The 288,358-nt window shown below is 43.4% G+C and overlaps 3 protein-coding genes and 1 pseudogene across 3 annotated transcripts; 1 reads left to right on the top strand and 3 right to left on the bottom strand.

The window, feature by feature from the left end:
• Nucleotides 1–22,994: 22,994 nt before the first annotated feature.
• Nucleotides 22,995–28,853, top strand: LOC147448056 (putative cellulose synthase A catalytic subunit 5 [UDP-forming]). The gene is made up of 14 exons (XM_086523940.1): nt 22,995–23,440; nt 23,526–23,721; nt 23,832–24,043; nt 24,230–24,344; nt 24,464–24,644; nt 24,863–25,129; nt 25,225–25,570; nt 25,652–25,789; nt 25,897–26,022; nt 26,153–26,365; nt 26,441–26,738; nt 26,863–27,059; nt 27,152–27,502; nt 27,760–28,853. Exons 1-14 carry the CDS (start codon nt 23,363–23,365, stop codon nt 28,342–28,344), a joined length of 3,303 nt encoding a protein of 1,100 aa, XP_086380066.1. The 5' UTR covers nt 22,995–23,362; the 3' UTR covers nt 28,345–28,853.
• A 30,241-nt stretch (nt 28,854–59,094) lies between these two features.
• Nucleotides 59,095–191,549, bottom strand: MAA3 (P-loop containing nucleoside triphosphate hydrolases superfamily protein). Its single transcript, XM_086523941.1, has 22 exons — nt 191,314–191,549; nt 191,088–191,238; nt 190,877–191,013; nt 190,574–190,774; nt 142,469–142,660; nt 142,331–142,366; nt 141,849–141,934; nt 141,712–141,762; nt 141,497–141,611; nt 141,308–141,413; nt 141,057–141,154; nt 140,857–140,973; nt 140,649–140,741; nt 140,437–140,490; nt 140,267–140,325; nt 140,105–140,189; nt 139,588–139,953; nt 139,344–139,466; nt 139,179–139,265; nt 59,839–60,059; nt 59,583–59,724; nt 59,095–59,313 (listed from the first exon to the last, which is right to left on the bottom strand). Exons 1-22 carry the CDS (start codon nt 191,452–191,454, stop codon nt 59,095–59,097), a joined length of 2,880 nt encoding a protein of 959 aa, XP_086380067.1. The 5' UTR covers nt 191,455–191,549.
• A 57,463-nt stretch (nt 191,550–249,012) lies between these two features.
• On the bottom strand, nt 249,013–251,356 carry LOC147448058 (cytokinin hydroxylase-like). Its single transcript, XM_086523729.1, has 4 exons — nt 251,114–251,356; nt 250,553–250,797; nt 250,078–250,459; nt 249,013–249,450 (listed from the first exon to the last, which is right to left on the bottom strand). Exons 1-4 carry the CDS (start codon nt 251,354–251,356, stop codon nt 249,013–249,015), a joined length of 1,308 nt encoding a protein of 435 aa, XP_086379855.1.
• Nucleotides 251,357–274,682: 23,326 nt separating this feature from the next.
• Nucleotides 274,683–275,153, bottom strand: LOC147448059 (small ribosomal subunit protein uS12 pseudogene; annotated as a pseudogene).
• Nucleotides 275,154–288,358: the final 13,205 nt, after the last annotated feature.

The raw sequence follows: 288,358 nt of genomic DNA on the forward strand, positions 1-288,358 counted from the left end.
TCCTTATCTATGTGATGTTGTGAGTCACTGCAATGTTCATGGTCCGTGTGGCACATTGGATGTGAATGCTCCATGCATGGTAGATCAAAGCTTTAGATTCAAATACAAGTGCAAGTATTGTGCAATTATTCATGTTGGCGGTGATGGATCTTAAAGGTACTCCAAAAAAACAAGCTTGACAATACACAAATTGTTGCCTACACTCCATTATTTTCTCTAACGTTAAATCTCACATCAATGTTGAAAATATGCTCTGCAATATCGCTAGTGAAGTATCTCTGTAAGTATGTGAATAAGATACATGATAGGGCCATTGTCATGCTTCGAGATGGAGAAGGTGTTCTTGATGAAATCAAGGGTTATCTAAGGTGTACAATATGCAATGTGCATTGCAAGAAATTTGGAGAATTAATGGGTGTTTGCAAGTGCATCTTCCTCTGCAAAATATGCATTGCAAGAAATTTGGAGAATTATTGTATGCGTTTGCAAGTGCATCTTCCTTTGCAAAAACATGGTTGCTTTTGGAGACTCTGCCAACATAGCCAATCTGGTGAACTATAAGAAGCGAACACTTCCAGAGTGGTATGTAGCAAGTCAACGGTATCTCAAAGAAAATTGTTTACTATCAATAGACTTCCCCACTCAATGGGTTTGGAATCCCACTAATAAAACAGAGGTGATACTATTAGAAGAATGTACAATGTTGTTCCCAATATTCGTGTATACTACTTATCATATGCAAGGGCTGTAATTCATTTGAGGATCTTCATACTTTCAATGCAAAAATCTTATGCCACTTTTAAGAAAGCTTGCAGTGCTAGAGGATTGCTATAGAATGATGATGAATGGATTATGTGTTTGGAAGAACGGCAATTATTTGTTCAACAATCTGAAGCAAAAACCCTCGGACCCATACCTCGACCCATACATAGACCTTCCTCAAACGTTTATCGTGTGTGTGTGTGTGTGTGTGTGTGTGTGTGTGTGTGTGTGTGTGTGTGTGTGTGTGTGTGTGTGTGTGAGAGAGAGAGAGAGAGAGAGAGAGAGAGAGAGAGAGAGAGAGAGAGAGAGAGAGAGAGAGAGAGAGTCAATTAATAGGATCTTGGTTGGGGGGGAAGGAGCATGAGAATTGTCCAAGAGCCTCCCAAAAGAAAAGGCTTTTAGTAGTTAAGAAGAAGATCGAGCTGTACAAATTGAAGTGATGTGCAACAGTTTCCTTGATTTAAAGAAACAAATATACTTTAGAGTGTTAGGTCTAAATTTTTAACCACATATTTTAATGCCAAGTTAAAGCTTTTAACTTCAATATGAAATAAACTAAAAAACCTTTACTGCTTATATTCCTTCCTACATAATGGCTCATAAAATCTTAAAAGTACTTTTTCAAAGTAAGTTTATGCAATTTTTCAAAGTCAAAACTATCCTTAGAGCAACAAGAAAACAATCCTTCCAAATTTAAGCAGATACCCGCTTTGCACAACGATATCCTTTAGTATGAATTCCAAGCCAGGTTTATCCGTGCTACTGTATCCCACCAGGAGGAGAATGACTGCACAATAGGCGGGTCAAAACAACCCAACAAAAAACAAGGTTTACTCCCCACAAATTCAGGCCGATTATCATATCTATATACCAGGTGTAGCATTCCCCTCAAGTGAAGCCACAACACATGGTGTTAGTTGCCGGTATCTGATTCATAATAAGACTACCTTCAACAACATCTCACAGTTTCTAATAGTGCTCCGCCCGTTCTCTAGGGCCATCCAAATCCGGTCGGCAAATGGTATCACTAACTGGCACACAGTTTCACCAGCCATCAAAGAGCTGCCACCATACTTACCTCCAAAAGTCCGAGAAGGCAAGTACCAAAAGAGCCTTGTTGAGAGTTTCAAACAACATTAGTAAGTAAGTCGAACAGTAGATCAAGCCAAAACCTCAAACAGAGCAATAGTATAAGAAACCATTGCCAATAATCACACCCAATTGGTTATTCACAACTCCAGTTGTCTTAGTATCCCCAAAACATTTATTTTCCTACCAACATGTTTAACCAGCAGAAACCATAGTATGTGAACCAGCCAAAGTTACCTGTACACATCATTCGAGACAATTACCTAATCTCTTCAAAAGGCAGCACAACACAACAGCCAGTAGGATAAGCCCATATATAATGGCGATAGATTAGTTGGCAAGATGCCCCAACTCCACCAATCCTTGCAAATCGGTGTTTACAAAAGAGATCCCAAAGAGCAATATTATGAGAAAAAATATATCTCCTAAATCCATATCAGTTTTAGTCATCATTTGCCAATAGCATAATCAGCCAACCAGATCACGAATATAACCTCAAAACCCAAAAGCAATAGGTGAAGCTATTGCCGTATCAAACTACTATTCTATCACCCATATGAACGGCTCCGACTATACATCCGGAACCACACTACACATAGTACTTGTACAAAAAGCAAAAAGTATGCAAGCTATTGGATATCTCCATTCAATACCCTTTGAAGCCATAATGCCTGTATAGGAAGTAAGCAAGTTATCGGATATCAACATCCAATACAACCTGCAAAACCCATAAACTAACTGTACACATAGTATGCTAGCTATCGGATACCAACAACCAGTACCACCCGAAGCCAACAATTTGATCTCTACAATATCAACCCTTATGTCAACAATACCCACGGTCCAGGCTATCGAAAACAACCAAGAACCAATCCCAAAATAGTCCATAGTCATCCAAATTACCCATGCTAGCAGATGGTACAGCATAATCTAACTCGGTCCTAAAAAAGTCCTTTACACCAGCCTGTATAAGTAGTGGCTAACAATTTGTGCAAACCTTAATCGGTGCCTAGCTTAGTAGGTAAATGTCAGATAAATTACCAGGGGCCATGTCAGTGCATGACATCCCATATTAGACGGCACCATCAATTTGAGCAGAAAACGATTGCTTCCATTAGCAACGCCAAGGCGAGTTAGAGAGTAGCTATTCTCCCTCAACCCATAATCAAGTCCTAGTTCTAGTAGTCAAGCCACTCTTCCATATAGTAAAGTGACTCAAGTGATTTCCAAGGTAAGCTCAGAAATGTGTTAACAATAGTAACTGCTAGTACTCCCTCAAAGATAGAGCACTAGCAGTATCCTGTAGAATACAAAGACAATCATAAAATACAAGCAAAGGGTCAATTTACCAGACCAGAGCCTCATTAAGCATAAAGGTACTGCTCTGAATCAGAGCTTTGAGCAACAAACTGCAAGCTTATAAGCAATCAAACCAAAGTACTCAGGTAATTGATATGTCAACAATAGGTCAATATGCAAGAGCAATTGGTAAATAAAGGAGCCTACCATTTGTTGGTTAATCCATGAGGCAGATTTGCCAAACGTATTGAGCAGTACAAGGTTGTCTAGAGCCAATAAAGGTACAATACCCACACTGGGAGATATGTCATAGCCATAGCTAGGAATACCAATCCACATCGATACCCCAAAGTAGTCTTTCAACAGATTTTGCAAATTAACATGGTAGCATTACTGACCCTTCCTGCAGAAAAAATACCATTCTAACCTCCTAAAGCTTAAGTGTTCAATGTATTCATTATAATTTGCTACAAATGATAAGTGCTCAATAATGCCAATCGTAACCGATGCTACAGTCACCCCAAAACCACCCCATCTGGGAGATCAAAACATTCTCTACTAATCCATAGTCAAGACAAACAAGACCACACCGTTTTGCTGAAAAAAATCTCATTCTAACCTCATTAGATTCCACCACCGATTTCTTGCTTGGGGCCATGCTTCGGATCCCTCAGGTGTAGCTTGAAGAAGGTATTAGTGAAGTTGATACACACAGTGAGAGAACACACACACACTTTTTGCAGAATGAAGAACTAAGTGAGCCAGTGGCTCACCTTTATAAGGCTGCACATATGGTTCGAATCGTCTCAATCGCAGTCGACCTATCTTTGGGAGAATATGAAGTGGCGGCAGAGAGGCTTTAACTCGCCGTGGGTGTAGCACAGCATCCAGGCTATCAACCTCCCCAAATAGCATGAGCCAAAAACAGGAGAGAGAGACACAGTAAGCTAACCCACGTGCATATCATCACAGTATATGCGTCGACCAGTCCCACTCTCACAGGTTAAATCACAAGCCCATAATGTGAAAAATTCAATTACAAGTTGATCTAACTAAGAGATAGTTCATGCAAAGGACCTTTTTAATGGGGTAACCATTAGAGGACAGTTCCTATCCCCCAGGTAGCATAAGCTACAGAGCCCGATTGTCACCAGCAAAACCAGATACAGAGAGAGAAAAAAAGGAGGGAGTCTATCAAGGTTAAAAGTAATTTAAAGGAAAAAATGTTAATTCAGTATAGTTAGTCCAACAAAGCTCTAGCAGGATGCAGAGAGAGAGAGAGAGAGAGAGAGAGAGAGAGAGAGAGAGAGAGAGAGAGAGAGAGAGAGAGAGAGAGAGAGAGAGAGAGAGAGAGAGAGAGAGACCCACCCTTACCCAAGGAAAGGCCTACCATCTGGTGAGGGAGGTCATCACCAGGTGGTGACCTCCCCTACAACCAGTGTACCAGAGAGAGAGTTCTAGAAGTTCAATAACTTTCCCTTTTTCCGCCAAACATAGTGTCCAAGGGTTTTTATTAAGAAAATTCGTAATAGTGCCAAGTAGTGCTTTCGCAGCAAATCCATTAGCTACATACTTCTTTATCAGATGACATATTGCCCGCAACGCAACGAATGAGTCTGAGGATGAGTACATAATAAGATCAATCATGCCTAGACAAGTTTTTACTGCTACCATATAAGGGCGGTTACTCTTCTTCCTGACAAATTCAATCAAGCCCAGGTGCAGCTTGTCTCTTTTCCAAGAGAATTCCGTGATAAAACTTCCTGTTAGCGGAGAACAAAGTGATAGCTCCAGATCGAGAAAAACTGTTTTAGTAACCACATACTCGTTGTCAACTTCCAGGCATTCCATGAAGGTAGGTTCAATCTTAAGCGTAATGGGATAAATTTCCGGCAAGCATTGCTCAAAACCTGGATTATTCAAACTTAACAAATCATCCATATATCTATAGGTGTGTTTAAACAGTGTTAGATTAATGGGAGTATCAGTTGTCTCACGCTCTTTAAGAATCCATTTATACTCAAAGAAAGCTAGGTAGAGATTGCACATGACTGGTGAACATGAGAAGCCCATAGGGATCCCATGTATTTGTTAAAAGCATTGTTCCCCTAGTCTGACGAAGCAATTTCGAAAAAGCCATTCAATAATCTCCATTAGATTGTACAGATCATAGTTGGTAGGTGGCCCTTTTTGTGTGTTTTTTACCCATCTAGGGCTACGAGCCAAAGAAATATTATGTTGTCCCGTCTCATTTCTTTTTCTAAACACCATCATGCAGATTTGTTGTAGAACGACGAGTAGTCCAGAGGGCCCAAACAGTGATATGTTTTCATAGAATTGAGTAATATCAGCTGTAAACATTGAGAAAATGTATTGTGGGAGATTAATAAATACCTTCGTTGAGTTTTTCACGAGCCAGAAGTTATTTGCTACAAGGCCAGTGATGGTCTTAACTGCTAAAAACTTTTCCTCATAGATGGTATTAAAGTCAGTGAGAATCAGATTGAAGCAGGCTATGATTACATCTGTGGTGTGTAACATGACACAGTTGGAGGCATCCAAAATCCACCTAAACTTGTGTTTGTGACTCTTATACGTGGGAAAGAGTATAGGCAATTTTGAACTTTGAGTACATAATTTAAAGTATCTTAGGGAAGAGTCCAAGTATTGGATGGTGTCTTTTGGACACATTTCAGAAAGCAAAAATTTTGGTCCTCGAAGTCTAGACTGAGCCATTATGTTGGCTAAGTGTTTACAAATAAACGTTGGTATGTGAGGGGCTTTGTCAAGTCCCACCACAAACCAATCCTTCTTTAGTTTACGTATCATAGAGGATAGTGAGGGAGAAAGCCATGTTGCTTCCTGGCTAATCCATGCAGGTGGGAGTGACTCGACACATGTTTAAAAGTAAGATGCTAAAGAGTCAGCAAGTCTAGCATGTTGTAGACTGTCTAACTTCAATAGCTTGACTATGTCGGTCAAGCAAGTAAGTAATGCGGCAAGAGCCAAGTGCGGATTTAGTGGTTGGAGCGGGATATGATTCAAATCCTTGCTCAATAGGTCCTTGATATCCTTTGACTGAATAAGAAACAGATCCGTAGTACATACGTGTTGTCCAAATTCACGGAAGTCAGAACAATAGTTCCCAAAGAGCGAGCATATACATGATGGTTTTGTGTTTGTAGTAAGAAATTCTGTAGAATATATATAATTCTAAGGGAGGATCAAAGGTCCAACCAAAAGTTAGTTCATCTACAAGATTAGTATTGTTAAACAATTGTAAAAAAGCATAATGTATTAGACTTTTTGGAGTAAACCAATCAAAAATCCGATTCAAAAAGTGGCAATGAACCATATGCTTCTTTAGATTCCCTTCCTTGCAAAATAACAGCTTTTCAGAGGATGTCCAATAAATCTAAAACAGTAATACAATTAGGAGTTAAACATTTTCTTGATAGGGAGATTCTTCCCCCTACCTTTGACATAGCTTCTAGCTTTATTACATCCGTCAGAGGACCTTGTTGTAGAAGAAGGGGATAAAAAAGATGTGATTGAGTGTGAAGTAAAACTTGTTAACATAGGCCTTTTGAGGTTAGGAGACTCCTCTGCATCTAAAGAAGGTTTGAGAAGGGATAGGATATGTTTGATGCCTTTAGAAGCACTTAAATTAGAGAGCAGATGACTTGGTGTGTCTAACTTTAATTCTTTCAGAGCCTCGTACATGAAGTTCCTGAAGTGAAGGTAAGCGATCTAGGCTCACACAGCTTCCTTAGCCTGATCCCCAAGCCAAGAACAAATAATAGGGAGAAAGTGCTCCTTTGTGTGTGATGGGAAGAGGTCCTCCAGATGGTTGAGGAGGAACCAAATTGCATGATCAAACCAAAGGATGTTACTCTCACAATCAACTTTTGCATCCAAATCTTTGCAAGCACATTTGATGTAGGGGCGGTAGATGTTCCAGATTGATTCAGAATAGAATTCACTGCTTTGTTTAGAAAAGGTCATTGTACCCTTGGTTCTGACACAAATGCCAGATAAGATAGGGCATTTCCTTGAATCCAAGAAATGCATAGTAAAATGTGCTTTAATGACATCACCTTTATCCAAGAACTGAACTCCCTTGAGGATCTCTAGTCTACAGTCTTCACTTGTGGAGGCAGGTAAGGCGGTAAGAAAAACCCAAGTCTCAATCGAGATGGGTGCCACAAATGCTTTGTTTTGGAGCTCCCACAATTGATGGTCAAGCTCTATTCCTTCAATAGCAATCTGTCTCGGAGGTAAGAAGGGAAAACACTTCGAGACTTTTTGGAACCATATCTAGTAAAGAAGTTTCACTAGATGAGCTGAGTCCTTGTTGAAAACTTTTAACTGCTTCAAGAGCAGCATCATCCCTACAAAAGATGCCTTTTGGAGCCTTGGCAAGATCAAAAAATTTAGAGGTGGCAAAACAAGATGCTAGACCACAAAGTTTCCTGATAAAGTTAGGAAGGTCGGCTCCTTTAGCCGAGAATTGAAGAAGATCGGATTTATGACTTGATTCAATTGCAGCAAGGTTAGAAGCCAACTTTTGAAGGTGAAGAACTCCTTCTTTCGTCTCAGCCACCAGATTGGCGAGGATAAGAACCCAATCATTAAAGGTTAATAGATTCATGATAGAGTCATGGGTTTCTGTAACCTTAGAGAATTGGTTTAGTAGAGGAATCGCCAAAGGGTTCTGGATAAGTTTAATCACCCAGCAGGGATGCCGGGGAGAAGGGAAGGATGGAAAGGTCAAGAGCAGCAGAGATAGGGACAATCTGAAAAAAATTTATCAATGTCAGTAAGATCTAAACAGAGGAGCTGGTAGGTATTCCATCCTAAAACCAACCAAGACCTAGGTCATAATGGTTGTGTGGAAACCCCCTTATCCTAGAAAATCCAGTTTTCATGCCGCATCTCCTAAGGATAACAGTCTTGTAGACTAGGTCCTGGTGCCATAGGTCAAAAACCTAATCCACCCATGTGTTTAGGGAGAGAGAGTTTAATCTATTTACAATATACAGAACCCATGACACAAATTTCAAAGACCTATGTCTACAGTCTATAGTACAAAATCGTGTATTCCTTTTGACTGAATATCCAAAAACAAAACATCACAATATCAGGCCATATTAGGGAAAGAAGGTCCTGATTTAGTGTTACAGTATCAGCGTACAGCATTACATTTCCTCAAACATCAGCCAAGGAAAGGACACCCTTACTTGCATCCAAAGTAAGAAAACAATTGTTCGTTAGTTTTCAGACCGCATAACAGATAACTGGGGTGACCTAGTTGTCATCCATGTCACCCTCGTACTATCTTAAGAAGAAGATCAAGCTGTACAAATTGAAGTGATGTGCAACAGTTTTCTTGATTTAAAGAAACAAATATACTTTAGAGTGTTAGGTCTAAATTTTTAAGCACATATTTTAATGCCAAGTTAAAGCTTTTAACTTCAATATGAAATAAGGTTCTAAAAAACATTTACTCCTTATATTCCTACCTACATAATGGCTCATAAAATTTTAAAAGTACTTTTTCAAAGTAAGTTTATGCAATTTTTCAAAGTCAAAACTATCCTTAGAGCAACAAGAAAACAATCCTTCCAAATTTAAGCAGATACCCGTCCTGCACAACGATATCCTTTAGTATGAATTCCAAGCTAGGTTTACCCGTGCTACTGTATCCCACCAGGAGGAGAATGACTGCACAATAGGTGGGTCAAAATAGCCCAGCAAAAAACAAGGTACTCCCCACAAATTCAGGCCGATTATCATATCTATATACCAGGTGTAGCATTCCCCTCAAGTGAAGCCACAACACATGGTGTTAGTTGCCGGTATCTAATTCATAATAAGATTACCTTCGACAACATCTCATAGTTTCTAATAGTACTCCGCTCATTCTCTAGGGCCATCCAAATCCGGTTGGTAAACGGTATCACTAACTGGCACACAGTTTCACTAGCCATCAAAGAGCTGCCACCATACTTACCTCCAAAAGTCCGAGAAGGCCAGTACCAAAAGAGCCTTGTTGAGAGTTTCAAACAACATTATTAAGTAAGTCGAACAGTAGCTCAAGCCAAAACCTCAAACAGAGCAATAGTATAAGAAACCATTGCCAATAATCACACCCAATTGGTTATTCACAACTCCAGTTGTCTTAGTATCCCCAAAACATTTATTTTCCTACCAACATGTTTAACCAGCAGAAACCATAGTATGTGAACCATCCAAAGTTACCTGTACACATCATTCGAGACAATTACCTAATCTCTTCAAAAGGCAGCACAACACAACAGCCAGTAGGATAAGCCCATATATAATGGCGATAGATTAGTTGGCAAGATGCCCCAACTCCACCAATCCTTGCAAATCGGTGTTTACAAAAGAGATCCCAAAGAGCAGTATTATGAGAAAAAATATATCTCCTAAATCCATATCAATTTTAGTCATCATTCGCCAATAGCGTAATCAGCCAACCAGATCACGAATATAACCTCAAAACCCAAAAGCAATAGGTGAAGCTATTGCCGTATCAAACTACTATTCTATCACCCATATGAACGGCTCCGACTATACATACGGAACCACACTACACATAGTACCTGTACAAAAAGCAAAATGTATGCAAGCTATTGGATATCTCCATTCAATACCCTTTGAAGCCATAATGCCTGTATAGGAAGTAAGCAAGTTATCGGATATCAACATCCAATACAACCTGCAAAACCCATAAACTAACTGTACACATAGCATGCTAGCTATCGGATACCAACAACCAATACCACCCAAAGCCAACAATTTGATCTCTACAATATCAACCCTTATGTCAACAATACCCACGGTCCATGCTATCGAAAACAACCAAGAACCAATCCCAAAATAGTCCATAGTCATCCAAATTACCCATGCTAGCAGATGGTACAACATAATCTAACTCGGTCCTAAAAAAGTCCTTTACACCAGCATGTATACAGTAGTGGCTAACAATTTGTGCCAACCTTAATCGGTGCCTAGCTTAGTAGGTAAATGTCAGATAAATTACCAGGGGCCATGTCAGTGCATGACATCCCATATTAGACGGCACCATCAATTTGAGCAGAAAACGATTGCTTCCATTAGCAACGCCAAGGCGAGTTAGAGAGCAGCTATTCTCCCTCAACCCATAATCAAGTCCTAGTTCTAGTAGTCAAGCCACTCTTCCATATAGTAAAGTGACTCAAGTGATTTCCAAGGTAAGCTTAGAAATGTGTTAACAATAGTAACTGCTAGTAGTCCCTCAAAGATAGAGCACTAGCAGTATCCTGTAAAATACAAAGACAATCATAAAATACAAGCAAAGGGTCAATTTACCAGACCAGAGCCTCACTAAGCATAAAGGTACTGCTCTGAATCAGAGCTTTGAGCAACAACCTGCAAGCTTATAAGCAATCAAACCAAAGTACTCAGGTAATTGATATGTCAACAATAGGTCAATATGCAAGAGCAATTGGTAAATAAAGGAGCCTACCATTTGTTGGTTAATCCATGAGGCAGATTTGTCAAACGTATTGAGCAGTACAAGGTTGTCTAGAGCCAATAAAGGTACAATACCCACACTGGGAGATATGTCATAGCCATAGCTAGGAATACCAATCCACATGGATACCCCAAAGTAGTCTTTCAACAGATTTTGCAAATTAACGTGGTAGCATTACTGACCCTTCCTGCAAAAAAAATACCATTCTAACCTCCTAAAGCTTAAGTGTTCAATGTATTCATTATAATTTGCTACAAATGATAAGTGCTTTATCATAATAATCAATATCTAATTCTCGTAAATGATTTTCTCATATTAAACTGATCATTTAATGTGGGGAAGTGCCAGGGGAGAAAAAGCTAGAATATTGGTTAAGCTAGTAGACCGGCCACAGTAGGGATCCAAAGGAGGGAAAATAAGGATCCAAAGGGGGGGCCATCTGCAAAAGAGCCATGTGCAGCAATGGGCTAAAAAGACCCTAAGGTTCAGCCCATTAAGACTTCCAAAATGCTAAGGTTCCAAAATTCAAAGGTTGTGTCCAAAGGTCAACCCTAGGGGAAATTGGATGCTTTGTGTGTAACTAAATAGTCTTTGCATATCCCTACATGGGAGGGGGCGAGTCCTTCTAGGGGATGAGAGAGAAAGTCACACACACACACACAGGCTCCCTTTACACAAAGGGAATTAGGGACACATGTCAGCTCCCTAGTCCAGATGCCCACAAGGTGTGCCCAATTCCTATTGGATGGCCTTGGAGGTGGACCAATGAGAATTAGGCTAGAGTAAATCTAGTTTAATTAATTTAAAAACACTTAATAAAAGAACCAATGAGAATTAAGTCTCCTAGAAGACTATTGGACAGTCTCCCAAGGGGTCCAATGAGCATTCAGGAGCCCAATGGCTTGCCTGATTCTTATTGGCCAGGAGGCAAAGGGGTCCAATGAGAGTTTAGTTTAATTATTAAATTACCTAAAGCTCTCACAAAAGGGGAAAGGGGGACACATGTCAGAAGGCTATCACTTATGCTGCTTAATAGCCATTGGCTTGACTAGGGGAGGTCCAACGGGGAGCCTGCAAGAGCAATTAGCAAGAGGGCTCGCCCAAGAGAGAGAGGGGGCTGATTTTTGCAAGGCATTATCACACACACACTCACACAATCTCATGTGTGAAGAAAGAGAAGACTATCTCTTCCCAAGCTTTAATGGAGAGCTCATCACCTACTCCAAGCTTGTGAGATAGAAGCCTACATCGACACACTCTTGGCTTGTGGATGCAAATCCAACCAAGAGCCAAGCTTCAATGCATGCTCATCTCCTCTATCAAGATAATTACTAAGCTAAAGCTATGCTAATATGAGTGATTATGTGAGGAGATGTACATCTTTCTCGTAAGATACTCCTTCTTCCTCTCAATCTACTCTCATACCCTGCTAGCTCTCACCATCTTCGAAGGTGTGTGAGGTCTTGGGTCTGAGAACGGGGATAATTAAAGTTGTGTTTACTAAGTGTTTTGCTTAGTGCATGAAGCTTTCATCTTCATTGCACTAGCTAGTCTTGAAGGAACACAAAGAATTGTATTGTACAATGTCTCTCTTGATGGGAGAAACCATAATACAAAGCCTTTTGGAGGGGGGACCGGCTCCATGCAAATCCGGTCCTCAACTGTTGTCATTAGCTTAATTTCTCTCTCTTTTGAAAGTATTGTCGATGCTATCTAACTAGGTGTTATGCTTTTTGTTGCTCTCTCCACCCAAGCACTCTTGTAATTCTCATTAGGAATCTATTCTAATGAAATGCCCACAATGTTCATGCTCATTTCCGCTACACACAAGTTATTAGGCCATTAAATGTTACATTGGTATGAGAGCCCAAGGTTTCTCTTTTCTTGCTCAAGAAGGGAGGTCCTCAAGCTAGCTACAAATGGTTGGTATTATTAATTGCCTGTGAGTAAGTAGAATAGGGATTTTTCAGCCTTGCAGTGCGCCTGCCTTTGTGCAGTTAATGGGGCATCACCGTCGAGAGCTATGGTCTTAATAGTGGAGTCCTACGGGGCTTGCCTACGGCTTAACCACTATTGAGCTATTAGAAGCTTGACAGGAGCCGGTGTTGTTTTGGTGTCGAAAGACCCTCTCTTCTATTCCTTGCAATTAATGGTATTCGAGCCGCGGGTACAGTAGCTTGAGTGCTTTTCCTAAAGGGGTAAAGAGGAGTAGCAACTAGGGCTTGAAGTGCCAAAGTACACCTAAAAGTTGTTAGAATGGCTGACAATAGTAAAGAGAGTGAAATTAATGTTGATAACTTTGATTTTGCTCATGAGCAAGCTACTAATGATGCTTCAATGCTCGTTAACTATCTTGGTTCTAGGCTTCAACAAGCCATGGGCAATCCATCTCTCCAAAGTGAAGTGCAGCGGCAGCTCCGTGCTCACGGGATTCTCCAAGCTCATCACCATGACGAGAGAACACCTAGGAAGCCTCCTTGTGAGACTCCCAAAAGAGGTCTCTCTCCGATTCGGGAAGAAGAAGAGAATCCATACGAAGGGCTCAAGAATTTACTTCTTGATGATGCATCTCCTTCCCAAAGGAGAACTCAAGAGCCTCCACCGAAGGAACGAGAAAGAAGTGAGTCTCCCGCCACCTCGGCGGAGATGGCTCCACGAAGACGGCGGGCTAAACGCTCTCCATCACCACCAAAGCGGAGAAGACCATCCCACTCTTCTCCACGCCATAATTCAAAGAGGGATGATAAAAAGCAAGAGAAGAAAAAGGCGAGAAAGAGGACACCCTCTTCTCCATCTTCTTCATCCTCTTCCTCTTATGAAAGTGATGGTAAAGATGACGAAGATCAAGACAAGAAAAAGGCGAGAAAGAGGTCACCCGCTTCTCCGCCTCCTTCAAATTCTTCACCTTCTGAAGAAAGTGATGGTGCAACCTTTGAACCATAAAAAAGAAGAGGCCATAGGAAATCCTATGCCGCATGGAAGAGGTCATCCAAGCTGAAGAAGTTCAAAGAGGGAGGGAAGAGCATCTCTTTCCTTACCTATGATGGCACCTTTGGTGCTATGGACAAAGTCTTGGCCTTTATCCAGCAATTTGATGCGGCGTTTGGAGATGAGAGCTTCACGGAGTCCTCTAAGCTACGCCATGTAGCTATGCACTTTCAAAAGTCCGCCAAGCAATGGTGGTCTAGCCTACGAGCCAACGGTGAAGCTCCACGAACATGGAAAGCTTTAAGAGCTTCCATTATGAAGCATTTTTTGGCCACCGATGCCAAAGACAAAGTACTCACCGAATGGCGAAGCTTAAAGCTCTCTCCCAATGAATCCATCCACAAATATGTAGACAAGTTTTGGGACCTACAACTCAAAGCCACTGTCTTCAAAAAGTTGGATTTTGGAGAGCAAAAGCAACAATTTTGTGCGGGTTTAACCGAAGAAATGGCGGAGTATGTCAACTCCCAAAGGCCACGTACCATGTCGGAGGTAATACACCATACTATGGTGGCCTCTCGAATCAATTTCCAAACGGGGGCTAAAAGAAATAATAAGCCCCCGGAAAACAAGGGTTCCAATGAGCCTAAGGGGAAGGACAATGTCCAAAAGTCTCCTAAGGGCAACTCCAACAAAGCTAAAGAGAAGAGAGTTTACAAAGATAAGAACAAACTCTCTCCTGAAGAGCTTGAGCGTTATCGCAAGGATAACCGGTGTTTCAAGTGCGGCGAACAAGGGCATGCGTACCGCGCTTGTCCCCAAAAGAACAACCGCTAAGATCCTCCTAGAGCTTCCTTGGTTGAAATCCAAGAGGAGGAGACTCACCAAACTCATCACAAAGGATCTCCTCCATGCCATGCTTGGGGAAAGGTAAGAGAACATGATGCTTTTATTCTCTTTGACCCTGGTTCTACTCACAATTTTATATCTATAGAGTTGGCCACCAAGCTAGGCATACAATCCTACGAGATGGGAGATGTCCTACCCGCAGACAGTGCCTTCAAGGGGCAAGAAGCTTCAGTCGCTCCCCTAATCGGGAAATTGAGGCTTCATGTCCAAGGCTATGTGGACAAAGAGGACTTCTTTATCTCTCCTCTCAAGCATGAGGATGTAATCCTAGGGGCACCATGGTTTGACCACCTGGCTGCCGATGTTAAATTTCCTGAAAGGAGAATCTCCTTTAAGTTCAGGGAAAAAGACATGTATATAGATGCTAAGGAAATGGGTAACACTATCCCCATTGTACATACACCAGCTTTCAACAAGTCAATAAAGAGCTCTATTTCCGTGTACATGATTTTTGTGAAAGATTCTCAAAATAAACCTAATGCTTTAACAAAAGAAAATAAAAGCAACCAAAAGGAATTAGAGTTATCCAATTTTCTCAAGGGGTTTCAAGATGTTTTTATTGACGACATCCCTTGTGAGCTACCTCCTAAACGAGGTAATGATGACCATGCAATTGAACTTCTTCCAGGAAGTTCACCGCCTAACAAACCTCCTTATAGAGTTTCTCAAGCTCAACAAGAGGAGATTATGCGGCAAGTGCATGAGTTAGTTGAGAAGGGCATGGTTAGGCCTAACTCATCTCCATTTTGCTCACTTGTGCTATTAGTGCAAAAGAAAGACGGCACATATCGTATGTGTGTCGACTATAGAGCACTAAATAGGATCACTATCAAGAATAGGTTTCCCGTTCCACGGGTAGAAGACCTATTTGATAAGCTACAAGGATCGACCTACTTCAGTAGGATTGACCTAAAAAGTGGCTATCATCAAATAAGGATAGTTGATCAAGACATTGTAAAGACCGAATTTCGCACCACATTTGGTCTTTACGAATACATTGTCATGCCTTTTGGCTTGACCAATGCACCAGCCACATTCAACCGCTTGATGGAGAAGCTGTTCAAGCCTCATCGAACCTTCACTGGAGTGTTCTTTGATGATATTATCATTTACTCTAATTCATTAGACGAACACAAGCAACACCTCCAGGTAATATTTCAAGTTTTAAGAGAGAATAAACTTTATGTTAATCGAAAGAAAAGTGAATTTTTCTTGCAAGAGATTCAGTATTTAGGTCACATTATCTCTTAAGATGGCATCCAAATGGATCCATCAAAGTTAGAGTTAATAAAAGGATGGCCTAAACCAAGGAATCTTCATGAACTAAGAAGCTTTATAGGTATGTGTGCATACTATAGACGCTTCATAGAAAAGTTCTCACAAATTGGGGGACCATTACATGACCTAACAAAGAAAAGCGTTAGGTACACATGGTCTGCTAAGGAGAACAATGCTTTCGAAAAGCTTAAAGAAAAGCTTATCTCTCAACCTGTGCTTACACTACCGGATCTCTCAAAACCATTTGAGGTCCAATGTGATGCTTGTGGTGATTGCCTTGGAGCTGTTTTACTCCAAGAAGGGCACGCCATAGGCTATGAGAGTCGAAGGCTCGACCCTGTTGAGCAAGCTCTAGGCATATATGAAAAGGAGCTCCTTGCAGTTCTACATGCCTTAGACTCATGGAAGCACTATTTATTGGGGATTCCTTTCATTCTGCGAACGGATCACCAAAGTCTTAAGTACTTCATGACGCAGACCAAGCTCTCCGACAAACAAATGAGGTGGGAAAATTTCCTTTCGCAATTTCATTTTCATATTGCTCACATTGCTGGCAAGCATAATCAAGTAGCTGATGCACTCTCAAGACGACCGAGAGTGAATGTGGTTTCCATAGCCACTCACAATGATCTATCTTTAATGATAGATGAGTACGCTATTGATCCCGATTATAAAGATGTGATTTCAGCCCTTGCATTAGGGAAGAAAGAAGAACCATTTACTTTACAAGATGGTTATCTTCTCTATGGCAATAGATTATGTGTTACTAACTCACTACGTGAGAAAGTAATGTATGAATCTCATGCTCCACCTTATGCAGGGCATAGGGGGATTCAGTCTACCTTAAAGGGAATTGAAACATATTTCTATTGGCCTACCATGAAAGTGAACATACAAGAGTATGTTTCTAAATGTGTAGTGTGCCAAAAGACAAAATTTGATAGAGGGAAGCAACTTGGATTGCTTCAACCCTTGCCAATCCCTAATTCACCATGGGAGAGCATATCCATGGATTTTATCTTTGGATTGCCTAAGTCTATTCATGGGAATACGGGAATATGGACGATAGTAGACAGGTTCAGTAAACAAGCTCATTTTATACCTGTCAAAAAGACTATCAAAGCCCATCAAATGGCAACCCTCTTCATTTCACAAATTTTCAAGTACCATGGCTTGCCAATGTCCATAGTGTCGGATAGAGATCCTAGAATGACCAGTAATTTCTGGAAGGGTCTCTTTGAGAATTTAGAAACAAGGCTAAACTTCTCTTCGGCCTATCATCCACAAACGGATGGCCAAAGTGAAATAGCTAACCTAACAATTCTCGATCTACTAAAAGCCTATGTAATGGAAGTAGATCAAAGATCCCAATGGGAGAAGTACTTACCCTTAGTGGAGTATGCTTACAATAACACTGTACATACTTCCACGGGAAAAGCACTTTTTGAGGTAATTGAGGGGAGATCAAAAAGTCCCTTGCTACTTAAAGTACATGGGAAGATCTTCGATGCAGATGAGTATAGCCGAGACTTACAAGAATCTTTTCAAAAGATTAAGGATGCTATCTCTATCTAACAGCAAAGGCAAAAGGCTGCTGCTGACAAGCACAGAAGAGCCCAAGCCTTTAAAGAAAACGATTGGGTCTTGTTAAAGTTTCCCAAGGCTCGATTAAGGCACACGACGGGCAAGAATCCTACGGGCCACCAAAAGTACTATGCTAATCTAGAAAAAAGGTACTATGGTCCCTTCAAGATTCTTAGGCCAATCAATGAGATGCTCTATCAACTCAAATTGCCCAATCATTGGCTCATACACAATGCTTTCCATGTGAGCCTATTAAAGCCTTACAAAGGAGAGCCACCTCAAGAACCAACTATTGAAGACCCACCGGAGATCGAGGACCAAGAGGAGGTGCTGCAGCCTGAGTCCATTCTCCGACATGAAGACAAGGTATTAAGAGGCGGTAAGACTATCCGACGATATCTTATTAAGTTTAAGAATTATCCTTTTGAAGATGCTAGATGGATGCAAGGCATACAATTAAAGGATAACCTAAACCTTGTCAATGCTTACAATGCTTCCCAAGAGTAAGCAAATGTACAAAATGTTAAAAATGAACAAAGTTTTTTTTGTCTTATAAGACTCTCTTTTTCTTTATTGTGCACAAAAATGAAGTAGTATGCATGCTTAGATCAAGTTTGCAGAGACGACGTCTCCCAAACACCAAGTAGAGCTTGTCACTCTACTATGGAAGACTGATAGGACTAATGTGCATACATGCTTGCGGCAGCCTCATGCTCTCAAGCGCCAAATGGACTAGTCATCCATTGAGGAATGATGTCGTAGGGTAACATAGGGATCCTCTACCCGCTAAGAAAAGGACTCATGAATATGCTTTATATTCTCTACACCATAGTCGAGGACGACTATGATTTCAAGAGAGAGGTAATGTCATAATAATCAATATCTAATTCTCCTAAATGATTTTCTCATATTAAACTGATCATTTAATGTGGGGAAGTGCCAGGGGAGAAAAAGCTAGAATATTGGTTAAGCTAGCAGACCGGCCACAGTAGGGATCCAAAGGAGGGAAAATAGGGATCCAAAGGGGGGGCCATCTGCAAAAGAGCCATGTGCAACAATGGGCTAAAAAGACCCTAAGGTTCAGCCATTAAGACTTCCAAAATGCTAAGGTTCCAAAATTCAAAGGTTGTGTCCAAAGGTCAACCCTAGGGGAAATTGGATGCTTTGTGTGTAACTAAAAAGTCTTTGCATATCCCTACATGGGAGGGGGCGAGTCCTTCTTCTAGGGGATGAGAGAGAAAGTCACACACACACACACACACACACACACACACACACACACACACACACACACACACACACACACAGGCTCCCTTTACACAAAGGGAATTAGGGACACATGTCAGCTCCCTAGCCCAGATGCCCACAAGGTGTGCCCAATATCTATTGGATGGCCTTGGAGGTGGACCAATGAGAATTAGGCTAGAGTAAATCTAGTTTAATTAATTTAAAAACACTTAATAAAAGAACCAATGAGAATTAAGTCTCCTAGAAGACTATTGGACAGTCTCCCAAGGGGTCCAATGAGCATTCAGGAGCCCAATGGCTTGCCTGATTCTTATTGGCCAGGAGGCAAAGGGGTCCAATGAGAGTTTAGTTTAATTATTAAATTACCTAAAGCTCTCACAAAAGGGGAAAGGGGGACACATGTCAGAAGGCTATCACTTATGCTGCTTAATAGCCATTGGCTTGACTAGGGGAGGTCCAACGGGGAGCCTGCAAGAGCAATTAGCAAGAGGGCTCGCCCAAGAGAGAGAGGGGGCTGATTTTTGCAAGGCATTATCACACACACACTCACACAATCTCATGTGTGAAGAAAGAGAAGACTATCTCTTCCCAAGCTTTAATGGAGAGCTCATCACCTACTCCAAGCTTGTGAGATAGAAGCCTACATCGACACACTCTTGGCTTGTGGATGCAAATCCAACCAAGAGCCAAGATTCAATGCATGCTCATCTCCTCTATCAAGCTAATTACTAAGCTAAAGCTATGCTAATATGAGTGATTATGTGAGGAGATGTACATCTTTCTCGTAAGATACTCCTTCTTCCTCTCAATCTACTCTCATACCCTGCTAGCTCTCACCATCTTTGAAGGTGTGTGAGGTCTTGGGTCTGAGAACGGGGATAATTAAAGTTGTGTTTACTAAGTGTTTTGCTTAGTGCATGAAGCTTTCATCTTCATTGCACTAGCTAGTCTTGAAGGAACACAAAGAATTGTATTGTACAATGTCTCTCTTGATGGGAGAAACCATAATACAAAGCCTTTTGGAGGGGGGACCGGCTCCATGCAAATCCGGTCCTCAACTGTTGTCAATAGTTTAACTTCTCTCTCTTTTGAAAGTATTGTTGATGCTATCTAACTAGGTGTTATGCTTTTTGTTTCTCTCTCCACCCAAGCACTCTTGTAATTCTCATTAGGAATCTATTCTAATGAATTGCCCACTATGTTCATGTTAATTTCCGCTACACACAAGTTTTTAGCCCATTAAATGTTACATGCTCAATAATGCCAATCGTAACCGATGCTACAGTCACCCCAAAACCAGCCCACCTGGGAGATCAAAACATTATCTACTAATCCATAGTCAAGACAAACAAGACCACATCGTTTTGCTGAAAAAAATCTCATTCTAACCTCATTAGATTCCACCACCGATTTCTTGCTTGGGGCCATGCTTCGGATCCCTCAGGTGTAGCTTGAAGAAGGTATTAGTGAAGGTGATACACACAGTGAGAGAACACACACACACACTTTTTGCAGAATGAAGAACTAAGTGAGCTAGTGGCTCACCTTTATAAGGCTGCACATATGCTTCGGATCGTCTCAATCGCAGTCGACCTATCTTTGGGAGAATATGAAGTGGCGGCAGAGAGGCTTTAACTCACCGCGGGTGTAGCACAGCATCCAGGCTATCAACCTCCCCAAATAGCATGCGCCAAAAATAGGAGAGAGAGACACAGTAAGCTAACCCACGTGCATATCATCACAGTATACGCGTCGACCAGTCCCACTCTCACAGGTTAAATCACAAGCCCATAATGTGAAAAATTCAATTACAAGTTGATCTAACTAAGAGATAGTTCATGCAAAGGAACTTTTTAATGGGGTAACCATTAGAGGGCAGTTCCTATCCCCCATGTAGCATAAGCTATAGAGCCCGATTGTCACCTGCAAAACCAAATATAGAGAGAGAACAAAAGGAGGGAGTCTATCAAGGTTAAAAGTAATTTAAAGGAAAAAATGTTAATTCAAGATAGTCGGTCCAACGAAGCTCTAGCAGGATGCAGAGAGAGAGAGAGAGAGAGAGAGAGAGAGAGAGAGAGAGAGAGAGAGAGAGAGAGAGAGAGAGAGAGAGAGAGAGAGAGAGAGAGAGAGAGAGAGAGAGAGAGAGAGAGAGAGATTGTTGGACCAGGCTGGCTATAGTAGAGATGCCATCTGAACCAATCTTTTTGGACCTGACAATGTTATCACCATCGCCTCCTTGCCTTTCATAGTATCCTATGACTCACACATCAATTGTATACAACCTCGTATGCTTCACCTTCACTATATTCTCTCTCAAGTTCTTCCACCTGCCTTCTCTGTCTATCAGGGTATGAGCATCCAAGCATTGTAAATGCCCCTTCTCTCAGCATCAGCTTCTTCGACAGTACCGCATGGATGCTCTTCCTTGCAAACTCTAGATCCATCACCAATGTGCGCATATGATCTCTCAAGAATCTAGCCTAATATTTGTAGAGAAGATGTTGTACACCTTTATTCTTGAGAGAGTTGTTGTTGCAATGCTTCGTTGTCTTTCGACCGCATGAAGCCACCGAAGTCCTCTTCAGCTCTTCAATCCCTTGCAACATTTTGCATCGAAAAGTCTTGCATTCTGGAGGGACATGCCTCAACAGGATCGTTTAACAAAGCATGGGCACAATCACCCTTGACGCCTTGCAAGCAGAATTGGTTCTTTGCATTGCCTAGCATTGCTTCTACTACAATAGAGCTCGAGGGGTTGTTACCAAGGAGAATCAACACTTGTAGCCGCATTTTGACACAATATTTGGATCTTAACACTATTTTTGGCTTTGGTGATGATTCCCTCTTCCTCTATCTCTTCAATTGCATGACCAACTATTGCCATTGAAGCTGGTGCGCAATGCTCATGATGTCAATCCAATGGAAATCCTCCCATTGGGTATTTGCTCCATGAAGCTGTCTAGTGAATGCCTCCACGTTCTTGCTTGTGGATGATATCCACCCCTAGCCTACTCTATACTTACTTTGCCCTCCCATACACTGTATGTTGTCACACTTGTAGCATTCAAACATGCCCCATGGAAGGAAGCTATGCTTCGTGTCCTTGTATTGTAGCCTGCTATTGGAAAAACATTTTGACAAATAGTGTTGAGGATGCCAAGAAGGGGCACGACTGCCTTCACTAGCTAGTATTTTTGGCGAAATATTAGCTTACAAGCAACACACGGGGATGACCTTGAGGAACGAACATCTCTCATGCTGCAGTAGAGTAAACAAGATAGGAAAAAAGATCAGAAGAGGTTTTTGCAAAACCTACAACAAGACCAACAAATGGAGAGTTTACACATCAAGAGCCAATGCTTTAATTTGTGTTCTCTAAGCTACCTATACTCAGAGCATGTTCTAGCCGGCTTCTTGCTCGCCTGCCTCTAGTGGCCATCTTCTCCCACTCGTGCATACACTGATCATCCATGCATGGCTCTGTTAGAGACTGCAAGCAAGCTTGAAGCGTGAGAGGCTTGATGCAAAGGGCATGGCAGTGAAAGTTGGGAGTTGGAATTGAATGCTTGCACCCTTTTGAAGGCTCTCATAACGGCCACTTCATGGAAGTTGTCAAGCCAGATTGAATGTCACTTAACTTTTAAGGCTTGTGTAGCAAGCGACCTCGTGAGGTTGCCTTAAAGGCTTGACAACCTTGCTGGGGTCGATAATGCAGAAGTGTCATGAGTGCATCCAACCAACATGCTACCGGTTCTAGAAGCCTAACCTATATATTGAACACTGCCGCTTGAGTGCGCACTGATAGAAAATAGTGCCTTTGCTTCTTGTAGAAGCAAGGTCTCTCTCTCTCTCCTCCCTTGCTATCTCATCCTCCACTTGCTCACCTATAAGTGGCTCATGACGCCTAGGCTAAACCCTGCTGATTTCCAACTCGCGATGATCCGACTCTCCCCCTATCCCACGTCAATTTTCAACTCACGACGTTGCTTTTTAGCCTCAATTTCCTTTTTATTGCCATGTGGCACCGCCTGAATACTCCTCTCCATAATAGAGTAAAATATACAAGCCTTGTAACGCATTACCACAAGATTACCAAAGGAGCATGAAAGTTTATTCGGAAGGAAGTATAGGGTGGTGTGGGAAGCGCGGCTTGAGACTTCATGAAGAGAGTTGCGTGGCAATGCCAGCTGGTGGGCGTACGAGTGGTAGTTCCGGTGGCCGCGCAGTCCCAGCCGGCCGGCCAATCGCCCTCTCTTCCCTCTTCAGACTTCTCTTCCGTCTGCTCTGCGGGTGTGCGCGTCTCCCCAAGTCACGACTCGCTCTCTTTGTCCCCACTTTTTCTGAACATTTCGTAGAAGCTTTCTCCAGCAACACACGCGCACACGCAGTCTCTCTCTCTCTCTCTCACACACACACACACAGGCACACTATTGGGCCATTGGCCAACGTTTCACTGTAGATCTACTCCTCTCTCAACTGCACTACAGTTCCCACACACGAGTTCTGTACTCGACTCCGCTTCCCCCCCCTCTCTCTCTCTCTCTCTCTCTCACACACACACACACACACACACACACGAGCGCTCGCGCACACTTCTGCAATACCTCTCTGTCTCTCTCACGATACTTCTCTTTTCAACATACTTTCGGAGATCGATCCTCCTCGCTCGTGGTCAAGTTCGTCTCCACTCTGCTGCTTCGAGTATAGCTCTTCCGGGCGCCCAAGATGGAGGCCAATGCGGGTCTCATAGCAGGATCTCACAACCGCAATGAGCTGGTAGTGATTGGGGTGGAACGCGTCGGGGTAAGAAATCTTTTCATACCCTCCTTCGTTGATTCATCAAGTGAACGAAGTTTTCTTAGTTGCATTGTCTGCTGCCAATGTACAGCTCAAACCATCAGAGCGCTTAGATGGTCAAGTCTGCAAAATCTGTGGTGACGAGGTTGGTCGGACCACTGATGCGGAGCTCTTTGTTGCTTGCAATGAATGTGCTTTCCCAGTGTGCAGGTCCTGCTATGAGTACGAGCGTGCTGAGGGTAACCGAGTGTGTCCTCAATGCAAGACAAGATACAAGCGCCTCAAAGGTGACCTTTGTGTACTGCAACGGTGGATTGATAAACAAGGATGCTTACCATTCTTGAGATTTTGTTCCTGGAGCTGGTCCGGTATGATCATTGATGTGATAACAATGCAGGTAGTCCTAGAGTCGAAGGGGATGATGAAGAAGAGGATGTAGACGACCTTGAAAATGAGTTCAGCTACGATATAGGAGATCGAAGTGGACAACATATTGCTGAGGCAATGCTGCATGAACAAATGAGTTATGGGAGAGGAGGTGGGCATGATATGCCCCATATGACACCTACAATGCTTCCTCAAGTGCCCTTGCTGACAAATGGCCCAATGGTTGGTGCATTACTTGTGACATCTCTTTGATTGTTTTCTTCTGGGACAATGCACCAATTGGATCCTGCCCTTGTCAAAATGCCTCAGCTCAGAAAGTCTCAAGCTTGTTAATATCCAACACATTCGAAGATTCTGTGGGGATTGTACACTTGTTTGCTGATTTTAATGTGCGTTTTTACTTTGCAGTCAGAAGATCAGTCTGGCATCCCTCCGGAGCATCATGCCCTTATCATACCATCTTTCATGGGGAGTGGTAGCAAAAGAGTCCATCCTCTTCCTTTCCCTGAACCTCAACTTCCAGGTTAGTTGTTATTCTCTGGTTTTGCCTCAATCCTGATGTTGCACGCATGTCAACACATTGGGGCATTTGCTAGTACACTTACCAGGTGGTGGAACCTGTTAATGTACTTATGTGAGCAGTGCAACCAAGGCCCCTTGATCCAAACAAGGACCTGGCGTCGTACGGCTATGGTAGTGTGGCTTGGAAAGAGAGAATGGATAACTGGAAGGGTCGTCAGGATAAACTCGCATTGGTGAAGTCCAGTGGTGGTGACGGATGCGGTTATGATGAAGGAATGCCCGACGATACTGACTTACCAATGTATGCGTGCAATTTCCAGCTGTCGTCGAATGAATGCTATTCTTGTGAATTGTTAATTTCGTTGCACTTGGATGCGTCAATTATCTTGAAATTTTATTATTATTTTTATTTTGTATAAAGTCTCTTTTTTCTCATTGGCTGGTTCCAGTCTAATATGACTCATTTGTTAGCACATATCTGGAAAAGGTCATTAATATGGTAGAGTGATTCTTGAGCAGGATGGATGAAGCTAGACAGCCTCTCTCGCGAAAAATCCCCGTTCCTTCTGCCAGGATTAACCCATATAGGATGATAATAGTGATTCGGCTAGTGGTTCTTGCTTTCTTTTTACGATTCCGAATACTGAACCCAGTGCCTGATGCATATGGGCTTTGGATGGTGTCCGTCATCTGTGAGATATGGTTTGCTTTCTCGTGGATCTTGGACCAGTTTCCAAAATGGTTACCAATCAATCGAGAGACATACTTAGATCGTCTCTCTCTAAGGTATTTGAAGGGACGAATGTGACGAATTTGCATTCTTGTGATTTCTGGTTTCATGGGCCGGGCTAAGGGCCTTATCCATCGTTATGCCTTCGCAGATACGACAGGGAAGATAAGCCTTCAGAGCTAGCTGCAGTTGATGTCTTCGTTAGTACTGTTGATCCCATGAAGGAACCGCCTATTGTTACTGCCAATACAGTTTTATCCATCCTAGCTGTTGATTATCCTATCGACAAAGTTTCCTGCTATGTGTCTGATGATGGAGCTGCCATGCTGACATTTGAGGCAATGTCAGAAACGTCTGAGTTCGCAAGGAAGTGGATCCCCTTCTGCAAGAAGTTCTGTATTGAACCAAGGGCCCCTGAGATGTATTTTGCTCAAAAAATTGATTACCTCAAAGACAAAGTTCATCCCGCGTTCGTAAGGGAGAGGAGGGCAATGAAGGTTGGTTGTGTTGCATTGATTACGCCATCTGACCGACCTTATTAATGATGGGTTGATGTGTAACTTATCAACTGATTTCAGAGGGAATATGAGGAATTCAAAGTGCGAATCAATTGTCTGGTTGCAAAGGCACAGAAGGTGCCAGAGGAGGGGTGGACCATGCAGGATGGGACTCCCTGGCCAGGAAACAATGTTCGTGACCATCCTGGCATGATTCAGGTTAGTCAAGGGTTGTTTACGTTGGTCCCTGTGCTTGCATGCTCACTTGTCTTTCATCTTACTCTCATTTAATGCAGGTGTTTTTATCTTACTCTCATTTAATGCAGGTGTTTTTGGGACACAGTGGTGGGGTAGATACGAATGGGAATCACTTGCCTCGCCTTGTTTATGTCTCAAGAGAGAAGCGCCCTGGTTTCAATCATCATAAAAAAGCAGGGGCCATGAATGCCTGTGTAAGTCTCCTTGCATTGCAGGTTGTATCATCATTATAAATTATAAATAGACAGCTAATGCAGGCGACTAAGGTACTTATGCTTATTGGTGTGAATTAGTCAATTGACCTCTTAAATCATGTCACTCCAGGTGCGTGTATCTGCAGTGCTAACCAACGCCCCTTACATTCTCAATCTGGATTGTGATCATTACATCAACAATAGTAAAGCTATGAGAGAAGCCATGTGTTTCATGATGGATCCAGCTGCTGGCAAGAAGATTTGTTATGTACAATTTCCTCAAAGGTTTGATGGTATTGACAGACATGATCGATATGCCAACAACAACACAGTGTTCTTTGATGTAAGCTATACCTTGCATTCTGTTTGCATCGTTGATCCACCCTGATTGCGATTGACACAAGTGAGTTTCATGCAGATTAATTTACGAGGACTGGATGGGATTCAGGGTCCAGTCTATGTTGGCACTGGTTGTGTATTTAACAGACAGGCATTGTATGGGTATGACCCACCTAAAAAGGCCAAACCACCGAGCCGAAGTTGCAACTGCTGTTCAAGCCTTCTGTGTAGCTGGTGTTGCTTTGGGTCAAGAAAGAAGAGCAAAAAATCCAAATTAAGCTTAAGACCTAAATTTTGGAAAAAGAAAAAGGGTGGTAAGAAGAGCAGCACTGATTCACCCATGCATAAGCTGGAAGGCATTGAGGAAGGTGTCGAGGGTATGTCTTCCATCAATTTTATTTTATTTTGGTTGTGAGTAGGGCGTGTAACATAAACGATGTGCTGAAAACCTGCTGTAGAGGTGGTGGTGTTATTGTGCTCAAGTTTTTGTAAATATTTCAGGTATCGAGAGTGAGAGGAGCGCTTTGATGTCGCAGAAGAATTTTGAGAAGAAATTTGGTCAGTCACCAGTCTTCATTGCCTCTACTCTCCTAGAGAAGGGAGGGGTTCCTCCAAATGCTAGCCCAGCTTCTTTGCTGAAAGAAGCAATACATGTGATTAGCTGTGGTTACGAGGACAAAAGTGAGTGGGGCAAAGAGGTGAGTGTATTTTGTCAAGACTGTCTTTTAATGTGAGCATGACTTGCAATGCACCCAATGAGTAAATATCTGTTTTGTTTATGGTGTTGCAGATCGGATGGATATATGGGTCAGTCACAGAGGATATCTTGACTGGCTTCAAGATGCACGTGCGAGGATGGCGATCAGTTTATTGCATGCCCCATAGGCCTGCTTTCAAGGGGTCTGCACCCATCAATTTAACGGATCGCTTACATCAAGTGCTTAGGTGGGCTTTAGGATCAGTTGAGATTTTTCTGAGCCGGCACTGTCCTATCTGGTATGGATATGGGACTGGTTTGAAGTGGCTCGAGCGACTGGCTTACATCAATACCATCGTGTATCCCTTGACATCACTGCCTCTACTCGCTTATTGTACTCTTCCTGCAGTTTGCCTGCTCAGTGGGAAGTTCATCGTCCCAACGGTAAGTTACTTTTCTTTAAGGGCTGCGGTAACCTCACAAGATGGCTCACACATGAGAGTGCTGCCAGCTATGGTTTGGACAGTGAAGCCAATTTTGCTTTCTAGGTTTATCTGAGAGTTAGTGTCAAAAGTATAGAGCCTATCAGGCTATGTCTATGATTGTATTTCTATCCATATCATGCATTTGTAGATGCTAGCAGTGAGCGCATACACACATGAAAGTGCACTTCTAACAAAGATATTTGTGTACCCATGTAGATTGACAGCTATGCCAGTCTTTGGTTCATCTCCCTATTCCTCTCAATCATTGCAACTGGAATATTGGAAATGCGTTGGAGCGGAGTTGGAATTGATGACTGGTGGAGAAATGAGCAATTTTGGGTGATTGGAGGAGTCTCTGCGCATCTTTTTGCTCTTTTCCAAGGTCTTCTGAAAGTGTTGGCAGGTATAGATACAAGCTTCACTGTCACATCGAAGCAGGCCGAGGATGAGGAGTTTGCGGAACTTTATCTGTTTAAGTGGACCACCCTTTTGATTCCCCCTACCACTCTTTTGGTCCTGAACATTGTGGGTGTGATTGCGGGGATATCTGATGCCATCAACAATGGCTACCAATCTTGGGGTCCTCTTTTCGGAAAGCTGTTCTTCGCAATTTGGGTGATCATGCATTTGTATCCCTTCTTGAAAGGGCTGTTGGGCAGGCAGAATCGCACACCAACTATTGTTGTGGTGTGGTCCATTTTATTGGCTTCCATTCTTTCACTTTTGTGGGTGAGAATCAATCCATTTTTGCCGAAGCAGTCAGGGCCATTGCTGGAGGAATGCGGGTTGCGGTGTGATTGAGGTGCAAATTTCCACATCAGAGGAGTACCATATAAAGGTGGGAGGCGAAGGGGACATGCATTGAGCAGCAGGAGCAGGCAGGCATACATGTAAGGAATGTATTGTGTGTATGGTAAAGAGCAATACATGCATACATGTAGGGGTCATGTATAGGGAGGAGAAGCAAATGCCCACTTGACGCTGTATTTTTTGTTGTGTTCAAGCCTTGGGGATGAGCCTGGCTGCTGCTGTGTAAGCGTTTTCGATGCTAATCTCACATGCAAGGGAAGTCTATAGCAGCAGCTGCAGAGGGGAAGAGCAGGCTAGCAATGGAGAAAATGCTTCTTGTAGCAGCTGCTACTTAGGATTTTCTGTTTTTTTTTTTGGGGGGGGGGGGGGGGAGATGATTTTGTGTAATTGTGCTTGTGATGTATAAAACTGATTCGATTCTTTTCAATGACAAATTGTATGCAAATGGACATTGAAATTTGGAATAAATGGAGACATGCATTGCAGGCTGGTTTTGAGGAGCTGCTGAAGTAAAGTGTAATCAATTATTCAACGTGGGCAGTGAAGCGTGTTGGGGGTGAGAATCACGTGAATGCTATCATATACGTAGAAGGAGAGGGTTTGTGTATGTGTTTCTCTTTTTTGTTTAAGGGGGCGACATTAACTAGCTTTGTTGTAGGACACATGATCTAATCCTCTAGTTGGAACTCGTTTTAGTAGCGGTCTAATGTTTCATTCAGCAAAGACATGCCAATATGTCCCAAAGGTTTGCAAGGAGAGCTCACAGTTCAGAAACTTTTAGCTGCAAATTATGTCACTACTATTGAATCCTTGGACGCTTCCAGCAAATTTGGACACTACACTAGTAGCACATTGCTTGAGCAATTAACCAATGCTGTATCATAATCATGCCCTCTAAATGTGAAAACCATGCTTTGTTGGCATGCAGAAAAGGAGTGTAAGTACTAGGGAATTTTAGCTCGTGTATAACGGAGCACCCTTTCATTTTTTGAAAGATATGTTTTATTTTCTTTTCTTTGATCAATAGTCTCTCTTATTCTCTGCTACCTTCTCTTTAGCACGTCCTCTCATCTCTCGTCTTCATTGGAGTGAGGCATTGCCAACGTCCGTCTTTAGGCTCCTTGTTGGAATAAGTTTGTGTTAATGGTTGCTATGTCCAAGGGTTTGAAAATATAACTATGATATCAATAAGGTCATTTTGTTGTCTAAATAATTGTGACATCTAACAAGAAGTCCAACAGTGGGATCCTTTGGTCAATTTTTGTATAGACTTGTAACACATTTTTCAACATTGTGACCCTCTTTATGGGTACACAAGTAACCCATTTGAAGTTTCAATCTGGACCTTATTGATGGGGCTTGTCAATGTACTCCGTGCCTTATTCTGATGATCGGGAGGACTACTCGTCACCTCCGTCATGCCTTGGGCCTGTGTATTCCAGCATATCAAGCAATCTCTTCCTTTGACATGCCTCTCTAGCTTTGTTATGCCTTGTTATTGCTCTTTTGCCTTGTCTGTAGTTAGGGCCCTTTATTCTTGACATTGCCTAGGGACTTGTGCCCAAAAATAGCTGTTGCAAATATTCATTTCATTGTCTCCCATCTAGCTTGATGGACTTTGAATTGATTGGCTAATTGGCAAATGTGGCAACCATGCCTCTTCACATCCATTGAGGACTATTTTAGATAGATGTTCTATGTGCTTACCTGCTCCAAGCTTTGAAGGCCTAGTATGTGACACGCAAGTACCTTGGTATTGGGATCTTGGTTGATTTGATCTTTGTATGTTGATTGTATGTTGTGTTGCATCATGGATCCTTTATCATTTCTAGCTATAGCCTCTATATGAGTACCTTATTGTTGGTGGTTCTTCCTTGTGATTGGAGTGTTTTGCAACGATCTAGCAATTTGTTTTGTGGCTCTTAATACCAATACTCTTGGTTGTTCTTTGAGGTTAGTGATCAAATTTGTTTTGGGAAAAACAATAAAGATACCACTAGATGGAGCACCAAGCAAAGTGATTTCACAAGTGTAAGGCTTGTCCAATTCTTTGAAGCTAGTGATTCCAATAGACCCATAAGCCATAGAATAAATAGGGTGATCTAGCTAGTAGCTTGCTACCCTATTAGTTTGCGAGTACTTAGGTGATAAGGTGAATTGCTTGTAGGCCATGGGTATTGGAGATAATTAACTCGATGTTTTATGTGGTGTAGTAGTGCTTTGTCTTGTGCAACTATGGTGGTTCAGCTTGAAGGTTCCTTGAAGGGGAATGTTTAACTAGCCTACTATCAACTTCTTGACCTAAAAATTCATTAATCTAGGTGTGCAAAAAACCATGATGCATTGTTTTCAAGGTGCTCAAAATTGGTGCAAAAGGCCTCTAACAACTTCGTAGTACCTCTCTAACCCTTCTCTAATAAAAAAACATTAGTGAATTAATTTGGACTATGCAAATAGCAGGTCATAGAAATTCCATTGGTAACCAACATAAGTCACATATTGGAATAAAAAGGAAGTATATTGGATGCGAAGAATATTGATTTGTATCCTTGATAGTAGCTCTAAGTATAGTGTGTTGCTCAGCTCAGAGAATGACCATCACCAATACTCATGTCTTTGTTAACATGAAAGAGCTCTTGCAAGCACAAACAAGATAAAATCAGCAAAAGTTTCCCAACTTAAGTATCAACCTTGTTTGAAGAAGTTTTCCAAAACACAATGATATGTAATGAGTGGATGAAAACTTTGAATGGATGACTGCCACTTAATAGGTCAATCAATGATCAATGGCTATGAAAGTAAATGACAGATGTTTTTCTGGTTAGTTTTGATAACAATGTAGCTTTCATTGTTTCGATAAGTTCCAAACATGCACGATTGCTAACAATTCCTTATCATAAGTGATATATTTTAACTCATTGGGTTTCACTTTCCTAATTCCACATGTAATGGGATGATTATCTTGCCTCAACATAGCATTAATACCATGGCAACAGGCATCAATTTTATGAGCAAAATGAAAGCTCTTTCAAAATCAAAAGATTGCATACAAAAGTGTGTTCAAGTGCATGTTTGGAAGTCTTGAAAGATTTTTGATGTTGTTCAATCCAATTGAAAGATGAATTCTTTTTGAGAAGGTTTGTGAGTGGTAAAGCTTTATATGAGAAATATCAAATGGGTTTTCTATACTAGCCATGCATTCCAACAAAAGAACAAATTTCATGAATAGATTGAGGTCTACACCACTCATTAATGCATTCAGTGTTTGTTGGATCCACAGTAACCCCACTGCTAGAAATAATATATGTGAAATTACATGCTCTTTGATTGGTGGACTGGCTTTCACCTTATTGTTCTCTTGCACCTCATTAGCTTGATCTTAGTTACAATGAATCACTTGTTGCCATGGTTATATGATTTAGTTAACCTTTTTGCCATAGTTATGTGCTTTATAAGTTAACCTTGTGTGCTTGCTTTTGATATGCTAAACATTTATCCTTACATCATCTTTAACTGGCACGCCTTGTGAATATTTTCGCTCGTCTTTTATGCTCCTTGTGGACTTTTTAAGCACAAGACAAAGGTTTACTTGCTTAGATAAATTCAACATCCAAATGCCAAGAAAGGTGCGTGTCAACACACACCTTTTTTTTATGCTTCTTGTGAGAATTCTCTAAGCATGAGACATGATTTACTTCCTCACATAAATTCAACAACTTACAATCCTTCAAGTAGGTCTGCTCAATGTTTTTTTAGTTGCTTCATTAAGGAGAATCCTTGGAGATACTCCCATGGGTTTCAAGGGAAAAAGCAAACAGGAGACACATGTGTGTGTGTGTGTGTGTGTGTGTGTGTGTGTGTGTGTGAGAGAGAGAGAGAGAGAGAGAGAGAGAGAGAGATGTGTCTGAGGGGAGGCAAAGAGACATGGATATATTTTTCTTAGAGCTGGTCTTACCGGCTTTTGTATCACCTTTGATGGGAGCTCATCGATGTTACAAGACCAGGTTGGCCATCTATTGAAGGGAAGAGTATGTCAAAAGTTAGTTTGGAAAGGAAACATGGCATTGTGAGGTTGTGGAGCAGATACAAAGGTTGAGAGAGGGCACCCTCTCTGAGCATAGACACACACACACACACACACACACACACACACACACACACACACACACACACACACACACACACACACACACACACACACACACGTGCACGCACGCATGTGCACATGTACACGCAGACACACGTGCGCGCGCACACACACACACACACACACACACACACACACACACACACACACACACACAGAGAGAGAGAGAGAGAGAGAGAGAGAGAGAGAGAGAGAGAGAGAGAGAGAGAGAGAGAGAGAGAGAGAGAGGATGAAGAGGAGGAAGTTTTTAACATCATAGAAACAATGCCAAGAGATGTAAAAGATTTATTTGACAAGAGAGGTTGGGGATGCTTATGCCACTTAAGAGCTTATCAAAATGAAAAGGGAGGATTATCAACTTCGTTGAATTTCTTAATATTTTAGTATAGTGATCGTTAGATAGCTAGTGTTAGCTAGTCTCCTCTACTAGTGCCACTAAATATTGAAACGATGTAAATGATAGAAGATATCAAAAAAATTTCTTGAAGCCTTTATTTTTGAGGTCACACACTCTTTTATACGACTCATTGATAGATCCTATCCTCATGCTCATATGATTGGGATAGATTGAGCACTCCATAGATGGTTCCAAATACTTCCAGGTATTGTTCATCAAGCAAACTTCTCTTCAAAGGATGCAATTTTCACTCCAATATGTAGCATCACTTTATGGATCATGTGGAAGGCTTGCTGTGCTCAAATTTTGGGCTCTTTCATGACATTAACCATTTTGAAAACTATTTAGATTGAGCTGATGCATACTCTTTGTAACCAGTGGGATACTTCAACAAGCTCCTCTAGGGCAGCGATAAGATGTAGATACTCTTTTTTAAGGACATAGACAAGATACGGAATCATTTTCAATCTAGACCATGGACACCTTACATGGAACTACGTACCTCCCTAGTAGTTCATTTTGCATTCTTTTTCTCTTGCAAACGAGATTTGATTACATCGCAAATGGCAACCATCATCTAAAACTTATAGTCATAAGAATCCGGTTGCATCGGGCCCTATTGCATCAAATCAACAAAGACATAGTGATGAGCATATCCTAAACTTGAAGGCACAAGAGAGCATCAAGATAATACTTTTAGCACTTTCAACTCAAATGTAGTGGAAGTCTCAAGCAACACATGTCGAACATCGGAATCTTTAACCCCTTGATCCAAAGCCTCACAACCATATGGACAGCCATAAACAACCATAAGCTCAAAGTATCCACCTATGAAAATCAGGTGCAATACTTACCATGTTAGTACATCCAGGTGGGTCATAGGAAGGAAGGTGATTCTTTCTTCCACATAACCTCGCAACCTTTGTATGTGTGGCTAGATACATCACACAATCAAGAACATGAGGCAAGATCAAGGATGTAGTCTAAGCTAGTCAAACACATGTGAAGGGTCAAAAGTTTATGTGAGCAATAAAGAAAAATCTTAACATAAGGACTAACTAATCACAAACCATTCATTTCTATGAATCAACATGTTATTACCATTAGAATCCCTTTCTAGTTAAGGTTAAGGTTAGGTAGAGTCAAGGTAAGGTAGCAAGTATCCAAATAGCCATCCATATCATAGAATCAAGTGTCCCAAAACCAACAAATCAAAGCCAGTTTAGTAAAACAAGTAATCAAGATAGCCATTAAATGGAGAACTTAGGTAATTTAATTTTGTAAACAACATCAGGTCCATATTGCCTCAGAAAAAGTTCAAAAAAATCAATCTAAGCACTCTTGTAGATCAAAACAAAACCTTCTCTCACAATTTAGCTTAGCTAGATCGAGGTTAGTAAGGCATTATAACTGCATGACTAAGTTTTCCAAAGTTAAGGTGGAAGTTTTTGAATAGGCTAGGTCATGGTATGGGGGCAAGACAACCACGACTTTTTAGTCCCTTTCAAAATTCACAATAAGTTTTTAAAAAGTTAAGGGATAATTTTTTCAATAGGCCAAGCCATGGGGTGGGGACAAGACAACTGTGACTTTTAAGTCCCTTTCAAAACTCACAATAAGTTTTTCAAAAGTTAAGGGGGAAGTTTTTGAATAGGCAAGGTCATGGGATGGGGCAAGACAACCAAAACCTTTTAGTCCCGGTCAAAATTCAGAATAAGGTCATGTTAGAGTGTGGAAGCAACATAATGATAGGTTGTTGAGATGTCAAAGATCAACATATGCGACTCTTGGATGGCTATCACCGAAAATCATTATAATTGGTGCGCCTTGGTGGATACGCATATCTTTGCCAATGATATACAACTATACTACACTGAGTTGATCTACCTACTGGAGTGATGGAACACTTATCTACTCACCTCACTCATTAGGTTCACACTAGGGTAAAGGTGCCAGTAAATGTGCACCTAACAAAAAAGAGGTAATTTTGGGGGGGATTTTTCTATTCAATGCAAATTTGAGATATGAAGATATATTTAGATTTGTCTTTACAAGGCGCATTTTTCAAGACTAACATTGATATTTTTTAGAAATTTGTGCAAGTTAGTATTTCAAAATTTTGAAAACTGACTCTAAAGGGGAACTTTTGGTCCAGAAGAAGGTCACAAAAAGGTAGGCTTTCAACCAATTACCTTTTAGGATTTTGTACTTTTACTAGCACAAGGAATGCTTACTAATCGGCCTCCCACACTTGGCCTCTCATGCATGCCTCCTTATTGGTACACTTACCCTAGACCGTTGTACTAGTTTCCTTTTTATGTTGTACTTTCCCCTTATGTTTTGTAGACCTCTTATCTTGAGTTAGTGAAGAAGAAGAAGTACATTCTTTTTCCTCCATCTTTGTGTGTGTGTGTGTGTGTGATTGCAAGTACTCAAGCTCTCTCCTTCTCTATCTCTTGACATGGTATCAGAGCCTGGTTGTGTTTAATGAGCTTGGAACAACATGCATGAGCAGTTTAGGAAGCGGCTTCGGTATTCCCAAGATCCATCATCCAATGATCTCTGATTGAGGTGATTTATTTTGGAGAGTTTGCATCTCAGGGTCTTTTGGACTAAATTTGTACAACTGGATTTCCATTTTGGGCATGTTTTGATCCCGTTTTGGAGTTGGAGTGCATTCTCATGCAGAAACGCTAAGGTTCAAGATTCTGCAGATCTACATTTGGGAGGTGCCAAAAGCTTTGATTTTGGCTGTAGTGTTCACATACATTGTTTGGGAGTGTGGAACAGGTGTATGTATGCATACTATGGTTATAGGTGGCAACTGACTATTTTTAGTAGGTTGCTCATAGACTTGGTGAAGGGTTGAAACCATGTCATCCAACAATGATTGGCTTGACCGAATTGTTATCGAGAGGCTAGACAAGAACAACTTCCATGCTAGGAAGTTCAGAATGACCAATTTCCTTACGAGAAAAGGTTATTGGGACTACATTGATGGAGAGCATGAGACAACACCACCATTGTCCGAGGAAGGTGCGAGTGCTGCACAAATTAAGACATTTAAAGATTAGAATTAGGGAGCTCGAAAGGTCATGTACTGGCTTTTTGTCAGTGTACAAGACACTATCATTGGGCATATATATGATGCTAATAATCCTAAGGAGTCTTGGGACACCCTGCTGTCCTTAGATGTGACCAACACAAAAGCAAGGAAGTTGCAGTTGAAGATTGAGCTAAATAAAGAGCAAAAGGAATATTTGTCTACCAATGATTATTCCTTGAGGATAAAGAACATATGTGAGTCACTTGCATCAATTGGTGTTACAGTCGATAATGATGATAAAGTAGAAGTTTGTCTACGAGGGTTTGGATCCTGAGTACAAAAAGTTTAAAACTGGCATCCATCTTTGAGAGAACATTCCCTTGTTTATAGATTTGGTGCCCTTATTGATTGTGGAAGAGAAGGAACTTGAGGAAGACTCCTCTACACAAGGTGAAAACAATTTTGAACAAGTCCTTTTAACAATAGAGAAGAAGAAAAGGCCATGGTATAGGCCGTGGAAGATTAAACCACCAAGCACAACAACAAAATAATAACTAGAGTCATAACCCAGGTGGTTGAGGAAATTTCTAACGTAGGGGGAGTCCAAGAGGTTGTGGAAATGCACAACGCAATAATGCAGGTCAACACAGAATTATAGTATGTTGGGGTTGTAGAAGACATGGTCACTTTGAACATGACTATCTAGATAGAAGGTAACAAAACAATTATGCAACCACTAGTAGGAATGCATATGAGCCCAAGAAGCTATATGTGGTGCAACACACACGGAATACTAAGTTTGCAAATGTGATAAAATCCAGTGATAATGTCTGGTATGTGGATTCTGGTGCATCAAATCACATGACCAGTCATGGTGAATGGTTCAAGGAAATGCAAACTTTACAAAGTCTTGGGTATGTAGAGAGTGGGGATGATACTGCACATCCTATTATGCATACAAGAAATGTGCCATTGTCTATGACACATGGTAAAGTGAAGTACTTGGCCGATGTACTGCATGTACCCAACATTACAAAGAACCTGGATTTGGGCAAATGGTTGAGCAGGGTTTGTAGGTCAGCTTTAACTCTAATGGTCTCTTTGTTGAAGAGCAAAAGAAGAATGGAAGGCTGGTTAGAATTGGATGTATCAGATTTTAAAGTGTTCCAGTGTATTGCTTATGTGCATGTGCTGGATGAGCTAAGAAGTAAGTGTTACCATATACATGTGGTAGTGATGTGTGTGAACACACTAGAACCACCGGGGCATTTTTTTCCCTCTTTAGGAGGTTTTCCCCCCTGTGCATTATATATACACCCATCACTCTAGGGCTATCTATCTTTCCATTGCACACTAAGTAACACTTTCTCTGTTGTGTGTTTTGAGCTTCCTTCATCTTCTCCAAGCTGTGTGCATTTCCCTGTAACCCTAATTCCAACAATTGGTATCAGAGCAAGTCACCTCCTCCCGGGCTTAGTCGCTAGCGTCGCCAAAACACCCCTGCTCGTTTTCTCAGATTTCAACGAGCTTTGGCGAGTGTTAGTAGGTCGACAAAAAATTTGGGAGAGCTCGTAGAGTTTGGTCTGCTCAGAATTTCATTTCGGGCTCATTTCGACCTCCATTTCCACTATAGCTAGGTCTGCACATGCAATTTTTTCATTTTGTGCAAATATTTTGTCAGTGTCAATTACTGCATATAATAGGTCCCATACAGTCTACTGCGGGTTGTTCTATATAACACATGTTGGTCTCACTCAGTTTCTCCTCACTTCGAGCAATTTTCACATCAGGCGCATGCATTTTCCATGGCTGACAACAACACAGATGTGTTCAAGATGTTTGCTGTGCTGAGGACAAATTGGATGGGGACAATTACCCTATGTGGGCTTACATGATGCAACATGTACTTGTATCAAAGGGAGTTTGGAGCATTGTGCAGGGCTTTGATGTACGTCCTGGTACTGTGGATGCAAGCGATGTTGAGGATGCTCCAGGTTTTGCTGCCAAGGTTGCTGCTGTCAAAGCTGTTTTGCCTACGACTGAGCAGGCTTGTTGGGATGTACGTGATGCGCATGCTCATGCATTGATTGCATTGTCTGTGAAGCGCACTATCATTCCTCACATCCGTTCAACAAAATTTGCAAAATAGGTTTGGGATATTCTAGCAGGTCTTTATGCAAGCCACAATGAAGCTAAACTTGCTTTGCTGCGTAAAGAGTTGGAATCGAAGATTATGCATGAGGAAGATGAAATGGACACTTTCCTTGCTGGTGTCAAGGATGTTAATGAGCAACTAATTTTTGCAGGAGAAGTCATTTCTGACAGTTCACTTGTGCAGATTGTTCTTGATGCCTTTCCAGATTCTTACCAGACTTTTGCTAGTACTTGGAGACTTATGACCCAAGGAAATCTTGAAGTTGTCAAGTTTGATGTATTATGCACATTGCTATTGCAAAAGTCTCTTTAAAAAAAACCCCAGGACTAGGTAGCGTGTAGTTGAACAGCTTTTATTGCAACTCAAAGAAAAGGTGGGAACAACAATGTAACCACTTCTTATGGTTCTGCTGCGAGTGGAAAAACTTTTGTTCCTAATGCTTCTACTGGCAGCACTTTGTCTGGCAATTCTGGTGATAAGGGCAAAAAGAAGATGCGTTGCCATTATTGTAAAGCTATTGATCAAGCAGTGTCCGAAATTGAAGGCAAAAGAGGCTAAGAAGAAAGAGGCTGGATTTACTACAGGGTCCAATACAAGTGCAACGATTGTAGAGTCTTCTGTCAAAGGAGATTGTGATGCTGATGTTGATGCAGAATGGGCATTTAGTGCAGAGTGCACTTATGATCCTATTGTCCATGATGCATGTATGTCAGTTGCTGCAGATTTACAAGTGTGGTATTTTCAGAGTGGTGCTACAAAGCACATTACCTCACATCGTGATTTATATACCTCTATTGAGTCTGTACCTCATGGGAATACGGTGACTTGTGCCAACAATGCCTCTTATCTTGTTCAAGGAGTTGGAAAGATTGTGCTTACTACTACTGCAAATGGCAGTTCTTTCACACTTGTTGATGCATTGTATGTACCTGGGATTAAAAAGAACCTTTTGTCTGTATCTGCACTTGCTAGACTTGGTCTTGTAGTCAAATTTATGGATGACAGATGTACAATTCATGATCTCAATTTTGGTGACAAAGTTGTTGCATTTGGCCTTTTGTGTCGTGGGCTATATAAGCTCACTTTGTATGACAAGTGTGGACAAAATTTTACAAATGTAATTGCAGATTCAAGGGCTATTTCAGATGCAAAACTGTGGCATGCACGTTTTGGGCATCTAAATTTTTCCAGTTTGTTGCATTTGTAGAAATCTAATATGGTTGCTTCTTTGCTACCTCTTGAAGCAACTATCAAACATGTTTGTGAAGATTGTATTTTGGATAAAATGCAGCGTGCTAAGTTTCCAAAGGATGGGTTAGTTTGTGGTACATGCAGATTGCAACTTGTGCATGGTGATGTTTGTGGGCCTATGCAAACTCCGTCCTTGGGAAATTACTTGTACTTCGTGACTTTCATTAATGACTACTCCAGGCATGCATGGGTATATCCGTTCAAAGCTAAGTCCGAAGTGTTTATGTGCTTCAAGCAATTTCTTGCTATGACTGAAAATGTCTCAAAATGTACTATGGGCACCTTCCGCTCTGATTGAGGGGGGGAGTATATGTCTCATGAATTTAATGCATTTCTGTCTAGTTGTGGGATCAAACACCAATGTATAGTGCCGTATACGCCTTAGCAAAACGGTGTTGCTGAGAGAATGCCAATCAAGGTTGGCAAACACACGCAGATGCAAATCCTGCAACCAAGTGTCCACCCTGCAAAGAGCTAGCTACTGCACTGGAGTAAACGAAATGCATTGCAACAAGGAGGCTTTCATGGTGGCGAAGATACACAGAAGAACAGAGGAATGATGCAGTGCAACCTTGCGAACGCGATACAAAAAATGGGAGGAGAGTATAAGGTCTCCACTGCATGCACTAAACCACTCACAAAGTGTTTTCAAAATAGGACGTGCCACAGTGTCGCAATCATCCTTGCCCTTTTCCCGCTTTTCAAGATTGCATGCAAAAGAATTCCCAATCATGATTAGGGCGGCTTTCGGCTCTTGTACCACAGCAAAGGGGCACTGAATCGAGGTAGGTGAAAAATAATGGTGTAGTCGAAATCCATTCACTGGCACAAAAATCACCTCCCCCCAAAGTCAGCCAAATAAAAAGAAGTGGGCCCGCATGCTTTAAAAATCCAGAATGGTCCAGACCACCATAATTTTAGCTTCCTGGGCATTTTCCCAAGGCGAGAATTAAATACAAGGACCAACTGTCCCCGTAAAAATGGCCGTGCTTTAGGGCGATCTAGCCATTTCTTCTGCCTGGACTGCAGATCTTGCAACACCGCAAAACTGCGCAACAGCTCTTCATCTAATTTCTGCAAAACATCCAAACGATAAATAATGGAATCTTCTGGAAGAAGCTTATCCGCAATCAGCATTCGCAAACTCGGAACCACATACTCCACTGGGGTAATTGCCTCCATACCAAATGCCAACTTGAAAGGATTCAATCCTATTGCCACTTTATATGCTGTCCGATAAGCCCATAATGCGGAAGGAAGTTTCACATCCCAATCCGTTCTATGCATATTCACTAACTTTGTCAGAATACAAACCAATTGCTTATTAGTTGATTCTACCTGCCCATTCGCCTGAGGGTAATAAGGAGAAGATTTCCTATGCAATACAAAGTAAAATTGTAGCATTCTCTCCATCACCTTATTCAAGAAATGGCTACCCCGATCACTAACCAGCTCAATAGGACAACCATATCTGGGAAAAACATCCTTATATAAGCACCCAGCAACAGAAACCGCAGTATTATCTTTCAAAGGCCATGCTTCCATCCATTTAGTTGCATAATCCGTGGCCGTCAAAATATACTTATTACCAGTGTCAGTTGCTACTGGTTTAAAAGGTCCAATAAAATCCAATTCCCATTTTTGAAAAGGCTCTAAAGGCAATACTTGCTGAAAAGGCATTTTGGACATTTTAGTAGGTTGTCCCAACCGCTGACACACATCACACTGTTGTACAAAGCTTCTCACATCTTGAAACAATGTAGGCCACCATAATCCTTATTGTAGAACTTTCCTGGCCGTGATCAATACTGCAAAGTGGCCCCTTGCAATGCCGGTATGGACTTCCTCCATAACAGATCCTTGTTCTTGTGGTAGAACATATCTGAGCAAGACCTCCGCAACCGTGCGATAATACAACTTCCCCATGACAATCTCAAAATTCCTGCTTCTAATAGCCATCCGTTTCCTTTGATGACTGGACAAGAATGAAGGCATTTCTCCACTGTCGAGAAAATGAAACATCTCCTCATACCAAGTCCATGGAATGCTGGGAATCATCATAGGTTGTTGCGTAGCTGTAAGATCATCTGCATGCTCCTGTTAAAAAGAGAGACACATCCAAAAATTCATCAGCCACCCCCGTCGGTGGCTCACCTGAATCTAGCCTCAAAAGGTAATCGGCAATCGCATGCTGGGCTCTTGGACGATGTATCACCTCAAAATCAAATTCTTGTAACAAGAGCACCCATCGAGCCAATCTTTTTGTCAAATTCTATTGGTGCACCAGGTATAGAAGAGCCGAATGATCCACATGAAAAAAAAAACGCCGACCCAACAGATAATGACGAAACTTTTTCACTGAATAAATCATCCCTAAACATTCTCTTTCTGTTACTGAATAAATTTTTTTTGCGGATGATAATCTTTTGTTGGTGTAATAGACAGGTCGAAACCACCCTTGAATTTGTTCCTACATCAGCACACTGCCAATGGCCCGGTCAGAAGCACCCACAAACACATGAAAATCCTGACCCCAATTCGGAGGGATCATAATCGGAGCTTTGGATAGCAGAATTTTTAATCTCCAAAAAGCCAGATCACATCCATTCAAAAACCTTGCCATGCGCTGCGTGATTAATAGGAATTGCCAAATGTGCGACAAACCTCAAATGCCTCCCATGCCAACGAGATTGGCCTAGAAATACTTGACACTGTTTCGAATTCACCGACGGAGGCGCTTCCATAATTGCCGCTATTTTATCCGGATCCACGAAAATGCCATCCTCAGAGATTATCATGCGAATGCACATTTTAGAGGATTTAAACTGAATTTCACCTCTCGATATTTCATAAAACATAACCGCAATTGCTTCAAATGCTCTAATTGCGCTCCAAAAACACTAAGATCATCCAAATAAAACTCGCATAAAATCCGTCAAATAGGAATCAAAAATTTGAAACATATCCCTTTGAAAAGTTGAGAGCGCATTCCTTAATCCGAACCACATTACTGTGCATGCAAAAGCGTCCCATGCTGTAGTAAAAGTTGTTTTAGGCTTATCACGCAAGGCCATTCGAATTTGGTTATATCCACTGAATCCATCCAGAAAACTATACATCTCATGCCCTGCCACATCATCCAAAATAGAATCTAGAAATGGAAGAGGAAAAGGATCCGGAACAGTAGCTGCATTCAGCTTTTGATAATCCACAAAAATGCAAATTTTCTTGTTTTTCTTTGTACCACCACAATGGAAGAAATCCACTCGGGATTATCAATAGGGGCAATAAAATCCACCTGCAATAGACGATCAATTTCCACCTTAACCTGCTTTGCTACATTCGGATTCATCCTGTATGAATGCTGCTTCACTGGCACCGCATTTGGTTTTAGATTAATCGTATGCTGATAAAACTTTGGATCCAATCCTCTCATAAACATCCTTAAATTTTGTCAGCAAATTAATCAAGTCTCCTCGAAAACTTGCCTCAAGCTGTTTATTAATATACATGGGCTGAGACTCCGCTTGCTCCCCTAGAAAGACCTTCTCCAATTCATCTTCCTTGACCCTTGTAACCTGTGCTTCAAACGCACGTTCTTGCTTAATAATTTCCTCCAATGATTCGGGACTAGGCAACACTTTATGTTGCTCCCCTGTCTGCGAGATATAAAGAAACTAAATCCGGGTTAGCCTTCAAAAATTGCTCCTCTTCATCCTCCTCTAATCCTTCCACCATATTTACTGTCTCTGCTATCATAGGCCATGCTGCTTGAACTGGTTGCATGCATGTTCCCAACATCATCCGAAATTTCCTGCGACCCTTTTTAACTGTAAGAATATTTGCCTCCCAATTATGCTTTACCCTGGCTTGACGTAACCACGGTCTCCCCAAAATAATATGATAATCCTGGCTGTGATCCTCAATATTCAAGACTACTAAGGAAACAGCAAAAGACAAGCCAGCTACATCTAGGACAATGCCTCAGAGTAATCCTACTGGTTGTACTCTTCTCTAATCTGCCATGCGAACTACAAATGGGGCAGGTTCCCAATCACTCAGTCCAAAACGTTCACAATCCGCTCGAGTAATAATATTCACTCTCGCACCTCCATCTAACAGTACTTTGTCGATGTATGTATCATGATATCTTACTGAAAGCTCCGGGATGCGAGTATCCATGATCCTATTTTCCGGCAACGGGACTGACTTGTCCCCCTCACCCTCAACTACCTCAATGTCAACTTCCATCATTTCTTTGGACTTCTGACTTAGCAAGGCATTATGAAAATTTGGAACCAATTGTAGTAATGAACCCAAAGGTACTTGTAATGGTGAATCGAGAATCTCTTTCCAAACTGAATCCCAGTCATCCATTTCCCTAGTATCAACCTTGTTTCTGACTTTCCCCTCTTTTGTTTCCAGACTAGAGGTCGATGGTCCTAATGATTGCAATGGTGGTACTGACTGTGGCATCCACGTCACAGTCTTTTTTCGTACATCTTCTCGAGTCTCCCAATCCAGAAGCTTAACATCGGTTGTTGGAACCACATTTTTTTCCAGAACGCGTAATTAGTGAAACCACCTGGTCTACTCCTCCAGCCCTTCAATCTGAACCATAGCCACACTCAGCTGCTTTCCAGCAGCACGTTCCTGTTTCTTTCGATCATATTCCATAGCCTCTGAACACTCGGACTGCCAGTGCCCATCTCCCAAGCAGAAAAGGCAGGTCTTGGGTCGATTAGGGTCTCGGCCACCTCTTCCGCGACCACGACCCCCTCCTTGACCCCGTCCACCTGCTTGTCCTTGAAAGGGTGCCTCTGATGTATGAGCGTGAACCATTGCCACTACAGGCTCTTGTCCCTGCCCTAACTATGGTGGGTGCCATGTAGAAGAATCCCAACTCCTACGATCCCGACCATTGAAATAACATTCCACTGTATTATGAGTGTTGGCTGTGCAAATTGCACACCATTTCTGATTCATTGCACACTCTTGAGCGGCATGTCCCGGATTTTGGCACTGAGTACACCGCAGTTCCTTCAGAATTTTAACCACACAGAAGATTCTCATGATCGGGATGGAACACCTTTCCCTTGACGCTGGGATTTTCTTCGAAGTGCCCCCTCCGATTCTTTCCCTAAATCGCTACTGCTTGAGTCTGAGGAATCTGAGTCTGCAGTCTCCGACTCCGAACTATCACTACCACTTCCCTGAGACTTACGATGAAATTTCTTTTGATCTTTTTTCTTTGACTTCTTTGGGGATTCCGTATCCTCTAAAGCTTCTCCTGCTACAATAGCCCTTGCAATTACATTATCCAGTGGAGTGGTTACCTTATCCACTATTGCCATCGTACTTCTGAGATCCTTATTGAGTCCTTGCAGAAAATAATCATTCAATACCTCGGCTGCTGGCCGTTGTGCCTGAGGTACCCGCTGCAAAAGCATCCGGAATTTTGCAGCATAATCCTCCTCTGGCAACAACTTTTGACGTAGCGTCCGAAGCTTTTCCAAATGTTGAGGGACCGTCTTTTCCGTTCTGAACCATCGCAAGAATGCTCTGGACCCTTTGACATACGTTGCAAGTGATCATCAGGGTATTCTGACAGCCATTTGGCAGCTTTCCTTGAAAGTGTAGATTCAAACACTGATTGTTGATGAAGAGGAACCACCACTCCAGGATGATTCAATCCATACACTTTATTAAATTGTTGCAAATGTGCATCAGGGTCTTCCTTTGAAAGACCTCAAAAACGGCTATACTTAATCTGACCACTCGCCGCTGGCTGTGCCATCGTCCCTTGCCCAACTAAACCCCCTCATGGAAAAAGCTGGCAACACTAGGAGGTGGGGACAATGGCGGTGAAACCCCAGGACTGCTTACCGGAGACGGTGGTGGAGTAACATGAGTGGGTGAGGGGGTGAACGCACGGCAAGAGGACACGACTGATTACGTGGAGTACACCGTACACGCCGAATACGCCTACCACGCACCGGACTTGGCGATGGAGACACATGTTCCTCAGCTTGCAGTGTAGAAAAAATGAATTCATCCGAACCGCCTCTTCTTCGACGTCTCCCCACAATTGGAACCACATGGTCAGGAGGACCTTGTGACCTAGTGTGCATGCATGTTCACAGCAGGTTGCCCATCGCACATCATGGTCGCCAGATGTAATGTCTATTGCCCGCAGAGGAGCAATAAGCATTACGGGAATGAATACCCTCACACTGCCTTACATTATATGAACATCAAAACACATGGAGGCAGAATAGAAGACAAGTCACAGAAACAGAACACCATCTTCTTCATTGATATACAACCGAACACAGAGTACAAGAGGGAAAATATATTGATAACATGAACATTAGAGATATCCCCAAAGGCTGGTATGTCCCCCATATACAACCGCTGCTCCACCGCAGATCGAGAATGGTGCAAACCCTTGTCTTGTCCCATGATATCCCATGAAGAACAGTCCCAAAGCCGCATGACTCCTAGTCTGCAATGTCCAGACATCCACAAGACCGCAGGACCGCAATGTGCGGCTTATGCCGTAACAGTGGGATGGACAACAATGGTAGCACATATCTACAATCCCACGTAAATCCTCCTTGCATGGAATCATAATTTTTCTACGCTCGTTTATAGCTTTCAATAATCATCAAACTTTGCAGGATTTAAGAAATGTAGACCATTACAATTTGCGAGATGAAGGAAGGAGACGCACACGCACATATCATGTTTTGGGAAATGTTGAATTTGGTGCTGTTGGAAAGTGGACACCGACCAATTGATTTTAGAGGGTTCATGGCAGATGAAGCTGATGCAAATTGGAAATCTGTCCGAACTTGTTCAGTGGAGGACCTGAAAATGTTATGGAAGGAAGAGAATGATCATTCTTGTTTTATTGGGAGAAAAGCTTGCACATTCATACCATGCAATACATGCATAAAAATATCCAAGATGAGCACAAGCGTACATGTGAATTATGGCATTGTGCAAGGAGCGAGGAGGAGGCAACAAGATTGTATATGACTATTCGTGCTTGATGGGCTTCTGAAAAAGTTTTTGACTGTAACTTGTTGCAAATGGATTGTTGGCTTAGTTGGTGGCACGTGCATTATCCTCGCTAGAGACAACACTTTGTTGGGGTAAAATAATGCTAGGTTCTTTTAATGGAGATCAATGTTGATTCAATGCAATACCTTAATTATGATATGTTGCAGGAAGTGGATGATCTGTCTTACATTTTGACTACAAACCTTGCTGAAACAAAACACACAAGTTGGCTAGCTGACAAGGGAAACAAAGCACTGCTGAGCTTGTACAATGCCTGCATTTCTGATCTTTCAAACGCTTTGCTACAAAGTGTAAAGATGCTAGCTTTTGTCGAAGATAGATATTATGGAGCTAGACCTTTAGTTGAAAACCTGGGTCGAAGAGCTCAGCAAGTCCAAGCACCGGGTCCAACAGCTATTGCTAGGACATTGAGGATAAGCTAGGAGGTACACCACTCTATCATAAACCGGCAATGGAGGGAGATAATATTACAGTTGTCAATAAGCAAAACCATGCTGTGACAATTAGCTGTGAGGAAGAGAATGCGTCGCAGCGACCAAAATATCTCACACAAAACTTCTCACGAGGTCGTAATCGATACTAGAGGAAGTGATGGAATCTCAAGTGAATGCTTTGGGTTTTTCTCTAGTCTATCCCTGGCAACGCCAAAATGCTGGCCGATTGCCAAGCTTCACCATATCAATGCTAGCAAAGTAAGAACCACAAACATAAAATGTCAAATCCGTGGGACATAGCTGACTCGACTAGTGCATGGAGGCTACAAGATAGCTAATCTCTAGGAAAATCCAAGTTCTATGTGCTCTCGCCTAAATCAGTCTCAGATGCATAACATCAAAAGCAACTTTCCTTATTGCAAGCTTTATCCGTTTTTATAGCTACAATGTTCCGAATGCAATGAAACTTACTACGTAGAATGTGTAGAGTATGCATCCCCATATGCTCAAATGGCATTCCTGACACTCGGACAAAATCGTGCCTAAGATAAACAACCTATTTTGGGCAGGTCAGTTTTGGCCTCAGAAGCACTCTATAGCTTCCTTAGGACATGCTTTATCTACCCCTATGGTAAAAAATTAGTTTAGATGCATGTATTATGCGTAGGGAATGAAAATAGCTCGTAAACAAAAATACCTAAAAACATAATTTCATCGTGAAACTTACATAAAAAGAGAGAGCTTTCACCTGCGAGTACATTGGTATGCTCGGATTCACAATGCAACACCGCACAAGGGAGACACGAGCAATTGAAAAAACATAGAACTCACAGTACTCAGCTACAGAGTAACCTCACTTTCATTATCCAAAACTTAGGTTCAAAATTACAAAAATTGGCTTTTATACCTTAGCCAAGGTTTAAAGAATGGATTTCTAACTATTTGGGCTCAATAACAAGGCTTAAGAATTGCATTTAGTTACAAAGTTGGAAGGCCTTACACTCTTTAACAGTCAATGATAATACAACCGTTTTGGAATATTACGGGATTTCTCATTAATACATGAAGTTGTGATACAATCAATGAGAGTAAAAATAAGAACGATGTTCTTCTGTTAGTTGAGAAGCTAACACAAGGGAAAAGAGCAAGAAGATAAAGAATAAGATTGAGTAGGGCTTGTTGGGCAGAGATGGTTATAGAGAGCTCAACGAAGCAAGCTTTATTTATTTTTTTCATCCCACCACCACTACCTCCCATTGCCGCCCCTTAGCACCCATTGCCACCACCACCTTAGCCCATCACTGGTGGTTAGTGGTGCTAGCTTACTACCACCATGTCCCACCTCTAATCCTACCACCACCACCCATTGCCGCCCCTCCCTCCAGTGGAGTAGCCAAGAGCCTCTCTCTCTCTCTCTCTCTCTCTCTCTCTCTCTCTCTCTCTATATATATATATATATATATATATATATATATATATGTGTGTGTGTGTGTGTGTGTGTATAGATGTAATATATATATATATATATATACATATACACACACACACACACACACACACACACATATATATACATATATATATGTGTGTGTGTGTGTGTGTGTGTGTGTGTGTGTGTGTGTGTGTGTGTATATACATACATATATAGTCCTCATGGGATTGAGACTATTCTAGTGCAGTTTGACAACTAAAAATGACTTTATATGTTGAAACCAAGAAACTACATATTTTTTTGGCCCCTTAACTCACGTAAATCTCATTGCTTGAACTCTATCTTGATTTTTTTATTTTGCAAAACCTTTTAAAAATCTTGAGTTCTCTATAATAACATTGAAACCAAGGTTTTAGCTGTCCCAATTGTATATGTACCATGTACTTTGATACATTTAGTTGATCTATGTGGAAAGCTTAATATTATTTGAGGTTTTAAATACTTATGTCTCAAGAATAAAAATATCAAAGTTTTCTCTTGCGTAATTTTGAATATTTAAAATGATCCAATGCCCTTCTAATTGCCACCTTGAATTCTATATGGAAAGGATAAGCAACGTATCACTTTCTAAAACTCACAACTACATCAAAAATATGTTTTTCTATGTATACAATGATATTCTTGAAATGACCATATAAAACACATAGAAATTTTCATTATTTTATATACTCTAAAGTGATTTTTTTGCACATGAAAATTTCAATTTTCTAAGGCACAGTTGTGAAAAAGTCTCATAAAATTTTCTACAACGTCTCTTCATTTTTCCTTGAGCTTATAAAGTCAATTTCTTCAAAGCATCAATCGTAGTCTTAGGAGGGTTAGCTCGATGCGTATAGTTCTTGATCATGGTAGACTTTAACATGCAAGGTTATATTTTTAAAAGACCCTCAAGCTAGCATATTTAAGCATATCAAGAGGGTTTCTTAAATACACCGTCTAATGAAAGTAGCATTTAATTCAAATATGTAAAAAACGGACACTTAAGTATCCGATTTTGGTAGCAAACCAGTGTTAAAGGAGATGGGCGCCCCTAGCGGTGCCACATGACTAACTGATAAACCCATATGTGCAACCACAATGGAAAAAGTCGCACTATAAGGCATGGATGGGCGCCTTTGTGTAGTGCATCAAGGGGTACGGAGAAGATCTCCCCTCGTGAGCTATGGAAATCTCTCACGGAGTTTTGCTCGCGCATTGTCGGGTAGCCTAGTGGGCGAAATCTAACGGTTTTTGGCGCCGACGGGCACAAGGTGGTGGCCTGACGACGGTGTGGCTCCGTTAGTTGACGCTTGTGGAGTCTCGTGGAGCGTGTGTTCTCGCGGCCCAATGGGGTCCGGACATTTTTGAAGCCAAGAAGCAAAGCCTCCCCCCACTAGGGACCTTGCTAATGGTAGAGGGAGGGATTGTATACGGAGGAGGATGGAGATGAAGCTTCGAAGGGTGCAAGTGAGAAGGCTTTGCGACAAAAATTGAAGGCCCCCCAAGCTGGCAATTCAAATCACAAAAAAGCGATCAAGTAGATTTGTCCTAGGACAGACGAGGGCCGGAAAAAAGCAAGCCAAAAGGAGGAAGTTCCAAGGGTAAAAAAATAGGGAGAAAGAGGGAAGACGGAAAAATGAAAGTTGAAAATGCGACATTGCTAGCCCCCCCCCCCCCCCCCCCTCTCAAGTGCAAAGATATGAAGTGCAAGAGAGCAAGCAAGGAGCCACCCTTCCAAAGTTTCTAAAAGAAGATGCCAGGTGGACCAATTGGAGTGCAATTTACAAAGTTGAAGGCCCCCCCCATTTAAGATGTCTTTCTTTAATCAAGTGAGGGGCTTTTTTGGGGCTGTTCAAAGTCTGCAGGGGGGAGTTTTAAACAAAGGAGTGTGCCTGTCAACCCCCTTTGTATTTTTCTCATTAAAATGGCCTTTGTGATGGCATTGCAAGCTTTGTAAGTGTCTTTTAAAGTGCAATGAAGCCACTATTGCCCAGTTCTTGGTGTCGTTTGCCCTTTCCCGCTTCTCTTTCTCCTGCTCATCCGTTATCCCGTAGTGTTGGCAATTCAAATGTGTGTGCCCCCTCCCTCCCCCTGCAGGACCAACGATGCTTTGTGTAAGAGAGTGAGATTGAGCAGCTGTGTGCAAGTGTTAGGGTTGAGACGGACTGTGACAGTGGGTGTGAGTTGTGTTGTGGTCTTGTGGATTGTGTGAGCATTGGGAAGTAAGCACACGATGGTTTGCTAGTGCAAAGTGAGTCTTTTGAAGGTATTTCTGAGAGGATAGGGGTGTTGTGAATGCCCTGAGCTATAGAGAGGCCCTTGTTAGTGTGTTAGGTGTGTTTCCCATTTCCCCTCTCCAACGTCATCCATTTGCTCCAAGAGCACAAAAAGAAGATCCGAGATACAAAGACTTTAAGAGGAGCTTTTGTTGCTATATCATCAAGGAACCCAACGAAGAGGAGATACAAACATTGCAACCGCACCAACCACACATCCGACAAATTATACAAAATCAATCCTTGTATGCATTGTGATAAAAACAACCATAGGCCTAATTAGCGTCTATACAAAGATAAAATCAAAGATAAAAGCAAACTCAATATCACTGAAAAATTTAGTGAAGAAGACAACCGAGCAGTATGCTACGTAGATATACTTTGAGACCCTCACATTCTCCTACACCTTAGTTCCTTACAATTCTCTAGGGGAGAAATTTCTGTCCTACGCCTTTATCGTCTACCATTCTCAAGGGGAAGGATTTTTGCCCTACACCCTACTGTCACCACTCTCTAGGGGAGGCACTCTTTTATACACATATCTAGATTAAAGACTTAGAACCCATTAGAAGGTCTCTTTGAAATTTAATGTGCTCAAACACAGAAGGGGAGGATTGTCGGATTTTGTGCCTAAGCCCACAACATGGAGCTCTCCTCTTACCTCACAGTAGGCAAATTCATTGTATCTACCTACTGGACTTGCCTATCACTTTTAGTTGATGCTTGCATTGACTCTACATGGTACACACACCCACACACTCATGGAGAAGCATGCACGACCTTTAGAGATTTGGGTTGAACTTGATACCTACCATCATCTATGATGTCAACCAAAGCTCCCTCCTTAAACCTATATAATGACTCACTATGTACTTGCATTCTAGTTCAATAATCAATCCAACTTATGCTTGTTATCTTTGTGTATTGAGTTTTCTATTTGTGTTTAGTGTGACTTGCACGTGATGCTTTCACCATCATCATAAATGCAAGCTTACTCTATCCCCCTTAATGTATGCACTTTACAATTTAGTCCTAATCATTATCTGGAGAGTAGTCTCAATTTGGGCATTTTGATATGGGTTGTGAGCTCTTACGACTCCAATGTCCTCTTTTCTTCTTTTTTCTAGCCTAATCCTAAATCTACAAATGACTAGACCCTTTGAAATGTGATCAATACACAAAGAAGAGTTAAGCCCAAAGCTTTGTGAAAAGCATGAAACTTCTCAAGCCGCAAAGCTTTCGTGAAAAGATCTACCAAAAACCTACTTTCAACTTATATAATTGAACTCCGGTGGCACCTGAATTTGTTTGACCAAGTTCCCCAAAATAGTCGACCATCTCCCATACACTATTGAATAAAAGCAGTTTTATGCCCTTGAATTGACGCCCTTTTCTTACCAGACTTGTTCCCAGGATTTGTACTATTAGGAACCAGCCTAAAGATTAAAATCAAGAAATTTCTATTAATCTTTTCAAAAAGAGTGGCCATTAGTGACTGGTAAAGATCTTACTATTGGTTTTTTGTATTTTTTATTTATTTTTAAAGAGTAGCCATTAGTAGATATTTTGAAAGCCGTTATACTGGTGACTGACTCACCAAATGGCTAGGAATAAATGACTCCAATCCAAACACAATAACTGATATATTCATTGTCCTCATAGATAACCGAAAACCATAAAACAATTAACAGAGGAATGACCCTTTCATTAAGGTTTTCACAAACTTAAGACCTTGATAAGGGATGGGCGTTTCATTTAACTCTTTGTTAACATTGCTTCGCCTCGAAAAAAGCTGATGTTGAAAAGACAGCACAGAATGGCTCGCTGCTGCTGTCGCGCCCCCCCCCACCCTCACGCGCCCTTCCACCCTCACCTGCTGCGCGCAGTCCCTCAGCGCGCCCCCCCGCCCCACCTGCTGCCTGCCCGTTGCCCGCTTCCCAACCCTGCCCGTCCTTCGCCGCTGCCCTACCCGCCTGCCGCCCCACCTTTCGCCTCAGCCCGCCAGCCCCGCCTCCCAATCCCTCCAATCCTGCCAGCCCCGCCTCGCATCCCCGGTTTTCTGCTTGACCGAGATTGTCATCTTCCTCGCCGTACTTGGGCGCGGAAGGCCTCCTCTCGTCAACGACTCTTCGCCTTTTCTTCACAGCAGCAGACACATATGGAGGCTCAAGCTCCACCAAAGACGGACTCCTCCGAAGGCCCCTCGCCCGACCCCGCTGAGCCCACCATTTGACTTGCTCTTTCACCGATAGAGCAAGCGAGCCTAACCGCAGAGGTAGAGCGTTTACAGGCGACTTCTGTCATTTGCAAGATTCTCGGCACCAAACCTAGCAGAGGAGAGCTGCGTGACCTTCTCCAGGCCGGCCTTCTCGCAGAGGTGGGCAAGATCTTCGACATTTAGATCCTCGGACGAGGCTACTATCAGATCGAGTTTGAGACCTCCGAGATGGCGTCCAAGGTCATCGCCATAAGCCCCTTGACCATCCGAGCAGTTCGAGCCCAATGGAGAATTGGTTTTGACCCTGCTTCAGATGTTTTGATAGAGGAGGCAGACATTCCCATCTCCATTTGCTTTCCTGGTTTGCGGAGGGAGTACCTGCCACTTTTGTCCAGGATAGGCTCAGCTGTTGGGACTGTCCTAGCCTCAATAGCTGCCAAGGCGGCTGGCATTCCCTCAATTCGTGTTCTGGTTAGGGACACTCGTACTATCTCGAAGGTCATCCTCCTTCCTCGGGTGAGTGGGGGTTGGTTTAGATAGAGCGTGGAGTGTTCGGGCCTCCCGAACCAGTGCTTCATTTGTCGACAGATGGGCCATCTTGCAAAGGCCTATCCGCGGAGGAGGCCCCGACCTACACCACAGACTCAACCCCAGCCTGCAAGGGCTAGCCAGCAACCACAGACAGAGACACAGAGCCACAGCCACCCTCCGAGCCTGGGGCTCCAGCGGAGGAGGGATGGTAGCAGGTTCGTGATCGATGACGGCAGGGGCCACTGTGACAGCTTGGCACTCAGAGTGGTCCTCATGCGTCTGCCCAGCAGCAGTGGGTTCCCACGTGGAACCGATTTGGTTCTCTTGAGCAGGACGAGGTCCCTGCTTCAGCCCCAACCTCAACTTCACCCTTGACAGCCCCTCCTCCCCCCGAGTTCTCCCCCGCCTCCTGCTCCCATCGCCCCTCTACCTTTGCCGGTCTCCCCCACCTCCTACATCTCCCCTCCCGCTCCAGTTCCACAGTCGACCAAGGGGCAGGGCCATCTCCAGCTGCTAGGAGATCTCTAGGCAGCACCTTTGCCACGAGTCGCTTGATGAGAGAGGGACAGCCTTTCTTGCGACCCCCTCTACAGGTACAGACATCTTCCTTTGCAGCAGTCCCTCGTGGTCTGACGAGCTTCGACATTCGGCCCCGATAGGACTTCTTTGCCTACGACTTTACACGCTTTCTTGGTGACTCCTCATCATACCTTGAGGCAGCCTGCTTCAGGGTTCATGTTCTGTTCCTTGCAGCTAGGGGAATAGAGGCCTTGGACTCGGCGGTTGGCTTCTCTTTTCCCCTTTGCGGTAGGGACCAGATTGAGTGGAGTCTTGACTTAGTGTTGGAGTGGTTGCATACACAGGCCCTAGAGTTCTCTCACCACATGGGAGACCTAGGAGTTACAAACATGCTTCAGACTCTGTGGCCATCGGCCAAGTTTGTGGTGACCCCTCCAGATGCAGCAGGATGTAGATACATTGTGGTTCACTTCTTTGCTAATACGCAATGCTTGCCATGCTATGTATACATACATGAGGACTCCTGGACAAAGGAGGTTGGTTAACGTACGGCTCAATCTACTTGGGCTTGAGCCAGGCCCTATTTGCAGTCACGCCTATCTAGAGGAGCTCGGATGCGGATTACTCCCTATCCAAGCCAGCCTCGAAGATAACACGTTTAGCCGCTACGGCAGCATCTGTTCTCTCTCGCTCCCCATGAGGATTGTTTCATGGAACGAGCAGGGACTAGGTGGGCCCCAGTTTCAACATCAGAGGGGCCAACTGCGTCAGGAACTTCACGTTGCCTTGTGGGAGGAGAGATCGATCTCCTTATGCTACAAGAGCATCATCTGTGTGAGAGCCGCATTAGACGTTGTGGTCAGGTCTTGCGTGGACATATGATATTTTTTGGTCAACTGCTTTTGGACCTGGAGGCATCCAGGGTGGGGTGTGTGTGACTATTGCGGATTCCTTGCAGCAGGCCATTGTGGGCAGAGGGATTATTGTGCCAGGCAGGGCTCAGTGGATCACTATGCAGGTTTAGGGTTGCCTTGTGTGCTTCCTGAACATATATGTGCCCAATGTGGCGAGTGCACGAGCAGAGTTTTGGTCACAGAATATTGAGTCTCTGCCGCAGGTAGAGCAGTGGTGCATAGGGGGTGACTTCAACATGTTGGAGGACCCTTCTAACAGGATTGGTGGTAGCTATGCTATTGTGCGTGGAGTTGAGCTGGCAGCTTGGGAGAGGTTTTGTATGACTCTGAGGGTTTCGGATGTGTGGCAACACTCTAGCTTTGTGAGGCCTCCAGACAGCCTGGCCTTCTCTTGTTCGGACCGCAGAGTGGGAGGAGTGAATTTATCGCGGATAGATCGCTTCTACACTAGTGACCATTTCTATGACGGGTGGGACTGTTGGCATTCTGGCAGGGACTCCCTTCTCAGACCATGCGCCACAGATCCTCACAGTGGCAGATAGATAGAGGAGGGCAAGCACGATGCTTCGAGAGGGTCTTGTTGGACTCTGCACTCAGAGAGCGAGTAGAGGCTCTCTGGATAGAGAGCTTGGACATGAAGGATTCTCCTGTTGACAGAGTGGCCTCAGGACTAGCTCAACTTAGTCCCTTCTTTCTCCACGAGTCTTTGGCTCGCCTGATTGCAGCGAGAGAGGAGCAGCGTCTCAGATGGGGCGTTGCTTCCTTGCAAAGGATGCATGAGAAGTTACAGCAGGCTCACCAGGAGCTTGTTAGCACAGAGGAGCGGAACCTTGAGTTTGCTTTCCATCGACAGGCATCTCAATGGACACAGGTGGGTGACAGAGTGACTGGTGCTTTCTTTGAGGCAGTGGGACCTCGGCATGCCAAGGTCAGTCAGTTGAGGAGGCCTGACAGGTCAATTGCTTCAGAGCCAGAGGACATGCGTGCAGTTGCTACTGACTTTTACCATAAGTTACTGTTTGCAGAGCCTTAGTCAGAGCGTCAAGATGTATGCAGGGAGCAAGTGTGGGCACGGATGCCTTGCCTTGTGACTGAGGAGATGCGTCAGAGGCTTGAGCTGCCACTTCAGCTAGAGGAGTTGCACACAGCTCTTAGTGCACTCCCCTGTGGTAGCTATCCAGGTGAGGATGGCTTGACTCCCAGTTTTTTCTTGGAGTACTAAGACTTGCTTGCCCAGATCTCTGTAGTGCTTTTCAGTACATCTTGGACACATGAGAGATGCCTGACAGCATGAGTGAGGGTCTCATCTACCTCATTCCCAAGGAGGGTGGCTTCTTGGATGAGATTCGACAGTGGCGCCCCATCACCATCCTCAACTCAACCTACAAAATTCTCGCCAAGTCTCTGAGTTTGAGGATCCAACCACTTCTAGAGGGCCTTATACATGGGACTAAGACAGGTTTTGTCAAGGAGAGCAATATCGTTGACAACATCTTTACTTTTTTGGGAGGCTTCTGCCCTAGTGCGACTCCGTGGTGAGGATTTGGTGATTCTTCTTCTCGATTTTGAGAAGGCCTACGATAGAGTTGACTGGGACTTTCTGGAGGGCACTCTACGCAGGATGGGCTACTCAGATGCTTGGATCAGAGGGGTGTAAGCTTTGTACAGACGGGCACACAGTTAGGTACTTTTGTCAGGAGGTAGAGGTGATCGTTTCATGCTCACACGTTCGGTCAGACAGGGCCGCCCTCTTGCCCCATTCCTCTTTCTATTCTATGTTGAGGCGATGAGCAAGTTTTTGGTGTCGCAACAGGTTGGTCTACTGGGCTTAGCACTCTTTATTCGGGGAGATGAGCTACTGGACGTTGAGTTTGCTGACGACTCAGCCTTGTACTTGGATGGCCAAGAGGCCAAACTTCACAGCTGTGAGCAGGCTCTTGAGACTTTTTGTGTGTATATGGCACTCTGATCAACTAGAGAAAGATGGTGGCTTTCTCGGTTGGTAGTGCTCCTGTACCCGATTGGATGCGAGGTGAGGGTTTCAGGTGGATTCCCCCAGGGACTGCGGTTCGGTACTTAGGCTGTCAAGTTGGTTTAATCTTGTGTCCCGAGCAGCAGATTGCTCCTCTCCTCCTGTCTATCAGGCCAAAGTTGCTACATTGGAGCTCTGCACGACTTTCTTTGGCTGGCAGAGTTGTAGTGGCCAACCAGGTGTTGTTGGCTACTATGTGGTTACATCACTTCTTGCTGGATCTTCTCGAGTTCTTGTATCAGCCAGGTAGAGAGGCTGATTAGGAACTTCCTTTGGTCAGGGCATGACGCTCAGACAGCCTGGGCCAAAGTGGTTTGGTAGGTCATCACTCTTCCTTGTTCACAGGGAGGGCTTGGGATCATAGACCTAGCACAACAGAGCAAAGCCCTTCTTGGGAAGTTCATCATTCGAGGACTTCTTCCAGGTGAGGAGCACTAGAAGGAGTTCTTGCTACAACGGCTTCACGCTAGGGTGCCTCACGTAGGAGGCCCGTGGCAACCTTTGACCATATGGATCTTCACGGAGATGCGCAGAGTTGGTTTGAGCAGGAGGTTGGAGGACCGCTTCGCTGTGGCTTTCCTTCGATCTTGGGAGCACTTGTGACGAGGCCTGGAGCAGCGGCGGCCTACTTGCAAGGAGGAGCGCTTGCAATAGCCCCTTGTTTGGAACCCCATGGTTAGCACGTAGAGAGGAAACTTGGTTGGTAGTCGGCCTCATGTTTCCTGGGGTCCCATGGCAACGGGTCCAACACGCTCTTTAGGTGACTGGTTACAGGGCTTTCAGTTACAGTATGAGAGGGGTGCAGAGCATGTGCCAGGACATCTCAGAGGCAGTACTAGTTGAGTGACTCACACCTCTTGAGTCAGCAGCGCCCAGATGGACGGGAGACTTCACGCGACTGGAGGTTCTCATCTCAGTTCGGGCTTGCTCAGAGACTGTTCCCTTCCTGTTTTTCGAGTCACAGGGTGAGGGACGCTTACAACGAGTTGCAGTAGAGGCCCGGCAGGTGGTAGAGTGCTGTTTTCAGAGGATCCGAGTAGTGGGCATCTATGGGAGGACTTGTGTCATCGATGCTGACCCAGCTACTCTTGAGACTGGACATTGGAGACTGTGGGCTTGGGAGTGCTGTCCACTGGCGCGAGTACAGTGGGATCCTGGAGAGTGGCTTTGGAGGGATCCTTTCTCTTTTGCAGACCACCCAGGTGTCCCTTTCTTTCAGTACACTGTTCGACTGGGACGTCACATACTGGCAGCACAGAGAGAGGCTCGCCCTGCTGCAACACCTCATTGGCAGGAGGAGGGTCTCACAGCTGAGTTCTTGGCATCTTTTTGGAAGAGGTTGTGGGACTCCAGATAGCCGAGGTGAGTCACTTTGTTACAGTGGCTGGTGGCACACAGAGCTACAGTAGTTGGGACCTGGCTTGTGCATAGTGGTCTCTCGGCCGCATGCGGAGCTTGTGACCATCTTGTGGAGAGTCAGCGTCACTGTCTTTGGGACTGTCCCTTGGCACAACAGGTGTGGCTTCGTATTCTTCGGCTTATGCCTGCTCTCTACACGGCTCGGTAGTACACTTGGGGGGCAGCTGCTTGGTCCACTCTCACGGGCCTTGCACTTCAATTTGAGCTAATCTTCCACTAGCAGAATGATAGTATGAAGGGGGGGCGACCTACACTCCAGCCTGCCACAGAGCTTACTCCACAGGAATGGTGCAATGAGAAAGAGGAGTGCTGGGAGCTCATTAGTGGCTTGACACTCAGGTTCATCTGGCGGGCCCGTTGCTTCCGCATTGTTGAGGCTCGCCCTGTACCACCAACAGAGACTGTTTGCGATCTTTGGTTAGAGCTGATCCACTCTCAGAGGACAGCTCGAGAGACTTCATGGCAGCTCCGACCGCACAAGGGAGCGCAAAGAGGCCTTCCTTCGACTTTGGCGTGCTGGGCCTTTTTTCACCATGGTCCAAGGTGTACTCAGATGGCACTACCATCCACCTGTGTGGCTTTTCCCTCCTCCCATTTCTTGATTTAGCCTCATTGTACATAAGCTGTTTTTTCATCGGGAGAGTCTCCCCATCATGGTTGTTGTAACCCTCTCTCGAAGAGCTGGTTGTAGCCCTATGGGCAGTTTCATTAACTAATAGAAGGATCTTTTTCTTGGAAAAAAAAGACCTACAGATAAGACTCAATTGAAAAAAACTTAAATTGAATTTGTGGAGCCAGTCTAGTGACTCATGAGGCAAGTGGACACAAAACGTAGACGCAAGTTATTACCTGTCGTGGTCTAGAAAATGCAGGAGGGCACTCCAGATCAATTCCAACCCATAATCAAAAAATAACTGCAAGCTTCTGTCAACTCGGACCAATGCCACCAGAAGAAGATAGGATATCTTCTTATAATCCAAATTAAGAAACACCATAACATCATAAAGAACTGTAAAAGGACGAGTATGCCTTTGTGAAGCTGAAAGGTTGAAGAGCTGAGCACACTGGAAACATGGAGCTCAGCTTTTAGATAAATAGAAGGAAAGTCTCTCAAAATAGAAAGCACAGAAGCTGCCAAGTTTTTGAGCTCCAAGTTCCACAATTACAACCATTAACTTCTCAGCGGTAAATTAACCGTACTATATCCTCCCAGAACCTGAGCCTGCCTAACAAAATCTTCAAAAACAGATCATCATGGATCCGACCAATAAGAGCTTTTGTTCATAAGGATTGAGCTAAGACTTGAACCCCACACCTCGCAGCTCACACTCACAAGATCCTCAGACCAACATGTACCTGTCCTGCTATACAAACCAAACTCTACCTTAGCAGGCGGCACCTGACACGAGATGCTGACCAGGAGTAAACTGAACCTTAGTCCATCCTTGCTTGTGTTGTTTTGACTTAATGCAAATCTGCAGGTAGAGAAGTAGCATAGTTCTTTCCAGTGCCCCCTCCCAACAAAACCAAAAGAGCTTCAACTTGAATGGAGAAAGAGACAACTCTCAGAAATCTTGAGTAAACTCTACCCTTCCACGTCTTCTTCTAGTTCACCAAGATTCTCTACAGTTTCCACCAGGTCCTCTTCTCCAGCATCAAATGGCTCATCCACTGTAGAGTCAAAAGCTTCAGCTGTTGTAACTCTTTCTTCAGGCACACCATGCTTCTGCTCTTCACTTTCCTCAAGGTCTATCTTTTTCATGGATGCAAAACTTTCATCTGTGAACAAATTATGGTACGGCTTTGATACCTGTCCATGCAAAGCAACCTCAAACTCATTATCACTTAGCTAAAATATTAAATTTGCATCATTTTATGGCAGTAAAAAACTAGCGTTCTCCATAGGATGACTCATGAAAAATGATACAAGAAATTTGAAACATCTTCAATATCTAAGGAACTGGCTACCATAGGGTAGCTACGACTGGAAAGTAGAATATTTTTAAGTGTTTTCCGGGAAAAGGAGATGCTTTAGGAATCTGTGTCTACATTGCATCTGTGTTGGTGAACTGCACCTGTGGACGCCCGGAATGTGTCTATGTAGAGTCAATTCTCAGCTCACTGAGTTTGTTTGAATTTTGGACAGGTTCACACCTTTTTTTAAAAGTGACCTGCTGCCCACTTAAAATAAAGCCAGGCCAAAATTGGGCGCCTCAGATTTTAGACAAAAAACAGCCAAAAAGGCTGCGAATTCTCTCTCCTCTCTCTAGAAAGCTGTCACCAGCTTTCTCTCTCTCTCTCTCTCTCTCTCTCTCTCTCTCTCTCTCTCTCTGCAGCCCCGCCCCCTCACCCTCGTTCTCTCGCGCTGCCTTGCAGTCCCGCCTCCCACTCTCTCGTGAAGGACTGCTGATGGCGGGCTACGCGTGAAGGAGACCATGGCGGGCTGCTGATGCCCCTGCTCACACTGCCCTGAGGCTCGCACACAACCCTCTCCTTCTATGCGTTGCAAGTCCCCGGCACCCCTCCTTTACCTACGCGTAGAAGGACTTCCCATCTCCTACGTTAAAGTTTAAAGGTTTTTAAGCTTTGAAATAAACTTTAAAAGTTTAAAGATTTTTGAGCTTTAAAATAAAACTTTCAAGTTTACCTTATTCTCAGTCCCTCACCCTAGTACCCTACCCCACATTTGTGGGGCGGGTTCGATGGATCCGCCTACCGAAGGGGAAGGGCCGGGTGTAGATAGCTACACCACCCCAAAAAAAACGACGGCTACTTTCAAACGGAGAAACAGAGATACTGTACTATCACCAGGATCCTTACGAGTTGGGAAAACCTCCACGATACATGATGAGCTACTGATGGAGAAGGTCCAGGTGATGCTCAAATCAGAGATAAACTATATGAGGGATGACATTAGGAAGGAAATGCACGCGAACGCTGAGAGCTACAGGAACTCCATGTATGGAGACATGATGAGAGAACTTAGGAGAGAGATCCGGGGGGTACAGAATGAGGAAATTCAGATCGTGAAAACGGAATTACGAAACCTAATCAAGGCCGAAGTAAATGTAACAGAATGCGTTATGCAAAAGAAACTGGATGAGGCAGTAGCAAGTTTTGAAGCATGGAGAACAAATATGGAAAAGCACATGGGGGAAAAAGATGCACTAATCGAGGAGCTAAAAGGAGAACTTACGGCTTGCAAATCTGCAACTAAGGAGAAGGGAGACGACCAACCTTCGGTGCTGAAGGAGCTCGAGGACATGAAGGATCAGATGAAAGCTCTACAGGAAGGAGATGAACAGAAATCGAAAACGGCATCTTCAACTGGTTATGTACGTACTCCAGAAGGGGATTCCGACATTGTTCATTCCACCGTTGGAGTAAAGCAAGGATGCCCACTGTCCCCTACTTTATTTGGTATGTATATAGATGAGGTATCAGATTACATTGATAGAGAGGGTGACAGAGGTGCTCAACTTACAGGGTCATGGATCCCTTTGTTGTTGTATGCAGATGATATTGTATTGATAGCAGAATCACCAGATGGAATGCAAAGGCAGTTAGATGCATTACATACATTCGCGGAGGACAGCGGATTGTCGGTAAATTTGGGTAAAACCAAAGTTATGGTGTTTAACACCACACAGCAGTGGGTTAGGAGATCGGCACCTACATTTGCATGTGGCCAGGATACAGTAGAGTACACAGATGCATACACATACCTTGGTGTGGTATTTACAGGACCGAAGTTTACTCTTAAGAAAGCAGCGGATGCTAGATTGTCCAAAGCCTTTGCGGCCTTGGGAGGGTTGGAGAGGATGTGTTCACAAGTGCAGTTTCAGGAACCACGAACAAAACTTTGGCTCTTTGATACTGTGGTGGCTTCGGCTATGCTTTATGTGGGCCAGATTTGGGGACCATCTGTGGATCAGGATAATTGGAAGTCGATGGAGAGACCTTTGGTATCTATGATTTCCCGAATGATTAGAGCCAAGGCCTCCGTACCACACGCGATTACCCGAGCGGAACTAGCTGCCCCTCCGATAGAAATTGAAGCTCTTACCAGATCAGTGTCCTTTATACATGGTTTATGGGATACAAATAATTGCCGATATACTAGATTGGCCCTCGAATCCTCTCGACAATTAGCAATGAAAGGAGATACATCATGTTGGTATGCGCAACTGTCCTCGTGGTTTCAGAGACACGGGTTTAGTATGGAAAGAGTACCCCCCTTCCAATACTCTCTTGAGGCTCCATCACTGGCAATCACATGAACGGAGATTAATAAAATCATCCGCCAGGATCTTATACAGTTGGACACTAAGAGGACATGGGTAGACCCTACACAAGAATTGGGCACGAAGATGGCCAACTACAAAGAAAACTTCCTACAGCTATCTGAAGATGGTTTTGTGATTCGCCCAAGCTACATGGATACCCACCTGTCTCATGGTTTGAGATGTGCTATTGGTCAGATTCGTACATCCTCACACCAGCTGGAAATTGAATTTGGCAGATTAGGGGAATCCCACCTGAGAGCATAATTTGCAAGTTATGCGGAATGGAGCCGGAGACGGAATTACACTACATATGTCATTGCACCGTATACCATAGTATACGTGGGCATTTCCATTGCCTATTTAAAGAAGGCTTTGGACCTCTAGATAGAGTCATGCAATACCAAGATCAAAGGTGCTTAGGCCTGTACTTATTGGAACTACATCGGCACAGGGATAATCTAATGAGAAGACAAAGAGCACTAAAGCCTCAGAGGCAGATCACAGATTTCTTCGGATCGAGAGAAGCAGGAATGGAAGGAGAAGCAAGAGGCCAGCAGCGAGCACAAAGGAGTACCCACATTCATACCAAAGGCACCCTCATTGACAGGGCGATTGAGCTTAGGAAATCGAGACGACCACGACCGAGATGCAGAAGCACACTTCACCGGAGGAGACTACAACAAAAGATTAGAAGCATTCTAGCCAAACACCCAGAATGCTCCTAAGAAGTTTATCTAATACTTTGTATTTAGTTTTTTCGCATTTATTTTCACACTTTCACACTTTTCAGACATTGTAACAGATTCACCACTTTTGTATCAGTTTGGTCTCATAGGTCACTCTGGCCTTTTGAAGACGTTAATATAACATTTCATTTCATCTCTCTCTCTCTCTCTCTCTCTCTCTCTCTCTCTCTCTCTCTCCGTCCGTATTTTAGCCAGGCATAGCACTTGCTATTGTGAAGGAAAAGCATGGGTCCTTTGGCTATTCCTGCCACCTCCCAGAACCTATAAAAGCAACACTAGCGCCCCACTTCTCTCACAGATTTGCCAGCGTTACGCAAAGGAGACTCTGATTGTGTGAAGTTGGAGTACGGAACACAAATCAGAATAGAGTTAATGGCTAAAACCCAATTTAGACAAGATATCAACACTTAATTGATGTCTGCAATCAACAGATGTTTCCATTAATTTGATATCTGGAACCCTTGATACAAATTGGTTGCATAGCCAACATCGATATGCCCCTTGATTTAAAATCCCCTATTTAGATAACCCAAACCCAGTAAAAACAATCCATAATCGCCAGGTAAACTTCATCCCGCTTAACTCCTTTGCTTATCAAGATTTAGAAGAAAAATTCCTTCCACTCTGTGCTCGGACAAGATTCGCCCACCTTCTATAAATTGCAGTGAAGTAAGGGTGGAAGTGGCTAATAAGTCCGAGGTTGGGACACGAAGATTCTAAATTTCCAGTGATCTTTGGAACTTCCAGTTTGCTATGTCTGCTCTTTTGTAGGACCAATATGCTTTCAGAAAAGCACACGCCTAATGCTTTGATACCACCGTCACAAGATGGACACCACGTGCCACGAAAAAGAACAGACTGAACAAACTTTTAGCACTTCAAATAACAACTGAACGGAAAGAGATAGACGGCACGGGAGTGGCGAAGTTCCACCCCAAAGAGCATTGGCCTCAAACCTTGGCACCCCTTTCGGTATTTCGTTATATTACTTGAACTCAGTACTCCACCCTCTGCACCTTCGTAATGAAGCATGCCAAAGAATGAGGCCTTGGCCATAAAAAGCACTCACATGAAAATCTTTCAAACTCAAAAGCAGCTGGCCCAAAAGCAAGTGCTCAAAAGCTGCGAGCGCGAAAGTAGGAATCCGTACAACTCTGCCACGTCAACAGCTAGCGTAAAACGCAAAAATCCGTACAATCTGCCATGTCAACAGCCAACGTAAAATTCAAAAATCCGTACAATCTGCCACGTCAACAAGCAAGCGCAAAATGAGGGATTCCGTACAAGATACCACATCATCAGCTTCTACGGTTTTTTTGTATGTCTATGTGGCTGCTTTACTTTAGGCCCCATTGGACAGGAACCTTAGGTTGGTTGGATCATCTTCTGCTGCTTGTGTTGCTTCTCTTAGGGTTTGGGCCCCTCGGCTGGGATTTGCAAGTCGGCTCCATTCTTCAGTGGCTTGACACGTTAGCAATTTGTGACATAATCTGTGACAAAGGATCGGAGTGACTCCCCACACGTGGAATTCCGTCTCCACCTAATTCAACCCTGCTGGTCTACGGCCTCTTTCGGAGTAGTAGACACAGCTAAACCAAAAGCCTCGAGGCAAAGTTCCAAAATCTGAGGAGTATCTGCTAGGTCTTCCTCCTCCATCTACTTCGTATCCAATGCCGGATAGTTCTATCTTTTCTTTAATCTGGAAAGAGCCATAACACGCTCCTTGACAAAACCTGTCTGAGTCCCATGTATGATGCTCTCTAGTAGTGGCTAGGTCCTCAAACTCAACGCCTTTGCTAGAATTTTGTAGCATGAGTTGAGGATGGTAATGAAAGCCGAATCTCATCCAAGGAGCCTCCCTCCTTGGGAATCAGGTAGATCAAAACCCTCACTCATGTTGTCGGGCATCTCGCCAATGTGCAAAACGTATCGAAATGTGTTGCAAAGATTTGAACCAAGTCCAAGTACTCCAAGAAAAAGTTGGGGCCAAACCATCCTCCCCTGGACAACTACCACAGGAATGTGCTCTAAAGGCCTCATGGAGCTCCTCTAGCTGGAGGGAGGGCTCAAGTCTCCGTCGCATCTCCTCGGTAACAAGGCAAGGCATTTGTGCCCAAACCTGCTCCCTGCATGCATCCTTGCGCTCTAACTGAGGCTTAGCTCACAACAGATGGCGGTAGAAGTCACTAGCAACTATACGCATATCCTCAGGCTCTGAAGCAACCGATCCATCAAGTCTCCTCAACTCACTAACACTGGTGTGCGCATGGCGTGGCCCCATTGTCTCAAAAAACTCCCTAGTAGCTCGGTCACCCACCTGGGTCCACTGAGATGCTTCTGAGATGCTTGTCGATGGAAGGCAAACTCATGGCGCCGCTCCTCAATGCTAGTCAACTCTTGCGTACTCTGCTGCATCTGCTCCTCCAACCATGGACTGTCAGGATGCTGCTCTTGTATCCTCTATAAGGAAGCAATGCCCCGTCGAAGACGCTTTTTGTCACAAACTGCTGACGTGTCAAAGCCTTGAAGAATGGAGCCAACTTGCAGATCCTGGCTGAGGGGCCGAAACCCTAAGAAGAACAAGTAACAGAAGAAGAAGTCCTACCAATGCTATGGGGTGTGCTCGGTAAAGATCGTTTGAGAACCACCATATTAGTTTGCAGAATTGTAGCATCCAATACATAATTAAGATATTGAAAACGGCTTCAAGGACCCGCTCGCTACTGCTGTACGCTGCCCCCCCTCGCTTTCGCTGACACCCCCCCCCCCGCTTCACTTCACTTCGTGCCGCCCCTGCCTTGCCTTGCCTTGCGCAATCTCGCGCCAGCCCCCCGCTCCCTGTCCTCTTGCGCCAATCCGTCCCCCCTGCTCCTCCCGTTGCCTGTCTCCTCCGCCGCTCCCGCTGCCTCATCCCGCCTTTGCCCCCAACCCGCCTCCCCTTAGCCCGCTCTGCCACTGCCCGCCCCTCCTCAGCCCGCCTAGCAGAGGTGGAGCGCCTCCAGGCGACCTCCGTCATCTGCAAGATTCTCGGCACCAGACTCGGCAGAGGAGAGCTGCGTGATCTTCTCCAGGCCCCCCTTCTCGTAGAGGTGGACAAGATCTTGGATGTTCAGTTCCTTGGACGCGGCTACTATCAAATAGAGTTTGAGACCTCCGAGATGGCGTCCAAGGTCATTGCGATGAGTCCCATGACCATCCGAGCAGTTCGAGCCCACTTTCGACAGTGGAGACATGGTTTTGACCCAGCTTCACATGTTCTGGTAGAGGAGACAGACCTCCCCATCCCCGTGGCTCTCCTGGTTTGAGGAGGGAGTACCTACCACTTTTGTCTAGGATAGGCTCAACGATTGGGACTGTCCTGGAGACACCTCACACGGCAGCCTCAGTAGCTGCCAAGGCGGCCAACATTCCCTCAGTACGTGTTTTGGTTAAGGACACCCACATTCTCCCGAAGGTCATCCTTCTTCCTCGGGTGAGTGGGGGTTGGTTTAGATAGAGCGCGGAGTATTCGGGCCTCCGGAATCAGTGCTTCATTTGTCGACAGATGGGCCATCTTGTGAAGGCCTGTCCGGGGAGGAGGCCCCGACCTACACCACAGGAACAACCCCAGTCCTCAAGGGTTGGCCAGCAGCAGCAGGCAGAGCCATAGAGTACACAAACAGAGCCACTCTCCGAGCCTGGGGCTCAAGCGTAGGAGGGCTAGCAGCAGATTCGTGGTTGACGCCGGCAAGGGCCACCGCGACAGCTTGGCACTCAGAGTGGTCCTCAGCCGCCTGCCCAGCAGCAGTGGGTTCCCACGTGGAACCGATTAGGCCCTCTTCAGCAGGACGAGGTTCCTGCTACAGCCTCCACCTCAGCCTCACCCTCTTCAGCCCCCCCCCCCCCCCCTCCGCCTCTCCACCTCGCCCTCCTACCTTTGTTGATCCCCCTCCCCCCCTATCTTCCTCTGCTCCCGCACCCCCTCCTGCTCCCGTCCCGCAGCCATCCCAAGGGGCAAGGCCATCCTCGACTGCTAGGAGATCTCTTGGCAGTGCCTTTGCCACGAGTCGCTTAGCGAGGGAGGGACAACCTTTCTTGCGAACCCCTCTTTTGGTGCCCACGTCTCCCTTTGCAACAATTCCTTGTGGTCTGACGAGCTTCGATGTCACGAGGACGTGGCATCTGCTAACCTTAGTTGTTGGTTTCTTTCCAATGATTTCTGTTTAATTTTTGAGACCCTCTTTTTGAAGTTGCAAATGGTCGGACATCGTATGGCCAATGTGAACGGTAGTTTCACCCGCAGACGGGAAGTTGGTCGGCACTAGAACTCGTAAAGTAAAAGGATGTCTAGGCTCAGTTCAAGATCATGTAGGTCCCCCCGTCGCACTTACCAAGTTGGTGGATACTAGGAAGTTAACTCAATAAAGGCATAAAGTCAAGGTGGGACTACCAACAGAAAATATCCGATAGTTGGACCACATTGCACTTTTGGATGCGGTCCCAATGAGGATAGATGGTCAGATGACCACAGGGAGCCCAATGGAATCATCTCCTAAAAATTAGGGAACTGCTATTTTGGGCCGTGAAATGTGTTCGCGTCATTACCTTCGGTATAACCAGGGGAACATTTTATTACTCTGCTGCAAAGTCAACTGATGCACCAGTTGAGGGATTTTTAAGCAGGAAGCCCAATGCGGGGAAATTGCATGTATGAGTGCCAAGTGGCACTTTTTGGTCAATTTACCAAGTCTAGAAGAACAGAACTCGTAACTGACTTTTTGGAGCAGTTTTGGAGGCTGTTAACACTGATTTTCAACCATGTCTCTCCATTTTTGAGCTTCCCATGACCTTACCTAGGACCAAGGAGCTCATTTTCAGCATTGGAAGGCATCAAATGCGTGTTTACAGGGCTGTTTTGCTGCGTTTTCAGCGATACGCAGGTTTTGGCAGCCATGGAAATCTTCCCCTTTTTGCATCTATTTGTTCACAGATGCATTACAGGTCAAGGGCAGCAGAGGGGGCGCTCGATTTATGATGGGGGGATGCTTCATTGAGAACTTGTCCAGGTTAAGAGTTATGGAGTGCTTTCTTTCCCTCCCATGTACAGTGTGGTGCCAGGAGTGATGCCCTGCACGATACACACTGCTCTCTCTCCCCCCTACGTGCAGTTATGTGATGCCCCACAAGAGGGCTTTTCATTTGACTGACGTACAGGTGTGTGGTTTCATGCTTTTGTGCTGAGGCAAGAGCCTCCTTGAGCAGGAACAGGGGTAGCTAATTGCTACTCCAAAGCAGGCACAGGTGAGGGTCATAACCTCACCGTACAGGTGCGTCTTCAGCGCTGTGTATGCGCTGTAAATTGACTGTTTTTCAGCCATACGGACGCCAGAACCATTGGGAATAGTGCCCCATTGGTAGAGGACAGTTAGGGGACTGTTTGGGGCTGAAAACAAGGCAAAAACCAGTAAATACAGCGTGCTGAATTTACTGTTTTTTGGCAGGAATCAGAGGGTTTATGCCAGTGGAAGTGAGTTCCAGCAGGGGAATTGGTTTCGCGCAAGTTTTGGGGTTGTTATGCTGCCGAAATTTGGCCAAATCAAGTGATATCTAGCTGGATACAGGTAAAGGATTCCAAGGACTCTACTTTGTAAATTTACCCTCTCAAAGTATAAAGAAATACCGAAAGGGGCGCCAATTTTGGGGCCTACAGGTTGTCGGCGTCTCCTCAGGGCATTCTAGCTTCCGAGCTCTGTGTGTGCTTAGGTGTTAATCCCCGTTACAGGTTACCTTTGCAAAGTACTCTGTGTGTGTCTAAAGTAAAGAATTTCGGGTGAAAGCCAACACCTACCGCCCCACGGGGCCGGTTTCCTTCGACATGAGCTAGGCACTCTTTGCAATCACGCCTATCTCGATGACGCTCGGATGCGGATTACTCCCCATCCAAGCCAACCTCGAAGATAGCACGGTTAGCTGTTGCGGCAGCATCAGTTCTCTCTCGCTCCCCATGAGGATCGTCTCATGGAACGTACACGGATTAGGTGGACCCCAACTTTAGCGTCAAAGGGGCCGATTGTGTCAGGAGCTTCAGTGATGCCTTGTGGGAGGAGAGATTGACCTTCTTATGCTATAGGAGCATCACCTATGTGAGAGCCGCATTAGACGTTGTAGTCAGCTTTTGCGTGGACGATATGAGACTTTTTGGTCAGCTGCATTTGGACCTGGAGGCATCCGGGGCGTGGTATGTATGACTATAACAGATTCTTTGCAGCAGGCTATTGTGGGCAGAGGGATTATTGTGCCAGGCAGGGCTCAGTGGATCACTATGCAGGTTCAGGGTTGTCTCATGGGCTTCCTGAACATCTATGCACACAATGTGGTGAGTGCACGTGCAGAGTTTTGGTCACAGATTGTTGAGTCTCTGCCGCAGGCAGAGCAATGGTGCATAGGGGGTGACTTCAACATGTTGGAGGAACCCTCTGACAGGATTGGTGGTAGCCATACTACCGTGCATGGAGTTGAGCTGGCAGCTTGGGAGAGGTATTGTATGACTGCAGGTTTCAGATGTGTGGCAACATTCCAGCTTTGTGAGGCCCCCAGACAGCCTTGCCTTCTCTCGTTCGGACCGCAGAGTGGGAGGCGTGAATCTATCCTGGATAGATCGCTTCTACAATAGTGACCACTTCTGTGACTTGGCTGGGACAGTTGGCATTCTGGCAGGGACTGTCACAAACTGCTGACGTATCACAGCCTTGAAGAATGGAGCCAACTTGCAGATCCTAGCTGAGGAGCCTAAACCCTAAGAAGAACAAGAGGTATTGTATGACTGCAGGTTTCAGATGTGTGGCAACATTCCAGCTTTGTGAGGCCCCCAGACAGCCTTGCCTTCTCTCGTTCGGACCGCAGAGTGGGAGGCGTGAATCTATCCTGGATAGATCGCTTCTACAATAGTGACCACTTCTGTGACTTGGCTGGGACAATTGGCATTCTGGCAGGGACTGTCACAAACTGCTGACGTATCACAGCCTTGAAGAATGGAGCCAACTTGCAGATCCTAGCTGAGGAGCCTAAACCCTAAGAAGAACAAGTAACAGAAAGAGTAGTCCTACCAACTTATGGGGACCCCGTCCGATGGGGCCCCAGTGACAAAAGGACGTAAAATAAAGCAGGGCCCACACACACGTACACACACACACGGAGACTGATGACGTGATAGTTGTACGAATGCTCCGCGTTTTGCGCTGACTGCTGTACAAAAATTCCGTGATTTACGCTGGTAGCTTTTTGGCATTGCTTTTAAACCAGAAGCTTTTGAGTTTGAAGGCTTTTCATGAAAAACTGCTTTTCAGGCCAAGGGTCTTTAAATATGAGGTCAAGGCTCATTCTCTGGCATGCTTCCTAGAGAAGGTGCAGAGTCTGGAGTACCGGCTTGTACTGTGTTGATACACTATAAAGAAATACCGAAAGGGGCGCCAAGGATTGGGGCCAATACTCTCTGGGGTGGAATTCCGCCACTCCGTGTCGCTTGTCATCTCTCTCTTTCAGTTCAGTTGTTATTGAAGAAGCGCTAAAAGTCTCTTCAATATGTTCTTTTCTATTCGCACGTGATGCTTGTCTTGTGACAGGGACTTCCTTTTCGGACCATGCACCAGTGATCCTTACAGTGACTGATAGGCAGAGGAGGGGGAGCACGATGCTTGGCTTCCCAAAGAGGGTCTTGCTGGACTCAGCCACGTGGTGCCCGTCTTGTGACAGGGACTTCCATTTCGGACCATGCACTAGTGATCCTTACAGTGACTGATAGGCAGAGGAGGGGGAGCATGATGCTTCGCATCCCAAAGAGGGTCTTGCTGGACTCAGCGCTTAGAGAGCGAGTGGAGGCTCTTTGGACAGAGAGCTTAGACATGCAAGATTCTCCTGCTGACAAAGTGGCCTTAGGACTTGCTAAGCTTAGTCGACTCTTTCTTCAGGAGTCTTCGGCTCGCCTGGCTGCAGACAGAGAGGAGGAGCAACGTCTCCGACGGGGCGTTGCTTCCTTGCTGAGGATGCAGGAGCAGCATCCAAACAGTCCATGGTTGGAGGAGTAGTTACAGGAGCTCGTCAGCACAGAGGAGAGGCACCATGAGTTTGCTTTCCATCGACAACCATCTCAGTGGACCAAGGTGGGTGACAGAGTGACAGGCGCTTTCTTTGAGGCAGTGGGACCTCGCCATTCGCATACCAAGTTCAATCAATTGAGGAGGCCCTACGGGTCAGTTGCTTCAGAGCCAGAGGAGATGCGTGCAGTTGCTACTGACTTTTACCGTGATCTATTGTCTGTAGAGCCCCAGTCAGAGCGTCAAGATGCGTGCAGAGAGCAGGTGTGGGCACAGATGCCTTGTCTTGTAATTGAGGAGATGCGCCAGAGTCTTGAGCTGCCTCTTCAGCTAGAGGAGCTGCACATGGCTCTTGGTGCACTTCCCCGTGGTAGCTGTCTAGGTGAGGATGGCTTGACTCCCAGCTTTTTCTTGGAGTACTTGGACTTGCTTGGCTCAGATCTCTGTAGTGCTTTTCAGTACATTCTGCACACAGGAGAGATGCCTGACAGCATGAGTGAGGGCTTGATCTACCTCATTCCCAAGGAGGGTGGCTCCTTGGATGAGATTCGACAGTGGCGCCACATCACCATCCTCAACTCAGCCTACAAAATTCTTGCCAAGGCTCTGAGTTTGAGGATTCAGCCACTTCTAGAGAGCATCATACATGGGACTCAGACAGGTTTTGTCAAGGAGCATAGTATCCTTGACAACATCTTTACTTTTTGGGAGGCTTCTGCCCTCGGGTGGCTCCGTGGTGAGGATTTGGTGATTCTTCTTCTCGATTTTGAGAAGGCCTACGACAGAGTTGATTGGGACTTTTTGGAGGGCACTCTACGCTGGATGGGCTTCTCAGATGCTTGGATCAGAGGGGTGTCAGCTTTGTACAGACGGGCACACAGTCAGGTGCTTTTGTCAGGAGGCAGAGGTGATCGTTTCATGCTCACACGTTTGGTCAGACAGGGTTGCCCTCTTGCCCCCTTCCTCTTTCTGTTCTATGTTGAGGCGATGAGCAGGTTGGTTTACGTGGCTTAGTGCTCCCTATTCGCGAAGATGAGCTACTGGACGCTGAGTTCGCAGACAACTCAGCCTTGTCCTTGGATGGCCAGGAGGCCAACCTACACAGGTGTGAGCAGGCTCTTGAGACTTTCTGTTGTGCATCTGGCGCACTAGTCAACTAGAGAAGGACAGTGCCTTTCTCGATTGGTAGTGCTCCTACGCCCGATTGGATGCCAGGTGAGCGTTTCAAGTGGATTCCCCTAGCGACTGCAGTTAGGTACTTGGGCTATTAGGTTGGTTTGGACTTGTCTCCTAAGCAACAAATTGCTCCCCTCCTCTTGTCTATTAGGAGGAAGCTGTTACATTGGAGCTCCGCTCGACTTTCTCTGGCAGGCAGAGTTGTAGTGGCCAACCAGATGTTGTTGGCTTCTATGTGGTACATCACTTCTTGTTGGATCTTCTCGAGTTCTTGTATCAGCCAGGTAGAGAGGCTGATCAGGAACTTCCTTTGGTCACGACGTGACACTCAGATATCCCGGGCCAGTGGCATGGCAGGTCATCACTCTTCCTTGTTTTCAGGGGATCATAGACCCAGCACAGCAGAGCAGAGCCCTTCTTAGGAAAGTTCAACGTCAGAGGACTTCTTCTAGGTGACGAGCCTTGGAAGGAGTTTTTGCTTCAGCGGCATAGAGCTAGGGTGCCTCAGGCTGGAGGCCCTTGGCGACCCTCGACTCGCTTGATTTTCACAGAGATGCGCAGAGTTGGCTTGAGCAAGAGACTGGAGGACCGCTTCGCTGTGAGTCTGCTCTGATCTTGAGAGCAACTGCGGCGAGGCCTGGAGCAGCGTCAGCCTACTTGCACGGAGGAGCGCCTGAGACAACCCCTTGTTTGAAACCCCATGGTTAGCACTCAAAGAGGCCATTTGGTTGGTAGTTGGCCTCATGTTTCCTGGGTCCCATGCCAGCGGGTCCAACACGCTCTTTAGGTGACTGGTTACAATTTTCAGGCTTGTCAAAGGAGCTGCAGGGCTTTCAGCTACAGGGCATGAGAGGGGTGCAGAGCATGTGCCAAGACATCTCAAAGGCAATACCGGCTGAGTGGCTCACACCTCTCGAGCCAGTAGCGCCCAGATGGATGGGAGCCTTCACGCGACAGGAGGTTCTCATCTCAGTTCGGGCTTGCTTAGAGACTATACCCTCCCTGTTTTTTGAGCTACAAGGTGAGGGACATTTACACAGAGTAGTAGTAGAGGCTCCATAGGTAGGAGAGTGCTGTTTTGAGAGGATCCGAGTGGTGGGCATCTGTGGGAGGACTTGTGTCATAGATCCCGACCCAGCCGCTCTTGAGACGGGCCACTGCAGACTGTGGGCTTGGGAGAGATGTCCATTGGCATGAGTATAATGGGATCCTGGAGATTGACTTTGGAGGGACCCTTTCTCCTTGGCAGAACATTCCAGGTGTCCCTTTCTTTCAGTACACTGTTCGATTGGGACGTCACATACTGGTTCGTTCTGCTGCTGCAGCACCTCATTGGCAGGAGGAGGGCCTCACAACTAAGTTCTTGACAGCTTTTTGGGAGAGGTGGGACTCCAGACAACCGAGGCGAGTCACTTTGTTCCAGTGGCTAGTTGACACCGAGCTGCAACAGTTGGGAGTTTGCTTGTACATAGTGGTCTCTTGGCCAGATGTGTCACAAGACGGGCACCATGTGCCAATAGAAAAGAGCAGACTGAACAGACTTTTGGCACTTCAATAACAACTGAACTGAGAGAGAGAGATGACACGCGACACGGAGCGGCGGAATTCCACCCCAGAGAGTATTGGCCCAAACCTTGGTGCCCCTTTTGATATTTCTTTATATTGTATCAACACAATACAAGCCGGTACTCCAGACTCTGCACCTTCTCCAGGAAGCATGCCAGAGAATAAGCCCTAACCTCAAATTTAAAGGCCCTTAGCCTAAAAAGCAATTACAGTGAAAAGCCTTCAAAACTCAAAAGCTTCTGGTCCAAAAGCAATGCCCAAAAAATTGCCAATGTAAATCACGGAAATCTGTACAACTGCCACGTCACCAGCCAACGCAAAATGCGAAAATCCGTACAGCCTGCCAGGTCAGTAGCCAGCGTATTTTTTGAAAATCTGCCACGTCATTAGCAACTACGCAATTTTCGGAAATCTGTTGTTGCTTCTGCTTCTCCTAGGGTTTAGGCCCCTCTGCTCGTAGCTCCGTTCTTCAGTAGGTCGACACGTCAACAGTTTGTTACAACATGTGCAGCTTGTGACTATCCTGTGGAGAGTTAGCGTCACTGTCTTTGGGATTGTCCTTTGGCACAGTAGGTGTGGCTTGGTGTTCTTCGTCTGATGCCAGCTCTTTCCACAGCTCGGCAGTACACATGGGGAGCAGCTGCTTGGTCTACTCTCACGGGCCCGACACTTCAGTTTGAGCTATCCTCCACTAGCAAGATGATAGTGATGAAGGGGGTCGATCTACACTCTAGCCTGCTACAGAGCTTACTCCACACGAGTGGTGCAATGAGAGAGAGGGGTGTTGGGAGCCAATTAGCGGCCTGACACTCTGGTTCATCTCGCGGGCCCGCTACTTCCGCATCTTTGAGGCTCGCCCGGTATCACCAACAGAGACTGTTCGGGATCTTTGGTTAGAGCTGGTCCATACTCTCAAAGGACAATTTGAGAGACTCCAGGGCAGCTTTGACCGCATGCGGGAGCGCAGAGAAGCGTTCCTTCGACTCTGGCGTCATGGGCCTTTCTTCACCATGGTCCAGGGTGTGCTCAGATGCCACTACCGTCAACTTGTTCGGGATCTTTGGTTAGAGCTGGTCCATACTCTCAGAGGACACTTTGAGAGACTCCAGGGCAGCTCTCAACGCATGCGGGAGTGTAGAGAGGCGTTTCTTCGACTCTGGCGTCCTGGGCCTTTCTTCACCATGGTCCAGCGTGCGCTCAGATGGCACTACCGTCCGATGGGCCCCCAAGTGACGTAAAGGATTAAAATAAAGCAAGACTCGCACACACACACACAAAAGAAAGAATTGCGTAGCAACTGATGACGTGGCAAGCTGTACGGATTTCCGCGTTTTGCGTTGACTGCTGTACGGACTTCCGTGATTTACGTTGGCAGCTTTTTGGCTTTGCTTTTAGACCAGATGCTTTTACTGTAAACTGCTTTTGGGGCCTAGGGCCTTTAAAAATGACGCTAGGGCTCATTCTCTGGCATGCTTCCTGGAGAAGGTGCACAGTCTGGAGTACTGGCTTGTACTGTGTCGATGCAATGTAAAGAAATACCGAAAGGGGCGCCAAGGTTTGGAGCCAATACTCTTTGGGGTCGAATTTCGCCCCTCCGTGTCGCGTGTCGTCTCTCTCTTTCAATTCAGTTGTTATTGAAGTGCTAAAAGTTTGTTCAGTCTGTTCTTTTCTATTGGCACGTGATCCCCGCCTTGTGACAACGGACGCTCCAGAAATTACACTGCAAGTGCTGACGTGGCAGGCCGTGCGGATTCCCGTGTTTTGTGCTAACAGTGCTGACGTGGTGGGCTATACAGATTTCTGCGTTTTGCGCTGATATGCTGACGTGGCAGGCCGTACAGATTTCTGCGTTTTGCACTGACATGCTGACGTGGCAGGCTGTATGGATTTCCGTAAATTACACTGGCAGCTTTTTGGCATTGCTTTAGACCAGAAGCTTTGAGTTTGAAGGCTTTTCATGTAAACTGCTTTTGGGGCCTAGGGCCTTTAAACATGAGGCCATGGGCTCATTCTCTGGCATGCTTCCTAGAGAAGGTGCAGAGTTTGGAGTACCGGCTTGTACTGTGTTGATGCAATATAAAGAGATACTAAAAGGGGTGCCAAGGTTTGGAGCCAATACTCTCTAAGGTGGAATTCCGCCACTCCGTGTCGCGTGTCCTCTCTCTCTCTCTCTCTCTCTCTCTCTCTCTCTCTCTCTCTCTCTCTCTCTCAGTTCAGTTGTTATTGAAGTGATAAAAGTCTGTTCAGTCTATTCTTTTCTATTGGCACGTGGTGCCCGCCTTGTGACACTTCTCATCCTCCTGGCTGCAGCCAAACGAGCGGCGGACTCTTGAAGGAAGAAACGAATAATCTTTGCCAGTCCAGAGGCCACTCTACCGGACGCTCCGGAAATTACGATGACATGCTGACGCGGCAGGCTGCACGGATTTTTGTGTTTTGCGCTGACATGCTGACGTGGCAGGCTGTACGAATTTCCGTAAATTACGTTGACAGCTTTTTGGCATTGCTTTTGGACCACAAGCTTTTGAGTTTGAAGGCTTTTCATGTAAGCTACTTTTGGGGCCTAGGGCCTTTAAATATGAGGCCATGGGCTCATTCTCTGGCATGCTTCCTGGAGAAAGTGTAGAGTCTGGAGTACCTGCTTGTACTGTGTTGATGCAATATAAAGAAATACCGAAAGGGGCGCTAAGGTTTGGAGCCAATACTCTCCGGGGTGGAATTCCGCCACTCCGTGTCGCGTGTCATCTCTCTCTCTCTCTCTCTCTCAATTTAGTTGTTATTGAAGTGATAAAAGTCTGTTCACTCTGTTCTTTTCTATTGGCACGTGGTGCCCGTCTTGTGACACTTCTCATCCTCCCTGGCTGCAGCCAAACGAGCGGCAGACTCCTGAAGGAAGAAACGAATAAGCTCTGCCAGTCCAGAGGCCACTCTACCGGCAAGGGTGTCCTGCGTGTCCAGACTCTCTGTCGAGAGTGCCTTCACTCACTCTCTAAGCTCTGGATCAACAAGATCCGCTCGGGGATCCGTAGCATTGCACCCCCCCTCCTCTGTCTATCTGTCATTGTGAGAATCATTGGAGCATGGTCGCAAAAAGTAGTCTTTGCAAGGATGCTAACATATCCCCCCATGTCACAAATGTGGTCACTTGCGTAGAAGCGATCTATCCTAGATAGACTCACTCCTCCTACCCTGCGATTAGAGCAAGAGAAAGACAAGCTGTCTGAGGCTCTCACAAAACCTGAGTGCTACAGAACATCAGAAACCCTCAAAGTCATGCATAGCCTCTCCCAAGCTGCCAGCTCAGCCCCGTGCACCATAGCATGGCCACCTCCAACATGTTGTAAGTGCACCATAGCATGGCCACCTGCCAGCTCAGCCCCGTGCACCATAGCATGGCTACATCCTCTGTCCAAGAATCCTCATGTACAAATACATAGCAAGGAGAGTGATGCACCACAATGTGCCTGCAACCTGCTGCATCCGTAAGATTCTCCAACTTAGGTTATATCCAGTTTCTCTCACGTGTTGTAGCAGATTCTTGACTTGTGGTGCCCAAGTCTGTTACAAATTTTCTTAAAGAAGAGGCCGATAAGAAAGTGTCCCAAAATTTGTGATAGTAAGTATCTGGTGTGTCACAAATTGATGACATGGCATGACCACCGGACAGGCAGATGATATGGAAGGCTGCACGGCAACAGTACGAACGCCTAAAATGCCACGTCGACCAGCCGTACGCATTTCCGCTTTTCACGCTGACATGCTGACGTGGCATACTTTACAGAATTTTGAAAATTACAATGGTTGTTTTTAGCAGATTTTGGAGCTAGTTGCTTTTGGGACTCATTCCTTTTGAGTTCAACTGCTTTTGGGACTTTGCTTTTGGCATCCCTTGTAAGAATAAGAGGAGCCGAAGGGCCTCACTCTTCAGAGCATCTAGACGTAAAGTCTGAGAGCTGACGACCCACAGGAGTTGTACTTTGCTCAAAGATTGATACAAAAAGAAATACCGAAAGGGGACCCTGACTTTGGGGTCAATCTCTCTTGGCACGGAACTACGTCGGGCCGTGTCGACTCAATTGAATTGTGAAGTGTTTTAAGTGAATCTCTCCCTCTCTCTCTCTCTCTCTCTCTCTCTCTCTCTCTCTCTCTCTCTCATGTCGCGACAGATTCTAGATTTGGGGTGCCCAAGTCTGTTACTGTGGTATCAGAGCACATAAAGATTCTTCTATTACGGAGGATCTGATCCTTTTTGCAGCACACGCAGGCTTTTTAAAAGAATCTTGGGTGCCCAAGTCTGTTACAGTGGTACCAAAGCACAGAAAGATTCTTCTTCTATGGAGCATCTGATCCTTTTTGCAGCACACCCCGGACTTATTAGCCACTTCCACCCTTCGTACATCGCGCACCGGGGGCGCGCTCCTGTCTTCATCGCTCTGTCTTATAGGATAAAGAATTCCAGATTACTCATGGGTTCTCTCGAAGAATCTGACAGAGATAACACCTTTATGTGGGCAGGCAAAAGAAAAGTTGAAATCCGATGCGCGAACCGAAGAAAAGAACAGACTGAACAGACTTTTAGCACTTCAATAACAACTGAACTGAGAGAGAGAGAGAGAGAGAGAGAGAGAGAGAGAGAGAGAGAGAGAGAGAGAGAGAGAGCACACGCTACACGGAGTGGCGGAATTCCACCCCAGAGAGTATTGGCCCCAAACCTTGGTGCCCCTTTCGGTATTACTTGAACTCAATGGAATGCCGATACTCGCGCTCTACACCTTCTCGTTGAAGTGTGCTGCCCTTTGCACATATGTAAAGGCCCTTGGCCTATGAAAAGCCTTCAAAGTTAAAAGCAATTGGCCTCAAAAGCTCATGTAAAAAAAACTGCCAGCACAAATTACGGAAATCCGTACACTGCCACATCAGCATCTGTTAGCGCGAATTACGGAAATCCGTACAATGCCACGTCAGCATCTGTCAGTGCGAAATCCGAGCGTCCGTACAATTGCCACGTCAACAAACCAATGTAAAATGCGGGATTCTATACGGCCCTGCCATGTCAGCAAGACAACGTAAAATCCTTCTATTGCTTTTGCTTCTGTTTCTGCTGCTTTTTCTGTTGCTTCAGCTTCTTCTAGGGTTTAGGCCCCTTGGCCGGGATCTGCAAGTTGGCCTTATTCTTCAAGGCTTGACAAGTCAGCGGTTTGTGACATCCCCCCTTCTTGAAAGAAAGTAATCGTCCACGATCACAACATATCTGCAAAACAACTCAAGTTAGCTCAAAAATTTCCGAGGGACATTCCAAGGGACAATCAATTTGCTCTTTTGGTTAAGGAGTTGGCTTCTCCTTTCGACTCTTTTGATCGGAACTCTTGATATTTTGGCGTAGTAAAATTAGCCATCACATCCAAACCGCACTGATCTTCCACTGGTGTTTTGATGCACTAAAATTACATACCCAAGCAATCTCATCCAATTAGGAATATTCAGTGGTTGGCACATCACAATGCAACACAACTGCTCACATATGCATGTTACAAGACATAAAAACATAAAGTCGCCGAAGAATACTCCTCCCGCATAACCTAACAAGGTCCGGGCCGAGAGATATTCAACGACTCCCTCATCACTCCTCCCTCATAACCTAAAAAGGTCGGGATCGGGAGATATAGAGGGCTTTTACAACCAAACGCCCCCCAGACCGTAGCCTGCGTCGTTTAGAGGTGCTGAGAGTAACCACTGCTCAGACTTCTTAATACTCCTCCCGCATAACCATCCACGTCCGGGCCGGAAGTAACAACAACAATATTTTTCAAGCATACAACCAAATGCTCCCCAGACATCCCGTCTGCGTCGTTCGGACGTTTAAACGATACCCAAACAACATTTCTCACACCCAAGAGTAAAATCACCAATCATTAAAACCAGTATTAAAACCAGAGTCAAACATTTCAAATCGACACCAAGACAAGTTCAAACAAATACCATCCATTTCAAACATATTTTAGATAAATTTTCAAACAATACTTTCTCAAACAGTGTGCAAAAAATATCTAGCTATACAAAACAACTAGAGAGTTCATTTAGGATTTTGTTCTGACAGCCGAACTTTGAGGACGATTGGCTTGTTCTTCTGCATCACGGTGATGGTTCGGGTCCGAACCTGGAGAGTCACATCATTCTCATCGTGCCAAGGCATGCCCAAGAGAATGGCGCAATTGCCCAACTTCATAATGTGGAAATCAGTTTTTCCATGATAAGCTTGGTTAGTCAGTGGAAGAGAACCAATGAGCGGTTCGACTTTCTGAGTTTGCCCCGTGGCTAGCTTAGCTTCAATTTCTCCACCCTCTGCATCATAATCAAAGTGCATTTATTTCAAGAATTCTGGATGGATGAAGTTCTCTGAAGCTCCGGGGTCAAAGAAAATAAGGGCTTTGAAGCCATTGACTTTGCCATATGCTCGGCACAATTTGTTTGTACTTTCAAGGCGTATACCATAGATATCAAGAACTAGTCCAATAGCGGGTCTACCTCTCTTAGCTCGAGGTGGCGCTGGGGTTCTGTCGACCTTTGGTGCGGGCATCGGCTCCGCTAGTCTGTCAGTGCGACGGGGACAACTAGAATGGTTATGCCCTGGCATCGGCCTTCTTGTAGTAAGGTGTCTCGTTGTTGAGGCGTCAAACGAGGCCTTTGCGGTTGGTTTTCACGAGACTCTCGAGAATTTGTTCGTTGTTGCTGAGAGTTGTGGTTAGTGGCCGGAGGTTCTTCTGTGGTAAACTCTAGCTTTCTCTTCATAAGTTTGTAGCCAACGGCGGCATGTCTATAAGCTCTTGCATGGTGGAGACTTGCGGGGAGAGATAATGGTGATCGTAGTCCAATGGTGTATTGCTCGCATGGGGCCTCCAAGAAAATGATCCTAGAGACACCAGAAGGTACACGTCGAGAAACCTTTGGTTATAGTCGTCCATGGTTTCGGTGGCAAGCATTTTCAAGTTGCCCCACTCTGCCAAAATCTGGACTTCAAACATAGAAGTCATGTAGCTACGTGCAAAAACTGTTTTGAGAGCTTGCCAGGTCCTTGGAGCATGCGATTGTGTCACGATTAAACTCCACCATTGCATAGCATTATCTTTAAGAAATCGCGTTGCTCGAGAAATCTTGGATTCTTCTGCATAGTTCCCCAAAGCATAGATGTTGTCGAATTGCTGGAGGAACTGCAATGCTTTCTTGACGATCTTTCACCCCGGAAAAAGTGAAAAATTTGACTGTCGTGCCGCCATCCTTGAAATCTTTGGGTTGATTATGTGCATATCCCAAATATGGATAATAAGGGTATCCATATGGGCTCCAACAATTGTAGCCTGGTGGCGATGGTGATGGGGGAGGTTGTGGCAAAGGCGGTTGCATTGGATTAGGGTTAGATGGCTGCACCATATTCTTGAAGACTCTCCCGATCGCAACAGACAGCTAGGAAGGTTGCCGGTTGGAAGCCCTGGTACTTTCTGGTGGCGGAGGAGGAGGTACTACCTGAGGCATCAGAGGGGGTAACATGTAATTCAAAAATTGTTGAAAACTTTGTAGCATCCGAAGATTCTGCTGAGGATGCCGCGAAAGAATGTCGTGAAGCTCATCAAGAAGAAACTACAAATATTCTGCTGAATCCATGAACGCCATGTCTTGGAATCTTTATGGCTTGTGCCCTGTAAGACAGAGCGGTGAAGACGGGAGCGCGCGCAATGAAGGGTGGGAGTGGCTCATAAGTCTGGGGTCGGGACACGAAGATGCTTCAAATAAAATTGTTGTAGCCTCTGATTTGCTCTGTCTGCTCTCTTGTAGGACCGGTTTGTTTTAAGAAAAGCACGCGATTGATGCTCTAAAACCACTGTCACAAGACGAGCACCACGTGCCAATAGAAAAGAAAAGACTGAACAGACTTTTAACACTTCAATAACAACTAAGCTGAGAGAGGGAGAAGGAGCACACGCTACACGTAGTGGCGGAATTCAACCCCCAAGAGTATTGGCCCCAAACCTTGGTGCCCCTTTTGGTATTTCTTTATATTAATTGAACTCAGTACAATGCCGGTGTAACAGACTTGGACACTCCAAGTCGAGAATCTACCGCGACACCACAAATAATCACATTAAATCAGTTCACAGTTTACAATTGATTCGACATTGGCCTGGCGGAGTTCCGTGCCTAGAGATATTGGCACCCCTTTCGGTATTTCTTTTTGTATTAATCTACAACTCAAAGCACAAGCGAGTAGCCGGGACTCGCTCTCAGACTCTGCGTCCAGATGCTCTGTGAAGTGAGAGCCCAATCTACTTATTTAAAGAGTTTACAAGGGATGCTAAAAGCAAAGCCCAAAAGCTTGAAAATCAAAAGCACTTTAAAAATAAATCTCTCTCTCTCTTGCTTGTGAAAATAAAAGCAAAACAGTTCTCTCTCTCTCTCTCTCTCTCTCTCTCTCTCTCTCTCTCTCTCTATATATATATATATATATATATATATATATATATATATATATATATATATATATATATATATATATATATATATATATATATATATATATATATATGTATCTAATTTACGTAGGCTGAAAAGCAGAATTGCGAAGCCAAAATCAACCAGAAAAGCAACTGCCGTACGCTGCTGCCACGTTAGCATTGCAGCGAGTCGAAGGTCCCTTCTCAAGAGTGTGTGTGTGTGTGTATTGGGCAGCCACGTCACAGAGTTGTGACATACCCCCCTCTTGAAAGCATTGTAATCGCCCTCGATTACACCTGCAAAACAGACAGAAGCCATAAACTGTCTTAGCAGACACTGATTGTCAGTACCGATGCACTAGGAACACACATCTAGCACATGTACCAATCGACAGTCACATCACACGACATCACAGGACATCACTAGACATCACATGACAAATCACATTCAACATTCATTCGGATCTCAGACCATGATTTATTGGCAATCACATCTAGATCCACTCAGGACCTTATAGATGCCCGATTGACTAATTCCTATTGCAGCCATGTCTATCGAGATCATTCAGACCAAAATGCTGCAGTCATTTCGTCTATCAGTTCCTACACTTAAACAAGTCAAGAACAAATCAGTTTCATATAATCCGGAATTTCATTTCATAAAGTCATACAAAAGAATACTGTCAGCTCTCAGTATCCCTGAATCTCAAAGAGACATCAGTGACTCTAGTATTCTAAAAATCGAGGCATCTGTTGACAACGGAGCAGAGTAACTCCCCTCTTGTGCAACCCACTGTGCCAGATCTCCGGCCAAGCTGAATTCGGGGTTCCATTTGGAGTAGACTATGCTAAACCAAAAGCTTCAAGGTAAAGTTTCACAATTTGAGGAGTATCTACTAGGTCCTCATCCTCCATCCACTTTGCATCCAATGCAGGATAGTTCTTGAATTTAACCAAGAACCGCCTTCTCACTTTACCCTTATTCTTTCTGTCCTTATGTGCCAATATCTGTTCAAGAACAAGGATCTCCTCGTTTTGTTCCACTTTGGGTTACTCATCAGGCTCCCATCTTTTGACACATCACCTTTCAAAGGTTTCAAGAGACTCACATGAAATGCATTGTGAATCCTCCAAGTGTTAGGCAGTTTCAATCGGAAGGAGACATCAATCGATCTTTTCGGAGATCTGGAAAGGTCCGTAATATCTCATACTAAGCTTTGAAAAAAGCCGCTCCTTTCCCTTTCTCTTTCTCAAGTGTGCCTTCTCAAAACGTAAGAGCACCCAATCATTCTCCTTCAATTTCAAATCGTGACGATGGCGATCTCCTACCTTTTCAGTCTTTCCTGAGATTTCTGCAAAGCCTCGCGGACCTTGGCAAAAGTAGTGTCCAAGTCGTGCGTGTACAAATCGGCTTCAAAAATCTTATCTTTCGTGCTTAGGAGGGTGGAACCTTCGCAGCACCTTCATTAATCTCAAATGGCGCCTTCCCCGTCGAAGAGTGTATCGTGTTGTCGTAGGCACATTCCACCAAAGATAGATACTTTTCCCATTGAGTCTTCTGATCCGAGATGTAAGACTTCAATAAATCTAAAACCACTGAATTAGCAATCTCAGATTACCCGTCAGTCTGCGGGTGGAACGATGACGAGAACTGCAACCGCGTGCCAATGTTCTCCCATACTGCCTTCCAAAACAAACTCGTGAATCCAGGGTCCCTATTGGAGACAATCGTCTCGGGACTGCCATTAATCTGAAGATATGGGCCACAAACAGTCTCGCTAAGTGATCCGGCCTGATTGTTTCTTCATAGGAATGAAATGAACCTGCTTGCTAAATCTGTCAATAACAGTCCAAATACCATCATGACTACTCTGTGTTCTCGGGAGATCAAAAATGAAATCCATTGCAATACTCTCCAAGGGGCGGGTGGGTATAGGCAAAGGCTGCAACAATCCCTGTGCTTTATGCCTGTCAAACTTGACTTTCTGGCATACCAAGCAACTACGCACAAACTCGTCCATATCCTTCTTGAGTCTCGGCCAAGAGAAGTATCTCTCTACCCCTTTCAAGGTGGTAGCAATGCCGCGGTGACCCGTAAAAGGCGGACAATGACATTCGGTCATAACCTTGTCCCTCAACGGCTGTGTAATGCACAACATGGTTTTCCTCATCAAGTAGCCATCTCGAATGGAATATCCCGCTACTGTCTCCCCATCCCGTAACCCTGTGAAAATGTTTGCAAAGTCTATATCTGTGGCATATTGATCGACCATATCCTCGAAGCTCCTATGGTGTATCGCGGAAATAGCCACAACCAACGGCTTCCGAGACAAAGCATCTGCCACCAAATTCTTCTATCCCTGAACATGGACAATCTGCAAGTGAAACTGTGACAAGATGTTCGCCCACCGCATCTGCTTTTCCGATAGCTGCTTGTATGACAAGAAGTAGCGTAAACTCTGATGGTCTGATAGCTGCTTGTATGACAAGAAGTAGCGTAAACTATGCTTTTCCGATAGTTGCTTGTATGACAAGAAGTAGCGTAAACTCTGCTTTTCCGATAGCTGCTTGTATGACAAGAAGTAGCGTAAACTCTGATGGTCTGTAAAGAGACTAAAATCCGCTCCGTGTAGGTGATGCCGCCACTGAGTAAGAGCATGGATAACCGCCAAAAGCACTTTCTCATAAATCTGTGCTATCAATTCCGACCTTGAGAACAATTGGCTCTCGTAAGCAATGACATGGCCTTCTTGCATTAAGACCGCACCCAGACTACGACCACAAGCATCGCAATATACTTCAAATGACTTATGTAAGTCCGGCAAAGTCAAAACTGGTCCCATAGTCAATTTCTCTTTCAATGTCTGAAAGGCAGTCACCTCTGTGGGTCCCCACGAGAAAGGGACTCCTTTCTGTGTCACGATATGCAAAGGGGAAGCAACCTCTGCAAACTTTCTACTGAACTGCCTGTAGTACGAACACAATCCCAAGAAGCTTCTAATATTATGGACATTCTTCAAATCGGGCCAATTACGGATAGTCTCTATCTTGGCCGGATCCATCTGCATTCCCACTGCTGAGACAATGTGTCCCAAAAAAAGTAACTCTGATAGGAAAAATTCACTTTTCTTCGCATTAATCACCAACTTGTGATCTCGTAATGCCTGAAAGACTTGAAGCAGATGTTCTCTATGTTCTGCCTCATCCTTGGAGAAAACAATGATGTCGTCAAAGAAAGTGCCAACAAATAGTCTATACTCTCAAAAAAATCCTATCCATCATCTGGTTAAATGTCGCAGGATCATTGGTTAAGCCAAAAGGTATCACCAAAAACTCAAATAACCCAAAAGTCGTCCGAAAGGCTATCTTGTAGACGTCTCCTGGCATGATTCGGATCTGATGATATCCACTTCTCAGTGATCATGCTAAAGGACGAGGATCCCTGTAATCTGTCGAGTATATCATCGATCCTAGCAATCGGAAATCTGTTCTTGAAGGTGATTTTGTTGAGAGCTCTATAATCGATGCACATTCTCCAAGATCCGTCTTTCTTCAAAACCAACAACATTGGAGAGGAATACGTGAAGTACTAGGCTGGACAAGACCCTTTTCCAAGAGGTTTTTTACTTGGTTCATAATTTCTTCGTTCTGGGCTCGGCTCGCACGGTAAGGTGGCACGTGGCCGGTTCGATGGTGTGCTTCCAGGTATCAGAAACTGCTATGATCTTCAGAACGAGCGGGTAGTAACTCGCCTGGCAATCCCTCTGAGAAGCAATCGGCATGAGAGGAGAAAATCTTGGCGTTCTTTATCAAGTTCAGACATATTTGTCCTATCCTCATTACTCAACTCTTTCAAAAAGATCGAGTAAACAAACAGTTTGGATTTCATTAATTTTGAAATGGCCGAAGGCGATACAATAGGGACAGACTCGCCCTTAAGTTTTACATCGAGTACAATGGTTCTACCCTTCTCTGTGGTTAAAGTCGCTTTCCTCGCCCGATAGTCGACCACAGCCTTGTTCTTGTGGTACCAGGGAATTCCCAAAAGAACATCACAACCTTCCAAAGGCATTATGTAAAAGTCCTCATGCCCCAAATACCCCTGACAATGCAACCGAAGTTTGCCAATGACAAGTGTAATGGCTACATCCCTGCCGGGTGTCGCTAGAACTGCCTCTGCAAGTGGTCCCATCCGATCGGGAGTGATCTCGAACCACACCGCCAATTCAGGAGAAATGAAGTTTGCCTTGGCTCCTGCATCAAAGAAGATCAGGGCTTTTGGTCTTTCACTTTGGCCCAAGCTCGGCAAAGTTCGGTACTCTCGTCCATCGTGCTGCGATCGGTATCCACGCAATCTGGAACCAGTCCTGTTTTCATCTTGCCTTTTCTTCCACGGTCCTCAGTTGATCTCGAATTCTCAGGCATTTCGTCGTCATTGTCGTTCTGTCCTTTCTGTGCCTTTTCACGGCAGTTCGCAGAGATATGCCCAATTTCCCCGCATCCAAAGTACTTCCCCTCCTTGATGTAGCGAGCCCTCTCTTGAGAAGTGAGCTTGGGTCGTGCATCCTTTTCTTTCTTTTCCGGATTGCTCTTCCTCTTTCTATTTTCATTTGTTGAAGTCTGTTCGGCTGTTTGCGTCATGATTTCATCTGTGAGGTAGGTCAAACTGCCCGAATGAATGGCAAAACCCCGTTTCACAGGACTCGTCAACTCCTGAATGGAAGCTGACTTTTGTTCTAAGCAGTGATCTTGGATCTCTGTAGGAAGACCCAAGGTGAACCGCTCAATTTGTTCGTTGAATGAGATCTTGTTAAATGAAGAGGTTGGTAGAAAAGAGCTCCAGAATCTCTCGCAAAAAGCGTCCACTGTATCCTTCTTGGTCATCCGAAGATGGTTCCAAGCAGTTCGTATGTCGCGTTCATACTCTCGAATCAACCAATAAGAAATAAAAGCCTTTTGAATTTCAACCATTTAACTGGCGCTGTCTTGTTTAAGAGAAGCGTGGACCGCCAAGTTCGAGCATTCCCCTTAATGTAAGAGACAGCCCTCCGAATCTTAGACTGCTCTGAGTAACGCCCTCCAGAGAAAGCTATGTCAAACTGTTGTATAAAAGACAGCCTTCGAAGCATCTCTATAACGTGTCAAATTTAATTGAGTGTCCACCTTCCTTAAACTCTCTGACTTTCTTGCTTTTATCTTCTAGAAAGTCATACTGGTTGGCTTTATAAAAATTCTTCTTCTTTGCGTAAAAGATGATGTCATTAGAGTCCGAACTATCTGAGACGAGTCCTCTGTAGAACTATCAACCATATCTCGAGATTTAGGCTTCTTTGCCTTTTTCTCGCCCTTTCCGAAGCTTTGCTTTTTGCTTTGCTTTTTGCCTTTTTTGTCTTCTTCGCTTGAGTCAGATGAGCTAGAAGAACTCTCAGGAGAAGACCTAGGTACTCCTTTAAATCGAACATGGTTCTTCTGCTTTCTTGCCGATTCAAAAGTAGACTACCGACCCAAATAACCCGGGAAGTCAGCGCCTTTCTATTCCTTTTTGTCGTGCTTTTTAGCTTTGTTCTGTGCGTCAAAAAGCTGAGCAATTCGTACATCAACCACCTCTTTTAATTCTTGCTCTGTGTATATCTTGGGAGTAGGAGGTTTCTTGAGAGACAGTTTGAGGGGTGGTTCTGTGGTCTGCCGCCACTGTGTGTGCACCTCATCGAAAGGAGTCTGGCTCATATATTTTGCAGATTTTGGGTCCTTCGCAAAATTAAGCGTCATCTTTGTTGCATCCCTGATCAATCGTCGACACTCCATCTCTTCAAGCTCCGCCTGAGTAGGCCGAGGCGGGCCGTACTCCTCGCATGAATCTTCGTTGCGATCTCTTCCTGCTTCTCCGGATGCAGAGGAAGTCGATTGATCTCTGCCTGAAGCCATAAGTGCCGCGTAAAAAGGATCGGATTTCCCGTAGAAGAGAAATCGGCCGTGCTTTGATACCACTGTAACAGACTTGAACACTCTAAGTCGAGAATCTATCGCGACACCACAAATAATCACTTCAAAACAGTTCACAATTCACAATTGATTTGACATTGACCTGGCAGAGTTCTGTGCCTAGAGATATTGGCCCCAAAGACTAGCGTCCCTTTCGGTATTTCTTTTTGTATTAATCTGCAACTCAAAGTACAAGTGAGTAGCCAGAGGTCCTTCTCAAGAGAGAGAGTGTGTGTACTGAGCAGCCACGTCATAGAGTTGTGACAGCCGGTACTCGCGCTCTGCACCTTCTCACTGAAGCGTGCCAGAGAATGAGCCCTCTGTACATATTTAAAGGCCCTTGGCCTATGAAAAGTTGTTTACATGAAAAGCCTTCAAACTTAAAAGCAATTGGCCTCAAAATCTGATGTTAAAAAAACTGTCAACGCAATTACAGAAATCCGTACACTACCACGTCAGCATTTGTGAGCACGGATTACAGAAATCCGTACATTGGCACATCACCGTCTGTCAGCACGAAATCCGGGCATCCATACAGTTGCCACGTCAGCAGGCCAGCTTAAAATGCGGGAATCCGTACGGCCCTGCCACGTCAGCAAGCCAGCGTAAAATCCCTCTACTGCTTTTGTTTCTTATGTGTCGCTTGCTTCTTCTGTTGCTTCAGCTTCTTCTAGGGTTTAGGCCCCTTGGCCGCGATCTGCAAGTTGGCCTTATTCTTCATGGCTTGACACATCAACAGTTTGTGACAAAACACCTGAAGAATTACCCGATTGATGAGATTTACTCGAGATGGCATGAGGCCATTGCTTCTCCTCTCAGGTCGGGAGGAAAGTTGAAAGGACAGACAAGTGCAGAAAAGTGGAACTTGTGCAGGAAGAGCTGGACAGAACTCTTGAACAAAAGATGAACCAGAGGACCACCAGAGGATATGCCAGAAAGTTACAGAGAAGCAACCGAGCGCAGAAAAGGAAAGTTGAAAGCAGAACTGGTACCACATTGCGTGGGGACCGGCCTCAATCAAATGAACGAGAGCACAAAACTTTGACGCACATGGGGCAAAGTGAAAGATCAGGAAGCCCTTGTTTTCTTTGATGGAGCATGAAAGCACGAAGCAGAGGGTACCGGTAGGTGCGCGTCGCAATAAAGTGCAGGATTGTGGGGCAAGAAGCAACATGAGGCATAGTGCAAGAGAGAAGAAGCGCTAGGGATTGAAACGAGAGAGAGAGAGAGAGTACGATTTGGGGAAAACTCACTTGAGTGAGTTTTTGGGCTTTCCCACTTTTATTTTAAGTGACTAAAAAATGTGTCTAGGTTCACATTATTGAACCTGGACAAAGTATAAAAATGTACAATAAGAGGTCATTTAGGGCCTTTAACCCAACAACCTCCCACTTAAAGGCATAAATGACGCCTTTAAGTTAACCGACTCCTGGTGAGAACATCTGAAGGGTTATCCTTTGTATGGATCTTAGGCAAGGTGACTAGACCATCCTCCAATACCTGACATATGAAGTGGCACCGCACATCTATGTGTTTGGTACACGCATGAAACATGGAATTTTTGGCTAAGTAGACAGCACTTTGGCTATCACAACCCAACACGGGTGTATGAGCAGGCATGCCAAGTTCTTTTGCAAGTCTGCCCAACCAAATGGCCTCCTTTGAAGCCTCTGTGGCTGAAATGTATTCAGCCTCAGTAGCTCAATGCCACAATTTTCTGCAACCTAGAACACCAAGAGACTGCACCACCAGCAATAGCAAATACATATCCATTGGTAGATTTCCCGCTATCCATGTCACCTGCCATGTCTCCATCACAATATCCCTGCAACTTTAAGTCACTTTTGCCATAACAAATACACTTTGATTGTGTACCTTTCAAATATCTCATAATGCATTTGACGGCTTCCCAATGCGCTTTGCCAGGATTCGACATGTATCGACTAACAACTCCCACTGCATAAGCAATGTCGGGACGAGTGGCAACCATAGCATACATAAGAGAACCACAAGCTGATGCATAAGGGATTCCCTTCATTGCTTTCAATGCCACCTCATCCTTTGGGCAATCTGTTTTGCTAAGCTTAGTGTATGGAGGTAAAGGTACTCCAAGAGGCTTAGCATCAGCCATATTAAATATGTCAAGTACTTTTGCAATGTACCTTTCTTGAGATAAAAACAACAGTTTCAGCTTTTCTATCTCTTTTAATACGCATGCCCAAAATATGCTCTGCATCACCCAAATCCTTCATAGCAAATGCTGAATTTAGCTTACATTTCAGAGCATCAAGACTAGTCTTATGTTTCCCGACAAGCAACATGTCATCAACATAGAGGACAAGTATGATGGGACTTCCATCTTCATCCCTTTTCGTATACAAAAAATGATCTGCATGGCTGTGTTTAAAGCCTTGAGACAACATAAAAGTATCAAACTTCTTATACCACTGACGTGATGATTATCTCAAACCATACAGAGCCCTTTTCAATTTGCATACAAGTTCCTCACATGTAGAAACTACAAAACCTTCAGGTTGTTTCATGTATATGTCCTCTTCAATGTCACCATACAAAAACATTGTCTTTACATCCATTTGATTCAATTCCAAATCAAGCATTGCAACAAGAGCAAGAAGGACACGTAAAGTTGTAAGCTTTACAACAGGGGAAAAGATTTCTTTCTATGCGTATCCTTTTGCAACCAATCTTGCCTTGTACTTGGGTTTTTCATCCACAATCTTAATCTTGTACGCCCATTTGTTAGGAAGAGCCTTTCTCCCTTTAGGCAATGGCACAAGATCCCGAGTATCATTTGTTGGGGTATAAAGCCCAATGTGGTCGCCCAGGTAAGTGGGCGGGCCGCCAGGTATGTACACATATTCTTTTGTTAAAACCTAATAAGAACTCACTATGCTCTACACATTACAGTAGAGCGAGTTCACCATATCGTCGTGCTCTTCTTCTCGCACTCTCTCTCGCGTCGCACTGCCGCTCGTACTCCTTCAATTGGTATCAGAGCTCAGATCGAGGCTCGGGGAAGCATTTGCAGGTAGCCAGAGTCACTTGCTCAGATTGGAGTGAGATTCGACAGGCGAAGACACGGCCCCAATTCCTGTGGGATAGCCCGAAGGGCTTGGTGTTCTCAGAATTTCATTCTGAGGTCATCTCGGCCACCGTTCGGCTTCGACAAAGATCTGCGCAGGCCATTTTCCACTACGTGGTCTTGGCGGGTGCAGATCAAACTCTGCAAATTTGGGGTTTCGGCCTACGACTGCAAGTGCTGAGGATATCTGCACTTCCAGAGTGCTAATTAGTGGCTATCTACACAACGAAGGACGGCTTACAGTTCTTGGAGGCGTGTCACATACGACACGGACGCACCTACACACAGACTGTAGGAGACATCCACTAGTTCATCAGGTAGCTTGTGTTTGCTGCTTGATATTCCAGATTTCATCCTGACATTGCAGGTACTTCCACATGGGATGTATTGTCAGAGATGATATATGTCTGTTGAGGGTTTGCTGGCTGTGAGTCACGCAGCAAACAACCGCCGCAGCGGTTACAGCATACAGTGGGAAATTTGTGGATGTATGACTTTGTGGGAAGTCTATGTACTGTCACATTTACTGCAGCCTTTGTTGAGGGTCGAGTGAGGTTTTATTGAGCTGGGGGATTCTCGAATGTTGAGATCCTTTCGGTGATACAGGTCTTGGAGCGATCCCTCGAGCACCCTTAGATAGGCAGCTAGGATGTATTGACTGTGAGTTAGACAGTTGGGATTGCATCTTTGCTTTACTGCCGTTGAGGCATTGTCGCAGTTTATGCTTACAGGACAGTGACAGGACAGTGAGAGACAGTACAGGTGCAGGATAGGTTTATCCACAGCTTACAGTGTTAGAGAGACAGTGGTTTTTTGAGCTGTTTTGGTTCTGTTTTTTAGTACACCAGAGCCATTTCACAAAGGAGACTCTGCCGAAATTTTTTGCAGAATCTGAAGCTTTCTTGGTTCATTTGACAGGTTGATATTGGTTCAGAGGACAGTTTACAGGGGAAACTCTGTCGAATTTTTCCCATGAAAGTAAACTACTGTGAAGCGTAGTTATGGCTGGATCACAGGACACTGCTCTTTACAATATCAAGAAGCTGGATGGAACCAATTTCCCATTGTGGAAGAAGCAGATTTGGCACGTGTTGGTACAAAAGAAGCAGATAAAACCTATAAAGCTCAAGGGGATAAAACCAGAAGATATGAACGAAGATGAATGGAACGAAATGGATGAATTGGCACTTTCTACCATTATGCTGACTTTGGCAGAAAGCGTTTACTTCAATGTAGCAGACGAGATGTCGGCTTATCAAGCATGGACAAAGCTGAGTGATCTTTATGAGAAGCAGAGTGCAGCTTCACAGGTATACTAGCTTAAGAAGCTTGTTGACTTGAAGATGAAAGAAGGGACCCCTATGTCCAATCATCTGAATGAATTCAACACCATCTACAGTCAATTGTCAGCTCAAGGTGTCAAGTTTGATGAACCTGTTAGAGCTATGTTCTTGTTGATCACATTGCCGAAAAGTTGGGACACTTTTCGCACAGCTTTGAGTAATTCTGCACCTCCAGATGGTTTGACCATAGCATGTGTAGAAGACAGTCTGCTTACTGAAGAAACCAACAGAAACACAATGGACAAAGGCAAAGGAACAGCCTTAGTTGTCAGAGGAAGGACCAAAGAAAAGTACAAAGGTGGAAAGAGGGATCAGTCTCGTAGCAAGTCCCGCAGTGCTAAAGGCAAGAGTGACATAGAATGCTACCATTGTGGCAAGAAGGGTCACATGAAAAGAGACTGCAGAGAATGGAAAAAGGCAAAGAGAAAGCTGAAGACCATGGTGAGAAGAACAAGTCCTCAATGAAGATTCAAGAAATAAACGTGACAAACACTGTTGCAGAGGATGACAGTCTAGTGTCAGGAGACATCTACTTCTTGAAGAATACAATGGACTCAGCTCTTCTTACAACATCTGATGGAAATGCACTGAGTGACTGGATTATAGACTTAGGGGCATCACTTCATGTGTCTCCAAACAAAGAGTGGTTTATCTCTTATGTGACCACTAAAGATCATGTTCGGCTAGGGGCAGACATGTGAGATCTTAGGTGTTGGAGATGTTCAATTGAAGTTTCAGAATGGCTCTTCTTTCATGCTGAAGAATGTGAGACATGTTCCCGCAATTACAAAGAGCTTGATCAGCACAGGTTTACTTGATGATGCTGGCTACGTCACCACTTTTGGACAAAACATGTGGAAGATATCCAAGGGTTCTATGACAGTAGCACATGGAGTAAAGTCTGGAGGACTTTACATGATTTATGTATCAAATGTCTCTAAAAATGTAATCAATGTAACCGAGCAACTGAACGTTTCTTTGTGGCATAGCCGATTAGGACATATGTCCAAGAAGGGAATGGAAATCTTGTCTCGTTCTGGTTATTTACCTGGCTTGTCATTTAATGATTTTGAATTCTGTGAACATTGTCTGTATGGTAAGCAAACACAGCAGCCACATAAGCATAGAAGCAGTAGAAGAGATACACAGTTGGCACTTGTTCATAGTGATTTGTGTGGACCTATGCCTAACCTATCTCTAGGGGGAGCTTCTTACTTTATGACATTTATAGATGATTACTCGAGGAAAGTATGGGTTTACTTTCTCAAGCACAAGGATGAAGCATTTAGTGTTTTCAAAACGTTTGTGACACTTGTGGAGAATCAAAGTGGCAAGAAGCTTAAATGCTTACGCACTGACAATGGTGGAGAGTATGTTTCAAAGGCCTTTCAGGACTTTTGTGAGTCAAAAGGTATAAAACGTGAACTTACTGCTCCTTACAATCCTCCTCAAAATGGTGTTGCTGAGAGGATGAATAGGACCATACAAGAGAAGGTCAGAAGTATGTTGTCTAATGCACAACTTCCAAATGGGTTTTGGCCTGAAGCTGTATCAACAGCTGTTCATCTTATAAATAGATCTCCTAGCAAGGTTTTGCAGAAGGATTCAGTGACAGAGATGGTATGGTCAGGCAAAATGCCCTCATACAAGCATCTTAGAGTCTTTGGCTGTGAGGCATATACTCATGTTCCAAAGGAATTTAGGAACAAACTTGAGCCAAAGAGTAGAAAGTGCATCTTTCTAGGCTATGGTAATTCTGGTGAGATGGGGTACAGACTTTGGGATCTCGAATCCAAGAAGGTTATCCGCAGCAATGATGTTCACTTTAATGAAGCCAAATATCATTCTAAACCAGAGAGGGTTGAGGAGATTAGAAGAGTTGTCTTCCAAGAAGATGGACCTGTACGTGCAAGACAAAATGTCAGGACTCAAGAGGAGCAAGGACAGGATAGAGTGGAACCACAGGTTGTGGCTGAGCCTGAGCCACCTATTTGGACGTATCACGCGACCTCCTGATAGGTTTTTTCCATCTATGAACTATGTCATGTTGACTGATTGCAATGAGTCTTCATGTTACAAGGAAGCAGTGCAAATGAAGGACTCCGGGAATTGGCAATTAGCCATGCAGTCAGAGATGACAGCTCGGCATAAAAGCCAGACATGGAAGCTAGTTAAATTACCACAGGGCAAAAAGGCTCTACCTTGTAAATGGGTTTACAGGTATAAGATCACCGCTCATGATAGTCAGCCAAAGTACAAAGCAAAGCTTGTTGCCAAGGGCTTTAAGCAAGAACAAGGCATTGACTTTGATGAAGTCTTCTCTACGGTGGTCAAGATGACTACATTGAGATGCTTTCTTGCATTGGTTGCCATATTAGATTTGGTGTTGCACCAAATAGATGTCAAGACAGCGTTCTTGCATGGTGATTTAGATGTGGAAATTTACATGCAGCAGCCAGAAGGGTTTGTTGAGAAAGGCAAGGAAGATTTGGTATGCCAGTTGTTACAGAGTCTTTATGGCTTTCTCAAGGCTACAAACGTAGTGAGTTCGATCACTGTCTATATACAAAGAAGGCTAAGGATGGCAGTTGGCTGATCCTTATTTTGTATGTAAATGACATGTTGATTGCTGGCAAGCACTTGGAAGAAATTTCAGCTTTGAAGTCAAAGATGGCAAAATCGTTTGACATGAAAGACATGGGTGAGGCAAGTCATATACTTGGTATGCGCATTGAGAGAGACAGATCAAAGAAGTTGATTTGGTTATCTCAAACATAGTATATTTACAAGGTTTTGCAACGTTTCAATATGGAGAAGGGAAAGGCATTGAGTGTTCCATTGCCACTATATGTGAAACTTAGCAAACAAGATTGTCCTGTGTCTGAGGAAGAACAGGCTGAAATGGATAAGATTCCATATGCGTCTGCAGTGGGTAGTTTGATGTATGCAATGATTGCTACTCGCCCAGACATTGCATTTGCAGTGGGAGTAGTAAGTCGATACATGTCAAACCCAGGCAAGAAACATTGGGAGGCAGTGCAAGGAATATTGAGATACCTGAAAGCTACAAAGAGTATGCGTATATGCTATGGGAGTCAGAAGCTAAGTGTAAAGGGTTTTACAGACTCAGATTATGCAGGTGACTTAGACAACCGAAGGTCTACGTCAGGGTATGTCTTTACATTGGCTGGTGGAGCAGTATCATGGCGTTCTAGATTACAAGATTGTGTTACTCAGTCTACTACAGAGGCTGAATATGTTGCAGCATCAGAGGCATGCAAAGAATCAATTTGGCTTAATCGACTAGTAACAGATTTGGGAATCAAGAAGAGATGCCTGTGTTATATTGTGATAGTCAAAGTGCTATACAATTGGCTCGCAATCCAGTTTATCACTCAAAGACAAAGCATGTGGATGTGAAGTATCATTTCATCAGGGAAATGCTCTAGGATAAGAAACTTCAGCTTGTCAAAGTTCACACCACAGAAAATCCTGCTGATCTACTTACAAAAGGACTTCCCTCAGAGAGCTTTGCGCATTTTCGCAAGCAGTTAGGTGTAGTGTAGTACATCACTTCTCTACATCTCTTGTATATTAGCTTGTATAGTAGCTTCTCTCACACTTAAAGTACCACATTGGACTTTAAGTGGGAGGTTGTTGGGGTATAAAGCCCAATGTGGTCGCCCAGGTAAGTGGGCGGGCCACCAGGTATGTACACATATTCTTTTGTTAAAACCTGATAAGAACTCACTATGCTCTACACATTACAGTAGAGCGAGTTCACCATATCGTCGTTCTCTTCTTCTCGCACTCTCTCTCGCGTCGCACTTCCGCTCGTACTCCTTCATCATTTGCATACAAGGATTTCATTTCCTCTTGCATTGCAAGCTCCCACTTACTGCTTGACTCACATGACTTAGCCTCTTTATAAGTAAGAGGTTCGCCGTCGTCTGTCAACATTACATGATGCAAAGAGGGATAAAATCTCTGTTGTTGCCTTCTCAAACGAGTTGACCTGCGTACCCAATGATCTACATTCTTAGGCAACGGTTCTACATCATAAGGCAACTCATTTTCAGCTCTATCATTAGGAGCATCAATATCACGTCCTTCCTCTTCTGGCTCAAGGTTAATCGGCTGATTATCAATTTCAGCTTGCGGTAACGCATCATGAGACTCTTTTTCAACATCAATGGGTCGCACGGAAGGCTGAAATCTGATTGTTTTCTTGTCAACATCAGATTTTGTAGCATTCTTAAGTAATTTTGCCTCATTGAACACGACATCTCGGCTGCGTATTACCTTTCTAAATTGTGGTAACCACACTCTATAGCCCATTTCACCTTCTTCACTGTAACCTAGAAAAACTTCTTTAATGGACTTTATATCAAGCTTTGTTCTCAAGTCATTGCGTACATGAACGGAAGCTTCACAACCAAATACTCTTAAATGATCATAAGAGGCAGGTTTGTTGTCACAAGACGGGCACCACGTGCCAATAGAAAAGAACAGATTGAACAGACTTTTAGCACTTCAATAACAGTTGAACTGAGAGAGAGAGAGAGAGAGAGAGAGAGAGAGAGAGAGAGAGAGAGAGAGAGAGAGGCGGAATTCCACCCCAGGGAGTATTGGCCCCATACCTTGGCGCCCCTTTGGGTATTTCTTTATGTTGCATCAACACTGTACAAGCCGGTACTCCAGACTTTGCACCTTCTCCAGGAAGCATGCCAAAGAATGAGCCTTAACCTCATATTTAAAGGCCCTAGGCCCCAAAAGCAGTTAACAGTGAAAAGCCTTCAAACTCAAAAGCATATGGTCCAAAAGCAATGCACAAAAATCTGTCAACGTAATTTACGAAAATCGGTACAACCTGACACGTCATCAGTCAACGCAAAACGCGGAAATCCGTACAACCTGCCATGTCATTAGCTAGCGGAAATTCCGGAGCGTCCATACAGCTGCCACGTCATCAGCTTTTGCGTGGGTCTTGCTTTATTTTAGTTTCTTTATGTCATTGGGGCCCCATCGGACGGGGTCCCCATAAGTTGGTAGGACTCTTGTCACAAGACGGGCACCACGTGCCAATAGAAAAGAAAGACTGAACAGACTTTTAGCACTTCAATAACAACTGAACTGAGAGAGAGAGAGAGAGAGAGAGAGAGAGACGACACACGACATGAAGTGGCGGAATTCCACCCCAAAGAGTATTGGCCCCAAACCTTGGCGCCACTTTCGGTATTTCTTTATATTGCATCAACACTGTACAAGCCGGTACTTTAGACTCTGGTCAAAGGCCCTAGGCCCGAAAAGCAGTTTACAGTGAAAAGCCATCAAACTCAAAAGCATCTGGTCCAAAAGCAATGCCCAAAAAGCTGCCAATGTAATTTTTGAAAATCCGTAGAGCCTGCCACGTCATCATCCAGCGCAAAAGGAACTTCGTACACCTTGCCACGTCATTAGCTAGTGGAAATTCCAGAGCGTCCGTACAGCTCATAGTTACCCGGAACGGGAACGGGCAACGGGAACGAGAGAGTCCGGAACGAGACAAGAACGGGGAGGAGGGGGGGCCGGAACGGGAATGGGGCCAGAACGGTCGACTAAAGTAAGGCTTGAATTACCTCCATTCAGCTTAGTCACAAATCAACTCCTAAACAACCCCAAAACTGCCCTCAAACTGCCCAAAATATGTCCCCCAAATCTGCACCCAAATGCCTACCTTTTTTGCCCCCAATTGCCTACTTTTGCCCGTTTCGCCCCGTGTTCCGCCATTCCCCTCGGTTTCGGAACACCGTTCCGGTTACACCTCGTTCCGGAACGGCGTTCCATTCCTGACTCCGTTTAGGAACGGGACTCGTCCGGAACGCCGTTTCGGAATGTTTGGGGTGCGTTCCGCCCATTCCCTGTTACACTGGTACTACAGCTGCCACGCCATCAGCTTTTGCGTGGGTCCTAATTTATTTTAGTTTCTTTATGTCATTGGGGCCCCATCGGACGGGGTCCCCATAAGTTGGTAGGACTTCTTCTTCTTCTGTTACTTGTTCTTCTTTGGGTTAAGGCCCCAGCCAGCATCTGTATGTTGGCTCCATTCTTTAGGGCTTTGACACGTCAGCAGTTTTTGACATCTCCCCTTCTTGAAAGAGAGTAATCGTCCGCGATTACAACATATTTGCAAAACATCTTAAGTTAGCTCAAAAATTTCCAAGGGACATTCCGAGGAACAATCAGTTTGCTCTTTTTGTTAAGGAGGTAGCTTCTCCTTTCGGCTCTTTTGATCAAGGAGTTAGCTTCTCCTTTCGGCTCTTTTGAACAAGGAGTTAGCTTCTCCTTTCGTCCAGATCAGAACTCTTGATATTCCAGTGTAGTAAAATTAGCCGTCACACCCAGACCACACTGATCTTCCACAAGTCTCTTGATGCACTAAAATTACATACCCAGGCAAACTCATCCAATTATGAATATTCAGTGGCTGGCACATCACAATGCAATACAAATTCTTACATATGCATGTTACAAGACACAACAAATAGCGCCGCTGAGCACTTCCCCGAAACAAACAGTCTGCGGTATGAAGCTACTCAACGACTACCTCGTCACTCCCCTCGCAAATACCCTAAAAAGGTCCGGGCCATGAGCTTAGAGGACTGTACAACCAAACGCTTCCCAGAACGCAGTCTGCGTCGCTTAGAGGTTCAAGCATACAACCAAACGCTCCCCAGGCATCGGCCTGCATCGTTCAAAGGTTTTCTAGCATACAACAAAACGCTACCCAAGCATCGGCCTGCGTCGTTCCGAGGTTCAAACAATACCAAAACAGTATTTCTCACTTCTCCACACGGGAGTAAAATCACCAATCATTAAAACCAGTATTTAAAACCAGAGTCAAACAATTCAAATCGGCACCAAGATAGGTTTAAAACAGATAGTATCCATTTCAAACAAGTCCCAAACAGGATCACCAAACAAGTTCTCAAACACATTCTCCGACAAAATTCAAACTTAAAAAGCAAACTCGATATTAGCCGAGCTCGAAAAGTCGATTGACTCTCCATCGTGAAACCTGCACCAAAAATTAGGGTTAGGTTCATTTCCATGAGGTCGTAGCCGAGCACAGCATGGTCCATCAGCTCTTGGACAGACGGTGTTTCTTTGGCGGCGATGGTAGTCCCAAGAGATAGCAATCACATTGAACCTCCAAGGTCATCTGCTCGTAAAGAGACATCTACTGAGAGATGTCAAGAAATTTCAAGTTATAATCTGCTAGGGTTTCCATGGCAAGCATTTCAGGATACCCCACTCTGCCAGAAGTTGCACTCTGAAGGAAGATGTCAGAAACCATATAACTTCGGGCAAATTTTTTCTTGAAAGCTTGCCAAGTTCTTGGAAGTGTGCGGCTTGGTAGCTATAGTCATCAACATCTGCATGGGCACTGCCTCTGAGAAAAAACAGTAGCTCGAAACAAATCTTGGATCCTTCTCTTGTAAGTGATCTTTATGGATTATGCCCTGTAAGACATGAGCGGTGAAGACGGGAGCACGCCCGATACACGATGAAGTAAGGGTGGGAGTGGCTAATAAGTCTGGGTTTAGAGGTTGAAGATACCTCAAATAAATTCCAAAGGTAGAGTGGTTTGCTCTGTCTGCTCTTTTGTGGGACATGTATGCTTTCATAAAAGCACACACCTGATGCTCTGATACCACTGTCACAAGACGGGCACCACGTGCCAATAGAAAAGAACAGACCGAACAGACTTTTAGCACTTCCATAACAACTGAACTGAGAGAGAGAGAGAGAGAGAGAGAGAGAGAGAGAGAGACGACACGCGACACGGAGTGGCAGAATTCCACCCCAGAGAGTATTGGCCCCAAACCTTGGCGCCCCTTTCGGTATTTCCTTATATTGCATCAACACTGTACAAGCCAGTACTCCAGACTCTACACCTTCTCCAGGAAGCATGCCAGAGAATGAGCCCTAAACTCATATTTAAAGGCCCTAGGCCCCAAAAGTAGTTTACAGTGAAAAGCCTTCAAACTCAAAAGCATCTGGTCCAAAAGCAATGCCCAAAAAGCTGTCATGGTAATTTACGGAAATCGGTACAACCTGCCACATCATTAGCCAGCGGAAATTTCGGAGCGTCCGTACTACTGCCACGTCATCAACTTTTGCGTAGGTCCTGCTTTATTTTAGTTTGTTTATGTCACTGGGACCCCATCGAACGGGTCTCCATAAGTTGGTAGGACTTCTTCTTCTTTTGCTACTTGTTCTTCTTAGGGTTTAGGCCCTCGGCCGACATCTGTAAGTTGGCTCCATTCTTTAGGGCTTTGACACGTCAGCAGTTTGTGACATTTGCCAGATCAAATCTCCTCTGGAATGTCATTTTTCAGCATACTATTAGGAGAGCGATTGCAAATATAAACTGCAGTTTTCAATGCCTCCCCCCAAAATTCTTGGGAAAGATTAACGGTGGACAACATGCAGCGCACTCTCTCACATAAAGTACGATTATACCTCTCAGCCACACCATTAGAAGACGGTTTATAAGGGACTGTCAACTCTCTTTTAATCCCATTTTCATACACAAACGCTGAAATTCAGTAGATACATACTCTCTTCCATTACCAGATCTGAGACATTTAAACTTAGTACTCTTTTATATATACCTTCATAAGTTCAGAATAGTCTGAACTCACAAATTATAAGAGGGAATAAAGCACTCATAAAACTATAAAAGCAAGGGACACACGAAAAGAAGAGAAAAACAAAAACAAACAAACTAAATCACTTTGTTTGCTTTGAAACAAAACTAGATAAAACAAAATATTATTAACTTAAAAATGTTTTTAGAAAAGGCATGTGTAAAATAAGTTGACGCAACTTACTTAGCTTAAAACAAGTACTTAACTTTAAGCAAAAAAAAAAAAAAAGGATAAGACATCTTAAAAACTTAATCCTAGAAATCAAACTTCACACAACAACTTATAACGGAACACATTCTTAAGTCCTCAGGTAAGCTAAATATGAAATCAAAAAATGAATACTACTACAAACCTACGAAGAGCAAAGAACCAAACTTGACAATATGTGATCTCAACTTCACTGCTTGTCCAAACACGAAGAATAAGATTATCACCTTTATCATGCATAGCTTGGACAACAGCTATGACATCCCTACTCACGTCGTCAGTGCCCAAGAGTAGATGCAGGTTTATATAGAGGTCATTCATGCTTTGAACGTACTCTACAAAACCAACGAGCTGAGTTTCTATCACCCTCCGGAGGTGATGGGCATACTCAGCCATGATAAAGGCTAGCAATTGTCAAGGTATAGTGAAAATACTAGAAGCGCTAAAGATCAAAACAACAACATAAGGTGTTATTAAGTCAAACAATAAGTGGGCTTTTTAGCTCCCCACTTCTATTGAATTTACTACTGATTATCTTGAACATTCCAAAGGAAGAAACACTAAAAATAAACTTACTACAATGCAAAAATGAACGAACTTTTTTCATGATTCTTTTGAATGAGTATCCTTTTTCAACTAGTAAAGAAATAAGATGGCAAGATTGAACAACAAAAGTAGATTTACTAGAACAAAGACGAAAAAATCTAAATAGTTGAGAGCAAATGACACCATACTTGGCTAAAAGAGAAATGTTCGAAGAAATGTGAGGCATGCGGATGATTTTTAGATTAGCATATTCTGGTTCAAGGCGCTTATCATAGATATCTACTTCTAATCCCAAGGGAGTCTGAAAAATCTTAAGGTCTAAAAAGGCACAACAATCACTATTTGTGGTACAGTTAAGTTCACAAAACTCCTTGGGATAAATTCCTCCGCCTACAGAACTCGTATTCAAGTACATAAAATCTTGAAAAGAAGGAACGTCAGGGACAAAAAGATCATCTACAAAGCGTCTTACATTGCATAACTTGTGCAGAAATATTGGGCAAGTGTTAGCAAGGACAAGACGCTCCATAAAATCAAACTAATAAGTAAAAAGATAGAAATTAGCAAGAAAAACAACACAATTGGTGCCCATAGGGATACCAATTGTTTGCTTGAAAAGAGAGTCGCCGATGGTTATATATAAGTTGTCCAAAAGAAAATCTAACCAAGATATGATGTCAATGTCATCTACAATCCTGGTGAATCTCTTTCTTCCTTTGTCTACATCTACATTCTTATTTTTCAGCCATAAGAAGTCAAAGTTCAAGGCTGACTTTTCTACTAGCAATGCCTTGTACCTATCCTTCTCAAGCTTGTACGCAAAAACTTTTGAAATAAGAGACTTGACTCTAAATTTAAGGTCCTCCAAATTTAGCTTCGTGTATAGCGTTGTAAAGTCAAAAGTTTGGAGACATAAAGGAGAAGATTTCTCCTTAAGGCTTCTTGAAGAGTTCAAAAACTTTAAAACAGGAATCACACCTACTGAATCATTTAAAATCCAACTTGAATCGGTAGGTACGTCTGCTTTCTTAAGCATATTATTCCACAATTCATTTACGCTAGGTAAAATGGCTTTGAAACAATAACTAAGCCATTTTGAAACCTCGGTCAAAGAGGTGTTACAAGAAGCAGCTATAAATCTAAGCTTTATAGGGTTCTTGTGGAACTTCCAAACGGTATATAAAAAAAGTAATTTAGGTTGGCACTTGAAACCAAAAGACTTACAAAAGTCTTGATGTTTCAAGATAACCTCTTGCATTGAAAGATCACAATCACTGTAAGTCTGAGAGTTTACTTCACCTAACAAGCATTCTAAATAGAACTTTTTGTACGTAACAACAAAGTTATTAGAGCACTTATCTACATAAGAGATTACAAAATCACAATGAAATTTCCTAAGAGCATCACGATCAGAAGAAGATAAGTTGTTCCTTCCTGAAGAAACGTTCCGAGAGCAAGATGCTAATTTCAAAGAAGCTTTCTTGAGGATTACAGACTTCCAATGGGTAAAAATACCTTGAACTCCTAAAGACTCCTCAAACTTTACTACGAAACTAGAAATTCCTTTTTCTATGGCTTTGAGAAGGCAAGAGTTGTTTGAGGAAGGGAGCCTATATTTAGTACCTCTTGAGAAAAGGTCTTTCAAGGAATCCAAAGGAAGGATAGAACAATCGGCAGTAACTACATGACCCAGAGCTCCATTTACGTAAGAAGAAAAGGCAGTTTTATATAAAAAAAAAAAAAGATCCTTCTATTAGTTAATGAAAACTGCCCATAGGGCTACATCCACCTCTGCAAGAGAGGGCTACAACAAGCATGGTGGGGAGACTCTCCCAATGAAAAAACAGCATATGTACAATGGGGCTAAATCAAGAGATGGGAGGAGGGAAAAGCCACACAGGTGGACAGTAGTGCCATCTGAGCACCCCCTGGACCATGGAGTAGAACGGCCCAGGGCGCCAGAGTCAAAGGAAAGCCTCGCGGCGCTCCCGCATGCGGTCGGAGCTGCCCTGTAGTCCCTCAAGCTGTCCTCTGAGAGTATGGATCAGCTCTAGCCAAAAGTCACGAACAGTCTCTGCTGGTGGTACAAGGCGAGCCTCAAAGATGCGGAAACAACGGGCCCGCCAGATGAACCAGAGAGCTAGGCCGCTGATAAGCTCCCAACACTTCGCTCTCTCACTGCTCCACTCCTGTGGAGTAAGGTCTGTAGCAGGCTGGAGTGTAGGTCGACCCCCCTGTATCACTATCATCCTGTTGGTGGAAGATAGCTCAAACTGAAGTGCCGGGCCCGTGAGGGTGCACCAAGCCGCTGCCCCCCAAGTGTACTGTCGAGCCGTGGAGAGGGCAGGCATCAGCCGAAGAACTCGTAGCCACACCTGCTGGGCCGAGGGACAGTCCCAAAGACAGTGACCCTGACTCTCCACCAACTGATCACAGGCTGTACATGCGGCCGAGAGACCACTATGTACAAGCCAGCTCCCTACGGCTGTGGCTCTGTGTGCAACCAACCACTGGAACAAGGTGACGCGCCTCGGCTGTCTGGAGTCCCACAGCCTCTGCCAAAAAGCTGCCAAGAATTCAACTGTGAGACCCTCCTTCTGCCAATGACGTGCTGCAGCGGGGCGGGCCTCACTCTGTGCTGCAAGTATATGACGTCCAAGCCGAACAGTGTACTGAAAGAAAGGGACTCCTGGGCGGTCTGCAGAAGAGAATGGGTCCCTCCAAAGCCACTCACCAGGATCCCACTGTACTCGTGCCAATGGACAGCACTCCCAAGCCCATAGCCTCCAGTGTCCTGTCTCAAGAGCTGCTGGGTCAGGGTCTATGACGCAAGTCCTCCCACAGATGCCCACAACTCGGATCCTCTGGAAACAACACTCTGCTACCTGCGGGGCCTCTACTGCAACTCTCTGTAGTCGTCCCCCACCCTGAAGCTCGAAGAACAGGGCTGGGACAGTCTCTGAGCAAGCCCTGACTGAAATGAGAACCTCCAATCGTGTGAAGGCTCCCATCCACCGGGGTGCCACTGGCTCGAGAGGCGTGAGCCAGTCAGCTGGAACTGACTCTGAGATGTCCTGACACATGCTCTGAACCCCTCTCATGCCCTGTAGTTGGACAACCTCCACCTCCTCTGACAAACCTGTGAACTCTAGCCAATCACCTAGAGAGCGCACTGGACCTGCTGCCATGGGACCCCAAGAAACATGAGGCCTACTCCCAACCCAGTGGCCTCGCTGAGTGCTAACCATGGGGTTCCAGACGAGGGGCTGCCGTAGGCGCTCCTCCGTGCACGTCGGCTGTCTCTGCTTTAGGCCACGCCGTAATAGCTCCCAAGAACGAAGCAGACTCACAGCGAATCGGTCCTCCAGTCTCCTGCTCAAACCAACTCGACGCAACTCTGTAAAGATCCATCTGGTCGAAGGTTGCCAAGGGCCTCCTGACTGAGGCACCCTCGCACGAAGCCTCTGCAACAAGAACTCCTTCCAGGGCTCCTCGCCTGGAAGAAGTCCTCTGACGACGAACTTCCCAAGAAGGGCTCTGCTCTGCTGTGCTGGATCAATGATCCCAAGCCCTCCCTGAGAACAAGGAAGTGTGATGACCGACCAAGCCACCTTGGCTCGGGCAATCTGAGTGTCGCGACCTGACCAAAGGAAGTTCCTGATCAGCCTCTGTACCTGGCTGATGCAAGAACTCGAGAAGATCCAGCAAGAAGTGATGTACCACATAGTCGCCAACAACACCTGGTTGGCAACTACTACTCTACCAACCAGCGAAAGTCGGGCTGAGCTCCAATGTAACAGCTTTCTCCTGATGGACAGGAGAAGAGGAGCAATCTGCTGCTCGGGGGACAAATCCAAACCAACCTGACAACCCAAGTACCGAACTGCAGTCCCTGCAGGAATCCACCTGAAACCCTCTCCTGGCATCCAATCTGGCACAAGAGCACTACCAACCGAGAAAGCCACTGTCTTTCTCCAGTTGATCAGTGCGCCCGATGCACAGCAGAAGGTCTCCAAAGCCTGCCCACATCTGTGTAAATTGGCCTCCTGGCCCTCTAAGTACAAGGCTGAGTCGTCGGCAAACTCAGCGTCCAGAAGCTCATCTCCCCGTAGAGGGAGTGCTAAGCCCCTCAAACCAACCTGCTGTGACACCAAAAATCTGCTCATCGCCTCCGCATAGAACAGAAAGAGAAAGGGGGCAAGAAGACAACCCTGTCTGACCGATCGTGTGAGCATGAAGCGCTCACCTCTACCTCCTGCCAAAAGCACCCGACTGTGAGCCTGTCTGTACAAAGCTGACACCCCTCTAATCCAAGTCTCTGAGAAGCCCATCCTGGGTAGCGTGCCCTCTAGAAAGTCCCAGTCGACTCTGTCGTATGCCTTCTCAAAATCGAGAAGAAGAATCACAAGGTCCTCCCCACGGAGCCGTGCAAGGGCAGAAGCCTCCCAAAAAGTGAAGATGTTGTCAAGGATACTACGTTCCTTGACAAAACCTGTTTGAGTCCCATGTATAAGGCTCTCCAAAAGTGGCTGAATCCTCAAACTCAGAGCCTTGGCAAGAATTTTGTAGGCTGAGTTGAGGATGGTGATGGGGCGCCACTGTCGAATCTCATCCAAGGAGCCACCCTCCTTAGAAATGAGGTAAATCAGGCCCTCACTCATGCTATCCGGCATCACTCCTGTGTGCAGAATGTACTGAAAGGCACTACATAGATCTGGGCCAAGCAGGTCCCAGTACTCCAAGAAGAAGCTGGGAGTCAGCCCATCCTCACCTGGACAGCTACCACGAGGGAGGGCCCTAAGAGCCGTGTGCAGCTCCTCAAGCTGAAGAGGTAACTCAAGCCTCTGCCGCATCTCCTGAGTCACAAGACAGGGCATCTGTGCCCAAACCTGCTCCCTGCATACATCCTGTCTCTCTGACTCGGGCTCAGCCGACAGTAGCTCACGGTAAAAGTCAGTAGCGACTGCACGCATATCCTCAGGCTCACAAACAACTGACCCATCGGGTCTCCTCAACTGATTGACCTTGGCATGCGAGTGCCGAGGTCCCACTGTCTCAAAAAAACCACCTGTCACCTTGTCACCCACCTGAGTCCACTGAGATGCCTGTCGATGAAAGGCAAACTCATGGCGCCTCTCCTCTGTGCAAGCAAGCTCCTGTCGAGCCTGCTGTAACTGCTCCTCCAACCATGGACTGTCTGGATGCTGCTCCTGCATCCTCTGTAGTGAAGCAATGCCTCGTCTGAGACGCTGCTCCTCCTCTCTCGCAGCAGCCCGTCGAGCCAGAGACTCCTGGAGAAAGAAGTGGCTAAGCTGAGCTAGGCCTGAGGCCACTCTGTCTGCAGGTGGAGCCTGGCTGTCCATGCCCTCTGTCCATAGAGCCTCGACCCTCTCTCTGAGTGCTAAGTCCAACAAGACCCGCTCTGGGATGCGAAGCATCGTGCTCCCACTCCTCTGCCTATCTGCCACTGTGAGAATCACTGGTGCATGGTCCGAGAAGGATGTCCCTGCCAGGATGCCCACTGATCCCCCCAAGTCACTGAAGTGGTCACTAGTGTAGAAGCGATCTATGCGCGATAGATTCACTCCTCCCACTCTACGGTCCGATCTAGAGAAGGCAAGACTCTCTGGAGGCCTCACAAAGCCAGAATGCTGCCATGTATCCGAGACCCTCAGCGTCATACAAAACCTTTCTGCTAACTCGACTCCATGCACAGTAGCATGGCTGCCTCCGATCCTGTCAGAAGGGTCCTCCAACATGTAGAAGTCCCCTCCTACACACCACTGGTCAACCTGTGGCAAAGACTCAACAATCTGTGACCAAAACTCTGCACGAGCACTCGCCACATTGGGCGCATAGATGTTCAGGAAACCCACAAGGCTACCCTGAACCTGCATAGTAATCCACTGAGCCCTGCCTGGTACAATAATCCCTCTGCCCACAATGGCCTGCTGAAGTGAGTCAGCAATAGTCATACATACCCCACCCTGGATGCCTCCAGGTCCAAAAGCAGCTGACCAAAAGGTATCATAGCATCCACGCAAAATCTGACCACATCGCCGAATGCGGCTCTCAGACAAATGGTGCTCCTGAAGCATAAGGAGATCAATCTCTCCTCCCACAAGGCAACGCTGAAGCTCCTGACGCAATCGGCCCCGCTGTCGCTGAAACTGGGGCCCACCTAGTCCCTGCACGTTCCACGAGACGATCCTCATGGGGAGCGAGAGAGAACAGATGCTGCCGCAGCAGCAAGACGAGCTATCTTCGAAGCAGGCTTGGATGGGGAGTAATCCGCATCCGAGCGTCCTCTAGATAGGCGAGACTGCAGTGAGTGCCTGGTCCAAGCCCAAGCAGAGCGAGCCGTGCGTAAAGCAACCTCCTCTGTCCAGGAGTCCTCATGAATGAATACATAGCAAGGCAAACACTGCGTATCAGCAAAAAAGTATACCACAATGTGTCTACATCCTGCTGAGTCTGGGGGTGTCACCGCAAACTTGGCCAGTGGCCACAACGTCTGCAGCAAATCTGTAACGCCAAGTTCTCCCATGTGGTGAGAGAACTCGAGAACCTGTGTATGCAACCATCCCACCACTGAGTCGAGGGACCACTCTGTCTCAGTCCTGCCACAGAGGGGGAAGGAGAAACCAACTGCTGAGTCCAAGGCCTCTGTCCCCCTAGCGGCGAGGAACAAAGCGTGGACTCTTAAGCAGGCTGCCTCGTGGTCTGCTGTGGAGTCGCCAAGAAAACGAGTAAACCCGTAATCGAAGAAATCCCAGCGGCGTCGGAGGTCAATGCTCGTCAAACCACGCGGGATAGCTGCAAGAGAAGATGTCTGAATCTGCAGAGGGGGCCGCATGAAGGGCTGACACTCTCTCGCTAGGCGACTCATGGCAAAGGCGCTGCCAAGAGATCTCCTAGCCGCCGGCGAGGGTCCAGTCTCCTGAGCCGACTGAGGTACTGAAGCAGGAGGAGGGGGAGAAGGGGCTGGGGGGGGGGGGGGGGGGGGGGGGGGCGGGGGAGAGGAGAAGCGGGGTGGGGCGGCAGAGACATGGGGGGGGCGAGGTGGGGGGTGAGCGGTAGCAGAGGGCGGGGGAGGGCATGAGGAGGAGGAGGGGAGATCGGAAGGCGGAGCGGCTGGCGAAGGAGGCTCCTCCTACTCAAGAGGCCCAAAGCGGTTCCCCGTGGGAACCCACTGCTGCTGAGTAGGCACCTGGGGGCCACTCTGAGTGCCAGGCTGACGCTGTGGCCCCTGGCGGCGACGGCCACGGGCCTGCTGCCACCCCTCCTCCGCTGGAGCCCCAGGCTCGGAGGGTGGCGCTGAATCTGTGCTCTGTGTCGCTCGCTGTGGCTGCGGCCCAGCCTTGGCAGGCTGGGGCTGAGGCTGGGGTGCGGGTCGTGGTCTCCTCCGTGGACAGGCCTTCGCTAGGTGGCCCATCTGTCTGCAAATGAAGCACTGGTTCGGGAGACCCGAGTACTCCACACTCTGTCGAAACCAACCCCCACTCACCCGAGGCAAAAGGATGACCTTCGGGAGCGTGTGGGTATCTCTGACCAAAACTCGAATTGAAGGGATGCCAGCCGCCTTGGCAGCTACTGATGCTGCCGTACGAGGTGTCTCCAGGACTGTCCCGATGGCGGAGCCAATCCTGGAGAGAAGTGGAAGGTACTCCCTCCGTAAACCCGGAAAGCAGACTGAGATGGGGATGTCTGCCTCCTCTACTAGCACATCCGAAGTCGGGTCAAAACCATGTCGCCACTGTCGAAAGTGGGCGCGTGATGCTCGGATGGCCAGTGGACTCATAGCAATGACCTTGGAAGCCATCTCGGAAGTCTCGAACTCAATCTGGTAGTACCCCCGTCCGAGAATCTGGACATCCAAGATCTTGCCCACCTCTGAGAGAAGGCGAGCCTGGAGAAGGTCTCGCAGCCCTCCTCTGCTAGGTCGAGTGCCGAGAACCTTGCAAATGACCGAAGTCGCCTGCAATCTCTCTACCTCTGCGGCAAGGCTCGCTTGCTCTGTAGGCGAGAGAGCAAGTCGAATGGTGGGCTCAGCGGGGTCAGGCGAGGGGGCTTCATCAGAGTCCCTCTGTGGCGAAGCTGGAGCCTCCATTTGTGTCTGTTGCTGTAGGGGAGGGACGGAGAAACGTAGTCGAAAAACGAAGCTTTTGCAGGATCGAACCCGTCACTGGTACTGGCAAGGCCCGACGAGCAGGATGGCCGTCGTGAGGAAGGATTGGGAGGCGGGGTTGGGGGGCTGAGGCAGAAAACGGGGCGGCAGGCGGGAGTGGGGGAAAGCTGGCGAGCAGGTGGGCAGGGCGGGCATAGGGCTGCGGGCAGGCTGGGCAGCGCGCTGGCGTACGCGAAGCAAGTGCGGGCGGCGAGGGCAGGGGGGAATGGGCAGCGGTGGCGCGCGAGGGCAGGGGGGGGAGGGGCAGGGGGAGGTTGCGATGGCGAGTGGGTAGCGCAACAGCAGCAGCGAGCCACCTATAAGAAAAGGCAGTTTTATTACAAGGGCAATCAATACTTGAGATTGCAAGCCTCTCTTGCTTTTTAAGATTACGTCCTATGTCACTATAGTTGAAAGCTTTTTGTCCTAAAGTTTTCACATATTTGAAAGCTACGACAAGATGGTTCCATACCTTTCTCACACAAGGAGGGAGAGCATCCAAAGCTTCTTGAGATCTCAAAATAGAGCTTAATCCAATCTTGTCTAAGTCAGGGGAGGTAAAGATAGTTATCAACAAATCTTTCTTTCCAACCAAGGGATTTTTCAGACTAGGACATTTGGACTTCAGAAATTTGCCTAACAGTACTCGAAGTTGAGTACTATGAGACTCTCTTAGCTTCAAATCTTCATAAGAGTAGTTCTCAAGGGTATACAAGAGCTTAAATAGGATCCTTATATTATACCTTTCAAATATTTTATAAGAAAAAGAACCCAAATCCATGGCTCTAGATAGGTAAATCAATCTCCGTTTGAAATCTCTATAAGCAAAAATTCTATGGTTAGAAGGGTCATCACTCTCAATTCTAGAGATTGAAGCCCTAGGGAGACCTTGTACTATACTAGAAATAGTGTTGTGCAAAACAACTGGATTGATTTCAAGGATAGAAGGCGGATCTGAACGAGTACCTTTAGGAATCCAAGTTCTTTTAAACTGACTTGAAGGGAGAACTAACTCGGGTTTGGGATGCCTTCGCCAAAGCATAGGTTTCTTATGGTAAATTGTCTTATTTTTACGTAAAGAAGACTTTCCTTCCAAGTTGAAACCTTTAGGGAAAAAAGTATGCAAAGTTCTCATCCAAAACAACTCTCGAGGCCACGCTGATTTATAGAACTCTTTAGAGTTTCTAAAATTACCTTCTATGTGCTCAATGGGAAAACAACGGAAAGACTCAAACCCATGTTTTGCTATTGCCGCATACAAGGGTTTCACACTTTCACGTACGGTGCTCTTACTTTAAACTTTTCTCGCTTCTCTTACATGTTCCTGAAAACGAACAAAAGCTGTTCAAAAGGTTTGGCCAACATACATCATAGAACTATCGTGAATATTATAAATAACATAAATAACTTGAGAGGTATGAACCGGACTTAGAGGACGATCTACCGCAAGATGTTTTTTCCTTAAACGCCTCGAACGATTGAGGGCTTTTATGGAAGAACTTGTGTAATGAGTACTAACTAAGACATTCTTAAAAGAAGCCCAACGAATAGGACCATCACCAAAAACATGCAAATTCTTCAAATTAGACTTAGCTAAAAACTTATATCTTTCTTGATACAGATTATGACTACTTCTAGCTACTGAAAAGAAAGAAGGGTCGAAAAGACGTACCTGAGAGTCATCAACATTGTTGGTTGAAGCTGAAGAATAAGTAAAAGTGTTTTTCATTTTTGTAGTAAGGTCAGTGTTTCAGATCAACGCCCGCCTCAAGGCTAAAGATCCTAAGGCTAGATTGGTGCTAGCCACACCCCTCATTTGTATAGCAGGGCTGCTGCCAAGCAGTGAGGTCCTTAAATAAGGCTGCTTGCTACACTCAAAAGATCATCGACAATAGCGTGCAATCGAGTGTCCGCGATCCCTTGCTAGAATCACTACTCAACCTCTCCTCTCACAAGAGATATTTCATGAAACCGCACAAGAAACCCTTGATCCAAAGGACCCAAATTAAGATGTTATTTTTATTTTTTAAGAGATTTAAGAGAAAAACATTATTTATTAAAAACATGCAATCTACAAAGTTAGATTTATAACTTTCTCACTACAACAACCAAAAACACACACACACACACACACACACACACACACACACACACACAATCAAAAGCAAAAATCAACAAATAGATAAATCAAGACAAAAGTCATTATTTAGTACTGTTTTGCGTAGTGACAAAAGCATGAAATTTTTTAAAAGCATTAAAAGTCTCACTTTTACTTTTCAGCAAATGCACCTATTCTTTTTTAGTACAATCATCAATGCATGTAACAAAATACAATACACCACCAAAAGACTTTTAACAGACATAGTGCATACATCAGAGTAAATAAGATCAAGAGGATTAGCTTTGCGAGAGACACAAGAATAATAAGAAGATTTCTTTTGCATTCCATAAAGACAATCGTTACAAAAATCCAAGTTTTTGCCTTTTACATCAACCCTCTTCAGAGAGGAAAGCACATCAATACCCCTTTGGCTCATATGGCCAAGTCTCTTATGCCACAATTCCGTGTGTGAAGTTCAGCAACAGCAAGAAACTTGTCAGGCAAAGCTTTGCATCGAAGATAGTACAAAGTACCTCTTTTAGACCCTTTTGCAACAAAGCATAGAGCCCTTAAGGAACTTCCATGAACCCCCAACAAAGATGGTAGTATAACCATGTGCATCTAACTTGCCAACGGATAGCAATCTTTTCTTAATGCCTCGTACAAACCTGACATCATTCAACACAAGCTCTTGACCATTGTTAAGAGCCAAACGCATGGTACCCATTCCCTCAATGTTGCAAGCAAAATTATCACCAAGGTACACCTTACTATAATTGCCTACAGCATATGTAGCAAAACACTCCAAAGATGGAGTCACATAAAAAGAGGCACCGGAATCTACTATCCAAGACTGAGATAGGCCATCGTTAGCACTAAGCAATGCATCAATGACATCTTTCTTCAAGATAAGCATGTCTTCTGCATTAGCTATCACTAAATCTAAGGGGGCATAAAGCCGCACCCAAGATTTTCTCAACGTCTGGCAACTCCTCAATGACCACACTAGAGGATACATTTGCATTCTCAGCATCCCTGGAGGAATCACCTGTTGATTTTTTCCCTCTTTTCTTATCTTTCTTCTTCTTATCTTGCATTTCCTTCTTCCTTTCCTACTCTTTCTTGAAATACCAGCAATCGGGTTTCTTGTGACCCTTACTGCCACATTGATAACAAGTGACATCGTTATCTTTTGTCTTGCTCTTACTTCTATTTTGAGTCCTGTTGCCCACATCACGCTTTTGATTTCTCTCTCTTGCAGTGTAGGCAGAACCTTCTCCGGTAGACTTACGTCTAATCTCTTCATTGAGAATAGACCCTCTCACACCGTCATACGTGAGGGTGGGACTGTTACTCAAGGAGACAACCAATGTTTCCCAAGTATCTGGCACTGTCATAAGTAAGAAAATAGCTTTCAACTTATCATCAAATTGTTGAAGCCCACTGTCCTGCAACTGACTCAACACACATGTAAAAGCACTCAAATTCTCAAAAGCTGACTTCGAGTTATCAAGCTGCATATTCACCAACTTTCGCATCAAATGCACCTGGTTCACAGGCGTGGTGTTTTCATAATTGGACTTTAGCTTTTGCCATATTGCATAAGCAGATTCCAAACGCTTGATGTCCGTCAAAATGTCATCATGATAGCTATTTTGATGTAGGCTATAGCCTTCTTATTAAACCTGGCCCACTCTTCGTCAGACAAATCTGGTAGCTTATTCTGTTTCAATGCATCTTCACAATCCTTTAAGAAAAGGAGACCTTGCATGCGTTCTTGCCAAAGATCGAATCCTTGACCATCGAACCGTTTGATTTCCATCAAACTTTTAGTGTCAGATGCGGAAGAAGAAGTAGCCATCTTAACTCAACAACAAGTGTGTATACAAGAGAGATGCAATAGGCTGAAAATTTCAGCAAATAGTAGCAACCACAAGACTTTGCATACAAAGAGCCACAGTTTCTTTACATGAAATAGTCCAAATCTGAAATTTCAGCTGAAATGTGCAATTTCAAGCACCTGTACTCAGCTTTTCACTCAATTTGTCGCGACAAACATCAATACATGTGATCCCACAACTTTGGTGCACTACATGTTTCAGTTTTGACCTGTAATAACCTGTAAATCACCTGTTTTGACCTAAAAACAGCCTGTTTTGGCAGTTCTGGTGACCTTTTCGACCCCGGAAGACAAGGGCTTCGCGATAGAAGCGAAAAATGTCGCGGGAGAGCAAATTTAACCTGTTGTCTAGCAAACTACGCAGGGCTGTTTTGAAACCCTAGGGCTCTGATACCAGTCGAAAGCGCGAAGCAGAGGGTACCGATAGGTGGCGATATAGTGCACGATTGGGGCAAGAAGCAAGAGGCACAGTGCAACAAAGAAGAAACGCTAGGGATCGAAAGCACAAAGAGAGAGAGAGAGAGAGAGAGAGAGAGAGAGAGAGAGAGAGAGAGAGAGAGAGAGCGAGCTCGTACGATTTGGGGAAAACTCACTTGAGAGAGTTTTTGGGCTTTCCCACTTTTTATTATAAGTGACTTTAAAAAATGTGTCCAGGTTCAAGGTGAACCTGGACAAAGTATAAAAATGTACAATAAGAGGTCATTTAGGGCCTTTAACCCAACAGAGAGCCAGGCCAACTTCATTGGTGGCTCGACTTGGAATTATGCTCGATAGGCTAAGGCCACAGGCAGAGGCAGCTAGCGGCACCCGGGTAGGATGTTGCCATTACAATTGTCATTGACAAACTTCGTTTCCATTGTCAAGGGTATTTAGGGCACGAGGACTTTTATATCATGCCTTTGGAAGGGTGTGATGTCCTCCTAGGAATCCCTTGGTACCACAAGAACAACGCCGCGGTTGACTATCAGGTTAAGACAACGACTTTGACGAATGAGAAGGGCAAAAAGATTGTACTTGCTGAAAAGAAAAAACTGAAAGATTGAATATGTTTTGACCTCAAAAAGGAACGACAAGACTTGCAAAACCCATTTGAAGTTTACTTTGATGCTTGTGGTCGCAAATTGGGAGCAGTCTTGATGCAAGAAGGCCATGTAATTGCTTATGAGAGCAGGATGTTTTTACGTCCTGAAATGGTTGCACAGATTTATGAAAAAGAGCTATTGGCAGTGATCTATACTCTTACTCAAGTGGCGACACTATCGGAGCTGATTATATAGTCTTTACAAATCATCAGAGTTTACGTACTTCTTGTCACAGAAGCAGCTTTCGGAAAAGTATAGTCACAGTTTCACTTCCAGATTGTCCATGTTCAAGGACAGAAGAATTTAGTGGCAGATGCATTGTCTCGGAAGCCCTTGGTTTTCGCTATTTCCAAGATTCATCACAAAAGCTTCGAGGATATGGTTGATCAGTACGCCATGAATATTGACTTTGTTGATATTTTTACTAGGATACACGATGGGGAGATAGTTTCAGGCTATTCCATACGTGATGGCTATTTGATGCGGAAAATGATGTTGTGTATTGCACAACCCTTGAGAAAAAAGGTTTTGACAGAGTGCCATTGTCCACCTTTTACAGGCCACCGCAACATAGATACCACCTTGAAGGGTCTGGAGCGTTACTTCTATTTGCCGAGGCTTAAAAAGGATGTGAATGACTTTGTTTGCAGTTGTTTAGTATGCTAAAAGGTCAAGTTTTGACAAGCATAAGGAACACGGACTCTTACAACCTTTACCCATTTCCACCCGCCCCTAGGAAAGCATTGTGATGGATTTCATCTTTGATCTCCCCAAGACTCAAAGTGGGCATGATGACATTTGGGTAGTCATCGACAGATTCGATGAACAGGCCCACCTCATTCCGGTAAATAAGACTGTTAAGCCGGATCATTTGGCGAAAATGTTTGTCTTAGAGATTTTCCAAATATATGGCATGCTTGAGTCCATTGCTTTGGGTTATTTTCAAGAGCAATCTGGGAGAACATTGGCATGCAGTACAGATGCTGCCTCAGCAGCTAAACGTGCTATCTTCGAGGCTGGCTTAGATGGGGAGTAATCCGCATCCGAGCGTCCTCCAGATAAGCGTGACTGCAAAGAGTGTGTGGCCCAAGCCCAGGTAGATCAGGTGTGCGTAAAGCAACCTCCTCTGTCCAGGAGTCCTCATGAATGTGTACATAGCATGGCGGGCACCGCATATTAGCAAAGAAGTGAACCACAATGTGTCTACATCCTGCTGCATCTGGAGGGGTCACAACAAACTTGGCCAATGGCCACAGAGTCTGAAGCATGTCTGTAACTCCTAGGTCTCCCATGTGGTGAGAGAACTCTAGGGCCTGTGTCTGGAGCCACTCCAACACTGAGTCGAGAGTCCACTCAGTCTCGCAATTCTCGTCCTCATTCCACCCGCCGCAGACTTGAATTCCATTGAATTGGCAATTTGAGATAGCCAATTCAATGGAATTGGATTTGTTGAAGTCTTATATTTAGAATCAGAAGAGTCAACAAGGCAAGAGTCTGCTAGATTGAAAAGAATGAACCAAGGGAACCAGAAGCAAGTTCATCAAAGGGTTCCAGAGAAAGGGGATCAAATGATAATACGTCTTAGAGTTCCGATGGTTAAGACTGACTACCAATGGACAAAAGAAGCGAAAGACGCTACTCACAGGTCCCATCTAACATACTTGGTCACTCCAAGTCGGGAATCTACCGCGACACCACAAACAATCACTTCAAAATAGTTCACAGTTCACAATTGATTCGACACTGGCCCGACGGAGTTCCGTGCCTAGAGATATTGGCCCCAAAGACTGGTGCCCCTTTCAGTATTTCTTTTTGTATTAATCTGTGTTCAAAGTACAAGAGTGGTGTAGGCAGGCACTCACTCTCAAACTCTGCGTCCAGATGCTCTGAGTTGTGAGGGGCCCACATATTTAAATGTTACAAGGGATACTAAAAGCAAAGCCCAAAAGCTGAAAATCAAAAGCTTTGTGAAAAATAAAGCATGTTCCATCTTTGCTCTCTCTCAAGCTCTCTTGAGCCTAGAATAAAAGCAAAAGAAAAATAGCTCTCTCTCTCTCTCTGTCTCCTTCTACATTGCGTAAAATAAAGCAATGTCCAAAAGCTGCGCCAAAAGCTGCCGCAAATTGCATCGCGATCTGCGGGCGTCCGTACAGCTGCCATGTGGCAAATTCTCTGCAATTTCCAGGGCTGCCGTACAGCCAGCCACGTCAGCATTTCAGAAGATTTCCGGGGGTTCCCACAAGACAGCCATGTCATCAATGCCTTTGCCAGAGAGTGTGTGTGTACTCGGCAGCCACGTCATCAGTTTGTGGTATACCCCCCCTTGAAAGCATTGTAATCGTCCTCGATTACACCTGCAAAACAGACAGAATCCATAAACTGCCTTAGCAGACAATGACTGTTAGTACCGACGCACTAAGAACACACATCTAGCACATGTACCAATCGACAGTCACATCATAGGACATCACATGACAAATCACATTCAACATTCATTCGGATCTCAGACCATGATTTATCGGCAATCCAATTAGCAATCGCATCTAGATCCACTCAGGACCTCATAGATGCCCGATTGACTAACTCCTATTGCAACCATGTCTATCGAGATCATTCACACCAAAATGCTGTAGTCATTTCGTCTATCAATTCCTACACTTAAACAAGTCAAGAAGAAATCAATTTCATATTTTCCGCAATTTCATTTCATAAAGTGAGACAGCAAAATACTGTCAACTCTGAAGCTCAATGAGACACCATTCACTCTAGTATTCAAAAATCGAGGCATCTGTTGACAAAGGAGCGGAGTAACTCCCCTAGTGTGCAACCCATTGCGCGAGATCTCCGGCCAAGCTGAATTCGGGGTTCCATTTGGAGTAGACTATGCTAAACCAAAAGCTTCAGCGTAAAGTTTCACAATCTGAGGAGTATCTGCTAGGTCCTCCTCCTCCATCCACTTCGCATCCAATGTAAGATAGTTCTTGAATTTAACCAAGAACCGCCATCTCAATTTACACCTTTAATCTTTTTGTCCTTATGTGCCAATATCTGTTCAGGAACCAGAATCTCCTCGTTTTCTTTCACTTCGGGTTGCTCATCAGGCTCCCCATCTTCAGGCACATCACCTTTAAAAGGTTTCAAGAGACTCATATGAAATGCATTGTGAATCCTGCAAGTCCAAGGCAATTTCAATCGGAAGGAGACATCATTGATCTTTTTGGAGATCCGGAAAGGTCCGTAGTATCTCATACTAAGCTTTGGGAAAAAGCCTCTCCTTTCCCTTCTTCTTTCTCAGGCGTGCCTTCTCCAGACGTAAGAGCACTCAATCATCCTCCTTAAATTTCAAATCGCGACGATGGCGATCCACTGCCTTTTTCTGTCTTTCCTAAGATTTTTGCAAAGCCTCGCGGACCTTGGCAAAAGCCGTCTCTAAGTCAAACGTGTACTCATCACCTTCAAAAATCTTATCTTTCGTGCTTAGGAAGGGTGGAACCTTCGCAACACCTTCAATAATCTCAAATGGCACCTTCCCCGTCGAAGAGTGTATCGTGTTGTTGTACGCAAATTCCACCAAAGGTAGATACTTTTCCCATCCAGCCTTCTGATCAGAGATGTAAGACTTCAATAAATCTAAAACCGCTGAATTGGCAATCTCAGATTGCTCGTCAGTCTGTGGATGGGAAGATGACAAGAACTACAACCGTGTGCCAATGTTCTCCCAAATTGCCTTCCAAAACAGACTCGTGAATCTGGGGTCCCTGTCGAAGACAATAGTCTCGGGCATGCCGTGTAATCTGAAAATCTGGGCCACAAACAGTCTCGCTAAGTGATCTGCCTTGACTGTTTTCTTCACTGGAATGAAATGAGCCTGCTTGCTAAATCTGTCAATAACAGTCCAGATACCATCGTGACCACTCTATGTTCTCGGGAGATCAAAAATGAAATCCATTGCAATACTTTCCCAAGGCCGGGTGGGTATGGGCAAAGACTGCAACAATCCCTGTGCTTTATGCATGTCAAACTTGACCTTCTTGCATACCAAGCAACTGCGCAAAAACTCGTCCACATCCTTCTTGAGTCTCGGCCAAAAGAAGTCTCTCTCTACCCCTTTCAAGGTGGTAGCAATGCCGCGGTGACCCGTAAAAGGCGGACAATGGCATTTGGTTATTAACCTTTTTCCTCAACGGCTGTGTAACGCACAACATGGTTTTCCTCATCAAGTAGCCATCCCGAATGGAATATCCCGCTACTGTCTCCCTATTCCATATCTGTGTGAAAATGTCTGCAAAATCGGTATCCGTGGCATACTGATCGACCATATCCTCAAAGCTCCTATAATGTAATCGCGGAAATAGCCAAAACTAACGGCTTCCGAGACAAAGCATCTACCACCAAATTCTTATGTCCCTACACATGGACAATCTGGAAGTGAAACTGTGACAAGATGTTTGCCCATCGCATCTGCTTTTCCGATATCTGCTTCTATGACAAGAAGTAGCGTAAATTTTGATGGTCTGTAAAGACAGTAAAATCCGCTCCGAGTAGATAATGCCGCCACTGAGTAAGAGCATGGATAACCGCCAAAAGCTCTCTCTCATAAACCTGTGTTGTCAATTCCGGCTTGAGAACAATCAACTCTCCTAAGCAATGACATGGCCTTCTTGCATTAAGACCGCACCCAGACTATGACTGAAACCGGCCTGTTCAATCCGAAAAGGGCGGTAGACTTTACTTTAAACCTTGATTTAGCTTTCACCCATTATTAGTCGTCTATTTTACCTGTACTTTCAAGACACAACAAAGGGGAGAGGGATACAGGCTGCTAGATTGCACCTGTATGAGTAGACAGACACCAGATTGGCCCCTAACTTAGGCGCCCCTTTCGGTATTTCTTTATTGTTCAAAAGAGGGAATAAACGCTGTGGTTCCTACAAGCTGCCCCGCACAAACTCGGCTGAATTTCCACTGTTCCAGCCCGATTTCGGCAGCATAACTGTACTAGAACCCTTCACGGTCAGTATTCCCACGCATTGACTGACTTTCCCGACGCATACGGGCACTTTGCAAAACCTGGCGAGAATCTGCAGCACGCTGAATTCTCTGTTTTCAGCCCTGAAAATACGCCAGATCGCCTGTACAGCGGTCCCCTTGCGTCCCCGAACCTCCTGGGGATATTAGGGTCCGTTTAGGGCCAAAACCCTAAACCTGCAAAAATACACAGCAGGCTGTAATTCACTGTTTCGGGCTCCGTTTCGCGTGCCGGTCGCATCCCTAGCAAGTCCTCGAGCTCCCGCACCTGTAGGGCTACTTGCCCTTTGAATCGGACGAGATTTCTGGCGTGAAACCTCTCCGAATTCACCTGTACCTGCGGGGGGATTAGCCGCTAGCTAATCCAGTACCTGTGCAAGAGGCTCTTGCCTCGGCAATCGCGCATGAACCCACACAACTGTACATTGGTCAAATGAAGAGCCCACTAGAGGGGCATAACATACTGCCAAAGGGGAGAGAGAGGGCAGTGCGTAGCGTGCAGGGCATCACTCCTGGCACCGCACTGTGCATAAGAGGGAAAGCAAGCACTCCATAGCTCTTAACCTGTGACAGAGACTTGCAAAATGAGCCTCCCAGCTATAAATCACGTTTTTGCCTTCTCTATAAGTAGTAAACTGGCCTAAGAGTGCCAAGTGTCACTCATTTGTGCATTTTCCCGCTTTAGACCCTCGGGTCTAAAAATATCTCACCTGCAGCCTCTGTTGACTTGGCCACAGAGTAACAAAATGATCCTCATGTCAAACTGCACGTAATGACGCGAAGACATTTTCAGGTCCCAAAATAGCAGTTCCCTAAATTTTAGGAGATGCTGCCATTATATCTTTCTAGGTCATCCGACCCTCTTTGTACACTGCGGCCACATCCAGAACTGAAATGTAGCCTCTGTAGCAAAGGATTCCACTTTGGCTAGTCAATGACCCCACTTGGCTAACCATAGTCCTTGTCCAACCTTAGTGCTCTCTTGCCCTCAGGCCTGGACTCCCTCTGTACAGTTCCACACTAGCTATGCAATGCAGGGCAGTTAGATTTCCCGAGGGGTGTTTCCAAAAAGTGAAAGTAAATAGATAATAAGAAAGAAATCAACAAAAAGGATAGATAGTAGTCACACGCTGGTGACATACCCCCCTCTTGAAATCTCAAACGTCCTCGTTTGCATCTATGTCGTACATGCTTACTGTCAACACTGATGTATTCAACACCTGTCGACACATGTATGACACATACATGCTCATTGTCAACCCTGGTGTATTCAACACCTCGTCGACTCATGTATTGCCTGCGTGTGAACCCTGTCCCAATGACATAGTGGTAGCTTCGCACTCTGCCATTGCGTTGAGTCACTAACTTTCCAATGACAAAATGGTAGCTGCACATTTTGCCACTGTCTTATAGTACACGTTGGATCCCGTAACACTTTCGAGCATACCCAAACCGACAGTTTAAGAATGCAGTTACACATGTACTCTTCAATAGAAGTAATCACTGTATCCTTGACAAACTGACAAGAAATACTCACTTCTATAGCACTAACCAAACTTTTGGACATTCCATAAGAGCAATTGCCAAACTGACAATCTGTACAGCTCTAACATTCATGTAACAGGTATTTCATTTGAGCTCACTTTAAATACCATGTACATCATTTGTTTCAGAAGCCATTGTCACACTGACAATCCATTTAGCTTTGAAACTCAAGGGGTCAAGGTAGGTTGCAAATCGAAGGCTTCCAGGTAAAGTGATAACACAGTTGGTGACTCTGCAAGTTCACCTTCTTCCATCCACTTAGCATCCATTGGTGGATAGTTTCTGAACTTTACCAAGTAACGCCTAGCAACCTTGCCTTTCACTTTCCTTTCTTTGTGTGCCAAAATCTGTTCAGGGACCAAGATCTCGTCAAGTTCCTCGACTTCCGGCTGATCTTCAGCTGGCATATCTTCTGGCACATCACCCACATAGGGTCTGAGAAGACTCACATGAAACGCATTGTGAATCTTCCAACTGTCAGGCAATTTCAGCCTATATGCAACATCACTGATTATGTCGCATACTTGAAAAGGCCCATAGTAACGCATGCTGAGCTTTGGAAAGAGTCTTTCCTTGCCCTTCATCTTCTTTAACCTTGCCTTTTCAAACCGTAGAAGCACCCAATCACCAAGTGAATATACCACTTCACGACGGTGACGATCAGCTGCTTTCTTTTGCTTTGCCTGAGTCCTTTCTAAGGCCACTTTGACCTTCTTGTACATTTCATCCATGTCTTGAACATACTTATCTGCTTCAAATATCTTGTCCTTTGTATGCAGTATGGGAGGAACTTTCTTGCCACCTTCAACTATCTCAAAAGGTGCCTTGCCAGTCGATGAATGCACTGTATTATTGTATGCATACTCCACCAATGGCAAATACTGCTCCCACCTTCCTTTATGCTCTGACACATAGCACTTCAGCAGATCTAGGACAGTAGAATTTGCCTCTTCCGACTGCCCATCTGTTTGAGGATGAAATGACGAAGAGAATTTGAGCGTGGTACCCATATTCTCAAACAAGCCTTTCCAGAACAAACTAGTCATGCGTGGATCACGGTCGCTAATAATCGACTGTGGCATGCCATGATACTTGAAAATATTGCTCATAAACAAGCGTGCCATCTGATCTGGCTTTATCTTCTTCCTGACAGGAATAAAATGAGCCTGTTTGCTGAATCTGCAAATAATGGTCCAAATACCATCATTTCCTGTCTGCGTTCTTGGAAGATCAAAGATAAAATCCATAGCAATACTTTCCCATGGTTTATCTGGAATAGGTAGTGGTTGCAATAACCCTGGTGCCTTTTGCCTGTCAAACTTGACCTTTTGGCATATTAGGCATTCTCGCACAAAGGCATCCACATCTCTTCTCAATGTAGGCCAATAGAAGAATGTCTCAACCGCTTTAACTGTAGCATCGATACCACGATGCCCTGCATACGGTGGGACATGACTCTCTTCCATAACTTTGCGTCGCAATGGCTTTGTGACACACAATCTGCCATGCATCATCATGAACCCATCTTTGAGAAGATAGTGTTCATGACGTTGTCCATCCATTAGCTGCTCGAAGACCCTTGCAAAATCTTCATCATTTGCATACTGTTCTCTCATATCATCAAGTTCATGATGATAAGGAATCGACACAGCTGAAATTTGTGGCTTCCTTGACAAGGCATCAGCCACAACCTTCTTCTTGCCTTCCACATGCACAATCTGAAAATGGAACATGGACAAGATATTTGCCCATCGCATATGCTTTTCAGATAACTTTGTTTGTGTCAAGAAGTATCGCAAGGTCTGATGATCCGTTTGGACAACGAAATCTGCACCTAGCAGGTAGTGTTTCCAACTTAAGAGCGCATGAATCACAGCCAGTAATTCTTTCTCATAGACCTGCATGGTCATCTCTGGCCCTTGCAAAATTCTGCTCTCATAGGCTACTACCCTGCCATCTTGCATTAGCACAGCACCAATGCTACTACCGCAGGCATCACACTGGACCACAAATGACTTCCTAAGATCTGGCAACACAATGACTGGATCTGAAGTCATCTTTTCCTTTAAGAGATTAAAAGCTGAAATCTCTTTTTGTGTCCATCTAAAGGTGACTGCCTTCTTTTGAAGAGCATGTAAAGGTGAAGCAATCTCAGCAAAATTTCGGATAAACCTTCTGTAATAGGAGCATAGTCCCAAGAAGCTTCGGACATCATGCACCGTCTTCAAATTTGGCCATGACTTGATCGCTTCAACTTTTGCAGGATCCATTCTGACACCATCCTTTGAGACAATGTGTCCTAGAAAGTGGATCTCTTGCAGAAAAAATTCACTTTTCTTTGCATTGATGAGCAACCTATGACTGCGTAGCTCTTTGAACACAATGGCCAAGTGATGCCTATGCTCCTCTTCATTCTTTGAATAGACTATCATGTCATCAAAGAACGTACCAACAAACTGCTGGTGTGGACGGAAAATTCTGTCCATCATCCTATTAAACGTAGCAGGAGCATTTGTGAGACCAAAGGGCATCACTAAAAATTCGTAAAGGCCAAACGTTGTTCTAAAAGCAGTCTTGTGCACATCCTCTGATCTAATGCGGATCTGATGATACCCACTCTTTAGATCTATCCTGCTAAACATAGCTGCTCCTTCTAATTTGTCCATAATATCATCAATTCTAGGTATAGGGAACCTATTCTTGATGGTATTCTTGTTCAGTGCACGGTAGTCGATGCACATACGCCATGAGCCATCTTTTTTCTGCACCAACAATACTGGAGAACAAAATGGAGATGAACTGGGCTGAATCAGCCCCTTTTCTAACAGCTCCTGTACTTGGGCCATTATCTCTTTCTGCTGAGCCGCACTAACCCTGTACGGAGGCTTATTTGGTGGGCTACAGCCTGGCACCAAATCTATCGCATGGTCCTCGGGTCTCTTTGGCGGTAATTGAGACGGTAATGAATCGGAAAAACAGTCACTATACTGTTGTAAAAACATTGACCTTTCTTTATCTAGCATAGATAAATTTGATTCATCACAATCTGATACTTCACGTGCAAAAACCAAGTACGCAGAAAGATGCTTTTTCATTACAGAAGTAATAGCAGAAGCTGATACAGTAGGAATAGACTCCCCTTTAAGCTTTACATCCAGAATGTGAGTCTTTCCCCTGCTCTGTACAGTGATCTTTTTGTTGTAGGCATCCATGATTCCCTGTACACGAAATAACCAAGGAATACCTAACAACACATCACATCCGTCCAGTGGCATGATGTAAAATTCTTCAGCATCTACATAGGACTGGATATGTAGACGCAACTTTCCAATGATGGGTGTCACAGCCTCTGTATGGCCAGGACATGCCAAACCTGCCTCTGCTGTATACCCCATCTCTTCAGGTCTGATTCCCAACTTTGAAGCCAATTCTGGGGAAATAAAGTTGGCTTTGGCACCTGGATCAAAGAAGATAAGCACTGTTTGATCCCTAACCTTTCCCCATGCTCTGCAAAGCTCACTTGCATCTGAATTTGGCTTGTCGCCCACCATATCTGGCACTAGACCAGCCATGGGCTTCTTTCCCTTCCTGTCCTCCTTGTCTTCAGAATCAGCTGGCCTTTTCTTTGTAGGACAGTTGTAAGCAATGTGGCCAGGCTGCTCACATATAAAGCATTTGTTCTCTGTCCTCAGGACCTTCTTTTGCTCTTCTGACTTGCGAGGAAAACGTCTTTTCCATTTCTTTGCGGGTCCTTTTTCTGATTCAGCCGTAGCTTTGTCTTTCCCTGCGTTGGCCGACTCCTGAGTCCCTTTAGGAGCCTCATTGGGAACGTGCTTCTTGGGTGAATTTTTCTTGCCTGATCCTGCCTTGACGCCAGTGTTAAATTCACAATCTTCTCCCTTGAGCAAACCATTGCCAGTGTTTGCTACCTCGATGAGCTGCGTCAAAGTAGTGACTTTGGTCTTTGTGCAGTATTTTCTCAATCCTTTGGGTAGGCCACAACAGTATTTTTCTATCTGTTCTGTCAATGGCACAAATCTATAGGAAGTTACTGGAAGTAGAGCTTTCCAAAACTTCCGATTGTAATCATCCAGATTTCTGCAAGTGGCAGCATTAAGCTGGTGCCATTCTGTCATGACATCTGCTTCAAAGTCATCAGATAACCATGCTGCTGCAAAAATCTGCTTGAAGTAAATCCATGTGGACGGAGCTTGCCCTTGAAGCAATAAAGTTGTCCACCATTGTCCCGCATTCCCTGTCAAGAAAGTGGCTGCCTTGCGGACCTTTGAAGCCTCTGTAAAGTTTCCCCCTGCATAGGCCTTGTCAAACTGCTGGAGGAATGAAAGAGCCTTCTTCCTGTCATCAAACCCTGTAAAGGTCGTGAATGACACTCCTTTGCCACCTTCTTTGTACGGAGTTGGCCTCTCCAGCGGCGTTAAATTGTCATATGGAAGTGACTGAAACATGGGAACACTATTAAGGTTCATCTGTGTTCCTTGGCCGCTATTAACTTGACCTGGAAATGCCATATTTGGCTGCTGATTTGTAATTCCAGCCATGCCAAAATTTGCTTGTGGCATCCCAAATTGTCCCTGAGTGCTTTGAAACCCTGGTTGCATACCCATGACACTGTACATGGGGTTAGGCATCATCGTTTGAGCACCCGCAAACACTGTTCCTGGCGTATAAAACTGATTTCCAGGTGCATGACCAGCCATGCTCTGAAATACCGATCCACCTCCAAAATAGCCAGGGTGTACTGAAGGTGGTGGGAAGACCTGTTGCATAGCCTGTAAGTTGCTTCCCTGCCCATTAGAACCAGCTATAGGCTGCTGAAAGGTGGCGGGCTGAATTGGTACAGCTTGAAAAACTGGCATCTCAGCCACCTGTTCTTGCACCTTAGGCATACGTTGTGGAGACTGCATGTTCTCCGTCAAGTGTACAGGTGTTTCCATTGACTGTGCGGTATGAATCACCTGTGTTCGAGCCTTAACAGGCTTTTGAATATGATCCAGTGACCCAACTTGCTGAGACGGAACCGGAGGTTGCAGAAAGGCTAAAAACCTCGGATTCTGCATTACTTGTGTAAACATAGCCACAGCAGTAGCCAACTGGGTCCTGAATATATCATCATCAGTCTGTGGTGGTCTTGAGGACTCACCCACTTCATGTGTCTGTTGACCCTGTGAAGAGGAAACCTCTTCAGTCACATCATCTGGTCTGTCAGCCATATTTGCAATTCCCTGTGTCTGGTCTATGATTCCCTGTGTCTTCAAGTCCAAAACTGACCAAGGCTCACTTCTATGGGAAAAAGTGATTTAGTCCCGTCGATGGAACCATGAAACCGGCCTGTTCAATCCGAAAAGGGCGGTAGACTTTACTTTAAACCTTGATTTAGCTTTCACCCATTATTAGTCGTCTATTTTACCTGTACTTTCAAGACACAACAAAGGGGAGAGGGATACAGGCTGCTAGATTGCACCTGTATGAGTAGACAGACACCAGATTGGCCCCTAACTTAGGCGCCCCTTTCGGTATTTCTTTATTGTTCAAAAGAGGGAATAAACGCTGTGGTTCCTACAAGCTGCCCCGCACAAACTCGGCTGAATTTCCACTGTTCCAGCCCGATTTCGGCAGCATAACTGTACTAGAACCCTTCACGGTCAGTATTCCCACGCATTGACTGACTTTCCCGACGCATACGGGCACTTTGCAAAACCTGGCGAGAATCTGCAGCACGCTGAATTCTCTGTTTTCAGCCCTGAAAATACGCCAGATCGCCTGTACAGCGGTCCCCTTGCGTCCCCGAACCTCCTGGGGATATTAGGGTCCGTTTAGGGCCAAAACCCTAAACCTGCAAAAATACACAGCAGGCTGTAATTCACTGTTTCGGGCTCCGTTTCGCGTGCCGGTCGCATCCCTAGCAAGTCCTCGAGCTCCCGCACCTGTAGGGCTACTTGCCCTTTGAATCGGACGAGATTTCTGGCGTGAAACCTCTCCGAATTCACCTGTACCTGCGGGGGGATTAGCCGCTAGCTAATCCAGTACCTGTGCAAGAGGCTCTTGCCTCGGCAATCGCGCATGAACCCACACAACTGTACATTGGTCAAATGAAGAGCCCACTAGAGGGGCATAACATACTGCCAAAGGGGAGAGAGAGGGCAGTGCGTAGCGTGCAGGGCATCACTCCTGGCACCGCACTGTGCATAAGAGGGAAAGCAAGCACTCCATAGCTCTTAACCTGTGACAGAGACTTGCAAAATGAGCCTCCCAGCTATAAATCACGTTTTTGCCTTCTCTATAAGTAGTAAACTGGCCTAAGAGTGCCAAGTGTCACTCATTTGTGCATTTTCCCGCTTTAGACCCTCGGGTCTAAAAATATCTCACCTGCAGCCTCTGTTGACTTGGCCACAGAGTAACAAAATGATCCTCATGTCAAACTGCACGTAATGACGCGAAGACATTTTCAGGTCCCAAAATAGCAGTTCCCTAAATTTTAGGAGATGCTGCCATTATATCTTTCTAGGTCATCCGACCCTCTTTGTACACTGCGGCCACATCCAGAACTGAAATGTAGCCTCTGTAGCAAAGGATTCCACTTTGGCTAGTCAATGACCCCACTTGGCTAACCATAGTCCTTGTCCAACCTTAGTGCTCTCTTGCCCTCAGGCCTGGACTCCCTCTGTACAGTTCCACACTAGCTATGCAATGCAGGGCAGTTAGATTTCCCGAGGGGTGTTTCCAAAAAGTGAAAGTAAATAGATAATAAGAAAGAAATCAACAAAAAGGATAGATAGTAGTCACACGCTGGTGACAATGACCACAAGCATCGCAATATACTTCAAATGACTTCTGCAAGTCTGGCAAAGTTAAAGCTCGTCCCGTAGTCAATTTCTCTTTCAATGTCCGAAAGGCCTCTGTGGGTCCCCACGAGAAAGGGACTCCTTTCTCTATCAAGATATACAAAGGAGAAGCAACCTCTGCAAACTTTCTAATGAACCGCCTGTAGTACGAGCACAATCCCAAGAAGCTTCAAACTTCATGGCATTCTTCAACTCGGGCCAATCACGGATAGTCTCTATCTTGGATGGATCCATTTGCACTCCTGCTGTGCTGACACAATGTGTCCCAAAAAGTGTATCTCTGGTACGAAAAAGTCACTTTTCTTCACATTTATCACCAACTTGCGATCTCGTAATGCCTGAAAGACTTGAAGCAGAGGGTCTCTATATTCTGCCTCATCCTTGGAGAAAACAATGATGCGTCAAAGAAGGTGCCAACAAATAGTCTATACTCTCGAAAAATCCTATCCATCATCCGGTTAAATGTCCCAGAAGCATTGGTTTGGCCAAAAGGCATCACCAAAAACTCAAATAACCCAAAAGTCGTCTAAAAGGCTGTCTTATAGACGTTTGTCGGCACGATTCGGATCCGATGATATCCACTTTTCAAGTCGATCTTGCTAAAGCACGAGGATCCCTGAAGTCGGTCAAGTATATAATCGATTCTAGGAATAGGAAATCTGTTCTTGATGGTGATTTTGTTGAGAGCTCCATAATCGATGCACATTCTCCAAGGTCCGTCTTTCTTCAAAACCAACAACACAGGAGAGCAGTACGGTGAAGTACTAGGCTCGACAAGACCCTTTTCCAAGAGGTCTTGGTTCATAATCTTTTCGTCTGGGCTCGGCTCACACGGTAAGATGGCCGGTTCGGTGGTGTGCTTCCAAGTATCAGATCAATAGTATGATCTTAAGGACAAGCGGGTGGTAAATCGCCTAGCAGGCCCTCTAAGAAGCAATCGGCATGAGAGTGGAGAAAATCTTGGCGTTCTTTATCAAGTTCAGACATATTGTCCTATCCTCATCACTCAACTCTTTCAAAAAGATTGAGTAAACAACAGACTGGATTTCATTAATTTAGAAATGGCTGAAGACGATACAATAAGGACAGACTCGACCTTAAGTTTTACATCGAGTACAATGGTTCTGCCCTTCTTTGTGGTCAATGTCGCTTTCCTCACCCGATAGTCGACCACGGCCTTGTTCTTGTGGTACCAGGGAATTCCATAGACGACATCACAACCTTCCAAAGGCATTATATAAAAGTCGTCATGCCCCAAATACCCTTGACAATGCAACCGAAGTTTGCCAATGACAGGTGTAATGGCTACATCTTAGAGTGTTCTGAGTAACGCACTCCTCAGAAAGCTATGTCAAACTGCTGTTTAAAAGACAAAGCCTTTGAAGCATCTCTATAACTAGAAAACGTGTCAAATTTAAATGATTGTCCACCTTCCTTAAACTCTCGGACTTTCTTGCTTTTGTCTTCTAGAAAGTCATACTGGTTGGCTTTATAAAAATAATTCTTCTTTGCATAAAAGCTGCTGTCATCAGAGTCCGAACTATCTGAAGACGAGTCCTCTGTAGAATTGTCAACCATGGGGCGAGATTTAGGCTTCTTTGCCTTTTTCTTGCCCTTTCCGAAGCTTTGCTTTTTGCTTCTCTTTTTGCCTTTTTTGTCTTCTTCGCTCGAGTCAGATGAGCTAGAAGAACTGTCAGAAGAAGAAGAAGAAGAAGAACTGGGTACTTCTTCAAATTGAACACGCTTCTTCTGCTTTCTTGCCGATTCAAAAGTAGACTGACGACCCAAGTAACCCCGGAAGTCAGTGCCTTTCTTCTGTTTTTTGTCGTGCTTTTTAGCTTTCTTCAACGCGTCAAAAAGCTGAGGTCGTGCATTAACCACCTCTTTTAATTCTTGCTCTGTGTACATCCTAGGAGTAGGAGGTTTCTTGAGAGCCGGTTTAAAGGGGTGGTTCTGTGGTCTTCCGCCGCTGTGAGTGCACGTCATCGAAAGAGGTCTAGCTCATATATATTGCAAATTATGGATCCTTCGCAAAATTAAGCATCATCTTTGTTGCATCGCTGATCAATCGTCGACGCTCCATCTCTTCGATCTCCACCTGAGTGGGCCGAGGCAGTCCGTAGTCCTCGCGTGAATCTTCGTTGTGATCTCTTCCCGCATCTCCGGATGCAGAGGAAGTTGACCGATCTCTGCCTGAAGCCATAAGTGCCACGGAAAAAGGATTGGATTTCCCGTAGAAGAGAAATCGGCCGTGCTCTGATACCACTGTACCAAACTTGGTCACTCCAAGTCGAGAATCTACCGCAACACTACAAACAACCAATTCAAAACAGTTTATAGTTCACAATTGATTCGACACTGGCCCGCCGACGGAGTTCCGTGCCTAGAGATATTGGCCCCAAAGACTGGCTCCCCTTTCGGTATTTCCTTTTGTATTAATCTGTGTTCAAAGTACAAGAGTGTAGGCAGGCGCTCACTCTCAGACTCTGCATCCAGATGCTCTAAGTTGTGAGGCCCTGCCCACATATTTAAATGTTACAAGGGATGCTAAAAGCAGAGCCCAAAAGCTGAAAATCAAAAGCTTTGTGAAGAATAAAGCATGTTCCATCTCTGCTCTCTCTCAAGCTCTCTTGAGCCTAGAATAAAAGCAAAAGCAAAATAGCTCTCTCTCTCTCTCTCTCTCTCTCTCTCTCTCTCTCTCTCTCTCTCTCTCTCTCTCTCTCTCTCTCTCTCTCTCCTTCTACATTGCGTAATAATATAAAGCAATGTCCAAAAGCTACGCCAAAAGCTGTCGCAAATTGCGCCGCGATTTGCGGGCATCCGTACAGTTGCCATGTGGCAAAATTTCCGCAATTTCCGGGCTGCCGTACAGCCAGCCAAGTCAGCATTTCAGAAGATTTCCGGGGGTTCCCACAGGACAGCCACGTCATCAATGCCTTTGCCAGAGAGTGTGTGTGTGTACAAGGTAGCCACGTCATCAGTTTGTGACATCCCAGGGCACAAGGAAAGAAAGGAGAAAGGGAATCATCTGGTAGATTAGAGAATTCCCAAACCCAGAATAAAATTTTTGGATATTGCTTTTGCCAAGGTGCACAAGGCTCTTGAGAAGTTCCAAGCACGGCATAAGAAGGCAGCCGATAAGATTCGACGCGACTTGCAGCTGAAGGAAGATGATTGGGTACTCTTACGGTTTGAGAAGGCAAGCCTAAGGAAACGAAAAGGAAAGGAGCATGTTTTTTTTTTTCCAAATCTAAGAATGACTATGGCCCTTTCTAGATTCAAGAGAAGATAAATGATGTATCCTTCACACTGAAGCTGCAAAAACTGGGAAGATTCACAATGCTTTTCATGTGAGTCTATTGAAAAATTTCAAGGGTGAGATGCCACTCGACAGGGAGCCTCAGGAGCAACCTGAAGGGGAAGAGAGCGAGGAGATACTCGTTCTAGAACAGATACTGGCTCACCAGGAAAGGAAAGAGAAAGGTAAAGTGAACGGCAGTTCTTAGTCAAGAACTATCCGACATTGAATGCGAAGTGGATGGAGGAGGAGGACCTAGTAGATACCCCTCACATTTGGAACATTACCTTGATGCTTTTGGTCTAGCTTTAGCTATTCCAAGAGTTCCTGGAGACCAGTAGGTTGAATCTGGTGCAGGCGGGACTGCACTAGAGAGGAGTTACTCCACTCCTTCATTACCTAGAAAGAATAAAGTCATTGATTTTCCTTTGGATTTCAGGGATACTCATGGGCTAACAGTATTCTATTGGATGACTTTATAAAAGAAGTACTTCGACATGGGAATTCCCGAAATTGATTCTGATTGATGAACACTCTAACATGTCACTGTGTTTGAGTGCAGGACTGAAAGACGAAATGACTGCAGCATTTCGGTCTAAAAATCTCTATAGACATGATCGCAATAAGGATTACTTAATCCGACATCAGTGAGGTCCGGGATGGATCTAGATGCGATTACTAAATGTGTTGCTGGCAGTCATGGTCTGAGATTTAGATTGAATCTTTCAGTGATTGATTTGATATGTCATGTGATGTCATGTGAAGTGATGTGACTGTCCTCTTTGTACAAGTGCTAGATGTGTCGTGTTTAGTGCGTTGCTACTTAAGAGTCAATGTCTACTAAGCTCGTTTATGGCCTTCGTCTGTTTTGCAGGCGTAATCGAGGACAATTACAATTCTTTCAAGAGGGGGTATGTCACAAATTGATGACGTGGCATGACCACTGGACAAGCAAATGATGTGGCACGCTTTACGGCAATAGTACGGATGCCCGGAATTCGCGTTGACATGCCACGTGGACCACCCATATGGATTTCCGCTTTCCGCACTGACATGCTGACGTGGCATACTGTACGGAATTCCGAAAATTACGCTAGCTGTTTTTGGCAGATTTTGGAGCCAGTTGCTTTTCAATTTAACTGCTCTTGGGGCTCTACTTTTGGCATCCCTTGTGAGAATGAAAGGAGCCCAAGGGCCTCACTCTTCAGAGCATCTGGACACAGAGTCTAAGAGTTGAGGACCCGCGGGAGTTGTACTTTGCTCAAAGATTAATACAAAAAGAAATACTGAAAGGGACACCAGTCCTTGGGGCCAATCTGTCTTGGTACGGAACTACGTCGGGCCGTGTCGTCTGAATTGAACTGTGAAGTGTTTTAAGTGAATCTCTCTCTCTCTCTCTCTCTCTCTCGTGTCGCAACAACTTCTAGACTTGGGGTGCCCAAGTCTGTTACATAGTGTATCTTCCTTGGACATCCTCAAATGATTCCCAACGGAGATCACATCACATTCGTATTCTTGAGTGAGCCATGAGGAAGTACACACTCTTTTGAGCTAAAGCCACTTTGTTGGTGCCTCCCTCCATAGAAGAAGGATAGACCACCAAGTCTAAGCGCTCTCCTTGAGGTAGGATGCCACCCTCCGCACTTTGGGAGTATGCTATATCGAACTGTTGAATAAAAGCGAGGTCTCTGTGGGTATCCTTGAAGCCAGAAAAAAGTTTCAAACTTTATTGCTTGCCCACCCTTCTTAAATTTTTTGGGTTTCTTCTTCCTATCCTCCACAAAATCATACTGATCGGCTCGGGAAAATTGCTTTGCAAACATCGGCTCACCAGACTCTGAATTGTCCGAGGAAGAGGAATCCTCGCCTGAACCGTCAAAGTACTTTCTAGATCTTCTATGGGATCCACTCTTATTTGCATTCTTTTTGCCCCTGCTGTCTCTGGATCTTTCACCTCTTCCGACTCTTTCTTCCCTCCTCACTGGACTCAGAGGTCAGAGCTAAGAAGATGAGGACCATCACGAAACGGGCACCACATGCCAACAGAAAAGAACAGACTAAACAGACTTTTCGCACTTCAATAACAACTGAACTGAAAGAGAGAGAGAGAGAGAGAGAGAGAGAGAGAGAGAGAGAGAGAGAGAGAGAGAGAGAGAGAGAGAGCACACGACACAGAGTATTTCTTTATATTGCTTCAACTGAGTACAATGCCGGTACTCCAATCCCTGTACCTTCGCACTGAAGCATACTCGAGAATGAGCCCTTTGCACATATTTAAAGGCCTTGGCCTCAAAAGCAGTTACATGAAAAGCAATAAACTCAAAAGCATCTGGTCCAAAAACGCTGCACCCAAAAGGCTGCCAATGCGTTTTACCAAAAATCGGTTTAGGCTGCCACGTCAACACAGTCAGCGTAAATTGTAGAATTCCGTATTGGCTATCACGTGGCACTATCAATGCAAATCACCGGCGTGCGTACAGCTACCACGTCATTATCCTCTACGCAGGTGAGTTGGAGCGTGTGTGTGCTGGTCCCTTTACTTTACGCCCCATCGGACAGGAACCATAAGTTAGTTCAAACTTCTTCTGCTGCTTTTGCTTCTTTACTTAGGGTTTAGGCTCCTCGGCCGAGATCTAAAGCTTGGCTCCGTTCTTCAGTGACTTGACACGTCAGCAGTTTGTGACAAGGACGAACTCGAATCATTCTCAAATCTAACTCGTTTCTTGGCCTTCTTTGCATTTTCAAAAGTAGATTTCCGACCCAAGTAGCCTAGATGGTCTACTGCTCGACTTTGCTTTCTGGGAACTTCTTGGTCTTCATGAGTCTGCTGACTCGTCGCTCTACTGCTGCTTCAAACTCATCCTCTGAAACACCTTTTGGCAGTAGATCTAGGTGTAGTTGGCTTCTTCATTGCCGACTTCAGAGGTGATTTGATGACGGAACGCCATCTGGAATGCATCTCGTCAAGCCTGCGGGTGCTTGGCGAAAAATTTCGCAAACTGTGGATCTTTGGAGTACAGAAGCATCTGTTGGGCACAAGCGTCAATCTGTTGTTGCTGCTACATCTCTATCCTTTGATACTCTGTAGGAGGAGATGGTCTGTACTGCTCTGAATCTTCAGAAGATGGACGATGTCCATTAAAATCTTCATTGTTCTCGTCCGGTCGGGTTGGTCGGTCACTATACTTTCCACCAACAGGATCCGTCAACTAAATCCATGTGTGTTGTGTGTAAAGAGATCGAATCCTTTGTAGAAGGAGAATCGACTAAGCTCTAATACCATTGTAACACACTTGGGACACTCCATGTCGAGAATCTACCACCACACACACACACTAGAAAACTGAAAGAAGTGAACAAAACTGAGAGAGAGAGAGAGAGAGAGAGAGAGAGAGAGAGAGAGAGAGAGAGAGAGAGAGAGAGAAATGAAATGTTATATTAACGTCTTCAAAAGGCCAAAGTGACCTATGAGACCAGAAAGTTGCAATGTGGTGGATCTGATACAAAGTCAGAGTAACAAGATGACAAAATGACAAAATAAAATACTATGGAATCCTAAACTGCTAGGTGTGAAGTAAGCAGCTAGCTGGGATAGCTAGATCACAAGGGATCCAGCATCGATCGCTAGCGGATCTCATCAATCTCCTCCATGGTAAGTAGTCTGACCGGGCGTTGTGCATGTCGGGCCAAAGTGATCCGAATCCTCTGATGCAACCTCCGTCAATGCTGTGTAGTCCTTCGGAGTCGTGGGCGTCTGGATCTCCCCAGCTCGGTTGCTCGGTCGATCAGTGTGCCTCTAGTATGAGGCGACGAGCTCTGCTGTGGTAGTAGCTCCTCCGGGTGCCCAGTGGCAGCTCTGAAGAAGTCTGAGATCTGTCTCTAAGACTGGCTAGCCTCTCCTCTCATCAAGCTCTCTCTGTGTCTACGCAGCTCGAGCAAAAACAAACCCAGGCATCTCTAATCCTCGTACCGCATGACTCTAGAGAGTGGTCCAAAGCCCTCTTTGAACAAACAATGGAAGCGGCCTCGTATCTCGTAGTAGACGGGGCAGTGGCATGTGTAGTGCAACTGTCTCAAGCTCGATGTCACACAGGGGGCATGTCCTGACCTCTGCTGGTACTCCGCTGCATCTCCCAGTCTCGATCCGCAACTGGTGTGAAGATGTGCGTATCTGGCCAATAGCACATCGTATCCCATGAGACAAGTGGGTGTCCATGTATCTGGGCCTCGTCACAAAACCATCCTCCGTAAGCTAGAGAAGATGCTCTCTGTAGAAAGCCATCTTCGTGCCCAGCTCCTGTGTTGGCTATATCCATGTCCTCCTGGTGTCTAGCTCAGTCAGGTCCTGGCGGATGAGCCTGGTGATCTCGGACTGTGTAAGAGTCAGAGAGGGTGCATCCAATGAGTACTGGAAGGGAGGCAATCTGTCTATGCTGAACCCATGCGCTTGAAACCATGATGTCATCTTCCCATACCAGCATGCTGTATCTCCCTGCATCGCTAACTGTCGAGAGGACTCAAGTGCAAGGCGGGCATATCTGTCTCTGGGAAGTTCCCACATGCGGTGTATGAAGGAGACAGTCTGGTGAGCGCCTCAACCACTAGTTGGGAGGCAGCTAGCTCTGCTCGCACAATAGCACGTGGTACTGAAGCCTTAGCTCTAATGAGCCGTGAGATCATAGAGATCAGAGGCTTCTCCATGTTCCCCCATCCATCAGTGCGGCCTGTCCTCCTGTGATGATCCAATGAAGGTCCCCAAATCTCAGCTCCATAAAGCAATGCAGAAGCCACCAAAGTGTCAAAGAGCCAGAGCTTCACTCGAGGCTCCTGAAACTCAACCTGTGAACACCTCCTTTCCAATCTACCCAATGTTGCATGGGCTCTGGTCAATCTAGTCTTTGCTGCCCTCCTCAATGAAAATGCTGGCCCACTAAAAACCACTCCAAGGTAAGTGTAAGCATCTGTATACTCCAGTGTCTCCTGGCCGTATGTGAATGCGGGCGCTGACCTCCTGATTCACTGTGGGGTGGTATTAAATACCATGACCTTGGTTTTACCAAGGTTGACGGACAAACCACTTTCCTGGGCAAACCTATGCAAAGCATCCAAGTGACGCTGCATCCCCTCCGGAGAGTCGGAGATCAACACAATATCATCAGAGAGAGAGAGAGAGAGAGAGAGAGAGAGAGAGAGAGAGAGAGAGAGACGTCACGGCACGGCGAAGTTTTGCGCCCAAAGAGATTGGCCCCAAAGACTGGCGCCCCTCGTCTCAGCAATGCTTCCAAGCTTATCTGCCTTAGACTGCGGCCCTAGCATTATATTTATAGGCCCTGGGCCTTCCACAGGTAGTGTACATGAAAAGCTTCAAATCTGAAAGCACATGGGTCCCAAAAGCTGCCAGCGCAAATCGTGGAATTTCCATACAGGTGCCACGTCAGCATCGGGAATCGCGAAAATCCATATGCCCGCCATGTCAGCAGCACAAATTGTGGGGGTCCATACAGCCACCACGTCATCAGCCTATTACCCATATTTCTATGGCCTTTGTCCCTTTGGGCCCCATCAGGCAGGACCCATACGTTAGGACAACTTATAAAATTGGGCGTCCTTTCATTCTGGCCTCTCGGTTGGTTCTGCAAGTTGTCACAACTTCTTCTGCATCTTTCAGCGGGTGTCCTTTAGGTCATGCAAACATCATCACTTTGTGACATCCCCCCCCCCCCCCCCCCCCCTCTCTGGTTCTGCCTCTGCGAGCCGCTGGCCTTATCTGTCAATTTTTTCGCTTTGTTTCTGTTTGCTATCAATGGTTTTTCCTTTTGTTTCTGTGTTTTTACATTGCCATGTTTTCTAAATTTTGTGAGAGCGGGTGAGTTTTCTTTTCTGTTATTCTCTTGGTTTCATGTTGTGTGTTGTTTCTTTTTGCTGTTCTTTACCGTCCTGTAAGAGGCATGGCCATAGAAGTGGTGTGGGTGGTTTGTTTTTGGTTGGGTTGGGAGGGGTTAAGCCTCGTCTGCTACTCTTGCCCTGACATTCCCAATACCTCTTGCAGATTGCAATGGCCATAGCTCTGGATTGCTGCCAGAGATGATGGAAGGCTTCTCTCTCCTCTGGTGCTCTGGATCTTTGATGCAGGACTGCTTTAGGGTGGACATGCAACCTTCTGTTGGAGTCTGCACCACTTGGTCTTTGATTTGGAGTCTGCTTTTGCTGATTCTCCAGTGCTTCTACAGTCTTTACTTGCTCCCTTGTCTCCAAACTTTGGATGTATATCTCTATCGTTATTCCTTGGATCATTGGGGGCAGTTTTTCCCCTAAGGTTTTGCTATCCTATTATTCCCCAGGGATTTATTCCTTGGATCACTAGTAAGGTTTCGCAATTCTATTATTCCCCAGGAATTTTTTCTCTACCAGCCTCTGTAATGCCTGCAGGCTTTGTGCCATGACTTCAGGCATTGTGACCTTATGGAAGAGGCACGCGCGGGGAGGGGGGGGTTTGTAGTACTAGTAAAAGAATATAGTAATTTATGTAGATATATCTTAAAAGAAGACAAAGAAAATTCAGAAGGCATCCCAAAACCTGATGTTCAGTGAGAGAAGCTGTTAATGCTGGGTAAACACAATAGTTAACAAGCAATGTTTTCCAGCAGCTATAAGCTGTCCAAACATCAAACTGACTGGCAGAGGCGGTGTCCCTCGATGAGTGCCATAATGAATGGCCCCAAACATGATAACAACATACCTTGAATATGCGCTTGCGACTTTGAGCACTTGTGACAAGATTACCCCAGTGCTTGTCTTGCATCAATGTAGAAGCAGAGCCAACAACCTGCCAAACCTCTAATTCAACAAATACCACTAGTTTGCCAAAACTGGTTTTAGAACAACATAGGAACAAGAGGCACACCAGCATAGAAGATCGTGCTCTTGTCAAGCCAACGTTCATTCGTCGAAAATCTGAAACAAAGCCAATCCCCTTGCCACTATTGGCTCTTACACAAGAAAAAATGGCCACGTCTTTCTCTCTGCCCTGTGTTTATTAAGACTCGATTTTAAAGGTGCTTTGGTAGGCTTCTCAAACAGCTTGACTGGAGTTAAATCCACATTTTTGAAAAAAGAAACCTTGAGACTACTAATGAGCTGGTCTGCACCTGAAAACCATCCACTGTGTTAACATCCACTACATGTGCACCTTCCGCACCAAGAACATCTCGAAACCGTTGCCGAAAGAGCTTCACTTGTTGCTTGTAAGGAGAGATGACTGCAACATCAGGACCACCCTTCAACTGCGGAAATCTTGCAACCAAGTGCCGATAAAGCACTAGGACAAACTCAACTTCTTCATTGTTTACCCAGGAACCACTGCCAGGTGGTTGTGTTTCTTCACCATCAATGTCAAAAAAAGAAAAAGGTCCAAAACAACGATGGATGTGCCAAGGGCGCTTTGTTTGAGTTTCTACATTGTTCCCATCTTCCAAGGCTTCACCATAGAATTCTTCAGACGGAAACTTGCGTATCTGCACAAAAATTATTCACGAAGAGTAAAGTAACAACCAGCTTTACTAAGGACAGAACCCTTCTCAACAGATCACAAAGTTTCACTGAAAATGCATCTTGATAGCAAGTTCCAAAAACTGTCAGAAAGAATATCTCATCAAGCATGTGCACCTGTGGATGCATTCGGTACTGTGTTTTCAACATTTGGACAGGATACCCAGCCTGCTGAAACCGTTTAAACAAACTCATAGAGTAGCTGCATAAGAAAATGGGGTCTTGAATCTACAGGAAGATAGTTTAAAGAATGCAGAATCAAAAGTTTCCTTCACTCACCCATGTTGAATAGCAACTGTTGACAGCACCGTTGCTGGTAGCTGTAGTGGATCTCCAACCTAGTAATCAGCACAGTTAATATTAGAGTCCTGGGTTAGCATGTTAGTACAATTTTCATCCTAGTTCAGAAAGAAAACAGAATCGACTGACATGGAAGGGTAGGATCATGCCAGAAACACTTGCTTGCATCCATGAGCAAGAGGAACCAGCGTTGAGGGCTCTACCTAAAAACCAGAAAGGGAATGGCACTATTCAATCATAGACCAAGAAGACAAACTATCATATTCCAACTACGTGTGCAAAATGCACTGACTCATTGACAACTTAAATTTTCCTGGAAATGAAAATAGTATGTATACTTCACATCACACAAAATACTTACTGCCTGTGCAGCCTCGTCAATGACAACCACATCAAACCCCCTATTCATTCGGTGAAAAACACCAGATCCACTGAAGCTTAAAGTTGAACAAACCTACAAATATGCACATTGTTTTCCATTACTAAACCAGAAATCCAAATGTTTGTTTATACCATGAAATTGGACTTTGTGGCCACCATGAACTGAACGAAAGCAATCAGATACTGACAATGGCCGCCTCACTCAAAATTGCAAGCCTCATACGTTCCCTTTCCATTCCTGCATTCCCCGCACGAGGCCCAGCGGAGGCAACACCGTGATCCATGCTGCTCAACCTTTGCTCAACCTGTGTTGAATCAACCTTGCTGATAAATAGGCGCAAAGCAGCGGGCAGTGCCAAAATACAAGCTTTTAGCACAAATATAGTACCAAATAATCCATTGAAACTGACTGAACAGAATGGTGAGGGTTCACTCCAATGCGAACAATGCTCGGAATAAAAGGCTGGCCCATTTCATCCCGCAAACCTGATTCATCAAACTGTCAAATTACATAATTGAACGAAAAGATTTACTTTTCTTTTTCGGGGGGCGGGGGGGGGGTATATGGGGATCGGAACTATTACATTCTGCTACAAAGAGTCAACTGTCAAATGAAGACCTGTGATCAGAACATTTTACCAGAATTCATCAACCGCAGTACAATTTCATCCAAAGCTGAATTCGAGGGGGCACAGACAAGCACATGAACCCGATGCTTTCGTTTTGCACTCACAAGTTCAGGTCTCTGAAATGTTTAAAACATCAATGCATTTGAAAGGCTACAAAATGTTCTACTTGTTTTAGATTTGAAAAAGTACAGAAACTTACAAAATCATTGTTTGTTGTGGGGAAAAAACCAGCGTCTCCATTAGAGGGCATTGCAAGGTCCCTAGGGTTTCCAACCTTCCCAAGCCATGGAGATGCTTTCAACCAATGAGTTAGCCTGTGGTTCCATAATACAAGGCATTTTGAGGGCAATCTGACTGAGCTTTTGGTTTCCTTGAATTATGAAAGACAATAGGCAGCACAAACTGAACCCTTACTTCTTGTCTATTGAAAGATCCTCTCTGATGTGTAGTTGCTGCTCACCACTCCTGCATGGACCCCCAATGAACCCTAATAGGCAAAGGGAAAGCGTATTGCCAAAAAAAAAGAGCGATACTCTAAATTGAACCCATACTTTGAGGGAGGCCGTGTAGGGGTGGCATGTAGCACTACACTTAAAAGACCAAGAATAGTCTGAGTTTTTCCCGTACCAGGGGGTCCCTATACACCAAAAAATCAGAGAAGAATTGACATATGCACTGATAAGCTCCTGCCCTTGAACCATCTTGACAGTTAAACCGTAAAGACAAGGGGCATATTCCAACAGAATTAAAACTGAACTCTCTAGTTTGAAAGACTCTATAATCAATCCACAAGGCACGAAACAAGTAAAGAGGCGAGCCTTGAGACAAATGAAAAGAGCTCTTGAGTTTTGAAAATCAGACTGATCAAGAGAGAAAAGTGGGTGAGCAGTCCATTAATGGTAAAGGATGAAAGCTTGAACAGGGTCACCCTGTTCTTTGTAAGATGCATTATGGCACGGGAAGGGCCAAGAACCAGCTATTCACACCATAATACAATTCATAACATATGTGTGATCCAACAAAGAAGAAGTACCTGTATGAGAACTATTGGACTACGTGTGAGGCCTGCCTGCATTACAAAAAAAATGTATACAAAAATGCAACTCAGATTTGATATGCTTCAACTCTCAAAATAGCCAGATAAAAGAGCACAGGTTAGTATGATACTGACCTTTATTGCCCGAATCTGAGAGTCATTATGGTTCTCCTCAAGGAATCCTAGCAGCGTAGGAGGAACAGTAGAATCACTTGAATCATTAAGGGAAACCTTACTTTGTCCAGTCAAAATAACATCTGCGAAGGGAAGCTGACTCATGGATTGCAGTGCAGTATACTCCCGCACAATCGTTGACAGATTGCTTACCTGTAATTTTCAAAAAAAATCAGAGTGATATGGGTTTTAAGAAACAGAAGTTTGAGAAGATCATTAAATGCATGGATTTACAATAATTCCTATAATTTATGACTATGCTAATATTCTTGCAATAGATTGACACACTTTCATTCAAATGGCTAGGCCCAGGTATTGCTTAACCTATGGTCTAGCTCTTGAGATGTAAAAGCATTTTACTGACCATAATGGCACATAAACTCCTAGTCCCCTACATTATCAAATCAATTGTTCAATATTCTCTCACTTTGGCTGAGCAGAATCATGACAGATCCAAATATTGATACCAAGCAATGACCCACTTGAGATCATAAGTACGAGGAATGGCCATTTTCATTCGTTCCCCATTCCCATTCCAACTTCCCGTTCCGAATATATATATACCTAGATGAATCCAGGATAAGCCCAAATTCCCCGTTCCGTGTTTCAGACGTGAGTATCCATAACAGCGAATGGCATTTCATGCCCATTGCCATTCCCCGTTCCACTATGGATTAGATAATTGTAAGATTAAAGAGAGAGAAAGAGAAGATCTTTCAAGGATTCTTGGAGGTGGGCAAGGTGGCGATACATTTGGTGGCGTCAAATAGTTTGGATGAAGGGGGGGTGTCTTGGCAGACGGCTCTCAATTGGTGGATCTATTCTTGAGACCTTTGGTTTGGACATTCATAAAAAAAGCTCGAAAAGGAGAAACCAGCCTTTGATTGTGGTGAAGTGCAAGCTACATAGAGGAAAGGCACCATTGAGTGTGACGAAAAGCAGCCCTTGTGTTAGTGCACTAGCCTCGAAGTTTGCAGAAGCGAAATCCTCAAAGTGCACGACCCCAAATCTCAAAGCGTGTGTCAAATGACTTATGCACAAATGTGCACATGCATACACATTAGTTTTAGGGTATCGTGACTTGGGAACTAGACCAACACGTTACAATTATCTTTTAACTACATGCTAGTGTTGTCGAATAACCAAGTGTAATAACACCCATCAAACATGTGTACAAACCATGCCAAAGGGTTCGGGGATGCAAAAAACCCATCTAAGACTTGTCCGGACATGCAAGTCTTGCGAACATGCTCACAAAGTAGCCAATACAAAATCCCAATCATCTATTAGTTTTGTAAATCATCTAGTCGTGGCAACGATGCCATTTGGGTTGTGGTTGATAGACTCAAAAAAAATGGCAAAGTTTATACCAACAAAGTTAACAATAAAAAGCATGAGTTGACAGTGACAGTTTTATTCATTGATCGGTTTTATAAGCTGTACGGTTTACCAAAGGATATTGTCAGTGATCTGCATACCAAGTTCACTAGAAGATTTTGGCGAGATGTATTTGCCCACCTTCAGACAGAGTTGAGTATGTCATCCTCTGATCATCCTAAGCAAACGGCCAAAATGAATCAATGAATTAGACGTTGGAAAACACGTTGAGAGTTTCTCTCTCTCATAGATAGCTTGATTGGGAAGGTTACCCTCCGCAATTAGAGTTTGCCTATAATAGTAGCAAGTGTTTTGCTACTGGATTTAGCCCATTCATGTTGAAGTATGGATTTGAGCCTAAATCCCCTATTGCTTTTCTATTGGCTTAGAGAAAGTCAAAGATTGCCAAGCTCGTGACTTCTTGTATGATATGCAAGAAATGCTCGAATTTGCCAAGGATAGTAGTGTAAGGACGACTCATGATTGAGTTACTACTTATACTAATCAAAAGAGATCTCCAAGGACTCCACTCAAAGATTAGTCCACCCATTGCATGAACCGATGAGCGCTATCAATGTTTTCAAACATTGAAACACCTAGTGACATCGGCACCGATGTTATAGATAGTGCATCCAAACAAGCCCTTTGTGGTGGAAACGGATGCCCACCATTACGCAATAGCTGTTGTTCTCTATCAAGACGGCGGACCTGTCGCATTTGAACGTCACAAGCTCACAAACATGCAACCTCGCTCCTCCACACAAGAGAAGGGATTGTTGGCATCCATCCATGCTTTGAAAATTTGGCGTCATTATTGTTAGAGTTCAAATTCATGTTCGGTGGTAGCCTAAATATCTCCCTAGAGCAAATTAGGGAGTTGGCACATTTTTGTGGCGGTGCCCGGCCGTACTTGAGTTGGACGTACCAGTTCACGACGGTACACTTCACTATGTTGCTCACCCAGTAGGCTGGCATGAGGCGGGACCCCCGTTCCTAGGGTTTCCCAAGGTCAGAGTCACGAGACTTCTGCAGTTCTGCTACTAAATATGTGTCCCAAGTCACTTTCAGTGAGTTTACATATTTATTATCATTTTAGGCCATTTTTTGGGATCGTGGGGTTTTTGTTGCACGTAGGGCAAATCATAGATTTCCCTATAGATGCAAAACCCTCCATTGTACTTTTGGCATATGTTGTACATTGCAGAGACCAGCCTTTTGCTCTCTCTCTCTCTCTCTCTCTCTCTCTCTCTCTCTCTCTCTCTCTCTCTCTCTCTCTCTCTCTGCATTGGCTAGATCAATATCCTTTATACGCAGTGTATGGGACCTCCCCAGAGACAAATACGCTCCGCTAGCCTTGGAGTCATCCCGACAGCTAGCATTGCAGGGTGACACAGCATGTTGGTATGGGCAAACGACATCATGGTTTCAGGCTGAGTCAGCATGGATAGTGTCACGTGAGACGGGCACCACGTGCCAGCAGAAAAGAACAGATTGAACAGACTTTTAGCACTTCAAATAACAATTGAACGAAGAGAGAGAGAGACGACACAGGGAGTAGCAAAGTTCCACCTAGAGAGTATTGGCCCCAAACCTTGGCGCCCCTTTCGGTATTTCTTTATAATACTTGAACTCGGTACAATGCCGCTACTCGCGCTCTGCACCTTCTCACTGAAGTGTGCCAGAGACTGAGCCGTCTGCTCATTTAAAGGCCCTTGGCCTATGAAAAGCATTTTACATGAAAAGCTATAAACTCAAAAGCAACTGGTCCAAAAAGCTGCCAACGCAAAAGGAGGAAATCCGTACAAACTGCGACATCATCAGTCAGCGCAAAACGCGAAAATCCGTACAAGTTCCACGTCAGCATGTCAGCGTAAAATCCAGAAACCCGTACAGGTTGCCACGTCAACAGTCAGCACAAAAATTTGGCATGTATGTACAACTGCCACATCATCAGCTTTTACTCCTTTCTTTTCTTGCGGATCTGCTTCTAGTTCCTTGGACCCCATCGAAAAAGCTTGTACAAACATCTTTTGCTACTTCTGCTGCTACTTTTTAGGGTTTAGGCCTCTCAGCCGAGATCTGCAGGTTGGCTCCGTTCTTCAATGGCTTGACACGTCAATAATTTGTAACATCCCAACCTCTTGAAAGAAAGTAATCCTCCGCAATGACAACATATCTGCAAAATAAGTCAAGTTAGCTTAAAAATTTCCGAATGACATTCCGAGGGACAATCAGTTTGTTCATTCCAAATCGGAGCTCTTGATTTCTTGGGTCGTTGGTTTCCCAAAAGAATCTCATCGAATAAGGAGTCTCATTCTGTCACAAGACGAGCACCACGTGCCAATAGAAAAGAACAGACTGAGTAGACTTTTAGCACTTCAATAACAATTGAATTGAGAGATAGAGAGAGACGACACACGACACGGAGTGGCGGAATTCTACCCCAAAGAGTATTGGCCCCAAACCTTGGCGCCCCTTTCGGTATTTCTTTATATTGCATCAACACAGTACAAGCCGGTACTCCAAACTCTGCACCTTCTCCAGGAAGCATACCAGAGAATGAGTCCATGGCCTCATATTTAAAGGCCCTAGACCCCAAAAGCAGTTTACATGAAAAGCCTTCAAACTCAAAAGCATCTTGGTCCAAAAGCAATGCCAAAAAGCTGTCAGCGTGAATCTCGGAATTCCATACAACTGCCACGTCAACAGTCAACGCAAAACGTGAAAATCCGTACAGTCTGCCACGTCATCATGTAAGCGCAATTTCCGGATTTTCCGTACGGCTACCACGTCATCAGCTGCTACGCAAGTCTTTCTCTATGTGTGTCGGTCCTGCTTTATTTTAATCCTTTATGTCACTTGGGCCCCATCGGACGGGGTCCCATAAGTTGGTAGGACTTCTATCAAGAGTTCCGATCTGGACGAAAGGAGAAGCTAACTCCTTGATCAAAAAAGCCTAAAGGAAAAGCTAACTCCTTAACAAAAAGAGCAAACTGAATGTCCCTCGGAATGACCCTCGGAAAATTTTTCTTGAGCTAACTTGAGTTGTTTTGCAGATATGCTGTAATCACAAACGATTTTTCAAGAAGGAGAGATGTCACAAACTGATGACAGGTCAAAGCCCTGAAGAAGGGAGCCAACTTGCAAATGTGGGCCGAGGGGCCTAAACCCTAAGTGAAGAGGCAGAGCAACAGGAAATAAAGCAGGACTCACACACACACACTCACGCAAAGCTAATGACGTGGCAACTGTACGGCAGATTTTCGAAAATTGCGTTGGCATGATGACGTGGCAGGTTGTACGGATTTCCGCGTTTTGTGTTGGCTGATGACATGGCAAGCTATACGGATTTTCGTAAATTACGCTAACAGCTTTTGGCATTGCTTTTTGGACCAGAAGCTTTTGAGTTTTGGAGGCTTTTCACTGTAATTGCTTTTCAGGCCAAGGGCCTTTAAATATGAGGTTAGGGCTCATTCTCTTGCATGCTTCCTAGAGAAGGTGCAAAGTCTCGAGTACCGGCTTGTACTGTGTTGATGCAATATAAAGAAATACCGAAAGGGGCGCCAAGGTTTGGGGCCAATACTCTTTGGGGTGGAATTCCGCCACTCAGTGTCGCGTGTCGTCTCTCTCTCTCTCTCAGTTGAGTTGTTATTGAAGTGCTAAAGGTCTGTTCAATCTGTTCTTTTCTATTGGCACGTGGTGCCCGTCTTGTGACAGCATGCCAGAGAGTGAGCCCATGGCCTTATATTTAAAGGCCCTAGGCCCCAAAAGCAATTTACATGAAAGGCCTTCAAACTCAAAAGCATCTAGTCCAAAAAGAAATGCCAAAAAGCTGCCAGCCTAAATCACGGAATTCCGTACAACTACCATGTCAGCAGTCAACGCAAAACGCGGAAATCCGTACAGTCTACCACGTCATTATGTCAGCACAATTTCCGGATTTTCTGTACATGTGCCACGTCATCAGATGCTACGCAAGTCTTTCTCTATGTGTGTGGGTCCTGCTTTATTTTAATCCATTGTCACTTGGGCCCCATCGTACGAGGTTCCATAAGTTGGTAGGACTTTTTCTTTTGTTGCTTGTTCTTCTTTGGGTTTAGGCCCCTCGACCGTGATCTGAAGGTTGGCTCTGCTCTTTACTGACTTGACACGTCAACAGTTTATGACACGTATAGCTCCAAATCCTGTTTGAAGAAAGCATTTTGCATAAGCATCACCAATCCACATAAAGTTCTCTCTCCCTCTCTCTCTCTCTCTCTTTTGATGAAGGAGCCAAGCAACGAAACAGATTGAAAACTACTCAAAAAGCATCAAGAAATACCGAAAGGGGCACCAATTTCCGAGCCGTGTGTGTACTTAGGTGTTAATCCCCGTTACAGGTTACCTTTGCAAAGTACTTTGTGTGTGTCTAAAGTAAAGAATTTTGGGTGAAAGCCAACGCCTTCCGCCCTACGGGCCGGTTTCAAAGCGTCCACTGTATCCTTCTCAGTCATCCGAAGATGGTTCCAAGCAGTTCGTATGTCACGTTCATACTCTCGAGTCAGCCAAGAAGAAATAAAAAGCCTCTTGAATTTCAACCATTTAACTGGCGCAGTCTTGTTTAATAGAAGCGTAGACCACCAAGTTCGAGCATTCCCCTTGAAGTAAAAGGCAGCTCTCCGAATCTTAGAGTGCTCTGAGTAATGCCCTCCCGCGAAAGCGATGTCAAACTGCTATACAAAAGACATCTCTATAACCATAAAACGTGTCAAATTTAATTGACTGTCCACATTTCTTAAACTCTCGAACTTTCTTGCTTTTGTCTTCCACAAAGTCATACTGGTTGGCTTTGTAAAAATTCTTCTTCTTTGCATAAAACTTGTTGTCATCAGAGTCCGAACTGTCTGTAGACGAGTCCTTTGTAGAACTGTCGACCACGGGGCGAGATTTAGGCTTCTTCACCTTTTTCTTGCCCTTTCCGAAGTGTTGCTTTTTGCTTCACTTTTTGCCTTTTCTGTCTTCTTCGCTCAAGTAAGATGAGCTAGAAGAACTGTCAGAAGAAGAAGAAGAAGAAGAATTGGGTACTCCTTCAAATCGAACACGCTTCTTCTGCTTTCGTGCCTTTTCAAATGTAGACTGACGACCCAAATAACCCGGGAAGTCAATGCCATTCTTTTGCTTTTCGTCGTGCTTTTTAGCTTTGTTTGCGCGTCAAAAAGCTGAGCAATTCGTGCATCAACCACCTCTTCTAATTCTTTCTCTGTATACTTCTTGGGAGTAGGAGGTTTCTTGAGAGCGGGTGTGGTCTTCTGCCATTGCGTGTCCACCTCCTCGAAAGAAGTCTTGCTCATATATTTTGCCAATTTCTGGTCCTTGGCAAAATTATGCATCATCTTTGTTGCATCGCCGATCAATTGTCGACGCTCCATCTCTTGACGCTCCGCCTGAGTAGGCCGAGGCGGGCCATACTCGCGTGAATCTTCGTTGTGATCCCTTCCTGCATCTCCGGATGAAGAGGGAGTCGACTGATCTTTGCCTGAAGCCATAAGTGCGTGGAAAAAAAAGGGATCGAATTTTCCGTAGAAGAAAAATCGGTCGTGCTCTGATACCACTATAACAGACTTAGACACTCCAAGTAGAGAATCTACCACGACACCACAAATAATCACTTCAAACAGTTCACAGTTCACAATTGATTCGACACTGGCCCGGCGGAGTTCCGTGCCTAGAGATATTGGCCCCAAAGACTAGCGCCCCTTTCGGTATTTCTTTTTGTATTAATCTGTGTTCAAAGTACAGGAGTGCGGGCAGGCGCTCACACTCAGACTCTGCGTCCAGATGCTCTGAGTTATGAGGCCAACCCGCGTATTTAAAGGTTACAAAGGGATGCTAAAAGCAGAGCCCCCAAAAGGTTCAAAAGCTGTCCCAGAAGCTGAAAATTAAAAGCTTTGAAAATAAAGCAAAGGCTCTTTCTCTCTCTTGCTTATAAAATAAAGCAGGAGTTTTCTCTCTCTCAACTTGCATAGCCAGTAAAAGCCAATAAAACTCCACGCAAATCTGCCCTGCTTTTGCTGCCGCAAACTGCGCCGCTTTTTACGGCAGTGCCACGTCAACAGTACGGCAGCCTTTCCGGATTCTACGGGAGTGCCACGTCAGCAGGAGCATTTCCGGGAGTCCTTGTCTGGGGCTGCCCATGCGGGGAATGTCCATGCTTGTAGCCACGTCACCATTTTGTGACAACATTCTTCAAATCAAGCCAATCACGTATAGTCTCAATCTTGGCCGGGTCCATTTGTACTCCTGTTGCTGAGACGATGTGTCCCAAAAAGTGTATCTCCGGTAAGAAAAAATCACTCTTCTTGGCATTAATTACTAACTTGCGATCTTGCAATGCCTGAAAGACCAGTAGCAGATGGTGTCTATGTTCTGCCTCGTCCTTGGAGAAGACTATAATGTCATCAAAGAAAGTGCCAACAAAAGATATGTACTCTTTGAAAATCCTATCTATCGTTCGGTTGAAAGTCGCTGGAGCATTGGTAAGGCCAAAAGGCATCACCAAAAATTCATATAAACCGAAGCTCGTTCGAAAAGTAGTCTTGTAGACATCTCCCGGTGCGATTCGGATCTAATGATATCCGCTTTTCAAATCGATTCTGCTGAAACAAGAGGATCCCTATGGTCGGTCAAGAATATCATCGATCCTCAGAATCTAAAATCTGTTCTTGATGGTGATTTTGTTGAGAGTTCTATAATCAATACACATTCTCCAAGATTTGTCTTTCTTTAAAACCAACAACACCAGAGAGCAGTAGGGTGAAGTACTCGGCTGGATAAGACCCTTTTCCAAGAGGTCTTTCACTTGGTTCATAATCTCTTCATTCTGGGCTCGGCTAACACGGTAAGGTGGCCGGCTCGGTGGTGTGGTTCCAGGTATCACATCAATAGTATGATCCTCAGGTCGAGATGGTGGCAACTCGCCTGGCAGGCCCTCAGAAAAGCAATCGCATAAGTGTGGAGAAAATCTTGGCGTTCTTTATCAAGTTCATACATATTCGTTTTATGTTCATCATTTAACTCTTTCAAATAGATCAAGTAAACAAACAGACTGAATTTCATTAATTTGAAAACGGCCGAAGCCGATACAATAAGGACAGACCTAGCTCTTCAATTTCACATAAGTACAATTTTTCGGCCCTTTTCATTTGTCAAAGTCGCTTTCTTCGCCCAATAATCGACCACGGCGTTGTTCTTATGGTACCAAGGGACTCTAAGGAGAACGTCAGAACCTTCCAAGGGCATTATGTAAAAGTCCTCGTACCCCAAATACCCCTAACAATGCAACCGAAGTTTGCCAATGACAGTTGTAATGGTTGTCCCGTCCGACACCACTAGAACTGCCTCTGTTGGTGGTCCCATCCGAGCGGGTGTAATCTCGAGCCGCGCCGCCAATTCAAGTCAAATGAAGTTGGCCTTGGCTCCTCCAACAAAGAAAATCAGGGCTTCTTGATCTTTCACTTTACCCCAAGCTCGGCAAAGTTCTGAATCCTGCTTAGGTCAGTACCCATGCAATTTGGAACCAATCTGTTAGGTGCAGCGGAATGAATGTTGTACTTCTCAAGATTAGTGATCTTTACTGCTCAAGGTTCCTTTTAGTTCTTATGGAAAGAGAGAGCTTTCCGTCTTGTAGAGTGCTGTGGCCACGAACAAAGTGAGTGGATTGTACGTGCAAGTGGATGAGACTGAGAGAAAGAGAGAAAAGAGATACGACACCGAAAGGTTTGTAAAACCCTCTCCGAAGGCCCCACTCTCGTCGGCGAGAGTGGTCTAACTTGATTTCACAAATGCGTACAATGCAGATGCAATGGACTGATGCAATGGGACTATGTCGATGACGACGACGGTGATGACGACGGCGACTTGGGCTGAAATTTGGGCTCTTCTTGATGCTGTTTTCTTGGACTGTTCAAGGCTGAAAATGACTGTTTTGATCGGGTCGGATAGATGAGGGAAAAACGCTGCTGTACAAGGCTTTTGGCTGCGTTTCTGGCGAAACTTCCTTGCTGAAAAACGCTGGACAGCAGAGTGTGTTTGGCTGAAAACCGCAAGTTTATCAAGTGCTGAAGAAAACCTCTTACCGGCTATTAGGACTTGCTGCGATGCTGTGATGAAAACGCTGACTTGGCTGAGTTTGTCCTGGCGTTAGTACTTTGGAAAACGCTGATCTGATAAGGCAACAAAACGCTGGTCTTGGTCATTTGCTGGCGATCTCTAGTAGGGATGGAAAACGCTAGGGCAGTCCATGTGATGGCGATGGCTGATCTGGCAATGCCTGCGAGGGGGAGAGGCTCTGTGATGGAAAACGCTAAGCTTGATGGTTGGGCCTCGCCAAGGGAATGGGGAGGTTCTTGCTGAGAGGGAGGGAACACCTACTGCTTGGGGAAGCTTGTTGTGCTCTCTGCTCATCTGCCAATTTGTGCTAACTTGGGTTTGCTTATAAATTAACTTACCCAATTTGCCCTACTGACTACCCAACAAAAGTCACTTAATAAATAAGTGAAAAATGTCAAAAATAGGAAAAAATGGGATAAAGTCATCTGAAAAATCCCCAAACTGACTCTGATGGAATCTGATGGAAATGCTTATGCTTGTGCTTATGCAACCAGAGGATATGCACCTACACTGAGTGACTGGGCATGCACAGTCTACGAATAGACTCACAAAAGTTCCAGATTACTCCTAATCTAACTTGACTGGACTTGGACGGAAACCCTGTTATGGTGTAGCTTGTCCACGAACACATAGGGTTGGGATGTGTCACGTGACATCCCCTCCTTTTTAAAGTGAGGTATTGGTACCGAGCTGCATGGCTTCCTTATAGTCTGCCAACAACTCTGGATAATCCTTGAAGAACTCTTCGCCTATCCACACCGCTTCATGGGTTCCTCGATCTTTGAACTTCAAAAAATACTGTCGTACTTGTTTCTTTGAACCATGGAGAAACAGATGCAACAAGACTTGCTCCGGCTCCATGACCTCTGCTTCATCGATGATCTCCGGTTCTTCTTCTTCCGAAACGTCCTTTGGAGGTGTTCCCTGAAACACTTTCAACCAAGAAACATGGAAAACGTTGTGCATTGACCATGAGTTAGGCAACTTTAATTTCATTGAAACCTCATTAATCTTTTTGATGACTGGAAAAGGACCATACATACGAAAAGATAATTTAGGACATTTCTTTCCAACTTGCTTAAGATGCTGTTTCATAATCCGTGGATACACCCAATCTCCTTCCTTGATCGAGACCTCCTGACGATGCTTGTTAGCCTGTCGAGAATAAGATTCTTGAGCCTTGCTTAGCCGAAGCTTCACACTCTCAGAAATCTCATCCAATGACTAACTCTCAGCATTGGCATCAGGCATTTGACTGACCGAGCGAGTCAACAAGGACTAGAATCGGCGGCCAAAAGCTGCCTCATACGGAGTTCGACCAATAGCAGAAGAGAAGGAATCATTGAGAATAGACTGTACCAATGGGAGAAAGAGCTCCCATTGAGACTGTTGATCATGAACATAAGACTTCAACACATCAAAAGCTAACTGATTATAAATCGCCGTTTGACCATCTGACTGTGGATGAAAAGCGAATGAAAAATTCAACTTTGTGCCAAAATTTTCAAAAAGTGCATGCCAAAAGTTGGACGTAAACTTAACATCCCTATCTGAAACAATGGACTTTGGCAAACCACAGAGGGGGTACCAATGCTTTATGAACAATCGTGCAACATCCTGTGCAGTAACTGTGGCCTTACAAGGAATCAACATGTAGAATTTACTGAAACGATCAACAATAGTTAAACATTGAGTGTTCCTTGAATGCTGACTTGGTGGTAAGTTAGTCACAAAATCCATAGAGATATCCTGGAAAGGTCCCTCGGGAATAGGCAGCGGAAGCAAGAGGCCTTGCTGCTTACCCCGAGGAGCTTTCACTTTTTGACAAATAGTGCAATGTGTGACATAACTAAACACATCTTTTCGCATTTTAGGCCAATAGAAAAACCGTTCAATCTTTTCCAATGTGGTGTTCATACCCCTGTGTCCACCCGTGAGAGAGTCATGTGCATCATGCAATATGGCTTGCCTAAGAGAGGGCAACACACATAGACGCTGACGAAAAAATAACAATCCATCACGAATGAGATAGTTGCTGGGCCCTTGGGAAGCAAGAGCCTTCAACCAATACTTACCAAACTTCGAATCTACATACTGATTCTTCATGCTGTCAAAAGACTCACCCTGGATAGAAAATGTGGTTCTTGACTCAAGAGCCAAAATCTGTCCCTTGCGACTCAACGTATCTGCAACAGGGTTAGCTTTTCCAGGCACATACTCAATCAAACCACCAAATTGCTCAAAAAATTGTGACCACCGCGCTTGGCGATCACTCCAATGTGCACTAGGCATAGACTGGAGCCACTTGAGGGCTTGATGATCTATGCGCACTGTAAACTCTCTACCATACAAAAAATGCTTCCAATGCTTAAGAGAGTGAATGACAGACAAAAGTTCTTCATCATAAACTGAATAATTCTTTTTTGCACTATTGAGCTTCCGGCTAAGGAAAGCTACTGGGCGACCATGCTGCTGGAGCACAGCGCCTATGGCGACATTGCTCGCATCCATCCATACCTCAAAGGGGTCATCCCAAGAGGCAAGGATAAGACACGGTGCTTCTGTCACCGCAACCTTGAGAGCTGCGAAAGCCTCAATGGCTGCCTCGAGCAAGTCTACGCGCTGACAGCGAGTCTTTACCCCTTTCAAAACATCAGTCATAGGTGCAGCAATGCGTGCAAAATTCTCTATGTGCGAACTATATGCTTGACATAAACCAAGAAAAGAACGCACATCATATGCAGTTTTGGGCAAATCCCAATTACGAACCTGTTCCACCTTCGCGGGGTCTAGCTTGACGCCTTCTGCAGAAATGATATAACCCAAATAAGTGACTTCAGTAAGAAAAAATTCAGACTTCTTAGCTGCAATGTACACCTGACACTCATCCAAACGAGTTAATACCCTTTCGACATCTCTTTCATGTTGTTCCCACGATGCAAAAAAAATGAGAATATCATCCAAAAAGATGAACACACATACACCTACCATGTCGCCGAAACGACCTACCATCAGACGATTGAACGTACCCACAGCTCCTGTCAATCCAAAAGGCATAACAATATACTCCCATTGTCCTCGCTCGGTGCGAAAGGCGGTCTTGAAAATGTCGCCTTTGAATACCCGTACCTGATGGTATCCACTTTTGAGATCGACCTTGCTGAAAACCTTTGCCCCATTGAGCCTATTGAGGATATACTCAATGCGAGGCATCGGAAACTTGTTCTTGACGGTCATCTTGTTTAATGCCCTGTAATCAACACACAAACGAGACGAACCATCCTTCTTGCGAACGAACAAAATAGGGGCAGCAAAAGGACTTACACTAGGACGTATGAATCCTCTAGCCACCAACTCCGTGAGTTGTCGCTCTAACTCTTCCTCCTGTGACTTGTTTAAACGATAGGGAGTCTTACTGACAGGCTGTGCTCCCTCCATAAGCTCGATGCGATGATCCTCCGGCCGCTCCGGTGGAAGACGAGGTGGAAGATCATCCTGCAAAAAGAGATGTGTAAATTTCGTAAACAACTCCGAATACTTACCTGGAGCCTGAATGCTCTGGGAAACCGGGGCAGCATATATGAATGCCGCTTGTGCTCCTCGTCGTAATTCACGCTTTACCTGCACATGCGAGATGAGAGGCAAAGAATGCAAGCCCTCCTCAGCACGAATGATGAGGGGGGAATCTGTCTTGGCATGCAAAGTGAGAGTGAGAGCCTCCCAATCAACGAGAGGGTTCAGTTCACGAAACCACTTCATGCCCAAAATCATATCACATCCTGAGAGAGGAGACACAAGAAATTTCCGACTAAAAGAAGCTTCTGAACGGTAAACATCACACCAAGGCACTCCTTCGTGATGAGAGAGTCCATACCGGGAGCGAAGCGAGAAACCTCGATAGGAGATTTCTGACTAACCTCTAGGCGGGCTCTCTCAACAAGAGGGAGACTAATCACATCATGCATACTACCTGGATCAAACAATATGATAAAACGTTGTCCTTTTACATGACCATAACACTTCATGAGAGATTCATCAATGTGTGTGTCAGAGTCATGCGAAGATGAAGGTTGTGTTGTGACAGAGTTTGTGGTAGTTGCAGGTGCCTTTGGTTCTTTAGGTGCGACTGTCTTAGGACAGTTTTTCTTAATGTGACCCTTAATGTGACATTGAAAACATCTACCTTCTTTAGCATAAACAACTTGTTCTTCAGCTGTGATATATCCTCCTACAATTCCTTGAGAAGCTTTTTCATCAGGGGTTAGCTTAGGTTTTGCAGGTGCTTTAGCTTTACTCTTAGATTCATTGTTAGAGTTCTTTTCTGAGGAATTAGAGGAAGAAGGGCTAGAAGAATTACCATTCTTACCGTTCTTACCATTCTGTGTGTTCTGAGAAGTCTGCGGGGTTGCTTGAGAAGTCTTGTTTTCCTTAGGCTTTCCTTTGGTCTGTTTCATCTCGTGGGCGAGAGCAATGGCTACCGCTTTGTTGAGATCGGGTGGATCGAGTACTTCGACATCATACTTGATATACTCGTCCAATCCGTAAAGAAATGCCTCCTTGCGCTTCTTATCCGATTTGCGTAATCGAGTGCCGAGCTGCAAAACCCGATTAGAGAAAGCCATAACCGGCGTACCGTTTTGCTTGAGAGCTCGCCAATCGTCCTTTAGTCGTGCAAGGTACTGAGGTGGCATAAACCGCGCCTTGAGCTTGTCTTGGAAATCAGCCCAACTAAAAGAGAGGGGCGTGAGATCGTCGGCTTCCTCTAGGTGCGCGGTTAGCTGTGCCTCTTGCCAAGCTTGATACCAATTTATGGCATCACTGGCAAGATACATAGCTGCCGTCAAAACTTTGTTATTGCCTGTTTTGTTAGTTGTCGCAAAATAAGCATTAAATTGATGCAACCAAGAATGAATAACCGTAGCATCCATCTTACCGTCATACTTACTGAAAGTCAACTTCTCTGTGACTGGATTGTGTGAATCCGCCTCGTGGCTTGCGCCACTTGACGAACTCCCACGATGTTTGGGTGATTCGGCCTTCGAGGCTAGGACTTGCGAAATAAACTCTTGTTGACGAATCTCCCTTTGAGCTTCTCGCTCGACGTCCCTTTCTGCTTTGCGTTCTTTGCATTCAATGCGCTCGCGTTCGAGGGCAAGTGGCTGGTCTTCTTATCTTGCGGCAATTGCAATGCGCTCACATTCCTGAGCAAGGCGCTCACGTTCCTGAGCAAGTCGATGTTCTTCTTGTTGTGCAGCAAGTTTGTCACTTTGTTTTTCGCGCTTGCGGTCCTTGGCTTCTTGTGCATAGGTCTTTGCCGCTTGTTCTTCTTGTTGTCGTGTCATCATGTCCAACATTGACTTGACCATCATCTCCATAGAAGTGAGGACAACTCGTGGCGTAGATGGCGAAGGGGGAGGGTCGGAAAAATCTCCTGGTGGGGAAAATCCTTCGTCGCCTCTCTCATGCTCATCACCTGAATGCGAAGTATCCATGCCGCTTCGGGTGACGACCATGCACTGGGATCTTTGGTTCTTAAGTTCACGAGGAACTTGGGTTCTTGAGGTTCTTGAGTCTTGAGGGTCTTGGGTTCTTGGGTGTTCTTTCGCTTGCAAATCGCGTTGGAGAAGGATCTTCTTTTCACCCGAGTTCTACCCTTTTCTGCGGGCGCACCCCTCGGCGGCCTTGCGCTCACACCAAGGTTGCTTTTTCCCACCTCACGTTGATTGGCCAACCGCTAAGTGCACAGTCCGCTCTCAATGAGTGAAAAGAGACACAAGGGGAGGCTGGACAAGCCCTTCTTTCTTGGGATTCCTGTCACTCTTCAACAAAACACGATTAGGAATCGCCACGCCCAAGTAAACTTGGGTTCGTGCGACCTCAACAAGCAAAAAAAAAAAAAAATCTTGTGGTTCTTTCCTTGAGTAATGCAGAACACTTCCAAAGCTCTGATACCAATGTTAGGTGCAGCGGAATGAATGTTGTACTTCTCAAGATTAGTGATCTTTACTGCTCAAGGTTCCTTTTAGTTCTTATGGAAAGAGAGAGCTTTCCGTCTTGTAGAGTGTTGTGGTCATGAACAAAGTGAGTGGATTGTGCGTGCAAGTGGATGAGACTGAGAGAGAGAGAGAAAAGAGATACGACACCGAAAGGTTTGTAAAACCCTCCTCCGAAGGCCCCACTCTCGTCGACGAGAGTGGTCTAACTTGATTTCAAAAATGCGTACAATGCAGATGCAATGGGACTATGTCGATGACGACAGCGACTTGGGCTGAAATCTGGGCTCTTCTTGATGCTGTTTTCTTGGACTGTTCAAGGCTGAAAATGACTGTTTTGATCGGGTCGGATAGATGAGGGAAAAACACTGCTATACAAGGCTTTTGGCTGCGTTTCTGGCGAAACTTCCTTGCTGAAAAACGCTGGACAGCAGAGTGTGTTTGGCTGAAAACCGCAGGTTTATCAAGTGCTGAAGAAAACCTCTTACCGGCTATTAGGACTTGCTGCGATGCTGTGATGAAAACGCTGCCTTGGCTGAGTTTGTCCTGGCGTTAGTACTTTGGAAAACGCTGATCTGATAAGGCAACAAAACGCTGGTCTTGGTCATTTGCTGGCGATCTCTAGCAGGGATGGAAAACGCTAGGGCAGTTTATGTGATGGCGATGGCTGATCTGGTAATGCCTGCGAGGGGGAGAGGCTCTGTGATGGAAAACGCTAAGCTTGATGGTTGGCCTCGCCAAGGGAATGGGGAGGTTCTTGCTAAGAGGGAGGGAACACCTGCTGCTTGGGGAAGCCTGTTGTGCTCTTTGCTCATCTGCCAATTTGTGCTAACTTGGGTTTGCTTATAAATTAACTTACCCAATTTGCCCTACTGACTACCCAACAAAAGTCACTTAATAAATAAGTGAAAAGTGTCAAAAATAGGGAAAAATGGGATAAAGTCATCTGAAAAATCCCCAAACCGACTCTGATGGAATCTGAGGGAAATGCTTATGCTTGTGCTTATGCAACCAGAGGATATGCACCTACACTGAGTGACTGGGCATGCACGGTCTACGAATAGACTCACAAAAGTTCCAGATCACTCCTAATCTAACTTGACTGGACTTGGACGGAAACCCTATTATGGTGTAGCTTGTCCACGGACACATAGGGTTGGGATGTGTCACGTGACACAATCCTGCTTTCACCTTGCCTTTTCTGCCACGTTTTTCTGCTGCTCTCGAACTCTTTGGCTTGTCTTCATTATGTTCTTGATGTGCCTTTTTAGGGCACTTCGCGGAGACGTGCCCATGTTCCCCGCATCCAAAACACTTCCCCTCTTTGATGGCTTTGGCCCTCTCTCAAAGAGTGAGCCGGGGTCGTGAATCCTTGTCTTTCTTTTCTTGCAAACTCTTTCTCTCTCTACTTTCATTGTTAGAAGTCTGTTGGGTTCTCTGAGTCAAGATCTCATCAATGGGGTAAGTCAAATTGCTTGAATGTATCGCAAAACCCCGTTTCGCATGACCCATCAATTCTGGAATAGGATTTGACTTTTGCTCCAAGCAGTAGTCTCGGATCTCTGTAGGAAGTCCGCAGCAAAACCGCTCAATCTGTTCTCTAAACGAGACCTTCTTAAATGAAGAGGCTGGTAGAAAAGAGTTTCAAAATCTCTCGCAATAAGCGTCCAGAGAATCTCCCTTGGTCATCCGAAGATGATTCCAAGCATCTCTCTCAAGTCAGCCGAGAAGAAATAAAAAACCTTTTGAATTTCAACCATTTAACTGGAGCTTCCTTCCTCAGAAGAAGGGTGGACCACCATGTTTGAGCATTTCCCTTGAAGAAAGATGTAGCCCTCCTAATCTTGGAGTACTCTGAGTAATGCCCTCCAAAGAAAGCTATGTCAAATTGTTGTATGAAGGCCAAAGCCCTCGGAGAATCTCGGAATCCAAAAAAGGAGTCAAAATTAATCGACTGTCCACCTTCTTTGAATTCTTTTACTTTCTTGCTTTTATCTTCAAGGAAGTCATATTGGTTGGCTTTGTAAAAATGCTTCTTCTTTGCATAAAATATGTGATCGTCGGAGTCCGAACTGTCTGAGGATGACTCCTTTGTAGAACTGTCAAAAACTTGGCAAAATCTAGGCTTCTTTGCCTTTTTCTTAGCCCTTTCCGCACCTTTGCTTTTTGCTTCGCTTTTTGCCTTTCTGTCTTCTTTGCTCGAGTCTGAAGGGCTAGAAGAATTGTCAGAAGAAGAAGAAAAAGAACAAGAACTGGGTAGTCCTTCAAATCGTACGCGCTTCTTTTGCTTTCTTGCCGATGCAACAGAAGATTGACGACCCAAATAACCCGGGAAGTTAGTCCCTTTCTTATGCTTTTTCTCTTGCTTTTTGGATTTGTCGTTTGCGTCCAAAAGCTGACTAATCTCTGCCTGAGCCACCTCTTGTTATTCTTGCTCTGTAAACATCCTTGGAGAAGGAGGTTTCTTAATTGCCGGTTAGATGGGTGGTTGTGTGGCTTTCTACAACTGGGTGTGCACTTCTGCGATGGATTGCTGAGACAAAAATTTCGGATCCTTCACAATTTTAATCATCAGCTTTATTGCCTCGTCAACCAATTGTCGACATTCCATCTCTTCAATCTCGAACTGAGTAGGCCGGGGTGGCCCGTACTCTTCCTCTGTTTGTTTATCAAAATCTTCTTCGTGATCTCCCGCATTAGCAGATGCAGAAGAAGACGACTATTTCTTGTTGGAATCCATAAGTGCCGCATGAAAAGGATCGGATTTCCTGGTAGAAGAGAAACGGCCGGGCTCTGATACCACTGTAACAAACTTGGACACCCCAAGTCAAGATTCTATTGCGACACGATAGAGATTCACTTCAAAACAGTTCACAAAGTTGACACGGCCCGGCGTAGTTCCATGCCCAGAGGTATTCGCCCCAAAGACTGGTGCGCCTTTCGGTATTTCTTTTTATATTTATCTGTGCTCAAAGTACAAGAGAGTTGGTGGGTGCTCACTTTCAGACTCTGCGTCCAGATGCTCTGAGAAGTGAGGCCCTACCAACTTATTTATTGGTACAAGGGATGCCCAGAAGCAGAGCCCCAAAAACCTTCTATTTTAAAAGCTTCTTACTCAAAAGCATTGAGCCCAAAAGATGCTAATAAATCAGCCAACGTAATTTCCACTAATCCGTACGGAATGCCACGTCAGCACTGTCAGCATTTTTTGCGCCGCAATTTCCGGAGGTTCCGTGCAATCTGCCACGTGTCAACCTGTTCACGTATAATGCGGGCTGCTACCACGTCATTTGTTGCAAGTGTATCCGGGGGCCAGCCACGTCATCAGTTTGTGGACAATCACCCCCTCCTCTCACACCTTGCGTTTCTCTCTCTCTCTCTCTCTCTCTCTCTCTCTCTCTCTCTCTCTCTCTCTCTCTCTCTCCCCCCACACGCGCACTCACATGGTATCAGAGCTACAGGCTCTGAGGGGGCGATTAGCCCCCATGACTACCATGAGCAGAAGACCCTCAGTACAATCAGTATATGATGGAAGTGGGTTCTATCACGAGGACGTGGCAATTGCTAATTTGAGTTATTGGTTTCTTTCCGATGATTTTTGTTTAATTTTTAAGACCCTCTTTTTGAAGTTGCAAATGGTCGGACATTGTATGGCCAGTGTGAAACGATAGTTTCGTCCGCAGATGGGAAGTTGGTCGGCACTGGAATTCGAGTAGTAAAAGAGTGTCTAGGCTCAGTTCAAAATCATCTAGGTCCCCTCGCTGCACTTAATAAGTTGGTTGATACTAGGAAATTAACTCCATAGAGACACAGTGACAAGGTGGGTGTCACCAAGAGAAAATCGCCTGAGAACTAAGCTACATTGCATTTTTGGACGTGGTGCCAGTGGTGAAAGATGGTCAGATGACCAATGACCAATGGAAGCATTTCCTAAAATTTAGGGAGCTGCTATTCTTGGCCATGAAATTTGTTCGCGTCATTAGCTTTAGAATGACAAGGAGAACATTTTATTACTCTGCTACAAAGTCAACTGATGCACCAGTTGAGAGATTTTTAAGCGAGAAGCCCAATTAGGAAATTGCATGCATGAGTGCCAAGTGGCACTTTTTGGCCAATTTACCAAGTCTAGGAGAACAAAACTTATACTGACTTTTTGGAGCAGTTTTGGAAGCTAATAACTTTGATTTTCAACCATTTCTCTACACTTTTGAGCTTCCCATGACTTTACCTAAGACCAAGGAGCTCATTTTCAACATTGGAAGGCATCAGATGCGTGTTTACAGGGCTGTTTTGTTGCGTTTTCAGTGATATGCAAGTTTTGGCAGCCATGGAACTCTTCCTCTTCTGATTTTCAACCATTTCTCTACACTTTTGAGCTTCCCATGACTTTACCTAGGACCAAGGAGCTCATTTTCAGCATTGGAAGGCATCAGATGTGTGTTTACAGGGCTGTTTTGCTGCATTTTCAGTGATATGCAAGTTTTGGCAGCCATGGAACTCTTCCTCTTTTGCATTTATTTGTTCACAGATGCATTACAAGTCAAGCGCAGAAGGGGGGGCACTCGATTTATGCAAGGGGGATGCTTCATTAAGAAGCTGTCACAAGTTAAGAGCTATTGTGTGCAAGCTTTCCCTCTCATGTACAGTGTAGTGCAAGAAGTGATGTCCCGCACACTCTACACTGCTCTCTCTCCCCCCTGCGTGCAGTAACGTGATGCCCCGCAAGAGGGCTCTTCATTTGACCTATGTACAGTTGGGTGGTCTTATGCTTCTGTGCCGAGGCAAGAGCCTCTTTGAGCAAGAACAGGAGTAGCTAACTGCTACTCCAAAAGCAAGCACCGGTGAAGGTGATAACCTCACCTTATAGGTGAATTTTCAGCGTTGGGTATGCACTGTTTTTGGACTGTTTTGCAGCCGTATGGATGCCAAAAGCATTGAGAACAATGCCCCACTGTTAAAGGACAGTTCCGGGACTGTTTAGAGCTGAAAACAAGGTAAAAACCAGTAAATACAGCGAGCTGTAATTGCTGTTTTTGGGCTGAAAACAGAGGGTTTATGTCTTTGGAAGGGAGTTCCAGTAGGGGGATTTGTTCAGGCCGAGTTTTGTTAAAGTTTAGGCAATCTCAAGTGAATTGCCCATTATTTAGTTTGGCTTTTAGGTATTTATTTTGCTTATTTGTCAAAGTCTTGGGTAGGGCAATTTACTGGGATTGCTATATAAGCAACCCCTTGCCTCCATTGTATACACATTCAGTTATTCATTGCCAAGGTTGATTGGTTCAGGAGACTCTCATTCTCTCTCTCTCTCTCTCTCTCTCTCTCTCTCTCTCTCTCTCTCTCTCTCTGCTCACTCCCCTTGGACTCTACGCTTTCGCATCGTCGACTTTGACATGGTATCAGAGCTGTGTGCTCCTTGAAGGCCTTGGCGTGGAGGAGCGGTCTTGAAGAGGAGAAGAAGTGGGAAGTCCCCCCTTGCTGGTCGTCGGCATCCTTGCATCCCATAGCATTTCAAAATGCTAGGCATTTTGCTCCTTTACCGGCATTGGATCTCTCCCCTCCCTCCTCTAGAGCAGCTTTCTAAAACGCTGGTGGGAACCAGGTCGATTGCTGGCCTTTGATGGTTTTGAGCGTCTTCCGGCATTGCTTGCTGTCGCAACGTTTTAAAACGTTGGCAGCAGAGGCAACGGCCTCCCCCAACTTCCCCCATCGCCAGCAGCAACGTCAACTGCATTTTCCAGTTGCCCTGCGTTTTGAAATGCAAGGGCTTGGGCTCTACAAAGCAACCCCCCAAGTTCTTCTCTGCTGCGCGTTCTAAAACACTACTGGCTGCCAGCCCTTGGCGACGCTGCCTAGGCCCTAGCCTCCCTCTTTGACAGAAGCCAATGGCCTTGTGCCCCTTGCGTAGCGACAGAGTACTCCTCTGCAGAGCAAAAGTGGCGCCTTCCCCCCCTTTTCTTGCTGCGGTTTTTTTCTTTAAACGCCAGAGAGACTACAAAGGTTTCTTAGCAAAATTAAAAACAGTGGCTTGAAAGGGGTTCCCACAAGCTGAGGAGGGCACCTTTGGAGATCTAGAGAGGGACAACAAGAGCGGTGGCTTGGGAGACAAAAAGGAGGTGCGGAGCACCTTGGGAGTAGCAAATTTTGTGAAGCAACTTGTGAAGCGTCTTGGGAGATGAAGCGGCGGAGAGTGGAACTTAAGAGAGGGTTTTGTACCCAATCTTTGGAGCGTTTTGGGACTGCCAGTGGAGCACAACTGCTTGGGGATTTTGGATCGGCTTGGAGCATTTGCGGCTTGGTTTGTACGGCCCTTGGAGTGCAAGAAGGAGTTCAGTTTTCCAGATCTTGCAACTTCAAAACGGCCTCCCCTTGCTCGAGCACCCACGACGACAACGACCAAAGACAACCAAAAGCTATGGATGACAAATCGTCAACCATCCATTTAGCAGCCTATGCATCGGCACAGTTCTCAAGGAACCCGGAAAATTGTTTGGCTCAAGTTTGTGAAGAAAAAAGCAAATGGCAGAGTTTGCTAGAGAACAGTGGCAAAGGTCAATTGGACACGGATGGCACTACCAGTACTCAGTTAGCTGCCTCGATACCCGGGAGGTACGACCACAGTCATGATTGTGATTCGACGCTTTGTTTGGCTCGAGAGTTTGAAGCCAAAGGCAAAAGCAGGAACTCACAGACAGACAAGGACAAAGGCAAGCTGGACAGAAATTACGATAATAAAGATTTGGCAGAGGAGATCGACATGGCACACGTGCGAGTGGCCACAGTGGCCTCGACGGTAGATTTCTAGTCAAATGACAAGTGTCACCACTAATGCTCTCTATAATTAATTTGGACCCTTGTGTTGGAGTTCAAGTTATTGGTGTTTGGACCCGTAGGTCGAAGTTCAATGCACATGCATTTGGCGGAGAACCAATCAGACGTCTAAAACACAATGGATGGGCGCACCAATTCATTGTTGTTGGTTGGATCATGGACAAGATGTGTTCCAATAGTTCATTATCTTAGAGTTTTAAATTTAGGACGTGATGTGTTTATAGTTCATGAATGGGGATTATTGGACGCAGTGTGGTCTACAGTTCAAAGTTTCTACAAAGGTAAGCGATGCTGAAGATGGCATTACTTTCAGAAACAAAGTTGAGGAGAGCAACACCGAGGTGTATCCAGTATCCCGGCCGGTGTTGGGGTGTCCATGGTAGCTTCTTCATCGACTTGGCCTCACTGATGTCCACTATGAGTTGCAGAGAGGGTGTTAAAGTTTAGGCATCTCAAGTGAACTACCCAATGTGATCCCATTATTTAGTTTGGCTTTTAGGTATTTATTTTACTTATTTGTCAAAGTCTTGGGTAGGGCAATTTACTAGGATTGCTATATAAGCAACCCCTTGCCTCCATTGTATACACATTCAGTTATTCATTGCCAAGGTTGATTGGTTCAGGAGAATCTCTCTCTCTCTCTCTCTCTCTCTCTCTCTCTCTCTCTCTCTCTCTCTCTCTCTCCACTTGGTCTCTACGCTTCCGCATCGTCGACTTTGACAAGTTTTGAGGCCGCTATGCTGCCGAAATTTTGCCGGAATAGGTGTGATCTAGTTAAATACAAGTGAAGATCCCCAAAACTCTAGTTGTGTAACTTTACCCTCTAAAGGAATAAAGAAATACCGAAAGGGGCTTGGTAGCGCTCTCGCTGCCAGGCCGTGGTTTGTCTTGAAGTGTTGAATTCCAATCACAAGCTTATTCGTGTGACTAAAAGTCCTAAAAGTCTAAAGTAAAGAATCGGGTGAAAGCTAAAGTCTACCGCCCTGCGGGCCGGTTTCAAGTACCCCCTGCCCCCATAAATAGGTGCCCAAGGGGAGGTAGGGCAAGGCTTGATAAAAATCCCCACGACCCAACAGAAAAATGAAATATGGAAATATATGTGGGCGCCCGGACAAAAGTGGGCGACCAGTCCCAAACTCGGGCGATCGGACCAAGTACAACTTGTGGCTAACCCAGAGACATACTAGCCGTACAAGTATGCCCTAAGCCTAACGCCCCCTCTCAGCACCTGATGCTGAACAAACCGAGTGAAGCCGAAGATGTGAGGCAAATGATGAAGATGTCTGTTGCGATGTCCACTGAAGGACAATACTCCGGCGAACTCCGCCAGTGTAGCAACAGTCTGGGGTGTCCTGATTGCCAAGAGATCTCCATGGTAAAGTGTCGTCACGACCAGTGTAGCAAACTAATGTACTCCACCATACAGGGTGAAGATATTGCATGAAGGTCCCAAACTGAGTGTGAAAACAACTCCTTGTCGTAAAAGAAGTGCCAATAGACCTACAAGTGTCCTGCCCAATAGGATCTATGGTATCTGTAGTCAAACCAGTCTGGAGAAAATAAGGAAGCCCAAGAATTGTCATGAGAATGACCGAAAGCCTGATGCATGAACTTGCAACCTGGTGTGGCCGGGTGGCTAAGCTGTGAAAAACTCCAAGAAGGCCAGATGTAGCAATTTGCTTCAAAACGTCCTCCGAATCAAGGAAAGCCAGACTAAACAGTCTACACTGTAGAAGCTATCGTAAGCTGGTCACCGATAGACCGCACAGACCACCACCTGTCAGTAGATAGGGTAATCCAAGATGAGGGAAAAGCCAGACTCAACAATCTGCGCTGTGAAGGGCCTCTGAGAAGAGGTGTAGTCAGACCAAGTTGTCTGCACCGTGATAATCCTGTATGAAGAAGGGAAGCCAGACTGAGCAATCTGCACTGTGAAGTGAAGTGGCCAGACCAAGATGTCTGCGTCGTCTTGCCTGTATCTCCTGCCTCCAATCCTCCAGTGTCAACCAAACAGAATCCGCGCCAACAACGCCACCAAACCGCATCTCGGTGTGTCTCTCAATGTGAATGAGCTGGGAGTGGCCTATTGCCCACGTCGGGGGATTAGTCTGCTGTAAGGTTACCGAGAGTAAGTGTAAGCAACTCTAAAGGTAGCAATCCAAATGATCAAGAGTGTAGAAGAGCAACTGCACTACCATCCAAGCCAAGCTCCGCGTGACTCCAGATATAGTCGCGTAATGATGCTTGATCTCCCGCATCTTGCGGGTAAACTCTCCAAGAGAGTCCAAAGCACTGAAGTCCCGCTCCAGTTTGTAGATCCAAGCAATGAACCTGTCCAAGAAGAGATCCAAGATCCTCTCCCTAAGTCCATGTAGATGCTCTTGTATAAGCCAGTAATATGATGTGTCGAGGTCAAGTGGTAAGAGCCTGTCCACCCAAGATAGTGGTGTCTTCTCTTGGAATGTCGGAATCCCATATGCCATGAGCATGGCCATATTTTGTGTGAACTCCTCTGATGAGTGCATAGGTGTGTCCATAGCAAACCATTGAACTGAATGGATCTCCCAAGGATCGTACGCCTGTAGATAATCAAGCCGATGTCGAAGATATTGTGTACTGCAGCACTGTCACAAACTGCTGACATGTCAAAGCCCTGAAGAAGGGAGCCAACTTGCAGATGCCGGCTGAGAGGGCTAAACCCTAAGAAGAATAAGTAACAGAAGAAGAAGTCCTACCAACTTATGGGGACCCGTCCGATGGGGCCCCAAGTGACATAATGGATTAAAATAAAGCAAGACCCACACACACACACAAAGAAAGACTTGCGCCAATACTGATGACGTGGCAACTATACGGCAAATTTCGGAAATTGCGCTGACATGATGAGGTGGCAGGTTGTAAGGATTTACGCGTTTTGCGCCGATTGCTACACGGAATTCCGTGATTTACGTTGGCAGCTTTTTGGCATTGCTTTTGGACCATAAGCTTTTGAGTTTGAAGGCTTTTCATGTAAAACTGCTTTTGGGGCCTAGGGCCTTTAAATATGAGGCTAGGGCTCGTTCTTTAGCATGCTTCCTGGAGAAGGTGCAGAGTCTAGAGTACCGGCTTGTACTGTGTTGATGCAATATAAAGAAATACCGAAAGGGGCACCAAGGTTTGGGGCATACACTGTGGGTGGAATTCCGCCACTCCATGTCGTGTGTCGTCTCTCTCTTTCTATTCAGTTGTTATTGAAGTGCTAAAAGTCTGTTCAATCTGTTCTTTTCTATTGGCACGTGGTGCCCGTCTTGTGACAAACAGTCACTAAGAGACCGCACGGACCACCACCGGATGGTGTCCTAGCAGGAGGTAACTTCATCCTCTGTGAAAAACACAAGCCATGAAGCTGCTGTCCACCCAAAAATGCAACCGCGAGGTGATGAAAATGCTGCTGTCCAGCGATTTTCAGCGTGCTCGTACGCTCCCGGCACAGCCCGGAGCAGTGCAGAGGGTCTGGAGAGGGTGAGGAATCAATGTCAGAGCCCCAGATGGGCTGAAAACAGAGAAAACACAGTAGGTGTATGGCTGAAATCTGTAGGAAATGAAGAGGATTCTTGCCGACAAGGCACCGGATGCAAGACCGTGTGTCATAGGCAAGATCTAGGTGAGCAAAGGCTGAGCGATGCCCTCTTGCTGCAAAAAAAAGCAGCAACTGTCCAAAGACGCGGCAAGCTGTAAAAACCCAAGCTGTCCAAAAATGCAAGTGGATCTGAGGGTTTTTGTCACCAGCGTGTGACTACTATCTATCCTTTTTGTTGATTTCTTTCTTATTATCTATTTACTTTCACTTTTTGGAAACACCCCTCGGGAAATCTAACTGCCCTGCATTGCATAGCTAGTGTGGAACTGTCCAGAGGGAGTCCAGGCCTAAGGGCAAGAGAGCACTAAGGTTGGACAAGGACTATGGTTAGCCAAGTGGGGTCATTGACTAGCCAAAGTGGAATCCTTTGCTACAGAGGCTACATTTCAGTTCTGGATGTGGCCGCAGTGTACAAAGAGGGTCGGATGACCTAGAAAGATACAATGGCAGCATCTCCTAAAATTTAGGGAACTGCTATTTTGGGACCTGAAAATGTGTTGATGTCATTACCTCCGGAATGACAAGGGGAACATTTTCTTACTCTGCCGTGAAGTCAACTGGGCAACCGGTTGGGATATTTTTAGGTGGCAGCCCTGAAACGAGAAAATGCTCATAAATGTGCCAAGTGGCACCTTCTGGTGCACTTGCCTCATGCAACAAGAAGTGGCGCTGAATTTTAAGCTGGGAGAGGCTTATTTGCAGCTTTTGTCACAGGTTAAGAGCTATGGAGTGCTTGCTTTCCCTCCTATGTACAGTGCGGTGCCAGGAGTGATGCCCTGCACGCTACGCACTGCCCTCTCTCTCCCCTTTGGCAGTATGTTATGCCCCTCTAGTGGGCTCTTCATTTGACCAATGTACAGTTGTGTGGGTTCATGCGCGATTGCCGAGGCAAGAGCCTCTTGCACAGGTACTGGATTAGCTAGCGGCTAATCCCCCCGCAGGTACAGGTGAATTCGGAGAGGTTTCACGCCAGAAATCTCGTCCGATTCAAAGGGCAAGTAGCCCTACACGTGCGGGAGCTCGAGGACTTGCTACAGATGCGACCGGCACGCGAAATGGAGCCCGAAACAGTGAATTACAGCCTGCTGTGTATTTTTGCAGGTTTAGGGTTTTGGCCCTAAACGGACCCTAATACCCCCAGGAGGTTCGGGGACGCAAGGGGACCGCTGTACAGGTGATCTGGCGCATTTTCAGGGCTGAAAACAGAGAATTCAGCGTGCTGCAGATTCTCGCCAGGTTTTGCAAAGTGCCCGTATGCGTCGGGAAAGTCATTTAATGCGTGGGAATACTGACCGTGAAGGGTTCTAGTACAGTTATGCTGCCGAAATCAGGCTGGAACAGTGGAAATTCAGCCGAGTTTGTGCGGGGCGGCTTGTAGGGAACCACAGCGTTTATTCCCTCTTTTGAACAATAAAGAAATACCGAAAGGGGCGCCTAAGTTAGGGGCCAATCTGGTGTCCGTCTACTCATACAGGTGCAATCTAGCAGCCTGTATCCCTCTCCCCTTTGTTGTGTCTTGAAAGTACAGGTAAAATAGACGACTAATAATGGGTGAAATCTAAATCAAGGTTTAAAGTAAAGTCTACCGCCCTTTTTGGATCGAACAGGTCGGTTTCAGTTTTCCAACGACAGAAATGTCCAGAAAAGTAGTGCTAGCAGCGTGATGCAAAAACAATATGCCTGATCTGCAAAAACGCAGGTATGGCTTAACATCCGTCGCGATGGATGTTGTTCAATCGATGGCACCACCCTCTTTGCGCAGAGATCAATGGCTGATCTCCTGGTTATTGCAAAAAAACGTTGGATGTTGCTGATCTTGGGAGAAGTTCCTAATGCAATGTAGCACCTTGGAACAGGCAGAGGCTGAAGCTACTGATACCATGTGAGAGTGCGCGTGTGCGGAGAGAGAGAGAGAGAAACTCAAGGTGTGAGAGGAGGGGGCGATCAGCTCCCCATGACTACCATCAACCACAAGACCTGCAATTACAACGTATAAAATGGGTACGACAAGGAGTTGTTTTCACACTCAGTTCGAGACCTTCAAGCAGTATCTTCACCCCACTCTCTTTGGCGAGAGAGGTCTACTATTGATTGCACAAATCTCTACAATGCTTGGACTTGCCGACGATGTCGACGACGATGAGGACGATGACGAGATGGGTTGAGATTTGAAAACGCTGATGGCTGAAATATGCAAATCTTTATCTGCTGAATTCTGACTCTATGTTGGTGACGATGTCGATGGCGACGATGCGACAACGACGAGACGCTGAAAACGCAGATGCTGAAATCTGCGTTTTCCGGGCTGAAACTGCAAGCTTCGATGGATCTGACCGTGCGGTGAGGATCTTCTGTGGGAAGGTGAGATCTGCAAGGTTCGGGACTTGTTCTGCGGAAACTGACTGAAAACGTTGGTGCTTCTTGGAGTTCCGTCGCGGTGAATCTGCAAAACGCCGAGGCTGATCTGCAAACCAAAAACTGTCACAAGCTGCTAACGTGTCAAAGCCCTGAACAAGGGAGCCGACTTGCAGATGCCGGCCGAGGGGCCTAAACCCTAAGAAGAACAAGTAACAGAAGAAGAAGTCCTACCAACTTATGGGGACCCCGTCCAATGGGGCCCCAAGTGACAAAGGATTAAAATAAAGCAGGACCCGCACACACGCAAAAAAATCTGATGACGTGGCAAATTTCCAAAGATTGCGTTGCAAGCTGTACGGATTTCCGCGTTTTGCACTAACTGATGACATGGTAGTTGTACGAATTTCCATAAATTACGCTTTTGAGTTTGAAGGCTTTTGAGTTTGAAGGCTTTTTACTGAAAACTGCTTTTAGGACCTTTAAATATGAGTTTAGGGCTCATTCTCTGGCATTCTTCCTAGAGAAGGTGCAGAGTTTGGAGTACCGGCTTGTACTGTGTTGATGCAATATAAAGAAATACCAAAAGGGGCGCCAAGGTTTGGGACCAATACTCTCTGGGGTGGAATTCCGCAACTCCGTGTCGCGTGTCGTCTCTCTTTTTCAGTTCAGTTGTTATTTAAGTGTTAAAAGTCTGTTCGGTCTGCTCTTTTCTATTGGCACGTGGTGCCCGTCTTGTGACAAAAACGCTAGGGCTGGTTCTGTCGTGCTGGAGAAATCTCCTAACGCTAGGGCTGATCTGCTATGCAAAAACGCTAGGCTTTCAGATGGGCTGAAAATGCTAGGTCGGTTGCGGGAAGGTGGTCTTGCTGAGAAGGTGCTTGTTGAATGCGAAGTTCTTGCTGCCTCTTCTACCAGTAAGTGCTAGCACTAGGTTTTCTTATATACATCCTGACTTAATTTGCCCTACCCAATTTCCCAACAAAAGTCACTTACAAATAATAAGTGAAAATTGGCTAAAATAGGAAAAATAGGTCTATGCACTGTAAAAATGCTCCTGATGGGTTCTGACTAAAATCTGATGGTCATGTTGTGTGCAACAAGAGGATATGCATCTACTCTTAGTGCCTAGACATGCACGGTCTACAAACAGACTCACAAAAGTGCCAGAACACTTCCTAATCTAATTGAACTGAATTAAATCCATGTCATGAAGTAGCTTGTCCACGTACACATAGGGTTAGATGTGCACGTGACATCCCCTCCTTTTCAAAGTGAGGTATTGGTACCGTACTGTATGGCATCGAGGGAGATCGCCAAAAGTGTCTAGAATCCTGGAAAGAACTCTTCTCCGACCCACTCTGATGCTGGGTCATCCGATACTTGAACTTCATAAAGGTCTGCAACGCTTGCTTCTTTGGGCCACGCCGAAAGCGACACAAAGTCCTCTGTGGCTCCTTCAAAGCTTCAACTCCGTCGATAGTCATGCATCTACCTTCTTCAAGAATCTCCGAGGATGAAAATTCATGAAACCACTTCCAACACAAAAACATGAACATACTCATTCCATGTAAAGTGACTGGAAAAATACTATTCTTCTTTAAAGACTGTGCATGCAATGTAGATGAACATATAGACGGAGTGTCAAACCGTTCATCAAACACACGCAAAGAATGGAGTCAAATCTTGACTTTCCGATCTAAATCAATCAACTGTGGCAAAACGCAATGGAAATGCCGATGCTTGATGCTCAATCTTTCTTGTGCTCTTTCTGATACTGTGTCATGCCAAGAAAGAGACATGGAATGTGACTCCCTTGAATGCAAACATTTCATCTTTTCATGAGTATTCCGCATACATTCGTGCTCATTCATGAGTGAATCGTGTTCATCATGCAATATGGCATGCCTGTGAAAAGGGATAACATAAGGACGGTGACTAAAATACAGGAAAGCATCACGAATGAAACACTCGAACAATGCGTGCTGACTAATCACTCGTACACATAATACTTCCTATGGGGGTTCTTTGGACCTCGACTCGAGAGCCAAGATTGGTTCTTCGTGATTGATCAAATCGTCCTGTGGGGGTTCTTTGGACCTCGACTCGAGAGCCAAGATCAATTCTTTGTGATTGACCAAATCTGCAATGAGGTTAGCTTCGCTAGAAAAAGCATCAACTAAACCATCATGCTCGTGAATAATCACATCTTGATCGTGCAAATCATCATGCTTATCAGTATCATGCAAATCATGTGTGTCATGCTTTGGAGAAGAAGAGACTGAGAGAGTCTCCTTCTCATGATTCTCTTGCATCTGTGCCTGCACATGAGAAAAGAGTCGCAACAACTCTTGCATGTGTCGATCGCTCTTCTCTTTTCTTGCTTTGTTCTCGCGAGCAAATTCTGCTCGTCTTTCTTCGCGCTCACGATCCAATTCGGCTTGTCTTACTTTGGCTTCCAAGCGTGCTTGCTCGTGCTCACGCTTTATGGCTGCCATTCTTTCTTCGTACTTACGATCAATTGCTACCTTTCTTGCTTCGCGTTCTAACTTCCTTGCTTCACTTTCTAACTTCATGTCCATCATCATCTTGTCAAAAGCCTCCATAGGAGTTAGTGCAATCCTTGGCGTATATGGGGAAGGGGGAGGTCGAAAAAACCTCCTGGTGGAGAAAATTCTTCTTCACCTTCTTCATACTCATGACCTTCATGCAAAGTATCCATTCCGCTTCGGGTAATGACCATACACTGAGATCTTTGGTTCTTAAGTTCACGAGGAACTTGGATTCTTGTGGGTCTTGGGTTCTTGGGTTCTTGAGAATCTTGAGTTCTTGAGGTTCTTGTGTAACCGGCCTGTATGATCCAAAAAGGGCGGTAGACTTTACTTTAAACCTTGATTTAGCTTTCACCCATTATTAGTCGTCTATTTTACCTGTACTTTCAAGACACAACAAAGGGGAGAGGGATACAGGCTGCTAGATTGCACCTGTATGAGTAGACAGACACCAGATTGGCCCCTAACTTAGGCGCCCCTTTCGGTATTTCTTTATTGTTCAAAAGAGGGAATAAACGCTGTGGTTCCTACAAGCTGCCCCGCACAAACTCGGCTGAATTTCCACTGTTCCAGCCCGATTTCGGCAGCATAACTGTACTAGAACCCTTCACGGTCAGTATTCCCACGCATTGACTGACTTTCCCGACGCATACGGGCACTTTGCAAAACCTGGCGAGAATCTGCAGCACGCTGAATTCTCTGTTTTCAGCCCTGAAAATGCGCCAGATCGCCTGTACAGCGGTCCCCTTGCGTCCCCGAACCTCCTGGGGGTATTAGGGTCCGTTTAGGGCCAAAACCCTAAACCTGCAAAAATACACAGCAGGCTGTAATTCACTGTTTCGGGCTCCGTTCCGCGTGCCGGTCGCATCCCTAGCAAGTCCTCGAGCTCCCGCACCTGTAGGGCTACTTGCCCTTTGAATCGGACGAGATTTCTGGCGTGAAACCTCTCCGAATTCACCTGTACCTGCGGGGGGATTAGCCGCTAGCTAATCCAGTACCTGTGCAAGAGGCTCTTGCCTCGGCAATCGCGCATGAACCCACACAACTGTACATTGGTCAAATGAAGAGCCCACTAGAGGGGCATAACATACTGCCAAAGGGGAGAGAGAGGGCAGTGCGTAGCGTGCAGGGCATCACTCCTGGCACCGCACTGTACATAAGAGGGAAAGCAAGCACTCCATAGCTCTTAACCTGTGACAAAATCAGCAAATGAGCCCTTCTTCCCTTCAAATTCAGCGCCAACTCCTTCTTGCATTGGAAACTGCACCAGAATGTGCCACTTGGCACATTTACAAGCATTTTCCCGTTTCGGGGTTGCCGCCTAAAAATATCCCAACCGGTTGCCCAGTTGACTTCACGGCAGAGTAAGAAAATGTTCCCTTTGTCATTCCGGAGGTAATGACGCCAACACATTTTCAGGTTCCAAAATAGCAGTTCCCTAAATTTTAGGAGATGCTGCCATTGTATCTTTCTAGGTCATCCGACCCTCTTTGTACACTGCGGCCACATCCCAAAACTGAAATGTAGCCTCTGTAGCAAAGGATTCCACTTTGGCTAGTCAATGACCCCACTTGGCTAACCATAGTCCTTGTCCAACCTTAGTGCTCTCTTGCCCTCAGGCCTGGACTCCCTCTGGACAGTTCCACACTAGCTATGCAATGCAGGGCAGTTAGATTTCCCGAGGGGTTTCCAAAAAGTGAAAGTAAATAGATAATAAGAAAGAAATCAACAAAAAGGATAGATAGTAGTCACACGTTGGTGACATACCCCCCTCTTGAAATCTCAAACGTCCTCGTTTGCATCTATGTCGTACATGGTCACTGTCAACACTGATGTATTCAACACTTGTCGACACATATACGACACATACATGCTCATTGTCAACCCTGGTGTATTCAACACCTCGTCGACTCATGTATTGCCTGCGTGTGAACCCTGTCCCAATGACATAGTGGTAGCTTCGCACTCTGCCATTGCTTTGAGTCACTAACTTTCCAATGACAAAATGGTAGCTGCACATTTTGCCACTGTCTTATAGTACACGTTGGATCCCGTAACACTTTCGAGCATACCCAAACCGACAGTTTAAGAATGCAGTTACACATGTACTCCTGAATAGAAGCAATCATTGTATCCTTGACAAACTGACAAGAAATACTCACTTCTATAGCACTAACCAAACTTTTGGACATTCCATAAGAGCAATTGCCAAACTGACAATCTGTACAGCTCTAACATTCATGTAACAGGTATTTCATTTGAGCTCACTTTAAATACCATGTACATCATTTGTTTCAGAAGCCATTGTCACACTGACAATCCATGTAGCTTTGAAACTCAAGGGGTCAAGGTAGGTTGCAAATCGAAGGCTTCCAGGTAAAGTGATAACACAGTTGGTGACTCTGCAAGTTCACCTTCTTCCATCCACTTAGCATCCATTGTTGGATAGTTTCTGAACTTTACCAAGTAACGCCTCGCAACCTTGCCTTTCACTTTCCTTTCTTTGTGTGCCAAAATCTGTTCAGGGAGCAAGATCTCGTCAAGTTCCTCGACTTCCGGCTGATCTTCAGCTGGCATATCTTCTGGCACATCACCCACATAGGGTCTGAGAAGACTCACATGAAACGCATTGTGAATCTTCCAACTGTCAGGCAATTTCAGCCTATATGCAACATCACTGATTATGTCGCACACTTGAAAAGGCCCATAGTAACGCATGCTGAGCTTTGGAAACAGTCTTTCCTTGCCCTTCATCTTCTTTAACCTTGCCTTTTCAAACCGTAGAAGCACCCAATCACCAAGTGAATATACCACTTCACGACGGTGACGATCAGCTGCTTTCTTTTGCTTTGCCTGAGTCCTTTCTAAGGCCACTTTGACCTTCTTGTACATTTCATCCATGTCTTGAACATACTTATCTGCTTCAAATATCTTGTCCTTTGTATGCAGTATGGGAGGAACTTTCTTGCCACCTTCAACTATCTCAAAAGGTGCCTTGCCAGTTGATGAATGCACTGTATTATTGTATGCATACTCCACCAATGGCAAATACTGCTCCCACTTTCCTTTATGCTCTGACACATAGGACTTCAGCAGATCTAGGACAGTAGAATTTGCCTCTTCTGACTGCCCATCTGTTTGAGGATGAAATGACGAAGAGAATTTGAGCGTGGTACCCATATTCTCAAACAAGCCTCTCCAGAACAAACTAGTCATGCGTGGATCACGGTCGCTAATAATCGACTGTGGCATGCCATGATACTTGAAAATATTGCTCATAAACAAGCGTGCCATCTGATCTGGCTTTATCTTCTTCCTGACAGGAATAAAATGAGCCTGTTTGCTGAATCTGCAAATAATGGTCCAAATACCATCATTTCCTGTCTGCGTTCTTGGAAGATCAAAGATAAAATCCATAGCAATACTTTCCCATGGTTTATCTGGAATAGGTAGTGGTTGCAATAACCCTGGTGCCTTTTGCCTGTCAAACTTGACTTTTTGGCATATTAGGCATTCTCGCACAAAGGCATCCACATCCCTTCTCAATGTAGGCCAATAGAAGAATGTCTCAACCGCTTTAACTGTAGCATCGATACCACGATGCCCTGCATACGGTGGGACATGACTCTCTTCCATAACTTTGCGTCGCAATGGCTTTGTGACACACAATCTGCCATGCATCATCATGAACCCGTCTTTAAGAAGATAGTGTTCATGACGTTGTCCATCCATTAGTTGCTCGAAGACCCTTGCAAAATCTTCATCATTTGCATACTGTTCTCTCATATCATCAAGTTCATGATGATAAGGAATCGACACAGCTGAAATTTGTGGCTTCCTTGACAAGGCATCAGCCACAACGTTCTTCTTGCCTTCCACATGCACAATCTGAAAATGGAACATGGACAAGATATTTGCCCATCGCATATGCATCTCAGATAACTTTGTCTGTGTCAAGAAGTATCGCAAGGTCTGATGATCCGTTTGGACAACGAAATCTGCACCTAGCAGGTAGTGTTTCCAACTTAAGAGCGCATGAATCACAGCCAGTAACTCTTTCTCATAGACCTGCATGGTCATCTCTGGCCCTTGCAAAATTCTGCTCTCATAGGCTACTACCCTGCCATCTTGCATTAGCACAGCACCAATGCTACTACCGCAGGCGTCACACTGGACCACAAATGACTTCCTAAGATCTGGCAACACAATGACTGGATCTGAAGTCATCTTTTCCTTTAAGAGATTAAAAGCTGAAATCTCTTTTTGTGTCCATCTAAAGGTGACTGCCTTCTTTTGAAGAGCATGTAAAGGTGAAGCAATCTCAGCAAAATTTCGGATAAACCTTCTGTAATAGGAGCATAGTCCCAAAAAGCTTCGGACATCATGCACCGTCTTCAAATTTGGCCATGACTTGATCACTTCGACTTTTGCAGGATCCATTCTGACACCGTCCTTTGAGACAATGTGTCCCAGAAAGTGAATCTCTTCCAGAAAAAACTCACTTTTCTTTGCATTGATGAGCAACCTATGACTGTGTAGCTCTTTGAACACAATGGCCAAGTGATGCCTATGCTCCTCTTCATTCTTTGAATAGACTATCATGTCATCAAAGAACGTACCAACAAACTGCTGGTGTGGACGGAAAATTCTGTCCATCATCCTATTGAACGTAGCAGGAGCATTTGTGAGACCAAAGGGCATCACTAAAAATTCGTAAAGGCCAAACGTTGTTCTAAAAGCAGTCTTGTACACATCCTCTGATCTAATGCGGATCTGATGGTACCCACTCTTTAGATCTATCCTGCTAAACATAGCTGCTCCTTCTAATTTGTCCATAATATCATCAATTCTAGGTATAGGAAACCTATTCTTGATGGTATTCTTGTTCAGTGCACGGTAGTCGATGCACATACGCCATGAGCCATCCTTTTTCTGCACCAACAACACTGGAGAACAGAATGGAGATGAACTGGGCTGAATCAGCCCTTTTTCTAACAACTCCTGTACTTGGCCCATTATCTCTTTCTGCTGAGCCGCACTAACCCTGTACGGAGGCTTATTTGGTGGGCTACTGCCTGGCACCAAATCTATCGCATGGTCCTCGGGTCTCTCTGGCGGTAATTGAGACGGTAATGAATCGGAAAAACAGTCACTATACTGTTGTAAAAACATTGACCTTTCTTTATCTAGCACAGATAAATTTGATTCATCACAATCTGACACTTCACGTGCAAAAATCAAGTACGCAGAAAGATGCTTTTTCATTACAGAAGTAATAGCAGAAGCTGATACAATAGGAATAGACTCCCCTTTAAGCTTTACATCCAGAATGTGAGTCTTTCCCCTGCTCTGTACAGTGATCTTTTTGTTGTAGGCATCCATGATTCCCTGTACACGAAATAACCAAGGAATACCTAACAACACATCACATCCGTCCAGTGGCATGATGTAAAATTCTTCAGCATCTACATAGGACTGGATATGTAGACGCAACTTTCCAATGATGGGTGTCACAGCCTCTGTATGGCCAGGACATGCCAAACCTGCCTCTGCTGTATACCCCATCTCTTCAGGTCTGATTCCCAACTTTGAAGCCAATTCTGGGGAAATAAAGTTGGCTTTGGCACCTGGATCAAAGAAGATAAGCACTGTTTGATCCCTAACCTTTCCCCATGCTCTGCAAAGCTCACTTGCATCTGAATTTGGCTTGTCGCCCACCATATCTGGCACTAGACCAGCCATGGGCTTCTTTCCCTTCCTGTCCTCCTTGTCTTCAGAATCAGCTGGCCTTTTCTTTGTAGGACAGTTGTAAGCAATGTGGCCAGGCTGCTCACATATAAAGCATTTGTTCTCTGTCCTCAGGACCTTCTTTTGCTCTTCTGACTTGCGAGGAAAACGTCTTTTCCATTTCTTTGCTGGTCCTTTTTCTGATTCAGCCGTAGCTTTGTCTTTCCCTGCGTTGGCTGACTCCTGAGTCCCTTTAGGAGCCTCATTGGGAACGTGCTTCTTGGCTGAATTTTTCTTGCCTGATCCTGCCTTGACGCCAGTGTTAAATTCACAATCTTCTCCCTTGAGCAAACCATTGCCAGTGTTTGCTACCTCGATGAGCTGCGTCAAAGTAGTGACTTTTGTCTTCGTACAGTACTTTCTCAATCCTTTAGGTAGGCCACAACAGTATTTTTCAATCTGTTCTGTCAATGGCACAAACCTATAGGAAGTTACTGGAAGTAGAGCTTTCCAAAACTTCCGATTGTAATCATCCAGATTTCTGCAAGTGGCAGCATTAAGCTGGTGCCATTCTGTCATGACATCTGCTTCGAAATCATCAGATAACCATGCTGCTGCAAAAATCTGCTTGAAGTAAATCCATGTGGACGGAGCTTGCCCTTGAAGCAATAAAGTTGTCCACCATTGTCCCGCATTCCCTGTCAAGAAAGTGGCTGCCTTGCGGACCTTTGAAGCCTCTGTAAAGTTTCCCCCTGCATAGGCCTTGTCAAACTGCTGGAGGAATGAAAGAGCCTTCTTCCTGTCATCAAACCCTGTAAAGGTCGTGAATGACACTCCTTTGCCACCTTCTTTGTATGGAGTTGGCCTCTCCAGCGGCGTTAAATTGTCATATGGAAGTGACTGAAACATGGGAACACTGTTAGGGTTCATCTGTGTTCCTTGGCCGCTATTAACTTGACCTGGAAACGCCATATTTGGCTGCTGATTTGTAATTCCAGCCATACCAAAATTTGCTTGTGGCATCCCAAATTGTCCCTGAGTGCTTTGAAACCCTGGTAGCATGCCTGTGACACCATACATGGGGTTAGGCATCATCGTTTGAGCACCCCCAAACACTGTTCCTGGCGTATAAAACTGATTTCCAGGTGCATGACCAGCCATGCTCTGAAATACCGATCCACCTCCAAAATAGCCAGGGTGTACTGAAGGTGGTGGGAAGACCTGTTGCATAGCCTGTAGGTTGCTTCCCTGCCCATTAGAACCAGCTATAGGCTGCTGAAAGGTGGCGGGCTGAATTGGTACAGCTTGAAAAACTAGCATCTCAGCCACCTGTTCTTGCACCTTAGGTATACGTTGTGGAGACTGCATGTTCTCCGTCAAGTGTACAGGTGTTTCCATTGACTGTGCGGTATGAATCACCTGTGCTCGAGCCTTAACAGGCTTTTGAATATGATCCAATGACCCAACTTGCTGAGACGGAACAGGAGGTTGCAGAAAGGCTACAAACCTCGGATTCTGCATTACTTGTGTGAACATAGCCACAGCAGTAGCCAACTGGGTCCTGAATATATCATCATCAGTCTGTGGTGGTCTTGAGGACTCACCCACTTCATGTGTCTGTTGACCCTGTGAAGAGGAAACCTCTTCAGTCACATCATCTGGTCTGTCAGCCATAATTACAATTCCTTGTGTCTGATCTACGATCCCCTGTGTCTTCAAGCCCAAAACTGACCAAGGCTCGCTTCTATGGGAAAAAGTGATGTAATCCCGTCGATGGAACCATGTAACCGGCCTGTATGATCCAAAAAGGGCGGTAGACTTTACTTTAAACCTTGATTTAGCTTTCACCCATTATTAGTCGTCTATTTTACCTGTACTTTCAAGACACAACAAAGGGGAGAGGGATACAGGCTGCTAGATTGCACCTGTATGAGTAGACAGACACCAGATTGGCCCCTAACTTAGGCGCCCCTTTCGGTATTTCTTTATTGTTCAAAAGAGGGAATAAACGCTGTGGTTCCTACAAGCTGCCCCGCACAAACTCGGCTGAATTTCCACTGTTCCAGCCCGATTTCGGCAGCATAACTGTACTAGAACCCTTCACGGTCAGTATTCCCACGCATTGACTGACTTTCCCGACGCATACGGGCACTTTGCAAAACCTGGCGAGAATCTGCAGCACGCTGAATTCTCTGTTTTCAGCCCTGAAAATGCGCCAGATCGCCTGTACAGCGGTCCCCTTGCGTCCCCGAACCTCCTGGGGGTATTAGGGTCCGTTTAGGGCCAAAACCCTAAACCTGCAAAAATACACAGCAGGCTGTAATTCACTGTTTCGGGCTCCGTTCCGCGTGCCGGTCGCATCCCTAGCAAGTCCTCGAGCTCCCGCACCTGTAGGGCTACTTGCCCTTTGAATCGGACGAGATTTCTGGCGTGAAACCTCTCCGAATTCACCTGTACCTGCGGGGGGATTAGCCGCTAGCTAATCCAGTACCTGTGCAAGAGGCTCTTGCCTCGGCAATCGCGCATGAACCCACACAACTGTACATTGGTCAAATGAAGAGCCCACTAGAGGGGCATAACATACTGCCAAAGGGGAGAGAGAGGGCAGTGCGTAGCGTGCAGGGCATCACTCCTGGCACCGCACTGTACATAAGAGGGAAAGCAAGCACTCCATAGCTCTTAACCTGTGACAAAATCAGCAAATGAGCCCTTCTTCCCTTCAAATTCAGCGCCAACTCCTTCTTGCATTGGAAACTGCACCAGAATGTGCCACTTGGCACATTTACAAGCATTTTCCCGTTTCGGGGTTGCCGCCTAAAAATATCCCAACCGGTTGCCCAGTTGACTTCACGGCAGAGTAAGAAAATGTTCCCTTTGTCATTCCGGAGGTAATGACGCCAACACATTTTCAGGTTCCAAAATAGCAGTTCCCTAAATTTTAAGAGATGCTGCCATTGTATCTTTCTAGGTCATCCGACCCTCTTTGTACACTGCGGCCACATCCCAAAACTGAAATGTAGCCTCTGTAGCAAAGGATTCCACTTTGGCTAGTCAATGACCCCACTTGGCTAACCATAGTCCTTGTCCAACCTTAGTGCTCTCTTGCCCTCAGGCCTGGACTCCCTCTGGACAGTTCCACACTAGCTATGCAATGCAGGGCAGTTAGATTTCCCGAGGGGTTTCCAAAAAGTGAAAGTAAATAGATAATAAGAAAGAAATCAACAAAAAGGATAGATAGTAGTCACACGTTGGTGACATCTTGAGTCTTGAGGTTCTTGAGTTTCTTCATTAGCTTGCAATCTGTGTTAGAAAAGGATCTTCTCTTTATCCGATTCTGCTCTTTTCCGCAGGCGCACCCCTTGGCGGCCTTGCGCTCACACCAAGGTTGCTTTTCCCACCTCACGTTGATTGGACGGCGGCTAAGTGCACGGTCCGCTCTCAATGAGTGAAAAGAGGCACAAGGGGAGGCTGGACAAGCCCTTCTTTCTTGGGTTTCCTACCACTCTTCAAAAACACGATTAGGAATCGACATGCCCAAGAGGACTTGGGTTACGTGCGACCGCAACAAGCAAAAGAAATTCTTGTGGTTCTTTCCTTGAGTGATACAGAACACTGCCAAAGCTCTGATACCAATGTTAGGTGCAGCGGAAGTGAATGTTGAACTTTGCTCAAGATGAGTGCTCCAAACTGTGCTCAAGGTTCCTTTTACTTATGGAAGGGAGAGCCTTCCGTTCCTTTAGTAAGAGAGTGCAATGGACACAAACAAAGTGGTGAACACTGTGAATGAAGGTGTTGAGACTGAGAGATAGAGAGAGAAGAATACGACACCAGAATGTTGTCAAACCCTCCTCCAAAGGCCCCACTCTCTTTGGCGAGAGCGGTCTACTATTGATTGCACAAATCTCTACAATGCTTGGACTTGCCGACGATGAGGACGACGACGAGACGGGTTGAAATCTGAAAACACTGATGGCTGAAATATGCAAATCTTTATCTGCTGAATTTTGACTCTATGTCGGTGACGATGTTGATGGCGACGATGCAATGACGACGCGCTGAAAACGCAGATGCTGAAATCTGCGTTTTCCGGGCTGAAACTACAAACTTCGATGGATCTGACGATGCGGGATCTGCTGCGGGAAGATGAGATCTGTGAGGTTCGGAACTTGTTCTACGGAAACTAACTGCTGAAAACTGAAAACGCTGGTGCTTCTTGGGGTTCCATCGCGGTGAATCGGCAAAACGCCGAGGCTGATCTGCAAACCAAAAACACTAGGGCTGGTTCTGTCCTGCTGGAGAAATCTACTAACGCTAGGGCTGATCTGCTGTGTTGCTGTGGAATCTGCTAATGCTAGGGCTGATCTGCTATGCAAAAACGCTAGGCTTTCAGATGGGCTGAAAACGCTAGGTCTGTTGCGGGAAGGTGGTCTTGCTGGGAAGGTGCTTGTTGAACACGAAGTTCTTGCTGCCTCTTCTGCCAGAAAGTGCTAGCGCTAGGTTTTCTTATATACATCCTGACTCAATTTGCCCTACCCAGTTTCCCAACAAAAGTCACTTAAAAAATAATAAGTGAAAATTGGCTAAAATAGGTCTATGCACTGTAAAAATGCTCTTGATGGGTACTGACTGAAATCTGATGGTCATGCTGTGTGCAACCAGAGGATATGCATCTACTCTAAGTGCCTGGACATGCACGGTCTGCGAACAGACTCACAAAAGTGCCAAAACACTTCCTAATCTAACTGAACTGAACTGAACCCATGTCATGAAGTAGCTTGTCCACGTACACGTAGGGTTAGATGTGTACGTGACACTCTCTTCTCCTCTCTCACACTTCCACACACGCACACTCACAAATTATACATAATCCATCCATCTTTAAAGTCGAAGAAACATTTGACGAAGAGCCTTGCTGACTATTGGAACGCCGATCTTGAGAAAAATCACGTCCTTTACAATGATCAAGTGGAGCATTTGAAGAAGATCTGCTTTGACATTGTTGATCTTGAGAATAGAACCTTGAAGTTGAATAAGGTGTTGTGGCTTGCTGTCTGAACTGAGACTGATGTTGCTGACTTTGTCTTGTTGTTTGAACTAAGACTGATGCTGATGACTTTGGCTATAGTTGTCTTTGCGATCGCGCTAGGAAAAGCGAGCGCTATTTAAAGATCTGTCACCAAGGAGAAAGTTCCTTGTAGGGTGCTGATTATCGCCAAGACGCTCCACATAGGCAATTGCAGCATCCAAGGTGGTAGGGTTGTATTTGTGTACATCGTCCTTCAGGGTTGGTTCAAGCCCATCAATGAAACTGTGTAGTTTATCAGAGGGGTTGAGATTCTCTATCTCCAGAGTTAGTCTCTGAAAGTTTGTGATGTACGTAGCTAAGGAACCTGTCTAGCTCAGGCGACGAAGAGAGGACCAACCATGAAAATTTGCATTGGCAGGTTTGAATGCCGTGCGAATAGACCACCGGAATTTGTCCCAAGCGGGCATGTGTTTACCATCAGCAACCCGTCGTTGCCACCAAAGAAATGTTGTATCCTTGAGCAGAGAACTAGCAAGTGCAACTTTTGTACTCTCTACTAAGTCCGTGTTGGACAAGTAGACCTCCATTTTGAATAGCCATTGGTCCTGTATGTGCTTGTCGCGGCGATCATTATAAGGCTCAGGCAGTTTAACATCCAGTTTCTTCTTCTGTGTACCATTAAAAAATTTATAAAGTGATTGAAGTTCACGATTGTCTACCTCATCAATTGGATCTGGTTCTTAGCGTTCCTCCACTGAAGCTTCGGAAGAAGGTGGTGGAGAAGCAGCATTAGTCGTCCGAGAAGTTGTAGGATGACTCCAAGGAGAAGTGTTTTGCGTCTGCATATGATCCAAGCGAGTGTAAAGTGATGCGAGGCTTGTGGATAGTGTGGCCATCTACTCCTTGATAAGAGTAAGGGGCATCCTCTGATTGACCTTCTCCATCCTGAGGAGACGGCATGGTTACGCCTCAGAGGGAACTCGAATAGTGCAAGTGTCACAAATTGCTGACGTGTCAAGAGCCAACCTTCAGATCACGGCCGAGGAACCTAAACCCTAAGAAGAACAAGCAACAAAAGAAGAAGAAGTCCTACCAACTTATGGGACCCTGTCCAATGGGGCCCAAGTGACATAAAGGCATATAAATAAAGCAGGAGCCGCACACACAGTCCAAATTTTCCGCTGACACTACTGACGTGGCAAATTTTCGTAAAACGCGCTAACAGTGCTGATGTGGCAATTGTACGGATTTTCGCAAATCGCACTGACAGATTTTGGCGCTTTTTGAACCAGTTACTTTTGAGTTCGTAGCTTTTCACTGTAATTGCTTTTCGGGCCAAGGGCCTTTAAATATGAGGTTAGGACTCATTCTTTGGAATGCTTCCTGGAGAAGGTGCAGAGTCTAAAGTACCAGCTTGTACTGTGTTGATGCAATATAAAGAAATACCCAAAGGGACGCCAAGGTTAGGGGCCAATACTCTCTAAGGTGGAATTCCGTCACTCCGAGTCGCGTGTCGTCTCTCTCTCTCTCTCTCTCTCTCTCTCTCTCTCTCTCTCTCTCTCTCTCTCTCTCTCTCTCTCTCTCTCTCTCTCTCTCTCTCTCTCTCTCTCAGTTCAGTTGTTACTGAAGTGCTAAAAGTCTGTTCTTTTCTATTGGCACGTGGTGCCCGTCTTGTGACAGTGGAATCAGAGCATCAGGTGTCTGAGAGCATACCGGTCCTACAAAAGAGCAGACAGAGCTACTGGAATTTTACTTGAAGTATCTTCGTGCTCTGACTTATTAGCCACTCTGTAACAAACTGCTGACGTGTCAAAGCCTAAAGAATGGAGCCAGCTTGCAGATGTGACCGAGGGGCCTAAACTGTCACAAAGTGATGACGTGGTTGCCCGAGAGCAAAAAGCCTAGACCTAATTTCTGCAAGAAACCCTAACTGTTGAAACCCTAATTCTGAAAAACCCTAACCCTAAAACCTGCAAACCCTAATGCTGCTGCCAAAAATCCATTTATTGCAAAAACCCTAACCCTAACCCTAAGGGCAGCAGGGAGATTTCCGCGTTTTTTGTTGGCTGATGACGTGGCAAGCTGTACGGATTTCCGTGATTTATGCTGTCAGCTTTTTGGCTTTGCTTTTGGACCAAAAGCTTTTGAGTTTTGAACTATGAGGTTAGGGCTCATTCTCAGGCATGCTTCCTGGAGAAGGTGCAGAGTCTTGAGTACCGGCTTGTACTGTGTTGATGCAATATAAAGAAATACCGAAAGGGGCGCCAAGGTTTGGGGCCAATACTCTCTAGGATGGAATTCCACCACTCCGTGTCGCGTGTCGTCTCTCTCTCTCTCTCAGTTCAGTTGTTATTTGAAGTGCTTAAAGTTGTTCAGTCTGTTCTTTTCTATTAGCACGTGGTGCCCGTCTTGTGACACACTCCCACCCTTACATCATCGAGCATCGGGCGCGCTCCCGTCCTCACCGCTCATATCTTACAGGGCATAAGCCAAAAAGATCACTTGCAAAGAAGGATCCAAGATTTGTTTCGAGCCACTATTTTTCTCAAAAGCAGTGCCATGCAGATGTTTATGTCTACAACTACCAAGCTGCACACTCCAAGGACTTGGCAAGCTTTCAAGAAAATTTTTGCTCGAAGTTATATGGTTTCTGACATCTTCCTTCGGAATGCAACTTCTGGCAGAGTTGGGTATCCTGAAATGCTTGCCATGGAAACCCTAGCAGATTATAATTTGAAATTTCTAGACGTCTCTTAGTAAGTGTCTCTTGTTGATAACCTCGGAGGTCCAATGTGACTACTATGTCTTGGGACTACCATCACCGCCACACAACACTGTCTGTTCAAGAGCTTATGGACCATGGTGCGGTCAGCTACGACCTTACGGAAGAAACCTAACCCTAATTTATTTATTTTTGGTGCAGCTTTCAGGATGGAAAGTCAGTCGACTTTTCGAGCTCGACTGATGTTAAGATTGCTTTTAAAGTTTAAATTTTGGCTGAGAATCTATTTGAGAACTTGTTTGCTGATCCTATTTGGAATCTGTTTGAAATGGATGGTTCTATTTTGAACCTGTCTTGGTGCCGATTTGAACTGTTTGACTCTGGTTTTAATATTTGTTTCATTGATAGGTGATTGTACTCCACTGTGGAAAAGTGAGAAATACTATTTTGGTATTGTGTGAACCTCGGAACGACACATGCCAAATCCCGATGCTTGGGAAGAGTTTCGTTGTATGTTTGAAAACCTCAGAACGACGAACGTTGATGTCTAGGGAGCGTTTCGTTGTATGCTAGAAAACCTCTGAACGACGCAAACCGATGTCTGGGGAGCATTTGTGTTGCATTGTGATGGGCCCACTACTGAATATTCCTAATTGGATGAGATTGCCTCAATATGTAATTTTAGTGCATCAAGACACATGTGGAAGATCAATGCGGTTTGGGTGTGATGGCCAATTTTACTACACCGGAATATCAAGAGTTCCGATCTGGACGAAAGGAGAAGCCAACTCCTTGATCAAAAGAGCCGAAAGGAGAAGCCAACTCCTTAACAAAAAAATAGTGAACTGATTGTCCCTCAGAATGATCCTCGGAAAAAAAAAAATTAAGCTAACTTGAGTTGTTTTGCAGATATGCTGTAATCGCGGACGATTACTCTCTTTCAAGAAGGGGGGATGTCACAAACTGCTGACGTGTCAAGAGCCAACCTTCAAATCACGGCCGGGGGGCCTAAACCCTAAAAAGAACAAGCAACAGAAGAAGAATAAGTCCTCCCAACTTATGAGACCCGATGGGGCCCAAGTGACAAAGGCATATAAATAAAGCAGGAGCCACACACAGCCCAGATTTTCCGCCGACAGTGCTGACGTGGCAGATTTTCGTAAAACGCGCTAACAGTGTTGACATGGCAGTTGTACAGATTTTCGCAAATCGCACTGACAGAATTTCGCGCTTTTTGGACCAGTTGCTTTTGAGTGTGAAGCTTTTCACTGTAACTGCTTTTTAGGCCAAGGGCCTTTAAATATGAGGTTAGGGCTCATTCTATGGAATGCTTCCTAGAGAAGGTGCAGAGTCTAGAGTACCGGCTTGTATTGTGTTGACGCAATATAAAGAAATACCAAAAGGGGCACCAAGGTTTGGGGCCAATCTCTTTGGGGTGAAATTCCGCCACTCGGTGTCGCGTCTCTCTCTCTCTCTCTCTCTCTCTCTCTCTCTCTCTCTCTCTCTCTCTCTCTCTCTCTCTCTCTCAGTTAAATTGTTATTGAAGTGTTAAAAGTCTGTTCACTCTGTTCTTTTCTATTGGCACCTGGTGCCTGTCTTGTGACAGCAGGAGTAGGTTCTGGGACAGTTGCTCCGCGAGTGAAAAGTGCCTCTGGAATAAGTTCACGCTCTGGAGTTGAGGACTCTGGAGTAATTATCACTTTCTGCTCTGAGCAGGAGAATCTCGAATCATGAACACTTCATGTGTTGGGGAATTCTCTCGCAAGATTTCATCAAGAATCTCGTCTATGTACGGGAGGTTCGGAATCTTGCAAAGCTCCATGCCATCGGGTTCCATCTGGGAGCATATATGAAGGAATATGGTGCGGTAGTGCTACCAAAAAACGCTCCAAGAAGACAAGCATTATGTCCATAGCACGTATTTGTATGGTGGGAGAGAGTCTTACGCTGCCTAGTGTTCTTTTTTTTTTTTTTTAAGCGTTGCTGGTTATTGGTCCCAATTAAAAGGTGTCCACATTGAGTTATTTTTTAAGCAGGCCAGCCAGTTTTGGGGTTCACCGGGTAATTTACTCAATTAAATTGAAGGCGTTAAAACTTATGCGAAGAGGTTTATGTGACGAAAGGGCAGCCAGCGCAAGGGTTTGGTGATTCAGCCCAACGATTTGCACGAAGGGCATGACTCCTGGGTAAGGGGTGTAAGCGACAGAGGTGTGGCTGCCTGCCATGTCAATGCCTTTTCGCATGAAGGGGTGCGAGTGCGAGGGGTACTTACCCAAGAAAAGGACACTGAAAGAGGCACCGACATACGAGTTCTCGAAATACACCAGGTACACAACCGACACACATCTGTGTTCTGTTCTTTACTTATAGAGTTGGAACAAAAAAATTCATGTTACCTCATGCTCGTTTGTGTGTGTTTTCCACCGTTCTTCGGCTTCCATACAACCTCGAGAAGGGAGCAGCGTGTAGCGGCAAGGGTGAGAGGCTCACAACCTTCGGGTCCCGGAAAAAATTTGCTTTGATACCACTCTGAAGAACACTCTTACTATGTGTGTTATTCATAACTGAACTTAGATAAAAACTAAAACTGAACTAGAACTAGAGACAAAGACTCGAGAGACTAAATGTGTGTTGATTGATTGAAATGTGTTACAAGGGTGTTCTTATATAGAAACTGAAGAGACAAGTGAAAAGACATGCCCATACGTCAAGAGACATGACTCAAGCCAATAGTCGTGTCCTGTTGTAGAGTCGTGAACCTTCGGCGTAAAGGTGCAGCCATTCGCTAAAGAGGCATGGATATTCGCCGAACAAGTGCGACTCTTGGGCGAAGGACGCATCCTTGGAGAATCGGGGGTCTCGGATCTGGTGTGTCTTTGTATCTGCAAAAGAATCAAGCGAAGAAGGTAATACAAAGACAAAGAATATGTCACAATCGTGACACGTAGGTCAAAGCCTCCCTGGTCCCTCTCCGCGATGGAGTACCTGCAAAAAGCACAAACACAGACACAACAACTCGTACAGCGTATTCACAAGCTTCAAATGTCTCTCCAAGTACGGAAAAGCGGCCTCTGCATGATGGCTTCACGCGATCACTTGCAGAATCTCAATAGTAGGGACCCTTGCTTCTAGCGCTGGCAAAACTGGGATGATAAGGAGCGTATTCACAAGCTTCAAATGTCGCTCCAAGTACGGAAAAGCGGCCTCTGCATGATGGCTTCACGCAATCACTTGCATAATCTCGATAGTAGGGACCCTTGCTACTAGCGCTGGCAAAACTGGGATGAGAGGGGACGCTAGGGCTGCTGGAGGGCGGCAGGAATAGCCCAGCGATCTTTCCCCAACAATAGACTCTGGAGGGCGGCAGGAATAGCTAGCGATCTTCCCCCAACAATAGCAGTGGTCAAGGGCGTTCGAATAGCAAGGAGAGGAGAGAGAAAGCTAGCAGCAGCTTCTAGAGAGAAGAGAGAGAAATCACTGCCCTAATTGGAGGCACCCTCTTTTGTTTAGACTATCTCATAAGAGACCCAGACACGGAGCAGCATCACAAGGAACTTGTTTATAAGGGCGAACAAAATCACTTGTGAAGGGGTAAAAGGAACGGCAGAACCAAAGAAAAGAAGCACACAGAGCTTGTTTTATTGCAGTTTGGGCGTATACACACACTTTCATGATCCCCTTGCCACCATCCAATCCAATGCTTAAAATACAGAACATACCTTCATCATCCACCATGCTGAATTAGCAACCTGCACTGCTGTTGCCATTTTAGAAAGCCGAGCACTTCGAGAAAGGGTCTTTTCATTTAGTCCACTGAATTCTCCGTCCAAAAACAGTCTAAGCTTCAGCGTTTGTTTGCCCTCTCTGCCTTCCACACTTGCAAATGCATAAGCACTGGGAATGGCTGATCCTTCTTGGAACTGAAATAGTGTAACGACATTGAGGATAACGGAACAGCTAGCTTTTGAGAAAAAGAAATCCCAGCAGCAGTCTGTGTTTTCTCCCTTATATGTTTACACTACCTTCTCTTTGCTGAGAAGAATGATGTCATTATCTGATAGCTGATCTACCATATGAGCTTGAACAGCTGCTTGCGCAAAATAAAAATCGTGAGCCTTCTCACATTTGATCACCGCAATCATTTCCCACTCGAAAGAACCTGTAGTGCAAACTTAAGTATGAGTAAGGGCTGGTGTTAGCTCACTGAGCATGCATCTAAGGAATATAACACACCCCCTTCCTCCTCTCCTCTGCAAATTTGAGCTTTTACTTCTTCAAACAGAAGAGGCTCAAAGACAGACAAGTACTCATTCACATCCGAAAATGTGAGTGGCACCTCTCGCAAGCTGTTAGCAGAATCCTTCTTCCTTTTCTTTGAAGTGACCTGAAAATACAAACACGTCTCTCTCCCTCTCTCTCTCTCTCTCTCTCATACACGCAAGAACCACCTTGCACGAACCTTGATTTCAGAGAGGAGACGAAGATAATCCCAGCTAAGCACCATTCTTTGGAGTCGATTGTGCAAATTGGAAACAAGGGCACTCTTGTCCGTGGTGGCGACAGAACCTGCAGAGACCCCGGTGCCCACCATCGCCACCATCGTCCGCCAGGGGGTTTAAGGTTTTGGTTGCTAAGGCCCGTGTCACAAGACGACGGTGGACATATCCTACGTGGTGTAGAGTGACCGGCGGCCATTCTGAGCTAAAAAAGTTGTGTCCTTCATGGCAGTCACACAAGGCGGCCACACTTCCAGAAAATTCATACGAAAAGCTTGGCGCTGATTGGCTCGTCTGCAAGATGGCCATTGACCTGGCTTCCACCTCACCAAGCAAGAGAGTTGTCCACCGCCCTGTGTGACACTCGAGGCGCAAGGTGAAAGAGGAGATTGGTCCAGCTCAGTAGCGTATACGGGCGTCCGGATGCATCTGACAAAGGCCTAAAACAAATTCGTACGACTCAGCTTGATTCTTCGACCTCCTTGACCTGGGGCATTCCGTGTGCAATTTGCTACAAAAAAAACAAGTGATAGATTCAGGCATAGTAGAAAAAAAAGGAAAAATTACCAAAATACCCATCTAATTTGTGGAAATTCCCAAAATACCCCTCAAATTTCAAAAATTCCTTGTATCTATTTTGGTTGAATTGTTTCCTTTTTGACAATTTAGATATGTTTTTGAGTGCTTAGCATGTAATTTGTCACAAATTACCTCGCAAAAATAGTCGGTTATGTCTAAAAATAATGAAGCGATTCATCTACAAAGCCTACATAACCAACTCAAATTCTAGCTTGAGCATTTTGTATTGATAGACAATCAGTCTTCTTATGAAAAGCTATAAAAAAAATTATCTTTGGAGAAATTTAATCTCACGACCATGGGTATTTTGGGAATTTTGGAAAATTAGAGGGGCATTTTGGGAATTTATGACAAAATATGTTGGAATTAGGGTTGCAGAGAAACACACACAACTTGGAGAAGACGAAGGAAGCTCAAGGCACACAATAGAGAGTGTGTTACTTAGTGTGCAATGGAAAGATAGATAGCCCTAGAGTGATGGGCGTATATACAATGCACCAGGGGAAAAACCTCCTAAAGAGGGAAAAAATGCCCCGGCGGTCCTAGTGTGTTCACACACATCACTACCACATGTATATGGTAACAAATCCCCCCTGGAGTGATGCGGTGAACGAGTGCACATGAGTAAAGGGAAGTGCCATGCCCTGAGGACAGGATCAGTCCACAAAGGGGAGTAAGCCCAAAGCTTTGCAAAAAGCTTCAAGCTTCTCACGAGACAATGCCTTTGTGAAAAGATCTGCAAGGTTGTCCTGTGTTGGCACATAAGCCAAGCTGATCTCTCCTGCTGAGAGCCTCTCCCTGACATAGTGGTAATGCACCTCAATGTGCTTTGTGCGAGCATGAAAAACTGGGTTCCTCGCAACTGCCAATGCGCTCTGACTGTCAGTGTAGATAGTGTTGGCAGTGTCCTGTCCAACACCCAAATCAGCCATAAGGCGTCTGAGCCATACACACTCAACCGTAGCTGTGAAGACTGCCATGTACTCAGCCTCACAACTCGAAGTGGCCACAGTAGGTTGCTTCTTGCTCAACCATGATATACATGAACTTTCAAGCATGAAACAAAAACCTGATGTGGACACTCGCGTGTCAAAACAACCAGCCCAATCTGAGTCCGAAAAAGCATGTAAGTCTGGCGGCAATGATCCCCCCTTGGGATAAAACGAGCCAAGATGTAAAGTGCCACTAAGGTAGCGGAAAATCCTCTTGACAACCTGCCAATGCTTAGACCCTGGGCTATGCATAAATCTGCTGACCTGTGAGACTGCAAACTGAATATCCGGCCTCGTGTTGCATACATAAATGAGGCAGCCAACAGCAGTTTGGTAAAGAGTGACATCAGCAGGATCGCCAGCATCATGTAGACTCAACTTCAAACCTGTTTCCATGGGAGTGGCAATAGGTTTGCAATCCTCAAGTCCAAACTTACATAGCAATGTCTCTATGTAACTTTTCTAACACAAGGCAATACCACCATCACACTGCTTAAACTGTATACCCAAGTAATGATGCAACAGCCCCAAATCTTTCATCTTGAAAGTAGCATTCAAATCAGCCTTAAATTCAGCAATATGTCTCTCATTTGGTCCAGTGATCAGCAAATCATCAATATAAAGAACCACGATGAGAAATACATCACCCTCACGCTTTACATACAATGTACTTTCTGTTGGACTGTTACGAAAGCCTTGTTTGACCAAATGAGTGTCAGCTTTCTCATACCAAGCACGAGGAGATTGCTTCAACCTATACAAAGCCTTGTTACATTTGCACACTTTGTCCTCTTGTCCTTTTATGACAAAACCGCGAGGCTGCGTTACATAAACTTCCTCAAATATGTCACCATTCAAGAAAGCAGTAACAATGTCTGATTGATGTACATCCCAACCAAAATGAGCTGCCAATGCACATAGAAAACGTACAATAGTCATACGACAAGTGGGAGCAAAAGTCTCTTCATAATCTATGCCTTTTTGTTGTGCATAACCCTTTGCAACAAGTCGAGCCTTATGGCGATCGATCTCACCATCCGGTTTGCGTTTCAACTTGTAAACCCACTTCGTACCAATGGCCTTTTTGCCAAGAGGCAAATCACATAAAGTCCATGTGTCATTTTCTATAAGTGCGTCATATTCTGATTGCATGGCAGCCATCCAATTTTCTGAATTCTGTGCTTCATCAAAAGTCAGAGGCTCCTCAACATCATGTAAACTAGACACAGCCAAAGCATAACAATCTGATGCATAAGATGCATGGCAAGAGCCTGAACGAGTACGACTAGACAAAGGTGCATTCAATTTACTGTCACGCAAAGTGTGCACCAACCATTTTGGCATACCTCTAGCATGCTCATTTTCAGCCCTTTCCTCATCAAGTACATCATGTACATCTGCATCAGTAATAGGCTGATCTAAAACATTTTCAGAAACCCCCATAGGCTGTACATTTGCCTCATTGGAACTTACATTCGTATTTCCACCACTGAAAAGAGGCAACAAAGTGTCATAAATGTCCAGTGAGCTTACATTACTGTCTCTAGTACATGACAGCAAGGGCTGAACAGAATCTTCCACAAACACTACATCCCGAGAAACCAGAATACGTTTTGTTTGCGGATGATACAACCTGTAACCTTTGCTTTCAGCACTATAACCAACAAAAATACATTTGATAGCCTTATCATCCAATTTTTTGTGCTGCACTTGTGGCACCAAAGCATATGCCAAATAGCCAAAAACACGCATGTGCTCAATAGAAGGCTTTCTATCATGCCATGCTTCATATGGAGTAATAGACTGTAAAGCTTTCGTAGGACACCTGTTTAGTACATAAGTGGCACACATGATGGCCTCAAGCCAAAAAGAATGCAGTAAAGCTTGACTTTTGACCATACATCGTGCCATTTCCGTCAGTGACCTGTTTTTTCTCTTAGCAACACCATTTTGCTGAGGCGTATAAGGCACTGTACATTGGTGTTTTATCCCACGACTAGCCATTAAATTCATGAGACATATACTCCCCCCCTTGATCGGAACGGAGGGTGCTCATAGTACATTTCGAGACATTTTCAGCCATAGCCAGAAATTGTTTGAAGCACATAAAAACTTCGAACTTCGCTTTAAGCGGAAATACCCATGCATGCCTGGAGTAATCATCAATGAAAGTCACGAAGTATAGGTAATTGCCCAAGGACGGAGTTTGCATGGGCCCACAAACATCACTATGCACAAGCTGCAACCTGCATGTGGCCCGAACTGAACCATCCTTTGGAAACTTAGAACGCTGCATCTTACCCAAAATACAGCCTTCACAAACATGTTTGACAGCTGCTTCAAGAGGTGGCAAAGAAGCAACCATATCAGATTTCTGCAAACGCAGCAAACTGGCAAAATTCAGATGACCAAAACGTGCATGCCAAAGTTTTGCATCTGAAATAGCCCTTGAATCTGCAAGAGCATTTGCAAAATTTTGTCCACACTTGTCATACAAAGTGAGCTTATACAGCCCATGGCACAAAAGGCCAGATACAACAATTTCATCACCAAAACTGAGATCATGAATATCTGTCATCCACAAATTTGACTACAAGTCCAAGTCTAGCAAGTGCGGATACAGACAAGAGATTCTTCTTGATCCCAGGTACATAAAGTGCATCAACAAGTGTGAAGGAACTGCCATTAGCAGCAGTGAGCACAATCTTTCCAACTCCCTGAACTGGATAAGAGGCGTTGTTGGCACAAGTGACTAAATGCCCATGAGGGACAGACTCAAGAGAGGTAAACAATTCACGATGTGAGGTAATGTGCTTTGTAGCACCACTGTCGAAATACCACACATGTGAATTTGCAGCAACTGACAAGCATGCATCATGGACAGCAGGATTGTAACTGCACTCTGCGCTAAAAGCCCATTCTGCATCAACATCAGCATTACAGTCTCCTTTCACAGAAGACTCAACAATGGCTGCATTTGTAGTGGAACCAGCATTTGCAGTGGAACCACCCTCTTTCTTCTTAGCCTCTTTGGCCTTCAACTTAGGACAAAACTTGATCAAGTGATCATTGGCTTTACAATAATGGCAACGCATCTTCTTTTTGCCCTTATCACCAGAATTACCAGACGAAGTACTGCCAGCAGAAGCATTAGGAACATAATTTTTGCCACTCGCAGCAGAACCATAAGAAGTGGCTGCATTACTGTTACCACCCTTTCTTTGAGAAGCAATAAAAGCTTGTTCAACTGCACGCTGCCTAGTCTTGTTTTTTCTAGAAAGTGACTCTTGCAACAGCAATGTGCATAATGCATCAAACTTGACAACTTCAGGATTTCCTTGGGTCATCAGTCTCCAAGTACTAGCAAAAGTCTGGTAGGAATCTGGTAAGGCATCAAGAACAGTCTGCACAAGGGAACTGTCTGAAATGACTTCACCTGCAGAAATAAGTTGCTCATTGATATCCTTGACACTAGCAAGGAAAGTGTCCATATCATCTTCAATCTTCGACTCCAGCTCTTTACGCAGCAAAGCAATTTTAGCCTCATTGCGGCTTGCATAAAGACCTGCTAGAATATCCCAAGCCTGTTTTGCAGATTTTGTTGAACGGATGTGAGGAACAATGGTGCGCTTCACAGACAACGCAATCAATGCATGAGCCTGCACATCCTTAACATCCCAATGAGCTTGTTCTGCCGTAGGCAAAACAACTCTAACAGCTGCAATCCTTGCAGCAAGACCTGCAACATCCTCAACATCGCCTACATCCTCAGAACCAGGACGTACATCAGTGCCCTGCACAATGTTCCAGACACCCTTTGACACAAGAACATGTTGCATCATATAAGCCCACATAGGGTAGTTGTCCCCATCCAACCTGTCCTCGGCAGCAAACATCTTGAACACATCTGTGTTGTTGTTGTCAGCCATGGTAAATGCTGCACCTGATGTGAAAACTGCCCAAAAATAGGAGAAATGGAGCGGGAACAACCTGTGCTATATAACACAAACCGTAGAAGACTGTAAGGCACCTATTATGCAAAAAACGGCACTGACAGAAATTCTGCACAAAATGACGAAATAGCCTGTGCAGTACTGCCTGTAGTGGAAACGGAGGCCGAAATGAGCCCAAATCAAAATTCTAAGCAGACCGAGCTCTTCGATCTCTCCCAAAAATTTTGTCAACCTGCGAACGCTCGCCAAAGCTCACTGAAATTGGAGTAAGTGAGCAGGCGTGCGCTGGAGCAGCTGGCGACTAAGCCCGGGAGGACGTGACCTGCTCTGATACCAATTGTTGGAATTAGGGTTGCAGAGAAACACACACAGCTTGGAGAAGACGAAGGAAGCTCAAGGCACACAATAGAGAGTGTGTTACTTAGTGTGCAATGGAAAGATAGATAGCCCTAGAGTGATTGGCGTATATACAATGCACGGGGGAAAAAACCTCCTAAAGAGGGAAAAAATGCCCCGGCGGTCCTAGTGTGTTCACACACATCACTACCACATGTATATGGTAACAAAATATTGGGGGTATTTTGGGAATTTCCACAAATTAGAGGGGTATTTTGGTAATTTTCCCAAAAAAAAATTTGACATGCAAATTTTCAAGCTCCCTTTCAAATGCTTTGTGTAATGCGATCAACTTATAATTTGTTATATATAATGTTAAAGGTATAAACACAAAAAATGACAAGCAATTTCAAGATTTTAGCATGTCAAATGACATGAGGCTTTTTTTAAGCACTTGTTTTGATAGACCCTTGACAAAAACATAGGTGTCAATTTAAGGTCTTGATCTAGGTCTAGATCCCACTTTAAAAGCTCTACATCTTTAAGCTTTTTTATAAAAAAAACTTAAACACAGAGAATTGAAATAGAAAAGCACCCCAACCCTATGCTCTAGAGCCCACTTTAAAAATTCTACATCCTTAAGCTCTAGAGTCCCCTTTACCAATTTAAAACTCTAGATCCCTAAGCTATAAATCCCACTTTAAAAGCTCTAAAGTTCTAAGCTCTAAACCTCTAGGGCCTCGGGGTGACCCTCCCCTACCTGTGTGGGTCCATGTAACCTTTTCACTTTCTTTAATTCGAAGTTTTACCTTCTTTTTAAAAAAAAGTTTATGTCCTCATTGGACACCTTACTTTAAAAGTTCTACATCTTTAAGTTCTAGACTTAGGTTTAAAATCTCCAAAAAAATAAAAATCTCTAGGGATTAAAGCTCTAAAGGATAGATCCCTTCTTTAAAATTTGAATTAACAAAAATAACCATCTTATAAATGACAACTTTAGTCTATCACCCCAAGTTTCAATGGGTGAAAGAACGTCTCCAAATGAAAAGGTGACTCTTTGGATTTGTGGAGCCACCCATTATGCTAAGTCTTTATATTCTAGCCCTTGTTCTTAGCCTTCACTTTCGGGAGGGTCTTCAATAATTGGTTCACTTGGTGGCTCTCCTTTGTAGGGCTTAAGTAGTCTCACATGAAAAGCATTGTGTATGAGCCAATGGTTGGGAAACTTGAGTTGATAAGCCATGTCATTGATTGGCTTCAAAACTTGAAAAGGACCATTGTATCTTTTTCCTAGTTTAGCATAATAGTAGGATTTTTGCCCGTTGTTTGCCTCAATCGAGCCTTGGGAAACTAAAGTAAGATCCAATCATTTTCTTTGAACGTTAAGGCCCTTCTATGCTTGTCAACAACAGCTTTTTGCCTTTGTTGAGAGATGGATATAGTCTCCTTAATCTTTTGAAAAGATTCTTGTAGATCACGGCTATACTCATCAACATCGAAGATCTTCCCATGTACTTTAAGTAGCAAGGGACTTTTAGGTCTTCCCTCAATGATTTCAAATGTGATTTTCCCGTAGAAGTATGGGCAATGTTATTGTTTGCATACTCTATAAGAGGTAAGTACTTTTCCCATTGTGAGCGTTGATCCTGTAACATAAGTCTTTAGTAGATCGAATATCGTAAGATTGGCTATCTCACTTTGGCCATCCGTTTGTGGGTGTAAGACCCGAGAAACTCAATCTTGTACCTAGACTTTCAAAGAGACCTTTCCATAAATTACTGGTCATTCGCTATCTGTCACGATGGATATTGGTAATCCATGTTGTTTGAAAATCTGAGATATGAAGAGAGTTGTCATTTGGTGTGCCTTAATAGTCTTTTTTAAAGGAATAAAGTGTGTTTGCTTGCTAAACCTGTCGACTATTCTCCATATTCCCATGGATAGACTTGGGTAATCCAAAGATAAAGTCCATGGATATACTCTCCCATGGTGAATTGGATGGCTGGAGTAATCCAGGTTGCTTCCCTCTATCATACTTATTCTTTTGGCATACTACACATTTTGAAACATACTCTTGTATGTCCACTTTCATGGTAGGCCATTAGAAATACGTCTCTACTCCTTGGAGAGTAGGTTGAATGCCTCTATGCCCCACATAGGGAGAAGCATGGGATTCATACATGACTTTCTCATGAAGGGAGTGGGTAACACATAGCCTATTGCCGTGGAGAAGATAACCATTTTGCAAGGTGAATGGTTCCTCTTTCTTCCCCAAAGAAAGGGCTGACATTATGTCTCTAAATTCAGTGTCAGTAGCATACTCATCTATCATAGAAGATAGATCATTGTGAGTTGCTATAGACACAACATTAATAATCGTGGAAGTGCATCGGCCACTTGATTGTGCCTACCAGCCATGTGAGCAATATGAAAATAAAATTGCAAAATAAAATTTGCCCACCTCATTTGTTTGTCGGAAAGCTTGGTTTGCGTCATGAAGTTCTTGAGACTTTGGTGGTCTGCTCGTAAAATAAATGGAGTCCCCAATAGATAGTGCTTCCATGTGTCTAGGGCATGTAGAACAGCTAAAAACTCTTTTGGTATATGTCCAAGACTCGCTCCGTGTTATTGAGCCTTCGGCTCTCATATGCTATGACATGCCCTTCTTGAAGTGTGTATGAGAGAGAGAGAGAGAGAGAGAGAGAGAGAGAGAGAGAGAGAGAGAGAGAGAGAGAGAGAGAGAGAACTTTGCATTAGTCAAGCCAAAAGGCATGACTAGATATTCATAAAGACCAAACGTGTACGAAACGCGGTCTTTAGGATATCTTCATCCACTATCCTTATTTGATGATAGCCACTTTTAAGGTCAATCCGACTGAAGTAGGTAGATCCTTGTAGCTTATCAAACAAATCTTCTACCCGAGGCACGGGAAATTTGTTTTTGATAGTGATATGGTTTAGTGCTCGATAGTCCACACACATATGGTATGTACCATCTTTCTTTTGCGCATCAAAAGGACTAGAGAACAAAAGGAAGAGGATCTAGGCCTCACCATCCCTTTGTCAACCAATTCTTGTACCTGCCTCATGATCTCCTCTTGTTGAGCTTGAGAAACTTGATAGGGAGGCTTGTTAAGCGGTGAGCTTCCTGGTAGGAGCACAATTCAATAGTCATCATCCCCTCGTTTTGGAGGTAAGTCCATAGGGATATCATCGATGAACACATCTTGGAATGCTTTTAGAAAATTAGACAAGTCTAACTCTTCTTGATTCCTACCATTTACATTTGATGAAACATTAGGACCTTTTAGAGACTCTTTGACAAAATCATGTACGCAAAAATTGAGCTCTTCATTGATTTATCAAAAGCATGAGGATTTACAAGTGGTATAGTATAACCAAACTCACTAGCATCTATATACATGTTCTTTCCCCTGTAGGTGATGTAGATTCTCCTTTCAGAGAACTTCATGTTGACAGCCATGCGGTTAAACCATGGTGCCCCTAGGATGGCATCCTCATGTTGGAGAGGAGAGATGAAAAAATATTCTTTGTCGACATAGCTTTGGACACGGAGCCTCAACTTCCCAATCAAGGGAGTAACAGAGGCTCACTATCCATTGAAAGCAGTATTGGCCGTTGCAACGTCTCCCATCTCGAAAGCTTGAATGCCCAAATTGGTGGGCAACTTCATTGATATGAAGTTGTGAGTAAAGCCAGGGTTAAACAAGATAAAGGAATCATGCTCCCTTACCTTTCCCCAAGAATAGGAGAGAGGTGCACCTTTGCAATGAGCATCCTCTTTTGGAGCTTCGATGGTGGAAACTCTAGGAGACTCATTGCGAGCATTTCTCTTGGGGCAAAAACGATAGCCATGTCCTTGCTCCCCACAAATCATTTATGGTCCTTGCAAAAAGCTTCAAGCTTTTCAGGAGAGAGTTTGTTTTTACCTTTGTAACCTCCCTTCTCCTTGGACCGATTGTTGTTGTTGTTGTTAGAAATGCCTTGGGAAGAATTTTGGACATTGGTTTTCCCCTTTGTATCACTTTTGCCTTTGCTTTCCATGGGCTTGACATTCCTTCTAAGCCCTTGTTGGAAAATTGATGTGCGAAGCAACCATAGTGTGGTGGATTACTTCGGTGATAGAACCAGGCCATTCGGAGTTGACGTACTCGGTCGTCTCTTCAGGTAATCCCGCACAGAATTGTTGCTTTTGCTCGGCGAAGTCTATCTTTTGAAAGATAGTAGCTTTGAGATGTAAATCCCAAAACTTGTCCACGTATTTGTGGATAGACTCATGGGAGAGAAGTTTCAAACTCCACCATTTGGTAAGCACTTTGTCCTTTGCATCGCTTGCAAGGAATTGCTTCATGATGGAAACTCATAGAGTTTTCCATGTCTTTGGGGCTTCGCTGTTGCCACGAAGGCTAGCCCACCATTGACGAGCCGATTTTTGGAAGTGCATAGCTACATGGCATAGCTTGTAGGACTCCGTGAAGCCCTTGTCTCCAAATATCAAATTGCTGAATGAAGGCCAATACTTTGTCGGTGGCACCAAAGGTGCCATTATAGGTGAGAAAAGAGATACTCTTTCCTCCCTCTTTGAACTTCTTTAACTTTTGGGAACTTCGCCATGCAGGGTAAGATTTGCGATGTCCTCCCCTCTTGTATTCTCTAGGAGGATAGCCATAGCTTTTGTTAGAAGAGGAGGAAGGTGAAGAAGAAGGAGAAGAGGGCGACCTCTTTCTTTCCCTTTTCTTCCTTTGTTTCCTGTCTCCCCTTTAGGAGTGATGAGGAGAAGGATTGTGGGTTGACCGTTTCCTCTTGGGAGGAGTTGGCGATCGTCTACACCATCGTCTTTGTGGAGCCACATCTTTAGAGGAACTTAGGGATTCATTACTTTCTCATTCTTTGGATTCATCCTCTCGTATGGGAGAGAGTCTTCTTTTGGGGGTCTCATCAAGAGGCCTCCTAAGCTCTCTCTCCACTTGGAAAAGAAGGGAAATCCCATAAGCGCGAAGTTGTTGAGTAACTTCGGCTTGCAAAGCAGGGTTGCCCATAGCTTGTTGCAACCTAGTACAAGATAATTGACAAACATGGGGGCAACATCATTAGCACCTTCATGTGCAAAATCAAAGTTATCAATGTTCATTTTACTCTCTTGGTTATTGTCATCCATGAAACTTATGTATAGATTTACATTGTACTTTGGTACAACGTAAATCTTGAGGGTACTTTGTTACTTTGAGGGTACTTTGGTACCCTCAAAAACCTTAGTCGCTACTCTTCTTTACCTTTGAAAATCAGTTCTCAAATAGTCACACCCGTTGTTAGACACTGTCGATTGCAAAGACTAGTGGAGAGGGTCTAACATTGCTCAGTTGATTATGGTTCCTCTTGAGCTTGCTCATAGCTCAAAAATGGTAAAGCCAAAGGCAAGCCCCCGAGAGGCTCCATTATTAAGACTATAGTTCCCAACGTTGTACCTCGAACTAAGTCCTTCTCAACCAAGATAATAGATCCTTGTCCCACTTACCCTATTTCAATAAACAGGGCCAACCTTTCATGGACAACTTAAGGACCTCTCTTTTTAAGCAAGAAAAGAGAAACCAATAGCTCTGATACCAATGTAATGGAAATGGCCTTTGAACTTTGAGAATAGCGGAATTAGGAGAAATAGAGAAAGCATTTTTGTGATACTGCTTTGAGAACATAGAGGGTGAACTTAATTGATGGTAGCAACATAATCATAATACTTAATTAACTTGGCATGAACAATACTTTTGCAAGAGAGAGAGTTTAGAGAACTTGACAACAATTGAGGACCGGATTTATGTGGAGTCGGTCCCCCCTCCAATAGGCTTTTTTATTATTGATTCTCCCATCAAGAGAGACTTGATACGATACAATCTTTGTGTTCCTTGTGACCTAGGTGATGCAATGAAGATGGAAAGCTTCATGTATCACGAGCATAACATAGACTTTGTAAAAAGCATTAACTATCCCAAGCCTCTGTCCCAAGGACTCAAACACCTTCAAAGGTGGAGAGAGCTAGCGGGGATTGAGGGTAGTCAAAAAGACTATTAAGGCACACCAAATGGCAACCATCTTCATATCTCAGATTTTCAAACACCATGGATTACCAACATCCATCGTGTCGGATAGAGATCCTAGAATGACCAGTGATTTTTGGAAAGGTCTCTTTGAAAATCTAGGTACAAGATTGAATTTCTCTTCTGCCTACCACCCACAAACGGATGGCCAAAGTGAGATAGCCAACCTAACGATACTCGATCTACTAAAGACTTATGTTACAGAAGTAGATCAACGATCACACAATGGGAGAAGTACTTACCCCTTGTAGAGTATGCGTACAATAATATTGCCCATACTACTACAGGAAAAGCATCTTTTGAGATCATAGAGGGAAGACCTAAAAGTCCCTTGATACTTAAAGTACATGGGAAGATCTTCACTGCTGATGAGTATAGCCGCGACCTACAAGAATCTTTTCAAAAGGTTAAGGAGGCTATATCCATCTCTCAACAAAGGCAAAAAGCTGCTACTGACAAGCACAGAAGGGCCTTAACGTTCAAAGAAAATGATTGGGTCTTACTTAAGTTTCCCAAGGCTCGATTGAGGCAAACGATGGGCAAAAATCCTACGGGCCATCAAAAGTATTATGTTAAATTAACAAAAAGATACTATGGTCCTTTTCAAATCTTGAAGCCAATCAATGACATGGCTTATCAACTCAAGTTTCCCAACCATTGGCTCATACACAATGCTTTTCATGTGAGCCTACTTAAGCTCTACAAAGGAGAGCCACCAAGGGAACCAATTATTGAAGACCCTTCAAAAATCGAAGACCAAGAAGAGGTGCTACAACTTGAAGCTATCCTTCGGCATGAAGACAAGGTACTAGGACATGGTAAGATTATCCGACGGTATCTTATTAAGTTCAAAAATTATCATTTTGAAGATGCTAGATGGATGCAAGGAATACAGCTTAAGGATAGTATGAACCTTGTCAATGCTTACAATGTTGCACTAGAGTAAGCAAATGTAAATGCTTTCTAAATGAACAATGTTTTTGTCTCATAAGACTAATCCTCTTTTGTGAACAAATTTAAATAGTATGCATGCTTAAAATCATGTTTGTGACGACGACGTCACTCAAAACACCAAGTAGAATTTGTCATTCTACTTTGGGAGTATGATATGGACTAAAGAGCAGACATGCTTGTGGCAATTATGTCTCCCAAGCACCAAATGGACTAGTCATCCATTCTAGAATGATGTCGTAGGGTGAAAAGGGATCCTTTACCCGCTAAGAAATATAGACTAATGACTACAACTTTATCTCTTCTACCTCATAGTCAAGGACAACTATGATTTCAAGAGAGAGGTAATGTCATGAAATCTAATATATGTCCAACCCAAATGATTTTCTCATATTAAACTTATCATTTAATGTGGGAGAATAAACGGGAACAAGGGTTAGAATATACACATGTGCTTATGGATCTGCCTCAACATGGGGCCAAGGTTAAAGGGATTCAAATGAGACATGGTATGTTAAAGAGCAATGCTACCTAATGGAGCTTCAAGACCTTAGGGTTAGCTTCATTAAAGACCTACAAAAGTTAGTGTTAAAAAGTCCTTTGAACTTAAGCAAGCTAGGGCTGACCTTGAGGTGGGACCCTACCCAAGCATGAGGTGGGACCCTACCCAAGCATGAGGTGCTTGTCGGCTTGCTAACTGAAGTGCTTAAAGTGTTTGTGGGAACCTTGCCCAAAGCTTGAGGTGATTTTTATGTTTAAAATGACTAAGGTTCTTGAAGTGTTCAATTCAAAGATAAACTCTCAAGAGGCATAAATGGTTTCCATGCTTGATTGACTAAGTGCTTGAAGTGTTCAATTCAAACCAAATGACTTAAGAAGCATAAAAGACACATGGCAAAATTCTCCACATGTGGCCCTCATGATGTGCTTGAATCCTATTGGATAGGCTTTAAAGGGGTCCAATGAGAATTTAGATGTATAAAAATAAATAATTAAGTTCGTTTTCTCAAAGAGGAAAAAGAGGAAACATGTCCCAAATGATATAATTAAATATTATGAGAGAGAGAGAGAGAGAGAGAGAGAGAGAGAGAGAGAGAGAGAGAGAAGTGTGGACCAAGCATGAGAGGGGGATATACTCTCCCACACACACACACACACACACACACACACACACACACACACACACACACACATTCTCTCATTGTGTGGAGTGCAAAGTGCAAGAGCTCCGTCTCCTTCTCCAAGCTTGTTAAGAAGTGGAGAGCTTACACCAACACTCTTGGCTATAGAATGCAAATCCAACCAAGAGCCATGCTTCAATGCTTAAGCTTGCCTACTATGCTATTATTCTATGCTAAGCAAGAAGAGTCATGATAAGTGAGGAACTAATTCTTTCTCCAATGAATGATTCTTCTTCCTCTTCCCTACCCTCATTCCCCACTAGCTCTCTCCACCTTCGAAGGTGTTTGAGGCCTTGGGATAGTTAATGCTTTTTGGAAAGTTTATGTTATGCTCATGATGCATGAAGCTTTCCATCTTCATAGCATCACCAAGGTCACAAGGAACACAAAGATTGTATTGTACCAAGTCTTTCTTGATGGGAGAATCTACAATACAAACGCCTTTTGGAGGGGGGACCGGCTCCAAGTAAATCCGGTCCTCAACTATTGTCATGTTCTCTAATACTCTCTCTCTTGAAAAAGTATTGTTCATGCCAAGTTAATTAAGTACTACATTCATGTTACTACCATCAATTAAGTTCACCCTCTATGTTCTCAAAGTGATCTCACAAAAATTCTCACTTTAATTCTTTTTATGCCGCTATTCTCAACGTTCATAGGCCATTTCCATTACATCATGAAGTACTTGAGACTTTGGTGGTTCGTTTGCAAAATAAATGGAGTCCCCAATAGATAGTGCTTCCAAGTGTCTAGGGCATGTAGAACATCTAAAAGCTCTTTTTCGTATATGCCTAAGACTCGTTCATTGCATTGAGCCTTTGACTCTCATATGCTATGGCATGCCCTTCTTGAAGCAAGACTACTTCAAGGCAATCACCACAAGAATCACATTGGACCTCAAATGGTTTGAGATATCCGAAAGCATAAGCACTGGTTGGGAGGTAAGCTTCTCTTTGAGCTTGTCAAAAGCATTTTGCTCTTTAGCATTCCATGAGTATTTAGCGTTCTTCTTTGTTAAGTCATGCAATGGTCCTGCTATTTGAGAGAATTTTGCTATGAAGCGTCTATAGTATGCACACATACCAATAAAGCTTTGTAGCTCATGTAGATTCCTTGGATTAGGTCATGCTTTTATTACCTCCAACTTTGATGGATCCATACGGATACCATCTTGAGAGATAATATGACCTAATATTGAATCTCTTGAAGGAAAAATTCGCTCTTCTTTCGATTGATAAAAAACTTATTTTCCCTCAAAGCTTGAAAAATTACCTAGAGATGTTGCTTGTGCTCCTCCAAGGACTTGGAGTAGATGATGATATCATCAAAGAGCACTCCAGTAAAATTGTGGTGGGGTCTAAAAAATTTCTCCATTAAATGATTGAATGTGGCCGATGCATTAGTCAAGCCAAAAGGCATGACTAGATATTCATAAAGACCAAACATTGTACGAAACATGGTCTTTACGATACATCCTTCTTTCACAGAACTTTACATTAACAGCCATATGGTCAAACCATGATGCCCCTAGGTTGACATCTTCATGTTTGAGAGGAGAGATAAAAAAACCTTCTTTGTCAACATAGCCTTGGACATGAAGCCTCAATTTTCCAATCAAGGGAGTAACTGCGGCTTCTTGCCCCTTGAAGGCTCCATCGGCTACAAGAACATCTCCCATGTCATGAGCTTGAATGCCTAACTTGGTGGCCAACTTCGTTGATATGAAGTTGTGAGTAGATGAAGGCATCATGCTCCCTTACCTTTGAGAGAGGTGATCTTTTGCAATGAGAATCCTCTTTTGGAGCTTCAATCATGGAAGCTCTAGGAGTCTCAAGGTGGGCATTTCTTTTGGGGTAAGAACGATAGCCATGTCCTTGATCCCCACACTAAATAATTTGTGGTCCTTACAAAAAGCCTCTAGCTCTTCAAGAGAGAGTTTATTTTTACCTTTGTAAACTCCCTTCTCCTTGGACCGATCGTTGTTGTTGTTATAATTGGAATTGCCTTGGGAATTGTTTTGGGCATTTTTCTTACCCTTTGCATCATTTTGATCCTTGTTTTTCATGGGCTTGGCATTCCTTTTAGCCCCTTGTTGAAAATTGATGCGTGAAGCAACCATAGTGTGGTGAATTACTTCGGTGATAGTAGCAGGAGAGTTGACGTACTCGGCCATTTCTTCAGGTAATCTTGCACAAAATTGTTGCTTGTGCTTGGCGACGTCTATCCTTTGAAAGACACTAGCCTTAAGATATAAATACAAAACTTGTCAACATATTTGTGGATAGACTCATTGGAGAGAAAACTTCAAACTCCGTCATTCGGTAAGGACTTTGTCCTTTGCATCGCTTGCAAGGAATTGCTTCATGATGGAAACTAGTAGAGTTTTCCATGTCTTTGGGTCTTTGTCGTTGCCATGAAGGCTAGCCCACCACTGACGAGAAGATTTCTAAAAGTGCATAGCTTCATGACGTAGCTTTGAGGACTTTGTGAAGCCCTCGTCTCCAAAGGCCACATCAAATTGTTGGATGAAGGCCGATACTTTGTCGGTAGCACCAAAGGTGCCATCATAGGTGAGAAATGAAAGACCATAGGGAGAGTGAACTCCGGATCCTCCTCCCAGCCAGCCTAATATAGGAGAGCCCATGGCCCTTTGCCCTAAACAGATCCCCTGTCCACACCTTCAATCCGGCCCTTGGCCTGAGTCCTTGACTCCCCTAGGTTCGGCCCTGCCCTCTAGCCCTTGGCCTGACATTACTCCCCCCTTGGAGAAGCGTTTTCGTCCTCGAAAACACAAGTGGTAGTATCTTCGTTAGAACACTGATGTTTTCCTTGGTAGCATCCCATACGCGGGCCGACTGATACTTGGTGCAGTGAGGAGGTTCAATGAAACCAAGAGCAACATCTTGATTTTCGGCATTGTTGTCCTTTTGCAACCACTTTTATCGAAATGGTAACTCAATTGATAACTCACTTGAGTACTTTAAAGGAGTAACCAATTGATAACTCACTTGAGTACTTTAAATGAGTAACCACAACTAACAGGTGTCTAAAGGCATAACCAGCTGCCAGACTTTCTGAAGGTACTGGAATAATGCAAGAAAACCTTGGTGCAACTTTCCATGAAGTTGTGAGCCAGATTTTCAACTCGTGTGAGTATCTTGAAAAGCTCATAGCTACTAAGGGATAGAATAGGGAGTGTCCTCGTGTCAGACTTCTGAACATTTTGGAACACACATAACTACACGTTCACCCCTAGTGTAGGTTACATGCCAACATACTTTGTCAGCACACCTACTAAGTCTTTGACTTATTAAACTATTAAAACGGTATCCAAACCCCACCACAACAGGTGTTCAAAGTTGAAAACCTAACCTAAGCAAATTCTAGAATAGGAAGAGAACCGTCTATTCAGAATGCGTAGGCAGATTACAATTTGTAATCTGCCTATCCCCTTGGATAACTGACAGTACTGAGGTGTGTTTCCCCCACGATTTACAGACATTCTCCCAAATGGCTGATAAACGGGGATCACAATATCGTACAACATTGTACAATGTCCGGAATAACCGTCGTGGTTAACTTGAAAAATCTACAATCATCAAAATCGAGCCATGACCTCTATTGGTGATTGGTAGACCCAAAAGTAATCGCATAGAGATATTGCACATAGAGTGCAAAATGCTGCGTAAGCAACAACTTGATGAATATGCATGCCATTCCAAATCAGCTTTTGCTAAACACTAGGGCCCATAACACATAGTGTGTATGCCTTTAGCATAAAACAGATCCGAACCTAGATATCCATGATCACTCGTGCCAATACTTATGGCGAATGTGATGTGCGTAGCACACAGTTAAGAGGAATGTAAATAGTTTTGTAAAGAAACTAAATACTTGCAGTTGCAATCATTTTCAAACCTTGCTGAAATGTTTGAACCATAATAGAAGATGAAACATGAATCACTTCTAGGGGACAAACAATGAAACTTTTTCATTAACAACTAAGAGCCTTGCTATATGTATAAGCAACCATCTGTAATGTTGTTTAACAGTACTTGTACCTGAACAAGTCATTCTAAGTATCCGACAATTTCTAGCCATCGAAATTGCTCCTGATACGTCGTGCTGAAAATGATGGAGAAAATAGATTTGACCAGCACCTACCTACGGACTTTGTCGTGACACATACTTGAAATAGTGGGCGCCAGTGTCAGTCCCAGAGACTCATATTTGCCACATGTGAAATATGTCTCAACTAAGGATGTCTGAAAAAAGAACATCCTACAAGTACAAGATGTACTTGTGTGTGGAGGTAACTACAAACACTCTACGATGAGAGCGAGAGGGACCCTCATTAGCCTTGCTCCACACTGGCTAAACCGAACTCCTTGAGTCCCTAGACCATGTTGTATCCTATGTGACAACATGTGCCAAATAAACCCTACAAGTGGGTCTATACCTGCATCATGCAGGAACTTATGTTGGACACTATAGCCCAAACTGCTTGGCTCTTAGATGACCATGTCATTTCTCTTAAGAGCAAAAATGGATGAAAACATAGTTCATGCATTCTACATGAAAAATCAAACCAAAAGAAACAAAACCAAAATAGATGCGTACTTGTAGGTTAAATAGTGTGTTCACTAATCCGAAGTGAAGAGCACCTGTCCAATTTTCCTGCCTGCAAAGGCCTAGGAACACGAAGTGAAATGCAAGTAATATTGCACAGATAACCTTGGGGGTTGCTTTTGCAATCCAAACCCCGTGGTTAAACTTTGTAGGAAAACTGCTTTGCTAACAGCCAACCCTTGGCCTATGTCCGCGATCCCCCTTGGGTTGGTAGTTTCGTTGGAAGTCGAAACTTTTTCACTACCCCGTGGCAGTCTGTGGACTTCTTTCCTTGAAAATGCAACTGTGATAGATCAAAATGTGATCCTGAATGCTGATGGAGTGATTTAGTAATCACTTGCTGGTTCTTACCCCAAAACTGTGCTTCCATAGACACTCGTAGTGCTATAGAGAGAGTAGGAGATCCACACAAGTGAAATGCCTAGCTCTTATGGACAACCATGTTATCTCAATTGTTTGCTACCTCTAGACTTCGTGGTATAGATCAGCAGATGTGAGTTTAAGATTATCAAAAACTCAACTTGAGCGTCGCACTAAAAACATGTAGTGCAAAAATGACACCCTAAACATCCGTAATGACAAGACTCTTGCTTGTCCATTAACGTCGATGTATTCAATGTGTACTCCATTGGGCAGATTTGTTTAATCTTAAGAACAATCACCCAAGGAATGCCAATAGTTGGGTCTTACCTAAGATCTAACAATGGCTCTTAGCCAGCCTGTGTGTGGCTCATAGCCCTTGGCTGGCTCTTCTGTGCATGCCCTCATGGTGGAAACGAGAGAGAGAGAGAGAGAGAGAGAGAGAGAGAGAGAGAGAGAGAGAGAGAGAGAGAGAGAGAGAGAGAGAGAGAGAGAGAGAGAGAGAGAGAGAGAGAGATCATGCAAAGCCATGCCAAAGCATGCAAGGTTCCCCCTTCCTCCATAGCCCCTCCCTCCCCTGGCTCTGATACCAGTGAAAGACCATAGGGAGACTGAACTGGATCCTCCTCCCAACCAACCTAATATAGGAGAGCCCATGGCCCTTTGCCCTAAACGGATCCCCTGTCCACACCTTCAGTCCGGCCCTTGGTCTGAGTCCTTGACTCCCCTAGGTCGGGCCCTGCCCTCTAGCCCTTGGCCCGACAAGAAAAGAGATACTCTTCCCTCACTCTTTGAACTTCATAAGCTTTTGGGACCTTCTCCATGTAGGGTAGGATTTACGATGTCCTCTCCTCTTGTATTCTCTAGGAGAATAATTGTTGCTTTCAACGAAAGAGGAGGAAGGTGAAGAAGAAAGAGAAGAGGGTGACCTCTTTCTTGCCTTTTTCTTCCTTTGTTTCCTCTCTTCCCTTTCAAAGTGACGAGGACAAGGACTATGGATTGACCGTTTCCTCTTGGGAGGAATTGACGCTCATCTAGACCATCGTCTTCGTGGAGCCACATCTTCAGAGGAACTTAATGATTCACTTCTTTCTCGTTCGGATTCCTCCTCTCTTATGGGAGAGAGTCTTTTCTTGGGAGTCTCATCAAGAGGCTTCCTAAGATTTCTAAGCTCTCTCTCCTCTTGCAGAGGAAGGGAAATCCCATAAAGCACAAAGTTGTTGAGTAACTTTGGCTTGCAAAGCAGGGTTGCCCATAGCTTGTTGCAACCTAGTAACAAGATAATTAACAAACATGGGGGCACCATCATTAGCACCTTCATGTGTAAAATCAAAGTTGTCAATATTCATTCTATTCTCTTGATTATTGTCAGCCATGCTGATTAAACTTATGTATAAATTACTTTGTGCTTTGGTACCCTCAAAAACCTTAGTAGAAACTATTGATTGCAAAGACTAGTGGAGAGGGTCTAACATTGCTCGATTGATTATGGTTCCTGTTGAGCTTGCTAGTAGCTCAATAATGGTTAAGCCAAAGGCAAGCCCCAAGAGACTCCATTATTAAGACTATAGTTCTCAACGATGTACCTCCAACTAAGTTATTTTAAACCAAGATAATAGATCCCTGTCTACTAACCCTATTGCAATGAACATGTCCAACTTTTCATGGACAACTTAAGGACTTATCTTCTTAATCAAGAAAAGAGAAACCAATAGCTCTGATACCAATGTAATGGAAATGGCCTATGAACATTGAGAATAGCGGACTATAGTGAGCATTTTTATGAGACTATTTTGAGAACATAGAGGGTGAACTTAATTAGCGGTAGCAACATAACCATTATACTTAATTTACATGGCATAGACAATACTTTTGCAAGAGAGAGAATTAGAGAACTTGACAACAATTGAGGATCGGATTTATGCAGAGCCTGTCCCCCCTCCAATAGCTTTTGTATTATAGATTCTCCCATAAAGAGAGACTGGATACAATACCATCTTTGGGTTCCTTAAGACCTAGGTGATGCATTGAAGATGGAAACTTCATGCATCACAAGCATAACATAAACTTTGTCAAAAGCATTAACCATCCCCGACCTCAGTCCCAAGGCCTCAAACACCTTCAAAGGTGGAGAGAGCTAGCGGGGAATGAGGATAGGGAAGAGGAGGAAGAAGTAACATACGAGAAAGAGATAGTTCCTCACTTATCATCACTCTTGTTGCATAGCATGGCATAATAGCATAATAATGATGATTAAGAAGATGTCAAGCTTAAGCATTGAAGCATGGCTCTTGGTTGGATTTGCATTCCATAGCCAAGAGTGTTGGTGTAGTCTCTCAACTTCTTAACAAGCTTGGAGAAGGAGATAGAGTTCTTGCACCTAGCACTTCACACAATGAGGATGTGTGTGTGAGTATATCTTGCAAGCAAGCCTCCTAGTTGCTTGGGTCGACCCCTCATTCTAGCTCATGCTTTATGCTCATTGGCTCTCTCAAGCCTAGCCAATCACAAGCCTAGGTCAATTCAAGCAATAGAGGTAGGCTTTGAAAAAGTGTCCACCTCTCCTCTTTGAGAGAGAGAGGGCTTGAAAAATTCATAAACAATTAATTTAATTAGCTAGATTATCATTGGACCCCTCTCATGGCCATACAATAGGCTTTAGACACACTATGGGGGGGCAACTTAGCTAGGGCCTTGACATGTGTCCTATTTGCCTCTTTGAGAAAGGGGTGCCCCTTGGATGAGGGTTGGGTCATTCTCTCTCATCCCCTACTTGTGTGGCTCGCCCCCTCCTTTGTAGGCATGCATGTTGACTTTTAAGCACCTCAAGCATCCTAGCCCCTAAGTACCTTAAGCACCTTAGTCATGAAGCACCTCAAGCACCTTAGGCAACAAGCACAACAAGCATGAAAAGCACCTTAGTCAACAAGCATGAGAAGCACCTGAAGCTTGGGCCGGGTTCCCACCTCAAGCACAGCCCTAGCTTGCTTAAGGTCCTAGGTCTAAGGACTTTTAACACTAACCTTTGGAGGTTTTTAATGAAGCTAACCCTAAGGTCTTTCAAGCTCCACTAGCTAGCATTGCTCTTTGACAGACCATCTCTCATTTGGACCCATTGACTTTGGCCCCATGTCGAGATAGATCCATAAGCACATGTCTATATTCTAACTCTTGTTCCCATTTATTCTCCCACATTAAATGAAAAGTTTAATATGAGAAAATCATTTGGGTTAGTTAGATATTAGATTTTATGACAATGCTAGCAATTTACAAAGAGTGCATATATAGGCAATCTCAATGTGTGCAAATGCCAAAATACAACATATTAATAAAAGTGACATTTTTATTAAGGACTTTACTAGCAATGTGTGGGAGAATACAAAGTGCATGCTACATGAAGAAGGCCACCATGAGTTATTGGTGCCATTAGGTATCAGAGAATTTGAGTTGCATCGTAAAATCAAAATAGTTCTTGGTAGCATGTATATATGTTGCAAAGATGTAAAAGAAGACAATCCTCCCATATGCAATATGACCAAGGTAGAGTTGTGGGACAAGTAGTAGGAGGAACATAAGTAAAGGTGAAGAGAGTGAAAGTACAAGATCAGTCCACTTGCCCAAGCGAGTAATTAAGATGACGCAAGATGCACAAGGAGCCATCGATAGCATGTTGGATGCCAACGGGATGAAAATGTTCATATGCATAGCATTGAATGCTACATGTGCACATTTGATTGGCATTCCCAACAAATTTCAAACCATCAAAGGTAGAGCACGCACACCTCAGAATGGTGATACAACACATGCCAACCATTTTGCACACATTGGTTGTGACATTGCAACTGCTCATTCAACCGGAATTGTACTTTGCAATCTACATCCATACAACATAATGTTAAAATTCCACATGAGCCAATCAACCTTGTGGCAACATTATCAATTGGGACATGATGCTCATAACCCTAACCAAGCGAATGTCAAATAATTATGTATATAATGTAGCTGAGCATTTGACAACAGTTTTGGAGGCAAAGAGTGCAAGAGAACAGGATCTATCAAAGCGGCCATGGACTGCTTGAAAAATCTATGATCCACAATGAAATGATGAATACAAAAGGGTCAATGATATATGTGCACTCGGTCTTATGTACGAGATGTTGAAAGATTTTTGGAATGCAGGTAGGAGAGTATTCTTTAAAGATGAAGTGTTTTGCTACCCTCACTATGATACTCTTAAAGCCATTCAACAAAAAGGAATGTATCCTACATTTTTTTATTTTTTAAAGAGAATTTAAAGATAGATCCTAACCATGTTCAACGGCCTCTCATTGAACTTATGCCAACTTTTTATCCGGATTAAACACTTACAAATTACCAATGTTTATTGTAAATGATTGGTCATCTAGTTTTTTCATTTGGATCAACGATCTATAATTGTGTTGAATACTCTATTTTTGAATGGTTTTTCATTTGAGACAACTGTTATAATCGTAGTGATTACGTTGTTTTTGAATGGTTTTTTTATTTGGGCCAGCTGTTTATAGTTGTGTTGATTACTTTGTTTTTGAATGATTTTCATTCAAGCCAACCGGCTATAATCGTGTTGTTTACTCTATTTAATCATTTTGATTTCTATGGTCTGATGTGGTCTTGTCATGGTTGATAAATGTTTTGAACTAAAGAGTGAAAAAGTAGATGTTCAAGAGAAGAACGTTTGCCCAAGAGTTTAATATTTGTCTATTTGTGAATTGCAGTTCTAAGAAACCATGACTGAGTAGGATCAAGCACATGATGCACAACTTCCTTCAACACCAAGCAGCTGTTAAATTCCTTTCAACGCATGAAGTCTCTAGCATTTGGCACATCAACACAACAAGCCATGTGCACAACTTGTCGGCTATCCAACTGGGCAAACTCGAACCATGGACAGTGGAAGGATATCAGCAAAGAAGTGAGCAAGAAATTGATAAAGACAATATGGCCATGTGAAGACGCAGAGATCAAGAAAGGCAAGTGGAAAGTGTCGAAGTGTCTGCCTCCAAAGATCAGAGAAAATGCCGAAAAAATCTACTTGGAAAGTTTTGGACATCCATTGCACACCACAGATTGCGCTCTATACTTTGCAAAGATGTTGTATGCATAGTTTTTTCTAGAAGAATCCAGTAGACTTCTCCTCAAAGGAGACCATTGTGGTGCTAATAATTAAAGGAGTAGAGATAAGCTTGAAAAAGGAAAAAGACATTTTGACAACATAGTTGACGTAGAAGGATGGAAAATCACATAGCCCCTTCAAGTGTACCAAACACCTCCAACATCATAAGTAAGAATGGAAAAAAGTTTTGATCTTCTAAGCTAAAACATTCAAAACTTAGCACAACGAGTAAATCCCTAGCCTATCCAAGGGACACACATAAGTCACCTAGTTGTTCATCCGGAGTTATTCCCTTCATTAGATTCAAATGCAACTTCATCCTCTCAATGCCATGTATGGTACAAAACTTTTGATGCATGGAGTGGTTTCTACACATTGGCGTGTGGCTACTATTACCATCTCATTTGCTTAATTAGACTAATGCAAAACAATAGTCAATGTGGAATCTATTCTAAAGAAATAGGTGTGTATTACATGTTCAAAATGGAAAATGAGTATAAATTCATGCAAGCTCAACAAAGCACCCTTGCGCAATAAGAAATTTATTCACTGCTAAAGAAGCACAGTCCGAATATCAACCTTCACAACAATAAACATTGTAATTTTAAGTTACTCACTTTCATCTTTTGCTTGTTGACAATCGTACACCCAACTAGGCATTTCTTCCTCGTATCCAACATTTTCAATATGATACAATATCTTTTCATTGCAGAATATGTAAGCAAATTTTTTAGCTATGTCTACTAATAATCTATTTGAACGATGTGCCTCTTACCTCATTCACACACACCAGAGGTGTCTCACCACCCATCACTTGTACACACTTTATTCTTTACTAGATAGAAGAAGAACAATTATGTCATGACATTTTTAAAGGTCCATTTGAGCCGACCATTTTCCATAAAAATTCAATAAATTTAATGTGAAAAAGGCTTATCTTTGGAGGAGAAAAGAAGCCCTACTATACGTACGCTCAAGCGACTATGAGGCTCTAACTTATAATCAACATAACTAATGATTGTGTAAAATGTTTTCAATTTGGAAACTTGCATTTTGTTCCTCTTTCCTTGCTCTTTCATTCAAGTGTAAGCATTGTCAGTTTTGTTGAGGGTCGTGACTACACGTTGGTGACCATAGAAGAGTGTTCCTAGACCATAGGGTGACCTTTCTGAATAGTTCTGCTGCAATTTTCAGGATATTTTTCATGATGGATTGTGATTTTGGTACCTTGTCGGATTGCAACCAGACTTGGTAGGATAGTGTCCCTAGGTGTCTTAGAACTCCTTCTAAAGTTACGTTGCATTTTGACTTCATTGGAGTGCCAAAATGACGTGATGATATAGAGCGATGAGAAAGGACCTAGGCAGATTTTTTGATCATTGAGTGGTGGTTTGCTTGTTGAGTTGGTGTGTTTTCTTGTTAGGTTCACTTCTTGAGATTGACAACATCGAAGAGTCTCCGTGTCCCATCCGAGTCACTTCCTTGAGTATTGACATATTATGTTAGTGCTAGATAGCTATGCTACAGACATCCATTGCGGTGACCCACTAACATTGGCGTCGTTGTCGGGGAATGATCCTTAGATGGTGAGTGACCTAGTGCATATTTAGAGCGTTATTTTCCAAATATTTGTCTTTCCATTCCATCTACAACTTAGCAGTGAAGTAGGTAGACATGGGGTTTAGTGCTTGGTAGAGTTTAGAAGTCGAGGACTTTCTAAATCTATTCTCGAGAGATAAAGAGGGTTGTGAGTGAGATAGCCACAAGCATTTCATTCTTCAATGGTCTCTATGCTTTCAAAGTGCTCTATCATTTTCCATTACAACTTTATTTTGTACCGTTTTGTTTGTTTTTGTTTCATGTTTCATTTTAGTACTTAGGAGTAGGGTAAGTAGAAACTACCACAATCAAATTGGGCTGCAAAGATGAGGGGAAAAAGAGATGAAAACCATACTTTTTTCCGAAAAGACCATGTCATAAAATATAATATCTAACCAACCCAAATGATTTTCTGGTATTAAACTGATCATTTAATGTGGGAGAATAAACGAGAACAAGAGTTAGAATATAGATATGTGCTTTTAGATCTATCTTAACACGGGGCCAATGATGAAGGGGTCCAAGGAGAGATGGTCTGTCAAAGAGCAAGGCTAGCTGATGGAGCTTAAAGAACTTAGGGTTAGCTTCATTAAAGACCTCCAAAGGTTAGCATTAAAAAGTCCTTTGACCTTAGGTAAGCTAGGGCTCAACATGAGGTGGGAACCCGGCCCAAGCTTGAGGTGCTTGTCGTGCTTGATGACTGAGATACTTGAGGTGCTTGATGACTTAGATGCTTGAGGTCCTTTGTCATGCTTGAGATGCTAGGGCTGTACTTGAGGTGGGAACCCGGCCCAAGCTTGAGGGGCTTAAGGGACAAGTTTGTGGTGAGAAGCGAACCCAAGGTTGAGGGGCTTGAGGTGTCAAAAAGTCAGCAATTATCCCTACAAGGAGGGGGCGAGCCCTACAAGTTGGGAGCATGAGAGAGAACACACACACCCTCACTCGAGGCAAACCTAGACCAAGGAGGCAACAAGGACACATGTCAACCTCCTCCTCATGTTGCCCTCATGGTGTGCCTAAAGCTTATTGGTTGGCCTCCCAAGGGGTCCAATGATAAATTAGTTAATTTAATTAATTGTTTTAGCATTTATCAAGTCCTCTCTCTCAAAGGAGAAAGGGGGACACTTGTCCCTAGGCTACCCTTGTTGCTTATATGCCCCTGCATGTGATTGGCTAGACCTGGCGAGGTCCAACGATCTTCAATCATGAGCTACAAGGGGGGGTCGACCAAAGCAAGCTAGGGGGTTGCTTGAGGGGTATACTCTCCCACACACACACTCTCATTGTGTGAGGTACAAAGTGCAAGAGCTCCATTGCCTTCTCCAAGCTAGTAGAGAAGTTGAGAGCCTACACCAACACTCTTGGCTATGGAATGCAAATCCAACCAAGAGCCATGCTTCAATGCTTAAGCTTGCCATCGTCTACATCTTCATTACTATGCTATTATGTATGCTAGCAAGAAGAGTGATGATAAATGAGGAACTAATTCTTTTTTCTATGAAATGTTTCTTCTTCCTCTTCCCTACCCTCATTCCCCACTAGCTCTCTCTACCTTCGGAGGTGTTTGAGGCTTTGGGACTGAGGCTTGGGATAGTTAATGCTTTCCACAAAGTTTATGTCATACTCATGATGCATGAAGCTTTCCATCTTCATTGCATCACCTAGGTCATAAGAAACACAAAATTTATATTGTACCAAGTCTCTCTTGATGGGAGAAACTATAATACAAATGCCTATTGGAGGGGGGACCGGCTCCACATAAATCCGGTCCTCAACTGTTGTCATGTTCTCTAACTCTCTCTCTTGCAAAAGTAGTGTTCATGCAAAGTTAACTAAATGCTATGATTATGTTGCTATCATCAATTAAGTTCACCCTCTATTATGCTCACAAAGTAATTTCACAAAAGTACTTTCTGTAATTTTTGCTACTCTCAAAGTTATTAGGCCATTTCCATTACATTGGTATAAGAGCATTTGGTTTCTCTTTTCTTGCTTAAGAAGAGAGGTCCTTAAGTAGCCTATAAATGGTTGATTTGGCTAATTATATTAGGGTAAGTGGGACTGGCATCTATTATAGGTTTTATTGAGCCCACTATGTGGGATATGGTGCACTCCTCGGGAGCTTTGGACTTAATAATGGGGTCTTTTTAGACTTGCCTACGGCTTTACCATTATTGAGCCATAAGAAGTCCAAAAGGATCTAGCCCTTGCCACTTCTACAATATTAGACCCACTCCACTACTCTCTATAATTAACCACTTCGAGCCGTGGGTGTAGATACTTAAGTGCCGATTTTCAAAGGCCTTAAGGAGTGGCAACTAAGGTTTTGAATTGCCAAAGCATACACTAAGTAAGTACAAATTTTTTGTTACTATGGCTGCTTACAATAGCCAAGAGAGTAGAATGAACATTGATAACTTTGATTTCGCACATGAAGGTGCTAATGATGATGCCCCCATGTTTGTCAATTATCTTGTTACTAGGTTGCAACAAGCTATGGGAAACCCTGCTTTGCAAGCCGAAGTTACTCAACAACTTTCTGCTTATGGAATTTCCCTTCCTCTCCAAGAGGAGAGAGAGCTTAGGAGGCCTCTTGAAGAGACCCCCAAAAGAAGACTCTCTCCCATACGAGAGGAGGAATCCAAAAGTAATGAAACTTTAAGTTCTTCTGAAGATGTGGCTCCACGAAGACAATGGTTTAAACGATTGCCAACTCCTCCCAAGAGAAAAAGATCAACCCTCAATCCTTCTCCTCGTCACTCCGAAAGGGAAGAGAGGAAACAAAGGAAGAAAAGGGCAAGAAAGAGGTCACCCTCTTCTCCTTCTTCTTCACCTTCCTCCTCTTCCGACATAAGCTATGGCCCTAAGCTCCTACCAGGAAGCTCACTGCCTAACAAGCCTCCCTATTGAGTTTATCAAGCTCAACAAGAGGAGATCATGAGGCAAGTACAAGAATTGGTTGACAAAGGAATGGTAAGGCCTAGCTCATCTCCCTTTTATTCTCCAATCCTTTTAGTGCAAAAGAAAGATGGTACATACAGAATGTGTGTGGACTATTGAGCACTAAACCATACCACTATCAAAACACATTTCCCATGCCTCGGGTAGTAGGCATGCTTAGAATCATGTTTGTGATGATGACATCTCTCAAACACCAAGTAGAATATGTCACTCTACTTGGGAGAATGAAATGGACTGAAGACTAGACATGCTTGCGGCAGCTATGTCTTCCAAGCACTAAATGGATTAGTCATCCATCTTGGAAAGTCATAGGGTAAAAAGGGATCCTGTACCCGCTAAGCAAGATTGATTAATGACTAAGACTTTATCTCTTCTACCTCATAGTCGAGGACGACTATCATTTCAAGAGAGAGGTAGTGTCATAAATTCTAATATCTAACTAACCAAATGATTTTCTCATATTAAACTGATCATTTAATGTGGGAGAAGAAACGGGAACAAGGGTTAGAATATATAGATATGTGCTTTCAGATCTATCTCAACAGGGGGCCAATGGTAAAGGGGTCCAAATGAGAGATGGTCTGTCAAAGAGCAAGGCTAGCTTATGGATCTTAAAGAGCTTAGGGTTAGCTTCATTAAAGACCTCCAAAGGTTTGTTTTAAAAAGTCCTTTGACCTTAGGTACGCTAGGACTGAGCTTGAGGTGGGAACCCGACCCAAGCTTGAGGTGCTAGTCGTGCTTGATGAGTGAGATGCTTGAGTTACTTGAGGTGCTTGATGACTGAGATGCTTGCGGTTCTTGAGGTTTAATGATTACTAAGATGCTTGAGGTGCTTGTCATGCTTGAGATGCTAGGGTTGTACTTGAGGTGGGAACCCGTCCCAAGCTTGAGGGGCTTAAGGGCCAAGCTTATGGTGGGAACCGGGCCCAAGGTTGAGGGGCTTGAGGTGTCAAAAAGTCAACAATTATCCATAAAAGGAGGGGGCGATCCCTACAAGTTGGGAGCATGACAGAGAACACACACACCCTCACTCAAGGCAAACCTAGACCAAGGAGGCAACAAGGACACATGTCAACCTCCTCCTCATGTTGCCCTCATGGTGTGCCTAAAGCTTATTGGTTGGCCTCCCAAGGGGTCCAATGATAAATTAGTTAATTTAATTAATTGTTTTATCATTTATCAAGTCCTCTCTCTCAAAGGGGAAAGGGCGACACTTGTCCCAAGGCTACCCTTGTTGCTTATATGCCCCTGCATGTGATTGGCTAGACCTGGCGAGGTTCAACGATCTTCAATCATGCGCTACAAGGGGGGGTCGACCAAAGAAAGCTAGGGGGTTGCTTGAGGGGTATACTCTCCCACACACACTCTCATTGTGTGAGGTACAAAGTGCAAGATCTCCATCGCCTTCTCCAAGCTAGTAGAGAAGTTGAGAGCCTACACCAACACTCTTGGCTATGGAATGCAAATCCAACCAAGAGCCATGCTTCAATGCTTAAGCTTGCCATCTTCTCCATCTTCATTAGTATGCTATTATGTATACTAGCAAGAAGAGTGATGATAAGTGAGGAACTAATTCTTTCTCCTATGAAATTTTTCTTCTTCTTCTTCCCTACCCTCATTCCTTGCTAGCTCTCTCCACCTTCGAAGGTGTTTGAGGCCCTTAAACCGAGGCTTGGGATAGTTAATGCTTTCCACAAAGTTTATGTTACGCTCATGATGCATGAAGCTTTCCATCTTCATTGCATCACCTAGATCATAAGGAACACAAAAATTGTATTGTACCAAGTTTCTCTTAATGTGAGAAACTATAATACAAATGCCTATTGGAGGGGGACCGGATCCACATAAATCCGGTCCTCAACTATTCTCATGTTCTCTAAACTCTCTCTCTTGCAAAAGTATTGTTCATGCCAAGTTAACTAAATGCTATGATTATGTTGCTACCATCAATTAAGTTCACCCTCTATGCTCACAAAGTAATTTCACAAAAGTACTTTCTCTAATTTTTGTTACTCTCATAGTTATTAGGCCATTTCCATTACAGACCATAACTTTGAAATTCTAAAAATTTGATGGTAGAGACCTGAAAATTGATCCAAACTCAAAAATTTGTTGATCAAGGGCATTAGCAAGCAATTTGGAAAATTTGAGCAGATTTCGTGGAGGAACATGGATCGCGATCCATGTCCCCTAGAGATCCTTTTTGCAGAAAAGTGATCAATGACATTGTACATCAATGGGACGTTTCTTTGATCAAGTTTGCTTGAAAGAAAAATTCAAAAATCACATCAAAATTGGCTGATAGGGCAGAAACAACAAAAACCTTGAAATTGACCAAAATTTGGGACTTTTAAACTTTTTCAGATACAAATCAAAAAATAATTGAAAATCTCACACCCACAGAGTGCGCACATACTACTGACCAAATTTCATGTTCACGGATTGCAATCCATGTCCTCCTTGATCATCTAGAGCTGAAATTTGACTACTAGCTAGCTGATACCATTCGAAACAACTTTCCCAAAAGGCTCCATAGCAAAAAACTGAAAAAAGTTGGTCAAAATAGCCAAACATAGAAACTAGTAAAAAATCATAGGGCAGACATAAAAACTTACTTTTGACTGACAAAAAGTTGCCCAAATTAAAAAATAAGTGGTGAAGTAAACCACTGACACTACAAGGAAGTAGCAGGCCAAATTTGGTGTTTAAATCTGATGGAACATGGATCGCAATCCATGTCCCCCATCAAGATTTAAGGATAAGATTTGAGTAGTAGGTAGCTGAGACATAGACAAACACCTTTTACAAAAGAACCATTGCCAAAAAGTTGAAAAAGTGGGTCAAAAAGGCCAAAAATAGTTCAAAGTGGATAATAACCAAAACAACTTTAGGGATGGACTTTTGATTGACATAAACAAGTCCAAACCACACAAAAACCATATAGCTAACATTTGGGGACCGAGGACATACTGTGTATTAAGTTCCATCACCTTCTAACACAAGGATACATGAATCGTGACCCGTGTCCCCTTGTCCCTCACAGACTGATACCAAACTTGCACCATAGCTAGAGCAGGTCACAAGAAGCCTAGTGGTCCTTTCAAAATTGAATTTGGATATCAAAAACTAAGTCAAGAGCCCAAAAATGCCAAGGACTCTGAGAGGTGCAAGAATTAACCTAATTTTTAATCCAGAAACCCAAAAATCTTTGATGGCATAGCATCTTCTAATCATGTTGATTCTAATGGTACCAAGAAAGGTCAATTTGGACTCCAAACATGGATCATGATCCATGTCCCCATAGTGATAGCTTGACCTGAAATTTTCCAGATCAGTAGTGCACACATAAGGGAACATCTCCCCAAGTCTAGTTTTGGAAAAAATTGAACAAATTTGGGCCAAAAGACATCAAAACAGGTGACAGACTGAAATTCGCATCGCAGACCTAGTGTTGGGCATTTGACCTAGCAAAACAAGTCCAAATTCAAAACAATTTGAGATATAGCTTGTGGATATAGAGTGCAACAAGCTGCCAAGAGATCAAGTCCAAATGTGGTTGGACATGGACCACGATCCATGTCCCCCAACCTAAAAAATTGATAAAAATTGGTTTAGAGTCTGCATATGACCTTGTCTCCATGTTGTGAAAATTTGGAGTGAAAATTTGATAGGGGGTCATGGATCACGATCCATGTACCTCTTCATAGTGGGGGTATCTGACTTGATGAGCTTCTAGATATACTTGAGTACATCTCAAATCTCGAGTTTGAGCTAAAGATACCTTCTAGAGATACAAGCCAAAGTTCTTGTGTCATGGTCCAAAAACTATTTTGAGTACCGTTTCAAGTATAGTTCACCAAAATTGATCTAAATTTTGATAACTCCACATTAACTCAGGTATAGCTATGAAGAAAGCTTACGAGCAAGGACACGATAGGAGCTAAATTTTATAATTCCAAACTTTTAGGGTATCCAAAACCAATTCCCACCAAAGAGTGACAAAGACCAGACTTTTGAGAGACCTGTAAATCGCAAGAAATGCTGCAATACCTTTGATTATGGGATTGGGAGAATAGCTAGATGAGAGGCATCCATTGATTAACAAACCTAGTGTGAGATTCATTAAAACCAACAAAGCCATAAGAGTTATGTATAGACTCACAAACGGAGATCCATATACCTTCTACAAGTGTTTTGAACCCTATGCTAGAGAGTTGACATTCCATAAGGACCTCTATGCATTCATATATACAAATTCCCAAGAAATGCAAGTTTTGATGGTAGATAAGTATGGACGAGAGTACAAACTTGTTGATCCAATTGACCTACAATGATACACATACAAGGGTACTCTGATATCTACTTACTTTCAATCCAAAAATGATGCCAGAGTACCCATCAGAGAGGAGTCCTCCAGGATTTTCTCCAAGACGAGAAGAGAGAGCAAGAGACATCTTTGCAAGAGACCATTAATTGGTTAGATGGGTGATTGAACCACAAAAATTGAGACCATATCAAGTGTCCCAATGTGTCAAAACAAAGTACAGTGGGTTAGGAGATCCATATGCTCATGTCTCACTCTTCAAACAAGTTTTGAGAGCTCAATAGATTGCGGATTTTCATATACATTATGAAGGATTTTGTTTGACATTGGAAGGAATAGCCTCGACTTGGTTCAAACCACTGAACATGGATGATTTTCCAAACATAGCACAACTCTTACACAAATTTGTAGAGGAGTTCTCAAAAAGGAGGATCAAGCGCAACACGGTGTCACAGATCTATGCTTTCAAACGGAAAGAGAATGAGAAGGTGAAGGAAACTTTGCTTTGCTTCAAACAATATATAGAGAGATGTCCGGCACGAAAGTTACCACCCACAAGATGAGAGATTATCAGTTCTCTTCATTGAGGGATTGAGGAATGAGACTCTCAAAAAGGAACTACATTTGAAAGCATGCACAATGTTTGAGCAAGTCACTGAGAAAGTTTGTATCTAGTTGACAATTGCAAGGCCTACGGAGAGGTGACAGATGATGGAAACAATACGACTAGCAGTGCCTCTTCTCCAAAGAGTGAATTTGCAACAAAGTGAATTTTTCAAACTCCTACATAGCTGAGCATTGATCAAGTGGTCAAGGAGGTGATAAGAAGAATAAACCAAGGCTACAGATAGGAACTGAATGAATGACAGCAACCCACGAGAAGATGTGACATATGTGGAGGGGATCACATAACCCCATGGTGTAACACTCAGTCGAGATCTCAACGTATGTTAAGGAAACAACCACCTCTTGTGAATGATGGTAGAATAGTAGTCAACTATACTCAACCAACGTATGTACCACAACGCACAACAAATCATAACTTCATGGAAGGGAACACGCTCATGTTCATAGCCAATCAAGAGTATGGTTTAAAGAACATCCTCACTAGACAAGAACAACTAATGGCTTGATCACCAACTATGCAACGAGAAGGTCTAAGCTATTAATGTGGAGGTGACCATTGGGCACGAGGTTGTTTAAACAAGGGTCAACAAATAGAAATCTTTGGATTTTGTGATGGTTGTGTAAGAGACCATCTACTCCAACACTGTGCTAGTAATCCAGACAACAAGGAGAAAGCAACAATGAACATTGTAGGAGTGATGCCTGCCTCAAGTGGATCCAAGAAGCTGCCAAAAATGCACGTGTTGATGATGAACCCACTTTGCCTGTTCAAACAGAAAGTGAGAACATATCAGTGAGAGCTAGAAGAAAATTGTGGAAAGCCAAACGAGACAAAGTGAAAGCAAAAAGGGTGAAGCAGAAAACCACCTTAGAAACTGAGCTGCAACAAACTAAAGAGCAGCTAAAACAAGAAAAGGAAACATAGAATGAACAGAAAAAGAGAAATTATCCACAATGTCATCAGGAGGTTTAGTCTTGGTTTAGAAAGTGAATGAGCACTTAGATGCCATACTGCAAGCCTATGAGGCTAGACTGAAACCCAATTAGATACTAGAACAAAGATTTCTAGCATATCCACATCCAAAATTTGAAACAAAGCGGATGGAAATGTACAAATAGCTAACAGAGACAACTTAAGTTCTAATAGAGCCAGAAACAATTCCTTCATAGAGATTTTGGATGCCTCTATTAACAACTGCAATAGCTTCTTTGTGCACGTAATTAGTAGACCGCTTTGGCCTCACCACTAGTTCATCATGCCTTGAAAGTTGACAGGATCATCTTGTAGCTTTGATACTATGCTTTTTTGCTCATTGTCATGTAGCATAGACTTCTAGGCAACCGAGTGTGCCTTGCTCTGTGCAAACCACCTCCAAATCTCATCCAAAACTTTGATATAGTTGATCTGATTATTGGGTTCATTGTAGCAAGGACAAAGGGCTAGATAAAACTTGGGTAGCTCCTCATCCTTCATGGGAATTACATGCCTCAATATTGGTGAAACTAGAATGAGATTGGGATGTTTTGACAAGCTGCAAGCCCTTTGCTCATGATATGCAATAATCTTTCAATGCTTAATCATTTTTAGCACCCACATACAACATTTGATATCTCTTTATCTCGGAATATATATCATCATTTGACAAGAATGTTTGGATGTAGAGTACCTTTTCTTGATGAAGGATTTTGCTCAAACTCTAACATTGATTACAGAATTTAGAGCTGCGATTGGAGTGTGGATCTATTTGCATGGCCTTTTCTTTGTATTTTTTTCTCAGCATCTTTTGCTGCTAGTCTTTAGCTTGCTAGTTAGGAGGTGCATGCTTCTACCGTCCCTTGGTCTGATCAATTGGCATGTCAAGCATCTAGTCAGATGGGGCCTTGAAAATTGCCAAGGGCCTGGCTAGTTTGATTTCCACCTTGACTAGAGCTAGTAGCCTTAGTGGGGTCATTGTCATCATCATCATCCTTCTTGTCTGATGGTCCCCCATCCTTTGCATCCTAATCTTATTCTTTGTTGTCTTCATCCTCATCTCCATCATCATCTACATTTGTGGACAAGTGCTCAATGAGCCCTTGATTTGCTAGAGTACTGGTGTAAGTGGAGATCTTTTGCTCCACATCATCTTTGATTATTTCCACTGGATTCTTTAGATCTTCTAGATTCAAAGTAAGGCTACCATCAGAATTAGTTCTATCCATGAGTGGTTGATAGATGTATTTTTCAAGCACTGATTGTTTTAATATAGTGTGGATTTCTTTTAAACAAATCATAACTACTTGTGGGATATCTAAAAAGACATGTGTTTTAATGCACTGCCAGTGACCATTATTGAATTCAAATCTCTTTTGATCATTTGATACCTCAGATCAAAGTCGGGCAACCCTCATACCATTCTCTGGATGAATATCATTATCCACTCTGACCCCTTCTGGTCTGATAAGAAAATCTAATGGAGGGCTTTCAAAGTTAGATGTCTCAATACCCTTAGGATATTGTACTAGAGCCTCTTCTGGATTGTACTAGAGCTTTTGCTGGGTTAGAATAGTACAACTTAATCTTTGATCCATTATAGACCCTAGGCAAAATCAGTCCAGAAAAATCCTTTAGTCTGACCGTGCTATTAGAGAAAACATAGTCTACTTCATAAGGTCTCGACCATGCTATCTTTAGATTGGGTTTTTTTGGGCCTAACTTTGATTGATATAAAAACACGAGATAACCTTACATTTAATTTACTATCATGCCAGTGTTTCCTTCATTGATGTACCACTTCTTCTTCTAGCATTGCTCTTTCATCTAGCTTGACAGCTCATCCAATCTCTTCTTTAGTGTTGAGTTATAATCCATACAACCAATCAAAGACTGGGAACAACAAATTCCATGGGTACCACCGCTTCAATTCTAGACACCATTCTGAATGGTGTCATACTAGTTGTAATCTTATATGTTGTCTTTTATGCCCAAAGTGATGTCTAAAGCTTGTCATCCAAGGTGTAATGTTCCTTTGGAACTATCTTAGTTAGAATGGTCTTAATAGTCTTATTTCGACTCTCAGCCATGCTTGCATTTGGGATAGTACGTGTAAACTTCTAATGCTTGATTGATTTTTTTTTGGTCAAAAATTGAATAGTTTCATTTATGAAATGGTTCCTTGATCCGAAGCTATTTCACTCACACAACCATATTGACATATGTTGTGTCCATATAAGAACCAAACAATGGACTTGGCTGTGCTGTTGGGCATGCCTTAGCTTCCACCCATTTACTTACATAGCATGTAGCCATGATTATATATTTGTTCTTTTTGTGAGTGAACTTCTTGAATGGTCCCATGAAATCCAAATCTCATTTCATGAATATTCCTAATGACTGTATTGTAGGTAGAGGTGTCATGCTTGCTGTAGTGGGTCTGTCCACACTCTGGCAACTGTCACATGTTTCACAAAAAATCTCTAACATCCGATATCATACTCTACCACCGTAACCCTCCTTGCAAGATCTTCTTATAGGTAGTTTTAGTAGAAAAGTGTCCCCTTGAATTCCCACTATGAGTTTCAGTGATCTCTTGCATCCTTTCTTGCATGGGTACACATCTTCTCAACACCCATCAATAGCTAGTATGTACAAAGATCTATCTATAATAGTGAATTTTAGACTTTTGATTTTAAGGTCCTTTTTATTAGACTAAGACAGATCTTTCAAAAATCCACCATTCTATAGAAATTTATATACATCCTTGCCACTCGAGGTCTCCCTCATCAACTATCATTGTCTGAAATAGTTTAAAATCTACTAGTTTTGTTCCTTAATGATGTGATTGAAACAACTTTCGTGCTTCTCAATAGGAAATAGACACCATAATGAGTCTCACCAGGCTTGTGGGATATCTCAAATTCAAATTCTAGTAGAAATATCATCCACTTGATTACTCTTCCTTGAATGACCACTTTATTGCCTGGTGGTCCACACATAAATGAAACAATTTCCCCAACAAATAATGCCTCAATTTTGTGGTAGTCTCTCTCTCTCTCTCTCTCTCTCTCTCTCTCTCTCATGGAATACCCTTGCTCTACTATGTTGAATCTTTGACTAGAAACTAATACTAGATAATCTATTTCCCCATCAAGCTGTGCCAAAATATCTCCCATCTTCATACCAAAGCATCCACATAAACATGGAAAATCATGTCCCAATCTGATTGGCAAAGGATCAACTTCATACTAATAGCATCCTTGAGAGACTGGAAGCTGGCCTCACATTCTAGGGTCTAAACAAATTTAACTCCCTTCTGGGTTAATTCATATAATGAATTGGCTTTTAGTGCACACATATGAAAAATATTCGATAAAAGTTGATGTACCCTAGGAATGAACTCAATTCAGACACATTCGTTGGTACTCCAACTTGCTAAACACTTTGTCTTGTCTTTAGCCATCTCTATGCCATTTTCAAACACAATATGTCCCAATATGTATTCTTTCAAGACCATGAATACTAACTTGAAGGGATTCAAATAGATCCTCTTCTCTTTGCATCTCTCAAATACTAAAATAGGAGATGCATGTCTTTAGATGAGAAAATTGTGAAGTGGTCCACAAATATTGCTAGAAACTTGTGTAAGAACTTACTAAATATCTCCATGATACATCATTGAAAGGTTGCTGGAGTGTTACATAAGCCAAATGACATCACTAGAAAAATGATAGCTTCCCACTCACTGATGAATGTCATTTTCTCCCTATCTTTTGGCACTATATTTAGTTGGTTGTACCCATTGTACCAATCCATGAAACTGTACATTTCATGCCCAACTATCTTATCTAACATCATATTTGTGAATGGCAAGGGAAATAGGTCTTTGATTATTGAGTATTCATTTTTTGTAGTCCACATAGACCCTGAGTTTCTTATTCTTTTTTTGAACTACTACTGTAGGAAACAACCAATCACTCCTTGCTACTTTAGTGATGGAATTTTCCTTTAGTAGATTGTCAATTTTGTAACCTTCTTTTCACAATTTGGATTCATCTTGTACCTCTAGAGTTGTACTAGTTATGCATCTAGTTTCAATGGTATTTGATGTTGATATACATCTTGGCTGACACCTTTCAGATTCATATGCTCCTAATCAAAAACATCCTGATACTTCTAAAATAACTACTTGGCTTTTCCTTTAACCTCCAATTTCAGATGTTTATTGATCTTTACCATCTTTAGATCTAATTTTGAACCTAGATTTTGCTCCTCTATTTATTGGTTATCTGGTAATAACCGGTTTGGTAATACACCCCCTTTTTGCTTTGCGAGTGATTCAAATTCTTTCTCTATGCATATGAATGCTATATAATTATTGAAAGGATTATCTGTGTTACTTGAATCTCCCTCTCAATCAGATGGTATCTTATTATGTATGCCAAGGTATATATGCATTTTTGTTGCTATTTTCCCATGTGTTATTCTTGTGGCTTGGCCTCCCTAGTAGTCTCACTTTCCTATTCTCTTGAAGGCCTACCAGCCAGATCCATTGGTACTTCCCCCATATTTGACTTGAAGCTCTTTAGATACTACTATCTTTGTTTTTATACCCTTTTACAATCCAAAGCACTGTATTTAAATCTATCTTAGCTATGGGAAATATGTTAATTGATGCCAGTATCATTTTGATATTCTTAGTCTCATAATTTCTACATAACTCTTTTGGCTACATTGCTCTTGTCCATCTTCTTGTTTTGTTCATCTTGATCATGATTCTTCTATTGGGCCCTTGGATTGTTAGTGTTTGGCTTGCATAGTTGTGTATGGATCCTATACTCCTGAGCCATGGACCTTCCAATAGCATGTTGTATGCCCCTTGAACATCCAAAATTATGAAACTGGTTTTGAACTTTTGTAAGCCTACCCTGACCCAAAGATTCTTACTCAGACCACTAGCTTGGACTCTCCTCTACTCTGCCATTCTAATTCTAAAAGGATCAAGTGTCATATATTGGATCCCCAATATTTTTTTGACGTGCTCCCCCACAATGTTGACTCCAACAGTACCATCCAATATTACCCCTGACAATGGTTCCCATTGTTTCATGATCTTATAGTCAATCTAGATGATCAATACTCTGTCATCTTTTATTTTAGATAAGTCCACTATCATTGCAGTTGATTCTTTCATCCTTTTCTTTTTGTTAAATTGGTAGCCTTAGGTAACATTCTTTTGATGTCATCCAATTCAATAGTCTGCCTTTGGATTCACTCATAAACATTGACATAATTTTGATGCTGCTCATTCCTAGAGATACTATTTGAACTGGATGATCTCCCTTTTGAATAGCTGTCTCATAGTGGCATGCCTTTGCTAGCCTCTTACATCTCTTATCTAATGGATCCTTTTGTGGGGAATTAGATTGTTGTTGCCAAACACTTTTTTGTCCCAAGATCCAATTTATCATCTTTGGCCAAGTCCACCTTGACTTGCCTAATATCTTTCTCTAGGTGCTTCTCTGAGCCTTTTGCTATTTCCTAAAATCCTTTTCTAGCACTATCCGTACCAGATTCCTTAACTGGGAGTTCTTTCTTTGTATCCTCTGACATCATATAATGAACAAAGTATAAAAACACGGCTAATGGTGGTGGTGTAACAACATTCTAAAGGCAACAAGAAATTGATGATTGAAATTGCTTGAAATTACTCTATCACAATCTTCTTTGCTATGGGATGATTTTAAGATGAATTTTTGGACAAAGCAGATCCAATTACTATGTTACTCGACCATCGTAGGATCAGTCTACCTCCTTGGATGCCATAATGCCCAAAAGTAGCTAACCAAAAGGTCTCATCGCGACCACACAAGATTTGTCCACATTGCCTGATATGGCTCTTGCAAAAATGATGCTCCTAGAGTATAAGCATATCTATCACTCCATCTACAAGGCATCTCTACAGCGTCTATCTAAGTCAACCCCTCTTATTTAGAAATTGGGGTTGACTTAGCCCTTGTGTATTCCATGAGAACATATTCATGGGAGGTCATTGAGAGAGCCGATGCTATCACAATAGCTAATCTTGCAATCTTCAAGGCAGGCTTGAATGGAGAGTAATATGCATCCAAGCAACCTCAAGATAGTCGTGTCTAGAGTGATTGTCTGACCCATACCCATGTAAGCCGTGCACTTCATAGAGATATATACTCATTCCAAAAGTCCTCATCATGAACATATATATAACAGGGTGCACTCTGACTGTCTACAAAGAACTATACCACAATGTGTCTACATCCTTCTACTTTTAGTGATTTCATAGAGAATTTGGCCAATAGCTACAAAGTCTATATCAAATTTGTCATCCCCAAGTCTTCGGTGTGGTGAGAGAGCTTGAGAGCGTGAACATGGACCCAATCCATCACTTTATGCATGGTCCACTCTGTCTAATTGTTTCCATGCAACGAGAAGGAAAAATCAACCACTGTGTCCATGGTCTCTACCCCTCTAGTTGCCAAAAATAGAACATATAATTTGAAATAAGATGCCTTGAAATAAAGAGAGGAGTCACCAAGAATATGTGTAAAGTTGTAGTCTAAGAAGTCCCAACAACGAGATGAACGTAGAAAATGGTTAGCCTGCAAGGGACTCCCACAAAGGGCAACACTTGCACCAAGAGGGGTGTCCATAGGTAGGACTGCTCATTTGCACCAATTGGACATGGAAAATGCATTGGTAAGAGTCTTTGATCTACCATAGAGTGGCCTATCCCTTGGGCCAGGGGCAAGGCATGGGAAGGGTCAAGCAACAGGGTGGAAGGACTAGTGAGAGGGATGGGAGAGGTAGAGGGGGCAAGTGGAGGAGGTGAAAGTGAAGTTTGAGAAGTGGGGATTGTAGGGGGGGGGGGGGGGGGGGGGGGGGCAGGCTATCGGTGGCAAAGCTGAGGGGGAAGGTGAAACAGTTCCCTGTGGGAATCCATTGTTGTTGGCTTGGTGCAAGTCAACCACCAAGGGTGCCAGACTGGTGCACTTGTCCTTGATGACAATAGTAGCTTAATGTCGACCCATGGATCAACAATACGGCATAACTCAATTTTTGTTCCAAAGTTTGAACATCATTTGTAATGAGTAGCTATTCTAGTTGCAAAAGCCAGGGTGCGATGGCACTTCCTGATTGTAAATACAAAGCCATTTGACCCATCAAACTCTATTTTTGGTTTAACCAATGGCACCCTTAGTATATAAGGTACCTATGTCATTTTGTAAAGATAACTTTAATCTTAATCAAGGTTTTGTGTTGCCATCGACTGTGTCTGAGAGAGAAAGAGAGAGAGAGAGAGAGAGCGTGAGCTTCATCTTGACGCTACTCCCTGCTTCCTCATCACATTGGAGATCTAACTACACCATTACAATAGGCTCGGAGAGAGCTACACAACAACTCCAAGCATTCCATGCAAAATGGAGCACATGTGCTAATGCATCTACCAGCTATTTGTGGTCGTAAGAGTATCAAATGATGTCTATTTTCTGCGTGCAAGTAGTCATTAGAATCGTGGTGACATGAGCTACACAAAGGTACTCATAGATTTTAGTTTCGGGCACTTTTAAAATTTTGCTCTGTCTTCATACCACGTTTTTTGCAGATGGGTTTGGAGAGAGGATTTTGAGTGTAGAGGCTTTGGGGTAGGTGTATCCTAGTGAGGGGATGGTGCTCCTTAAGTTTCACATAATTTTGGTATGATTTGATGAGTTTCCTTCTGTTTGTGTGTATGTGGGTTGGGTGGTGTAGTTGAGAGTAGTGAGATTCTTGATTTTGGTTTGGTTGGCCTTCCAGAGCGTTGTATATATGGGATGGTCTCAGCCTGACAAGCAATAGAGATTGCCTCCGTGTGCCTATCGTGTCATGTGTGTCCTTGATTGAAATTATGTTGATGTCAGTACTGTTGCATGCACTTTATAGGTGGTGTGATTCACTCTCGCAACATCGGCGCCGTTGCCGGGGACACAAGGACTTAAGTAGGTAATCCTACTAACACTTGTGTGATGGTTGCTTGCTTCAATTTTGACTACAGAGAGCATTTTTCTTAAGTGGATTTGGAAGAGGATATTCCGAGATCAAGTGGATAGCGAAAAAGCGTGTGTCTTGCCAAGGGTCTACGACTGGATAGATTTAGTTAGGATTTGTAGTATTTGTTGTAGATTAGGGTAGTTGTTGGTGGAAGTGATTTGTGAGGTGTTAAAAGCGTTTGCTAATTTGTGTGTGGCAGTGAAGTATTTTTCTATGCACAATTGCAAAACCCCATATGATGAGTAGGAGTAGCCTTAGGCAAGTAAGTGATGATTTTGATCTAGAGCTATTCATCACTGAGTTATTTGTTACTGAAGTGCTTGTTTGCATTTAAAATCACAAAAAAGTTTGATTTGAGGGTAAAAATGCAATAAATAGGTTTCAGTTGACATTCTTTCATGAGTGATTGATGTTGTGCATATAAGAGGGCATTTGAGTTCTGTGAAAGAAAAATGAAATTATGCAAACTTGGACATCATACAGGTATGGTGTCTCAAGAGGCACCTGGAGGCTAAATTTGACAAATCTGAATGCACCAGAGTGTTTAAAAGGGGTCTTTTACTGAGGGTATACCTTGAAACTAGAATTTTGATTTACATTTGGTGCCTAAAACACAAAAGTCGAGAAACGACTGAAAAAATTGAAAAATTGCCTTGTTTGAGCTTGAAAAGGTACAAAAACTTCTGAGATGGCTTAAAATCTAGTAAGGAGACCATAAAGACGAGTTTGCGTTTGGCCAGAGCTGCAAATTCACCAGTAGTCTTCATACGCGTATGAAGACTTCTGGGACAATTTTTGAACAAAATTACCATATGCCACTATAGGGTGCTTTGACACATTGTTTTGAGCATTCTCACCACGTTTGAATCATTTTGGACATATATCTTGAGAGAAAAGTGTGATTTTGCACTTCATGGAAGGTGACATGTAGAATTTGTGTTTTGAGAGAAATTTTGAGCTTTAAACTTTATTGTGATCATATATTCTTGTTGCTTATGATAAGGGGGACCTAATGTAAAGACAATTCCAAAATATGAGCACATAGTCATCATACGCGTCTGATGTCTCAAGTCAAGATCTGAAAGTCCAATTGCACTTCTGACCAAACAGGAGGTTTGGAAATGATGATTTAAGCTTGTTTGAAAAATTTCATCTCATTTGGACACATATCTTTGAATTTAAGAAGATTTTTGCAATTCCAAGAAGATAAAAGTGAAAAATATTGATTTTGTGCATTTTTGACATCCAAATTTTTTTGTGAGCACATTCTTGCTGTATTCATCAAGGAGCACCTTGGGTAGAAACAAAAGGGAAATCTGAGCCAAAAGACATCATACATGTATGAAGACTTTTAGGCCATATCTCGTAGAGGCCAAGTTTCATTCAATTTGGAACACTTTTGGCTTAGCTAGCCTCCGAGGGGAAGTTGCAAGCAACCAAACAAAAAAAGGAGTGATAGACCTAACTAAAAGTGTCAAAATCACAAATTGAAACTTGGGGTGGTTAGAGTACATCAAGGAGAGTCTACAATTAAAGTTTGGAGCAATTTTGAGTTAGGAGACATCATATGTGTATGAAGACTCCAGTCACCACAGGTTGAGGCCAGACAGAAACTTTGACAAGTCAAAGGAATTTCTTTTGACCCTAAAATCCAAAATATCATTCCATTTTTTTTTTTGACACCTATAAGTGGACCAAAGCATGTATCCAGTGTTGACACTTTAAAATCACAAGAATTGACCTATAGGAAGACTAAATACGATAGAAGACTGTTTTGGCCATAACTTGAGCTCCCGAAATTGGATTTAGAAACTTTTATTTATGAAAACGAAGTCAAGAGTAGCTCTACAACTTTTAGTCTAACCATAGAAAAGACCTTGGGGGTCATTCATTGTTGATTAGCGTTCAATAAAACGTCATTTAAGGCCTCAAAATGCATCCGGAAGTTACGAGTGTCTAAAAGTGACAATTTGAGAGAATTGTGAGAAAACGGTCATGGTTAGTCATAGTTTCAAATTTTTTTCTAACCAAAGCACTTGAACACATTGAAATAAGATTGCTTACATCAAGCTAGAGCCATTAAGCCCAAAAATCATGTCTACTTTAGATTCAAACTCAACTTAGACAAGCTCGAGGATCCCAACGATAAAGGAGCATTCACCCATAATGGATCTTCTAAACTTGCAGTTGATAAAGTCCAATTTTGTTGAGAGAGTTTGGATGATAGATCATGAGAGTGAAGGACTGTATAAATACATTGACAACAGTGAGGTCAACCTTTATAGGTGCTCAAAGCCATACTCAGAAGAGCTGACGTATTACAAGCTCTTATAAGTCTACACATACAAAGTCGACTATCTATCAATGGAAATCTATAGTTGTTGGCAAGTATGGATGAGAATACAGAGATGTAGAAATCACAAATCCACAGACTTCATTAGAAATAGGTGGATATTTGGTCAATGAAGAACCACATATACCTCTACCAAACACGAGAATTCTTACAAGAATTCCAAAAAGGGAGCTACCTGGGTTCCCTCCTAGAGCGATAACGAGAGATGAAATGATCCAGAGATGACATACATGCCTCCTCAAGTGAATCTCCCTAATGGAACAATCTCCAATAGAACAACAAATCCCTTTGAAGAAGACCAATATACAATCATGTATCAATTGGACCAGACCAATGAACAACAAGGGACCAAATACACCACAATCATTACAGTCGTGGCTACATCAAGATGCCATACCAAGACCAAATATCAATAGAGGTGGTTATCCAGTCATGCCAGGACCAAGTGCACCTCCACTATTCCCATCATATATGTATTTGAGTGAAGGTCAAGGACCAACCGTTAGACCGACTACAGCAGGGTTGCCTTATGCAAAAAGAGTAAGAATTGAGAGAGAGTTTTGGGAAGACCCACCTGTTGTGAGACACTCACGAGGATATGAACTAGAATATGAAGTCAAAGAAGAACCTAGGCATAGTAGAAAGCATGAATCGAGAGAAGGATTGGAAGAGTCTATGGTTAGACTCTTCCAATGGTTAGACTCTCGAGATACTGATTTGAGAGATCACATGGCGGCTTTCAGAAGAGTAATTAGAGTAGAGGAAGTTTTGGATTTTGCGACATAGTTTGTGGGATTTTGACTGACTTTGAAAGATGACACGGCTACATGGTTCAGCTTAGTGGAAATATGGATTTTGAGACTCTAGACAAGCTGTTTGAAGAATTCTCGCTGAAAGACATAGCTCACCATATGGTCTTGCAACTTCATAGATTCAAGTAGAAAAAGGGTGAATCAGTGCGCAAAGCGGCATTATGGCTCAAGAGACATGTCAAGTTCTGTCCAAGAGTGGAACTACCTACTATGCATGCACGATTGATGCTAATCTTTATCTAGGGGGTGAGACATGCGGGTCTTTAGAAGGATCTACATATGATAAGGAGCTTGAAGCTAAACAAATTGATCAAAGAAGCTCTTTATCTGGTGGATAGCTGTGAGCAATATAAAGAAAAGGATTGTAAGAGTCAAGAGGATGACACATCCTCTCAACACAATGATTAACAGATGACTGAGTCCATTGCAAAACCAATGGCACCTATCAATCAAGAAAAAATTATCGACGACATGCTCAAGAGGTTAACTCCTCTTCTAAAGTCTAATCCAGGGAGCCTAAGTGGTGCAAAATGAGGGAAAATGGACAAACCATACGAGGGAAGAGTGCTACTATAGCATAGAATACTCTAGGGAGAGGTATGTACAACTTGTTCCAGTAGCACCTACTCCACTTAGATACGTTACAAGGAATGCACCAAGTCTAATAGGAGTTTCAAGACCACAAACAATCTTAGGACAACAGCCTCCACTGCCAGGTGCTAGAATGCCTGTAGACATGAGATACACACTGATGATGGAAGCATCTAATAAACAAGCACTAGTACCAACTACAATGTATTATAAAAACCAAAGAAAGTACTACCTTTCAAAGTGACAGAAGATGAGAGAAACAATTGGAGTGGTGAGGCCAGTTCAACCTCCACCTCCTATGTTTTGACCTGAAGAAAGAAGATATGAGATGGACAAAAGGACATTGCGGTTCATTGTGAATAATGGCTTAGCTAGGTTAGAGCCTTTTTACATCCAAGAGGAAATTCAAGAAGAATCTCCTCAACTAGAGATAGATTGTCACAAAAGGAGAAGATAAGACAACATGAGGAAAGGGTTGCACATTCTCTTACCTAGACATCTCAATCTCTAGAAGAACCATCTCACGGAAGAGAACTCGAGAAGTGCTAGTTCAAAAAGATCAGTGTTGGTTGAGAAGGTTAATGAGCCATCAGAGATGTCCACTTAGAATCCTATGACGCACAGCTCACAAAAAACCAAACCCAATAAGAGAGGTGGATGACTTAATATCCATATGCTGAATTAGAAAATCAAAGGCTTGAAATGTGTCAAAAAATGATTCAAATAGCCCAAGCTTTACTAGAACCACCAGTTGGAAAACCTGAGGATGTGATCCTTGTCCCACCTACACTAGTAATCCCACCAAACCAAGAACGAATAGAGCTAGATCCGAGTCATGAGCATGGACCAAATCTCAAGTACCCAACATTAGAACCAAGGATAGTATTGAATACCGTGAATTAATCTTCTGAGGGATTTCACCTAGCTATACCACATGGTTGTAGATAAATAGATGGTCTTGACGAACTGTGGAAACAAGTCAAAGAGGCCAATGAAGCCAGTGAGCTAAGCAGACGAGTAAACCAGAATGGTGATGTAAGAGGAGCGTTTCTTCCACCAATAGAGGAGATTGATGTTGTATCTCACATGAATCTAGAAGTGCAATTGTATTGGGGAGACCAAGGATCTGTACAATCTATAGACAATCAACCCCATTCTCTAAGAACACTACCGTCCTATACGGGAGATGAGGAGGCCAAGTTAGATGTTATTGCAGTCCCATAATAGAGATTGTCTTCCAACAAGGTCATTGATTCAAATGGGTTAATAGATATTCTATCTACCCCAGTCAATTATACAATAACGTTAGCCAAGTTTCTCAGAATAAGACCAAACATGTGGACTACTATGGGAAAATGCCTAGAGAAATTTGGCGTAAAAAACCCAATGACCCAAATCAAGGAAGGAAAAAGAGCTTGAAATGCCTCATCTAAACACTAGGCCAGTGCCATTAAACAAAGTAGGTAAGTATAGTGAAGGTGAGGATGGAAACACAACCTTCCCTATGGAGTTTCAAAGTGTCACCACCAGGGTAATTTTAGACAATGGAGCTGGTGTTGCCATCACAACAAAAGAGACTTGGAAACAATGGGAAAATCTAGCATTGAGAGCGACACAAATGAAATTGCAGCTAGCTGATGGATATATTGAGAAACCCCTAGGGCTCCTACAGAAGGTAGTTGTCACTTCTTGCGGCATTGAGTATGAGCATACTCTTGTTGATTTCGGTAAGAAGAAAAATCACGACATAATATTGGGAAGACCATTCATGTGACAAGTGAAAATCACGACATAATATTGGAAGACCATTCATGCGACAAGTGAAAATGGTCTAGGACTGGGGATACAACCATAAAAATACCTTAGACACATGGAAACCACAACAAGGATAAACTTGAAAGACCATAGCTACAAGGAAGTGATGAGAACACTGGCTGAGGAGTTTGATTTCGCTACGGTAGCAGGATCAAAACTTCCAGCATGGTTGGGTAAGCCTAAAGAGAAGTTCCAAACATTGAGCTAGATTTTTTGAGCGAACCCAAGTTTGAGCGAACCTAAAAAAGTTTTAAACAACAATGAGAAAAAACAAGGGGTTGATGAAAAAAGGGAGGAATTAACATAGGGTCTAGTTTTCTCTAATGAAGCTGTAAGAAAGCAATCCCAAAGACCTAGCAAGAATTTTTATTTGACCCACACAATCAGAATAAAGTCAATCACTTAGAGGAGACAAATATTGTATTAAGAGAAATGAGACTAATCATACTCCGCATTGGCAAGAGAGATATGATAAAAATGTGAAGAGAGGAAACACCCTTCAACGTGAGAATCTTGATCTTAACTAGCACTATCAATAGGAAATCTTGGTGGTAGGTAGGTCTCTCACACAACCTCACTTCCTTGATTCATTGTTTTTGCTTTGGGTTTGGTAAGCCTATGTGTCTATAGCACACCAAACAAATTAGATAGCCATATACACATTTTTTCATGGTTCTCTTAGGCCTCAAAGCAGTGTTTGAGAAAATTAAATCATGTCTCAACCTTGAACCATTTAGAAACTAGAAACAACCCCTATTAACATGAGATGGAGGCAATTAGCTCTTGCCAATATGGGTGAATCTTTTGAGAAAGAAGATCACTACATTAAGAAGTTTGATGGCACAAATTTCACTATATGGAAGGAGAGAATGCTTGATGTGCTAATCAACAAAGGACTTGCATTGCCATTGAAAGAGTGCAGAGCGGTTTTGTACACTAGTGATCAATGGGAGGAGCTTGATGCTCGTGCCATGGAAACTATTAGGTTGCATCTTGGTGAGTCTATATTCTTCACGATTATGGACAAGATCAATGCTAAAGAACTATGGACCAGGTAAGAATACATCGAATAAAGTGTTTTTGATAAAGAAGCTCATGTGTCTTAACAAGAAAGAAGGTAGGAGTATCAATTCACACCTAAATGAGTTTAACAATGTGTTTACTCAATTGGCATCAAAGGGGCTTAATTTTCCATTTTCTTGCTATATTCTTTTCTTGCATCATGGGACACATTAAAAATTTCCATTAGTAACTTTGCCCCTAAGGGAAAGCTTGTTTTTAGAGATGTTACTACTGCTTTTCTCATCAAAGAAGATTTGACATTAGTGTCTTGACATTAGCGGTCATGGTGATGCGTATATGGAAATTGGAAGTAGCCAGAGGAACAATCAAATGGAGAGAGGTTGTAATGTGATTGTGGTTGTTCTCAAGATTGCAAGAATGCACGTATCAAGAGATTTGGACATGACACAAGGAACATTGAATGCTACCATTGTCACAAGAAAGGACACATGAAAAGAGATTGCCACAGAGAAGGATAAATCCATTGTTGTAAGTCATGCATCTCCCAAGAGCAGTGTGAAGATAGATGAGCTCAATCATTGTTGAGCCTCCAAATGTTGATGTCGTTTTTAACGTGTTGCATCCATTAGATGTACTAGTCTTCAATTTTTATTTGAGTCTAGAGGCATTGTTAGTTCTTAATGAATGCTATGTGCAAAATTGGATTATTGGCTTAAGTGCCAATTTTCATGTTACTCTTTACAAAGAGTGGTTCTCCAATTATGCTTCTACACATGGTCCAATAATACTGGATGATTCTTATCAGCTTGATATATTTGGCATTGGAGATGTGAAGTTGTGTATGCACAATGGGATCGAGTTCATGTTGCGAGGTGTTAGACATATGTCGAGACATATACCAAAGATAAATTTGGTTTCAGTAGAGCAGCTTAATGATCTTGGGTACACTACAATGTCTGGCAATGGCTCTTGTATGATAAAAAAAGGTAGCTTGTTCATGCTCAAAGGCCAAAATTTTGGCTCATTATATTCCTTATATGTTTCTTCCATGAAAGAGAACTCTATCTACATAGCCGAGCTGCCTTTCATTGAGTTGTAGCATAGCCAACTTGGTCATATAAGCTAGAAGGGAATTAAGTGGTTACAATGTTTTGGCTATACCCTGTGTTAAAATATTCTGATTTTAGTTTGTGTGAGCATTTCATATATGAGAAACAGACTAGGCTTACCACTTCACCATTGAACAGAGAGCAAAGGAATCCTCTAGAATTGGTCCATAGTGATCTATGTGAGCCTATGCCACATAAGCCTCTAGAGGGGCATTATATTTCTTGACTTTCATAGATGAATCTACTAAAAAGGTGTGGGTATATCTCTTGAAGAGGAAAGTCAAAGTTTTTTCTATGTTCCAGAAGTTTATAGCTATGACAAAAAACCACTCAAGCAAGAAGCTCAAGGCTTTGCGCACTGACTCACGGGTAGAGTATGTCTCCATTGGGTTTATGAACTTTTGTAGAAAATGCGGCATTAGGAGACGATTTACTACACCATACACACCTGCTCAAAATGGAGTTGTTGAGCATATGAATAGGACTATTCAGGAAACGGTCACTTCCAATATACTATTTATTGTGAATTTACCTCAAGAGTTTTGGGGAGAGGGTGCTATGAGAGTGGTGCATATGATCAATAGCTCACCTAGTATATCATTGAAGTATACAATTTTGCAAGAGATGTGGATATGCATGAAGCATAATTATGACTTGAGTTTGAGGAATTCTCACATGTGCCTAAATATTTTAGAAAGAAGTTGGACCCAGTTTGACAAGTACATGTTGTCCCAAGGGCATATATGAAAGGATAAGGGAAGATCATTGCTTGTGTATACTTGAAAGTTGAATGATGGATCATTTATCATCTTGATACTTTATGTTGATAACATACTTATTTCCTAGAAGTCTAAAGATGAGATTTCCATCTTGGAAAAGTCACTTAGCACAAAATTTTCTATGAAGGATTCAGGATATGCAAGTCACTTTCTTGGTATGCATATCAAGTGAGGTTGGAAGCATGTGGAACACTAGAGTTGTCACAAGAAAAGTATATCCACAAAGTCTTGGAACATTTCAATATGCAATGAGGGAAAGCTTCATTGAATATCCCAATGCAAGAATATACAAAACTTAGCAAGAATCATGCTGTGAAATTTAATATTGAGAAAGAAAAAATGGCCAGGTGCCATATTCTTTAGCAGCTGGTAGTCTTATGTACACCATAGTTGCCACGAGGCCAAAAGTTGCTTTTGCATTGAGAGTAGTTAGTAGATTTTATGGCAAATTCTTGTAGAAAGCACTAGAAAGCAGTGAAGCACATCTTGGGATATATGAAAGGTACGACAGACAAGTGCTTACATTTTGGGAATAGTGATGCATCCATTGTAAGCTACATGTATGCAAATTATGTGGGTTGTGTGGATAGTCAAAGATTTATGTCTAGCTATGTATTCCTATTTGCTAGAGCATTTGTGTCATGGAGATCATGTCTCTGAGATTGTACGTTGTCTTCCACAACATAGGCAAAGTATGTGGTAGTTTTTGATGCTAGTAAGGAAGCTGTGTGGTTAGCTTGCCTATTGGGAGACCTTGGCATTACTTAGACTCCAATGTTGCATTGCGATAGTCAGAGTGCGATTGCATTAACGAAGAACCCTGTGTTTTACTCTAAGTCAAAACATAGAGAAGTTTGTTATTATGTGATCAGTGACATATTAGCTAGCAAGCACATTAAGCTAATCAAGGTTCATGTAGATGACAACCCTACAGATGCTCTCACAAAGCCTACCCCCATAGCGGTTTTCACATTGCATGGAGATGATGGGTGTAGGGTGAAACCACTTGAATGCTTCACGGTTGTATAGGGTGTACATATATATGCCACTTGGGCCATCTTGGCCTTTAAGTGAGAGATTGTTAGGGTTTAGCCCAATTGGCTTGGCACCCATCATATTTGATCATACTAACCTTATCCTATTCTATTGGTCACATAGAAGAATAAGGAGAAGTGACCGCACTAACCTTATCCTATTCTTTTGGCCATATAGAACAATAAGGAGAAGTGAGGGGTTGAATACTCACGTAGAGCTCCACCAACACGTTGTGTACTTATCTTCTCTCCCTTGCCCGCACGCATGCACTGACGCTTTGGCTCCTCACATAATACCTGACTTAAGGGATACGACATTAGGAGATTTCAGAGGTCATTTAAAGGGCTTTCTAAGAAATTCTATAACTTTCTCTAGAAAATTTTCTTAAAATGCACTTACACTTATTGAGTACATCCAAAGGGACAACTAGGCATTCTAAAAAATGAATCCAACTTTTTGGCATACTTGAAAACGGTCACCTTTTCAATAAATATGAGTGATTTTCCATGAGGTAGGCATCGTTCATTCAATGTGTCTTTTGTCATCACTAAAATGCCAATGCATCTAAAATGCCCAAAAACATAAAAAATGAATGTCTACTTGCCCTATTTTGACGCCCGGAGAGGGAGAAAATGCCAAAAAATCCCTGAAAAGGAGTTTTTGCCAAACGGCATGCGAGGGGCATTCCAAAAGTTTTTGGAATGGCCTTTGCATGGTGTTTGACAATTTTTGCCTCATGGCACACAAAGGCCATTCCAAAAATTTGAGACCTTTTTTTTTTTTGGAATGGCCTCTACACGCTATTCGACAAAAACCCCTTCTTGAGGTTTTTTTGGCCTTTTCTCCCTCTTTCGGTGTCAAGATAGGGTAAGTAGATATTTTATTTTTAGGTTTTTTGGGAGTTTGGGATGCATTGCTAGTGTTAGAAACTTCAGATTCTAACACTAGTTAATACTTTTGTGATTTTTTTTCATTTCAACGATGATAAAAGCCATATTGAATGAGTGGCACCTACCCTACAAAGAAGACACTTGCATTTAATTAAAAGGTGACCATTTTAAAGGACTGTTGGATCATTAAATGAGTGGGTGACACCTTTTTCATATTTTTGTTAATATCATCCTATTTTTCTATGTAATGTTGGCCCTTCTCTCATTGAAGGAGCTCTTTTTTCTCTCTCTTCTAAAAGGATCTCAAAAAGACCTCCAGAATTTCCTAACGTAGAGTCAATTTTGACATTAAATAGGCAAGAACAATCAAATTGGTGTTATGGGATCCATGACCATAAAATTATCATAAAATTTAGTATTGTAATTATCTAAAGCAAATCTATCATGAAAAATGGTCCAAGTCTTGCTCTAATGTGCAACTACACTTGGCCACTTCTTGCATGCCAAATGCTTTGACAAAAGGTCAAAAGAAACTCTCCATAGAGCTAAAGGCGAAGATATACTAGAAGAAAAAGTTGTGATCAAAGATGTTAAATTTGCTGACAAGAGCTTCATGGCCATGGATATTCTAAAAGCCAATGAGATAGGGATTCTACATGGTACAACCATGAGGGACAAAACCATCATCCTACCTACCAATGCCTTTTATCAAAGCCAGTAGCATGGGGATGTCATCAAGGTAAAAAAAGTCAAACTTCACAAAATTCTACACCTTTTGCCAAATGGTATATATAGACTACAAAAGGAGCTACCAATTGATGGTGCTCATCAAAGAGAATGGGATTGAAGAAGATGATGGAGATATAGTAGGGATCCAAATCACAACATACATCATAGCACCATCTCTTGACTTTGAGAATTTAGGACATGATTGGAGAACAAAGATTAATAAATTAGAGAAAAGAGACACTTCCTTTCCATAAAAAGGATAGAAGTGTACTTTCTAAGACCTAGTACAAAAAGGGACACAATTGACACTATGGAATCGGTCCCAACATTTTGCCTTGAGGAAACTCGGCTCATAGACCATGCTCCACAACAAGGCTTCTCATGCTATGACTAAGGATCTCAAAAGGATGAACCCTACCTATGCAACTTCCTTGAATTGACGCTACTTGATCTTATAGCTTCTTTACACTCTAAGAAGGTAAAAAAGAGTTTATTCTTGAATGGTGGGGCAGCCCTTATGGAACTCTTACAATAATTGCGTACTATGCTTTGTGAAGGATGGAGGACTTGCCAAATGCCGTAGAGAAATAGGAATGACTGAATGATTGAAAATTCTTTTAGCAAAGTTTGATTCTTGAAGAGCCCATTGTAGTGGCACCAAATGTCCTACCAAGAAGCAAAATACAATGCTTAAGGCTACTGGTACAAATGATGAAAAAGGCAAGACTGCTACATTTGTTTCAAGCAGTGGTGGTGAGGAGGAAGAAGAAGCAAATTCAATTCTCAAGGGATTAGTAATAGACACCATCCCAATGACCAAGTAAAGAAGGAAGTTGGAAAAAGAAAGACAATAGGCTAAGAAAAAGAGAATGGAACGGGTGGAAGGGTTGTTGAAGGTCCACGACCAAAGCCATGGCCATATGATGGCCTAGAGATGATCAAAGCTCAGGAAGCTAATTGACTGGTTGAAGGAAAAATATACTAAAAAATTAAGAAGAAAGAAGAAAATTATCCCAAGAAGGGCTCCAATAGTAGCACGAAAGATTGTAAAAAGTTATACAAGAAAGACTAGCAAGGAGAAGCTAAGAGACAAAACTCAAGAAATTGATCGAATTCAATAAGAACAAACACAAAGAGACTCCAAAGAGTAGAGGAAGTGTTGCTACAAGCAAAAAAGGAAGAACAAGAAAGGGAAATAGAAGTGAATTCAATAAGAACAAACACAAAGAGACTCCAAAGAGTAGAGGAAGTGTTGCTACAAGCAAAAAAGGAAGAACAAGAAAGGGAAACAGAAGTGAAAGATGATAGATCGAATTCAATAAGAACAAACACAAAGAGACTCCAAAGAGTAGAGGAAGTGTTGCTACAAGCAAAAAAGGAAGAACAAGAAAGGGAAATAGAAGTGAAAGATGATAGATCCTTCTTCTCCTCCATCAGCCAATTATGAGACCAACTATCAAGAGCCTAGCAAACGAAACAACCAAGGCTGACCTCCCCCCCCCCCCCCCCCCCCCCCCCCCAACCCCCAAAACCATGGACGTGCCTCTACATTCTTTGCAAGTTGAGTAAGGATCTAACCACCCCAAGCAACACCATGGCACTCATAAGACAAAGACCAAAGGTCTAGTGAGGTTGAAGCAAACCAACAAGAGGAGGACCAATGGGGGTCAATAGACACCAACAAAGATTGCCGATATGATGGAAAAAGAAAAGGTGAAGATGAATATCATGCTAAAAGACTTCTTTGAAAGGAAGACATACCATGAGTGAAGAAGCTCAAAGAACCGACAACATGCTTGAGGAGAAGATAAATTTCTTCTAGCCATTGCACCATCTAGTCATGCAAAAGTGGCTAGTGGCATACAAAGGGCCTAAGGAGGAGAGACAGGTTGCTAGAAGCACATTCAAATGTCATATCAAGACTAGTAGGGTAGTATACTAGCCCACATATTTGGATGTGCTACTTGGCTTTATGACAGTTAAAGTGTTGCATGACGCTCTCACAAAGGTGATGCAAGAAGCTACCATGTTCACTAAAGAGGAATGGGACTTTTTGCAAGGTTGTTGTGACAAGGTTAGTATGTGTTCCAAATAGTCTTCTTTAGTTTTAGCAACCACAAAAACAAGAGATTTTTTTGTGTATTATTAGTCGTTTCGTGTAGCTTGGTCCCATGGTTGACTCTTTATCGATGAGGAGAACATAGCTATTTATGATACCATACAACCACTTGGAGAATTAAGAAGAGGATGGGGATTAGGAGGGCCTCTTTATTTGCCATGACATTATGGAGGTGATTGATTGGGGGTCCCTTCTACAAGTTGGGAGGGATTTGGTGGCGGATATTGTATGCAGAATGTTTTTGATGCCATCATCGGCCAATGCTTTTTATTGAGTGCGAAGGATGATGGGTCACTTGAGGAGATATATGTTGCATTGTACGAGCAAACCTTTGAGTGCAACCCACAAATTGGATTGGCTTGATTGGGAGGAGTGGAGGTGCCTTAGAGGGAAGGCCAAGCGGCCTCTAGATTGGTGGAAATAGCAAAGAGATGTGGCTATCATGAGGGTGCCTTATCAAAAGATCAACATATGTATGCAAAAAACTTATGATAAGAGATTGCTTTGTTTTAAGTATAGTTTGAGATCATCTGATGGTAGAGAGGCTAGTGCATTGGAGAGGCATTTTGGATCATAGCATAGACTAGATGTGATGCTAGCTCAACTTGAGGGACAAGGAAAATATATGAGAAGTATGTGATTACTATAATAATCACGTAGATTTTTGTAAAGCAAGCATGAGGAATTATTGTTTAAATAATTCTTGGCATGCTTGTGGTTTTTCAAACATGTTATGTGAAGCCCTTGCAAAGGAAGGAACTTGATGCCCCATATCAATAGTGTAGAGAAGTCAACAAGTCCCATCCTTGCATACATACATACAAAGATACATTAGCCATTATTGTAACGATATTGGCCCATTACATACCACCCATATTTGTACAGATATCGGCCTTATAACATAGTCACATATGTGGCCAACACACTAGCATATCTGTATATGGAGTTTATACATAGATTTTTATCACATGGTATTCAAACTCTAACATTATCTCTCATTGTTGTATCCAATTGGTAGATCTTTTAATATAGTCTTGGTATACATGATCAAGGTTTTTCCATAACAATTTTTTGCAATGCTTAGCTGAAAGTCGTTTTATCGCTTGCAGTTCTCGTTGGATGGCTTAGTCAAGAGGCTATGCCAATGTGTGTGTGTGTGTGTGTGTGTGTGTGTGTGTGTGTGTGTGTATATGCCCATGGATATTTGGTATAAGTTGTGGTCCTTTTCTTGGATTGGGATTGAGGCATGTAATCGTTGCTTGGAGTTTATGAAATATAATTTTTACGAAGAAAATAAACCATGAAGTTCAACCATCGTGTCTGGTCATATTGCTTGATAAATTTTAACAAAGCAAGAAGAGTTACTGAAGGAATTTTGTTTGGCGCTTGCTCTTAGGGTGCCTAACGAGCATGATGGTTTGTTCTCTTTTGTCTTTGAAATGGCCATCCTCATGCAAAGGTGCCACATGAAGGTCGGAGATAATTTTTATTAAGGTTATATTTCAAGAGACCACAAAGATGTTTCTAGCTAGTTTTGAACTCAAGACGTGGTAGTCATTGCTGAGGGGGGTAGGATCTCAAAAGGTCTTTGTTCACGAGTTTTGAACTCAAGACGTGGTGGTATGAAGAAGAGGTTCTACAAGGATTTGCATGCCATGCTTGGGATGAAGGGTGACAGAACTGACGGGGGCATGGCGATAGGAAGGTGAGAGGCGGAAGCGGAAGCGCTTCAAGATGCTGAGCAAGACGATTTTGGCTTCCATTATGGCAAAGGACTGGCCAATGCAGTTGCGCCCACCAAAGGAAAAGGGCAAGAAGGCCATGGGGTGAGTGCTCGCAATCCCCTCATTGAACCTCTCCGGCCTGAACTCATCCGCATCCTCCCCCCATAGCTCCTTTTCATGATGAATGTAGCACAGAGAGATGAAGATGCCACACCCCTCCGGCACCACCACTTTCCCCAGCTTTGTCTCCTTCAGTAACTTCCTTGCCACCGTCGGTACTGGCGTGTACAGCCTCAATGACTCCTTCAAGACCATTCCCATCTACACAAGGCCAATGTCATCCGTGTGTATGTATGTCAGTATGCACATTAACTCTTGTATATGTATGTATGTACGTCCTTTGCATTTGTATGTATGCATGTATATATGCACATTGAACACATGTATATTCAATATATGTACGTAGCTGGCACATGAGCACATGTATGTATGTACTTTGTCCAACGTCATGCATGTATGTGTATGTATGTTTGGGCATGTACATACGTACAAGGGCACAAGTATGTATATGAATGAATGTATGCATGTATTCATATACGTGTATGTATATTATATGTTCCTACAGATATATTCACCAATCAGAGAAAAACCCTATCTATACCTTGATGCGAGGGCATTGAAGATGAGATCAAAGAATATGAATTTTTGGTCCGCATGTACGTAGTGTACATATATGTGCATGCGTAGAGATGTACATATGTACGTTCATACACGCGACATGTGAATTTTGGTACGCATGTATGTACGTACATACATATATGTTCATGTGGGTACATATAATGTATATATCTATGTTCATATGCATGAATGCACCAATCAAAAGAACACCCTGCCCATACCTTGATGTGAGGGATATAGACCATGAAATTAGAGACACGGGCTACTCACCAGCTTTAGCTTCCCGAGAGCTTCAGAGCTCGGCAAACAATCACTTGGACACACATCATACACCTCATTCCGTAGTCTCTCCTGCCACGATGGGTTCGATGCCAGTAGCATCATTGTCCATGTCAACATGAGAGCAGTGGTCTCATGGGCAGCAATAAAGAAGGTCTTGATCTCATCCATCACCCAATCAATGGTGTACCGATTCGGACACTCTTCTACTTTGGCAAGCATCAACCCAAGCATGTCGTTTGCGTGGCTGCCTTTGTCACCGAACAATCCTTGTTCAGCTTTCGCCTTTCTTGCATTCACAAGCTCCTCAAGTGATTGCTTTATCTCTTTCTGAATCTTCCATATCTGCAACCTAGCAGTTGTCGGAATATACCTTCACCTAGGAAGAATCTCTCAATCAGAAAAGTTTGTGACACTCATGTAAGAAATTTGTGATGATGGCATTATTTGAGTGCAAGAATATTACCTGTGCCCGGGAATCCACATGTAGGGCATCCCCTTTTGCAAAAGCTTCTCAATCTCACCAAGCTGCTCAAAAATCCGCATGGCCCTCTCAAAGCTGCTTCCAAATTCGGTGCTTGCGATAACGTCCGCCGAATACTTGATAAACTCCTTGTGCATTTCAATCTCCTTAACGCTCTCTCTGTCGTCCTTATTGGACCACCCTTGCACCAATGAGTCTGCACACTGTTGCATCAATCCTATCAAACCCTGCAAGAAACCAGAAAATTGAATAATATAGAAAAGCATATCTATTATGTGAAGAGCCATAAATTTATAAATCCATATATGTATATGTATAAGTGTATGTGTATGTGTATGTGTACATGTATGTATATGTGTATGTGCGTCTCGTGTTTATGTGTATGTATATGCATCAATTGTATATGACTATGTATACCATACATACTATCTTTCTAGTGTACTAAAAGCAACATATTAATCTATGGAGCCTGCCTCAATTTTTGACATGGTTTTTTCATTAGAAAGTATTTCTTGTTTAATGGGATTTCGAAAAAGCTTAAACATTGCTCTGAGTCATGAAAACTTCAATAACTTTGAGGTTCTCCATGTGAAATGCCGGCGCAAAGATTCGCCTCCGCTCCACCCACATGTCTCCTTCAGACCAAATCAGTCCTTTTCCAACTATGTCCAGCAGAGGGCTGATCATCACTGGTGATTTGCCCCATATGTCCCCATTCTTTGGTGATAGTATGTCCTTGAGAACTTCCGGGTCTACCACCGCTAGCCGTACCTCGGGCCCCCACATAAACACAAAGGTTTTTCCTGCATTTTTTGCATGACATGAGGCCAAATCAAGTCGCCAAAATCGACATATTGGGATCAAACACGAACAAACACAAAGCGCAAGCCATTGTACCATAGAGCTTGGTCCACATGCACATATGCGGATAGATTCGGGGTACAATGTTATGGGTGACAGAAGGCATGTCTTGAGCCGCCGCACTGGCTCGCAAAGCGAAGATTTTTGGGAGATGGCCGCTGATGATTCCAGCGGAAAGAGGGCCGTAGACCCCTTGCTTTTGGAGAGCTAGTCGTATCTGCCTGGGCTGCCACCATATTTCTCTGACCATATATAAGAATGGCAGGGAGCCCATAAAGAAGAGCAAGGGAGGGAGCCATAGTTTCAAAAACAGATAATCTACAAGGCTAAGTAGAAGCTGAATGCAGGTAGTGATGGTCATTCTCAGGAATAAAGCCGTGCTCTTTAATTGAACATTAATTCTGCATGAGTCCTACTGCCAGCAGCTCATGCTGCATATCAAGAGTATTGTGGAGGCCCAAGCGCTTCATATATTGTAATAGCATGAGCCCACACACACACACACACACACACACACACACACACACACACACAGACGCGGGGCGGAATGTGATATGTACGAGACTACCTACGTTGCGCTGCAACCATATTCAAACCGGGACAAAACGCGGGGCGTATAACTCCACGTTGATTGCGATGATTTATTTGATATAGCCTATGGAGTATACCACGGCTAGAAAAAAACATACATTTTTCCCTAGCCAAAGAAAACAAGGGCAAACCTCCCAGTCTTAGGTCAAAATTTGAAGCTTAGGTCAAAATTTGAAGCTTTTTGCCCATAATTACACTAAAAAATGTGAAAATTTCCCGGTCTTCTTCAAGGAAAGCTCAAAATCTAACCGGGATTTTAGGATTTCAGCCGGGTAAAATAAACTGGACCTCGATTTTTTTTCTAACAATGGACTATACCATTGTAAAGCCAACCGTTCTGTCTTCATAATGAGCACAAATTTTCTTTAGTCCTATATCACAAGAAGTTTTGGACAGATTCTCACATAATTCCCACATCATGACTTACCTCAACATCATGAGCTTCTGTGAGGGAGGCACGACATACCTAGCTAGGTATGCCGTGCCTTCGTACCTAGCTAGGTATGGCGTGCCTCCCTCACAGGGCGGTCCCTTGCCCCCAATCGTACCTAGCTAGGTATGCCGTGCCTCCCTCACAGAAGCTCATGATGTTATGCATTGTATGAAAAACACTGGAAAAGGCTCCCTTTTCCTACATGAGAAAATTTCTAAATCTTCTTGTGTATATATAGGCTAAATGACATGGAGGACCTCTATACGGATCCATGCTCAAATCAACCCGAGGTAACCAGTGTCTAACCATAGTTGTGGACACGGTGAAGGTGTCCTCTCACTACCTAAAGAAGGAAACTTTCATGCTCGAGGAAAGCTCCAATCCAATTAACCCATCAAAATGTGATGCCCACTACCTCGCTTGTAAGCTGCTTGAGGCGAGCTAAGGATTTGCATATACTTCTGTTTGTGCGTATGGTTTGCTGCTTTCTAGTAGCAATAAGTAACCAATTATTGCATAGATAAAGGCTTGTACACTCATGAGCTGATGCCTTGTTGGAATTTTCAGGTAGCTCTGACACATACAAACAATGCTGATATAATTTGCAACCCCTTACGAGGGTTGTGGTGAGGTGTTTTAAGGCCAAGTATGAGAAGCTTTGATACCCACCCAAAGTGGATTAGATTGCTAGAGACTCCCTTTTGTAGCCTTGCCACCATAGGATATGTAAAGACATGTAAAGGAGTTATACTGTATATGGCATGTTCTTGTTAGTCTTGGTAGCTGAAGAGTTATATTTTGCACTTAGTTTAAGATAGCATATTGAACTATGTCCATTTCTATCATATATTGTCACTTCTTATACTATGTATGGCTACGATTTTGTTGAGATTTATGTCAAAATAGTGTTAAAAATTTACCATTTTTTTTGCATGAGCCCACCATAATAATTCATTGCATAGAACATAGAAGCATCTTTTTCACAAAGTAAAACTTTATCATAAAGAAGTTTGATGGTTTTTCATGATTCTATAGAATCCTTTAGAGTGAGCCTAGGTAGCCTGATTTCTGTTTTGGACATATTGTTTTGGTCTCGATTTTGGAGTTAGTGCGTTTGTGTGCTAAGATTGGGGTTTTTACAGGCCTCCCATTTTGGAATTGCAAGAAGCTCAGTTAGTGCTATTGTTTATGCAACTATTATATGGTAATACAAAACGATGTATTAGGTGTATGTACGTATTTTGTGGTCATAGATTGCGATAGACATGTGCTATTTTTGGTATGCTACAGTTATCGTTTTTGAATTTTTGCAGAACATGTTTATAAAATCAGTGCTCTTGTCAATCAAAAACTAAAAAATGACAACTCTTATGCTTGGTAATTTATAATTTGACCAATTTTTTGATGGGTGAAGGTTATTGGAAATACATTGAAGTTGAGCAGGAAGATGCATTAGTGTTGCATGAGGAGAATCCTATTCCTCAGTAGTTAAAGACTTTAAAGATTGGAATCATGGAGCATAGAAGGCGATTTGCTGGTTATTTGTCAGCGTGGAGAATACCATCCATTGGACATACACAAGATTCCAATTCCCCCAAGGAGGCATGGAAAAATTTGGTGTTACTAGATGTGATCCATAATAAGTTAAGGAAGCCACATTTGAAGTGTAAGATCCTCGATCAATTTTTGGCTCTCTTTGAAAAATAAAGATAAATTGTTTTCTAAGTGCATCCATGAGTTTTATCTCCATCAATTTTGATTTGAAATGCTTACTATATATATAATGTTGTAATCTTTTAAAGTGAAAAGCGAAGCCGTTTCCAATCTTTATTAATTTTCAACTTGCTTTTTATATCTTTCGGTGCTTTTTAGCAAAAAGTATGATTCTATTATTACTTAGTCTCGTGAAGCTAAAGTTGCCAAGATTCCTTTTACTAAGTAAATTGACTTTGGAATTGAATGGTCATTAAGGGCTGACCTTTAAAATAAAAACCAAAGTAAGCTATCGTTTTAGAGAAATTTATTTTCTTTTCAAAAATTAAGCCGAGCTTCGGGAAAAACACTAGACGCCCAGTTTTTGCTTGGCCATCACTCCGTGTGTTGGGAAAACCTCTATAAGGAGCATTTGTGCCCACACACAAGGTACATACAATAACTTACATACGCAATGAAAGTCATCATAACTACTTATTAAAGGTGAAGCAAGCTCTCCATCACCATCTCCATATTCAACAAATAAGCTCTTGCTTGCTACACGCGAGGAAAGAACCTCTCTCTCTCTCTCTCTCTCTCTCTCTCTCTCTCTATTACTTATCTTCTCCTTTCATGCACTACAAGTGGTTCTTCATATTAGCGATGCTAACAATACGACGCTCAAATGTTAAAATCCACAGCGTCGCTATGAGCGTCGTTATATTATTTGTTGCATAGCGACTCTTATAGCGACAATCATAGCGACACCGACAAGGTAAAAAATAAACCGAGAGCGCCAAAAACTGAGATCTGAGTTTCGACGCTCTAGCGAAGCAGGTAAACTCGTGCCTTTCCCTCTCTCTCTCTCTCTCTTCCCCCCTCCCGTCCCCCCCCCCCACACACACACACGAGGAGAGGAAGGAGAACCAAGTATGCTCCTTCCCTTTCCTCCCTCTTATATTCCCTTCCCTTCTTTCTCTCTCTCTCTCTCTCTCTCTCAATCTCTCTCTCTCTCTCACACACACACACATTGTGTCTTTGAGAGAGAGAGAGAGAGAGAGAGAGAGAGAGAGAGTGTACACACATGCATTAAAAAAAACACATACACACACATTGAATGTACAAAAAATTACACACACATGCATAAACAAAGAATGCATACACACACATTGAGAGAGAGAGAGAGAGAGAGAGAGAGAGAGAGTAAACAGAGAGAATGAGTGAGTGAGTGAGAGAGAGAGAGAGTAAAGAGAGAGAATGAGAGAGAGAGATATAAAGCAGAGAGAGAGAGAGAGAGAGAGAGAGAGAGAGAGAGAGAGAGAGAGATAAGCGGAGAAAACAAAGAGAAAGAGAAAGAGGGAGAGAGAGAGAGAAAAAAAAAAACAAAGAGAGAGAGAGAGAGGGGGAGAAGACGAAAAGAGAGAGGTAAGGGGAGAAAACAAAGAGAGAGAGAGAGAGAGAGATAGATAAAAAAAGTAGAGAAAATATGAAATGAAATGTTATATTAAGATTTAACGTTATGTTAGATTCAAAATTACATTTAAAATTAGGTTAGATTAAGATCTAAGATTAGATTAACTTGTATTTAACTTATATTTAAAATTTATGCTAAATTTAAAATTAGGTTAGACTTAAGATTAGGTTAAGATTTAAATTAGACATAAGATTAGGTTATATTACATTTAAGTTAGATTTAAAATTAAGTTAAATTACATTTAGGTTTGGTTAGATTTAAGATTAGATTAGATTTAGGTTTATATTGAGTTTAAGATTAGATTAGATTTATATTTAAGATTATGACAAAATTTAAGATTAGCTACGTTAGATTTAAAATTAGATTATATTTAAATTTAGGTTAGATTTTAGGGCATGTCAATGAAGGGAGAGTTTCAGCTAAGCTCAAGGCTTTGCCCAAAGAGCAAACACTAGGTATACAACAATATGTATATTCACATAAGAATTTGATACCTGTTAACTCATCCACTAACCATGTTCAATTAGCTTAGAATCACCATATGTTCAATTAGGTTAGATTTAAGATTAGATTTTGGATTTTGTTTTTATATTAAAGTCTACCTTCGGGATTATGGAAAATTAGATTAGGCCAACGGTGATCCCTCTCTTCCTCTCTATGGATGCGACCTTAAGTTGGAAAGCTTTCAACGGCATTATACTCAGATTGGAGGCTAACATGTAATGTGCACAATAATCCCTCGAACAAGGATCTGCTATGAAGAGATGCTAAGATGCTGCGAATTGCTACAGCTAAAGAAGAGGCAAAGGGGTTTTATCCACTACATGCTTTGTCATGTAGACGTGGGTGTGTAGATTTCTCGTACCCACAAATATAGGTATTGACCAATAAAGACAAGATTATAACCCGGTGGTTTTGATCTCCGTGTACCTCTAGACCGAGGTGTGCGGGGATTGGACATGACTAGAGAATGTGAGGTAGTTTACAGTGTGATCAAAGAGAGAGAGAGAGAGAGAGAGAGAGAGAGAGAGAGAGAGAGAGAGAGAGAGAGAGATAAAAGACGGAGGATGCCAATAGAAGATTAAATTTATGCCCAGGTTATAAGGTTTTTACATTCATTATGAGTAGTGACGACGATGTGGGGCCATCCAACCGAAACACCTATCTCTCAACAAAGATCTTATGTCATTGTAACCAATGCAAACATGCTGTGCGACGAACAAGACGCGTTTCTTTGCAGCACGTTCACGAATTTTTCAAGGTGATCCATCTATTATAGATCGAGTTGTTGCCAATTATAACTCGTCAGACTCTGACATTGGTCAACATGCAGCAATCTTGCAACCCAATAGACATATTCGCAGGCGCTTTGGTCAACCAACATACGTGAGGCCACAAGATGTAGCCGTTGACAGCTCGGAGGATGATCATGCAGACCACATTTCCAACGAGGCTATGTTTGAGCCTGAGATCAATGAAAACATGATCGAGACGATCATGGATTCAGAAAGGCTTATCTATGATGATATGAAAAGTGAAGCCGATACGCCATTGTATGATGGAGCACGTGTGTCTAGATTGAAGGCACTCTTGGTTCTTCTCAACATGCATGCCAATGGAGTGACACTAGCGTCACAACGCTTTTCAGGTGATTTATTACAATGTGTTTACTTCAATAAAAAACTCTAGATGATAATGATATGATAGATTACTTACACAAGTGTACCGCATTTTTTTCACTGTGTAGATTGCTCAAAGAGCACATACTGCCAGCTGATAATGTGTTCCAGATTCCAGAGAGGAAGCAAGAAAGATATTGCAAAACTTGGGGATGGAATACAATTTGATTCATGCTTGTCCTAACAACTGCATTCTTATCAGAGGGGAATACATAGACATGGAGAAGTGTTCAAAATGTGATTCTGAGAGATATTGAGTAGATCTCCATGGACAAAAAATTCCACAAAAGGTTTTGCGACATTTTTCTCTGCTTTCTCGCATCAAGCATTTCTTTGAATGTAAGTCCATGGCCGCCCTAGCATCATGGCACGAGGAGAATAGATCTTCGGATGGTGTGCTACAGATTCTTGCAGATTGCACAACATGAAAACATATAGACGACACATGGCCGGATTTTTCCAGGGAAGCTCAAAATTTGCGCATAGGTCTGGCTATGGATGGCGTAAATCCATTTGGTCAGAGGTCAACATCTTACAATGTATGGCCCGTTGTCATCGTCAACTACAAAATTCCCCTGTGGTTGACTACCAAGAAGGGGCACCTGTTTCTAAGCTTGATTGTGCCGAGACGGTATAAAATGAAGAATATGGATGTGTATCTTCGTCCACTATTGGAAGAGCTACAATAATTGTGGATTGGCATAGAAGTGGTGGATATGAGCTGACACACAGGTCGACGAAATGCTTTGATCAGAGGAATTCTAATGTGGACCATGCATGACTATCCCGGACTAACACAATGCTCAGGTGATTTATACTCAAACTCAAACACTATAAATGTTGGCTTTTCTCAAGCTTATCTATTGTCATGTGTATACATGCAGGGCTTCAAACAAGAGGATACAAAGCATGTGTCACATGTGGACCTAGACTTAATGCAAGTCGGACGCCCTCACTGAAGAACCAAATCTACAAAGGTCATCAAGCGTATCTTCCAGAGAATCATGAGTTACACGATGGTTTTTTGGAAAGAGAGCCACCGAAGATATCTGCATAAGCATGGTTAGAGCAAAAGGAGATGTGTGATGATGGTTTGTCTCCAGGGATGAAGAGACTCTCTCTATGATACGAGTTACCATATTGGCCCAGACTCATGATCAATCATTTGCTCGATCCAATGTACATATTCAAGAATGTGGGTAATCTGTTGTGGGACCATCTGATCGGCAAGAAAGATACTTTAGGAGCCAGAGTTGACCTTAGAAATGTGGATCGTATGGAGCAATATTGGCCACAAACAGCATCCGATAGATCGATAAAACTCCCTAAAGTGCCATGGATTTTGACAGGAGCCCAAGAACGCAAAGTAAAAGAGACCATTCGATCTGTGCGGACCCCCACTGGCATAATGCACTGGCTCCGAACGTGTTTCACTAAAGAAGGGAAGCTTACTGTTTTGAAGTCACACGACTGGCATAAAATGTGTCAGGTATGTTTGAAGTGGAATATATCATAGTGGGAATTGTGTAACAAATTTGTGTGTGGACTTTAATATCATTGCTAGACGTGTTTTACAGTTTATTTTACCGATGGCCATTGAGGGATGTTTGTCTCCTGACGTCCGTACCACAATCTACAAACTTGCGAAGTTGGTGCAATGGATCTCACAAAAGGAGATCCATGTAGACTCCATACCATTCGCCAAACTAAACACTGGTGGAGGTTGTGTGCATGTTTGAGAAACACTTTCCTACTACCATGCCAACCATTCAAGTGCATCTTCTTGTTCACATAGTTGATGAGGTGGAAATAACTGGCACAGTACATTCCAGATGGATGTTCTTTTTAGAAAGTTTCATGAAAACGCTCAAGGGATATGTGCGTTAGAAGGCACGTCCGGAGGGTAGCATGGCAGAAGGTTGGCTGGTATCAGAGTCCCTAGTTTACATTGGAGAATGGCTAGACGGATTTGATAAAGCGCGAGACACGCTATGGCGAACCATAGATGATGAGCGCATATCTGAGATTTTCATGTGCAATCTCGGTGTTGAGAAGAAGATGACAAAAGATCTAGAGGCTAAAATCAATCAATTTTGCATGCTTCACAATCCAGTGATGCAAAAGTAGATTTCAGAATACGAGGATGCAAAGCAAGAGCAACAAAGGACACAAATCGAGTGGAGGCGGGGAAGACGACCATTGATGCATTATCCAGCGGGTCTTGAGAGCCTACCAACATTCATGAGCTTAAGATGGTTGCACAACCAATTGAAAAGCGCACAACAGTGCGGTGAAGAAGTGACTGAGGAGGTGTGGAAGTACTCTCAGGGTTGCGTGACAAAGGTAAGTTTGCAATGTATGGATCACGAATTTCTAGATGTTTGAACGGCCATCATAATCTTTGTTGGTTGTAGTATAAGTCATACACAGTAGCATGGTGTAAAGATCAACATTTTAGGGTGGAACGGATCGACAAAAAGCATTTTACACAAGATTGTGGAATCATGAAAAAATTTGAACAGTCTAGTCGACAACGGTCCTCCGATGCAGATCCTGTGGTGGCGGAACTCACTTACTTCGGCACACTACAAGAGATTTTGAGGATCGATTAAAGAGGATTTTTTGTGGACTTGTTCAATGTGCAATGGTTTAAGATAAACATGGAGGGTTGCAATGCTACTGTGCATAGAGGAGAGTCTGGCTTCCTTAAGGTGGATTCAACTAGAAAGTGGACCGACCTAAGAGACACTTGCGTACTACCCAAGCATTGTGAACAAGTAAGTCTGTAAATATCTAACATCCAATTTTAGAAGTCATGTGCCTGGAAGAACTCATGTAAGCTATGTGGCTCTTGCAAATGGTATTTCATCCTACAAAGTCTGCATCAAACTGGTGGTACGTCATAGAGGTAGCCCCTTGTAGTGCCCGGATGTATGAGGGCTATAATGTGCCAATCACATCGGCATCAGTGGAGGAGATCGTAGAGGATGCTCAGTCAGAAGCCGCTGAGGTGGTGCTAGACAAGCATCAAGCGACTACTCTCTATGGGGTGCATGCAGAGGATCTACAAAATGAAACGGAGGACATCTGCCTAAACAAAGAGCTCTATATAGACATAGGGAGTTATGCTGAGCTATGTGAGGATGAGAGAGAGACCTCTTAAAGCCATAAACATTGTATTTGAACAATTTTGCTCCATTTTATAATAAATACTGTATTCACGTGGCTTTTTGTCCATTCTTGTCTATATGCTATACTTGAGAAATTTAAATTGTGTTTAATCGTCATCGCTTTCACTCCAAGCCGAAGGAGTCCTCAAAGGGCAGGCAGATCTTGCTCTTCTAATAAAGAAGTAGGAAGCATGCATCGCTACTCACTAAGGTTTGATTTGAAGCTGGCTTGAACTCCTCATCGCCATTGTTTGGCCTTACACGGCAGGGAACTACTCAGTCCCGCTTCTGAGCTATCGCGGTCAGATCCATTAGTCCTTGTCACTACAACGTCACCGAATTTGTAAGGAACTTTCTTTGCGTGCAGGATTTTTGCCACCTGAAGGCATGTAGTCCACCAAAGGCGTGCCCAATTTTACTTGCCAAAGTTTGGCCAGTGTTGCTACCTGCCAAAATTTGGCCTTGTTGTTGGACGCCTTTCTCGACGCAGTGAAAAAGTCTATCTCTTTCTCTCTCTCTCTCTCTCTCTCTCTCTCTCCCTCCCCCCCATTATCTATAGTGTAGATTATAACTTGATCATATTTTCTTTTTCATTCATCATTAAGAATTAATGTTTGTGTGTTTAATGCATGTATGGATGATGATCAGTTTCTTTCTTCCTTGTCACCCAAGCAGAGGAGGTGGTACGAGGAGAGTCATCGCTCTGGAGCACCGTCATGTTGTTCCACTCATTTAGCATCTTCCTCTATTTTGGAGCACTCAGTGCGCTCCGAGAGTTTGGTGTCGTGAGACAATCTACACACTCTTCTAGGCACCAACGTTCTAGTGGTGGCGGAGGCGGTTGCTGTGGAGATGCCGCCGCTGATGCTTCGACATCGCCTTGTAGTCGGAGAGGCTCCTTGCCTTCCCCTTCTTTGCCCGCCTCCACACCAGCCTCACAGCATTGCCATCTACTACAGGTTTTGTGCGACTATCGGCCGTTCCTAGCTACACACCACTCGCTACTCCTCTGGGACTCACCCTAGTCGACACTCTTCGCTTCGGGGTCCAGACTCTAGTGGAGACACTTGCCATCCGTACCCACATCAAGACGCCACTCGAGACCCTTACCGAGACACCCAGGTTCACATGTCACGGGCGAGAGGGCTTACCGTACTCAGTCGACATCAGCGGCGACATCATCTTGGATGACAATGGTAAGAAGGTGATCTCGCGCATGCGTGGCCTTTGCTCTCAGGTGTTTCAACCCTACATACTAAACACCTGGAGTGAAGTGCCAAATGAATTAAAAGGCAGAGTCATCAGCATGCTACATGACGAGTTTCCCATGTCAAGTCGAGATGAGCACTTCAATGAAGACCTGATGAAACTTCGAATGCGCGAATACTGCAAGCATAAGCGTTTTGAAGTACAAAAAGCAATAAAGCATGGGTGGAACATACCGGATTGGCTGGCCAGAGAAGATTGGAAGAATACGAAGTGAGCAGCGCGCGAGAATCTTGACAAGTGGAAGCAACAAAAGGAGGCAGCCAAAGCGCGAGTAGAGGCAGGGAGCTCACACCACTTGGGGAGCGGCGGGTGGACATCATTTGAGGCCGATTTTGTAAGTGTTTTTGCATTGCCCTTTAGGTTTGGTAGTTACGTCTATTTGTACTTTTAAATTCTAACATAATGTATTCTTTGTATGTTTTGAACAGTGGTCGATGACAGGACGTGACACCACACCGTACGAGCGATAGCACAGGGGCAGAAAGGGCTTAAACACCCTGATTGGACATTCTCAGTTCTCATGGCGGCATGGTTAGTATTTCACTTTACTCTTTTACATTTGTTGTATTTTAATGATAAGCTAAGAAAATAGATTGTTTTATAATTATATGTTTATACTTACAAAAAGCCTTATTGTTTTTTTCTACAAAATCCGACAGATATGCCGCTTGGACGGGATGAGACGTCTGATTAGACGACATCAGTCTAGCCATAGCCAAATAGCACTAGTTTTCTTTTGTCATACCATGTATAATGAGATGACGTATGCACGTCTTTTTGTAACTATTGAAAAACGATGTATTTTCTCAATAATGACAATTGTGTTGTAACTATTACATTTGCAAAGCTTAACAATCAAGTGAATTTGCCTATGATGTGTATAATTTTGTCATTGATTTACTTTTGTCAATTCACTTTCGTCCAATTACTTTTGTCGTTTTGTATCTTTATGCTGCAAACAATACTATGCATGATGGAGTTAATGGTTATATTGTCTTGTGGGTGACTACTTTGGGTCTATACCTTGCACTTTCTTTCAAAGGTGAATCCGTGCTTATCTTGGATTCATTTAGGTATACTTTATTATGGAAACATTCAATATGGTTGATGGTTTGAATGCCCTGTCACCCAAATTTTTTAATTCTTGGGCGTTTCTATAAGCGTCTCTATATAAGGTTCTGCAACGTTGCTATAAGCGTTGCTACAGAAGGATTGCAATCATCGCTATAGGTGTTGCTATTTAGCGACGCATATAGCAACGCTGTTAGCGACGATTATAGCGACGTTCTCGTAGCGACACTTTTAGCGACGGTGGTAGCGACGCCGGGGAGTAAAAAAACCCAGTGTATTTCTGTCGCTAAAAGCGTCACAACTGCACATAACCTCTTGTAGTGATGGTGATTGCACTCTTCATCAACCTCCTGGAGTAAACCTCTATGTAACTCTCATCGTCACTCTCTTGTGGCAACACGAGAAGCCTCTTGACAACTAGCTCACAATCGAAACTACTCCTTGGATTAAGGTAAGGAGCTTTAAACTCCAAAGTCACCAATCCTTTCTCTCTCTACTTTTGTTTCCGCTCCGTGCATGGTAATCACGCTCTCGGTTGGTGCTTTTGTGTGTACATAGGCATTCATGGGCTTGCCAAGAGTGTACATTCTTGATTCATGCTTCTCTAATCATGTTGAGCATGCTGATGTATGTATGCATATGGCATGCATATGCTTACATAGACACATAAAAAATATGCTGTTCTTCAATGCCATGTACACGATAAGGATATTGCATGTATGCATATGGCATGCATATGCTTACATAGACACATAAAAAATATGCTGTTCTTCAATGCCATGTACATGATAGGGATATTGTTTTGATTGAATATTCCAAATTGTCGTGAATTAGGCCAAACCCTTCCAATAAATTACTAACAACAATGTTTAAAGCATTTTTTCTTCTATAGTTTACACCAATATTTTGCATGTTTGAAGAGCTATGGTCACTATATACCTTTCTATTTTTTTGTAGTCAAATTTTGGACCTTAAGCTCCTTGGAGCACTACCATTACAATACCATATATACTTGTAGAATAGGGGACTCCACTTAGCCAAGTAAAGACTATGTTTAGTGTTTGGCCGATGCAATCGACGGGCACCATCCTAGTCGGCCACGCCTTTTCCAAGCCATATTTTTTATGTAATCTAGCTTATTTTTTCGAGAATCCTTGTAAATAAGCATGTGTAATTTTAATCCAAAGTTGTAAAACTTTGAGCTGTAACATTTGATCATGTACTTGAATCCCAAGTGGTTGGCCATTGACCATTTCGAAAGCCCTAGGTATAAAGGTGAAAAACCTTAGTTTGAACACATAATCATTATCTATGGGAAATAAAAGAGCTTTGTGTAAGACTATGAAGCCACTATTCTGCTCCAATTTGTAATCCATTTATCTCTTGAATAATCCAAATTCAGTTTTGAGAATTGCATTGTGTTCCTTGTCTCTTGCTCTTTTAATTAAGTGTAAGCATTTCAAGTTTAGCTATGGTTCACCACTAGCATCCGTGAATCTTATCTTCAATTTTGAGTACTTAAATTAGTGTTTTTTAACATTTGGAGAGTGTTATTAGAACTTGAGGTGACCTATTTATTTTGTTGTGTTGTAGTGTTTATGATCTGGTACATGATGGATCGTGATTTTGGTACCTTGTTAGATGGCCACCAGACTTTATATAATTGTCCCTTTAGACCTAATATAGATTTCCTTAAAGTTTTGTGATGATCCGAGTCCGTTTAGTCATCAAAATGGCGTGATGACCTAGAGTGGTGAGATAGGACATATGCACATTTTTAGATCTAGAAGTGGTGATTAGCTTGTTGAGTTGATTCTTTTGCTTGTTAGATTCACTTCTTGAGGGGACTGATAACCTCAAAGTCTCCGTGCCCCATCCAAGTCCCTTCCCTAAGTATTGAAATTGTTATGTTAGTGCCAGATATCTATGCTATAGACGTGTATGTAGTGACCTGCTAACATTGGCGCCCTTCTCAGGGAATGACCTTTAGGTGATGAGTGACCTAATGCATATTTAGAGCATTCTTTTTCAAAGATTTTTCATCCATTCCATTTATATATTAGTAGTAAGCTAGCTAGATGTCGGTTTAATGCTTGATAGAGTCTAGAGTCAAGGGACCGGCTAGAGCTATCCTTGAGAGATAAAGAGAGTTGTGAGTGAGATGAAAAAAGCATTTCATTGTTCAAATTTTCTCAATGCTTGAAAGTACTTTTTTTTTTTTGTTATGGCTTTAATTTCCATTGTTTTGTTTGTTTTTGTTCCAAGTTTCTTTCCAACACATAAAGGTAGCTGATCCCAGAATTCGACACCATCAAATTGCATTGAAAAGATCATTACAAAAAGGGCTTAAAACCACATTTTAGGCAAAAAGACCACAACTCTAAAATTTTGAAAATTTGATGGTAGAGACCTAAAAGCTGATCAAAACTAAAAACGTTGGTGCTCAAGGGCCTCAACAAACTCACCAGGTGCAAATCGATAAATTTCATTAAACTCTATGGTCGAACTTGGATTGCGATCCATGTCCTTTAGAGACACATTGAACTAGAATTGAGACCAGTTGACTGATAGTGACGACACTCAAATAAAGGAAATTATAAAAAATGACCAAAAATTGAAAAAAATCAACTTTTTGTAATCCAAATCCAAAAATATATGGGAAATAGCTTCAAAATATTAGAGACTACAAGCTGACAAAGTTTCATGTCAAAAGGAGGTTAAACATGGATCGTGATCCATGTACCTCATTAGAGATTTTGGTTGAAAATTGAGCAGTATACGTAGATGAGACTTATAGAAATACATTTTCCAAAAGCACACCTACAAAATAGTTGAAAAGGGTGGTCAAAATCGACAAAGTCAGAGGATAGTCAAAAACCTCTTAAACACACCCAAAAATTCACTTTTGGCTGACTAAACTGATCCAAATTCAAAAGGATTTTGGGGGTAGGCTACAAATACCATAACATATCAGCTCACCAAAATTTCAAGCCCAAAAGTGACGGAATATGGATCTTGATCCATGTCCTCATCTGAAAAATTTGGCAGAGACTTTTCTTGTCTATAGCAGAGGCCATTGGAAACAATACTTCCCAAAGAAAGATTGCAAAAAGAATCCAAAAATTTAATCAAAAGGGGGAAAAAATAGTTCAAAGTGAAAAATTGCAAAATCAAACCTAGGGTTTTCCTTTGAGCCGACCTAATCAAGTCCAAATCATACAAACTATAGCTGGTGTCAGGGTACCAAGGGCAAGCTATGTGTAAAGTTCCATCACATTCTGCAACTGAGGCATAGACTGAGATCAAAATTGTACCATAGCTAAATCTAGAACTACAAGAAACCTAGTTGTGTTTTTAGAGTTTCATCACCACTGAGGTACATGGATTGTGATCCATGTCCCCCTGTCATAGATTGAGATCATAATTGTACCATAGCTAAATCTAGTCACGAGAATCCTAGTGGTGTTTAAGTTTGGACTTCAATTGAGGATTATTTGAGCTAAAATAGATTTTGTGCTAAAAGTGCAATTATTTTGGTCAATTAAAAAATTATGACTTACATAGGGGCTGTGAGCTTATAGCCATCTAGTATTTGCTATATAGATTGCAAGGGTTAGAGCATTAAGGCTTGAAGTGACTTTAAGTTAAAGTTTTGGAAGCGGCCAAAGAGGTAATAGGTAAGGGTTTTGTAAAGAATGAGGATGCAAGAGAGCTACACTAGACAAGCACAAAGCACACAGAGATGGAAAGCTTCTTCTTCTTCTTCACAGAAAAGATAGTACAAAATGACGAAGTGCTAAAGCTGAAAAGTAGCACATATGTACATGCGGTCACTAAGTGTGAACTCGCTAGAAGCGTACTAGGCTGGCACTATAAGTGTAGTCCAGTTGCAGAATCACTGGCAGAGATCCTCCGTGTCGGTCACCTAACGCGCCAGTGAGTAAATGCCGTAAGCGGCCAAGACCCGTAGTGGATGCCAGCTCAAGGTGTAGAGCTCGACATCTCAACACTCCCCCTCGAGCTCTGCATGTCGCAGAGTCCAAGCATAGTCCAGAAACGTCGAAGCTTCTCAGCTCCGAGGGCCTTGGTAAAGATATCCGCTATCTGCTCCTCTGTGCTGACGTAGACCAAGTTGATGTCGCCCGCCAACACTCGCTCTCGAACGTAGTGGTAATGGACCTCTATGTGTTTGGTCCTTGCATGGAACACTGGGTTCCTAGCCAACTGCATGCTGCTGAGGTTGTCACAATGAATGACAATCTGCTAGTCCACCTGCACTCCCAAGTCCTCAAGTAATGTGTGTAGCCAAGCTACCTCGCACGCCGCAACTGCTGCACCTCTGTACTCGGCCTCTGTGCTCGATAAAGCAACCGTAGGCTGCTTTTTGCTGCTCCAAGTAACAGCAGCACTCCCAAAAGAGAACATGAAGCCACTCGTAGATCTCCTATCAACAATGCTACCTGCCCAATCTGCATCTGTATACCCATACAATGCTAATGGTGCATCTGCTGCATAGAACAATGCGTAGTCAAGAGTACCTTGCACATACCTAAGTGTGCGTCGTACTCCATCCAAATGTGGCTTCCTCGGAAGCTGCATGAATTGACTCTCCAAGCCTACTGTGTAGCTCAAGTCTGGCCTCGTGATAGTCAAGTAGATTAGACTACCCACAATCTTCCTGTACATGTTGACATCCTCAACAACATCACCCTTCTCTGCACTCAGCTTTGCATTCACATCCAAGGGAATAGAAATTGGCTTACAATCAGCCATACTATACTTTGACAACATGTCCAAAGCATACTGTCTCTGTGATAGCCATACACCCTTTGGAGTCCTGATCACCTCAATGCCAAGAAAGTAGCGCAACTCGCCTAAATCTTTCATTTCAAACTCCTGTTTGAGAAGACCCTTCACATGGTCAATCTCCATAGCATTGTCACCAACAATAATAAGGTCATCTACATATATGGTAATGACCACAATCCCCACATCACTCTCACGTACATAGAGTGAATGATCAGCATGAGCTCTCCTAAAACCAATACTGACAAGATACTTGGCAATCCTGTCATACCATGCTCTAGAGCACTGCTTCAAACCATACAAAGCTTTGAGAAGTCTGCATACATAATCTGGGTAACCTGGATCGACATAACCAGGTGGCTGATCCATATACACTTCCTCTTGCAACTCACCATTCAAGAAGGCATTCTTTACATCCATTTGATGCATAATCCATCCTCTAGATGCAGCCACTGCTATGACAGCTCTCACAGTCGTCATCTTTGCCACTGGAGCAAAGGTCTCCTCATAGTCTATGCCATACGTCTGTGCATAACCCTTTGCGACCAGCCTTGCCTTGTGACGCTCAATGTTACCATCAGCCTTATGCTTGGTTTTATACACCCATTTACAGCCAATAGCTTTCTTGCCACTTGGCAATGGCACCAACTCCCATGTGTCGTTTGCTTCCAATGCAGCCATCTCTTCATTCATTGCATCATCCCAATGCACATTTCCAACTGCATCCTCAAAACATGTGGGCTCCACATCCTGTATCACCTTAGCCATGTAGGCTTGGTGATGCGCTAGATACCCATCATAAGTCAATTTCTGAACTGGATTTCTGACTCTATTAGATCTGCGCGGTCCTAGGTCACTCCTTTGCCCTCTAGCATCTTCTTGTACTTTCCTTACACCAGGTGTCCTGACAGCCGGAATTCCAAATTCCTCATCAAGACTTTGTTCAGAACCATTTGAATCCATGTCTACATGTGAAAAACCTGATGATGCATCAGCCATAAAGGGAGGTTCATCAACCTTTTCCTTTCCTTTTCGTGATACATTCCCTGTACCTGTTGGTGGAGTAACCTGCGTACGTAGTCTACCATTCCATGGTTTCTCAACAGAGCCACGAGAAGAGGACTCTTGTGGTCCACTCAAAACCTGTGACTGTGGCCTCACATTTTGTACAACCACATCATCTTTTACATCAGCCCTAATAGTGCCATGTGCATTACTGTACCAGCTGCTCATCTCATCAAAGACTACATCTCTGCTCACTCGTAATTCTCTTGTAGTAGGATTGTAGCACCTGTACCCCTTTTGTTCAAGGGAATATCCCACAAGAATACATTTCTCTGCTTTAGGATCCAATTTCCTACGCAACTCATCTGGTACATGCACGTAAGCTATGCAGCCAAACACTTTCAAGTGTGCCAAATCAGGCTTTGTACCTGTAAACTTTTCCTCAGGTGTTACATCATGCACCGCAACTGTAGGTGTCCTGTTCATAATGTACACAGCTGTATTTACGGCCTCAGCCCAGAAATGATGAGGCATGTTCTTCTCATTCATCAATGCACGTGCAACCTCTGCAATGTGCCTGTTTTTCCTTTCTGCGACCCCATTCTGTTGTGGAGTATATCTGCATGTAAACTGCCTGCGTATACCATGCATTCGCAGAAAATCTGAAAAATCATTGGAGAAGTACTCTCCCCTTCCATCTGACCTCAATGTGTTGATTTGCATATCTGTGTCCTTCTCAATCATGACTTTGAAGTCTTGAAAGTGACCAAACACTTCACTTTTGTTACGCATGAAGTAGACCCATACTTTCCTTGTATGGTCATCAATGAAAGAGACATAATACCTGCAACCATGTATACTTGCAGTATCGGTTGGACCCCAAACATCTGTGTGCACCACCTCAAGTGGCTTTTTACATACATTGCGCTCATGTGGAAATGAGCCCTTTGATTGTTTTCCAAACTGGCATGCTGCACACACTTTATGCATACCATCCACCTTGAATTTGGGCAAACCTTTTACAATCTGTTTTGATTGCATGCTGCGCAATCTCTGCTCATTGACATGGTCAATGCGTTTGTGCCAAATGTCAACATCAACCACAACACCTGTGTCCTGTGCAAATAATGCAGCTTTTACCTCAGGCATGTCTACATTCATCGTAAACATTCTGCCCACACATTTGCCCTCTGTGATCAGCTTACAGCCATTCTGGAAATCTTCTACATAACAGCCATTTGGATTGAAGCGAACCTGCAAACCCTGCTCAACCATTTGTCCAACAGAAACAAGATTCTTTGTAATGTTTGGGACATGAAGTACATCTGCTAAGTACTTTGATTTCCCACTCTTCGTATTTAGAGGTATGTCTCCTACATGAGCAATGGGGTGAGCTGTGTCATCTCCTGTCTGCACATAGCCTGACACATCTGGTTTGCGCATATCTCTAAACCACTCTCCACGAGACGTCATGTGATTAGAGGCACCTGAATCCACATACCAAACATCATCTTGGGTGGAATTCTCTGCAGTCATTGTATTCATTACATGCTGCATAACAAACATGCGCTCGTTTTTGCTGTCATCTGCATCTCTGCTAGTAGATGCATAGTTGCCCTGTTCTCTCTTTCCACTTGCTTTTCCCTTTGGACAGTCACGTGACATGTGACCTCTTTCACCACAAGTCCAACATTCTCTGCTATCTGGAGTATGTTGCTGCCTGCTTGATCCTGCACCACGACCTCTTTGACTCCCCCTGCCTTGAGACTGGTTTCCCCTGCCACCTGTATTGTTTTGATTTGATTGACCTTCCAGAATTTGGCCCCTGCAACCCCTTGGGCCTCGACCACGACCTCTACCTCTACCTCTGTTGGAGTTAGAATAGAAGGCCTGTTGAGAATTATTTCTGCCATGAGAAGAAGATGTGTCAAGGTTCTTCTCCTCAAGAATAAGCATAGAAATCAAATCTTGGAACACGGGGATGTCGTCTCTTGTATTCATGGAAGACCTAAAATGTACATACTCATCTCCTAGACCATCCAAGCATGCACGGACAATGTCATCGTCTTCCACTGAGACTTTAATAGATCCAAGAGCCTCAATGATACTCTTGATCTTCAAGGCATAATCATTGATTGAGAGGTTGTTCCTCTTAACCTGATTTAGCTCCGACTTTAGTTGAAGCTTCCTAGCCTTGGTGTTCACCTCAAACACTCTGCCTAAGTTTCTCCATGCAATGGCAGGGGTTTCAGCGCATCCTGTAGATAGCCCATCATGCCATCTGTGATGCTCATAGAAAGCCAATACATCACTTTGCTTTGGCCTTGTTGCCAGTCCCTCAAAGCTTTCCTTTGTTCTGCTGTAGCATTTGCCTCGGGAATCTCTGGTTCCTTTTCATTGTCTCCTTCTACATAGTCCCAATAACCTTTTCCTTTTAGGAAATTTGTTATTCTGAACTTCCATGCAGGGTAGTTATTTTTCTCAAGCTTCTCAGTAACAATCTGACCGAAACCGTCAGACATCTTGAAGCACTAAGACAAAATAGCTGCAATCTGCAAAAACCTGCAAATCTGCTGACCCTGCTATCGTGGTACCTGTAACGCTTTCTACACTCAACGAGTGTCCACAATCAAGCGTACATACAACCACTGTACTTGTACAGTAAATCTCTGTATACTGCACTTTGGAGACCTGTTCAGAAACTTGTGCGAACGAAGGGATTGCGAACGATTGCGAATGAAGGGATTGTGATGCTCTTGCTCTCTTAGCGTCTCTTGCCTGCACCAGGCTCTGATACCATGTAAAGAATGAGGATGCAAGAGAGCTACACTAGACAAGCACAAAGCACACAGAGATGGAAAGCTTCTTCTTCTTCTTCACAGAAAAGAGAGTACAAAATGACTAAGTGCTAAAGTTGAAAAGTAGCACATATGTACATGCGGTCACTAAGTGTGAACTCGCTAGAAGTGTACTAGGCTGACACTATAAGTGTAGTCCAGCTGTAGAATCACTGGCAGAGATACTCCGTGTCAGTCACCTAACACGCCAGTGAGTAAATGCCGTAAGCGGCCAAGACCCGTAGTGGATGCCAGCTCAAGGTGTAGAGCTCGACATCTCAACAGGTTTTGCAAGAGTGGGTGTTTCTTGATGTATTTGAGATCATGTAGATTCTAGCCAATTAGAAACCCTTCTATAGGAGACCAAGTGAGAAACATTCCCATAGAAGAGTGTGTGAATCAGGGACCATTGCCTCCCTTAGAGATGATCCCAAAATCTGACACCATCGAATTGTGTTGAAAAGATCATTACAAAAAAGGGCTTAAAACCATACTTTAGGCGAAAAGACCACAACTCTAAAATTTTGAAAATTTCATGGTAGAGACCTAAAAGCTGATCAAAACTCAAAAAGTTGGCGCTCAAGGTTCAAATCGATAAACTTCATTAGACTCTATGGTGGAACTTGGATTGTGATCCATGTCCTTTAGAGACAGATTGAACTAAAACTAAGACCAGCTGACTGATTGAAAGTGACTTCAAACATGGGATCAAATTAAAATCAAAATCACACTTAAATTAAGGAAATTGTAAAAATGACAAAAATTTGAGAAAACTCAACTTTTTGTAATCCAAATCCAGCAATATTTGGGAAATAGCTTCAAAATATTGGAGACTACAAGCTGACAAAGTTTCATGTCAAAAGGAGGTTAAACATGGATCGTGATCCATGCACCTCATCAGAGATTTTGGTTGAAAATTGAGCAGTACATAGATCAGACATATAGAAATACATTTTCCAAAGGCACACCTACAAAAAAGTTGAAAAGAGTGGTCAAAATTGACAAAATAAGAGGATAGTCAAAAACCTCTAAAACAAAACAAAATTCACTTTTGGCTAACTAAACTGATCCAAATTCAAAAGGATTTTGGGGATAGGATACAAACACCATAACATATCAACTCATCAAATCTCAAGACCAAAAGTGATGGAACATGGATCCTGATCCATGTCCCCATCTGAAACTTTTGGCAGAGACTTTTCTTGTCTATAGAAGAGGCCATTAGAAACAATACTTCGCAAAGAAAGATTGCAAAAAGAATCGAAAAAGCTCATCAAAAGGGTAAAAAAAAGTTCAAAGTGAAAAATTGCAAAATCGAACCTAGGGTTTTCCTTTGAGGTGACCTAATCAAGTCCAAATCATACAAACTATAGCTGGTGTCAGGGTACTAAGGGCGAGTCTTACCACGCACCGAGCGAGTTTTTTCGAGCAAAGACAAACCCGAGCAAGTGTTTGTATGCAATATAGTAAATTTTATCATCAATAGAATATTTATTTTTTGCTATATATGGATGCACTACATCAAAAAGATTTTTCAATGGATATACTACCTCCTAAATTCCAAAATATCAAAGTTTACTTGACAGGTCATGCTTGAAAGTAATGATATACACACTTTGCTAAAAGCACAAGCAGCTAGCTGCATTGAAGCGGCTGGCTTAATTATTTCAGGATTATAACCATCGTAAGCTTTTCTACGCACATGTCCACTTTGACATTTACTCGTTCTATTTCTTTGCCCTCTTCCATCTGCATCGCCAACAGCCTAATAGCATCAACAGAAAAATGTGCTGACAAGTGGGGACTCAAGTAATTGAGCACTTCTGACACCTTAACATTGTCTCGTCCAAGTGCCTTCTTAAGGGGAGGATCACATAAGATCTGCAATTTCTCAGTACTACTCTGGAGCTTGTGAGCCTTGATGTAGCCCCATGCTCTTTTAAGGGCATCAAGCCTCTGGTCTCCGAGGTTTGCAAGATGGGAGCCAGAGACCCTATAGAGGATCTGAGCGCCACCTCTGGGCTCGGGCTTGGGGTCAGGCTACCGGGAGTGGTTTTGAGTTCGGCCTTGGGCACTTTCTTGCTCATCTATTCATCAACTCATGCAAAACGCAGAGCAGTCACACACTAGACCAGGGGCAAGATCCCGGTCGCGATGGCAAGATGAAGGATCGCGATCGATGGCAAGAAGACAGATTGGGATTGGCTGGGGTTGAGCGATCGAAGCTGGCTCTTGCACGTGCAATACCCCATACTATAGCAACAAGGCTGCATGATACAACCGAGCATTGGACGGACTGTACTGAAAAGCACCTACATGGACCGTAAGAGAGAGGTAGAGGTGATGGTGAGGCAACTTTACACAGCTTGTCGGCGAGAGAGGAAATGCCGACGAGATGGGATGGCTGCAATAGCACACACATTGAAACCCTCACTTCTCCCCTCCCTCTCTCTCTCTCTCTCTAAAAATAATGCACAAAATTTCTCCTCTTCAAGTATCATTGTCCTCACATACCATTCAGAAAACTACTAGATCAAGTACTAAAATAAGTCTCACAAAAAGACCAACTAAAACCGCTCAAAATGAGCGGACTACACAAAAAAGTGACCCTCTTAACCAGACCCACTTCTCCAAAGTCACTATATTGAAGCTCTATTAGCTCACAAGAGGTTCATTCAAAGATAAGCTTGACAGGTCGATTACATTACTTGGCCCAGTACCAGCTCCGACCATTTGTAGTACCTCCATCGCCTCTGCCAGTTTGGCTTTTAGCACCTCTTGAGATTCAATTAAATGTAAAACTTCTGGCTGATCCATCTCTAGTAACATGCCCTTAACTTTTCCTGCGTGACCATGTTCAAATTGATCTACAAGTGGATATAGTTGCTCGCCCAACATCAATCTCTGTTGTTCAGGAGGAGCCGATGCTAGCCTAAGGCTCATGCCAAAGCAAGAATCTCCTTTCTCTCTCTTTATCTCTCTCTCTCTCTCTCTCTCTCTCTCTCTCTCTCTCTCTCTTTGAGGACAAACAAAGTATCTTTATCTTCATTGACACAATGATTCTCCATCCCATGGTTCAAAAGAAGGAAATGCATGCATCGAAAAATAGCAGCTGGCTCATCTCATGAGATTAACAAAATTTTCGTGATGATCTCCCCTGGACATTCCCAGGAAGCTAATCAATAAGGTACAAATCCTGCAGGACTTTCACATATCTTCTCAAATCTTAAGACCTTGGCTTCTCCTTGTTTTCCTTCAAAAGGGCAAGGAGAGACACTCCCGATACCTTCACAACCTTGAACCGCACTCCAGGAATATCACCAACAGCATGTCCCTTACGAACGAACCCAGCAATCAACACTTCATCGTTTTCTTCAATGTAGTTCAGGCAACCATCATTTGGAACAAAGGCCGCAATCTTCTTTTTATTCTTGATAAGCTGTACCCTGGCACATTTTCGAATGGCAGAGCTGGGCTGCTTGTCTTCAATACCAATCTTCTCAAGAACGATGCCCTTGGTGTGGGAGGAGCGTGCGAAGGGCTTCTTCCACTTGTTTCCAAGATTTCTTTTCTTATATGCCTTGCTTGCCCAGAGCTGCGCCCGTCTATGGTTCTTCAATTTGCGACCAGCTCCCATACCACGTGTTTTCCCCATGGTGGCTGTTGCTGTTACGCCTGCGATTGCTGTTAGTGCCCAGGAGCTCTCTCTCTCTCTCTCTCTCTCTCTCTCTCTCTCTCTCTCTCTCTCTCTCTCTCTCTCTCTCTCTCTCTCTCTCTCTCTCTCTCTCTGCACGTCTGCACGGCTAAAACTAGAGCTACCGATCTATTTAATTCCTTTATATGGTAGGCCAGGAACTTATTAGTATTTGATAAAAAATCCCATGCATTTTGACTTCCATGGAGACTCAAGGTCACACTTCTTGAGGACTATATGTCCTTACCTTGATATTGTCCATGTGCAAAGGATTATGTGCCAAATTCTTCCATGGCGGACGTACATCAGTATAGTGTATGATGCGTCAGGGAATTCTGACAATTTGGAACCCTGGTCCAATGTGATTTTCATAGAGCAGCAGCTGCAGCGAGAGTAAAATGAGGATATACAGCTAGATAGTGACAAAGAGAATGGCAGTAAGGAGTTTACGATGATTTTGGTCAGCCACATGTCTGCATGGTTAGAGAGGTATGCATGCAACATGCTGCTCGAGGATATGCCCGAAATTTTTTTTAAGGGTGTGTTGGCACCACTCATGCACATGTGTTCGCACCCAGCTTTGTGCGAGGCAATTGTGACACATCTTAAGAGGCAGATGTTGGAGGTCTTCCCGACTGGGTAGCACGATGAGACAATAAGTAGAAGACAGTTTTCAACGGAGAGAGAGAGAGAGAGAGAGAGAGAGAGAGAGAGAGAGAGAGAGAGAGAGAGAGAGAGAGAGAGAGAGAGAGAGAGAGAGAGAGAGAGAGAGAGAGAGAGAGGCTATCCTTTCTCTGTCAGAGATTCTTCCTTTGCTTTCCTCTTCGTTGCTATTTCCTTCCAAGCCGAATGGCAATGATTACACCCCATTAAAAGGAAGGGGAGAGAGAGAGAGAGAGAGAGAGAGAGAGAGAGAGAGAGAGAGAGAGAGAGAGAGAGAGAGAGAGAGAGAGAGAGAGAGAGAGAGAGAGAGAGAGAGATGATCCCTATCCATTCTTACGTAGCACAGATATGGAGGTCCATGGGGCGAACTGAGGAGGAGGGTGTCAATCTCATCGAGGGCAGGCTCAGATCAAAGTCGACGTTTGGTATCTCTAAACGTTCCTGAAGACACATAATAACTTGATGTAGAGTGAGAGAGAGGAGAAGAAGAAGAAGAAGTGAAGAGCTCCCAAACTCTCCTTATTCATGAGATTAGTTTAGTGGCAACAACCTTACCTTTTTAGTGTAAAGCTTGTGGTTTAATCCTTTGATTGGGGGGCTGAAATTGGAGACGAATATCAACATGCCATTATAATGGTTCCAAGTGTTCTAGCCCATCAAAGAAAACACTCTACCCAAACCTTGTTCAAAGGGTTTTGTCGGTCAAAAATTTGTGGTTGATTTACCATAAAAAATAGGTGCAATCTTCAATTAATTTTTTTTGTTGTTGTGCTTGAAGTCACCTAAGAAATCATGTTTGGTTTTTGTTTTGTATATGTGCCTTGCCCTATCTCGCTCGTTTTATGGATTGCTCGAAGAATCTCGCTCGAGCTTTGAGATTCCTCACCAAGGGCAAGCAGTGTGTAAAGTTTCATCACATTTTGCAATTGAGGCAGAGATTGAGATCAAAATTGTACCATAGCTAAATCTAGAACTACAAGAAGCCTAGTTGTGTTTTTAGAGTTTCATCACATTCTGCAGAGGCCATTGGAAACAAACTTCCCGAAGAAAGATTGCATAAAGAATAAAAAAAGCTCATCAAAAGGGTAAAAAACAATTCAAAGTGAAAAATTGCAAAATCAGACCTAGGGTTTTCCTTTGAGCAGACCTAATCAAGTCCAAATCATACAAACTATAGCTGGTGTCAGGGTACCAAGGGAAAGCTATGTGTAAAGTTACATCATATTCTGCAACTGAGGCATAGACTCAGATCAAAATTGTACCATAGCTAAATCTAGAACTACAAGAAGCCTAGTTGTGTTTTTAGATTTTCATCACATTCTGCCACTGAGGTACATGGATTGTGATCCATGTCCCCCTGTCATAGATTGAGATCAAAATTGTACCATAGCTAAATCTAGTTACAAGAATCCTAGTGGTGTTTTTAAAATTAAGTTTGGACTTCAATTGAGGATTCTTTGAGCTAAAATAGATTTTGTGCTAAAAGTGCAATTATTTTGGTCAATTAAAAAATTATGACTTACACAGTGGCTGTGAGCTTATAGCCATCTAGTATTTGCTGTATAGATTGCAAGGGTTAGAGCATTAAGGCTTGAAGTGACTTTAATTAAGTTAAAGTTTTGGAAGCGGCCAAAGAGGTAATAGGTAAGGGTTTTGCAAGAGTGGGTGTTTCTTGATGTATTTGAGATCATTTAGATTCTAGCTGATCAGAAACCCTCCTATAGGAGACCAAGTGAGAAACATTCCCATAGAAGAGTGTGTGAATGAGGGACCATTGCCTCCCTTAGAGATGATCCCAAAATCCGACACCATCAAATTGCAGTGAAAAGATCATTACAAAAAAGGACTTAAAACCATAGTTTAGGCGAAAAGACCACAACTCTAAAATTTTATAAATTTGATGGTAGGGACCTTAAAGCTGATCAAAACTCAAAACGTTGGTGCTCAAGGGCCTCAACAAACTCACCAGGTGCAAATTGATAAATTTCATTAGACTCTATGGTGGAACGTGGATTGCGATACATGTCCTTTAGAGAGAGATTGAACTAGACATGCAAAACAAATATAAAGAATCAATATACACAAGCTTTTCAATGATACGGCATAATGCATGTAACATACATATGTGCGCATTCACAAGAGGTATGTTGTTGAACATCAGACGGAAGTGGTCATCCAACAAGTGCCTATTTGGTGGGCGCTTCCACTACTTGCTGTCTAGTACTTGGTCACGTTCCGTACAATATAGGCATGGTGACTTTGCCATTGCACCTTTGCTACAATTGAAGAGGGATTTCAAAGTCTTCAAGTCTCTCACAAGGTGCCATTCCACTTTGAATTCACCCCATCCCTCCACACTCAATTTTTGGCATTCATTCATCTGCTCGTGAATTAGTGATACCAATGGGTGCAGTGAAACACTCAATACAATGCATCATGGTCCTGTTTATTAGCTTGCACATGCACATGAAGTTAGGACTAATCTATAGAGAACAAAAAAATGTATAAATCCAATCACAAGTTCCTGAGACGCCCCTAACCACCACACATTTGTTTCAAATTGAACACTAAAATATTTATCCTCATTGCTCTATTCATGAGTGTTATTGTGACCCTTTCTAGCTTGTGCTGCTTTAACACCTCACACTCATCCATTTTCAAGACAAAAGTGCAGTGTTCGCGAGCACTCTTCTAAAGTGATTTCATAAAACTCGACCGTTCTCTTTTGTAGCAATTCAAGATCCATGAATAAATTGTTGCATGCATCATACACCATGCTGCCTTCCTGGCTTATAGTTCAATTCAAGATCCATGTTTAACCTCCTTTTGACATGAAACTTTGTCAGCTTGTAGTCTCTAATATTTTGAAGCTATTTTCCGAATATTTTTGGATTTGGATTACAAAAAGTTGTTTTTTCTCAAATTTTGGACATATTTTATAATTTCCTTCATTTGAGTGTGATTTTGATTTTACTTTGATCCCAAGTTCTCGTTTTAGCTGATTAAGGTCACTATTAGTCAGCTGGGCTCATTTCTAGTTCAATCTGTCTCTAAAGGACATGGATCTCGTAATCCAAGTTCCACCATAGAGTCTAATAAAATTTATCAATTTGCACCTGGTAAGTTTGTTGAGGCCCTTGAGCACCAACTTTTTGAGTTTTGATCAGCTTTAAGGTCTCCACCATCAAATTTTCAAAATTTTAGAGTTGCGGTCTTTTTGCCTAAACTATGGTTTTAAGCCCTTTTTTGTAATGATCTTTTCAGTGCAATTTGATGGTGTCGGATTTTGGGATCATCTCTAAGGGAGGCAATGGTCCCTGATTCACACACTCTTCTATTGGAATGTTTCTCACTTGGTCTCCTATAGTAGGGTTTCTAATCGGCTAGAATCTGCATGATCTCAAATACATCAAGAAACACCCACTCTTGCAAAACGCTTACCTATTACCTCTTTGGCCGCTTCCAAAACTTTAACTTAAAGTCATTTCAAGCCTTAATTATCTAGTCCTTGCAATCTATACAACAAATACTAGATGGCTATAAGCTCACAGCCGCTCGGTAAGTCATAATTTTTGAATTAACCAATTAATCGTGCATTTAGCACAAAAGCTATTTTAGCTCAGAGAATCCTCAATTGAAGTCCAAACTTAATTTTAAAAACACCACTAGGCTTCTTATAACTAGATTTAGCTATGGTACAATTTTGATCTCAATCCATGTAGTGGTAGAATGTGATGAAACTCTAAAAGCACCACTAGGCTTCTTGTAACTAGATTTAGCTATGGTACAATTCTGATCTCAGTCTATACCTCAGTTGCAGAATGTGATGGAACTTTACACATAGCTTGCCCTTGGTACCCTGACACCAGCTATAGTTTGTGTGATTTGAACTTGATTAGGTCAGCTCAAAGGAAAACCCTAGGTTTGATTAGGTCAACTCAAAGGAAAACCCTAGGTTTGATTTTGCAAATTTTCACTTTGAATTATTTTTTACCCTTTTGATGAGCTTTTTGGATTCTTTTTGCAATCTTTCTTTGGGAAGTATTGTTTCCAATGGCCTCTGCTATAGACAAGAAAAGTCTCTCCCAAATTTTTCAGATGAGGACATGGATCAGGATCCATATTTCATCACTTTTGGGCTTGAAAATTTGGTGAGCTGATATGTTATGGTGTTTGTAGCCTATCCCCAAAATCCTTTTGAATTTGGATCAATTTAGTCAGCCAAAAGTGAATTTTTGGGTGTGTTTAAGAGGTTTTTGACTATCCTGTGATTTTGTCGATTTTGACCACCCTTTTCAACTGTTTTCTAGGCGTGGCTTTGGGAAATGTATTTCTATAAGTCTCATCTACTTATAGCTCAATTTTCAACCAAAATTTTTGATCAGGTACATGGATCACGATTCATGTTTAACCTCCTTTTGACATGAAACTTTGCCAGCTTGTAGTCTCTAATATTTTGAAGCTATTTCCCAAATATTTTTGGATTTGGATTACAAAAAATTGTTTTTTCTCAAATTTTGGTCATTTTTAATAATTTGCTTCATTTGAGTGTGATTTTGAATTTACTTTCATCCCAAGTTCTAGTTTTAGATGATTGAAGTCACTATCAGTCAGTTGGTATCAAAGAATAAGGTAGAGAGGCAGGTTGCTTTGGATACATTGCAGCATTTACTATGTGACATGGGTCTTCATGGAGGAAATGTTCAAATCGAGACAAACACAAAGCTATCCACCAAAGAGAAGGATGTCCCTAACAAGCCGCCTATTGGGGGTGTTAAAGCCTGCAGGTTTTTGTCGAAGCCGCAAATAAGGCACCACACAAAGATCACTTAATTAGGAAAGTACTACAAAACTACACATAAAAGTATACTGAGTACCAATTGTGAAAGAAAGTACATCTAGCTATTAAAGATCATGAATCAGCTTCTCAAAACACAAAGGGAGATGTATGGAAGTCCATCGACATACTGTGCCAATTATGAGAGCAATGCACATGGTCTGACAGGGAAAAACGCATCTTAAAAGATTGTTTGCACTTATTCAAGAAAGCATTTTGTACTTCTTGGACATATAAAAACATTACTCATTATATGGTAAGGCCCATGGAGATACCTTTTTCAAATAAAATTGTATGACTCACTTATTGTTTTTATTGTTGCAACATATTCTTCACAACCACTTGCCGAACTTTTTCATTGCCAAGCATGGCAACCCTATCATATGGAGCACACAAGGATGGGAGAAGTCGCACTACATGGCACGCAATGGATTCTTTGGACACAGAACATGGCGCCACACCAAACAAGGAAAACAATTTGAAAGAACTCTTTCAATGGTTTTATAGAAGGATCTTGTAGCGTTTGTATCAGAAGAAAATACTAGAGAAAACAAAGATAGCACAACCCTTAAAAGTGATTCATCATAACACACAAGCAACATCCTTTAGAGAATCCAAGGCTACTGAGGGACAAAAGAAGTGGAGAGAGAATATGACATTTGAAAATCATTGGGTCAAAAGGGGATGCCGTAATGATGACAATTGTACCCAAAACTCTGTAAACCATCCACTTTAAAACTCAAGTGTTTATGGTCTGTGTCTCTATAAATTGGTTTTTTTGCATTAAAAGAAGGCCCTTTCCATAGTCAAGGAGTTGCTCTTAGCTTTCAATTCCTAAAGCAAGTTCATGCTCATCTCCAATTTCTCGTCTCATAAGAGATGTGAATAATCTCTCTCATTCTCTCTCTCCTCCCCTAGATTTAAGAGATCTTGTACAAGTCACAAGTCTCTCAACTTGATGATTGTATAGGGATATCTTGTGGCACATCACTCTTGTCTCGCAGCATTAAATGTTTTCTATAATCCAAGAGTTCGTTTGGGTTTTGTCTCCCTAAAGAGAGTGCCATTGTTGTGTATGTGTAATAATAAGTCGCACGACCACCTGTGTACCGTGGACCCACCGTGGACAATATCCAAAACATTTTCTCGCAAAAATTTTGTTGATGAGGATAACTTTTTTTGCATTTTGTGGTAGCATTGGTCCACATTTCTCTTTAAGGAACCTCTCAACAAAAACTGAGGTGGTATCTCTTGTGCTTCTTGGTGGCCAAACATAGTCTCTAGATCTTTTCTTTGCCTCTTCCTTTTGTGAGATCTGAATCATGACAAAAACATAATCTATCCCTCTCTCTCTCTCTCTCTCTCTCTCTCTATGTGTGTGTGTGTGTGTGTGTAGCTTGTAAGTCACTCTCTACCTCTTTCTTTCTCTCTACTATGCTCTACGGCGCATGCAAAACAACTGAAGTCTTGTAAATGCATCGATGCGTGCCATGGGAAGTAAAAAAACTTCCTCTATCTCTTAATATTTGTCCCCTGGCACACACAGGAGAATATAGCAACACTATGTACGTCCACGCACGCCGTGGGACAACATAGAAAGATCATATATCTATCTATCACATAAGAAATAATCCTCATGCAAAATGTTGCGACATAAGCATAACTTATTGTTACCTTTTCTTGGGCGGCTTGGCATGGCTATCTTGCAACTATGAACACTTCAATGGTAGATGGAGCATACTTCTAGCCTGGTATTACATATCTTCCTTGTAGGAAGTACCTCCAATCAATTCTCTCTCTCTCTCTCTCTCTCTCTCTCTCTCTCTCTCTCTCTCTCTCTCTCTCTCTCCCTCCCCCAATCTAAACAATCATGTAACCCTCGCCATGCAAGGTATTCTAACAAATACAATTTTCACACGTGTGAAAAGTCTAATTATGTATAGTGGGCATTTAATGTGCCATACAATTTTAATAAATAAATTAATTTTTTACTTTAATGCATGTACTACATTTTGATGGCGTGCTTAGTGTACCACAACAGAGAGGGAGGCATAGACTATCCTTTATTGCCACACACACACACACACACACACACACACACACACACACACACACACACACACACACACACACACACACACACACACACACACACACACAGAGAGAGAGAGAGAGAGAGAGAGAGAGAGAGAGAGAGAGAGAGAGAGAGAGAGAGAATAATCTAGGGGAGGAGAAGAAGATTTTGGAAGGGGGGGAGTAGCACTATGGCACGCGGAGAAAACTCTATCGATGGCAGGAAGCCGCCTGCACGCCATAGTGCTACTTCTTAAGAAAGTGTGTGTGTGTGTGTGTGTGTGTGTGTGTGTGTGTGTGTGTGTGTGTGAGAGAGAGAGAGAGAGAGAGAGAGAGAGAGAGAGAGAGAGAGAGAGAGAGAGAGAGAGAGAGAGAGAGAGAGAGTTGCACTAGATTCTGTTGACATTAATATACTGAAGGATCTAGATGCTCAAATAATTGATTCAATTGTCTATATGTGCCAAAATAAGATGCTTTCACTAGCTTTAATATACTTTTATTTCAGTCATTATATTAGAGAATAACTTCCAGTAATTGTCTTGTAGTTTGATCAAGAGCCAACTACCTGCACAATGTCAGCCATAAATATATGTCATGGATCCTCAACTCTTGGTCTATCTCAGAATTAAAAACACCCCCCAAGGCACATTCAAGAAGTGGCTTGCCCATTGTTTGATGCTGGAAGTCACAACCATCATTTTTCCATACGAGAGCAACCACCAATGGAGCCTTGTTTGCATCGAGCTTGACAAGCCAGTTGTCTAGATTCTAAACTCAGTTCGAGGAACGCATCTAAAATTTAGATTGTGATTATTCAAAATTAGAATTTGGATTGATGTGGAATAAGGAATGCATACAATGATTGTGTTGAAATCATAACAAACTTGTCTGCTTGCAGGTGCATAAAAAGACTGTTGCTCGTATATGGCAAGCTATGCGAAAGTTACGAGCTAATTCTTTAGCTATGGACCACTCTGCACTAGAGGCACAAGACTCTCATAAAAAAAAGCACAAGGTCCTCTAAAAGACCTCCAAAATCTCCTAATGAATCTTTTATGAATTTTCGAATCAGTTGATTTGTACAATACAATTCTTATGGATGAAACCCTAGAGAAATATGTAGATAACCCACCTGGCTTGTGTATATCCATTCAGCATTTTGATGGAGATCCAAATGAAGATTACCTAGAAATTCGGTTAATACCATACATATATGGTTTGCCTATAGCAGGGACATCGACAATTGATTATGTAATAGATACCTCATTTTTGTGAGCATCTATTTGCAAGCTAAAAGTGTACATGGATCGCGATCCATGTCCCCTTGTCATAGATTGAGATTAGAATTGTACCATAGCTAAATCTAGTTGCAAGAAGCCTAGGGGTGTTTTTAAGATTAAGTTTGGACTTCAATTGAGGATTCTCTGAACTAAAATAGGTTTTGTGCTAAAAGCGCAATTATTTTGGTCAATTCAAAAATTATGACTTACACAGCGTCTGTGAGCTTATAGCCATCTAGTAATTGTTGTATAGATTGCAAGGGTTAGAGCATTAAGGCTTGAGTGACTTTAAGTTAAAGGAAGCGTCCAAAAAGGTAACAGGTAAGGGTTTTGCAAGAGTGGGTGTTTCTTGATGTATTTGAGATGATGTAGATTCTAGCCGATTAGAAACCCTGCTATAGGAGACCAAGTGAGAAACATTCCCATAGAAGAATGTGTGAATCAAGGACCATTGCCTCCCTTAGAGTTGATCCTAGAGGAAAGTTTTTCTGACACTTCATCGGAGAGATCTTACACCTATATGGCTGAGGGATTCAAACTATGAGTTTCAAAGAGAAACAAACATGGGGGCAGGACCATCCATAAGAACACTTTTGAGGTCTTTTGATGGGCCTTGTAAGAAAATTAATTTTTGTTATTCCCTCTCTCTAGAAAAGTGGACCTTCAAACTGACCATAGTAACAAGAAAGTGGATTCGTTTCCTCCACATTATGGGGGGGACCCACAACCCGCCCTCATAATTGCTTTTGAACATTCTCCATAGTTTTGAATAAAGGTATAGAAACACGAGTTCTCATCCTTGTAGGTTTGTACACAGGGAAGAAAATATTCCCGCTCGGAGAAGTATCCATTTCTCTCTCTTGTCCTACCTCTCTCTATCTATGTTCTTTGCCCACTTGTTATGTCCCACAAGCCAGCATCATAATTCTTTGAAACTGCTCTTCAGACCAGTCCTTACAAGCAATTAGATGTAGGTACATCAATGTAGATGGCAGTTATTATGAAAGGAAAACTCTCTTAGAGTAGAGATCTCCCTCCGTCCCTCGAGTTTTTTGAGTCCGTGCTTACATAGGTTCTCATATGAAGATGTACTTTTCCTCCTAGGTTGCAACAATACCAATCACTGCCTCTCTCTCTCTCTCTCTCTCTCTCTCTCTCTCTCAAATCTCAGCAATGGTGGCCTCCAATGGTAGTTTTCTTGTTATAGTCCCAAAGAAATATAACTTACATAATGACATAGATAAAGCATATGAGCTGGCATTCAAGCGCTCTTGTCGTACTGAATCTCGGGCAACAATTGAAAATAACGACCACATGAGGAGTATGTGTATTAAGCATGTAGATATCTAGTGTGATGGACACCTCTACCCTTTAGACCCTAGAAGACTCTCTCATCCCCCATTCATTACACCTACAAGCTATTTAAGATTTGTTGGTGATGGTACATATGGATTGCTTGGCTATTGTAGGTCTCTATCTACGGAGGCAATAGCTAAATGATGGTCTTCAAAAGAAACTACAGACATGAGACAAACGGAGATTGCATTGGGAGTCACATTAAAGAAGCACGAGCTCAAGAACGTGGAGAACTTAAAACCAGGATTTGGGGGTTTGAAAAAGAGAATACAAGCAATCAAGTTTGCCATAAACTACACACACAACTACTATTATTTTATTGGGTATTTGAATAGTAATGCTCACTCAATCTATGTGACATGTGCAGGCTTGCCATCCAACCTGACAAAGAGAATGGTGACCCAAATGTAAACATTGCTAAACAACTCAAGCCCTTAGTTTCATCAAAGCAGGCTAAAGACCTCTTGCAAGAAAATAAGTTCAAAGTAGTGCAACGAGATATTGTGGGCCAGTTTGTGTCCAAGAACTGCGTCTCTTCTATGACATTATGACTTACAAGAGAGTATGGACTCATTGGGTGTCAATAGAAAATGTTATGGAGCACTCGAAAATTTAATATCTAAAACTCTTGGGTCTAATAGAATCAAGCATAACTTATTGCCCAACCCAATTTCCATTTGGAAATGTAGGAAGGAGTTAAATGAAGCTCAACTTGAGCACTCTGGGACTCCATTCCATATCATAAAAGAGTATATAAGGCAGGAAGGTAGCATGGTGTATGATGCATGCAACAATTTATTCATGGATCTTGAATTTCTACAAAAGAGAATGGTCGAGTTTTATGAAATGACTTGAGAAGAGTGCTTGAGAACAATGAACTTTGTCTTGAAAATGGATGAGTGTGAGGTGTTAAAGCAGCACAAGCTAGAAAGGGTCACAATAACACTCATGAATAGAGCAATGAGTAATATGGAGCACACCTACAATAATCATTTTAGTGTTCAATGTGAAACAAACATTTGGGGGTTAGGCGCGTCTCAGGTACTTGTGATTGGATTTATACAGTTTTTTGTTCTCTATAGATTAGTCCTAACTTCCTGTGCACGTGCAAGTTAAGAAAGAGGATCATGACACATTGTATTGGGTGTTTCACCGCACCCCATTGCTATCACTAATTCACGAGCAGATGAATGAATGCCAAAAATTGAGTGTGGAGGGACGGGGTGAATTCAAAGTGGAATGGCACCTTGAAGACTTTGAAATCCCTCTTCAATTGTAGCAAAGGTGCAATGGCAAAGTCACCATGCTTGTATTGTACAGAAAGTGACGAAGTACTAGACAACAAGTGGTGGAAGCGCCCACCAAATAGGAACTTTTTGGATGATCACTTTCGTCTGGTGTTCAACATAGCTCTTGTGAATGTGCACATATGCATGTTACATGCTTTATGCCGTATCATTGAAAATCTTGTGTATCTTTATATTTGTTTTGAATGGAAGATTAAGAGTAAGGTAGAGAGGTAGGTTGCTTCGGATACATTACAGCGTTTGCTATCTGACATGGGTCTTCATGGAGGAAATGTTCAAATCCAGATAGACATAAATCTCTCCACCAAAGAGAAGGATGTCCCTAACAAGCCGTCTATTGGGGATGTTAGAGCTTGTAGGTTTTTGTCCAAGCCGGAAATAAGGCACCACACAATGCTCAAGGAAAGTACTACAAAACTACACACAAACGTACATTGAGTACCAATTGTGGAAGAAAGTACATCTAGCTATTAAAGATCATGAATCAACTTCTCAAAACACAAAGGTAGATGTATGGAAGTCCATTGACACATTGTTCCAGTTATTAGAGCAATGCACATGGTCTGAGAGGGAAAAACACATCTTAAAAGACTGTTTGCACTTCTTCAAGAAAGCATTTTGTACTTCTTGGACATACGAAAACATTACACATTATATGGTAAGGCCCATGGAGATACCTTTTACAAATAAAATTGTATGACTCACTTATTGTTTTGATTGTTGCAACATATTCTTCACAACCACTTGCCGTGTTTCATTGCCAAACATGGCAACCCTAGCATATGGAGCACACAAGGATGGGAGAAGTCGCACTACATGGCACACAATGCATACTTTGGACACACACAACATGGCGTCACACCAAACAAGGCAAACAATTTGAAAGAACTCTTTCAATGGTTCTATAGAAGGATCTTGTAGCGTTTGTATCAGAAGAAAATACTAGAGAAATCAAAGATAGCACAACCCTTAAAAGCAATTCATCATAACACACAAGCAACATCCTTTAGAGAATCCAAGGCTACTGAGGACATAAAGAGGTGGAGAGAGAATATGCTATTTGAAAATCACTGGGTCAAAAGGGGATGCCGTAATGATGACAATTGTACCCAAAGCTCTGTAAACCATCCACTTTAAAACTCAAGTGTTTTATGATCCAGGTCTTTATAAATTGGTTTTTTTTGCATTAAAATCAGGCCCTTTCCATAGTCAAGGAGTTGCTCTCAGTTTTCAATTCCCAAAGAAAGTTCATGCTCATCTCCAATCTCTTGTCATCAGAGATGTGGATAATCTCTCTCATTCTCTCTCCTCCCTTAGATTTAATAGATCTTGTACAAGTCACAAGTCTCTCAACTTGATGATTGTATAGAGATATCTTTTTGGACATAACTCTTGTATCGGAGCATTTAATGTTTTCTATAATCCAAGAGTTCATTTGGGTTTTGTTTCCCTAAAGAGAGTGCCATTGTTGTGTATGTGTAATAATAAGTCACACAACCACCTGTGTACCTCGGACAATATCCAAAACATTCTCTTGCAAAAATTTTGTCGACAAGGATAACTTTTTTTGCATTTTGTGGTAGCATTGGTCCACATTTCCCTTTAAGGAACCTCTCAACAAATGAGGTGGTCTCTCTTGTGTTCTTGGTGCCGAAACATAGTCTTTGGATCTTTTCTTTGCCTCTTCCTT

Source organism: Adiantum capillus-veneris, chromosome 11, assembly GCF_014529385.1.
Source record: "Adiantum capillus-veneris isolate H3 chromosome 11, ASM1452938v2, whole genome shotgun sequence".
Lineage (NCBI taxonomy): Eukaryota > Viridiplantae > Streptophyta > Polypodiopsida > Polypodiales > Pteridaceae > Adiantum > Adiantum capillus-veneris.

What these genes read in the sequence shown, in the direction of transcription:
- LOC147448056 (XM_086523940.1), top strand. Translation starts at nt 23,363, where the DNA reads ATGGAGGCCAATGCGGGTCTCATAGCAGGATCTCACAACCGCAATGAG. An exon ending in TTAGATCGTCTCTCTCTAAG is followed by an intron (nt 25,130 to 25,224) that starts GTATTTGAAGGG and finishes ATGCCTTCGCAG; the next exon opens with ATACGACAGGGAAGATAAGC. An exon ending in AAAGTGAGTGGGGCAAAGAG is followed by an intron (nt 27,060 to 27,151) that starts GTGAGTGTATTT and finishes ATGGTGTTGCAG; the next exon opens with ATCGGATGGATATATGGGTC.
- LOC147448058 (XM_086523729.1), bottom strand. Translation starts at nt 251,356, where the DNA reads ATGTGGGGGCCCGAGGTACGGCTAGCGGTGGTAGACCCGGAAGTTCTC. An exon ending in ATGTGGATTCCCGGGCACAG is followed by an intron (nt 250,460 to 250,552) that starts GTAATATTCTTG and finishes TCCTAGGTGAAG; the next exon opens with GTATATTCCGACAACTGCTA. An exon ending in CTCTCGGGAAGCTAAAGCTG is followed by an intron (nt 249,451 to 250,077) that starts GTGAGTAGCCCG and finishes GGCCTTGTGTAG; the next exon opens with ATGGGAATGGTCTTGAAGGA.
- MAA3 (XM_086523941.1), bottom strand. Translation starts at nt 191,454, where the DNA reads ATGGTGGCGATGGTGGGCACCGGGGTCTCTGCAGGTTCTGTCGCCACC. An exon ending in TTTTGAGTGAGGCGGCCATT is followed by an intron (nt 140,742 to 140,856) that starts GTCAGTATCTGA and finishes GCATATTTGTAG; the next exon opens with GTTTGTTCAACTTTAAGCTT. An exon ending in GTCGCAAGCGCATATTCAAG is followed by an intron (nt 60,060 to 139,178) that starts GTATGTTGTTAT and finishes TTGCATGGACAG; the next exon opens with GTATCAAAGCCGTACCATAA.